At 35.8% G+C, this 270,919-nt stretch overlaps 15 protein-coding genes and 1 long non-coding RNA gene across 22 annotated transcripts; 6 read left to right on the forward strand and 10 right to left on the reverse strand.

Moving 5' to 3' along the window:
- The first annotated feature begins 2,782 nt into the window (after positions 1–2,782).
- LOC128222933 (methyltransferase-like protein 27) lies at positions 2,783–5,675 on the forward strand. The gene is made up of 5 exons (XM_052932121.1): positions 2,783–3,009; positions 3,484–3,615; positions 4,111–4,249; positions 4,866–4,958; positions 5,258–5,675. Exons 1-5 carry the CDS (start codon positions 2,854–2,856, stop codon positions 5,440–5,442), a joined length of 705 nt encoding a protein of 234 aa, XP_052788081.1. The 5' UTR covers positions 2,783–2,853; the 3' UTR covers positions 5,443–5,675.
- A 904-nt stretch (positions 5,676–6,579) lies between these two features.
- Positions 6,580–31,984, forward strand: LOC128210948 (N-acetylglucosamine-1-phosphotransferase subunit gamma-like). 2 transcript variants are annotated; one of them, XR_008257176.1, is made up of 10 exons: positions 6,580–6,646; positions 11,420–11,465; positions 11,660–11,800; positions 12,405–12,488; positions 15,963–16,056; positions 17,124–17,321; positions 18,986–19,141; positions 21,680–21,740; positions 25,371–26,813; positions 26,991–31,984. XR_008257176.1 is itself a non-coding variant. In XM_052915293.1 (9 exons), the coding sequence occupies exons 1-9, from the start codon at positions 6,580–6,582 to the stop codon at positions 25,430–25,432; spliced, it is 909 nt and encodes a 302-aa protein (XP_052771253.1). In that variant the 3' UTR covers positions 25,433–31,984. The 2 variants fall into 2 exon arrangements, 1 of the variants encoding a protein (XP_052771253.1); XM_052915293.1 differs by having other exon boundaries at positions 25,371–31,984.
- Positions 31,985–35,125: 3,141 nt separating this feature from the next.
- On the reverse strand, positions 35,126–39,381 carry LOC128210957 (uncharacterized). The gene is made up of 5 exons (XM_052915311.1): positions 39,248–39,381; positions 38,812–38,884; positions 37,203–37,377; positions 36,422–36,602; positions 35,126–36,092 (listed from the first exon to the last, which is right to left on the reverse strand). The coding sequence occupies exons 1-5, from the start codon at positions 39,369–39,371 to the stop codon at positions 36,034–36,036; spliced, it is 612 nt and encodes a 203-aa protein (XP_052771271.1). The 5' UTR covers positions 39,372–39,381; the 3' UTR covers positions 35,126–36,033.
- Positions 39,382–41,552: 2,171 nt separating this feature from the next.
- Positions 41,553–43,780, reverse strand: LOC128210966 (uncharacterized). Its single transcript, XR_008257177.1, has 3 exons — positions 43,713–43,780; positions 43,261–43,397; positions 41,553–41,692 (listed from the first exon to the last, which is right to left on the reverse strand). It is a non-coding gene; the product is annotated as an uncharacterized LOC128210966 (long non-coding RNA).
- Positions 43,781–47,110: 3,330 nt separating this feature from the next.
- Positions 47,111–79,055, reverse strand: LOC128243903 (E3 ubiquitin-protein ligase RBBP6-like). The gene is made up of 19 exons (XM_052961912.1): positions 78,972–79,055; positions 73,978–74,185; positions 73,509–73,629; positions 72,960–72,990; positions 64,228–64,275; positions 63,687–63,775; positions 63,284–63,383; positions 62,485–62,636; positions 62,034–62,209; positions 59,090–59,394; positions 58,368–58,508; positions 57,771–57,829; positions 57,342–57,484; positions 56,814–56,949; positions 55,713–55,802; positions 53,750–55,468; positions 51,288–51,509; positions 49,387–50,406; positions 47,111–49,143 (listed from the first exon to the last, which is right to left on the reverse strand). Exons 2-19 carry the CDS (start codon positions 74,141–74,143, stop codon positions 48,243–48,245), a joined length of 5,619 nt encoding a protein of 1,872 aa, XP_052817872.1. The 5' UTR covers positions 74,144–74,185; positions 78,972–79,055; the 3' UTR covers positions 47,111–48,242.
- Positions 79,056–81,076: 2,021 nt separating this feature from the next.
- LOC128243938 (meiosis inhibitor protein 1-like) lies at positions 81,077–87,363 on the forward strand. 2 transcript variants are annotated; one of them, XM_052961959.1, is made up of 6 exons: positions 81,077–81,194; positions 83,790–83,948; positions 84,407–84,454; positions 84,679–84,752; positions 85,242–85,353; positions 86,232–87,363. In XM_052961959.1, exons 1-6 carry the CDS (start codon positions 81,101–81,103, stop codon positions 86,435–86,437), a joined length of 693 nt encoding a protein of 230 aa, XP_052817919.1. In that variant the 5' UTR covers positions 81,077–81,100; the 3' UTR covers positions 86,438–87,363. The 2 variants fall into 2 exon arrangements, with proteins under 2 accessions (XP_052817919.1, XP_052817927.1); XM_052961967.1 differs by having other exon boundaries at positions 83,790–83,943; positions 84,411–84,454.
- Positions 87,364–88,424: 1,061 nt separating this feature from the next.
- On the forward strand, positions 88,425–110,248 carry LOC128243912 (meiosis inhibitor protein 1-like). Of its 2 annotated transcripts, XM_052961924.1 has the most exons (23): positions 88,425–88,596; positions 90,900–90,970; positions 91,495–91,594; positions 91,988–92,122; positions 92,396–92,588; positions 92,877–93,011; positions 95,191–95,351; positions 96,271–96,395; positions 96,990–97,095; positions 97,573–97,684; positions 97,871–97,919; positions 100,089–100,210; positions 101,683–101,814; positions 102,152–102,271; positions 102,678–102,780; positions 103,526–103,615; positions 104,091–104,216; positions 104,559–104,692; positions 104,967–105,170; positions 105,913–105,991; positions 108,103–108,206; positions 108,876–108,998; positions 109,411–110,248. In XM_052961924.1, the coding sequence occupies exons 3-23, from the start codon at positions 91,536–91,538 to the stop codon at positions 109,519–109,521; spliced, it is 2,523 nt and encodes an 840-aa protein (XP_052817884.1). In that variant the 5' UTR covers positions 88,425–88,596; positions 90,900–90,970; positions 91,495–91,535; the 3' UTR covers positions 109,522–110,248. The 2 variants fall into 2 exon arrangements, with proteins under 2 accessions (XP_052817884.1, XP_052817890.1); XM_052961930.1 differs by lacking the exons at positions 88,425–88,596; positions 90,900–90,970; positions 91,495–91,594; ... (1 more) ...; positions 92,396–92,588; positions 92,877–93,011 and adding an exon at positions 93,577–93,587.
- Positions 110,249–116,600: 6,352 nt separating this feature from the next.
- Positions 116,601–120,265, forward strand: LOC128243927 (uncharacterized). 2 transcript variants are annotated; one of them, XM_052961948.1, is made up of 3 exons: positions 116,601–118,728; positions 118,961–119,051; positions 119,756–120,265. In XM_052961948.1, exon 1 carries the CDS (start codon positions 116,813–116,815, stop codon positions 118,403–118,405), a length of 1,593 nt encoding a protein of 530 aa, XP_052817908.1. In that variant the 5' UTR covers positions 116,601–116,812; the 3' UTR covers positions 118,406–118,728; positions 118,961–119,051; positions 119,756–120,265. The 2 variants fall into 2 exon arrangements, with proteins under 2 accessions (XP_052817908.1, XP_052817902.1); XM_052961942.1 differs by having other exon boundaries at positions 118,961–120,265.
- A 21,397-nt stretch (positions 120,266–141,662) lies between these two features.
- Positions 141,663–148,062, reverse strand: LOC128221136 (glycoprotein-N-acetylgalactosamine 3-beta-galactosyltransferase 1-like). Of its 2 annotated transcripts, none has more exons than XM_052929602.1 (7): positions 147,331–148,062; positions 146,535–146,669; positions 146,045–146,228; positions 145,653–145,776; positions 144,889–145,001; positions 142,854–142,965; positions 141,663–142,585 (listed from the first exon to the last, which is right to left on the reverse strand). In XM_052929602.1, the coding sequence occupies exons 1-7, from the start codon at positions 147,497–147,499 to the stop codon at positions 142,427–142,429; spliced, it is 996 nt and encodes a 331-aa protein (XP_052785562.1). In that variant the 5' UTR covers positions 147,500–148,062; the 3' UTR covers positions 141,663–142,426. The 2 variants fall into 2 exon arrangements, with proteins under 2 accessions (XP_052785562.1, XP_052785554.1); XM_052929594.1 differs by having other exon boundaries at positions 144,889–145,004; positions 147,331–148,060.
- A 798-nt stretch (positions 148,063–148,860) lies between these two features.
- LOC128221152 (uncharacterized) lies at positions 148,861–156,337 on the reverse strand. The gene is made up of 2 exons (XM_052929614.1): positions 156,034–156,337; positions 148,861–149,934 (listed from the first exon to the last, which is right to left on the reverse strand). The coding sequence occupies exons 1-2, from the start codon at positions 156,153–156,155 to the stop codon at positions 149,292–149,294; spliced, it is 765 nt and encodes a 254-aa protein (XP_052785574.1). The 5' UTR covers positions 156,156–156,337; the 3' UTR covers positions 148,861–149,291.
- A 4,448-nt stretch (positions 156,338–160,785) lies between these two features.
- Positions 160,786–167,254, reverse strand: LOC128245916 (uncharacterized protein C4orf45 homolog). The gene is made up of 6 exons (XM_052964140.1): positions 167,025–167,254; positions 164,896–165,119; positions 164,605–164,663; positions 163,774–163,892; positions 163,417–163,500; positions 160,786–161,466 (listed from the first exon to the last, which is right to left on the reverse strand). Exons 1-5 carry the CDS (start codon positions 167,143–167,145, stop codon positions 163,418–163,420), a joined length of 606 nt encoding a protein of 201 aa, XP_052820100.1. The 5' UTR covers positions 167,146–167,254; the 3' UTR covers positions 160,786–161,466; position 163,417.
- Positions 167,183–176,410, forward strand: LOC128245899 (uncharacterized). Of its 2 annotated transcripts, none has more exons than XM_052964121.1 (5): positions 167,183–167,349; positions 169,030–169,181; positions 169,596–169,718; positions 171,331–171,456; positions 175,055–176,410. In XM_052964121.1, exons 1-5 carry the CDS (start codon positions 167,286–167,288, stop codon positions 175,217–175,219), a joined length of 630 nt encoding a protein of 209 aa, XP_052820081.1. In that variant the 5' UTR covers positions 167,183–167,285; the 3' UTR covers positions 175,220–176,410. The 2 variants fall into 2 exon arrangements, with proteins under 2 accessions (XP_052820081.1, XP_052820089.1); XM_052964129.1 differs by having other exon boundaries at positions 167,326–167,419.
- Positions 176,411–185,084: 8,674 nt separating this feature from the next.
- LOC128213545 (uncharacterized) lies at positions 185,085–185,673 on the reverse strand. The gene is made up of 2 exons (XM_052919342.1): positions 185,549–185,673; positions 185,085–185,460 (listed from the first exon to the last, which is right to left on the reverse strand). The coding sequence occupies exons 1-2, from the start codon at positions 185,671–185,673 to the stop codon at positions 185,085–185,087; spliced, it is 501 nt and encodes a 166-aa protein (XP_052775302.1).
- Positions 185,674–185,680: 7 nt separating this feature from the next.
- Positions 185,681–186,821, reverse strand: LOC128213547 (elastin-like). Its single transcript, XM_052919358.1, has 2 exons — positions 186,816–186,821; positions 185,681–186,517 (listed from the first exon to the last, which is right to left on the reverse strand). The coding sequence occupies exons 1-2, from the start codon at positions 186,819–186,821 to the stop codon at positions 185,681–185,683; spliced, it is 843 nt and encodes a 280-aa protein (XP_052775318.1).
- A 10,061-nt stretch (positions 186,822–196,882) lies between these two features.
- Positions 196,883–204,892, reverse strand: LOC128243462 (macrophage mannose receptor 1-like). Its single transcript, XM_052961256.1, has 11 exons — positions 204,812–204,892; positions 204,482–204,564; positions 204,117–204,188; positions 203,720–203,846; positions 203,145–203,242; positions 202,681–202,761; positions 201,754–201,895; positions 201,044–201,226; positions 200,255–200,656; positions 199,254–199,469; positions 196,883–197,130 (listed from the first exon to the last, which is right to left on the reverse strand). The coding sequence occupies exons 1-11, from the start codon at positions 204,864–204,866 to the stop codon at positions 196,925–196,927; spliced, it is 1,665 nt and encodes a 554-aa protein (XP_052817216.1). The 5' UTR covers positions 204,867–204,892; the 3' UTR covers positions 196,883–196,924.
- Positions 204,893–224,333: 19,441 nt separating this feature from the next.
- On the reverse strand, positions 224,334–227,243 carry LOC128243469 (plasma kallikrein-like). The gene is made up of 8 exons (XM_052961268.1): positions 227,151–227,243; positions 226,427–226,527; positions 226,158–226,249; positions 225,470–225,658; positions 225,193–225,290; positions 224,860–224,999; positions 224,633–224,693; positions 224,334–224,479 (listed from the first exon to the last, which is right to left on the reverse strand). Exons 1-8 carry the CDS (start codon positions 227,197–227,199, stop codon positions 224,355–224,357), a joined length of 855 nt encoding a protein of 284 aa, XP_052817228.1. The 5' UTR covers positions 227,200–227,243; the 3' UTR covers positions 224,334–224,354.
- Positions 227,244–270,919: the final 43,676 nt, after the last annotated feature.

Genomic DNA, 270,919 nt, shown 5'->3' on the forward strand with positions numbered 1-270,919 from the left:
AAACTTGTTGTATATCGATTGTTTTACTATTCACGGACATCAAAACGGTTCCTTAATAGCATATATTAAGGAAAATTGAAAGAATTGTGTTATTTATAACTATTCACTTTTATTGGTATAAAATTATATCCATAGACCCTTGTCCATTGAAAATTGTAAACATATATCCCTATTATTCGCGAACGCCCTGAAGCAAAATCTGAATTATATTGCAGAAATGCTATTAAAGAAGCAAATTCGGTAAAATGGTGTATATGTAACAAATAATCTGTTCTACAATCAGGCACACATCTTTTGTCAACATCAGTTTTAATATTGAAGAATGCAGTTTTTTAGCCTGACGTTTACAGACAGAAATGTTTATTGTCGTAAACATGTTATATAACAGTTTCTTGGCAAACAATAATAAATATAAGAATATATTAATAGTCAGTATGGTCACAATGATGCATGGCCTAAAAGCAAAGAAAAGAATAAGTATAATTGACTTAAATTGAAGAACATACAAAAAGGTATCAAAAAAAGAAGAAAAGAGATACATATCAAAACCAATCTATGAGATATATAATAAATAGAGTAATGTTATGTTAAAGGAGACGCTAATATACGTTAACTTTGTTTTTGCATACCATGTAAAACGTTAGTACAATTAAAGGCACCAGTTACAATAAATCGATATCGATATATGAAACAAGAATTATACGCAGAACGCGTCAAATTATCATCATTAATTCGTATAGCGTCTGTAAAAACACTTTGGGTCTTACAGAAGAGATTGAGCGGTTGGATTGATATGCGTTTTGAAATATACTTGGTGTTTATTATGAATAATACGATTAAAACTGCAGGGACAAGCCAAGTAGTTCAAAATATAAACCCTGTTTAGAGGTACAGGGTTAAGGCCCAAACAACACGTCAAAACATGTCATGTGGTGTGTTGATCATTTTTATTGATTTCCCACTTCACATAAAGACCAGATATCAGAGGAGTACTCCGATGTTTAACTTGCGAAAAAGTTTATAAATGAGGCACCAATAAAGACAGATGCTCATCGAAAATTGGGTCGCTGAAAACCAGCCCCCCGAGTTTCCATTTTAGTTATTACTTAATTCAATACTCAGCCCATTTTTCTACTCAAACAGCCTTGCTTTTAATGTGTTTATATTTATGGTAGTGCTTTGTGGCACACAGAACAGAAACCCAATAACAAATAACTTACACACAAATCAAGAGTCATATTGTACGTCCTGATACATATTCGTTCGCCAATGAATAATGGGTTACCGCCTTAGAGCGGTCATTAGAATGATCATCAAGTCATTATGCACTAGCGGATTATCGTAAAATATATGGACTAATGGATAACGAGTATATGTCCTTAACGGTTCATGTGTCAAGAAGAGGAATGTCAGTTTATTCCACAGTGGATACTGAAATAAGACGATATTTTTTGCAACGATTCCATGCCAAAATATTTGTTTTAACGAGTGTTATCCTTTTTCCAGATCCAAAGAAAATTATATATATAATGATAATAAAGAGAGACACACTTTTTAAATTGGTTTTTTGTTGTCGTTGTGTTTAGATGATGTGGTTCTGAGTGGTCATCCAAACACTTACTAATGAAAATGCGCAAATGTGTAGCTATAATAGCTATTATATTCGTCGAGTTATGCTACTTTGTTTGATGAGAAAAACGGATGAACATTGACAACCGCGTATGGTGCTTCAGTTTTTAAAACGACTTTTGTTTCGATCATATGTAGTAAAGTAACGTTTTTGAGTGTTAAAAGTAACTTGGTTCGAACATTTCAATATGCAATACAGGAACTGCATGACGCTCATACTAATTGTGTTAATCACCATTGTGACCATTACGTGGGTTGTGTTAACAGCCCGAGCCGAAAAAGTATTGGGTACTTTATACATTTATCATTTTAATCAAGATATAAGATAAGATGGATTCGTCTTTAAATTACGCCAATATGTGTTCATAGGATATGGCCATTCTTCCAGTCCTGAGTTCCGTTCACAGACACCAGAATGTATAACAACTTACCATACTTCCACGAGTATATTTTCACATACTAGCAAAGCTAAATATCCCGTACGGATATAATATGACGAAGATTGGAACCTTCACAGTTTACGAAAAATGTCAACATCCCGGTTCAAACATGAATAAACTCAATATAAATGCGAGTCATACACATATACGTGCCGTTTTCAGTGCAAAGAATATTCAAAATTTCATTCAACAAGCACACCAATATTACTAGTTAGGCCAAACAGTTGCAGAAATCCGTCAAAACACACACACAAAATTGGCTTACAAGGCTATTACATGCAAATGTTCGGTAACTTCATATGTTTAAAAAAAACAGCATCATGTGGCGCTGAAACATATATTCTGGTATCATACATTTTAGTGTCTGTGATTCAGTTGCTCACGTTAGCTGTTTTGTTTTGTATCCCGGTTGTATCGCAGCGCACATGCAGAAGCGGACTACCAAATCTAAATAGTAGACCAACCGCAAACACATCTACTCAACCCATGATGGTTTTTCTGTATCATTTATTTGGGAAAACATGCATAAAATATCCGATGGTTTTGCAAAAAAAAAGATTAACAAAAATAAGGATTAGACTTTTGTTTGTCAAATAGGACTAAGTCCTCTCGCGATAAAATTTCGTGTCCACTCTTCCACTATCTTGAGTGAGCCGCTTATACAGTATATAAGAGCTGTGCGAGGCCGGTCTTGCATAAAGGGACGTAGAAGTTTAAACTTGCACATTCATTACAATATTCGCTGAAAAGGTTTCGCTTGCCTTGATTTAATAAATTAAGAAATATGGCTCACGAAACATTGAAGAAAATTGAAACAGAGTATCACACCGACGATGTTTTGGCATACAAAGCCAATTACGAAGCATTCAAAGGTGGTTTAACGAAGCACGAAGTTGCGCAATATTATAACAAATGGGCGGAAACAGGAGAATATGATGCGGTAGGTAGACGATGAAGTCAAGAAAATAAACTACTATTTATTGCATAAAGTTATAAACCTCAACTAATAGACTTTTACGATCTAAATTTTTAGACAGATTTAAGATTTTCAAATATTTTAGAATAGACAAGTAAAAACAAACTTAAGCAATTTATAGTTTAAATAATTTAGCAGAACAAATTTCATACCAAAAAAGAAATAGGTTAAATTGTATCTCAAAAGAAATTATTTTCATTTTATTCTATATTTTATTTTGGAAAGAAAATCCGCGTAATGACCTATATAATGTAAATTCTTTACGCGAAACGTTTTCGTTTCAATACTTTCATTACAAATATAAAAATGTGCAACGAGTGCTTAAGGTTTTTAAAATAATAAAATATGACGAATAAAATGTTATTTCCTAAAAAGAAGAACTGTTTATCCTTTGGATCTCGATCAAGGTATCTCGACGCAATATCATCGATATTTCAGCATTTAAACGAAAACCGCTACTGCGGACCTGAAAGCTGCGCAAGGTCCTTGGCTACATACTATCCAGATAATGAGAGAGCGCATGCGCGAATTCTTGACGTGGCCGCCGGAACTGGTAGACTTGGTGCTGAGGTAAGCTCATTTTCATTTACTCCGGTAATTCAAAAATGTTTAAATGCCTGGCACAGATAGACTCGGTGCTGAGAATAGGTATATTATTTTACTCACTCTGTTATTTGAAGACATTTCACTTATTTCTAACCTTTGGTTTAAATAAGCATCTGTTTACAAACGTGTTCAAATGATGTTTTTCACTGCGGGTCTACTCCCGAAAAGAGATTGGCATTTTTAAAAGCATGTATATTAAAATTAATAGTCATCATTGGCATGCATAGTATTTCTAACATATTATGTTTAATTGAGGCGGCATAAATGAGAATGGTTACTTATTTTAAAATTGTTACATATGTTGTACAATTTTGATATTATATTTATTTTTTCAAAATAAAAAATCGAAACTCCAAAGTAACGTTGGAGACAATCTACCAGTACTTATTTGAACATTTGTTAAAATTATAATAAGATAAATTCTAAATATATTTGTAGCTTAAATTCAATCATTTTCAGTTACATAACCTGGGCTTCAGACAAATCGAAGCTCTTGATCCTTCTACCGGCATGCTGGCCAAGGCGAAAGACAGGAACGTCTATACGCACTTCTACAACGATTTTATCGGAGTGGACCACCCTGTTCCGGTTGACGACGGTACTTTAATATATCTTTGTACATCTTTTTTCAAACATTAAGGTTATCATAAACTCAAATAAAAAAATTCCACCAGTATTGCTGACCAAACATATATACTTTCTATTAACATTGTCGTTATTTTCATTGTTCCCGAAAGGTTCCTACTCGTTACGTTTTGTAACAAACTGTTGACGTTTAGAGACTGCTGCAACACATTAAAATTTAGAGGTTTTTTAAATATGTTTAGCTGACCAATTTTTCAGAATTTTGTTGAAGTTAACAAAATTGTAAATGGTATTTTTGTCGAATTTTCAAGTTGAAATGGTGTATGATGTGCTCTTAAATTCAAATAAAACGAGCATTGCTATAACAATTGTCTCAAAATATGTAAGCAGCAATGTAGATCACAAGCGTGTTTATCATATTCCAGGGAAGTGGATATGTATAGTTAACGACGAATACATAAACAAGGTTGTTAATTTTATCGCCCGATATGTCCAATTGTTTTGGTGCAAATTCAGCTAAATAGCATATATATATAAAGTATTTAAGATAACTGCCCGGTATGTTACACGTTGCTAGGACTTGCTAGTTTCAACTTGTGTTTAAATATTAGTTTACCTCCTCTTCTTAGGAACGTTTGATGGTCTAGCGGTATCTGGTGGGTTTGGAGAGGGTCATATCCCTTGTACTGCCTTGCAAGAAATGATTCGCGTTGTTCGTACAGGTGATATATCTTTTTTTTTGTTTTGCTGGTAACGTTAGTACAGAAAAAAATGCTTCATTCTGACATTTAAACCTCTAGTTCTGTACTACCTTATAATTGATTTTGTGATTTTTATAATTTTCTTCAGCTTGCTTTATTGTTTTTGTTTACATTCTTGTTCGGTTTTTGTTGTGCTTGTTCCTGTTCCTGTTCGTGTTCCTGTTCTTGTTTTTACAGGACGAAAATAACCGTCCATTTACAATGACTCGACCCGATTTATTTAAACTGTGTGTTAAATTACAACATTATTGTTCATCCAGGAGGAATGATCTGCATCGCGATGAGGGAAGAATATTTGATCTACGTGTCGGAGTACAAAGGCTCTTTAGAACAGCTCATGACAGAGCTAGAGAGCGCGGGAAAATGGAAGCTAGAGGCTAAAGACACAATACCCAACTACGCTTTTGGGTTGCCTGGTGTCATTTTCCAGTTTAGGGTGCTATAGACTAGATTGAAACTGTCTGAAAGATATTGAATGCTCACTTATTTGTTCAAAGACAGAAATATTCCCTACATGGGTTTACATCTACAGTCTATCATCATGTTACTGGTTAAATATTTTGCATCGATATTTTAGTTTGTTAATTGTTATTTCATGTTTTTATTCACATGTTGTTGTTATTTATGTGTTGTTATCAATATGTTTTATATATGAATTAAAACAAATAAAATTGAAAATGTTTGAAGTATAATTAAGAATATATATGCGCCAGCTCTTTTGGTGACTGGCTATAGTACAAGAAGGACGACTGGTACGACAAAGTAGACGGGATGTAGCACGCTTTAAATATGAATTGAATTTCCTACGAAGTGCTCAATCCAAAATTCTAATAATTAGTGTATTCTAACAAATGTTTTGTAATCCTAACGAGAATCTGCTTACCAAATCATGTCCAGGTTGTAGATGGTGTGTTTGGTAAACCACTATTTCACACCAAATGCTTCTGCAAAAGCCCTTGAATACTGCGTACCGAAATAAAGGTACAGCCGCATTTATTTTGTGTTGATTTATTGACGGCACATAAGATATACTGCTTTATTAGATACTTTCCTTCAGCTATGAATCTTCTAGCGAGGTGTTTCTATTTTGAAAGTAGGGCTCTGTTATACCAGTGTAAATGGCTTGTACTTACACAAAGATCTCCACTCGTGTCACTTAAAATACGTATGTCACGGCGTGACGGCACAGGAGGGGAGGTCATGACATAATGCAGCCTCTGTAGCTAAACTCTAATACATAACAATCAGTCTGTATATGCATCTCCATGGAGAATCTCCACACTATGAAAATGGTTTCTTTGTGGACCGGATGAACTGGAGAAATGAAATGAAGTTTTAAAAATCTATTGATGATCTGGTATTTATTTTATAATTTTTAATGAAATAGTTAAATCTATGTTCATGTTTAATTAAAACAAAACCACACAAACGTTGTACTACAAGCATTATAAACAAAAAGAATAGCCCTATATGTTGATATATCAACTGCAGGATAGTGTCCGCAATACGGAAATGGCAAATAACCGCTACGAGAAGTACCGTTTTAGATAAGCCGATTGATCTAAACGAAAAGAAAAACAAGATGGGCGACGTCGACACTTTATTTCGACGAGTTTTAGTTGTTTTAACTTTTTTAGTGATTGCAAACGGTATTTAATTTTAGTCTAATGATATAAATTTGAAATTATTCAATTAATTTACTCTCAGTATTAATAGATTCATATGTTGATGTCTTTAAAAAAAATCGCGGGAAAATGCATTCCTCAAATAACGAATTTAGCGGCTGGGGTAAAATATCTGATTTACATTTTACTTTTGCATCTAGCATCAAATGCACACATCTAGAACCAGGTGCAAACTTTGCACACTTCTAGCACTTATTGTGCACTTGGAGCGTTGAGTGTACACTTCTAGAACCAGTTGCACTCTTCATGCAGCATGAGAAACACACTTTACATGGCGTGCACACTTCTAGCATTGATTGTGCACTTCTAGCACCATTTGCACACTTAATGCATCATTCATTTTTTAACTGTACTGGTTGGAGAGCAGTTCTGGTTGGAAGCAGTAGCCAGCAATTGCCATTTTCTCTTTTCATTTATGGTTTTGAACACAGGCATCTGAATCATTGTTTGTCACTAAAATATATTGTTTAAAACCATTTTGGGTACATACAATGAGATAAACAACACATCTGAAGATAAATTGAAGATTTTAATTTGCTGTACTCTTTCCGACTAAAGAAAAACATGAGAATTTGACATTGAATTATGCTTGTTTGTCTAAAGACAATATAGTTATACCAACATATCGCACACCATTTTAAAGGTATTTGACTCTTCTTTCCATGTCACTTATTTAAAAATGGATTGTTTATATGTTGGTTGAGAAATTTACATAAAACTGGACTCTACCGTGAAATCGGGTAAGTTTGAGTTACATACCTTGTTTCTTTTTTGTATATCAAAGACACTAAATATCTTCAGATGTGTTGTTTATCTCATTGTATGTACCCAAAATGGTTTTAAACAACATTTTAGTGACAAACAATGATTCAGATGCCTGTGGTTTTGAAGGCAATTGAAAGTGTTATTTCTTAAAATACATAAATTTGCCTCGAATGTAAATTGTATTTTATTGATTGCCCCCTTCGTCGCCCAAATTTGGCGAGCTTCATGCATCAGGGATAATAAAAATTCCGGATTAATCTGGAATTCCAGATATTTTGAGATTAATGTAAATCTGTTGAGTTTTTTTCTGGGGGGAGGGGTACAGGGAGCGATTCGAGCTCAGTTCGAACAATATGGATACGAAAGGTGAGTTTTCGGAAGTGTAAAGCCGGAAATTAACGAACCTATTTACGTCTTGGCAATCGAGCTATATGATTGGTTAAGATAGCATCCGGTGATTACGGAAATTACCGATGGGACTAGAAGACAGTATCCGGATGGTCGTATCCAGATATGACTGACGACGAAGACGAATAAACGGGTATTTGAAAATTGGAAAAAAAGACGACCACCACCAACTTCTAAAAAATATCGTCGATTTTAAGGGTATATATGCTATTTATTTTTAAGAGAAATTCCCGAAACGTTTCTTTTTAAGTTAATAGAGAGTGATAAAACTGAGAATGAATTTTGCGCATGTAGCATTATTTCGGACATCCCGATTCGGATTGTGTCATAATAATCAATTTTTATTTTATAAATTTTATTTGGCCGATGGAAGTTTACGCTGTAAACCGTTTCTTTATTATTCTCATAATGTTTGAAGCATTGTTCTCAATAAGAAGTGGCTGTTGACCTTTATGGTTCAAATGAAAATTGGTTTGGTTCAAATTTGGTTTGGTTCAAATTAAAAAAAAAATGAGTAAATATTTTGTAGTAGTAATATATATTACGTAGAGGCAGTCATTTTATTTTCTATTTGAGACAGTGCAACAAAACTTCTTGAGGACCCAGTTTGAGTGAGATTTAAATTCTATAGTTGTAATTTGTATTCCCAGGTATGTTGATGGTTACAAGTCAGGGAAGAACAGACACCTCAGCCAGTGCATCCAGTTCTTCCTGTCAATGACTCACAATTCAATCTAGGGGCCATGATAATGGATTTATGGCTGAACATGCTCCCTGGCACCACAATAGTGTGTCTTACTTAAGACACTTGCCAAAGATACAAAAGCTCTCAGTAAATTAAAACTTCAAAGGTGTACAGCATCATACAAGATGACTTACGGAGTGGCTAGCCATTTCAATGATGAACATGTGGAAGAGTTAATGGATCTTGGTTTTGTTTCAACTAAGACAAGTCAACAAGCACAAACAACGAGAAAACTGTTGCAGCTTTTTCTGCTATAGAGAAAGAAATAGTGTTGAGACATTTGGCCCCCTTAAAAATCACAAGGGCTGATTCTGAATCAATTTTCATGGAATTTGAAAGCCCGTTTGAGAGACTTGAACTGCCGTGGGACAATCTAGTTTGTGTGCTACTGGACTCATGTAACACCATGAGGGGAAAAAATCTGGCTTGGGGACCAGAATATGTCAAAGTCCACCATGTCCACAATGGCTTCGCTGCCAAAGCATTTAAGTCCCGTTTGGATATTACTTGGAATAATATATATATATTAATTAATAACATTATATTCCCATCAAATGTGCAGAAAATTGAATTAATACTCTTATGATACATAAAAATTGAATAAATAACACTTTTACAATAAACATTTGCAAGCATGATAATTGATATGTTGTTCATTATTATAAATCAAACATCACACAGTGTAGACTGTTCATACACAGGCATTTGATCATAGCCAGTTGAGTTTTATGGGAAGTGGACAACTGAACCAAAATGTCAGGTACATGTCTAATGCCTGTGACTTCAGGTAAAAAAAAAAGTAAATTTAACTTTGTTTAAAGACAAAGGTGTTAAACTTCACTGCTAAGATACCTGATAATTGTTCTGATTGTGGATGTCTCGTGTTGAACATAATTATATCTACCAAACCGAAAGGTGTACTCCTTGAACACTATTCTAAGGCAAAAAAGGGTATTAGAATCCCTGAAATACGGGCCCCCTGAACCCCACGCAGACATTTTCAGGATTGGCAACTTGGCTCTGTTATCATCCCTGATGCATGAGGTCACAAGTTTTGATAATAAGCAATCAAACAACATTGACCCCTAGTTTGTGTAACTACAAGCATTATTCCTGTCAATACCATTTTTAATGAGAAAATCTTTAAAAAGTGCCTGACACTGCTCTCCAACCAGTAAATAATTATGGAGAGCAATTAAAATTCACATCAATCAATGGAAATTGTTTTTTTATTATTATATCATATTTCTTCCATGTGTTTGAATTCTTTGAGCTATAAGTTAATTGAAATGAAATAATCTGCAAGTTTTCTCCAAAATGAAATTTTTGGTACTTAAAAGGAATAAATTTTGAAAGTTTTAGCCCAGTTTAAGAAATAATATAATTCCAAACTTTCTTGATCTGAAGCTCAGTAACTTATTAGACGCTTGATTCATAATGGGTAATATTATATAGGCAAAATTATGAATATTTCCAAAACGGACCACACCTGCCTTCAAATCTGTCAAAATGTACATTGTACACTCATCTTGAGCTCCGGAAGAACCACCTTAAAGCAGAGCACTGGTGGTGTTGGAGGTGTGTTTAGCAGAATTGTCTATCAATAACAATGACAGCGGTAAATATAGTGATCAAGTTGCTTGTTTGCAGGAATGTTTATTATTATGATATCCTAAACAAAATCATGTTTGTGATTAGATCATTATTGCAATTGAATAACAAACTGATTTGCATGATTAAATCTTAATCAGTTGGTGACGTGTGGTTGTATTTACTTTGGCAAAAGACAAATAAAACAAACAAAAAGTTTGATAAAATTAAATGTTTTAAATTTTTAATGCTTTATGAATTTTTGCTATGCTTTAATATTCACTGACCTACTCTCATCCATATACATTTATACATCTCTGTGAAGAAATGAAGTTAAAGGACTTGATTTAATTTTAGAAGCCTTTGTTTAAAGCCTTCAAACACTGACATAAGGTAAACTTAAAACAGGTTATAAAAAGGGCAGAGTCGTGCAGAAGAGGGACAGGGTGCTAGGGAAGAAAAGGGCACATTATTCAGGGCTTTTTCTATAGTACCCCCGGGTCCGACTATCGGACCCATTCCCAAAGCTAAATATAAGATATTTTTCCCAATCTTCTTTTTTTTTTTTTTTTTTTTTAGAAATTCTTTTTACCTGTAATGGTTCTTTTTCAACATCCTAATAAATTATGTGATGTGAAGTTTTTTTAGTAATTGAACTCAGAAATCATTGTTTTCATCACATTCAGAGATATGAAATATTATCTGTCATGATTTATTGCAATAGATATTTACACCCCAAAGATTGATATTTCAGCCATTGTGGGTGTTTTAAAGGGAAAATATACTAATATCCGTATCATTTCCTAATTCACAGGAGACTAGACAGCTTTTTCTTTTCACTGTAAAATTTCCCAATTTCCTTATTTTCACGACGCAAAATTTCCCAAAATGTCTAGGGTCTTTTTCCCAAAATGGGCAGAAAAAGCCCTGTTGTTTGGCGATGTGAAGAACTTGAAACATGATGAATTTGACAGCAAGTGTCCGGAATTGTGTTAAATTGAAGAAACATTAAGTTTCAACTGCTCATGTTAAGTTTGTATGTATTTATAATAATATTAAAACTTTTAATCTAAACTAAAGAAAGGATTGATTATCTTAATTATTTTATTCTTTGAAGGCATAGGTGTGCACATGCTGAACTCTCATGAGGGCAGAAGAGTGCTATCATTAAAGGGCAGGATGAAGCACCCTTCCATAAATCTTTAGCTAAACCCTAATCTCTGTTTCAGGTGAAAGGCATTCGATTAAGATAGTAGAAGAACCATCCAGCTATGGGTAAGAAACAAGTAGCTATACAATACAGTTGAATACCATTTATCCGAAAATGAAGGTACCCAAAAAATTATTTTGGAATAGCGATATTTCGGATTAACAATTTTCAGAAAATGACAGCGTTCATGAATTATAGATGATGTGAATTACTAAGTCGTAAGGATTGTCATTGTCATTGTAACCTGCTCTCTTTTCAGTTTAATGAACAGCTACCAAGGCGGGGCAGTGGCGGAGACCAATGTAAATAAACTCAAGATGAGAGTTACACCTTCAAACTTCTCTGGACCTCCACTCTTTTCTAGGCTGAATGGGAAATGTTTCTCTAAGACATTTGATGAGTGAGTACAGCATACGTTATTTTCATGTTCCTGATGTTAAATCTGTAATGAAGCTCAAGATTTTTTCATGGCATCATGGAAATGTTTAACATTATTATATAAAAAGATATTTAAATTCAGTGTTAAAAAAAGCAAAGAACCAAGTACGCTTCTTGTGATCATTGTTTGAATCAAGGTAATTGTATTGTGGAAGACCTGGTGATGTGGGCGGTTCGGACTTTGCTGTGTAATAAATGTTTACCTTCACCAATACATAAATGTTAAGGTAATCACATGAAACATTGTTCACATGTTATCAGTGATAAAACCCATATATGTGTATCAAGGCCTGTCACTCTGGCTTCAGTCAGTCATGCTATACCCCTGTAATGAACGATACATTCATGCCAATGTTCCTGTTAGACGATGGATGTTCTAATGTAGCAACATGTCAATGAGCTGAACAGACTAATGTTGTAATAATGTATTTCAAAATCATTGTTTAATTTGTTACATGAAATAAAACAGACTTATGTTGTGATAACATATTTTGATTTTTTTTTTTAATTTGTCATAATGAAGTTATGTCTAAATTTGGTATACTGGTATATTCTCCCTGTTTCAGCTACAAGTATGAGTTTTGTCCATTCTGGAACGTTACTCAGCACGAGCAGTCTCTCAGGTGGAACCCTTATAGCGGAATACTTGGGTAGGCTTGCATGCTTTCCATGTGTGCTAATTTTTATGTTCAATTATACTTAAGGTTCCAACAGTTTGAGTAAAGTCCAAGTTTGAGGGAGAATTCTAGAAAAAGAATGTTAAGTCATCACTAAATTGTAAAAAAAAATCTGAATGTCCACAGCAAACACTTCAATCAAGGACTGCCAAATATGAGCTAGTAAGAATCAAAGACTGTGATATTGTTAAGTTTACATACTATCGTAATAATGCATTAAAATGTATGCATAAGGTATGCAATTCATTTTATTTTTTCTAAGATAACCCAGGGTTTCCGCCAGCCCTTTATGGCTTGTCGGGCCCGATGTGCCTTCCGCTGGCAAGGCCTATTACCGACACGCGTTAATTATGCCGACATGCTTTAGTCCGTGTAGCGCAATCCTTATCAAAACAATCATCAGTTTTGACAATACACGATTTTGTTGCGATTACAACGGTTGCAACGGTTGACTGAGAGCCAGTTTGTTTGTTTGTTTATTTGAGTTTATCGAGGTCTGCCCGCGCCCATTGGCTGCATTATGGCTTGACCCCGCCGTGACGCCATCACGACTTAAATTGTGTTTGAATGCCATAAGTGACATGAGATAGAAGTGACAGCAATTCGCAGTCAAATCCAGACAATGGAAGACTTGAAGAAACAGAGTGAGATACAAGAAATCCGGGTGCGATACCCTAGCTCTTTGCGAAGAGACCTCTTGGTTCTTTAACGTGCTCGGTGTAAAGCACCGATACACGGGATACAACTTTCCTGGGTAGGACCAGTACTGAGTACACCACTTTCCCAAGCACTACCCTTTAAATGCCAAGCGCCAGGCAAGGGAGCTACTTGTACCAGCTTTTAACGTCTTTCGGTATGACGCGGCCCGGGATCGAACCCACGACCTCCCGCTCCGTAGGCGGACGCTTAACCACAAGGCCACGGAGGCGGTTAAACTGAGAGCCAGAAGGCGTGTTGGGACATTTATATCAGCCATTCAGGATCGACGACAGCATGAAGGCGTGTCGGTGAGGTTCAACAATGCCAATTAACCAAACTCCTATTCTTTATCAGAATGAGAATGTGTGAAAAACACCACCGTCGTAATTGCGACCTTCATCCCTATAATCATCTATGACCGCAAAGTAAACAATAAGTGTTAATTGATTTCGGTAACATAAATCATGTGTCGTTTTATTTTGTTTCTTAATCCCGAGTCCGTTTGTTAACCAATTATTAAATTATAATTAAGAACCGTGTTAAGATATCTGTGTTAATATAAACAAGGGTTATGCTATGTCGTCTTAATTAATTGAGTCGCGTTCCCGTCTTTAATTTAAATGTGTAAAGTTATATTTTGTGTTGCTTATTATTAAACTTTGATTATTTCATCGTTCTTTAATTTATTTAGAAAAAAGATAAATAAATCTGAAAATACACATTACACATTTAGTTATTATTTAGCCAACCCGGCCTTAAAAATATTAGCTGTTGCAGCTTTAAATACGAATACACGAGCAGTCGCTTTGCTCCAGGCTCTTTTGTGTTCCAGCATGCAGCATGCGTGCTTTACACGTTTTGATGTGACGTCAACGGTGTCAATATAAATAATACCCGCACTAAACGAAACATGATTCGATGAATATCGTCGATATTGTATTGTCGGAAAACTTGAGAAATACCAATAATTAAGGAAGAGAAACCATTAAACCTTTTCACAAATAATTTTAATGTTAATCGGACTATAGTTGGTAATTCTAAATCATAGGAACATTACTGTAAACTTGTTTAAAATGCAGGAAATTGCACCATTTTGGATACGAAAATTAAAAAAAATCGACGTCGGGGGGGGGGACACCCCTCCCAAACCCTCCCCTTCCGACAGGCCTTAGGAAATTCCTGGCGGAAACCCTGTAACCCGTCATGTACGATATATATTAACCTATTAACTTGTTGGTACATGTTTGAAGAGCATGTTATTGGTAGAGGAAACCGCAGTTGTTGCAGTTTTAGCTTGTTTCATAGCAGAAATATCTATTGTTGTCCCTCAGTATTCCCCTGTGGCATTCACTCACTTCTTGGGCTGTGAAATCCAGTCAGAAAATGCCTTTGTAAACTCTTCTTTTGATACATATGTATATTGTTTTAACACTGGTATAAGGCAAGTCTTAAAGCAATGTCCATGTAGACACAACACGATGTGGGCACTCAACCAGATGTAACAAGGTGAGAGGTATGAGTTGTACGATCGATGTTGCATAACTTGGAGACAGTGCTGTTGCAAACATACTCTTACCAGTGCTGGTCGATAAGGAGATGCATTATCTTGCAAAAACTTTGACACCTCACGTTACTTGAGCGCTTGGTACCATTTTGATCAAAAACAGCACAACATGATCCCTAAAAATATATCTGTGACACTACTGTGCTCAGGTACTTTGATTCAGGCTACAATCATGTCGCTGAAAAATATAGATCGTACATCAGCTGCCTGACTGTCCTGTGCCTGCTTTCACAAGACCTTCAATATTACCACCCACCCACATTCTGTTAATTATTTTGCTCGTGGGCTAAAAAACGAGCCATGTCAAATCACCCATGACAGTCTGCTGAGAGTCCTTGTCTTTGAATGACATTGGGGTAATGCCGATGCCTCTTCCAAATGTGCCACCTTCTGTTCTGATGTCAACAAGTGTTCTGTCCATCATAACCAATCATTGCTTATTTGAGTTATTTCAATAAAATCAATTACCAAATATAAAATATAACCTGATGTGTCTCCTATGTAAGACCGGCGATTTGGTCAAAGAGAACGAAAGCGACTTGAGTCGATTCTCTCAGATTTCAAAGACAGTTGCCAAGTGAACTGCAAATATGCATGAGAGTCAATTACAACCTTCCTGATCAAAAGAGACTTTTCATAAACATTCAATCATATGAATTACCCACAGGGATGTGATTTGTCAGCTAATTTGCAGAAATTCTGCAGATTTTATGCCCACCCTCTGCTGATTAAAAAGTTACTAGAGTGCTTTTGGTTGTTAAGTTGACATTCCAGTTTGCTTTAAATTTAAAGTCAGGAGAGCCCTCCAAAGGCATCTAAATAGCCAGTTTTTCTTTTACGGCAGTGTGCTTTTGACCCCAAGAGTGCCCCCAAGAACCCATGGCTGAAATGGTTTAAGCCCTCCAGCTGTCAGGTCAATCACATCCTTGTACTCAGAAGAAACGTTGTTAAATACTGAAGTGCATTTTCAATGATGCTCTATGTTTATTTGTGTTGTCATTTTAATTTGCGCAATAATACCTGCTATGATGTGACATCCGCATAGTGGAATACTGTATTTTGCGGTATGTGTCGCTTTCAGATTTAATGATGCATATATAAGTAACTGATACAGAAAAACAACATTTTAACAGCTTTAACACCAACAATATCATCACTGTATAATGTAATGTCTGCCCTTGCAGAGTGTGGCAGGAGTGGGAGATAGAAAACAACACATTTGTTGCCATGGTGATGAGGGAGGGGGACAAGTGTGGGAACAAACACCGCACAACCAAGGTACGCCAGTCTCATCCAGTTTTGTCCTAGAACAATAAGCAGTTGTTCAAGAAGAACAGAGATGCAAATGGCTCCTTAATTATTCAAAGCTTGTGTACTTTTAGCTTGACTATTCAAAATAAGGAGAGTATACTACCCACCCTAGTGTCGGCGTCACACGTTGGTTAAGGTTTTGCATGTAAGTCATTATCTCAGTAAATACATCATTTACTGCATTGAAAATTTAGATATTTATTCCCAACTATCTAACCTATTAAATTAATAAAGTTAGATAATACTTTTTTGAATAAAATGGAAATTATGGGCCTTTATTATTTAACTTAAAATTCTGGTTAAGGTTTTGTATGTAAGCACACGTAGGTTAATATCTCAACAACTACATGTACTTGATGTATTGCATTGAGACTTTATACAATGGTACTCAACCATCCAATTTACTTAATTAACCAATTTAAATAATTCTAGTTTGCACTAAATTCAAAAATGGCCCTTTTTTATTCAACATAGAAATTCTGCTCCACTGTCATTGAGGAAAATATGGTTACGCTTGCATAATTGTATACAACCTATAATACATTTATAAATGTATTGCATGCTATTTCATTAAAGGCTAAATGTTAATGAATTTTACACAAATCTTCGCAAGCATCATTCTAATCTAATTTTATCCATGTATGTTTTGCCAAAACTTTTCAATCCTTGCTCTGAAAAGCAGTGGAATTGTCGAGTGCGCTGTCTCTGTGACAGCTCTTGTTAGCTTTTGTGATCACTTCTAGTCTGTTGTTTGTCATCTACAATTTGTTTGTTGACACACAGTGTCACATTTCTGAACCAATTTTTAATCAAACTTGGACACATTATATATGGCCACAAGATCTCAGCCAAGATCGATTATTGTGAATTTGTCCGAATCTGATCAGTTTGTCAAGAGTTGTTGCTCTTGATTTAACATTGTTCACAAATCATATTAATAATTTAGAGAGAATATTTATGACCAAAAACACCTTGGTTAATTTCGTTTTTAACCCAAATCGAATAAACAGGTTGACCTTTAAATATTTAAACAGGTTTATTTCAAATGCGGAAAAGAGAATGTCATCACAAACGTATCAGAGCCGAGCACGTGTAACTACCGTGTGGACTTCACAACTCCATATACCTGCCATCATCAAGCCCTGCTGGTTTACCCAACCCTCAACTCCTCCCTCAAGACGGAGTGGGGCCTTCTTGAAGGCCAGCTGGCTGCTGGACACATCACAAAGAAGGTTGGCGTCTTGTGACGATACAACTGTACATGTATTGTCATTTCAGATAACTCTTTTATCTGCCCCTGAAATAAATTTCAAGCGGGAGATTTAGTCCCCAGATGTTATATTTCAAACGCCATGATTCAATTCTGGCATGAGTGCAGGGCTGTAGAAATTAATTCAAGTAGCAGGGAATATCCTAAAAGTAGGCGGGGGGTCTGGGTGTCCTCCCCCTGTTAGGGTCAAGAGGGCAAGGCCCCTTGTGGGATGAATTTAAGCCTTTTTAACCAAACATTCTAGTCTTCTGGTGCATGTTTATTTTGTAACAGGGAACCTTAACGTTAATGTACTATAATATGATGCTGAAACTGAGTACTATCCCCCACCCACCAGTCAGGGCTAACTAATGAACCAAACTACTGTCAAATTCAGATTCAGAATAATATTATAACATTCCAGACCACATGCCTTGTCATTTGCTAGCTATTCCCTCCTACCTCCTACCCCTCTACCAATTATATACTTTCAGCCACTGAATCACTATTAACCTCTGAAAATTAAACATCTAACTTCATTTTCTGTGGTTCTAGATATTTTACCTGCAGCTAACTTATTCCATTTTAATAACCAAAAGAAATATCTGGACACTTTGTGACATTTAAAGCGTACTAAATTTCACCCAACGTACATGTAAAATTCATCAAAATAATGGATTATTTTTAGCAGTGACATCACCGCATGCTTGTTCATTTTGTTTACACCTGGTTAACAGGCCTGTGTATATAAAATTTACTGTTGCGTAAATGGTGATAGGACTAACAGAAGGCCAGACACGCTCATGTTGCATACTTACTACGCTCCCGGCCCATTTCTACACCCCTGTGAGTGTAGCCAAAGTTTCTTGTACAATTCTTTGTATAAAAACATTGTTCCTTTTTTGTGAAACTCAGTGGAGTCAACTGAGTCAATACTTGTTAATGTTCGTGAAACTGTGGCCAAAATTCCCAAGGTCTAAAAACAGGCAGCAATTGTAATTTTTCTTTCATTCCTCTGCCATTGAAATACTCCAAGACACCAAAACAAATAATTTCACTTATTTCAAATGTCCAGCTTTACTTTTTGCTTGATTGTTGAAAAACCAATTAAAATTACAGAAACAAATTATAATACACATACGCTACACCCAAATAGCCAAAATTTGATGCATGGCATTAGAATTATAAATTGTTCTACCTATGTGGACTATCGGTTGAATTGTATTAAGGCGCAGATAAATGAGTTATCGAAGAGCACAATTGAATTATGCCTTAAACAAAGTTATCAAAGCTGTTGTGACCTAGACTTTTTGTTAAGTGTTTTGGTACATCATTTATAGTAATATTAACCATTAGTTTTCATATAAGATGAGAAAATTAAAGCTGGAAACGGGGCTTGCTAAACTTGCCCAAGGGTCAGATTTTCCAATCAATACAGCAAGCACACTAGTGGCCTGTAATTACCTGTTGATGTTGAAATCAGAATGTATTGCAAATGTATTGTAACTGACCAACTTTTTAAATGTTTTCTTATTATAGTGGAGGAACTTTACTAATTTGTATTGTTTATATTATGTATTTGTAAATATGTATTCAAAAGGTTTTGGTTAATCTGAGAATGATATAATTATTTTGGACTGATTTCAGGGCTATAAGAAGTATTTGTCTCGGGTATTCGTCAAGGCCGGCTACATGTTGTCCACGGAAACAAAGAACCTTGTCTCGGCAAAGGCTGTTGCCTTGGAAAAAAAGGAGGAGGCGAATAAAGATGGACAGTTTGACAATCTCTATACATGTACAGAGGTAAACAATGAAGAATAATAGTATTATTAGCTTGTCTGGTAGTCAGGGTATTTTGAAAGTATGTGAGTTATCCGGTTGCTGCCTGCAGGGTGTCATGGGGTTTGTCTGGACTGGCTGCATACTTTTCTGAGCCTGTTACACTAACAAAGCACAGACAAGCATTCGGGTGCTCTTGGTAGTTTATTGGAGTTTTGGATGGTTAGTGGTCAAGCTTTCAAATCCGCTTATTATACTTCGTTTGTGGGGGTATATAGGAGTGAACTTGTCGGTCGGTCGGTCTGTCCGTTTTCATGGTTTCCGGATGATAACTCATGAAAGGCTAGACAGATTTGAAAAATTTTTGGTACACGGGTGTTACATCAGAAGATACAGGTCAAGTTCGATATTGGGGCTGGTTGGGCCAAGGTCAAGGTCACTGTTACTAAAAATAGAAAAACGGTTTCCGGACGATAACTCATAAAAGACCTGACCGATTTGAAAAAAATTTGGTACACAGGTGTAACATCAGAAGATACAGGTCAAGTTCGAAATTGGGGCTGGTTGGGCCAAGGTCAAGGTCACTGTTACTAAAAATAGAAAAACGGTTTCCGGACGATAAATCATGAAAGGTTTGACAGATTTGAACAATTTTTGGTACACAGGTGTAACATCAGAAGATACAGGTCAAGTTCGATATTGGGGCTGGTGGGGCCAAGGTCAAGGTCACTGTTACTAAAAATAGAAAAACGGTTTCTGGACGATAACTCATGAAAGGTTTGACAGATTTGGACAATTTTTGGTACACAGGTGTAACATCAGAAGATACAGGTCAAGTTCGATATTGGGGCTGGTGGGGCCAAGGTCAAGGTCACTGTTACTAAAAATAGAAAAAACGGTTTCCAGGCGATAAATCATGAAAGGCTTGACAGATTTGAACAATTTTTGGTACACAGGTGTAACATCAGAAGATACAGGTCAAGTTCAATATTGGGGCTGATGGGGCCAAGGTCAAGGTCACTGTAACTAAAAATAGAAAAACAGTTTCCGGACGATAACTCATGAAAGGCTAGACAGATTTAAACACTTTTTGGTACACAGGTGTAACATTAGAAGATACAGTTTGGTACACAGGTGTAACATCAGAAGATATAGGTCAAGTTCGATATTGGGGCGGGTGGGGCCAAGGTCAAGGTCACTGCTACTAATAATAGAAAAACGGTTTCCGGACGATAAATCATAAAAGGCTTGACAGATTTGAACAATTTTTGGTACACAGGTGAAACATCAGAAGATACAGGTCAAGTTCGATATTGGGGCTGGTGGGGTCAAGGTCACTGTTACTAAAAATAGAAAAACGGTTTCCGGACGATAACTCATGAAAGGCTAGACAGATTTGAACAATTTTTGGTACACAGGTGTAACATCAGAAGATACAGGTCAAGTTCGATATTGGGGCTGGTGGGGCCAAAGTCAAGGTCACTGTTACTTAAAATAGAAAAATGGTTTCCAGACGATAAATCATGAAAGGCTTGACAGATTTGAACAATTTTTGGTACACAGGTATAACATCAGAAGATACAGGGCAAGTTCGATATGGGGCTGGTGGGGCCATGGTCAAGGTCACTGTTACTAAAAATAGAAAAACGGTTTACGGACGATAACTCATGAAAGGCTAGACAGATTTTAACAATTTTTGGTGCACAGGTGTAACATCAGAAGATACAGGTCAAGTTCGATATTGGGGCTGGTGGGGCCAAGGTCAAGGTCACTGTTACAAAAAATAGAAAAACGGTTTCTGGACGATAACTCATGAAAGGCTAGTTTTTCTTGTCAGCAGTGTAACTTCTAAATTACCCAACAGATTTAAATAAAACAATACATGCATGATAAAAGAAGATGCAGTGTGCAGTAACCTTGGAGTTATGGCCTCTTTTCAAAGGAATGGTTTGCCATTCCTGTGTCCAGGCGGCATTTGGGGGTATTCGTCACTCCTGTGACAGCTCTAGTTTCTTTTTTCGCAGATTCATACTTGAATTGAAGAGCAAAGAAATATTTATATTCATTCAACAAGTGTTGGATAATGGTGTGATTAGTATACATTACAGTACATAGAATTAATGGCTGCACTTTTTATCCCTGGCCAAACCTAGGGGGTGGGGTGTATATTGTTTTGGCTTTGTCTGTTCGTCAATGTTTTTCTGTCATGAACCATATCATGCTAAGTATTATGTTCTAAAAAAAAAAATCCATGAAAACCAGTTATATATGACTTCTGACACAAAATTAGAACGCATATTTTTATATTATATTTCAAAAATTGTTTTATGCATTTTTCTTAAACTGTTAGTAACAGTTTTAAGCCATAAATCAAATATTATCGAATGGAAATATTAAGATCTACAATCTGATTTTTTGTCAGCAATCTTATGTCATAGGTTTGCAGATATTTACGCTAAAATCTGCTCTTTCGGAGACAAAACATAAAAATGTTGTAAAAATGGTATATCTGTGAGAGTGCAGCTTTAAAATGTCTTTGACTTGGGTGTTATTTTGTTGCAGGAATTCCGAAAGCTTAAAAAGGAGGTAGAGGATCTTAAAGAGCAGTTGGAAAACAAAAATAGTAAGTGACAGTTGGAGCATAGGACTAGGTATCAAAGTTAATGGTTGCCTGAATTGTTCCCAGAAACAGTAAGTTACCCTTGGAGCTTTGATTAGGAATCAACGTTAATTCTGAATTGTTCCCAGAAGCAGTAAGTTACCCTTGGAGCTTTGATTAGGAACCAACGTTAATTCTGAATTGTTCCCAGAAACAGTAAGTTACCCTTGGAGCTTTGATTAGGAACCAACGTTAATTCTGAATTGTTCCCAGAAGCAGTAAGTTTCCCTTGGAGCTTAGGACAAGGTATCAAAGTTAATTCTGAATTATTCTCAGAAACAGTAAGTTACCCTTGGAGCTTAGGACAAGGTATCAAAGTAAATTCTGAATTGTTCCCAGAAACAGTAAGCTACCCTTGGAGCTTTGATTAGGAATCAAAGTTAATTCTGAATTATTCTCAGAAACAGTGAGTTACCCTTGGAGCTTTGATTAGGAATCAAAGTTAATACTGAATTATTCTCAGAAACAGTAAGTTACCCTTGGAGCTTAGGACTAGGTATCAAAGTTAATGGTTGTCTGAATTGTTCCCAGAAACAGTAAGTTACCCTTGGAGCTTAGGACTAGGTATCAGCGTTAATTCTGAATTATTCTCAGAAACAGCAAGTTACCCTTGGAGCTTAGGACTAGGTATCAACGTAAATGGTTGCCTGAATTGTTCCCAGAAACAGTAAGTTACCCTTGGAGCTTAGGACTAGATATCAAAGTTAATGGTTGTCTGAATTGTTCCCAGAAACAGTAAGTTACCCTTGGAGCTTAGGACTTGGTATCAATGTTAATGGTTGCCTGAATTGTTCTCAGAAACAGTAAGTTACCCTTGGAGCTTAGGACTTGGTATCAACGTTAATGGTTGTCTGAATTGTTTCCAGAAACAGTAAGTTACCCTTGGAGCTTAGGACTAGGTATCAACGTTAATGGTTGTCTGAATTGTTTCCAGAAACAGTAAGTTACCCTTGGAGCTTAACCTAGGTATCAAAGTTAATGGTTGCCTGAATTGTTCCCAGAAACAGTAAGTTACCCTTGGAGCTTTGATTAGGAAACAATGTAACTTCTGAATTATTCTCAGAAACAGTAATTTACTGTTTGAGCTTAGGACTAGGTATCAATGTTAATGGTTGCCTGAATTGTTCTCAGAAACAGTAAGTTACCCTTGGAGATTTGATAAGGAAACAATGTAACTTCTGAATTATTCTCAGAAACAGTAATTTACTGTTTGAGCTTAGGACTAGGTATCAATGTTAATGGTTGCCTGAATTGTTCTCAGAAACAGTAAGTTACCCTTGGAGCTTTGATAAGGAAACAATGTAACTTCTGAATTATTCTCAGAAACAGTAATTTACTGTTTGAGCTTAGGACTAGGTATCAGTGTTAATGGGTGCCTGAATTGTTCTCAGAAACAGTAAGTTACCCTTGGAGATTTGATTAGGAAACAATGTAAATTCTGAATTATTCTCAGAAACAGTAAGTTACCGTTTGAGCTTAGGACTAGGTATCAATTTTAATGGTTGCCTGAATTGTTCCCAGAAACAGTTAGTTACCCTTGGAGCTTTGATTAGGAAACAATGTAAATTCTGAATTATTTTCAGAAACAGTAAGTTACCGTTTGAGCTTAGGACTAGGTATCAATGTTAATGGTTGCCTGAGTTGTTCCCAGAAACAGTAAGTTACAGTTGGAGCTTTGATTAGGAAACAATGTTAATGGTTGCCTGAGTTGTTTCCAGAAACAGTAAGTTACCGTTTGAGCTTAGGACTAGGTATCAATGTTAATGGTTGCCTGAGTTGTTTCCAGAAACAGTAAGTGTCAGTTGGAGTTTAGGATTAGGAATCAATGTTAATGGTTGCCTGAGTTGTTCTCAGAAACAGTAAGTTACCGTTTGAGCTTTTATTAGGAAACAATGTTAATGGTTGCCTGAGTTGTTCCCAGAAACAGTAAGTTACCCTTGGAGCTTAGGACTATGTATCAAAGTTTATGGTTGCCTGAGTTGTTCCCAGAAATATTAAGTGACAGCTTTGATTAGAAAACAATGTAAATGGTTTTCTGAATTGTTCTCTGAAACAGAAAGTGACAGTTGGAGCTTTGATTAGGAAACAATGTAAATGATTTTCTGTATTGTTCTCTGAAACAGAAAGTGACAGTTGGAGCTTTAATTAGAGATGGTCATTAACTGTTCTCTGAATCATTCTTAGAAACAGTTGATGATCAGGGATCGACACTACCAGTTGTCTGATCATGCATGGAAACAGTAAGTGATTATGTAGTTGTTGTTGCTGAGTTTTTAAAGGTCTGCCCGCGCCGTATAATGGCTGCATTATGGCTTGACCCCGTCACATCTCCAAGTGTGTCTTAAACAAAATTTTGAAGCTAAAGGGGGGGTTTTACCCCCATCGGTTGATGAGATATTCGCCAAAGGAGTAATTTTGTACCCAAAATGCCGTGAAACCAGCGATGAATGACATCTAGAGTGGTCCCACAGCTCTGACTAATGGATATGGTTTCATTTCTCTAGTCTTAACTACAGTTAAGAAATGAAACCATATCCAATAGTCAGAGTGACTATGTCAGCTTTGATAAGAGATCTTGAGTAATGGTTGTCTGATCATGCATGTAGTACAATCCGGCAAGAAGAAAAATCTGCATTCAAGTCATATTATCTCAGATCAAATGAAAAATGTTGGGCTAGAAAATAGTCTTTGCCTGAATCTTTTTTCAGCACTTGTCCTTTCGTGCAAGTAATTGAAGATAACCACTTGCCCATAAACAGTTTTACTTGCCCAATATAACCAATTCATGCATCAATATATGGAAGCCAATATTTCAATATAATAATACAGTTCAATCAGGATTTGTGAATTGTTGCTGAAGAAATTATGAAAACATAGGGCTCTAAATTAAAAAAAAAAAATGCACTTGCCCGTTCGGGTAACTACCTGGGAATTTTGACTTGTCCAAAACAGTTTTTACTTGTCCCTAGCTTTGGCAACCCAATTCGAAGACTGAGAAAATCAAATCTATTTTTTTTTTTTTTTTTACAAAGAAACAAGTCTTCTGTTTGCTGTTTTTTGGTGAAATCAATGAGGTCTATTAAAATTGTTAAATAAAATCAAACACCTTTAAAAAAAGAAAAGAGCATAATTTCATGATATGGAAAGATTTTCGATTGGTAACATGCTTTGTCTGCTTTCAGTTATTCAGCAACATGACAAATATTGTATATTGATAATGATTATCCTAATGGGAAAGAGGGCTTTAATAAGAAGAACATGTTCATGTATTTAAGCTTAAAAATGTAGCACATTTTAGCAAGTGAAGATCTGATCAGGGCAAAACAATTTCTTAGGTACTCTTGCTGTCTTTAAAGTCAAAGTGGAGCTATGTTGATATCAGCTTCAGAAAAACATTTTAAAGTGTGCAATGTTAATGAACACTAACTTGGAAATATACACACTCAAGTAAAAGTGTTAGTTCTGGCTTTAATCAGAATTTTTAATTAACAGTGAGAGGAGCAGATACTCTACTCACTAAGGACAGCATTAGGACAGTATAATGACAGTGATAGTGATTGTCACATGACACTAATATATGGTTGTCTTTTACAGTTGAGGCAAACCACCACCCTGGGGTCATGGATGACATGTATAACCACATGGTGGACGACTGATACGCCCCAAGGAGGACACCTGACAGGACCACAGGAGACAACTGATACGCCCGCTCAGAGAGTTGCGTTGCTTCTTGTGGACATCTGCTGTAACATGTGGGCATGTGTTGTAAAAGAGTGACTAGAGCAAACGAGCAAACTAGCTGTGATATTGTGCTCAAAGCATTCCAAGACTTTGTTTCACTTACTACGGCCTCCTCTAATTTAGAGGCTTTTTTATCTGTTCTTCAAGTGCAATAATTTACGTGTGGGTTTACAGAACAGTGAAATAGTTTTACTGTGTTATTGCTTTCTTTTTTTGTTAACTCTTAACCAGTGATGAAGTATTTATCCATGAATATGTATAGAAGAGGGTTGATTTTCAGTGATTTTAATTAACATTCAATGTTTGAAATGTTCAATGATTTTCACCTGTATGGATTTTAATGTATGAGGGATCATTCCGTTCAATTGCACACATTGGGATATTGTTACTGTTTTGTCAATGTGTCTGTGAGTTTCTTAAACTGAGCTGACATGCATATCACAGGTTCAACCCCTTTCAGAAGGTTGTATGACCATTAATACAGTTTGTGTAGGTTCATGGACCAGTTTTAGGGTTTCCTATGTACGCAGGGATGCCAATTTTCCTCTTTTCAGTTGATTTCCTCTTTTTGGTCACAAAACTTGTTTTTATCTTATCTATACAAATATTGGATTTTTAGCTTGACTATTCGAAGAATAAGGAGAGCTATACTACTCACCCAAGCGTCGGCGTCACACCTTGGTTAAGGTTTTGCGTGTAACCACATTTAAGTCAATATATCAGCAAATACATCATGTATTGCATTGAAACTTTAGATATGTATTCCCAACTATCTAACCTACTAAATTAATGAAGTGCTACGGAATTAATGAAGTGGGATAACACTTTTTGAAAATAATGCAAATTATGGGCCTATTATTTGACTTAAAAATTCTGGTTAAGGTTTTGCATGTAAGCACACATAGGTTAATATCTCAGCAACTACTTGATGTATTGCATTAAGATTTAATACAATGGTACTCAACCACCCAACCTTCCTGATTAACCAAGTTAGATCACTCTTGTTTGCATTTAATGCAAATAATGACCCTTCATTATTCGACTTAGAAAATGTGGTTACGGTTTTCCATGTAAGCACACATAGGTTAATATCTCAGCAACTACTTGATGTATTGCATTGAGACTTTATACAATGGTACTCAACCATCCAATCCACTTAACTAACCAAGTAAGATAACTCTAGTTTGCATTAAATTCAAATTATGGCTCTTTTTTTTCGACATAGAAATTCAAATACATCATGTATTGCATTGAAACTTTATTCACAGGCTTCCTACCATAGAAATTCTGGTTAAGGTTTTGCATGTTAGCACACATAGGTTAATATCTCGGCAACTACTTAATGTATTGCATTGAGACTTTATACAATGGTTTTCAACCACCCAACCTACTTGAATAACCAAGTTTGATAACTGTATTTTGCAAGAAATAATGGCTCTTTGTTATTGGACTTTTACTGAAATTCTGGTTAAGGTTTTGCGTGTCACCACATTCATGTTAATATCTTAGCAAATACATCATGTATTGCATTAATTCTGATCTGATTTTACAGTGATCCATGTTTCGCCAAAACTTCAATTCTTACACCGAAAAGTGGCTGTAAAAAGCGGTTGTAAAAAGTGTGATGGGGAGACTTTCCTCTTTCTTTAAGAATTTGCATTGGCATTCCTGGTACATTTGTGAGTTGTGTTATGGTTAGTTCAGTCAACATTTCATATCAAGTCATGTATTTTGTTCATTTATACCAGACTTTGACACCAGACTGCTTTAGATTTCCCTTCTTTAAGGCCCCAAGTTTGCCTTTCTTTAATGTCCGTCCGTATGCCTGGCGTAATTTCATGTCTACTCCTTATCCAAATATTTTGAGGTCACTCGACATATTCCAGCCACATACATTCAAAGTCACATTTAAAGGGTCAAAGGTCAGGCTCATTTTCCTTGTCCATTCTCAATTGATGAATGCATTTCAAAATATCAAAAGTTAATATCTTTGAGTGAACTTCAAAGCATGTATACAAGCCATGTTTAGTCACACTTAGGGGTCAAAGTTCAGGTTGCATTTTACATCCATATTCAACCAATGAAATGATTTTGAAAATATTTGTTGGAACAAGCAGGCTCTGCACCATGTTACTAAAAGGTCAAGCCCACTTTTAAGGTTCACATGAATTGTTATCATTGATGAAGTCACCTTCACAAAGCACAAACATTTCTAATCAAATATTTACCACATGCACCAATTGTATTAAATTTTAATGCAAAGGAAGTAGGAACAAAAAATGAATGTGGCAATACCTGAGAATCTTATTCAGTACATAATTATGACCCCTTTGTTGGTCCTTCCTGGGACTAAAGTACATCAAACTTGGTAGGGAGGTTGCACATAACCCCTGTTGGATTTAAGGGGTGTTGGTCTAAGGTCATGATTGTGTCAACCCCCAACACAAAAAAGCAAGTCCTTCGATGTTCTCTGGTCAGCTTTCCTCAAACTTTGTCACAACCTTTGATTACCCCACAGACATTTAATTAAGAATTCATTATATTCGTGCTAGCGCTTCTTGGTCATATGCTGTACTGCACAATATTGAAATTAGCAATGACATGAGAATTCCTTGCGTATAAAACAGGGGTTAGTTCGTCGGCAGCTACTCTAAGTCTTTTCTTCGGTGGAGCTCTGGGGGTTGAGGGTTCTGCCGGTAGGGGTGACGAGTGTCTGTTGGCTGTCAGTCTATTAAATTCCTCTTCAATGGCGATTCTGAGGGACTCTGGTGTTTCCGGACTGTCATGGTTAAAGAGTTCCGCAGAGTTTGTCTGGGTTTCGACGGTCGTTTTCTGGGGGGTCCTTGGAGGGGTCAGTGTCTGGGTAGATGCATCTCTGGATGTTTGGAATTCGATGGTGTAGTTAGGCAGTGGGGAGTCGGGCTTCATGTTTTTTATTTCGTTGTCCCCGTTTTCAGAGAACTGACCGTTCATTTCTTCGTCCTCTGAAATTAATAATATTGATTCCTCGTCTGTTGATATGTTGGGTAGTATGGGGGTTTTACATTTTTCTGCGACGTACACGATTTCGAAGTCTTTTCGCCACATTATCTGTTCATTCAGTTCAATTTTGTTGTTTTCTGCCGCGTAATTTATCATGCGAAATACCATCCGAAAGTATTCCGGGTTTGCTTTTTTCTCCATTGGTTTCTGTTTGAGTACTTCTGATTGTTGTAGGTTGTGGAAGGCAAACATCCGGTTTTGAAAAGCACTTTTCTCGTTTGTTATATACTTCCATATTGGAGTGTTCGTGGTCAGTATTACTGGCTTTCGTACTAATAGTTCGCCTTTTTTTTCCCTTTACGTTCACGTACAGTTGTTCGCCCGCGAACACCTGCTTGTAAATTTCTGCTTGTTCCTGTGTCGTTATAGTGAGTTCGGATATTTGAATTAGTTCTTTGTCAACACATTCTTGGAACGCGAATTCCTTTGACACTATGTGCATTCCTATTTGGTCGCTGTCTGGAAGTATTGCCGATGTCCAGAATGTCTTTCCGGCGTTACTTGCTCCTTGCATGTAGAGGGTGTTTTTTGGGGGGGATTTTGCATCCCAACACTAGGAATAATGCGCCTAGTAATGCTTGTGCATCAATGTTTTGTTCGTGACACCATTTTTCAAGTAATGTATGAGTCTCGTACGGTGTCAGGAATTCCGGGCCTTCTTCTGGATCTTTTTCGAGAAATTTTTCGAGATATGTTCTCGTGTCCATTTTTCGTCGGAGTTTTACTTCTTCTGTTGCTATGCGTATCATCGATGCGCTTTGTGGGTGTCGTAGAATTTGAAACATGGTGTTTGCTTCTGTCTTGTCATCTTGAGATATTATCTTATCGAACAGTTTATGTTTGTCTATAGTTTGGAATCGTACCATGAACTCTACCAGTGTTTCTGTCATGTCTTGAATGATTGAATTCCGTTCTTCGAATACTTTCGATTTGGGCGATCTGAGTTTTTTCTTGTTGTCATATGGGGTTTCTAGTCCCGGTATTTTGATTTTTGGACTGTCGGTTTTTGGTTTCAGTTTTAGGTTTTTTATTGACTCCATGGTCGTTAGGAGGGTTTCATTATTTGTCCCCATGAATTCTTTCGGTTCTTTGAGCATGTATGCTAGGAAGTTTGATGGTTGTTTTAGGGTCTGGGTGCGTACCATACCTCCCATGAATTGAATTTGGGTTTTGGCATTCTTGAACATCGTGTTCTTTCCTATCTGCCCCTCATTCGTTACCGGGAAGACGGCGATATGTATGTGTTGTCCATTAAATTCGCAGTCTTTGTCTTGATCGCCGTCATGCCACGATAGGACACATGGGTGTTTGTTGATGTATTTTTTCAGTGCGTCGATGGCCTTTGTTTCGTCATCTGACAGGTTTTGATATATTGGTCTGGGAGTCATATATTTATATACGGGTTTTTGGAACAGTTTGTCATAATCACTATCGTAATCCACGTATTCTGTGATAACTCCACCTTCTCTTCCTTTGAGATATGTACCGTTGACGGTTTTGGCAATACCTGCCCTCAGTGTGTCTTTGTTGATGTAGTGACTCGCGTCGGTGATGACTACTGAATATCCTATTCTGGATTTGATTTTAAACTTTAGCCGGTAGTTGGCTTCTGTCGCAGCCCTCTCTTGCTGCGCAGTCATCTGAAATTTATTTATGTATTATGTTACCGCGTATTAATAGAGTAGCTCCAGGGGTTGGGATGGGGTTTGGTGTGGATATCGTCTTGTCCAGTTCGTTTATTTCTATGTTCGCTTCTTCCGTCTCCAGTTGTCCAATTTTTGTTTCGTGTTGTGTTATTTTTTCTTCCATTTGCGTGATAACCCCTTGAGTCAGTGTGTTCTTGGATTGTATGTCGGTAATGGTCTGGTTGAGAGAGACGACGGTTGTTTTCAATTGATTAATCAACGTCGTCAACTGAGTCTGTTTTCTGTTCATCGAGTCCACTTGTCTCGTCGCGTCAAGTACATTTTGGTTCATGGTGGGAAGTGCGTTTTTCAGGTAAGTAATGTCAGAGTCTTGATTTCCGTCATTTTGTCTCATTTTAATCAACCCCTTTTTCATATTGTCGATCGTCTTTTTCGTACTGTCTTGTATGTCTTTAATGTTATCGGTGATCTTTTTAACTGTATCTAATCCTGTTTGAACGGTTGTCACTACTGCCTGAACAGATTGAACAGTTTCTTTGACGGCAGTCATACCTTCTACGGCTACGTCAGCCACCCCCTTAGCCATCTGATACGTTTCTTTATAGAACTCAGATTCCTTATCAGCCATATAACCTGCGATAGCGACTCCTAACCTAGCGGAACTGAAGAGGGTGTTCTGCAATGTATTGACCCAATTGCTCGTGTCTAAGTCGTCTATGTCGTCGTGAATCCCTTGAACGTCTACTTGTATTTTTTGTTGTTCGTGTGTTCTTGTATTTATTTCTTTGGCTAGTGTTGTTTGTATTGTCATAATTGTTGTATTTATTTTTTGTATATTGCTCGCCACTGTGGTATTGAGGTATTCGTTCGTCACAACGTATGCTGCAATTGTTACAAAATCCTGGGCATGATCTAGATCTGTCCAATATACTATGATTTCGTTGTGACCCAAGCGGAGGAGTGAGTTGTCTTCTATGATAGCTAGTGATGCGCTCATGTGATATTGGTGTTTCGGTGGGTATAGTACGTATCTGATTACGTGTATGTTGTTGATCGAAAATTTGTCTATCGTCGACTTTAGAGTTAAATCGTATGTCAAACGTTTTCTTCCTGTAGTAGGGTATGTCTTGTGTGTGTCTGTTAGGTGAAATTCTGGGTAGGCAACTGCTAATACCTCCGTCGACTGTAGAGGATTCGCTATTGCCTCTAAATCTGTATAATCTATCAAGTCGTCTTTTTGGCATGATTTTATGTTGTCCCAAATGTGGTTATATATAACTGCGTCGTCTATGAATCCCCTTATTTCTACGTTTAATTCTCTTATGTCTTTCCACTGTTGTAATTTTATCATTTGTCGGTGGAGATGTATGAGATTGAACTCAAGTCTGGTAAGTTGTCTAGGGGGTCGAGGTCTTTGTCTTGTGTTTTGGCTGTTGAGAGTACTGGTTTTTTGTCTTGAAACGAGTCAATTTTTGCAAAAATCCTAATGGAGGAACCAGTTAAATAAGACTGCTGACAAAAAAATAAGATCGCAGATGTTTGATATTTAGTTCGAAAATTGATGTTTTATGCATTTTTCTAAAACCGTTAGTTTTGAACGGCAATATGAAAATCTAGATATTTGAGCAAAAATTTGCTCTTTCCAAGACAAAGTTGTAAAAATGGTAAATCTGTGAGAGTGCAGCTTTAAGATTTAAGACATGATCTTTTTATTAGATTTGACAGGTGAAAAATTTATTTATTGAAAGTGTATTTAAAGTATTAAAATTATGAAAAACACATGTATATTTTTGTCATTTATTCACTTTACACAGCAGAATGTGATTTTAATTCAAACATTTTTTATACCTTTTACATGTCGGCCATTGGAGCGCCCTAACATTTTGTAATGTCACAGTGAGTGGAAAATGGACAAAGTGAGCATGGTTTCTTGGTGTTTCATTTTTGGAGGTTTATACAAATAAAATAGAAAAAAAATCAGGGAATGTAGCTCCCCATAGGATTGACTGTGTTCTGTTTAATGTAAAAGTTCTAAACAAAATTCAAAATCTGATCGTCAACTTGCATAACTTACTAAAGAGCTTAATGTCGACGAAAAATAAAATTAAATATTTCATGGTTTAAGCAATTCAAAAAAAAAAATATTTGGTTTAAGCAATTCTTTCACATATTTAGTAGCTTTATATTAAAATGCTGCCTTGTTGCAAATTTTGAAATTGTTTGTTATACTTGGTGCACTAGGCTCAATTTTGCAAATGTGCCAATCAATAGGTTGTGGTGCGCATGAATTGTAACTTTGTAGGAAACAAATGGATAGAAATCTGCAACAATTAATGTTGATCTTTTTAAAGTATGACAATCTCCAACACTGCTTGGCAAACTTTAAGGTATTTGAACGCACAAATTGCATAACTTTAAATTAAGGCCCTTGAAATTGTCAAAAATTGCTTAGTAGCAAGGTGAAAATTACAGTCTAAGAGAGACAACCTGTACTCAGAGAGTGCAGTTGGGTTTTCGCATTTATCTCCCTTGCCTTTGGTAAAGCAGACTAATTGCTTTAAAAGAGCTTGTGTGAAAAGAGCCTCCATTTTAACCTGACAATCTCAGTTCTTTTTGAAAACCATCTATGACTGGATAATGGCCTTGAATTTTCAAAACTGCTATGATAACACAATGGAGCCTCCTATCTGATTTTCACTCAACCTAGACAGTAGTTAAACATTTATGAAACTTTGGTTCCTTCCGAAAACCAGGTCCATCCAGGAGTGACAGAGTTATGGCTCTTGAACATTTCGGTAATCAATAGAGTCTTTATATTCAAATTATATGTTTCAACTGCAATGGTGGAGCCCATAAATTAACAGAATGCTAAAGCAAACTATCAGTACATGCTCTGGATGGAAAATGACCAAACAATCCATGCCAGTAGAGCATAGAGCCTCATGGGCCCTCTTGCTATCTATTCATGTATTGTTAACTGCTTATATCATTTTTGAACACCCCGATTCTTACATATTTGGGGATGTGATTGACCATACAGCAGAGGGGCTGAAACCATTTTAGCTATGTCAGTCTGTGCTTAAAGTCCCTAAACCGGGTTAAAGGAGGTGATCACCCTGCTGCAGAAGCAAAACTGACTTAAGTTGAAGCAAACTGTAGTGTTAATACTAACAATACATACAGTAACAACCAAAAGCAAACATATCTCCAGAAATACTACGCTCAACGGCAAACTAATCCCCAGAGGCACAATTTCATCACAGAACAACACTCCCCAAGTTGCATTACACTAAGACTTGTGTAACAGTTCGTGAATTTTGATCGACAAAGGTCCATAAATGCTTATTCAAGGGCCATAACTAGTTTTACAAAGTGCTTTGGGGAATAAAACCCCGGGTGCACAACTTCATCACCTAAATGACATTTACCTGACTCTTGGTAATACAGTGTTGAGCAACAAATATCCAGAAATGCCTATTTTTGCCAATTCAAGGGCCATTCCTTCGGTTTTCCGAAGTGCAACAGGGAACGAAACTCAAGGTACACAACTTCTACACTTGAATAACATTCAGCCGATGTTTCTTGTGAAACACGTTTGCAAATTTAAGGGCCATAACTTTACTATCTGCAGTGAAAGGATTCCCCAGGTGCAAAACTTCATAGACCCATTAATATTCCCCTAGGTTTTAATGACCCTTGGTAATTTTTTTGTTGGAGTTTTGATCAAAACAAATACAGAAGTGCCAATTTTTGCTAATTAAATTACTCTGGTTTTTGCAGCAGAGAATGAAAACCCAGGTTTTCCACCAAGGTTTCTTGATTCTAAGAAGTTTGGAGTGGCGCATGTTTGCATAATGCTTCAGCGAAATTTCTGACAGAATCAATAATACAAACATGGATGGACAAGGGCAAATCTAATCTTTGTGGAGGCATAAAATTTTGGGTCCCTCCCTTGACCCATTAGAAATACAGAATCTGTGAACAAATCACAATCCTTGATTGACCTAAAAACTCACTATGGTGTTTGTTTAATATCAGAAGGTTGTCATTAAAGGGAGAAGGAGGCAGAGACTATTCCTGTCATGAAGAAAAGCACTCATTGGCACCAACTTAGCCAGAAAAAAAAAAAAATTCAAAGAGTAAACTAGCTAATTAAACGAGCACTCCAATGAAATGTTTCCAATGCCCCCATATGCTGCATTTGGCATAAAAGCTAGGACCATTATTTTCTCCATTCTCAATAAATGTGCATCAAAATTAAGAGTACCACACTCGCAGTAGGAAACGAAATCCCAGGTAACCATCTCCATCACCTAAATATAATTCTGCCAAAGTTTGTTGACTCTTGGTGAAATAGTTTTTTTTGCTAATTCATGGGCCATAACTGTGGATAATTCACTATTTGTAGTGGCAAACAAAAATAGAGGTCGGGCATAAAAATATTACTCCATTGCAGCAATTTTCGAGCAAGTGTCGCCTTTTATTAATACTGATATTTCTACCAACAAAATTTACATTACTCAAAATCCATTTCAAGAGACAAATTTATGTTTAGCATTGATCCAGGGAGAATGACACAACTACCATATTGTGTGTAACATATGATAATGTTTGACAACAAAAAGGTCAGAGCAAAGCAAATCAGAGCCGTCGTTTGCAACATCTTAAACTAATGTGAATAAAGTTGTTGTTGCACCACAAAAAAAGCACTTATCTCACAGTGTATGGGAATTGTCAGTTTTTTTCAGAATTTGTTTCCTACTGAATTCATGCGCACCACAACATATTAATCGGCACCACGACATTCACAAAATTGAGCGTTGTGCACCAAATATAGCAAGTAATGTTCTATAATTTATAACTAGGCAACCTCTTATCAACAAAGCTACTAATATGTGAAAGAATTGCTTAAACCTAAGATATATCACTTTTCGTGAAAATTAAGACATTACATTGTCAACATTAAATACTAGCAAGGTATGCAAGTTGTAGACGATCAAATCTTGATTTTTGTTCAGAACTTTGACATTTAACACATAATAGTCAATCCCATGTGGAAATACATAACTTGATTTTTCATTTTACTTGTATAAACCTCTAAAAATGAAACACAAGAAACCATACTCACTGTCTACGTCCATTTTCCACTCACTGGCACTGCAACAGAAGATGCTTTGGGGCTTTTTCAAAGCATTACAAAATGTTAGGGCTCCAATGATTTCCCGCAGTGAAAAGGGGTTCAAAAAAAATTTTGTATTAAAATCAGATTCTTGAATTTAAAACAAATTACTATGCATATTATCAAGAGCATTAAATATAAATTTCAAAATATGTGACTTATTTTTATACAATGTATAACCAATTTGATAAAACTCATTAAATAAATAAAACCACATATTTTGAAAAATTAATAATGCCACATATTTTGAAAGTTACTGGTTCAGTTAGTAAATTGAACTTAAGCACTATATACACCGTTGAAAAAAAAGGATAAAACAAGTGTAGTTATAAAAAGACATTAAATGTTCAAAACAAAAGAATTCAGGATCACATCCACCGTGGTTCCTATTTCATCAGGATTCCTGACAGCCTGAGATCAACACAGTGTTTATCAAAGACACTGTCTATAAAGGCACTGCCACCAGTTTTGGGCGCTTACTTGCCCTTGTAAGTTCGGTTACTTACGCATTCTGGTATTCACATGGATGGTGCACATTGCTTGGTTCATATTCAAAGGGATCAACTTGTTTACAATGAGGGTCTACGACAGACCAGCATTTTTGTATTGTTCAAATACATTTGACTCTCACATTTCCTTGCACTTCTTTTCAACCAACTTGGCACATAATGAGAATGGAAGACAAAATCCAAAGAGCGCTAATGGAAACTGAAAAGAAAACAGTTCAATTCAAAATCAGGACAAAAAAAGTATCGGAGTGAAAATTTAATAAAACTGAGACAAGTTCTGTAACAGTTATATTTATGATTTATAAATGTATTGCGAAAACAACACACAGCAAAAATACTTGCATGTTGTAATTTCCTTTCCTAAGGAGTAAATAAATCGAGGGAATGTGGATACTTGGTACAGACATCTTAAATTAAAGTTAGTTGACATCCGAATTACAAATAAACAATTTCAAAATGCCAACAAATCTTTAAGGACGGATGATGGGGTGCAACCATTTTTGGAGTATGAAATAAACAGTACACTACCTCTGCAGATTGGCGACCCTGCAGACAGGAAGTCTATGGTTTCGACATTAGGTTGCATCCTTCCTGTGGTCATGATTGTCCCATCAGCTTGCGACTTGTTGAAGCGTAGTTTTAGGATTGCCACAAACGACTCCACACCAAAAGCACTTCGTCGCTGACGTCTTGTGTTTTCACCGCATTCCTGAAATAAAAAATCTTACATAATTGGGAAAATGCATTGATACCAAGTCAGTGATAAAAAATCCAAATGTAATTTCAACAAGCATTATGTAGGACAAAATGTCAATATGTTATTGCTAATCTACAATGGTCTTAAAGCAGTTAGTTTAACATTTAATTCAATTAATCAATCTTGTGGCACAACGTGAGATGAAAATGCAGTCGTGTGCTAAATGTGAGCCGAGAAATCAACCTATCCATATTGTTGAACAAAATCATTAAGTACTAAAGTAAAATTGTAATCATCCAAAACGCTGGGGTCTAAGCTTAAACCTTGAGTGATATGATGTTTTGAACGACCCCAAGTTTCCATTTTTACATATTATCAGAAATGAGACAATTTGGGAAATGTGTAAAATTATTACCTCAAGGTAAACATAAGGTTTTGCACAAGATTTTTGTATTTGGGACCGGCAATAGTGCTGAAGTTTTGATCAATCGTTAGTATATTTTATATGAAAATAGTAGGAATAACGGTCAGGACTACGCCACGATCTAACCAATCACCAGCTTGATTGATCGCCTGCTCAAATGATCACAGTTTTACTGTATAAGCACTTACAAAATCACAGTCGCCGGTGTCAGCTAGCGGGCACTGGCGTACAGAACACAAAATGGACACCTCCTCTGATCCAGATTCAAAGGCTTTGGGGACCAGCTGCATGGTGTACTTCCTGCCACTGTTCTCCATCCCTGTGTACTGGAAGTCGCTCATCCTTCCCTCTTCGTTACTACAGCTGTAATAATAAGACATCCAGACATTTCACTCTTCCATTTTTCATACCAAAATATTTACATGCTTTACAAATTTGCGATCCTCATATAATTTTATTGCGATCCTCATATAATTTTATATAAAACTAGAACTGTAAGCCAAAGGCTAACGAATACCCCCCAACCCTTCCCTGTCTAGGTTGTTTGCCCTGGCCTTAGTTATGGTATCATTAGAAAGCACAAGGCAATACATTTATTTAGTTTATTTAGAATACCTATTACTGAATCAGGGACTGCCATGGCACTGCAGCAGAGATGAGGGTGAATTTGACAGTCTGCCAACCCAATTTCTGTTTACCCACCCCCACCACCTCCCCCCCACACACGAGTACCAAGGAAATAATACAGGTGCACAAAATCACATATACAAAGGTTCACATCATGGTCATGGATAGCTGAAAGTTTGAGAAAAATATATTGAAAAATGACAAAGGAGTAGGCCACCAAAGCGAATATTGTAACAAATTTAAGGCCTGTATCCACCTAACTTCAGGACTTTTGATGGTCTTTTTAAGGACATGCAAACATTCTGATTAATACAGGTGCACCAAATCACATATTCAACAGTTCATATCATGGTCATTGACATCTGAAAGTTTGAAAAAGATTTATAGAAAAAATGAGAAAAAATGACCAAGGATTAGGCTAGACAAAGCTGTATAATTTTTGCCTATTTTAACTTATTCAGGGGCCATAATTGGAGACATGATCATGTGATTCCAACCACAATCACAGGGGCAAATGTTCTCACCATGGCTAAAAGTTTGAAAAAGATTCATTCAAAAATGACGAAGGAGTAGGACGAACAAAACTAATTTTACCCAATTTAACTCATTAAGGGGCCACAACTCCACTCAGGATCATGTGACTCCCACCAAATTCATGGAGGCAAAGGTTTACATCATGGCCATTAATATTTGAAAGTTTGAAAAAGATTTGCTCAATAGCTTCAAAGAAGAATCCTGGACAAAGCTAATTTTGCCCAATTTAACTCATTAAGGGGCCACAACTCCACTCAGGATCATGCGACTCTGACCAAATCCACGGAGGCACAGGTTTACATCATGGTCATTAATATTTGAAAGTTTGAAAAAGATTTGTTCAATAACGACAAAGATGAATCCCGGACAAAAAAAAAACGGACGGACAGACGGACAGACAGACAGACAGACGGACAACCCGATTCCAGTATACCCCCCCCAAACTTTGTTTTGGGGGGTATAATTAAAATCGGTTACTAGATATATATCGATAGTCAAACTGGAAATGATTGGAACACTTGTGTTAATCCTAACTCATATAATTCAGTGGAAACCAACAGTTTGACACATGCAACTTTTAATATACTCCACAAAACAAACATAAAATTAGAATTCAGATTCTGCAGTCAGACTCACCCATTTTGAAGCACAATGTCTGCATCCCCCTCCCTTGAAACACTGCAGACATCCGCTCGGGCCACATAACCGGCTGTAGAACCAAATTGAAAACAGATTAGTGTTTGTATTTGAGAATACAGAAAGGAATCAAACATGTTAATGTATTTTGTTCATTTGTAGTTAAGTTAACAATACATACAAATTTTTTTGGTTAAAAAATTAAGTGATAAATTTTTCAAAAATTAAGCAGTACTCTCTTTAGAAAATGAAACTTTATTCATTCATACTATACCAAAATAGATTTTATCTTTCTTGACAAGGCATCTAATAAAGCAAATTTCTGGAGTGTTTTTCTTAGATCCTCAACAATAATAAGATACTAGACATTTAAAGAACAATAAATATTTAGTAAAGTTTCCCTGGTAGAATGTGAGTTTACAAATAAAAAACCCACATTGTGCCACCATTGTCCAGGCAACGGATGCTTGTTGCGATACTGAAAATTCCGCTGTACCGGCCACCCCCAGGAGTGTCACAATCTCTGCCCCACTGTGTAATACCATCCGTTGAGTGGACATACCCGGATCAATTCTGTAAACATGTCACATGACTCAAATATAAACGTACTGTGTAATAAGTTTCAGTTACGGCACCAACAACCAAAGTTTAGTATTACACATAAGCGCATAACTGTGACATAAGCTTTCACTATCAAAATTTATATCAAAATGTGCTAGACAACTAAAGTGTCACACTGATGAAAATCATGTATTCAAATTAATTTAGAGAATAAATAAATCACTACTGTAAAAAAAATGTTTTTTCTTCAAAGCATTGTCATTACCGTTACGTTAACATCAACTGAATTTAAAGAAATCCCATATTTTGTGTATAAACGAACTTCTACCAATTTTGCTGAAAATTGTTAACAGCTCGCTTCAAAGTTCAATCGTGCCTAAATCATTTAAAGCATCACGAATAAAAGGCCATTGTTAAAAAAGCCTAGTCTTGACAAAAACATACTCAAGAATTACAGACCAGTATCAAATTAGCCATATCTCTCGAAAATCCTCGAAAAAGTGGTAAACAGAAGAATTGAGGAACATTTGACAAACAATCAATTACATGAAACAAACCAGTCAGCATACAGGAAATTTCATTCAACTGAAACGGCATTGGTAAAAGTTCAAAACGACATTCTTGAATCATTAGACACAGGTGATGTTACGGTACTCGTGATGCTGGACCTGTCGGCTGCATTTGACCATAACACCCTTCTTCAAAGACTCGAATCTGACTTTGGATTTGCAGATAAACCTCGTCAATGGGTCGCATCATACCTAACAGACCGCTACCAAACGGTATGCAACGACGGCAAACTCTCTGAACCGGTCCTTATGAAATTCAGTGTTCCTCAAGGATCGGTACTGGGCCCAAAATTCTACACGATGTACACTAAGCTGGTCGGGTCTATCTGTAAAAACCATCGTCTAAACCACCATTTTTATGCAGATGACTCCCAACTCTATCTTTCATTTAAACCAACTGACCAAGCATCAAAGGTAGTCACAATCACGTGACTTGAACAATGCCTAAAAGAAATCATATCATGGATGAATTCAAACATGTTAAAATTGAATGCAGACAAAACTGAATTAATTATTTTTTCAAGTCAAAAACACTCCAAACTTGTTGAAAATCTAGAACTGGAAGTTGGCGATACGAGCATAAAACCATCAAAAACTGTTCGAAACCTTGGTGTTACGCTTGATTCGAACATGCACATGGACCAGCATGTTAATTCGGTGACTCGAACATGCTATGGTCAGATACGACAGATTGGTCACATTCGGCCATATTTGACCGCTGATGCCACCAAGACTCTCATAAACTCGCTTGTGACATCACGGTTAGATTATTGCAATGCTCTCTTGTATGGCGTGCCGAAATCAACAACGAACAAACTGCAAATTGTTCAAAACACAGCTGCACGTATCATTACGAAAACAAGCCGTTTTGAACACATAACACCAATCCTTAAAGACCTTCACTGGCTTCAAATACAAGATAGAATTAAATATAAAATTATCATTCAAACTTTCAAGACCTTGCATGGTCAGTCACCGGTTTACATGAGCGACTTAGTAGAGGTTTACGTGCCAACTAGAAACCTGAGATCAGCAAGTGCAGCAACCACCCTTGTGCCACAAAAATGTCGACTGGTCTCTTACGGTGATAGGAGTTTCAAAGTTGCTGCCGCAAAACTATGGAATTCTCTCCCGGCCACTCTCAGAAAAGAATCATCACTTAATTCATTCAAAAGAGCTCTCAAAACACAACTTTTCAAAACTTCCTACAACGTATAGATAACAACTGTGACTGTTTTTATCCCTACTTATTTTTACGATACAGAACTACAGTAACTGTATATATATATATATATGTATATATATATATATTTGGTTTCATGTTGTTGATTTCTTATTCTTATTTTACTTTTTTATGCTTATTTTATTGCATATAGCATTTTTAGACACTTTATGTGTGTGTGTGTTTTTTTTTGACAACATATGAGTTTCACTTGAATTGGTTTAATATGTTAAAATATGTCACTTTTGGTGATTTCCACATATCTGCGATATGTCACATGTTTAATTGTAAAGCGCCCTTGAACGTATTTTTTTTATGAATAGGGCGCTCAACAAATCTGGTCTAATAATAATAAAAAAATAATTATATTGTGTGTTTGTTACCTGACGTCCAGGGTTGCCTCAACCGTTTGTATTACGCCCTCTACAGGTATCTGGTCACACCTCAATATGTACTGGGGCGAGCTGTTGTTTGCCGTGATCAGCCCCTGTGGGTGCGCCTTCCGAAACAACACCCTGTGAGAGACATCCTGGAAATACACATTATACTTCAGTTTGTATATTGAACAGGTATTAACAAAGGAGCTACAGTAATTGATATGGATTGTTCAAAGCCAAAATTGTCCAATAATAGAATTCATTATATCATCAGTTATATTGTCCCCAAAATAATGCAGGTAATTATATCAAGCCTCCAACATGAACAAGAGCCGTCGTAAGACAGCGCGCTCAACTACGCCGCTTTGACTTAGAGAATACAATAACGATGTAGTAATACCAAGTTTGGTCTCTTTGTGTCAAACCTAACTAAAATTATTTGATACATAAGATGATTTTGATGCTGCCCTCCCACCAGCCCGCCAAAACAATGATGCAAGTCATTCAAATAACTTGATTTCCCATTATGAAAATGTGGTTAAGAATATACAAATATGCCTTTCAAAGGAAATAAAAAAAAAAAATCAAGGGCCATAACTTGTATTTAGGCTTAAAACAGAGTTATGTTTCTTGTTGTAAGATGGTCGTAAATAATTTTGTTAAGTGCATTTAATGAACGGTATAGAAGTTTTTTTATTAAAATCCCAACTTGCCCTTAACTTTTACTTGCCTAAAACTTTAACCTAAATCAATCAGGGGCCATAACTTGTATTAAGGATATGGAGTTATGTAACCTCATTGGGTGATGGTCCTGAACAATTGTGTTAAGTATTAAGTCAATTGAATGAAGGGTATAGAAGTTATTAAACAATATCCCAACCTGCCCTAAAACTTTAACCTAAGTTCCATAGTCAATCAGGGGCCATTATTTGTATAAAAGATAATATGGAGTTATCTAACCTCATTATGTGATGGCTCTGAACATCTGTGTGAAGTATTAAGTCAATTGAATGAATGGTATTGGAGTTTTAAGTGAAAATCCCAATTTGCCCTAAAACTTTAACCTAAGTCAATCAGGGGCCATAACTTGTATTTAGGATAATATGGAGTTATGTAACCTCATTGTGGGATGGTCCTGAACAACTGTGTGAAATATTAAGTCAATTGAACAAAGGATATAGAAGTTATTAATAAATATTCCAACTTGCCCTAAAACTTTAACCCAAGTTCCATAGTCAATCAGGGGCCATAACCTTTGTAAAGAATAATATGGAGTTATCTAACCTCATCATGTGATGGCCCTGAACAACTGTGAAGTTTTAAGTCAATTGAACTTATAAGTGAAAATCCCAACTTGCCCTAAAACTTTAACCGGACGCTGACGCCGACACAGACGCTGGGGCGAGTATAGTCAAGCTAAAAAATGCAACGCCACTGGTCCAGAACTGGTCATGCAGTGACACCATATTTTTCCATATTGGGTCACAAAATTTAATTGTACAGAAATGGTGACTATTTTATGATTCTGATGAATAAATGAAACATATTGAATTTAATTATTATACTTTATTTGGTATTGGATCTTTTGTTATGAATAGTGTTCCCCTTGATTGGTAAGAGCCACATGGATCTATGTACACTGAAATTAAATTATTGTTACTATTTTGAGGTAAAATTAATATAAATATACGACCCTTGATAGTCAAACATCAGTGCTTACCATAGCACAGCTGTCCAGGATGAGCGAAGTAAAATCAGCAGTCCAGCTCGGTGTGCATGTGTCCGACTCCACATCCGCAACGTTGAAACGGCCATGTGATGGGTTCTCCACAACCAACGTTCCATTCGGATAGCAGACTGCAACACAATAGATAAAATAGAATTGAATAACACAGTCACAGGGCTTTCAAGATAACCCCTTAAAACTGCACTCTCACAGATTGAACGTTTTGACACCTTTTTTATTTTTCGGATATGTGCTGAGTAGTTCATTCCCCTTCGGAAATTTACCTACATGGTAACAATGGGACAATGATCATATGGTGATTAAAAAATAAAAAGTCTCTGAAGTTTTAACTCTAATACAGTAATTCTGGCTATCCGCCAAAATAGTAACGAATTCACCAAATACAACGCTTAGAAATAACACCATGAAGAAGAAAATCCAATTACTGGCCGTTCTTGAATTACTCCTGAGTAAGACATTTTCCGCAAGACATTCCCTCCCAAACTGACCAAAAAGCTATGCCCGAGTGATTACGAGTTCAAGAAAAGATAATCGTGACTTAAAATGTAAAGGTTAATATACACCACAAGCAGAAAGCTAGATAAAGCCGGAAGAGTTATTTCCCTTAAAATAATGAGACTTGTTATATTTCCCTATGTTGCAAAAACATTTTCTATGGTGGTTGGATGCTAAGTTGATTTGTGGATCACAAATTGAAAAATAATAGACATGAATATTGGATATAAACAGGAAGACGGCTAAAATACAAGCGTTTCCTCAAAGTAAGCCAACGCTTATACCAGAGTGAATTGAATTGGATTTATGCATGTAGCTCTGCTGTATAAATAAAAATATATACGCAAATGCCCCGTCTGACAAATTTGTTCAAAGACAAAGAAAAAAACACACATCCTTAATGATCTTGCATACTCTCTAGGATCATAAGGAGAAGAAATCTAATAAAATATAATAAACGGTTTGATGTATTATATACAACCTGTTCATTACATAATGATAATTAAAAAACGATCATCAAGTTTATTATTATTATTATTATTATTATTATTATTTGTATTATTATTATTGTATCCGTTCGCTTATATCCCCTACCATGAATAAGAAAATAACAGCGCAAAACATTGCGGAAAAACAAGAAACACAGATTTACTTACCATAAGTGAGTGAATGACTAAGGTGCACAAACACAGCCAGGCTCAGCAGCATAAAAAATGTATTTTTTTTAATGAAGAAATCCATAACAGCTTGTAGTGCTTGGGTTAACACTATAATGACTAAAGCTAAAAAAAGTAATACAATTTCGAAATCAACACAAGTTGTTGATACGGTGAAAGCATAACCGATTATGGACCGCCAATTGCATTTATATTTATAACCACTTTGTTTTAACCATCTGTGTTGCATTCTGTGGAGATGTCATTTCTCAGTTTTCTTTAATTTCTCAACACATCCGTAAAACAATCTAAAGAATGTCACACCTCTTCTCGACCATTTAACCTCATTTCCTTTCATATTCAATAATTGGTGTTTTTAATAATTATTAGCTATTGGAATTTCCGTGTAAAAAATGATAAGATGGCTTTGTTTAACAATTAACAAGTATTTCAAACTTTCTTACGTTTTATCAAAGTTGTTTTTATTTTGCATTTTGTAATATATGGAACCTGACATATTCATTTTTCCATGTTTCATGGTCTACCATGCAAAGCTCTGTGTACATGTACCGCTGTATTTCGTAGACTGTGAATGTATTATATATATCATGTAATGAGGAACACTTTGTGTTCAAGTTACTTAATAAAAAAGTTGAATCTTGTATTTAGTAGACATGATTAACCAAGATATCCTAGTATGGCTAAGTTTATTTCTTTATCGCAAATTGACAATAAATCACGTCTTGTTAATAAATGTGGACATGGACATGATTTTAATTGTAAAACCACTGCATTAACCACCCGCATTTCTATAATATATTTAATATATAAATACATTATATACTTTAAAATATTAGTATTCACAATATGATGATATATGAACATTCTCCGTATTACCTGATAATACTGTCATTAATATTGACGGCCTTGTTACCATGATCACATGTTTGTATTTAATTTTGTTTACGTTGTATATATGTGTATGAAAGGTTGCTTTAATGTTGCATAAATAATATTAATTTTGCTGAATGTGTATTAAATGTTTATATAAAATTATACATAGCATATTTATGTTTATGAACACGAGCAAAAGTTCAGCTTCGGAAGACAATATGGCCCCCATCTTATCGGCCCTTAGTTGAAACGCGAAATGGCAGGGCCGAAAGATCTTAGGGGCTGATTTGGTAGTAGGCCGACCTGGTATGGGGCCGATTTGTCTTGCTACCATTTTATCAACGATTGTATCGTACGATCGATTTTTGTACCCTTTTATTTTGGTTGTATCCAGATATATTTCTCAAAAGAATCGACTGGAAATATTACTTTAAGCTTGTTTGGATTTAAAAGTTCAATTTCTATTTTTATATTTCACATTTGCTTTATTTTAAATTGAAATCTGTGATCGTACGACTAAATTGGCGTACGGTCGTTATGAGATGACCCCTATGTTCCCTTAGTTGACAAGAGGCATCGTGTGTTCTGAACAGTTATATTATATACATGTTTGAAGACCCATTACTAAAGCAATTCCAAATTGTGAACACATGATTTTGCGTGAAAACGGACGACCAACGCCACACAAAATACGAGATTTCGGGCGTATTGAAGCAAAACATTAATTTTATTAATACTTGAATAAACGGCTCTTCTATATACTTATACACATCGGTATACAATTACAACAAGAGATGTTGGTCAAACTTTATGCCCCACCCACCCCCTGAGCGCCATGTTGACCAGGTTATTTGGACAACTAAATGACATATGCATGGTCCGAAATGACAGCATATTTGTCCTTGACAATGGAAGTAGTTTAGAGGCAGTTTTAAGAGCATGACACATTAAAGTGTGAGGAAAGAAGGTACAGTTTTTAATCATGTTTAGATGATGACTGGTATTTGCAGATAAAAATATCCTCCTAGTAGCAGTGAATAAGTAAATATGACATTAATTTAAACAATGAATTTGAGTTATGACCTTGACCTCAAAATTCATACGGGTCATCAACAGGTCACCCAAAACCTTAATGTCAAGTTTGAGGGCCATGTGTGCAGGCATTGTCGGTTAATTTGTCACTGACTTGACCTTCGACCCAATGACCCCTAAAATCAAAAGGGGTCATCTACTGGTCAGGCCCAACCCCCAAGTCAAGTTTGAGCGCCATGGGTGCAGGCATTGTCGAGTTATCACTCGAACAACCTTTTTTCTCATTCAAGGTCACTGTGACCTTGACCTAAGAAACGATGACTCCTCATGCCCATATAATCCTCCATGTCAAGTTTGATGATTATAGGTACAGGCATTGTGGACATATCACTCGTAAGATTTGTTAAACCTTTTGCGTTAAAGGTCACTGTGACTTTGACCCAATGATTCCCAAAATCAACAGGGGTCATCTACTGGTCAAGCCTAACCTTCATGTCAAGTTTGATGACCATGTCCAAGAAATGTCGAGTTATCACTCGGACAAGTATGTGTATATCATGTTCGAAATTTGGGTCATGACCATTTGCAGATAACACCGTGTTCGAAAATTTCTTTTTGCAATATATCGAGCTTTCGTGACCCTCTACTTCGGACTACAATACGCTAACCCCTTGGCAATGGTGGCGATCGAGTAACACTAGAAGGGAAGATTGTAAACATAACAATAATTTCATTTTACTTTTTATTCAATATCACGATGACACACAATCTTTTTCGTATTTACAAATCAACTGATTATTTTACAATGTCACTGTAATTTATTACAGGATGTGACAAGAATATCGTTTTTGAACACACTTGAGCTTAAAACGGAATAATTACAAATATTCTGTACAACCCACAAACATTCCATTAGCAGTGCACTAGTGAACACAAATACATTAATATCACTATTTTTTACAGTAAAAAAGTTTCCAAAACGCCATAATAGGCCTGTACAAGTATACATGTATGGTCCAAGTGTATCTCATTAACTGCTTTCGTCTTTAAAGGCAACGTAAACTATTCTCAACTATATTTATTTGCAGCAAAGGCAATCATATAAGTCAATTTCAAATATTTGCAGCAAAGGCAATCATATAAGTCAATTTCAAATATTTGCAGCAAAGGCAGTCATATAAGTCAATTTCAAGACAAATTAAGTCTAAATATTCAAAACATAATTTTATTCGAATTAGTAAATTACAGTCTCACGTGTTAAATTTTCTATAATGACTCATTCATAACTGCCTTTTGCATTAAAATGTTTCTTTTTTTTCCCCCATTCACTGCGGAGATAATCTAAGAAAACAATTTTTGCAAAAGATCACAGTCCAACACCCGGATTAAAATACTAGACACATCAAATTCTTTCTTTGAACATAATTTTTGGATTTTTGCTGTCTTGGGTCCCCTATTATAGTGCTAGTGCAAGCATAGATACAACGACGAGAATGCCAAGAGAATCTTGGGAGCCTTCTCAAGAAATTCCATTATTTCAATATTTAGAATATGTTAATCAATAAAGGGTTAGTCCATCAGAAGCATAAACCACAAGGTCACTTTGATTACGGGACACTTTGCCTGGTATATACACTCCATATAGTTCTCATATGTAATACGAGGTATAGTTTATCAATGCCCATTTACAATAGGACTTTAAAACCTGGCACAACATTTCTAGTATGGCAATATCCATCTGGTATGTTAGTGCACTATGCTTGAAATCATTACCATAAAACCAAACACATACCACCACAAGCAAAGTTGTAGCACTTGATGACAGTCCTCAAATTTCCTCCTTTTGAACTAATCCTGATTATAATAGCTATAGCCACTTCACCTTTTTTCAACTTTGTGTTTCTTTTTCTTTTTTTCCTTTTTCTTCTTTTGCTTTTTGTCTTTCTTGTGCTTTGTCTTCTTGTGCTTATGTTTCTTCCGTTTGGTCTCCTCCTCTGACGAGCTGTCTGTACTGCTGTCCTCGGAATTATCCTCTGACACACTTTCATCCTCATAGTCAGGCTCAAACTTCGAGTCATCTACAACTGAATCATATCTGGACACCTTCTTATTTGAACCTCTGCTGTCTTGTCTGTCATAATCTCTACTGTCTCTATCTTTATGATGGCTGTCCCTCCGTTTCTTATCAGTTGATTTTGATTCATCCCTGTTGCGTCTATCATCCCTCACTCTATCACCCCTGTCTCTATCATCTCTAATTCTATCTCTATCATCCTTTACCCTGCTATCCCTCACTCTATCTCCCCTATCTCTATCATCTCTTACCCTATCTCTATCATCTCTCACTCTATTTCTATCATCTCTCACTCTGGTATCTCTTACTTTGTCATCTCTACCTCTATCATCCCTGCCCCCTCGATCTTCCTTTTCCCGTTTTTCCCGTAATTTCTCCCGGAGGTCGCCTCCTGACTTATCGGTTGCCACCTTCCTCTTCTCACTTCCCGTTGAAGACACAGTGACTTGCATGTTGTGGGACTTAGAAGATGACACTCGCCTTTCATCAGATCGTTTTGGTTCAGAATCCATATACACCCTGCGTTTCGGCTCCAGGGTTTCGTCCATTTTCGGAACAGGAGATTTTTCCCGCTTTTTAAGCACTTCTTTTTCAAGAATTTCTGTTTTAGTGTCCTTTTTGACTGCTGCAACCACGGCAGAGCTGACTAGAGTGGGTTTCATCACCTTTGATGAAATCACATTCTCTGCTTTTGCTATTACAGCTCTGAAATTATAAGAGACATTATTACTATCCTGGGATTGAAATATTTTTTTAATCTTATGTATATATGTACACTCAAGATACAACCAAGATTCATATGGAAATAAATAACAAAACCTTTTTTATAAACATCTAAGTTATCCAACCAAAAACAAAACCCTTCGACAGATGGTAGTTAAGTTCAATTCTGAGAAAATATAAAATATTTATTTCCAAAACATTACGTCACAAATGCAGAGCACTCACCTTGGTAAAAGTGTCTGTTTCTCTGGCTTCCACTTCTGTTTCACCCTAGTTGGTTCCGGACTGAGCTCATATGGATCATCATCTTTCTCCCATTTCGACAACTCTGGTGGGTCCAACATCAGTTCTGATTCTGGAACTGGAATTTCATCCAGGTCAGAAGATTCATCACTCTGGTCACCAGAAACATCCATCTTCTCGCTCTTTACCTGTGTCTCAGCTTTGTCTACATCAATCTCTAACTTGACCTTCTTTGAAGCTTTGGCGTCTTCTGTATCTTCTTCCTTGAGTCTCTTTATTGATCTTCTCTTCTTACTAGGTTCCACAACGGCATCACTCTGAGACACCTCTGAGTCAGATGCCGGCTCTGGCTTCTCAGCTTGTTCAGAGATTGCTTCTCTTTCCTCTTTAGCACTTACTGATGAACTCACAATAGTTTCCTGCTCTACAGTCTTTCCATCAGTTTCTACAACATCCTCTCTACTTTCCTGCCTAACAGGACTTAATTGAACCTTCTCTATGTCTTCATGATCAGAAGATTCAGATTGTGCTGATGAATCATGTCTTTTCCTGGGTTCTACAGTCTCCAGGTCAGAAATCTCAGAATCATCAGACTCTTGTTTCTTAGATTTCTTGACCACTGGTTGAATAGGTTCCTCATCAGAACTCTTAACCTTCTTAACTTTCTTTCCTTTTTTATCAGCCTTTTCTTTCTTGGTCTTTACTTTATCTTTTTTCTTTCTTTTCTTCTTTTCCCCGACTTCACCCTTTTCCTTCCTTTTCTTAGCTTTTTTGTCCTTTCTCCTCTCTTTATCAGTTCTCTTTTGTTCTGGACTGGTATCTCGTTGATCATCCTCTGTTTGAGAGCTCCGTAATCTATCTGGGCTGGTGCTACTGTCCCGTGTCCTGTCAGTGCTTCTATCAAGTTTTCTATCTGGAGAAATGGAGTCCCGCTCACTCCTTCGTCTATCAGACCGTCTGTCTGAATCCCGCTCCCGTCTGTCCTTGCTTCTCTCAGGGCTCCTGAAGATGCATAATAACATGTTGATAGACAACAAATGGCAAATTTTAGATAAATATCGTAAACTAGATTTCAGAAGTGTTGTCTGTCAGATGGACCAACAATATATCTAGTACATATCACCATGACCTTGACCTACCAAAATCAAAAGGGGTCACCCTACTGACCATGATCAATGTGTAAAACCAAATATGAAGACACCAAGTCTTTCAAAAGTTATTGATCGAAAATGAAAGTGTGACGTCACTGAAGAAGATGATGAACCTGAAAAACTAATCCCTGTGAAGGCGACCAAACAATGCCTGTATATAACAAGAGATTGCTTTTTTTGAAAAAAAAACACTGGTCTACCCCATTGTGTGGTCCTAAATGAGAAAATAATGGACATGAAATCTGTACTTTTGGACTGGAGACGAACAAACAGTGACCTTGAAATTTGGCCGATTCACCAATATTTGATTGTGGACATCTATTGCATAAGATAAACCAGCATAATAAGTATGAAGTTCCTGGGTCCAAGTATAAAGTTCCTGGGGTCAAGTATGAAGCTTAAGGGTCAAAGTGTGAGCAGAAACCAAGTGTGACGTATGGACTAGTGACTTAAAATTTGTTTTTTTAACTGAAAGTCACTGTGACCTTGATCTACTCAAAAACAATAATGATATTGGACTAATTATAACCAGCTTACAAAGCGTTCTCAAGTTATTGAGCAAAAACGAAGTGTGACATACGGACTGACCGACCAAACAGCCGACTGACTGGCTGATGGACAGAGCAAAAAGGATATGTCTCCCACATTAATTGGGGAAGTCATAATTAATGTAATTCGTTTATTACTTCACAAGTCAGTACAAATGTGCACATAAATATCGACAAAGTATACCTGTGTCTACGTGAGGGAGACCTGCGGCCTGGAGATCCTGGTCTGGCCCTGTCAGGTGGAGTGGACATGGGGATGGTGCCAGGAGGTGCTGGCGGAGGACCCTGGGGTGGGGTCTGATTGCTAGGCTGGGAGCTGCTCGGAGGTGCAAACCCGTATGTGCGGTTGTACATATCATACATCTGCTTGTACTGCTCAAACTTCAGGACATCCTCATCCAGATTTCTGAAATGTTATAAACATAAATATTGCAAGGCAAAATTAAACAAGAGTGCTGCTGAGCAAAAAACAATGCTTTCCTGTTCTTTTTTCAGAAGGGGTATAACTCCATTATAATTAAAGCCAGACTTATTCACCTTGCTATACCTGTGCATATTGTCTCTGGCAACATGTCTACCAAGTCTTTGTTAAAAAATCATGAAGATATTTGAGTTATGGCCAACGTTAGTTTTTGCATCACCCACAAGAAAAACCAGATGAGCTAAAATTAGTTCAATTCTAATGACGATGTATTATATTTCATAGGCTTATTTGTGTTCAATGATTTTTTAATATTTATTGTGATGGCCGCAAAATACAATTGTCCATCTTTGATGATGTTCTTCAGGGACAATATACCTTTCTGAGGTTGTTACATATACAGATGTTCGCCTTAAGGTTGAAACCCAAAAGCAAGGCAGAAGTCTTTCATTTCTTTAAAGCCTCTGTTGATCATTTTGGACAAATGTGTACTTACTTACTTGCACAAAATATAATACGCATAAAAGTCCATTAGTTGCGTAAATATGTAAACAATGGAAATGCAAAATTGATATTCAAATATTCCGTAATTCTTTCGATCGAATATTCGATAATCAAACTGACATTTAAATTTAAATACACCCATCCTTAATATTTACCTCCTTCATTTGACAAAAGAACTTACTGGATACAGGTTCTATCTCCATGGGTAATGGTAATGAATATTTATATCAGTGTGGTTTGGGGTCATGTGAATTGCTTAAGAAGATTCAAAACATTTTTGTGACCTACCTATAGAGTCATACTGTTGGGTTGGTACTTTATTGTGAATCATAAAATGTATTGGATTCAGTGTTTTATATCTATTAATTATCTATTTTACCGTATACAAAATTAAGATATTTATTTGTAACATTAAATAGAGTACACATTCTTGAATGTACTGGAACACTAGCAGAGGGAGAGTTTCACTGATGAATGTCAACTTCCACATCCAAACATATGGTGATATTCAGACTACTGGATATATACTGCTTAGTACTGCTTAGTAAAAATCAAGCCATCAGTATATGAGGTATATCTAAAAGGGCCGCAATGATACACATCTTAAACATAAGGCATAACACAAACAAGTTTGTGTAACTGTAATCTGAAAAAATTCCCACGATTACCTGTCTGAAGTCCTAGTCCAGACTCGGACAAGCAAATTATTTCTAAGGGACAAAAAATCGTTTAAATTACATTACTTTTACATAATCTGTGTAAATCATGTGGAAATAATTTCAGCTGTTTTCTGGAACGTTTCTAGCTTTTTTTTTAACAAAGAACTTAATCTGTGTGTGAATATCCAGTATAACACCTTTCAGCTAATCCAGTAAGACCTTAATCCACCAGCATGATGGTATTATAATAAAGAATACCATAATAAAGAAACATTTTTATCCGTTTCAAAAGGGTATTTAATCCGAGTATTAATATTCAGTAAAACACCTTTCAGCTAATCCAGTAAGACCCCTAATCCACCAGCATGGTACATTGTAGTTTAATGAATACCTATATAAAATTATGGAGCACTTCTATTTTCAACAGGGTTCTTCTTCTGTGTTTAATATACAGTCAACACACTTCAGCTATTCCAGTAAGCCCCCTTATCCACCAGCATGGTATTATAATGAAGACCTACCGGCATATGGGGCATTTATAAAAAATTTCAACATGGTACTCAATCTGTGTATAAATACCCAGTGAAATACTGTGTTATTCCAGTAAGCCCCTAACCAGCATGGTATTATAATGAAGACCTACCGCATATGGGGCATTTATATTTTTTTTCAACAGGGTACTCAATCTGTGTATAAATACCCAGTGAAATACTATGTTATTCCAGTAAGCCCCTTACCAACATGGTTTTATAATGAAGACCAATATGGCCCTGGTAACCTAAGGTTAGTCTAGCCTTTAATTACATTGCCATATATGCTGTTTTGCTAAGAGGATACAGAGGGCTTTAAATGGCTTATAAGCTGCTATATATATGATATCTATAGTGTATCAATTTACCAAGAATTGTTAAATAGATGTAATTTCTCTATAAATGTAAAAATAGGTAATTCTCTCTATACTTTAGGCCAGACAAACGAAGATTTATGAAACATACATTTATTATGCATATATTCAAATAAAGTATTATATTGCAATAGGAAAGTGCACAATTTGGTAAGTACCCATGATAGTTAGGATCTTCCCTGGGGTCCATGACTGGTACAGGGGGTGGGGGCGGGTATCCTCCAGGCTGGAAGGGGCCAGGGAAACCCGGAGCTGGGGGGCCCTGATACCCTGGATAGCCTCTGAAGTCTGGATGACCTGCCGGCGGTCCTCTATAGTCTCCTCTGTAATCCCCAAAAGGAACGCCTCTGAAGTCCGTTCCCTGTGGAGGTCCTCTGAAGTTTGGCCCCTGCTGGGCACCCCTGTAATTTGGCCCCATGCCTCTGCCCCTAAAGTCGACTCCCCTTCCTCGACCCCTGTAATCTCTCTGATCGAGGATTCTGGGCGCCCAGGCATCACCAGTGCGTTCCCACTCTGGTGGGGCTCGTTCTACACGGTCTGCTACAGGTCTAGGTCCAAACCGTTTGTCCCCTTCCATTCTCAAAGGCTCTTTAAACCTTGGAGGAGATTCAGAGTCAGACTTTGAACTAGATCTTTTCTTCTGATCTTTCCGGCTTTTAGAGGAACGTGGCCTTCTCTCCTGCTTTTCTTTCACGTCCTTCTCTGACTTTTTGTTTTCCTTATTGTCACTGAGCACTGCATCAGATTCCTTTTCAGATGTTTTCGTGTCACCTTCACTCTCATTTTTACTACTTTTTTCATTGCCAGATTTCCGAACTTTATCACTTTTCAGTTTTAAAGTAATTTTCTTCTTTTTAGGTTCTGTTGTGACTTCTGATGCCGGTGCCTTTTCAATGTCAGCTTTCACCTCTTCTTTCTTGTCTTCAACAGCTTTAACTTTTTCTGAATTTGTTCTGCTTTCTTTAGTTCCATCCATTTCAGCAGCTGTATCTTGTTTTTCAGCTTCACTTTCAGCCCTTTTACTTTCTTCGTTTGTGGTGCTGTCTACAAGCACTACAGTTATGTTATTTCCTTTTTTTCCCACTGGCAATAATCTTGCTGGAATGTTCTCTTTGTTTGTTTTGACAGTTTCATTTCTTCTCACAGACTTTTCAGGACTACCTTCATTTTCACTTATATCAATTAAATCTGGGTCTTTTCTCAGAAGACTAGTTTTATTTGACTTTTCTTCAGTAACTTTAGCTTTAGATTCATTTCTCCTTTTGCTGTCTTTTGCAACCCCTGGCCTCCTTTTCTTTGCGGCAGGGGGACTTTTGCTTCGCACAGTTTTCAACAATTTATCCTGGGGTCTTCTTATTGGTGACGGCCTCCTTCTAACTGGTGATAACCTTGCAGGAAGTGGTGACCTCGCTCTCTGATAACCTCTACCAACAGGGCTCCTATCCCTTGACCGTGATCTTCGATATGGCGACCTACGTAACGGTGACCTTGGCCTTGGGGACAGAGGTCGTGGGGAATATCTCTCCCTGGAATATGATCGCCTTAGTGGAGATCGCCTAAGGGGAGATCTTCTTGCAGGAGATCGTCTATACGGGGACCTTCTTCGCGATCTTGATCTTGATCGTGAAAATGTCCGGCGTCTGACTGGTGACCTTGAGAGGGATCGATATCTTGACCTTGATCTAGTTCTGGATCTCCGGGGGCTCAGGTATCGGCGGGGAGAGTAGCCTCGGGATCTAGATCGCGATCTGCGAGGTGAATAGCGTCTAGAATACGGAGAGTAAGATCGTCGTGGAGTCAATGATCGCCTTGGTGTATAAGACCGTTTACGTTCCCAGGACCGTGATCGTGTACGTGAACGAAATCTAGGTGGGGACCTGAAATGACAGTAATGTCAGAATTTATATTATTTAATTTACATACTTCTATATGCAAAAGTTCTCACAAAAATTAGCTTGGAAGAATGGAAATTCTTTTTACTGAACAGTATCTTGTACTGTTTGTTATAAAGTTTCAATTATGGTTAAGAAATTTTCTAGTAAATTGGCACACAAAATTCATAAAAGCAAGGCAAGTTCTCCAATTCCTGCTATCACAACATTGCTATGGAGGATAAAATACCTTGATTTAGTTCTGGAACGGGTGCGGGATCGGTTGCCACGCTTCTCCAGCTTGTTGGCGAACACCTTCAGCAGTGGGTCATCAACAACTCTGCCAACAAAAACTAATCATTAGAGGCTACAGGTATACAGGCTTAAACTTCACATTGACTTTTATGATTGCAAACATGACTCAAAATGACTCGGGTTAAGATAATGTGTTAAGGAAACAGTAACAAGTGAACTGTGAAGTGAAAATAGTAGCCCACTTTAGTCTATGTGAAGTATTAACAAATTTTCTATCACAAGAACCTTTGCATTCAATTCATTATGGTTGATTTCAAGAAACTTGAATACACAAGAACATCTACTCAAAGTGTTTTAGAGCTTCAGTTCTCTATACCCATGTGGTAAAGTGCCTGTGTGATTGTACCAGCTTGTAGTCAAACTCTGTCCAAGATTTTTAACTTAATTATGTGCACTGGTTGGATGCTTATATTTACTACGGATGCAAACCAATGGCAAAAATGATATTCGAATATTCGGTAATTCTTTTGATTGAATATTCGAATATTCGATAACCAAAATGTATGTTTAAGAAATGTAGTAAACTTATGTCATTATTCGCTACAGTAATAATCGGTGCATGCGACGAAACCCTGAATTTTCCCAAAAATTATACTCTGAAATTCCCCATTTACAAAAAATAAATCAAACAAAATAGATCAATAGATTTTGAACAAACAAAAAAGTTGTGATGCATCAACGGATGGTCGCTTTGAAGGACGAGCAGCCTCGTTCTGGGATTTTCCATACAGTTACATTTCCAAGCACAGACGTTATATAGAAGCATGAAGAATAGTTAAGAGCACATAACTAGCACATGACATTCGTATCATTGCGGAACTTTGTGCAATATTGCTCAGCTTAAGTGGCAGCCATGACACCACTTTGGTGGCTGATTTCGTTAATCGAATATTCGTTTGCATCTCTAATACTTACATGCACTTACAACACACCCTGTTATAAGTCATCGTTACTGACCCTTGACTGATAATTCTGTTGTGTTTTTTTTGTTCAAAAGTGATGCCAAAGAATAATATCTAAACCAAACAAGTCTTACTTTGTTCCTTCCCTGATAAGGCGTTGCTTTTCCTCAAAGAATTCCTGCTCTGAGAGGGGTTTGGGCATGTTGATGGGGGGTGGGGGTATGGCAGTGTGGGTGGGAGGAGGATACCCCGGCACTCCAGGGGGCGCCACTGTAGAAGGAAAAAATGTATGTTAAATTAAGCAAGACCCTCATACAAAATAAGCTTGTCCTTCTTTTACTCCTACAGGCAATAGATTCATATGAAAATGAGATTGAAATAGTCAACTCACGATATTGATGAGGTAAGAATATTTTGTAGGAATGATCAAGCTATTTTAACCACACCACATGTGTCTTTACATAACCTACTAGTCATAGGGTACAGAAGGTAGAAAAATCAACTCTCTATGTGGTTGAATATCAAATATTGCTCTCCCTGAGCCATTTTATAACCACTGAGTGCATAGCTTTTTTGATGTTCAAAGTTCAAATGAATTACTAAATTATCTTGCCTTTTGAACATTATCAGTACAATCAAGATGACAATGAAATATCACTTACAGACAACAGGTGGAGCAAACGGCCGAATGACGGGTGGAGGAGGAAACGCTGTGGGTATAGGGTAGTGGGGCATATTGGGCGGAGCTATACTCGTGTTCACTGATGGCGGAAAATAGCCGTATGTGGATGTCGGCACTGCAGGTCTGAAGTGACACAATCAAAGTTTGGCATCTATAACTATCAATTAACTATTGAACATATGGTATAACAGAAGTCAAACTTTGAAAAGTTGAGGCTGATACTAATATATTCAAATATTGACACACTAAATTCAGATTTCTTGCAAAAAAAACAATACACATAACTTATGAGTATTTTTTTTCTTTAAAACATTGTTGAACCTTTAAAATGAATATGCCCATAATGCAATGGCAGTTTAAATTTCAAGATTAAACATTTCCTTTATACCGGGTATGTAAAGCAACTTACTGTAGATTTCGATTTTGCAGAGTTCCCCCCACCAATGTTGGCACGGCAACTCCCTGATGCTGAAAAGGAAAATAAAAATATATGTTTAGAGAAACATTATGTTTACTGACTATGGTTTTAATGTTACTCGAAACAGAGCTCAAATGCAATAAAATGAAGTTATCCATAACCTACATATAGTTTATTTTACTTAATGGTGATTAAAAAATCACTCACCCATGAGAATCTAACAAAAGACTAGTCTCGTGTTTTCTCAAACAAACAAGGGGCATAACTAAATAATTATTAAAGCCAGAGTGATGTGCCTTGCAAAACATGTGTTTTGTCTCTAGCAACATTTGTAGGAAGTTTCATTTGAATATCTTAAACTTTTCAATTAGGCTACAGCCAAGGATAACATTGTTGAATGACACCATTGTCGACACCAAGGCTTTAAAAATTGTCTGAACTTTTTATCAAAATAGGTTCTTTTTCTTTTATTGAATTATGTTATGTAATAAAAAGAAGATCATCTAAGAAAAAGGCATCTGTAAAAACACAGAATTCACCAGATGTTTCTATAGAAGTTACAGTCAAACAGATTTTCTCTGAGCCTACCTGTGTAGGGGGATGTTGTGCAGGGGGTTGGGATGGAGGTTGGTATCCAGAAACACTCCTCACAGGTTCATCCATGGTCGGGGTCGGGGGTTCTGATGGTAAACCACTTTCCATGGGAGGCTTGCTGGGCGTCACAGACACCTGGATATAGAGACTTAAAATGTTCACTTTGGTGCTTTTTATATGGAATTGGTCATTATTTAATATAAACTTACTTCTGACAGTATCATACAGGGATAAAAATGGTTTCATTTCTGCTGGATCTTTTTTTATAGCTCAGCATTTTATTGCTTATCCAAAACAATAACAAATACATTTACACCAATATAGGGTTTGAGCTAGAGTGTTTTGACAGGGTGCTGCACCGTCCTTTTTGGAAGCAATTGCTGCTCTCATGGAGAACCAAATGTGCACCCTCCTGTCTTCAAAGAATTCAATGCTTAAGATTATCAAGTATTTCTAGTTTTGATTAAAACATGAAATATGATCATGAATTTAAACAAACTTGACTTTTTTAACAATTGAAACCAAATATTACTTCAAATAAGCACAATTTCTAACAACTTCTATGAAATTCATGCTTTAATTATTCACTGCCCTTTACTATGTGCCCTCTTTTCATTCAGCACCCTGTCCCATTTCTGCAGAACTCTGTCTTGTTTAAAATCTGGCTTAAACCCTTACAAACCCTTACAAATGGCTCTATCTGTATCAGTACCCACCTTTGGTTTGGGTGGTGATGGTTGTCGAGGTGGCGGCTTATAATCCATCACACTGGGCCCACGAGGCACCACTGACTGTTTCTGCAGGACGGGAGCCGCTGCAGCAGCTGCCTTTGCTGCTTCTTCTACCTTCGCCTGGATTGCCGCTGTCTTCTGTGCGATCTTTGTGTAGCCCGTCTCATTCTGGAAGTTTGTCACAGCCCGCCGCAACATCTGGTTGGCTATCAGTCCGTCCGGGGACACGTTCATGCTGTCACATGATGGGCAAATGTGGTCATCAGACTCCAACAGCTTATTACGGATACCTGGAATCAATATCTATCATGATAGAAAGATGTGTCATACATTGATATGTACCAGTCTAATTACTGTCAATTTAAACTTATTTTGATTAATTCACTAAATTATGATGCTCTTTGCCAATGCATAAAGAGTCTTGAACAAAAACACTTCTTTGAATTGCTTATCCAACAAAATCCATCACGGCAAACTATTGATAATAACCAATTAGTATTGACCTAGAGCAGGGTTTCCTCTGGGTTTTTAAAAAAGCTGTCGCCACTTTTTTGCCCCTGGCCATAAGCGCCCTTGTGGGAGTTCAAAAGGGGCAAAGCCATAAAAAATTCCCAAATTTGAAAAATTGTTGCCTCTTTTGCAATTTAGTCACACATGGTGACAATGGCTAGAGTGTGGTCTAGTGCCTGTGATATTGGGGAACATTGCCTTGGCCTCTCACTAAGAACACATTACTGGTTCCTGCCATGGAAACAGACTATGTGATTCATATTAGGTAACAGCTGTGTTCCCAATCAAGCTCAAATAAATGAGTATAAACTAGGGATGTAAACGAATGGCAAAATCGATATTCGAATATTCGGTAATTCTTTCGATCGAATATTCGAATATTCGATAAAAATTGAATCTTTAAAAAGTTATAGTTATCTATTAATTTTAGTTATAAACCACGATACCCTTTTCTTTATCTGTCGAATGTTTCTAGTGTTATCGTAATACAATACAATACATAGCAGCGTGTCGAATATTATTACATCGACATATGAAATACATATCTAGCACATAACAAGCACATAACAAGCACATACAATTCAATGAAATCACTCATCAATAAAATCATCACATATGATGGCCTTGTTCTTATTCAGAAATATTATCTTATCAACAAGATCACATGACAGTCTGTTTCTAAGTTTGTTAACAATGAGTCGGGCGCAGGAGAAAATTCTTTCTGAAGGCACAGACGTCGCAGGTATCCCAAGCAGTTGGCGAGCAACATGTGCAACGCGAGGAAAGCGTCCCTCGTTCTTTTTCCATCATGCAAGTGGAGTGGCCTCCTCGTCGGAAGGTTCGTGCCGGTACCGACGCAGCTCGTCGTTAGCCGTCTTGGTCGTCTTTGGAACCATGAAGCTAAGACGGGGTCGTTTAGAGGGTGTTGACGCACTCTCGTCGGGGTTGGCAACCGAAATGGAACATCGTCCAATCTACTCTCGAGCGCGTCTTCCGTGTAGCGCCGCTGTTCCGTTGACAGGAAGTCCAGGTCTTTGTAGCGGGGGTCCAATAGAGCGGCAAGGACTAGGGTGGATGTGGCGGTGGCATCGTTCGAAGGTCGGAAGCGGCGACGAAGCTCAGCAGCAATAACACCCTTCACTTCCTTGACGACATGGGAATCAGCCTCGCATGCACGGAGTGTGTTGTCCAAAAGACTTGTCACGATGAGATAAACTTCACTGCATGACACGTTCTTCTCCGTTGACATATACGAAGTCGTCTCAGTCAAATGACTGAGTACGTCACTCAGCTCGGAGACGAAGGTCCACTCGCCGTCCTTCAACGACAGGTGCTGGTCGGCCTTCCGGGTAACCCGAGTGTCCAGCATGAGGTCGGACAGGACGCGGCGTTGCTCGTTCAGCCGGGCCAGTATAGCATGCGTGATGTTCCATCGGGTTGTAACATCCTGCACCAGCTCGTGTTTGGGCACCTTTAGAGTAGCTTGGCACTTGCGCATTTCGGCCGTCAATGTAGTCGAGTGTTTGATGTGCCCGACCAGCTTACGACATCTGGAGACGACCCTGTTGACATCCGGGAGAGCAAATGCCGGCTTGATGGCCAGCTGCAGTGTTTGCCCAAAGCACCCAGAACACAAATCATGTTTAAGACCAGAAACGCTGAACTTTTTCATTGATTGCTGTTTACTGCTTTCACTTTGAGAACTCGGATGCTTAGCCTTCACGTGATTCCAGAGATTAGTCATCGTGCCCATGTACGACAACCTCACACTGCATAGTTTGCACGTGACAGATTTCTTGTCAACAGAGCGCGTGAAATAAGTCCATACTTCAGATGTGGCTGGCATCTTTTACGTTGTTAAGAAATACAAATCTAATATATAATAATAATAATAAGTTTAACTTATAATGTTTTGCGAACATATATTCTGAAGGAATGAAGTGGTATCTACTTTCAGCGTATAATATCAATCACCGATTTGAGCAATATTGCTCAGCTTAATTGGCAGGCAAACTGACAAGAGGGTGTGAAGGCCGCTTCCTTAAATTCTTAATTGGCATGGTCATTTAAAAGAACTGAAAATCAATTAAACTTGTTTGATGTCACTTCCTAATAGCCAGTTATTTTACAATTATGGACACTGTTTATAGTACCCTACGATCGATCCCTAATTGACACATGACGCAAACTCGATTGTCATCTCGTTAACGCCTCAGGCACAAGATGCGTATTGTTGTAAAAACAAGACAATATAATTTTAAACACAACAACTGCCCTAAAGACTCAAGGTTTATATCATTATTTTTTGAAAAAAATAATCGAATATTCGAATACCGATTTTAACATTCGAATACTAAACGTTTGATCGAATATTCGTTTGCATCCCTAGTATGAACTAAATAATTAGTATTCCTCTTACATTCATCACAGTAGCTGATGCCACAGCAGGGGATGACAACAGCATCCCGGGCCATGTCCCCACACAGTGGGCACTTTAGCTCCTTAGGCACAGGCTTCTGTTTCACAACCATCCTCTTCCCTGCGGGCTCTGGAAGGAATGGCGGCCGCTCCTTCTTCCCTGTAGCATACGCCTCCCTGAAAAGGGAAATCATAGCGTACATTGTATGCATGTAACAAAAATTGCCAGAACTCACAATGTGATTTGAATAAATGGATTTCTAGAACTCTTTTAATTAACATTTCACCATTAGCATTGTTATTCATATTTATTACATCCCCTATGACAAAAAGCCAAAATCAGATACAAAATTACGCAAAGAAATGTTTTTATAAACCAACAGCACTTTTAAATTTTCTTTATCTGATCTTTAGAAACAGTCTACATGATCATTAGCAAACAGAATACATACGCGTCTATTTTGGGCACTGTGTACTGCCCAGTGTGGGTCTGGTAGGTTCCTGGCAGGGGCTCGTTGACGACCAGCATGTGCTCCATGGGGATACCTGTGGGGCGCTTGATTCTCTGGGCAAACTCACTGGGACTGTTGGATGCCCCTTCAGCCTGAATGGTACAGAAATGCAACTAAAAATCCATCTTCATTACGAGTACATGTGACTGATGTCAATGTTATTTACAATACATGAGTTAAAATCTTAGGGCTTTTTCATTTAAACATATAACCCATGGGGGGAAGGCACTTCTAAACTATACTGCCTAGAAGCAACTTTTTACCTTGGGTCCAATTAAGAAAAAAGACACCCACCCATATACTATGAAAATAATTGCCTTCCCTCCGTGGGTTATGTTTTACTGGAACAGCCCTTTTATGAAATCATGATAAATTGAAACTTATATGTGAATCAGAATAATGCTAAAAAAACTTCACTGTCTCTACTCTCTATAATTTACAATCTAATAAGACAAGTCAATTCTTCTTATAAGACAAGCGCTTGACTAAGCATCCTAGTCAAGAATTTCAATTGGATATTAACCGAGTGTCACAAATTGAATTGAAAGTTGTGCTTGTGTAAAAGTAAGCCTCTTCACATTTACTGACTAATCAAGCTCATAGGTTTGAAATAATTTCAATACTCCGAAATATTGATTGGAAAAAGCCATTGCGTTGATAATAAGGGCTGACATGTACAGCCACATACTATATGATGTAAAACAACACAACTCAATGTTAACGAGACAATGTCGCTTACATCAGTGTTGGGGCAGTTCTGGATGTAGTGGCCTCCTTTACCGCACTTGAAGCAGGTATAGGAAGTACTGGGCGTCCCCTTAGGCACCTTGTAGTTGTAGCTGAAATAGAAAATGGTATGACTGCTAAAACAAAAATATTGAAAGTATGCGAATCTATGCCTTTTTACTTTACACAATAGTGTTAGCTTAGGTAAAAAGACAACTATAAGCTGATAGGTTTTGATTTTTGGATAGAAACCAATTCTGGTGTCCCTTTTTTATGAAGCCAAGTTAACGCGCCTCTGCTGGCACTTGTACCAAGAACCACTTAGGTGTGAGGTGGACAGCTTTATCATTTTTAAGACCTGAATACCTTTTTATTTGTGAATAATGACATCAATAATCACTACAAAAATATCCTACTTGGCTGGGTCGAAGTCTTTGGTAGACTGCTTCATCATTTGAGCTATTTTCTCAATCTCCGATGACGAGGCATTCGCCGGATCCGAGGACTGTAACAGCAGAACATGAACCCTGAGGTATTGCTTTTTGACAAGAAAAAAAATATCTGTACTTATTGTTGTCAAGTCATCTTCATATCCAATTGGCCAAACCTAAGATATGTGTTTATCAAAACATTTGAAGCACTTCTTATGAAAACCAATTTACTTATATTTAATTCCTCATACATGTAAAATACCCTTTATGTAATAAAACAATGTAATAAAACATGTTGCAGCACAGAATTCTTATCTGCAGCACGGCATTCTAATCCTACAGCACAGAATTCTTATCCCAAAGTTAATAATGTGGTTAAAAATAGGAGTTGTTAGAAAATCATTTCAGTTATAAACACTACATTGGGCTTGTCAAAACATTGCACCAACTGCTTCACTTTTAACAGATAGAAAGGTTAAGTGTCTCAAATAATTGTTTTCCAGATCCAAACTTCTTTCCCAATTACCTGTTTGAGTTTGTCTGTGTTGTAAGAGCCACTTTCTGCCTCCTGGATCTGCAAGCCAGAACAAAACATTCAAACATACAATGACAATGGGTCAGGCACCGCGTTTCAGCTTGCAAACTCCTTAAGACGGTTCCTCAAGGCTTGTTGCCAGCTTGACCGGCCCTGACCATTTCATTTCTATCTATTTCACCTCCATTTATTCGCCAAGTCATCTACTGTGCTAGCCTTGGTGTGCCTATTGAGCTCATTTTCCTTTTCAATCACATACCTTCACTAATTCAGATGCTTCCTTTGTTGAGTATATATCTGTTTACTTAATGAATTTATTCGTAAATCATGGAATACCATTATTAGCAGTTAAGGAAATGGATTATATAACAGTTGAAATCTGTTGGCTTGATATCCCAGCGACCGGCCAAAATACTTTGAGCCTAGCGAATATCAAGTCAAGCGGGAATGCTAGCAAGGGTTAAGCAAAATCGGTCCTTTAAATCAAGTTCGAGCCAACAAGGATATCGAGCCAAGCAATATTGAGTCATTTTTCAGCTGTAGTAACAAGTCTTTATGTCTACGGTCTCCATTTTATCATACAAGATCATTCACTGGGATTTAAAAATAGCCCATTGAAGACATATAGGTCAAGTGAAAAAGGCAAATTGCAAGTTATTTGCTTTGGTGTGCAAGCATTTACAATGTTTATATTCGATTATTACTGCCCTCAGTAATTAACTCCTTAGTTCAGCAAAAAAACAACAAGTATACAGTAAAACTGCGGTCGTTCAAACAAGCGGTCATTCGAGAACCGGGGGTCCCTCAAGGTCGGTGCTTGGTCCCTAACATTTTTCCTTCTATTTTCATATAAAATATACCTACGTTGCATCGAAACCTAAATATGTCGAGGAGTCAAGTAATATAGTCGGTCCCAAGTACACAAATCATGCACAAAACCTAATGGCTCCCCCGAGGGCGTAATTTCACACTTTTTCCCACACGCGTGTTCCAAAATAAACAAACAATTGCTGTGCTAAAATTTTTGCAAATTGTAAAAATTGCAACGACAGTTAAGACAATTTGATAAGGTGTGAAAACCTGTTCACGCATGACTGATAGTAGTTGATAAGGGCATTTGAGAAGATAATTATGAGAAGTTAATGACAAGAAGTTAATTGTGAAAACTGTAAATGGCTAATAAAAATAATGAATAAACTAGGGATGCAAACGAATATTCGAATATTCGATCAAACGTTTGGTATTCGAATGTCAAAATCGGTATTCGAATATTCGAAAAAAGTTCAATAAAGAGAATAAAACACATTTTGCCTACAACGCTGATGTTGTTTATAAAGTTCGTTTGTCTATTTTTTACAACGATTGGCCCCTTATGCCAGAGGTGTGAATGTGATGACTAGACACGCGTCATGTGTCATTTAGGTACATAACGCCGGGTACTATAAAAGGTCCCCCTACTTTTACAACAACTAGCTAGGGATCGGCTTTAACACCAATGTATTGTCTTGGCTGCAACTACTGTACAACAAAGCGCAAATGGAAGTGATGATATGAATGCCATGGGCTACAAAAATGTTGTTGCATATATGTGCTTTTTAAATAAACTGTTTCCATGTTTCGATACAATTTTCATGCTTTGAAATGGATTTTAGGATATATTTCCTCTCTTGTTGTACAATAGCTGAGTCCAATGCACTTATGTTTTCGTTTAATTATTTTACTAGAACCGAGTTGGTTTGGGGTTTCCATATCTTTATTTAGTCAATTTAGAGGTCAATCTCAGAACGAGGCTGATTATCCTACGGAAAGACCCTCCATAGGCGCAAAACACTGTTTGACTAGGAATCCATCTAATTTCACATTGTTTACAAAAGGCAGCGGAATTGAATTATTCAATTTGTTGTTTATAATGTTTTGCTTTTTTCTTCCTGAAAATGGAGAATTTCAAAGACTCATTTGGGGAAATCAGGGTCCGTTGCGCGTACTGGCTACGACAAAGTAGGGTAAAAAACGCCCCGGCTATTGCTTTAGCGAATAATAATAATATTTAATACATCTTCTAAAATACGTATTTCGGTAATCGAATATTCGAATATTCGATCGAAAGAATTACCGAATATTCGAATATCAAATTTGCCATTCGTTTGCATCCCTAGAATAAACACTACCATATCGATCCAACATCAAAATCTTTCAAAAGAATTCCTTCTTGTCACTTTGCTTTGCAATATGGCAATTTTGTAAATATAAACATTTCTATTTATTTATTTATTGATATTTCTTTTACATTCTACATTTAGTATTCAGCAGCCTTTGAACGTATGAGCGATTTCCACAACGCAACACAATCCTTGTCTAAGGAAACAGTTGGTTTGACGACTTCAAACTTAAAATATGCTGAAAGACATTTCATAATAGACTGGAAAATTGAAATTTGGGTCGTTCGAAACATCATTTCTCTCGAGGTTTTGGCTAGGTCCCCAGTGTCTTCGAGCAATCGCAGTTTTACTGTATTTGAATTAATTTTGTTTGTCTAGTTTTATCATGTGACAAGTAAATCTCTCCATTGGCTCAATATGTTATTTACCCCAAGGTGGTTTGGCATCAAGTGAATTACAAGTAGTTACCAGTGAACTGAAATTTCCTTGTTTCTGTAAGATTTCTGGATACGAAACAATACTTAACTGCAGAGTCAGCTAACAGCAAGAACATATATCTTGAGGAATAAAGACTTGTACAGAATAATCTAGTGTCTTTATAGCATATATTTTGTATGCTTTTACAACAATTCCACATTTTTGAAAGTATAAAACTTCTTACAATGCCCGTAACATCCTCTTATCAATGACATTATCGATTGTTCAAGTTATTCAAATCTCCTCTCATACTTATTTAGTGTTTTAAACTGTTCCCACCAGCGATATAGCCAGACTAATACTGAAAACCCAATGGCGAAAAATATGAGAAATATTTTAATTGTTGGTATCATTAAGACTTACATTGCTCTTCATTTTACGCACATGCAGAGGCTAGTGAAGAAATATTTGCATAAACTCTAAGTAAGTTGGCATGTAATTATGGCTTCAATGAATAATATAAGCAGTTACCAGGCTGAACAAGGTTTATGATGACTTACAGTATAGTTTAATAAAGTCAAAATAAACAAACTACTTAAGAAGACCAATTATATGCAGCAGGAAAACTTTGGCACCTATCTTAAATATCAATTATTTCCTAACCATAGAAATATTGTTTAGCAAAGTCATACTGAAAATGAGCTCAAGAGGCACGATTAGTGCAGCACAATATTAAGATGCTTCATAAAATGGTTCCATGTGTGAGCGACCTGGTTCTTCTTCCATCTTCCAACTGTATAAACTGTCCATTCTTCTGGTTGCCAGTCGCCGGAGTCTTCCATATGGATGACTCACAAATCGTCATCAGAATGGAGAGTGTGTCTTCACCCTTCTTAATTCCAAAGACAATGCCTCTTAGGCAACTGCTCAGGAAAAAGTATTATCACATCAATTTCCCTCTAATCTTTCTGATCACTTGTTATTTTTTGTCGACTTCTTTATTTATTACGATCAATTTGTTTACTAGGTGGGATTCAAAATTGGTCTGAAAGACTGAAAATCAAGATATGTCAATATTTATTTTCACTGTTTGTTCCTAATTTATAAAGAGATGTAAATCTACTAGTGTGAGCTTAAGAGCTAGATTGTAATGTAAAAATATCTATTTTATAGTTTACAGTTATACCAAGTTTCATTCTCATGGTGTTATCATCTTTAAATATAATAGAAAAACAGTCAGTCATAAAGTCTTACAATTTAGTTAAAAATTGGTTTACATCCTAGACCTTGTGGTTCGGCTGTTAATGTCTGTAAAAACTTCTCTTAATATTTCACTATGTGAAATATGAAAACATGTTGTAAAAATTGGATTGAATCAACACAAAGTGAAGCTCAGTACAATGAGTACATTAAAGACCAATTTCGAATACCACCACGGAATAACGCTGTGAAGATGGATCTTATTGACTCACTTTAAGCTCAATATCTTATCATTTAATGTCAAGATTACGAGTACAGTTAAAAGCTGCAATTTTTATCAAGCCAAAGCTTGTTTCCTGCATTTATGTCTATTTAAGAGGTCATTGGAAAGTGACCCTTGTAAAGTACAAACCCGCAATCCCTTAAGTTAGTGGCAGACATCATTATCACTTAATCAATTCGGTACCTCTTCTAATGATCGTAACATTACACATTAATAATCTTTCCTGTTATAACTTCAATAAGATTATAAGCCCCCCATGACATAAATTATGGAAGGATGTTTGTGAAGATTTAATGGTCTGAAACCCAAATGAATTGTAGCATACTGAAAATAATAACAAGGTGAAATTTCAGTGATAAAATGACTAAATTACAGAAGACATACACTGAGTTCTACTATACATGTATGATCACACGAAGTTCTTGCGTGAAACCGTTGCACACATAAACAACTCTCCACATTTCAGAACTTTATTTGTGCTGACAATATAGCTGCAAACGAAAACACCAGATAAAATTATATATTGCATAAACGATTTTCAAATCACACATACACAAATCAGTATGCACTAATTAAAATTAGTCACATAACATATAACAATGTATACTAAATATGTCAGGGGTCTGACAGCTGATAAATGTTAATCATGAAAAAAGCCAGGGTCTGTTTGAGTATGAGGCATAAAAGCCCTAAGCAGGGTAAAGGGGCTTAGACCCCATTTAAAATTGTTTTGGAAAGTACTTTGAAATTCATACAAATGATTTTTGAAACATTTCAAAAGTTATTTCAATGAATTTCAAGGCACTTCCTACTGTTTTGATGCAAATGTCTGAGCAAAAAAACATTTTTTACATCTGTACATTACTCTGAATTTAAAAACTTACACAGAGAAAAACGCATTAGCCTATACTGCGAATATAATATTGAAGATGAATTCCATTTTCTGTTGATATGTCTTTTAGATAATGTTTTTATCTTGAAAAATACTATAAAGAATACCCTACTACAGCTAAATTCTATGCTTTAATCATATGTAATGTAGCAATGTTTACATATTACTGGGTATGCATTTGAAGAAAAACATTCTCATGGAAGTTTAAGTTTGATGTCATTACATGTTATTGTCACTATCCATTACATTTGTATATCATATATGTATGCTCTTGTGTTTGTAAACAGGCCTTTTGTACAATAAACTTTGAAACTTACTGGTAGTTTAGAGCCCTTTTTTATGCCAGAATTATAGAACCCCTGATGCCTATAAAAATGCTAACATAAAAATTGACCATAACATAGATATGTATAATAGTTTAATACACACAAAAATACATGTATATTATTACAAAGTAAATATAAATCCCTGAGTGATATAAACATCACAATCATAATCTACACAACAGTAGCATAGTAGGATATGTTATAAAAATAGGATAGGATATATATATATACATAATTTATAAAACATATGATGATCACAGATAACTAAATTACTTCAAAATAAGTAATCAAAAATATAGATTGCTAAATATAGATTGCTTTTTTACATGTTTATTAAGTTTGCCCTAAAATTGCAAAATTATCATTATTATTAAAAATAGACTAAATGTCAGACATTTAAGTCAGATTTTCTGTAGCTTAAACACAACAACGTGAGTTTGAATATAAACAAAATCTATAAAAGCTAACTTTTTGTATCACCCTGCTAATTTAATCCAACTGAAATTCCTCATCACAGAAATATTCTAGTAAGAAACACTGTTTTGAGGTATTCAAACTGTTAATACAAAGCAGTAAATACAAATTTTATAACATAAATGTATCCTGCTAATCAATATCTTATCAAATTGATCAATTGCTAAAAGTTAATGTAAATCATAAGTTATACTACATTAGCTTTAATGAAGTAACATTGTAAAGAATAAGAAAACTAGAGTGACGAAGTGCAAATCCTCGACTGATGTGCAACAACCATAGTTAAAAAGCATACAAGACAAAGTTACGAGCTTTGTTGCATATTTGCATATAATAACTCTAGCAACATTCGTAGAAAATTTTATTCCAATACCTTGATATCTCATGGCCAATTATTTGAATGACAACACCAAAGCTATGACAAAACTGTGACTCTATCATATTTCGTTCATTAATTACATGGAGATATTTATAAATATTTTTGTTATTTGAATTGTATAACTTATTTTTATGAGCACATCAATTCACATAAAAGTCTGTTTTAACTTTACATCTGACAAACACTAAATACGTTTTTTCATACAAATTCGGGTATTATTTTAGCAGTGTAACTATTACATTAAACACCATGACATGAAAATTCTAAATCAAATCATTACACTGATTTATACTAACAACACACTAAAATTGCAAGGAATAGATAAATGCTTCAGCCTTAAGCACAAATGAATACAAGGCCAAATATGAAAATAGTAAAACATCAGAAAATACACAATCATGTTACATAATTTCAAATGTTTGCTGATGTCCATGGTCAGGGTCCTTGGAATACGGAGGTCAACTCAGATCCAATCCCATTCTTATGGTTTGACACGTTCAATAAATTAACTGTTCATTTTTTCCCAAAAATATGCTCTATTTCTGAATGATCACATTAGAGTTCATTATCTAGAACCATTTTTTTCCAAACCTTTTTTGCACTCTCTTCTTTAAACGAGGCTGTAAACTATTGGAACAAAGTCATATATACAGCATATCAACATACAACAGAACAGCAGACCATTAAAAACTTTCTCCACTTGTGCAAATATAAAACAATTATGACAGATTTCTAATTAACAAGGTATAAATTCAATCTGTACCACTTTATTGGCTAAACGAAATATTGCAAACTATATTAGAAAACTTAAATGAATTCATTAGGTATGACTTTGATACAAAGAAAATATGAAATAAAAATTCATGTATTTGACAATGTGAGAAAGAATCATTTCATTTTCATTCCAATGGTTGTTTATAACAACCAATTTGTAACAATCAATCTTTCATTTGTAAGTTTTGATTTTTTTCAATCAGATCTATTGCCATATTAGAATATCAAAATAAGACATTTGATATTGCAATGTGAGGTCTGATTTGAGTTTTCTGAATTCACTTATCCTCAGTAATCTGCTTGATTCACTTTTTCCTAAGTAACTTATGTTTGGTAATCTACTCGATTTGGTTTCTCTGAAGTAACTTTTATTCATAATCTGTTGATTTTGTTTTTCAAAGTCTACTTTTACAGTTAATATCTGCCTGATTTGGTGCTTCCAAAGTGACTGATATGCAGTTTTCTGCCCAACTGTTTTCTTTCTAAGTAAGCAATACTCAATAAACTGCTAGATTAGGTTTTTCCAAAGTAATTCATTATCCGTTTTCCTATATATTTGGACTCCCCTAGAAAATATTCTTCTTAAATAACATTTTTGCCTTCAAAAACGGATAATTTATTTGGTCTAGCATAAATTAAATATTAATGGCATTGTGGTAGGTAAACATATACAGGCCACATTGTGACAATGTAGTAATCAATTACATTGGCAAATAATGGTTTATATAATTCAATCAAGTACAATGAAAATGAGGAAGATAAAATTTACATAAACCTGTTTATGAAACAACATTTTTACACAACCTTAAAAAAACAAACAAGGCATGTTAGATTTTACAAATATAAAAATACGAAAATCATCCATATATCTAAACAGTGTATTAACACACATGTAACAATACTGAATAGGATTTATAAATTCCAAAGTTAAAATAAACACTATATTAATTAATACAAATTTATGCAGCACAGAGTAAAACATTACATCAAATATAACAATATAATAGTCAGATAAGTATAACTATGAGTCACACAGAGACATGTTATATACACAATACAATCATCATATATATAACACAAGTTCAAATATCATAGGCATACTAGCATAATGTATCCAACTTCAGTAGTAAATAAATATTGCAGTAAAATCAAAATCATATGACACAAGTTAAAATATCAAAGGCATATATTAAAATGTCTCTTTCATTAGAAGTAAATAAATATATTGCAATATAAATAAACATTAAAAATCTTGTTCATATCTTCAATGTACCAATGCACCGTGAACAGAAAAACAGTTTTAAAATAGAATAAAAAAAAATTTTTTTTGGACCTATGAAAAATGAGATTTATGTGGAAGGAAAGCATCTAGTTTGCATTTTATTGGTGTTTTAAACTACTGCATCAGTTTTAACAGTTTTAAATAATGGTTAGTGTTTGCGAGTATTAATATATCAAATAAAAGAGGTCAGAGCATACTGGGTGACCATTTTTACTTGATAAATGCATATTAACAAACATTAAATGACTTAGTGTTCAAAAATTATATTTTGTCTTCTCTCTACTTACCCAGTCTATGTTAAAAACAGCTGATAAACCTCTTATAGTAACATATGGCTGACTACTGATTTACCAAAATAAATGTACTGCAGATTGAGGAACAATGGCAATCCCATAGGACAAAAAATAATTTCAAACACTAATATATAGAGAGTTTTAAATTACTTTGATCCTTTTTAAAGAGCATTTGAAGTTTTTCTATTATTTCAGAGATAGTTCACGGTGCACTGTTCCATTAAAAACTTCTAAAGGTACATACGGCTTGCTGCGTTTCCTTCCTGAATGCAGCCCTGAAAATACAAAACAAGTTTCTCAAACAAGTGCATTAGCATAAAGAAAAATAGTTATAAAGTTAACTGCAATGTGCAGCAAAGGTTATTGCTTTTGCTTGAAGCAAATGATATCAATATATTTTGAGTTTGATATCATACAGTAAACATTAACACACAAAAATAAATTAACACATATTTTGATGCACACTTAATACTTTACGTTTAGAAAGCAAAATGATCAGTTTTAAAATTATTACAATTATCAAATTAATCAAAAAATGCAATAAAGAAAGTTTCTGATGTTATGCCACTTCCAGTCCTTGAAAATATAAATCAACAATCTGAATAAATCACAATACTCAATTGACTTATGGTTAACTATGGAGGGTTTACAATTGGATGAGAACCCTTGCATATTCCAGTGTCAAGTAGGTAGATTGTACTAAGTGATTATGAGATATGTAGGCATTAAGCTATACCCTAATCACCTCCATGTTTTCGACATACTAAAAACAAATAAATTGCAATTAGTATACCATTTCATTTTTTTAGATGTTGGAGTTATTTCTTGCGCCCTTCTTGATCCACCACCCACAGGAATCCTGGATATTGTGAGTGAACTGTTCTTTGGAATCATGATGCTCGGTGAGCTATATTCTGTAGAAAAACAAAAAATACAAGATAAGTCTTACTCATATCAATACTTAAAGTAAATGCATGAAATATTTCACTTTCTTACATTTTATTTGCAACAAATTCAATGTATGACTATCAAAGCAATGTTTCTGTTGCGGAGACCGTGTTGTATGGAAAATTAATTTTGTACCATAATAAACACCATACCAGAAGGAAATGGGCATCATCAGCGCTTCCTTTTGCTTATAATATACACCAGTTTGACAATCAACTAACATTTACACTCTTTAAGACTTTTTAACTGAGATCATCTCACAAAACTGGACACAATTACCAGAATGGAAATTTAAAGATGGAAAAGCAAACTACCTTCTCCATTCTGTGCATTTATAACTTGAAGATCTATGTCCTCTGGTCTCATGTTCTTTTTCCTCATAATTGACTGCTTGAGGTCACGGAGAGAAATGGCCAGTCCATCGAAGGTGACAGAGTCATACTCCACACTGTTCTTGAATTTGTAATGTACCACTGCCATGTTTGTTGATTGTGGTCTGGTTTCCTAAACCTGAACAAGATTCTGAAATTAAATCACATGGTCAGGAGTATGATTTACAAATTAAAAGATTTCAGGGTTCTCAATAAGTTTCAGTTGAACCGTCTGAAATAGTTAAGTAACCGACCAGCTTCTACTTATTCCACTTAAAAATAATTCAGTTTTTCAAATTTGAACCGGCCCAATTACCATTTAAATTGTCCATTTTGGCCGGCAGCCGGTTCTTATTGAAAACACTGAGATTTCGAACTCATGCAAAAAAATTGATGCAGAACGTACAGTACACTCAACCAGTTGGACCCACTTTCCACGCTCACTCCAAGATAAAGCTGACTTCTGTGTGTTTCATTGGTACGAATGCAGACAGAATAAAACAATTCCAACATGTGAGTTTGGTTTGTGGTCACCAAGCCGGGCAAGTGGGTTTTCACCGGTTTCCGCCACAACACAAGACCACACTCTCGCACAAAATCAGGCCAACGAGAGTGATTAATATAATGTTGTAATAACTTGTTTCACTATCGTTGTAAAATGAATATGTTTGAACTAAACTAAACTAATTCCAACATGACCCGGTCGGTGGAATTACCGAAAATCCGAAAATCCCCGTAAATACCGAAAATCCCCGTAAATACCGAAAATCCCTTCCATTTTCTGAGGTATATAGCGTTTTCTTAAATACGCCCGGATTTACTACTTTATTGTGTTCGAATGTTGTATGCCGTAATTGTTGGAGGTTGGAGAGGGGTGGGGAAGCCTAGGGAGGGTGGGGATGGGGGTCGTGGGGACTAAAACCCGGGACCCCCTTTCATTTTCAAAAGTTCGTACAAAAGAAGAGTATGCGAGGAGGTTCTTACGCCGTTCCTTCAAAATTGCATTGTGTTTTAGTGGGTTGTATGCTGTATATCTTGGTGGTTGGAGAGGGGTGGGGGAGTCGGAGTAGTTGGGGTGGGGCAGGGAGTGATTAAACCCCGGGAACCCCATTCATATTTCTAAGTACATACACAAGAGTATGCAGTATGGTTTAAAACTGTATTGTGTTTAAGTGGGTTGTATGTCGTGGTTGAGGTTGGTTGGAGAGTGGTGGGGGAGTCGGAGGAGGGGGTGGTGGCTACGAAGAAGTCTCAAATACTACTTTCACATATCTCATTTCAAATTGTAGAGGTAAGGGAGGGTAGGGTCGTACCTTACCGTATACAAAAAAGTATGCGAGGGTGTGTACGCCGATATTTAATACTTCATTTTGGTCGTCCTGTATGCCAAAGTTGTTGGTGGGTGGAGGGGGGTGTGGAAGTCGGACGAGGGGGATGGCTAAATCCCGGGAAGTCCTTTTAATTTCATATATGTTAATGTTTTAACGACTAGTTCAATATCACATTTCATTGTGTTTGGTTGCTATTCGTATTTTAAGTATATCGTATATTTAATGTTTTAAAGGTGTATTATTTGTTATTGGTATTTCCTGTAATAAGTTATCCGTTTATTTCGTTGTAAAGCGCCTTTGAACGTGTGGTTAAAAATGGTGCTGTATAAGTTAATCGATAAATAATAATTGTGTATTGTGAACAAGTTGTGTGTCGAGAAAGGTGAATAATTGGTATCAAGCGGGGGTTGATTATATTCAAAGTCAAAGTCAAACACGGTTTATTCTCTCATACCATAAACATGGCAAATGAGGTCCTATACAAAACATATATACATGGCGGCAGATATAATGTAAATTTCTAACTACAATTCATATGATACCCAATACGAGTATCGGACGGTCATTTACATGAAGCCAGAAAACATTATAGTCAAATCACAATGAATAAGGTTGTATCAATAGTAGAAATATTACCTTTGAATCACTTGTACATAAGAAAAAGAATATCTAACAATTGTGTGCCTAGTTTATACAATTGTTCTTATGTGTATCATAACGATTTGTATGTGTCTCAACTGTTATGTGGAATCGCTTGGTATGTTTCATTGCACAATCTCGCGAAGAAAGAAATGCAAATTGCACAATTTCACATAAATACCATCACTGTACCTAAATAAGAATCATCAACATATTTTAACATTTGTCATGACAATGATAGGAAAGTGTATTTAATGAATAAAGGCTTAATATAAGATTTAATATCATAAAGCATACTATTTAAATTCATACATGATATATTCGTCTCAATATCGATATGGACATGTCATTGTGAGATATTGGTCCATGTCCGATACCTATCAGTAATGACACCCCGCTGTGACAGATTCTTATCGCGCGGTCAGTACTTGGAACCATGCTGTCACTGATGACTATAATACGATGTGTATTGAACCCCAATGGCGGTCAGGTTCAAAACGGGATGCTCCTGTGAACCAGAAATTAAATCTTGTATTTACACAAAGGAGTATTTGAAGATAAACTTTAAATATTCACTTATAATTATAATAGTTTTGTTCATCCTCACCTGATGTGAATAATTTTTTGAATGTATATATGATTCTATTTCATATTTTGTATAACCTATGTCATACCATGTGTTTGTTTATTTATTATTCATTTGTGGTTAAGAAGATGATGTACGTTGTACAGTCTTAATAAAATATCTGTTCTGTTTTATTTACACGAAGGTAACAAGTAAGAGTACGCGGTGTATGAGAGAAACATCTGAAGTCGGAATATTTATTTCTTAATGCAGTGCAGTTCAAGAGTACATTGCACGTCAGTGTTTCTATATATATGTATGTTTTATCAATTATATTCGTATTGTTCTTGGTATAATAATAGTACAATATAGATTTAGTGAATACATTTTAGGAAAAGCGTTTGCTTTTAAAAAGAAAGGCGAGGAATATTTGGGGAATAGTTGAAAGCGATTATGGATTTTAAAATTGGCTAATTAAAGTCGGAACACCTTGAGAACGTGATATGTTAAATTTCACGTGTTTGGTAAAAGGGTGTGAATTCGCAGTACCTAATGAAAGCGCTTGTTGATATATCAAAGTTAGAACCGTGTAATGAGTGTTTGTAGCAGAATTAACACCTTGGCATGGCTTGAGCACAATCGTCAGATTGTCAGTATATATAAAGGTGTGTTCAAATATATTGCATGTATGTTATGTTCACTCTTGTTATTAAAAATGAAGAAAGTTGCAATTTTCGGGGACAGTCACGTCAGGCGACTAGGCGCATTCTGCAATGAGGACCTCAAGGTGCGTTGTTTTTTCATGTTCACTCACTATGTACAGTAAAACCTAACTTCCTATTTAGTTAGCTTACATCGGCGATTTATACGTGTATGTTTCTAGTTGTCATATAACGACACGCCAATATACTCGTACTAAAAAGTTTTAGGATGGTAAATCTGTGAGAGTGCAGCTTGCAGACTTTTTGTAAACACCTACTGTCACGATTTAATGACTCAACCTAATTAAGCGTACTAAATATTAGGTCTGAATGTACAATGATATATTATGTATTCATATGTGATGTTTAAGCACTTTGCACACTGTGAAATGTTACAGTCATAAATTGTGTAGTAATTCTATAATTGAAAGGCCGCATATATATTATGTTTTGTATATATTATGTTTTACTTCAATTGAATATTACGGATGACAATTATTAAAACAATGTTGCAATGAGGTGATAATTGAAAAGAATATTACAAAGGCAACGACTGTGAAGCCATTTTCAATATTAAATGTATTCTTTTAGGTGCCTATGGAGGTGCGTTTCTTTGGTGCGGGCGGGATGAAAGCTTCCAAACCCAACCCAGGACTTTTGAAACAGGTGAAGATGTACGGGGCGGACTTGGTGGTAGTGAGTTTGGGCGGCAATGACATCACAACTACATCCGTACCGAAGGACATAGTGGCGGCCGTACTTGACATTGCCCAGGACTTCCTTGACAGTGGTGTATCTACCATCCTGGTGTTGGAGATTGGGGAGCGTGGAGCATTCCGGGACGGATTGGGGTACAGGTCTTTTGCAAGCCAGCGCGCACGAATCAACCAGTTGCTGGGGAAGAGTGAGCTTGTTGAAGTTTTGCGGCTTCCCCACATACGTTTTCCAGCCGAGTTCATGCGGGACAAAGTACATTTAAATGAGAAGGGACTGAAAAAGTTGTTTTATAGAATGAGGTCGGCAGTGTGCCGGTACATGTAATTGTGCTTGTTTCATTCGTCAATAATGTTAATTTGAATCTGTTCATGTGTTCAGCATAATAAACATTGCAGGATTGCTTCTTAAAAAACTGTTATATGCCCGATTAAACACTTTTAATCTGGAATGAAGTTTGTCTTAATTTATTGTACTTTTGCCACGACCCCCACCCCCACCCTCCCCAGGCTTCCCCACCCCTCTCCAACCTCCAACAATTACGGCATACAACATTCGAACACAATAATGCAGTAAATCCGGGCGTATTAAAGAAAACGCTATATACCTCAGAGAATGGAAGGGATTTTCGGTATTTACGGGGATTTTCGGTATTTACGGGGATTTTCGGATTTTCGGTAATTCCACCGACCCAACATGACCAGATTGAAAATTAGTAATTTTTAATACATTTTGTTCTTTGTCTATAGTACATAGTAACTTCGGCAACTTTTACAGCAGGCACTCGAATTGTTCAAGGCTGGTGTGTCCGACGTGTTTCGCAAACGGATAATTGATGTTCACCTTCAGAGAATCAGAATGTGTCAAGACAAAGGCGAAAGCTAGGGCAAAGATGCCAAAGATCTTTTTCTCATTAAAGTAATCTTAACAACAACATAAAAATGTCGTAACACAAATAAAACAATGAACAAAAACCATTACACTTACGGCTTTATTCACATTTGAAACCATTCTTTATTGAATGACGTTTTTTATCAAAACAAAATGTCGACGATTTAGGCGGAAGTAAACTTAAAGCGTGTGTAATCACGTGACTTCGGAGCAGTCAACACAAATAGACAACGTTATCGGTCGGTCATTGTTGTGACTCATTGTCTGAATTACCTGTCCATGTAGCGTGTTGCCGGTGCAGGGTAATTTTCGATGTCTTGTTTTGGATGTGCACAGAGAATTTTCAGAGATTTATATTTAGGTAAGGTAGTAATAATACCAGGTACAAATGCGAACACCTATTTTTATATTTGAATATAAAAGATTGAAAACTACTGTATATAAACAAGAGAAATTACACAAAAAGGAACACAAAAGACTACATTAAAATATAGAAAAAAAACAAGATTCAAACCATTCTATTCTAGATTTCTATACAAAAACACCAACAGACGCAGTCAAGCACGCACTCGCGCGTGCGCACGCACGCACGCACGCACGCACACACACACACACCTCCATGTGGCATATATGACCTGCATGTGACTATAGGGATATTGCGTATCTGGTAAATTTATATTGTAATTTTTAAAAAAACAGCAGTTTGCATTTTTCTATACGATTTACGAAAGTTCAAAATTAACTGGTTCATTTCCTCTCTTAAATATGCAATAACTGACTTACACAATAATGTGTTCCCTTTCTGAAAGTATTTCAGAAAACAACTTAAATCAGTATATATTTGATTTATCATTAATAACAAATGGGGGCATTTTTTTTTGCTCCAGTAATCAAGATATTTATGATATTTTTTTCTAGTAAGCAATAAATAAGTTGTATTTTCAAATCGTATATCACGAAAAGAATGCTGTCCTGTTTGCAATGTGCCCCAAACAAACGCTAAAAATGTTACGTTAATTTAGTTTCAGGTCAGCGCGATTAACATAATGTTAGCAAAACGTTAAAAAACAGCATATAACAACTGAAAACCTACCTATTTCGGTCTTTTATTATTTTGTTAACCTTTTTATCAGTGAAATAAGACAATAATTTCACCCGTTTTGAAAATTAAGCCGTCTCTTACGTTTAATCAATTGTCAGCTCACTCATATTCTTATACACCAGATCTGTGGCAAAATCCGTAGCCAATGTTCAATTTTGAAATAAAATGCACGAGAAAATCTATGCGCATTCGCATTATTGAAATATTTCATGGGGACAAAATAAAATAATGTACCCCCTACCGAATCCTGCCTGAACACAAGAAAACCCTTTTGCGGATCTGCGTACCGAATATATTACCAACTTTTTAGTTTCATGATGCGTAACACGTACCGATCCCCAAATATTCCATACCGAAAAGCTCCCGAACCTCGTTTTTGGGGATAAGGGGGAGGGGGTGGGGCGTAGAGTAGGCTTAAAAACATGAAATAAGTGAAGAACTATAAACAATATAGTTTGTTTTTAGAACCAGCAGTTATAAAGGTAGTCTACCCCGACCACCGCCTCACTGTACCATTAAGTATCAATATTGAATAAAACGTCCCAATGCTGTTGCTTTTCGTAAAATCTGGCTTCTCTGGTCATAGAATTAATTATTTATAACAAACGCTTTGTACCACGGATCCTAGCAACTATATGCTAAATGATTCATACGTACACATTTGTGTCGAACTGATATACATTGTTCAAAATGACAGCATTGTATGTATACTGCATATATATTATTATTTTGAATCATGTTCGTGCAGAATTATATATGTACATACTTAGATATGTATATAAAACTGTTAAATTTAGGATTTTTTAATTATACATATTTCTTTTTATGTTTGTTTCATTTTCCTGCCTGGTTGTTAAATTTCGAACTTAACATACAGTAGAGAACATTTTGTGTTGACCAATTTCATTTTTTAAAAATCATATCTTGACGTTCACTTCATTTCATTACGTTATGTACGAATTCCTCAGATCCAACGCGAGGCGAATATTCGGGGATCTTATTTTAATGAGTTTGCATAGGGACACATTTATTTATTCCAGATTCAGTGTAATGTAACCCTAAGAAAAAGCGCGGGAATAAAGATGCGGAAGCTGTTAACACAAAAGTCGAATTAGCTTTAAAGATGGAATTTGTCATTGATGAAGGCGATAATTCCTGTCACGATCAGACTTGGAGACTATACAGCAGTTTGCATATGCACCCTGTTTGTTTGGGATGTATCCTTTGATATATCTGATAAATAACAGTAAATTTTCATGTAAATTGTTATCATAAATCGAACATGTCACATGTTAATTGTTATGAATGTTAATTTATCATGTTTGTTTCTTTGCTTCTGTGTTATAGAACAGGGCTTATGCTCAGAGGGTATGAACAGAAATCTTAATGTTACAATGTGGTCTGCCCACTAATATTGCGAATATTTTCATATTTAATTCCTCTACATGTATTTGCATGGGACGATCCAAGACCAAGGCTTGACGCTTATTCTAATACTTGGTTGCCCATTTTCACTTGCCCGAATGGATTTTTTACTTGCCCAATTTTTTTGGGCTCAATTTGTTGTTATATTTCACATCAAAACCCATTTCCAGATTCAACCTGCACATCAGGGCTTACTGTATTTGAAATAAATCAGTTGTCATGAAATTTGTAACTAATAGCACATACATTCAATTTATTAAGGATGAAATAAAATTGAATTACATGAACGAAAGTCAACCTCTTATTATCTTAGCCGTGTAATCTTGAAGTAAATTACAATTTATCGCAATGTAAAGTGAAATCGTAAAGTTCCAAAAACCGAGCGTCAGAAAATTGGAGCAGTCCGAAAAATAGCCAAAATGACCATTCTCGCTGTGTCTGAGTCCAGGAAAATTGTTTCCCCGAGACTCGACCCAGCGTCGTTTTCGTTTCTTTTCATAGCTGGTCTTTTTCTTGACTTAGCCTTTTTTCGTTTGAAACATTAAAATAACTTGACAGTGTCGACTGTCAAAACACCATTTGTGTACATTGTGAGGGCATTAACTGGAATGCTAGCTATATGGATTTGGTGCAGCTCACGCGATTGGCCAACGGATCTAGACGGAATTACTCGAGCTCTATCGGAAAGTATTCGGCTGTCTTCGCCATCTTAGTTTCGAATGAAAATGTCAGATGAGCTCCGTTTGAGCCGATTTTTCGAGTCAACAACCAATGAGTGCATTTGGTTCGGTTTGATAAATACTCTCCAAGAAGGAAAGTACGGACTACTATTTTTTACCAGAAAAGTCGCCACTATGACAAGTTTTTTTGTTACTGCCCGATCGGGCAGGTAGACTCTAAAAACTACTGCCCGCCTGCAAAAATCACTCGCCCCTTGCAATCTGGCAGTGGTTATTGTCGAGCCCTGCGATCTGCTTTCATTGGTGCCCAATTTCATTTAAAAAAAAGTAATGATGCATCACAGACGATTGAATAATCTCCCCACAGCACACCGATATAAGTCGAACATAGTCTGAAATAGTCCAGTAAGAATGACTATAATTCATAGGTGCTCTTTGACTGCTTCTGTGAACTGGCAGCTTATTTGCTGGATTACTTTAATATTTTCTGCCACGATTTGTTGGCATAATTATTAACATTAATAATTAAACATTGAAGTTTCTACCTGCAAGGTAAACTACTTAAGAGCTTGAACAGCTTGCAAAAACAAATGGAGACTATATATAACAGTGGATTTCTGGAGAGAAGTCGGTTCAGATGGTTTAAAATGGTAGGATTGGCTCAAAAATAGGAGTTTGTGGTGTGCACTTATTGCAGCAAGACAATTTCCTACAAATCAACTGGAAAGAAAGTTTTACAAATTAAGTCTCTAAATTCATGTATCCCCTGATAATTTTTTCTGACTTGCCAGAGCATAATTATGTCAAGAGAGCAGTCATTGAAATTAGACATTTGGATGAACAAGCCCGAATTCTTATTCTTTTGCTTTGCATCAGATTTTTTAACAAGCCTTGCTATATAAAACTGAGAATTTGAACAAGCCCGGAAGACATTTTACCAGTGCAGGGCTTGTGTTAATTTCGACCACAGAGAGAGGCTTGTTATAAAATGCTTTATTCCAAGAGCTTCCGGAGGCCTCCAGCCTCCTGAACCCAGGGTTAGTCCCTGAACCCCTTGCCAGGTTTCCCACCTGGGGCCCTCGGTCCCAAGCCAAATTTCCAGTATTTTTCAAATTCTGTAATTTCAGCAATGCAAATGTCAAATTGTTAAGTGCTTTAACCATTTTCCATGTCAATTAGGGTTCTATTATGATTCTCTAGCAATATAATGATATTTTTTGCATTTTAATGAGCTACACTCAAACACTGCATATTATGCCCCATGTGTGACATGGCAAAATTCAATCAAAGTGTTCAATCTTTCACTTTGACAAGGAAATTGTGTAATTTTATCTTGTGTAATTATTATTGTTATAAGCCTGGTATAATTAATCTTAAGATACATGTATAAAGTGATATTTACGATAAATATTACCAAGTTTCAAACAATTTTGTATTAAGTGACAATGTTATGATTCATTTAAATTACATGACAAGTTTCTCCCCAAAAGTAAAAACTGTATTTATGTTCTGTTCTGTAAAAAGTTTGATGCAAAATAAGTAGGGCAAAATAGAAGGGCAAAATGGAGTCAATGTAAGAAAATATGTAATGGTTATATTATACATTAAACAAGAAATGTCATCACTGTCATGTGATAACAATATCTTTTTCTCTGGCCTGATTGTTATTGATTTATTCAGAGCTAACTATTCCTATACTAATGGAAGGTATAATTGAGACTTTGGAGCGAAGTGATCTGTTACCCCTGCAGAAACAGCCGGCCCTATCTGAGCTTTTACGTCTCCTCTGTCAACAATACGAGGACATCTTGAAGCTCTTCCTACAGGAGGAGAGAATTGTCTGGCATATCCTTACTATCATGTTAGGTAACAGGAAGTAGTGTAAATGTCAGTTATATACATGTATAAATAATTTCATTTGCCTAGTCTTCTGTTTAGAGAAAATATACATGTTGTATAACCTGCAAAACCCACTAGGGATTATGTTATTGTTTATTTAGATTTTGCTCTCTGATTCGAAGAGCCAGATGTCATTTATCCAATGATATACACCAAACAACTTCCGGCTATAGATTCTTTCACGCTAATGTGTGATGTCGATAACCTTTCTGTCTGGATTGCAAATTCTCCATATCTGCTCACGTGCCTTCATTCATTCATACAGCATATACAATAATGTGAAAAAATGTGTCAATCCTTAATAACTCTTTAAAAGGTTATAAAGTATCATTTTGTCTCTGAAAATAGATGGAACATGGAAATATTTCAATTAACTTCTTGAACTTATTTCTTGACTTGCTTTTGATATTTCCATTTTTTTCCAGACAGTTTGATGTTGGGTGATGACTCGTACCAGGCAACTGCTATTGATAGTAAGTTTTACTAAATGAGAGTCTAGTTTGTTCAGTATTTAAAGTCTTGTGTTTAATATACCAACAATAAGCATAAATGAATGCAAAAAATCCACTTATTGGCGTATGATTATTTTCCATGCTTTATTTTAAAGTTGTTTAGAATAATTATTATAACTCCCAAACATTAAGAATATGAGCGTTATTGCAGTTGAATGTGTTGTAAATATACATGTTATTTCCAGCTGTCTTGAAGCTTGTGGAGCGGGTAGGCTGTGAGGACCTGGTGAATTCTATCTTGGACAATATCACTTATAAGGTTTATGTTTTGTAATTAAGAATTTTCTGTTTTCTCCTTGTCATAAATACAATAGTTCTAATCTGATCTTTATGACACTTGCTCAGAATATTTGTCAGCATGATATTTAAGACCAGTGTGAATATGGTCATCTCCAGCCAAAAACTATAATGTCACTTACTAAGTCAAATATTTAAACATTTTTTGTTTGCTTAAAGTTTCTTATTCCTTTCCCAAATTCATTAGTGGTCATCAAATCTTCAAGAGAAAGTGTTTTTGCTTCTAAAATGAATCTGGATTGTATTGCTAGCAGTACTTTGTGACTTGTTTTACAAAGTCATGCAACAATATCTCTAACATAAGTAAAAATTGATTATATCGGTAAACCCACTCATGCAACAATGGTTCAATGTTTTTACATGATATTTCAAGAATTCTGAAATACATTTCTGCAGAAATATCTAGAAAATCTGTCTGTATTACTATATGGAATGTTTTAATTCTGTTTAGGTGAAAAGTTGCTACAGTGTAGATCGAACTAATCTACTGCCCTACTATACCCTGCTGGGAAAAATGCTACACCAGTTCCCAGGTCTTGCAACAACACTGCTCTGCAATTATGGTATCCATTTGTTTATATGTTCTCAGTATTTAAATGATGGTCATGTCCATATGATTGATTTCATTTATTTGCACTCTAAGATCATAGTAAAGCTTTGGTAGATGTATGTAATTCAAGTCATTGCGATTTCTCTCATTAACAAATGCTATCAGCTACAAGTAATGATTTGTTAACAGTCATCCCTTTTCTTACCCATCTCAAGGATCAGAATATCTGACCCATTCCCAATGCCAGAAATGGTTAATTTTTCGCAAATTTTGATAAAAAAATCACGAATGAGATGAAAATGCTGTCATGAAAAGCCTGGCTTTTCGACTAACACTTTGCCCCTTAGCCAACTTGGGAACAATCAATTTGGAACAATTGTTCATTTACAAATATAAATGCTTTTATCTGCACTTTTGGGTGACATTCATGGTTATATACACTAAACACTAATTTAACAGAAATATAGCCCATAATGATGATTTTGTAGATTAATTTTATTCCCAATTTTGCCAATTTTTACATAACTTGAAAAATCTAAATTTTTGCAAGTACTTTATACCAAATTGACAAAAAAGGCCTGTAATTTCTTCCCAAATCTGTAAGTTATACGTTGCCAAATTTCCCAATCTGTCTAGTTACTTTTTCCCAAAATGGACAGAAAAAGCCCCGACAGTTATTCCATTCTTTAAAATCTTATTTTTAAGTGATTGCCATTACAACTGTTCAATCAATGAATACTTAGTTGTTCATATTGATAACTGTTGGTCTTCTGAATGACAGAATATGTTTTCCAGAGATAGTTTCGCTGTCTTTGAAAAGTATTTATACATGAGGTTTATTTTTTTTGCTTTATTCCTGTTTATTTTCCTTAAATATGATTGCTGTTTTAGAGGATCTCCTGAATGAGTTGAGCCTGGAGCTGGGTGCCGGTGGGGAGGGGCTACAGTCAGCGGTTGCGTACATGTTCATATTCGTGTGCGGGGAGGAGCGAGGACTGTCACCACGGATACACCAGCAGCTCCACACTGGGATCATCACCATGCTGACATCTGCACAGGCTCTTCCAGTACAGATTAATGGTTTAGGTAATATATAGACCATGCCCCAATATCACGAAAATACTTAAGTCAAATCTCAAACTCAATCTCAACTCATTTTACCATAAAACAACAAAATTTATTGAAAAAAATATATGATTTTACACATTTTAAAACCACATTCTATTATTGAATAATAATTATGTTGATTAAAACCTTTGGTCTAGATTCCAAGGGAAAAATATTCTACAGCCAAAAATGTACTTGAGTACAATTCATTGCCTTTTAACATTTACTCAAGTGTATATTTTGCTCTAGAATTAGTTTTCTTTGAAATATTGTCAAAATCTTTCAATAACACATTCTATGAGAAAATACATTTTCAAAACGTATAAAAACATACAAGATTTTGAATAATAATTTTATGAGGTAAATTGAGTTGAGTCGATTGAGATTGAGACTTAACTTAAGTATTTTCGTGATATTGGGGCCAGGATTCACTATGGCTATCGCAGAAACTAGGATATCCAAAGATAGCAATATAATATTGGCCACAGATTGTTCATATAAAATCCACAGACTGGACATGTAGTAGAAGTGTTTTTTCTAACCAATGTGGGGCCCAAATTCAGCCCCATTCTCGTTACTAAATCATATACTTCCAAACTGTGTGAAAATAAATTTCCCAATTTTATATTAAAAAAAGGTATACAATGCTTTCATAAAGAAATTTGACCGCTTACTGTTTTGGTATTGAAGAGTTGGTGTAGGTTGAAAAAAAAACATCTGTATCTCTTTCTTTTATTTTTCAGTATATTTTTTTAATTGAATGCATTCATTTCCAGGCAAAATTGAAATTCAAAACTTTAGTCAAAATAACACATTTTTTTATCAGAAGGGCCCTTTACCTAATTAGAAAAGCCCTGGCCCCATTCCCATGATGGGGGATAAACCCATAGAATATCCAGAGATGGTTGATAAAATATATCCAGAGATTGTACATCTAATAACCAGTTATTTATCATTTAAAATCCAGAGGTTTTTAAGTGTTCATGTATTATGCAGAGAATGTTCATGTCATATCCCGAGATTGTTCATATCAAGTTCAGACATTGTTTATATAATTATAATAATTCATACATGCCTTCTTTTCTGGGAACCATTCTTAGGGATTTGTTCAGAAAGGCTGAAAAATCAGGGGGATTTTGGTAGTATTCAGGAGAATTTTTTTAGCAGGTCTAAGATGGCAAAATTTCAGAGTATTATTTATAAATGCAAGTACGAAACAATGTATTCATATATATTTTGCTATGAAAACCTCTAACTTTTTCATTATACAGAATTATTTTATGTCATGATTTATCATATTCTTATGATACACTGTCATGTCATACTGTAATGCACTTGCAGAACAAAATATGTCATTGGAAAAATATGTTTCCGAGACAATTAAATTAAATTTACCTTCCTCCAAAGTCTAATAAAAAAAATCTGCTTAGTTCTATCAGCTATGATGACGTTCAGACAATAATGGAATGAAATCAATATTATTATTTTCTTCCTTTTCCAAAATAGTAATATTTTTTTGCCTTTGATCATTACTACAAATTAATTGATCACTTGTTGTTCAAGTCTCTTTTTTAAACAGTCATTTCACCCTTGTGGAGTTGTTTCTTTACATTCAGTTTCACTCACATACTGTGGTTTCACTTTGTCATTATTGCCTGATGTAAAATCTCTCTAAAATAATTTTTTTTTTTTTATTCCGGGTGATTTTTATCTCCCATCGGGAGACGAGGGGATGGATCAAAATTTTGGGGGATTTTTCCTTCCACCTGGGGATATGGCATGTATGATAATATTGAGAGATTGTTCATGTTGTATCTGGAGGATGCTTATGAAATTATCCTTGTATGAAGAAATAAACCCTAATAGTTCAATAGAGAGTATTCACTTTCAACTTTCATAAATGTGTTACGGTACAAGATTCTCCACCATTGTGCAGGTTTGTTGAAGAAGCTGATACAGGGGGTGGGTGGGGTTGCAGGCCTGATGTCCGTCCAGGCCGGGGACCAGAGTCTGCTGGCCTGTATCAAGCGGCTGCTGCTCTCTAAACAGGAAGTGCTGCAGGTGGGGGCGTGTCATGTCCTTGCCCAATTACTTGACCCCGTGGCCGGGGAGACGTATGGACCCCAGGTGCTGCAGTCTGACCTTGTGGGTAAGTACACTATGCATTTCTGTCATTGTGGTCAGGTTTATTTATTTTGTATTTGTTTAAAATGTGTATCTCAGCAGTGATTTTTTTTTTGGTGCAATTTGCTGCCTTCTAAAGACTGTTTCCCCTTGCGAAAAACTGTCCATTTTTCCAAACATTTTTTCCCAATTTGATAAATGCAGATTACGTTTATAAATAAAAAAGTAATGAATTCTTTGAAATATAAACAAAATCCTGACAAGGCTTACTCTTTCACAGCATAATGTATGCATAAAAAAGTTAAAACATCTATATGTTCCATTATATTAGCCATTTTGGCCTGATTTTATATTTTTCCCACAGTTGACTTTTCCAATTTTGCAAGGCACATGCGGTAAAAATAGTTCTAAAAAAAGTCACTGCTCAGCCACCTGTATGGCTTTGTACGATGTTGCAGAGGACTCTTACTGAAGTTTGTGGAAACACTTGGTTTCAACAGATCTTAAATGAATAAGTGGTGCACTTGATTCTCATTTAGGCGACCCGGGTTCGATTCTTGCTTGGGGGCATGTGGGATTAGTTTGTGGTCACCAAACCAGACAAGTGGGTTTCCTCCAAGTACTCTGGTTTCCCTCACAGCACAAGACCACACTCTCGTGCAACATCATGCCAATGAGAGTGATTAATATATTAAGTTCAAACTTGATTTACAATTGTTGTAAAAATAAATAAGTTTATACTAGATAAATAAGTTTATACTAGATGAATAAGTGATTATAAATCTGTAACATTAACCTAAGCAGTGCTAATACAACTTTTAAATCAAAATGCTTTAACATTTCGGATCAATCTAAACAAACAGTTTCACAACACCCTTGTTTTCAACATTTGACAGTGAACATGTGCTTTATGACTAATACTATTTTGACTTTAGTACATTATAGGACATTTATTATGTTCAGCTATATAAGTCATATCTAAACCTGATTCTTGACAGAGTTTCTGTTTGAAGCCTTGAACACGGAGCAAACATTTCAGATGGAGTATGACCACGGATGAGTTTGCATTGTTTTGATTTCGTACCTTATGAAATGTTATGAGTTTTGTTTTTGTGTTTCGAAAAAAAAAGTTTGAAGTATTGTCATAGCTGTGGTGTTGTTGTCCTTGTCAGCATGCAAAGACTTAAATAACCTTGGCAATGACTCAAAAACCATTCAAGATATTCAAATTAAACTTTGTATACAAATCGCCAGAGAAAAAATCACATGTAAGGCAAGGCCCGTAACTATTTGACTTAAATAATAGTCGAGGTATTCCTCTTTTTTTTGACTGAAAACGACAGACTGGTGTTGGTGTTTGCTGTGCGGCACTCTTGTTTGAGTATTCATGAACTGTTACTCTGCTCTTAAATGTTCATTCTTTGTTATGATTGTAGCCTGCTTCATTGAAAATTACTATTGTTATTTCTCCAGACAGTTAATTTTCTGACTTATCATTAAGGAACAGGAAGTGGCTATAACAGAAAATTAGATGCACACTTGGAATACTCTAAATCATTAATGGGTGGTTTATTTTTTCTTTTACACATTTTTGCCAAATTGATACCAAGGAGCATATGAGCCGCGTCGCGCGATTTTGGGCCTTCGGACATATATTTGCTATTACAATGTTTTAAGGTATTTGAATGAAATTATATTTCAGGAAGATATTCTGAAAATTTCATGATGATATCACTTAAATTGCGTAAGATACGTGCTTACAAGTAAGACCATGTATTGCACATTTTGAATACTAAATTTGACGTCATTCAAATGACGTCGTTACGAAAGCACATTATTCAAATGACGTGCAAAATTAACTTATCAATATCACATTTAGCTTATAATTTAAATTCTTTTCTTATCATAGAATCTTCAATGACCATAAATTAAGATAAAAATAATCAGTTTTGTATTTTTAATACATTTGGCAGTTTTAAACACAGACTATTAATGCAGGCAAAATATTTCGGGGCGAAATCCATGGTTGCTATGGAAACATGAGTAAACCAATGGTCATAAATTGTCGAGAAAATGACTCACCAATGACAAACCTTAAAAAGAAAGAAGTTTGGAAGAAATTGATTAACATAGAAAAATCATTATTTTTGGCATTTTTTTATTAATGATTATTTCATTTGTAATATTTATGTCCGAAGGCCCAAAATCGCGTGATGCGGCTCATATTATCTCAGACTAATACTGGACTTAAAATGCAATGTGTTTAAATTTGCTATCAAATGTATGGAATATTCATTCTTTGAAAAACATTGTCACCTTATTTTTTAGGAGCATCTTCAAAGTGCTGAAGACTTTATCGGGACTCGGACAGTTCTACAAGAGGTGCCATGCAGTGTATGGTAATGTTTAGAGAAAGTCATTTACTGCATTAACGCAAAAAAGAGGCCTGGCCCTTTCATTTTAGAAATTTTAATTTGTAAAGGCTTCAAGCCCATTTAATAGAATTAATGAATGATTGACATACAATTAGAAACAAATACAAAAGGGGATACCTGGATCTTTGCTCCATAACCCGGTTCCTAGAATGGGATGGTAAATAAAATTCAGTCAGAAATAAAACAATTGTATGTGATTGGGAAAAGTGTAAAATAGAATTGCTTTGTAAAATATTTTTCTTACAACAACTGTCAACTGAAATAAAGCTCTAGTTTAGATAAAATGCTTTTAACAGTAGAACTTGAAAATGCCCATGCCAGATTGATTAATGATGATGAAAATCAGAATGAAAATCCACCTAGATGGTGTCATATCCCATGGTTTTCTGGGCATAAATACACTGTGAAGTCTTCCAGTAATATGGCATGTATGCAAATACCAAATGTTGCTGAATAACTTTTATTCATTATTGTATGTTTATGTCTAGGTGTGGAGTCATTGTTGCGAGCTGTGACGGTTGCCAAGGAGATGAAGAACCCTCACCTACTAGAGCTGGGCTTCTCCGTACTGGCACAGGTGCTCACCAAGTAAGACTGGCATGGAGATGGCTTGTTCACGCATTTTATTCTTACCCGGTACTAGTGTTAGAACTTACTTGTTAGTCTAGAAACTGTTATAAGTTACATTAGAACATATTTAATAATATTACACACCACTGCGGGTCATATGACATTATAAGGACCGGCCAGTCAGCCCCCGAAGGTGTTTATGGACCGAGGTGTTAGCCAAGGTTTGGCGTGGTCCGGACCGGCTAAAATATGATATGGACCGCTGATGTCATAACACACTATTTGTTTAATAAAATATACTGATATACAGACCAACTTTATATATACAAAGAAGGGACATTCAATTATAAATGATCCATTAACTTCTATTGGAATAGTCAGTATGTTACAATTGTGTCCATTTCCTCCCAGACACCCGAGTGACATGCCCCTGTTTGTGAGCCCAGGTGTGGTCCAGAAATGCCTGTGTGTTGTGCGAGGGGGGCTGGAGCACCAACAGCCAGCTGTCTTCTACCAGGCAATGGATACACTAACACCACTGCTCAGGTAATTATCGTGTGGTTTCGCAGGTGTAAAGATAGAAATATTAGGAGATTTTTCCAGGGCTATCACAGAAAAAAATTGAGTTTTAGTTTTTCCTTGTGGAGTTAATTTTGTTGGCAGAGAAAGATTGCATTTATATAATATGGGTTATCTCTGAATTTATTTTGAAAAAACATGTGTGCATAATTATTAGTTTATTCTGTATTGTGTTATTTGGAAATAATTATGTGTAGTTTCTCTGTGAAAACTGAATTCTGTAGCTTTTAACACTTTCAGCAAAAATTATTTGCTGACTCCAATTCCATTCGATGACCTTGGTGACTTGGTTACCAAAGCAACCACGCATGTCTGGGCTGACCTTGGTCAGAGGTCAGGGACAAAAAGAGGCCAAGGGGACAGACATATGCGGGTTGAGCAGACACATAAATGTATGGAAATGCTGAGCAGTTGTGTAAAGCTGTGTTTAGAGGTAGGTACAAAAATGTATATCTGTATATGCATAAAGCATATCTGAAAATAGAAATATTAAATGTGATATATTATATTAAGAATTCTTGGGGAGTTCAGCTTAAGTCTAGTTTTGCAAAGAAAGGGTTTGTCATATTCTTGATGCTGGTAGTTGATGTAATGGCTTTGTATTAAATATCACTCAAAAGTTTAAAAAAAGACAATAACATGAAAGTTGGTATACATGTTAATTACAACATTTAGCAAGTCCTTTCACTGACCTGTATGCAACCTTTTGTTGATGTTTTAGTGTGCTGGTGATCATTCATTGTGTGAGAGCAGTTTTGCTGTCCCAGATATGGACGACCAGTCGGGAAGTTCCAGTGAAAAGTTTGCACACACGGTCTTGGCTGCTGTAGATGATATGGGTATCCCTCTCATGATGGTAATTTTTGCTCCTGATGGTAATTTTGAGTTCTTGTGATGAATTTTTATTTGGGTGTAGTAGATAAAGTAAGACAGGGTCTTTCAGTAAACACATCCTTTCTCCGTTTAATTATCTATAGTAATCTATTCTGTTCGGTTCCTCACCACGACTAATTAAAAGATTTCTTGGCTTGCTTTTACCTGGATCTTAGCTCCATAACCAGGTTCCTAGAATGGGATGGTAAATAAAATTCAGTCAGAAATAAAACAATTGTATGTGATTGGGAAAAGTGTAAAATAGAATTGCTTTGTAAAATATTTTTCTTACAACAACTGTCAACTGAAATAAAGTTCTAGTTTAGATAAAATGCTTTTAACAGTAGAACTTGAAAATGCCCATGCCAGATTGATTAATGATGATGAAAATCAGAATTAAAATCCACCTAGATGGTGTCATATCCCAAGGTTTTCTGGGCATAAATACACTGTGAAGTCTTCCAGTAATATGGCATGTATGCAAATACCAAATGTTTCTGAAAAGTTTGCACACACGGTCTTGGCTTCTGTAGATGATATGGGTATCCCTCTCATGATGGTAATTTTTGCTCCTGATGGTAATTTTGAGTTCTTGTGATGAATTTTTATTTGGGTGTAGTAGATAAAGTAAGACAGGGTCTTTCAGTAAACACATCCTTTCTCCGTTTAATTATCTATAGTAATCTATTCTGTTCGGTTCCTCACCACGACTAATTAAAAGGTTTCTTGGCTTGCTTTTGAATTTACAATAACGCTTCAATCTTATGAACATATTTAGGTATTTTATTAGCACCATTTTAAACCACATTATAACATACATTCCATTTTGTTATCTCTGGCACATTAATTCTTTTAACCCTCATGTCAAAAAGACAATACCTGAGTTTAATTTGTGGTAACAAAGTCTGTGGACCTGTGGCCTACAGCCTAAAATCTATAGCCATCTGATATTATTTCAATGTTGTGTTATTGTTATAAGATATTGATAGCCCAGTTATTTATTTTCCTCACCGTTTGTTGTCCAGTTGTACTGGAGAGAGGTGACAACCCAGTGTGGTACATTTGAACCTGCTGGCTGGCCTTCATGACCTTGACACCATGGCAACCAGTGAACCCCTCTATAGTGATAATGTATGTGTTGTCTATTATATAATTCACTAGTTGTCCTGGGAGAGAGGTGACAACCCTGAGTGGTACATTCAGTGTTTGAACCTACTGACTGACCTTCATGACCTGGATACCATGGCAGGGTTTGAATTTAACTTTGAGGAGCAACTCGCAAATAAAAAATCAACTTGCAATTTTATTATTTGCTTTATTCTCTTATAATATTGTCTAATTACAGTAGAAATATACACATAGACATATATTATGAATATTAAAAAGTATCAATCTTGAGTGACTCGACTAGTAGAACTTGTTGATGGCTTATTCTTTTTGAGGGGTACGGAAAGACTCATCAGATGCTGGCCGCTTTTTGATAACAAAGCTGTCTAATAATTTGACATCGTTCACTTTGTATATTTACCACCGCCATCGGGTAATACCCATTCGGCAAGCACGCTACAGATTTCATTAAGTATATAAGTATTAAAAACAATAACATTATAAATTTAAAATAAATAAATAAGCAACAGTAAATGTAGCGTGGATGCTTTGGACCATGAAATATAACGATCAACGAAGTCTATTCACTTTGACAGTTGGGCGGAAATATATTCAAAGGTTGATGGGGTTTACATTTAGTGCGCACAAGCGCTAAATTTAGCCAATGATTGAGCTTTGATTCACTTTGTATTATGCATGCCTCGGAGCATCCCGGAAAGATTCGAGATAAAACTTTGCCTTTTCCGTATTTGTTCTATTTTTGAAAACTTACTAGAACGTGACTCTGTATGGTCTTCTGGTAGTGTAAACATGCCACTTATAGGTTGTTTACACTCGACTACGTAGTGGAGTTAAGTTCATGTTTATTCTACTTTCCTTTAACATTTTGTGGTCTAGAAAATGCCACTCGCAGAATTTTGCGAGCTTGAACAAAAGTCACTGGCAATTCGCAAATGGCGCTCGCATTTTGCGAGTATGCGAGTCTAAATTCGAACTCTGCATGGCAACCAGTGAACCCCTCTATATTGTTAATGTTTGTGTTGTTTATTCACTAGTTGTCCTGGGAGAGAGGTGACAGCCCTGAGTGGTACATTCAGTGTTTAAACCTGCTGGCTGACCTTGATGACCTGGACACCATGGCAACCAGTGAACTTCTCTATAAACTGTTGACTGCTGGCTTTCTAACCAGTCTGCTAGAGTTGAAACAGCGGTTTAAGTAAGTGTTCAGCTACCAATCATTGCGCAGCTACATGTATGTCAATATTCGTTCTGAACACAATAGAAGCCGCTTAGTATTAGATTGCAGGTGCCATGACTATTAAATTGTGTACTGATTCAGCAGCTTTAATTATAAACAATGGCCTGGGTGACCAGCATATTTTGGCATTAAACTTTATGGTAAAGCATTATTTGATCATCAGGCCCCAATTTCTCGAAACTTCTTAAGCTTAACAGGCTTAAGTCGCTTATTTCAATTTGCCATAATACATACTGAAAAAGGATTTAGAGAAAATGGCTTATTCTGATAATCATACAGGTTATTACTACATAATTTCTAAAATTCTTTGAAGAAGTAAATATAAAACATTTTAAAGAACAACAAAAATAGTGAGATTAGCTTAATCCTGTTATAAGGGACTTAAGAAGTTTCGAGAAATTGGGGCCAGTAGAGTCTTTTCAATGTTTTACATGCATCGGCTGTAGTTGGTCAAGACATCTAAAAAAAAATTAACGATTCGGACATATTGTACTAGTTTGAAAGCTATTGATGCCAGAGATGACCTAGTATATGATATGGTGTGTTGTTTTTTTTATATATTTTTTTGTTGCATACAGGTATTTAGAAATAAGTCTCATTGAAAAAAAAAATCATGAAAGTTATGTAAAGAACATTTGGTTCATTATTAACTGTCAACCTTAAGTATCATATTAATTTGTAACAAGATTACTCTATATTATTTTGTTTGTTTGTGATAGACAAATATTTTTGGTGAAAGATGAAATCTTCAGATTTGCCTGTCCGTTTGACCGTCAAACTTTTTACACTTTATGGAAATCTGTGTAAAAAAAATGCAAAATCAAGTTCATATATTATTTTCTATATCTATAATAATTGTACATGTATGTTATTTTAGCAGCGGCATATTGACAAGATCCATTGGGAAGGTGCTGTCCCTGCTGCTTATATGTTGTCAGAGTAAAGGACTGCTGCCCTCGAACATGGACATGCCTGGGAGGTTCACATTAGATGGCTTAGATTGTAAGTAAGCTGGTATGTTACTTTCATAGACATTGACTATATATATATTCATATTTCCATGAGAATCCTTAAAGTCTGTTGTGCATTTTGATAAAAAAAATCCACAAATATTGAACTTGTATTGAAAAACAGAAATTTGGTGGTAATGTTAGGCCAATATAAATTAGTTGCTAGATTTTCATCCAAATTTCTTTTTAAATGGTGACATTTTATTTTGTTATTTTAGATGGCTGTTTCACCCTTGAATATGTGTTCATTATCTTCCTTATTACATAAGGGACAAACACTTGTGTTTCTAGATGAACCTGGAAAGTGATCATAACAATTCTCCTTTTTTAAATGTGAATGTTATACATCTACACATGGGTATGAATAAAACCTGTGCCAGGACGGTCTGGACCGATACACAATTACAGACCCTAGCTTTACATTTTTGGAAAAAAGAGGGGCGGGCGGGATGAAATTCTCACAATAAATTTATAGTTACCTTAAGGTCAGTAATGATGTTTTATGGATGCAGAGTAATTTTAATGCTGGTTTTCATAATTTGTGGTACATGGTTGCATGATAAAGAAATGGTTTATACTTGAACAGGGAAGGTAGCAGACCTGCAGGAAGTTTTCGGAGGCAGTGTTCTTCCACAATCAGTGGTGGAGTCGTATCTACTCCTCCTCTATATAGACCTGCAGTTGGAAAATAGGTAAGATCTCTTAGCACAGTTCAAAGGATATGAAGCATTAGCTACTGTTTGTTTCATTTTTCAATTAGCTAGTCTACAGACCCTTATTTTGCCAAAATAGATTAAAAATGAAATTGGAAATTATCTCAAAATGTTTTTTTCATACATTTTTTTTTGAGATTGTGGAAGTTATACACATGTACACGTTCTTTTAGCCTGTTGTACAAGTTAATTTTGGGGCATATTTATGCACCAATATATAGAACCCATAAGGGATAAGTCAAGAACTAATTGTGAGGGGACAGCACTTTTTGAAATAACCCACTTCCCACATACATACATAATTTGTTATCGAATCAGGCGCTGAATAAAGAAAGGAAATAACATTTAAGTCATTGAATATGAGTTTGCAGTTAGTTTGTATAAAATCTGGGTTCATGTTGATTTCAACGATTGGTTTCAGTTTGATTATTTTTGTTATTTCTATTTCAATGCCAGGATCCTATCACCTGAACAATTAGCTGCCATGGCACAAGCCACTGTGGACCACCAGTGTGCTGTAGATCAGTTATCTCCTTTAGCTCAGAAACATTTCATTTATTTGCTAGCTGTAAGTATTTGATTGCGAAACACTTAAAGTTTGTTTGTTTTGCGCGAATACTAAAAGAAATCAGCCTTGTGTTATATTTGAAAAATTAGCAATAGAAATTAATTGGATAAAACATTGGAAAATAGTAATATATTTTCTTTTTGATTGCACAAAAGATTTCTTCTTTACCTTTGTATTCTATTTCAGTATGTCTGTGTAGCTGGAAGCTGTAATATTAGCTGCATTATTTCAAATGGTAAGCGAAATTTGTAGCGAAATTAACATGTATGTAGCTTATTGTAAAAAGGCTTCTTCTTAGACTGCTATTAACACTTCTGTAAAAAGGGTTTGTAGGAATGAGGATTATTATTTATATCCTCTTTTATGCATTGATCTCACCAATAAGCTCTGTTGCAGAGAATCCGCTTTTGGAGATGAGGTGGCAGGTTTAAACACCAGCCCTGTCACACCAAAAACGTTAATTAAAATGGTGCCAATGACCCCCTATTCCTTGCATGGGGTTCAGCTTTGTGGGTAGTACTGGGGAGGAGTCCTCTGTACTGTTTAAACCCAGGAGAGTTGTCTTATGGGTATCCATGCTCTTCACTGGGCAAGTTTAAACAGAAAGAAATCTATTTGAATTCAGAGCAAAGGTAATACAGTGAAACTGCGTTCCCTCAAACAAGCTGTCGTTCGAGAACGGGCGTTCCCTCAAGGTCGGAGCTTGGTCCCGAACTTTTTTCCTTTTGTTTTCATATAAAAAATACCCACGCTGCATCGAAACCTAATTATGTCGAGCAGCCGAGCAATATCCTCGGTCCCAATTACACAAATCGTGCACAAAACCTTATGGCTCCCTCGAGGACATAATTTCACACTTTTTCCCGAACGCGTTTTCCAAAATAAACAAACGATTGCTAGGTGTTAAAATTTTCGCAAGTTGTAAAAATTGCAATGACAGTTGAAAGGCAATTTGATAAGGTGTGAAAAGCCGTTTTTCACTGTTAACGCATGACCGATATTAGTTGATATGGGCATTTGAGATGATAATTATGAGAAGTTAATGACGAGAAGTTAACGCTTTAGATGTGGTCAAAAGGTTCTTTGAATTCACTGCCGATGCTGACCGTGATCTTCAGACGCTCTGTACGCTGTCACGTCTCATTACGATTGAACATATTCGCGAAACCGACAAGATGCGCCCTATCAACAATCCTTGATTTTGCGAAACTTAAATCTGACTAATGCCACAATATGTACTGTCATTCAAATGTTGCTTGATACGAAAATGTGCTTTTTTGTTAAAATAAACGTTTCTACTTATTCATTTATTGTTTTTTCTTTTGCGTTTTACATTTAGTTTACGTCAACTTTTGAACATATTATGCACCAGTCAATTGTAACCACGCCCCCCCCCCCCCCCCCAGGTCCAGGGGGATAGCCGGGGAAAAGGGCTGTGTTTTTACTTTCCAGGTGGCCCCGCAGGGCCGGGTGACCGCGGTGGTTTTGTCAAAGCGCCAAATAAAGCCGAGATTGGGCCTTATATAGAGTCTCTGGGGTGCGGGGGCATTTGGCCGGGGTTTAACCATCAGTTCGTCCTCGCAGGGCGGGGATTTTACCCGGGGTTGGCTGGACGAAAGTCAAAGTCCCGGCTATTCCCCGGACCTGGGGGGGGCCGTGGTTACAAATAACTGGTGCATTAGCGATTTCCACAACGCAACACATAAGCGGTGTCTTAGTAAACAGTCTGTTTGACGACTTCAAACTTAAAATACACTGAAAGATATTTCATATCAAACTGGAAAATTGAAAATCGGGTCGTTCCAAACATCGGTTCCCTCGAGGTTTTGGCTCGGTCCCTGGCGACCTCGAGCGATCACAGTTTTACTGTAGTCTCTTCTGCTTTTCTGTATTTTCAGCAACCAAAGAACCTTAGTTTGAAAATAGTACAGAGTACTTTAATGCACTATAATAGATCACTAGATTTAAATATCCCATTGGCTCAAACTATCTGTGGTCGATTTTCTCGTTGGCATGATTATTGTACAAATGTGTATGTGATATGTATCCATATTGCTATTTTGTAATCAACATGACTACCATATTGTATCAAGGTATACCATGGAGATAATTATGCTATTATGCTTTAACTTTTCATGGCTCACAGTTATATGATCAGTCTTCCTGTGATCGAAAGAACAGGATTTGGCTGTACATCTGACAGACATTGTTATAAGCGCAAGCCTGGCTCTAGTAAAAGACATGCAAGGCTTGTTTAAATTTAATATAATTAAGCTTGATTAAGTGTTATTTAGCGTCATTACTAAGCACAATAGGAAATGTAATTGTTTGGCCTTTGTACTCAAAACTTGAATGTGATGATTTTCAATGCAACTTTTAAACCACATTGCTGGATTGTGTATAGGTGTTGGTAGTGTGGCTAGGCTGATGGAGGGGAGAATGGAGGACTGGTACACACACAATCCCGTGCTGTTACACTGGGTCTTCCTGGATCCTATACTTGCTGGAACATGTAGACATTCTGTGGTAGGTGTTAGTAGTGTGGCTAGGCTGATGGAGGGGAGAATTGAGGACTGGTACACACACAATCCTGTGCTGCTACACTGGGATTTCCTGGATCCTATACTGGCTGGAACATGTGGACATTCTGTGGTAGGTGTTGGTAGTGTGGCTAGGTTGATGGAGAGGAGAATGGAGGACTGGTACACACACAATCCCGTGCTGTTACACTGGGTCTTCCTGGATCCTATACTGGCTGGAACATGTGGACATTCTGTGGTAGGTGTTGGTAGTGTGGCTGGGCTGATGGAGAGGAGAATGGAGGACTGGTACACACACAATTCTGTGCTGTTACACTGGGTCTTCCTGGATCCCATACTGGCTGGAACATGTAGACATTCTGTGGTAGGTGTTGGTAGTGTGGCTAGGTTGATGGAGGGGAGAATGGAGGACTGGTACACACACAATCCCGTGCTGCTACACTGGGTCTTCCTGGATCCCATACTGGCTGGAACATGTAGACATTCTGTGGTAGGTGTTGGTAGTGTGGCTAGGTTGATGGAGGGGAGAATGGAGGACTGGTACACACACAATCCTGTGCTGCTACACTGGGATTTCCTGGATCCTATACTGGCTGGAACATGTGGACATTCTGTGGTAGGTGTTGGTAGTGTGGCTAGGCTGATGGAGGGGAGAATGGATGATTGATACACACACAATCTGGTGCTGCTACACTGGGATTTCCTGGATCCTATACTGGCTGGAACATGTGGACATTCTGTGGTAGGTGTTGGTAGTGTGGCTAGGCTGATGGAGGGGGAATGGATGATTGATACACACACAATCTGGTGCTGCTACACTGGGATTTCCTGGATCCCATACTGGCTGGAACATGTAGACATTCTGTGGTAGGTGTTGGTAGTGTGGCTGGGCTGATGGAGGGGAGAATGGAGGACTGGTACACACACAATCCCGTGCTGTTACACTGGGTCTTCCTGGATCCCATACTGGCTGGAACATGTGGACATTCTGTGGTAGGTGTTGGTAGTGTGGCTGGGCTGATGGAGGGGAGAATGGAGGACTGGTACACACACAATCCCGTGCTGTTACACTGGGTCTTCCTGGATCCTATACTGGCTGGAACATGTAGACATTCTGTGGTAGGTGTTGGTAGTGTGGCTGGGCTGATGGAGGGGAGAATGGAGGACTGGTACACACACAATCCCGTGCTGCTACACTGGGATTTCCTGGATCCTATACTGGCTGGAACATGTAGACATTCTGTTGTAGGTGTTGGTAGTTTATGACAAGGCTGCTAGAGGGGTGATGGGATCAGCGTTTAACCATGACCCTCTTTGTTTATATTAAATCAAGGCAATGCCCTTCTTTATCTGTATTACCTGCATTATTCTATTGATATGTTACAGGTATATAATATATAGCTTCTAATACTCGCCTGCAGTGAGTATAATACATAAAGTGTTTCCTTTTTTCCCCAGCTACTAGCATTCCTGACCCATGCCAACAAGGAGGAAGTTGTTGACTTGCTATGTGTGGAGAATAATAGAAATACTGACCAGAATGCCTTTCTACAGTTGGCCCAGGGTCAGGCATTTATGATGGCCTTGCTGGTAAGTTGATCTGTGATAAAAATCACCACATGCCCAGGCTTGTGAAAAAATACTTCTTTTATAATTTGGTACCTAATCTTTAATCTTGATGCTGTTAATGAATTCTTTATATTATTGTACAAATACAGCCACAATTGTGACATCCATAATGACCATGCATAAGAATGTTTTGTTATATGGAAAAAAATAAAACTAGTGTTATTTGGATTTACATTATGAAATCAATGAAGTCATCATATTTGTTTCAATATTTGAGGTATAGGTCATAGATTCAAATAAGACTCTGATCAGATTCAATTTTGAAATAGTATTATATAGATGTATGTCTTGTTTTCAGAGGATTCTAACTTCAGGCAGCATTGACGTTGTTTCCAAGGCTATGTTGATGTGTGAAACACTTTTTGGCTACAGATCGGATATCACAGAAGTTAGTCTCGGGGCTGACACTTCACATAATGTAATGTATAATATCCCTTGTGCATGATCAATATCGCAAATTTTGTGTTTCGGAGAATCTGCCCTTTCTTGACCAAAAAAAACTTCGGCTAACCTAATTATTTTTGTACCCTAAATAAAACAAACAACAGACAAACATCCTGATCCATGTGTGAATGGATGATTCTACAAGCATTTGTTGTTAAAGTTGTATTGATTATAATTTTACAATTAAAAACAGAAAGTTAAGATTTAATTGCCAACCTACCAAAATATCATCTTAATAAGCGTTTTCAACATGTTTTGGTGTTTTTAGACCCGAGTTGAAATTATTAATAAACCAGTATTTTTATTCAAAGAACCTGAATAAAATGGTAAATCCCTGTATGATCATAAATGTTTCAAGATATTGCATGATTTGTTTGAAGGTTCAGCAGAAGGACGCTAGATGGGAAGATTTCGATGTCTTGTTTGAAAAGGTGTCCGAGTCAGTTGCGAAAATATTCCTGAAGAGTTGTCCAGAATCAGAAGGTAAATTTAAACATTTATTGAAATGTTTAAAAGTGGAGGCTGTGAAATAATGCATGAGGTACAAGGCTCTAGTAAATCTGTTCTTTTTTCAGGTTTTAAAGCTGCACTCTCACAGATTTACCATTTTGACAACTTTTTTGTATCAAATTCTGGATCAGAGGTTCATGGGTTCAGGCCCAGCTCAGAGCTGAATATTTCAATGATTTGTACTGGTTGTCACCCAAGCATTGTAAATGGTTCTTCACAACAAGTTTACGGCAGGTTTAAAAACTGTAACACTTTATGATTGTCGCTACAATGCAATGTTTAATGAAGTTCATCATGGTGGTGGTAAAAAAGTCTTACATTTGTATACATGTGTGTTTGATTTGTCATCACCAAGCTTGACAAATGTTTGTTTTTTCTGTGCACCATTTGACATTATCACATAACATTGTGTATCATTATCAGGCTGATGTTAAAATAACTTGTTTAACTATCACTTACATTACAGATAAAAAAAAATTATTCTATATATCTGTAGACAATCATTGGCGTTGAGTCTGGGACGCTGTTATTTATACACCTGTAGATGTTAGTTGACGTTCCCTCTTTATTTATCTGTAGACCATTTTTGGCATTCACTCTTGGATGCTGTTATTAACATACCTGCCTGTAGACGATCTGTGATGTTCACTCTGGAACATTCTGCTTTATTTATTTAAAACCATCTTTGGCATTAACTTATTTATATATATCTTTCTAGATCACAACCTAACGAGCCTCTTGTGTGTGCTGCTGATGTTATGTGAAGTTCGGCCCCAGTGCTCTGTTGACGTCAAAGTCATCTACCATGGTAGTAAACAATGTTATAATCTTCAGCAGAAGTCATTGATATAATGCTTCTAAACTGACTGCTTTTGACTTAGCTTGAAATTAAGTAGCTTTAAGGGACTAGAAACCAAATGATACAATTGCAAGAAATTTTTTTGGTCAAAAACTGATATTATTTTGTATGCTAAAAACTGGGAAACCATTATGCACTATTTTTAAAAGGGTAAACTCATCTGAGACAGCGACAAAATTTTCTTTGAATCATGTAAAGTGGCGTATTATCCACCTCATACTAGCTCGTATTGAAAATTCTGGGCTTGTTTTGAAGAAAAACTGTATTTGCCAATTTAGGGATCATCTGAGGTATAGACCCTTTAAGTCATTGGTACAAAAATAATTATTACATAAAGTCTTGACAATGAAACTACACAGAAAATTGGCAGATGAGACCATAGCACTCAGAACCCTGTCATAAATTGTGTGTGTCTTTATTGCAGTTTTAAACACCCTTGGAGGTAAGTCTGAGGGGCTAAGTACAGAGGTGAAGAGGGTGTGTCTATTGGTCATTCTGGCTACCCTGTCCACCCTTCATGGGACAAGGGAGCAGGCAAACCATCCTCCAGGTAAGACGGGGTTTCTATGAAAAACATTTGATTAGCCTCAGTTTAATGTACCATGTAGTGAGCAGGCATAGCAGATTACAGGAAAAGCATTTTATGTTTGGTGAAAATTAGACAGATCAGACAAATTTTGTTTGTTTGAGTCAGTATCAAGATTTTTAAAATTCACAACATCTGATTATCAAATCAAAATGGAGGTATATTAATAAGTAAGCGGTAAATTCACAGTCTGAGCGATAAAAAATCATGAGTATTAAATTCAAGCAATATATGGTACTATTGTCATAAATTTTCATCATTTTAATGTTTAGAAGAACATGCTATTACTGTGTTACATGTTTCCAGTGTGTACAATGGTGTGTCAACATGATGGGTTCCTAGGGCACCTGCAGGCTTGTCTTGATGGGAGATATGGGGATGAGATATTCTCCATTGCCACGGACATACTGACAGGCATACTCTCATACCCAGACGTAAAGGTTAGTAACACAGAAACGTTTTCAATAGGTCATGGATTGCAAAATTTAAATGCACAGAAAGTAGACGTTGAAAAATTTATGTTGGAGCTTTTTGTAGATATATATTTTACCAAAGGACATTGAGGATCAGAAGAAGATATTACCCACTGTAGAATAATGGCTTATATCTGGTGTACTTAAATGCTGTAATATTGACATAATATTGTATGAGGAAAAGGCTTTATTTCTATCCCTTCAAGGTTTACATTTACATTTGACCATTTGTCTTGAGCAGTGTTCAGTGCCACTGGAGTTGGAGCTGACCAGACTGTACACGATTGTCACCCAGTGTAGTGGGTCACGTCACACTGCCAGTGTGGGTCTCCTGGGGGCGGTGTACAGAACTGGCCTGTCTCATGGGGCAATATCCCTCACAGGCCGGCTTGATGAGGGGCAGTATAGGGCACTGCACATATACCTTCAGCAGCTTTGCCTGCAGGTTGGTAGAAAATCTGTATTTGTAAGTTGTTAAAAAATGTTTGAAGGTGAAAGGTTTTGTAGATATCAATATATTGACATGTTAAGAGTTTGATTGCGACTCGCATAGTTTAAAAATTAGCCAGACACATGATCTCATGTATCTTGCAATTACTTGATTTTTAAAAAAAAGGCTAAAGGCTGCCTAAGGCAGTCATTTTAGATCTTTAAGGGCGAAACTACCGAGAGAATCTCCTTTTGGCGGTTTTTGCAAGAGTAACAATGTGTGAGATCTGGTCGGTTGTTTCATCACACAATAGTCAAAACCAAATCTCCCATGCTCTCAGGCCAGGGATTTGAACACAAGTATGACATTGAGAATTTGCATTCATGCTATTGAAGTTTATTATAGTATATATTGTAGTCATTATTCCACTCCAGTGCAATACGGCCATATTCCACCACTATCGTTGCGCGATGTTAAAATGACATCATAAAACAAAATAGTGTGTCGTTAAAATGACATTTATAATGAAAACATGTGGATTTTAAGTGATCTAACCAGTAATGTATATGATAAAAGGGTTATTAGTTCTGCGTTTTGATGGATTTTTGCCGATTTTGATTTCGCTCCGCTAGCGCCTCATGAAATCCAAATCTGCACAAAATCCACTCCAGTCGAATACAACCTTCTGGATCAAAACGCAGTACTAATAACCCTATTCGATTAAATGATTAAGATTTGTATCTCTGTATTTTTGCAGGAATCTGAAGTGTCGTCTGCTGCGGTCAGCTGTATGGTGGCACTGCTGAAATACCTTCTTGATGAATGCCCAGAACTAGGTATATAATTCCTACCTATTATCGATTGTTTACGCTATGAAATAATTTCAACAGAACATTACTAAGGGTTGGTTAATACTAATTATGTCTCCCCCTCTCTGGGGGAGACATATTGTTTTTGCCCTGTCCGTCAGTCCGGTAGTCCGGTAGTCCGTCAGTCCGTCAGTCCGTCCGTATGTCACACTTCGTTTCCGATCGATAACTGGAAAACCGCATGACCTAGGATCACCAAACTTGGTAGGGAGGTTGGTCATGAGGTGTAGAAGATCCCTATTGTTTTTGGGGTCACTAGGTCAAAGGTCAAGGTCGCGGCGACCCCCAATGTAAAAAACATTTCCGCTCAATATCTTGACAATGGTTTGACCTAGGTTCACCAAACTTGGTAGGGAGGTTGGTCGTGAGGTGTAGAAGATCCCTATTGTTTTTGGGGTCACTAGGTCAAAGGTCAAGGTCGCGGCGACCCCCAATGTAAAAAACATTTCCGCTCAATATCTTGAGAATGGTTTGACCTAGGTTCACCAAACTTGGTAGGGAGGTTGGTCGTGAGGTGTAGAGGATCCCTATTGTTTTTGGGGTCACTAGGTCAAAGGTCAAGGTCGCGGCGACCCCCAATGTAAAAAACATTTCCGCTCAATATCTTGAAAATGGTTTGACCTAGGTTCACCAAACTTGGTAGGGAGGTTGGTCGTGAGGTGTAGAGGATCCCTATTGTTTTTGGGGTCACTAGGTCAAAGGTCAAGGTCGCGGCGACCCCCAATGTAAAAAACATTTCCGCTCAATATCTTGAGAATGGTTTGACCTAGGTTCACCAAACTTGGTAGGGAGGTTGGTCGTGAGGTGTAGAGGATCCCTATTGTTTTTGGGGTCACTAGGTCAAAGGTCAAGGTCGCGGCGACCCCAAATATAAAAAACATTTCTGCTCAAAATCTTGAGAACGGTTTGACCTAGGTTCACCAAACTTGGTAGGGAGGTTGGTCATGAGGTGTAGAAGATCCCTATTGTTTTTGGGGTCACTAGGTCAAAGGTCAAGGTCGCGGCGACCCCCAATGTAAAAAACATTTCCGCTCAATATCTTGAGAATGGTTTGACCTAGGTTCACCAAACTTGGTAGGGAGGTTGATCATGAGGTTTAGAAAACTCCTATATTTTGGGGGGTCACAAGGTCAAAGGTCAACGTCGCTGTGACCTCTAATGTAAAAAAATATTTCCGTGCAATATCAGGAGAATGCTTTGATCTAGGTTCACCAAACTTTGAAGTGAGGTTGGTCATGATGTCTAGTTGATTTTGCAATCAGTTGGTCAAAGGTCAAGGTCACTGACCTTGAGGTGAAGAACCGGTTTCTGCTCAATAACTCAAGAACGTTTACACCCAGGAACTTCATACTTGGTATGCCAGTTAGTCATGACTAGTTGATGGCCCCTATTGATTTTGGGATCCATCATTGATTATTTCTCACCTACGACCACACAATGGGGGAGACATGCACTTTTTCAAAAAAGCAATCTCTAGTTTATTTTAGCTGGGTTGTGAAAACAGTAGAAAGCTGATATGAATTACTCTTGAGTCTATCCCTGGGCAGAAACCAGTACTGTGTCCTATTTGAGAGGCCATAAGAAAAAAAAAACCTGGGTGGGATAGAACCCACAGCCTCTCGCATATTGAAAGCAGCTATTTAAAAAATATTGATCATGAACATTGAACGCTTTGTTTATAGTTGTAAAATTGCAGACTGCTCTTTATTTTATAAGATTACTATTTTCTGTTTCTTTAATTTGCCCCAGTGATTTTTTTTTTAATTATTTTTACCGCCTGTGCCTTGCAAATTGGAAAAAAAGTCGACTTTGGGAAAAATACAAAATCAGGCCAAAACAGCTAATATAATGGCAAATATAAAAGACCACAAAGTCATCAAAATACATTCAAAGATGAATGATGGGATAACTGCCTTGGAAAAGTCAGTGGTACACCAGTTCACTGTAACATGAGTCTATTGAGGGCTCAAACTAGTTTGTATGAGAATCACCATTCCTAAACCAACAAGGTTATAACTCATACATATATATTAATATATATCCTATTTAAAGTCTTATCCTATTTTCCCCCCTCACAGGTTGTGAGTTGGTCAGCCAGCCCTGGAACCTAACACTTTTGGATGTGATTTTGGATATCAGTGACGTGCCGCTCACAGACCACCAAGTCCAGCTAATCACCATGGTAATATGCTAACAAAACATTAAATACTTGCATTTGTTATTATACAAGCATATGGTGAGGTCACAATAGGGTATTTAAATTGGGAAGCAGTTCTAGTCATTGAAACTGTAATGTACGATGAAGAGGCTCTAATTCTTACATTACTGTAATGTTATTAATAATTACTGTCATGTTATTCATAATGACAACATTGTGTTCTAACTTTTATTGATACATATTATACTGGTGAGGATGGTACAGCACCAGCTACAAGAGATTAACTAACCATCTGTGTTGGCTGGCTGGCCTTATCATATTCTGGCAACTAAAAATAGCAGGAGGAATGAATTCATTGCAGTATAATGTTGCAGTTACTACATGGCTTTAATATTATAACAAACCCATGTTATGATACAAAACATAATCATTGAACAAGCCTAGCAAAGCATTTTACAAACTTGCAGACTTGTGCTTATTTTCTACCTCTGCAATTCTAGATCAAGTTCCATCACCTACTGGTACTTGCTTGTTTGTTGAGTAACACTCCTTGATTGCCAGTCATTAGACCAAAGTTTGTCAAGTTCTGCCTTTTAGATGATTCACTAACGAAAATGAAATGAGTACTGTTCTATGCCTATTAAAACATTCAATAATGTTTACATGTATATATTATAATGCTGTGTATAACAGTTGGTGGAGAGTAAGGAGACCTGTACCCAGCTCCAGCACTATGATGGTTTAGTGGAGAAACTGGTCACAGTTATGAACCAAGGGCAGAATCATGGTTCACATGGAAACTCCAGGCTGGCTCAGGTATGTGCAATCTTTGGGGTTAGGGGCAATTTTTCTAAAACAGGTATCAAACAATTTTTTCTTTCAGTACCTTGTAAATGCTAATTCAATTTCAATATATTACATCAGGGATATAAATGTCAAATATCAATAATGGTCTTGTAACTGTCATTATCATTATAAATTTCACGGTCAGAGTTAACAAGTTACACTTGTTTACAAATGTCACCAACTTGTCTGACAAAACACAGTGAGACACTTAAAAAACGCAATACATTTAAGGAAACATTTTTTGATAGGCGAAAAGTGAATATATTTTCGTTTATCAAAAATAGTTTTTTAAGAATATGTTACATGTTTTTTTAAAATCTCTAAGTATACATTATGTACTTATATGTATAAAACCAAATGAACATTTTAACATTTGTTTCAGCTCCTGCTCAAGAAGTTCCAATCAAAGCTCACAGCGGAAGAATGTGTTGTGCTTAGAAAAATTGGTTCATGTGCCAGTGCATTTAGTGTGAATGTTCCACAGGAAGTTTAACAGGCCATCAATGCAGCCTTTATGATTATGCCATTTGAAGACATCGGTTGACTTTGTAGGAAGATACTTATAAAAGGAATACTTTGCAGAACATGAACACTCTAAGATGTGTTTATTATTAAGAACATATCATTATTTGACCATGCATACAAGCAATAACAAAAAAAACACTGAAATTAATTATATAATCTTTACTGAAACTAAAATAGTTGTACATGTCACTGGCAACAATATTACTGTTGAATTCTTTTTTTGAGTGGCATAACAAGGGGGGGGAGGCTTTATCAAATTCCTTCAATCAGTGTTGGTTGGTAAAAAAAACATGGCTGACCAAGTGATCTAGTTTTCACTTTATTGCTATTTGTATACAGAAAACTTTGAAAATCTCTTTGTCATAAACCTCTAGATTCAAAAATAACTTCACAGAAATGTTTCTTTGGTGATACTTTATGAAATTCCTTCAAGCCATGTTGGTTTGTAAAAAAAATATTAAAACTATAAGGCCTTGAGCTTAGAAATTTTGCATATAGCATTATCTGGTGTGGCTATAACATGTTGGTTATTGATTATATAAATGTGCCTCACCCTGGAGTTGCAAGTTGTGTAAAATATGAAACCTTTGAAAATCGGATTGAAAACTCGGGAGTAAAAGAAGGCTCTTAAATTTTGATGAAATACCAAATGCTGTAAATGTTTTGTATAGATAAATAGCTGTTGAGAAATCAGATGCACATCTGGTGTATGTACTCAAAAACTTGGCACTTCAAGTTTGCCATCCCTTAACCAGTCAATTTACTCAGGTTTTCAGAAATGGTCTTACATGTACTTGCCTTTCATTATTGGTTCTGTTTGTTCAACTGTACTCGGAAACAATGATGAGTATTACTTAAGTTGTTGCTAAAATATGCCTTACGTATGTTTTAATTTAATATTAATGCTTTCATTTGTTTGATTATGCAAATGTTGTATATCATTGACATATACCATATTTCTTAATGAATATGGTTTAGCTAAAATAATGTTACAGGGTATCATTAAATATTGCTTCATTTTATTTAGAAATAAACATGATTAGCTTGTTCAATGTTCTTCGGAATCTCTTTAAATACTTTCTTGAGACAACTAAGTATTGCTTCAAACCATAGCAGCTGACCTTCAGTAAAAAGAGTTTCTATTACAAATTTCGAGGACATTCTTTCTCAAAAGTAAAATATCCAGTTGAAAACTGCTGAATGGAATTTTATAAAACTTCATACATGAAAAATCACAATGAGAGGCAGTGCAGTGTACACTATTTCAGCCAATTAGAGAGGTATTGCCCTTCGTTACTTTTCCATGTCCGAAGCATTCCTTCAAAACTACTCGATGAAATTCAATAGAACTTAATACACATGTACAATGATTTAGAACAAAATAAGTGGAAGTGCAGTATTACAGCTGATAACAGAGTTATTGCCCTTCGTTACATTTACTTGTCTGGAGCATAACCTTAAAACAATTTGGATGGAATAAATTAAACTTAATACAATGGTAAAGTACAATGAGGGAAAGTCCTGTGTAAAGGAACCATAACTCTATTTCAGCAAATTGCAGAGTTAATGTCCCTCATTATTTTTTCTTGTCCAGAGCATAACTTGAAACTGCTGGATGGAATTCAATACAACTTCATACAATGATAGATCTTAATAAAAAGAAGAACAGTTTGTAAGAACCATAACTCTTTTATAGCTTATTACAGAGTGATTACACTTTATTACAGTTCCTTCTCCGGGCCACAAGTTAAATGTACTGGATGGAATTTAATTGTTCATACAGTGTAAAAGTACAATGAAAGGAAGTGCAGTGTAGATGAACCATAACACGATTTTAGCTAATTACGGAGTTATTGCCCTTTGTTACCCTTTTCTTGTCCGGAGCCTAACAACCAAACTTCCAGATCGAATTAAATTGAATGTCATACGATGATAAAACACAATAATAGGAATTGAAGTGTAGAAGAATCGTTACTCTATTGCAGCTGTTCAAAGAGTTATCGCCCTTTGTTCCCATTCCTTGTTTTCCGGAGCTGAACTTTAAAACTAAAGGGTGGCATTTAATAAAAACTCGACAATGGTAAAGTACAATGAGAGAAAGTGCATTGTACAAGAACTAGACTCTATTTTAGCTAACTTTTGAGTTATTGCCCTTCGTTACTGCCACCAGCATTAAGGTCCAAGTGTTAATGTCGAACGCCTACTGACAGCTGACACCTGAACGCCTTTTTGTTGTCCAATAATGAATAAATCGAAGTTTAAGGCATAATATGATCGAAATATGACGTAAGAGAAAAATAGTGAGTATGCAATCTTTTCAGTTGGATATACCGAAGACAGTTCGGTAACCGTTGATGAACATTTTCAAAGAAAACGGGTGATTATGCCAGGCGTATAAACTATTTTAACTTATGCATTTGGGAGACATTTCAGTGAAATAGTTATTCTTAAATTAAGTCTCCTAAATCGCCTTTTTAAAAGGACTGCCCTCTTCACTAGGATGTTTTGAATTTTTTTTTCTTATACTCGTATATATGCGAAAACGTAACCGGCCCGCGTCATAGGTATACACCAATTTACCGGTTATTCGGGCTAGTGGCATCAGGAACATCGTATAATTATATGAACATTATTATACTAGTATTGAAAACATCAATTTCGATGACATGTAAGTTGACCAGTACTATATGGGACAAAAGATCACATGTTAAAGCTGCACTTTCACAGATTGAACGTTTTGACAACTTTTAATATATTTTGTCTTGAAACGAGTCCATTTTTGCGAAAATCCATAGAAACCAGTTATATAAGACTGCTGACAAAAATTAGATCGCAGATTTTTATATTTAAGTTAAAGAAATGATGTTTTATGCATTTTTCTTAAACCATTAGTAACGGTTTAAGCCATAAAACATTAATTTTCGAACGGAAATATGAAAATCTGCGATCTGATTTATTGTCAGCAATCTTAAATCATTGGTTTGCATGAATTTATGCAAATATTTGCTCTTTCCTAGACAAAAAATAAAAAAAAAAGTTGTAAAAATGGTATATCTGTGAGAGTGCATCTTTAACCCAAACAGTGTAACGAATCAGTTAGTGACTGGTTACTGGTAGTTTCAATATATGAACACCATTTCCGGTCACCGGTCTCTCACATCCAGGCTGGCAAGCCTTCGACGACCGGAGGACCACCGGAGTCTGTTATAGTATTTGAAAATCGGACTCCATTTGCTATCAAATCGAATCGGACCAAAGTCTTTCGATTTACTATCGGACAATTACCGAAAGTTCATAATATCATTTAGGAATACATTCTTTATACATAGTATAATCAATATCATTTAAATGGTTTAACCTGGAATCCGTACGTGTGATGCTATAGTCATGCTTTTTGAAACTGTAAGTATTTCTTTCTTCTGTCTTAAATAACTTAACGAAAAAAAAACATAACAACAAAACAAATACTTAATAATCGCACATGAATTGAAAAAATGATGCACACCGCATCAAATAAGTTCTCTTAGCATTTTATCCATGTAAAGGCATATTTATATTTTGTTAACCAGATTATCATTTAATAGCCTGTAATATTGAAGATTTCATTAAAATATCTTAATTTCATAAAACTCTCACAAAAAGTAAATTTGTTAATAACATTTAAACGATACCAAAAAAGGTTTCAAATACAGAATGCATCGAGCCAGGATCCCCGGTATTTGCAGGTAAGACCGGACCCACTACACTATAGAGACATGTTATTGAGGTTTTATGAAATATATAAACAATTAAAAACAATATGTAGTTTTGGGAGAGTTTGTAAGTTTTTAAGTGTTTACGTTCACCGCATTTGTTTAAGAGAGACCTCCCTTGTTAAATGAACTCCACGAGCATTTACGAAAAGAAAAAATGACATTTACTATACATTTACCGCATAACAAAAAATACGAAGTAACATTAGCGGCGTCGATTTTGGACAACCACTATCGATTGTCGCCGACATAGCATTGTCAGCGACGATTTATCGATTGAATTCAATAATCGTTTCATCACTAGTCTGTTGTATCTTTTATCAACTTTAGCACGAACTAGGCTGGGTCGCTCCCATCATGAGCTACGGCGCATGGTCAATGTCAAACACCTATAAAAGTATCGTCCGAAGTACCAACGAAAACCTCGTTCAGTAAAATTTCATAAGTGAAAAATAAAATTCATGTGTATTGTATTTAGAGGAATATTGTTTGTTTCTGTGTAAGATAGTAATATATTTCACCGATTGAACACCCAAAGCAAATTTCAAGAGTGACGCAGCCACGAGTGAAATAATTACTTTAGGTGTTCCCGAAGTGAAATACAAGATTTAGGATTTCACTTTTTGAACATTTATGCAAAATTTGTAGAAAATCGATGCCCAAAAATTGTGTATTCAACTATACGGTAATGGTTTTATGGCCCACCCCACGGCGTATTCACAGCAGGATATAAAATAATCCATCGGCAAGGTTATGACACTGGGTATGACATGTGCAACGAAGTTTGTCATTTATAGCAATACAATTATTCCATAACTATTTCGGATTTTTTTCTTTTATCATTATCATACTATTTAAATAATATATGACACTCGATTATTCATCTATATGTAGTAAAGAAATGTCATTTTTTGTGTAAAAATAGAAAGTAATATATTTAGCAAAAAAAGATTCTCATTTTTAACCGCTATCACTTTTACAGACAACTCTTTTCTAATAAAATATTAATGTTTCAAGTTTCATTGGCAATTTTGGAAATACATATGGGCCATGAAACTTAATAAAAATGGTATTCAAAGATAGTAATTTATACATATCTACATCGAGTCAACATGTTCATAATAATTGTTTAAGTTCTAATTCTTTATCGTAAACATTTTGGTCTACCATTTGCACTCAACCAAACATGTTTATAAATAAGGATAAATATAATTATTTTGATTAGTCAAAAAATGTCCAACATGGATTTTTGTCAGCATATTTTTAAAAGGGTATGTCTGTCATATTGTCAATACAACATTAATGACATTTTAACTTGTATCGTTAAAGACTGGTACTAAATGATAGCAACTGCAGTTAAAATTTCATTTTAGCTGTTTCTTTCCGATATTTCACACCCAATTTTGTGTTACACTGCTAGAAAAAAATATAGACTTTAACAAAAAGACACGGAATAAAATATGTAAAAGAAGTAAGTTTATCGGAGATGATTTGATATTTCAGTACTTAATCAACTAACGTTTTCCCTATAGAACAACCCCACCTAATAATGGCTAAATCTAAAATCCTCCAAAACTGAAATTTTGTATCGCAACTGATCTTTATTTCATTCAGCTGCATTTATTTAGTTTTGTCATGTATTTTCACGACATCAGCAGATTTTGTATTTAAAACGAGAATGGCAGTTCCGTGATATTCTTTTAGCTTCTTTCCATATACTAATATATGTGGGTTTGGTTACAGATGATAACATGCATAGATAACAGGTCACCATGGGAGTACGAGGGAGTAGGAGTGTTTAATTCCATAAATCAGTAAGTTCGATGTAAATGTTTTGTTTTATGATGTACTGTGTTGTTGTTGTTGTTGTTGTTGTTGAAATCGCTTGTATTATATGTGTGTTTTATATGATGGAGCCATTTAATTTAATCTGCCACTGCACACGATTAAATCATATAAGATATTAGACTGTTTACGATGTTAACTTATAAACATGTTATTATTCATTATCTTATGATTGTTTATATTTATATTTTCAGGACGCTCCGATATTATATCTACATTCGGTAATGTTGAATATAGAGATATTGAAGAACACTGTGTTTGTTGTTTGAACTATCAAACTGCTACATATGGTAACCTGGACATATAGACCCACCCTCGCTTAGGAATTGCAAATGTATACTCATCTTAAAACATTGAATGACATAGAAAGCAACAATTGTCTCATTGATCTCAATGATCGCACAGTTTCCCTGCTAAAAACATCACGCGATAGCCCAAGTGGGAATAACAAACGCACGAATGACAGGCACGTACTAAAGTGCTGACGAGTTACCTGACGATATAGAAATAGAAAAGAGTTGCTGACCATATAGACAATGAAGGAAAAAAAAGTTTTGAAATTAAAGATTTTATGCTAACTTTATTATATATATATATATATTTACACTTTTTATAGTGTACGTATAGACGGATGTTTGTGCATTTATTTTTGAAAATGGAATTTTTATTGAAATGAATCGATTTCTATTTTTGCTGGTTTGGTGTAAATATGAGAAAATATCGAGGATTTAATGACCTTTTTAGGAATTTCATCTACAATCATTTGAAATCAATTATTTAAATTTTCATCATTTTAATTAAGAAACTATTTCTCTTTAATCTGTTGTATTTTCGAATGTGTTTTGTGAATAACAAGGCAAACATATGCAAACTCTTTCTAATGAGTAAAATTTAATTAGTATATATATACTCATATGTAACACCTTATAATGGAGTTCTGCTTGGATTGGTTACATTCTCCATCCTTGTTTGCCTTCTTACACAGCGACATTATTTCTATTGTCATTAAAATATTAATTTTTCATTTACCATCATGCTTCAATAAACCTGGGGCGGCCCCTGTGGTTGTTTTACACGGGAACTCTAAGATTCACTGTGCAACATATCAGCACCTTATTAATACACATATGATCGTGATTCACAATGGTGAAAACCCGTATAAGACCCTGTTTATGCAGCGCTATCAGCGCTTTGATTCTTATGTATTGCTTATACATGGACTTTTACAAATGCTATAGATGTGTCCACAAGGTATTGGCTTAATATTCTGAATAAGCCTGCTTTGTAACCCCCAAAGTCACAACTATACATAGAAATAAACATTGTCCACTCGACTGGATCATATGAGTTGAGGAATAAGCTTTAAACCCGGATGATTTAAATGTTTAATTCTGAAACCTGAGCTTTTCACTTTATCATAATGAGATATCCAAAACCTTCACGATTACCTTCAGTTATACGTAGTAGTAATGAAAAACAGAAACGCGCATTTATTTAGTATAAAATACTCACAGGATGAATTAAATGATAAGGAGCCAAGAAGACAAATGGACATAATGCAGAGGAAATAAAACATCACACCTTTAACAGAAGTTGAAAAAAACATTCGATGCATAGCAGACAAATAGCATCTACAAGTGGATAACCTGTTGATATTCCAACATGTCGGAGCCTCTATGTTGCAATACCCACGGGGAGTTAGTGACAGCATTATGTGTAACACATAAAGATTTTTTATGCACACAGTGCCTTATTGGTAATGATCACAATACTTGTGAGAGGAAAGTATTGGCAAAATTAAACACAGAGAAAGACAAATGTTTCATCAAGTGCATTACTGTACGTAATCAAATTTCATGTCAGGAAAACGAAGTCAGGAAGCGCATGGAAAGAGTACATTCAGCTAAGGAAAGATTGGAATCGGAGATAGACACTACATTTGACCGCCTGAAGGAAAAACTAGAAGAGGCGCGACGAAACACTCTTCAAGATTTAGCTGATGCTGCAAGTAAAATGAACAATAATTACAAACAAAGAACAGAAAAAATCGAAGGCTTCCGTGAAAGTGTAAAAGCTATGTTTAATTTTGTCGACGAAGGAAAGATTGAAGGATTGAAAACGCGGCTGGAGAATACTGAACTGGAATTGTTAAGCACATGCGCAGTTCCTTCTGATATGAAAGCAAAATATTCGTTTGACAGCAGAGCATTACAATTTCTGAACGGCAAAGACAGCTGTGGTGAGCTATGGTTTGAAGAATACGATCGTTACGAGTCAATTAATGGCGAAAACAAGAACACCGAACATTACGAGTCTGAAGATTTCTACACGTACAAAGAAGCAAAAACAAAAAGAGATATATCCACAACAGATGGACAAGACAGCCCAACTTCCAAGAGCGAAACACCTATTCCTGAGGTGGCCGAACTTACAAAAAAGAAGAATCACAGTTACACTCTGTCTGAGCATTCTGATATTCAAAAAACACCTGAATTCGTTGAAATAACTTTAACATCACATGGCCTCGTATTGTCAGATTCTGTTAATGGCGTTCTTGTTCTTTCTGACAATACGGACGGGAAAATTAGGAATGTCGTGAAATTGCCTTTTACGCTTGAATGTATGACCGGTGTTTCAACAGATAAAATTGCTGTTCTGGGAAAAACTGAAACTGAGACATGTATTCGAGTTTATAAATCTAGCTTAAAGGGATTGAAAGAGAAATCGAACGAATCCTTCAAAATCGCCGAAGGATCAAAATGCATTGGATTTGATTTTGACAATAAAAAAAAGTTGTTTGTTGTCAATTTCGTTGACAAGTTATTGTTCTTCAAACAGAATGGCAAATTAAATAATACATCGGCACTCGACAATCCCTTTAAAATGAGCGACATGAAATCCGTCTATGACTCCGAAGGCAATCGCGTGTACACTGTGTGTCCTTCAGAGAAAGCTTGGATGTGCTATTCACTTCAGGAAAACAAGCGTCTTTGGATAAGGGCAGAGAAAGGAGAACGTTCAGACTTTTCACCAAGCAATCTAGCACTACATGGAAACAAGCTGTATATTGTAAGTGGACGAGCACTGTTATCATTATCGATGGACACTGGCGAATCTACTTCAGATAAAGAAATTGAAAGAAAATCTTTGTCGATTTTAGCCTGCTACATAACTGACACAAACCAGGCTATTGTGACGACAAGGTCATCTGAAAAGACAGAAGCACTTACTGTGACCTTCATACAGTTAGACTAAATAGGTGGCTGGACATAGATTTAACAAACTCCACTTTGTAAGTGACTAGACGAGGATTTGACAGTGATCATTTTATAACAGACTTGGCGTGGATTAACACGTTCGAATTGATAAGTGATAAGACGCCGATTCAAAAATGTCAACCTCATATGTTTTCGACTACAATGTTTTCGGCGTCTCCCTGTAGTTTTCATTGTGTTGTTCATTAATATTTGACGTGTATTTAACAATGGCAACTTGATAGGTTATTAGATATTATTGATTTATTATTATGAATGAAATGGATACTTGACGACATTACACATTCGGATTTCGTGCTAGGCGTAAGCAACTTTAGCAATATCCCGTAAAGTTTTTGTTTTTAGTATGTTGATTTTTCTCCGTTTTTTTTAACCATTATATGATTTCCGTTTGACTTTTACTTATTTTTTTCATTTGATCTTCTTAAGCGCATGTATAGAAAAGAGGTGTAAATTCTGCAGAAAATGATATGCATTCATTCTGGCGTTGCGTAATGTAGTCCTTTTGACGTCGCACAATATTACTCCGTTTCAGAACTCGTGCATACAGTTCCATATAAATGCAATAACATATTGCTTTAAATATACTACGAGCACGATCATCACGAAAATCTATTCTGCTAAAGGTATGTTTCCTATTGATTTTTCGCATACAAATTAAAATCAACAATGACCACATGATAAAATTAATGCAATTTAAAACCGATCGTATCAGCAAGCATAAAGTACAGCATTATTGCTCATAAATATTTCGAGAAAAGTTATTTGACTGGAAATGACTATTTTATTTGGTCACAGCTAATGCATTATATAATGAATCACAACTAGTGGTGATGTAGAAAAAGTAACCTATTTCAATTACGTTTGAGTGGTACACACGTCTGCTGGTTTCTTTTGCTCAAGCAGGTAAAACTTCAGCTTGTAAGGTTATTTAATCAATGAATTGTTTAGTATCTGTTATTCAATATTTTATTATTCAGCATAATATCATGTTAATGTTTTTAATGCATAGTTTGTATCTATACTTAATAATACAGTTTGCAGATTTGGAAAGTAAAAGTGCTTAAAAAGATTGCATGTTTGGTTTCTACTGTTTATTGGATGACATGTGCTGATTATTAAAATTGTTTACAAATACAACAATATGGCTATCATTTGAAAATAATTAATAAATAACAACTTAATTCTGCTGTTGAAATATGGCTCCAACAGTTGAGTTTTCAGGTTTTCACTACATGCGGTTATTCTCACATTCAAAGAATATGTCCACCTTTGTATCTTTATCCAGTTTCATATGTAAACTGGACTTTTACTATCTTTTCTGTTTCAGAAATTAGTAATTTCTTTAAAGTCAACTGAAAAACAGCAGTGTTCAATTGGGTTGAATTTTGTTGAACTATTTAACCGTTTTATTTGATGAAAACCATCCTCGGATACCAGCGATACACGAATACACGTTAATTCAATATAATTGACCTGAATAAAGAGACGGGGAACCGACGGAACACGAACAAGGGTCGTATACGTTTTGACTCTTTATGTGTATTGATGTATTAAGGTATTCATTACAAATAAATTGTGTATGCGCATGATCATGTATTTGGCATTTGTAAATTGAATTTTCATTATCTAACTAATTATTAAATATATCGTGTTTTTCATCAAATTGTATACTTAAAATCTGTCAATATTGTGTGTTAGGAATTACTAATATTTCTTATATGCTGTGTGTAACTTATCAGCTTCGAACTGACTTTTTTACTTTGCAAAACCTTTATATGTGAAATTCTGCACTTATTGACGATAATATAATTATGATCATTGCCTAATCAGAATTAAAAAAAACAACAAACAAACGAAAAGTGTCGCTTTCCTTTCGGAATGGTGCAACATGTTCCCGAGAAGAGGTGCAGTATAAGTCAAATAACTGCTTTGTTATTAAATATTCAAATAACGTTAGACATTTGTACATATTAAGTTATTCAGCGAAGTGGCAGTCGCTGACTGTGACTCTCGTTCAACCAAGCAACGGACACAAATGAGATATTATGTGGAAAATGCTTATTTTTTTTGTGCAAAGCCGCACCATTGAATGTTTATATAAAACACGTACTGAACAAATATACCTAACACTCATAAGTCGTCTTAAAGTAGGTTTTAAGCAATAACTCTTTCTAAGATTTTTTTTGCTCCCATGGTTTTCATTTTTGTGATGTCTAATATCGCACAAATACTACTTTTCTATTTTAAATTATAAATACAAGTTTTCAATCCATATAGAGTTTTATAAAATAAACAGTAATTATCCCTTCTTAAATATGGGCATAGGTAGATTTTGTCAATCTTCGTTTGTATAGAGAGAGCCGTTTTATAACCCGGAAGATTTGGATATAAAAGTGTACTTACATTGAAAACTGAGGCAAAATTAAGATTAACAAAATGTATAACGCGATATCCAAACACTTTACGGCTGCCATGTACATGTTGGTATGAAACGCGCATTTATTTAACTAGGAGTATACACTTCTCTTAAGATACATTAAAATGTAAGGAGCATTAAGAAAAGGCAAACTTTCTTTCCTTTTAATGACAATATTGTACTAATATTATGAAAGGGATTCATGAGCTATTTGAAATCAATAGTATAGCCCTTTGTCGTCTATTTTTACTTCTTTTAGCATATTACAGAGGGCGATATCATCGACGCATAATATGTGAAAAATACGTTAGACGCACAACAGATGAATAACAAGACTTATTTTGATGCAAAGCATCAAAGACGTCGCGAATGTTTTTGAAAGATGACTAAAAGGAAGCAGATGCATTTAATCAGGATACCAAGTTTGAGGTACATGGATATAAGCATTCCTCAGTTATTGAACAAAATCAATTTTCAGCTTAAGTTCACCACGACCTTGACCTTGAGACCAACTGACAAAACAATAGCTAGGGTACTGGTTTGAGGGATCACTATCAAATTCGAGGTCTCTAGGCCCAAGCGTTTTCCATGTACTGATCGGAAGTCGATTTTTAGCTGAAGGTTACCAACACATTGACCCTGGAGGTCTATATTTCGACCAGATCTCATTATCCGGGAATGGTTCCAGACCATATTGATAAGAAAAGATCACCTCGACATTTTGTTTCATTATTATTATTTATTTTTTTGTGTGGTGGGGGGGGGGCAACATTAGCTCAATGAGCTATTTTCCGACATGAAAAACAAACATACATAACAAATCAAAACATAAAAATAATTATGTGACCTGAAAGTAAAAGAATGTCGCTTAAAATAGGTACAACTATTGGAACAAGTATTAATAAAAGCTGTTCTTTATTATACTCATGCGTACAATTAAAAAAAGTAAGATGGATTTGAGCATTGAATACAGTTTTCTCTGCTGTACGGCAATCCACACGCGCACGGTTCCGCTATTTGACATAATACTGTAAAATGGTTAGGGTTTTTTTCAATGCTTTATTGTATATACGTATGAACATTTAAGTGTTTCCGGTTTTTCTTTTTTCCGGTAATTCCACCAACCCCTTTAAACTTTAAACGGAATTATCATAACTGAACTTTCTGCGATTTCATTGGCTGACGGGTTATCGTGTGAACCTATGTAATTGTTGGGTTATGTACAGTTCCTACATGCTGTCATTGTAAGTGGAATATGTTATGAATGGTCATTGACTTTTCAAGTTTACCCATTTATTAAAAATCAGATTATTTTAAATAAGTAAAACAACCTCTGAAATCCTGACCTTTTATGAATCGGGTCGTAAGGTTCGTAAACCAAGATAATAAAACCCCGTAGCCTACGAGTTTCAAAAGTTATTAAATACCCTATACATATGCCCAAAGGTATGTAATAACGGTACATGACAAGCGTTTTGTTGGTATCTTGATGTTTCCTTTTTCATTAATCAGTTTAAACAATTTGTTTATAAAGGTCGTTTTTTATCAATACTATTTGATAGTTTTATTTTTACAATAATAGTGCTGGTTGGTCCATTTTGATCACGTGTTCCTCCACGGTACAACATCGAGACCTATCCTAAACTGACGTCGCGTTTCCACGCGACGCCAATAAGTGACTTTACTGATTGATGGCATATTGCATCTTGCTCCCGTGCTCAAATTGACTAAAGCAGCTGTTGCGATTTCCCGTAAGGTTGTTCTTTCATTTTATCATGTTGATGTTTCGTCATTTTAGCATCATAAGACGTTGTATGTTCGATCTTAACATAATAAAAATAATATTATGATACTGCTTATATTGCTTACACCGCGGATATCTGACCGTCCGCCGTATGTCCCCTTATTTGTTTCCGCTCGAAAACACCCCGACCGATTAGAGGATAACTCTCCAACCGATTGCAGAATTTCGACATAATTTGGCACACTTCATATCAGGTCGACGTGCAGGGCACATTTTCAAAACAAATATCCTAAAAGTCAAAGTCACTTTCATGTCCGCTTCATAAAACCTCAAAAATAAAAAGATATAATAAACATAACTTAGCAAGTAGTTGTTCACTGCATTAATCCGACGCACAACGAAGTAACCAGCCTCCAGGCTTTACGGTCAAGGTCACGAGATAAGATAGCTATATTGTTCGTAGTCATTTCATAACTCCGGACCGGCTGGAGAGATTTTATAATAACATGGCAAAGAAGTTTACCACATCATGTCAACTTGAAAAGAAGAGGATGTTCACACTTAGGGATCAAAGCTGCATAGAGATTTTGTTTCAGCGACCTAGCTTTATTGTCAATGCCACACTTAGTAGTTAAAATAGCCTCTTTTCATACAAGGATAGTTTCTTCCTACCTCCTTGCTCGTCATAATTTTTACAAATGTACTTGCCACTCTGCTAAAATGATCGTCACATAAAGTATATCTAAGTCTACTTCGAAACCAGGCAATGTGGAGTCAAACGGTAGGCCATTAGGGAATATCAAAGAAATGCATATAATTATATCAGCAAAAACAATTAAAAAAAAACATATTGTCTAAAATCCTGCCATTGGCCGTACGTAATGTTTAATTTTGATGATTGGTATTTCTAAAAGGGAATTGCTTACTTTTTACTTACATGCAAAATAATTGAATGATAATACCAATTATAACTTTTATTAATTACATAAATAATTTTCCCTAGATGAACGGATTTTGTCCCCAATTATATATTTTCGGAGGAGCTAACGGGATTCCAACGCTGGGAAAACGAATACCGCTGTTTTGTACTTGTAAACCACAAGGATATGTGCAGAACTAACTGGTGACGTAAAATTGGTCATTTTTTAACTAAATGATTGACTGTGGGAATCTTTCACGGATTTTTGGTTTTGGTTAAATTATTTCATGTTTTTGAGTACACAAAAATATGACATATTTCAAATAAATAAATAACTCATGTTTCAGAGACATTTGCAGAAATGCACTTAAATCACAAGCTGACATCCATGCCGAGTTTACAAACAAAACCTCAGTGTATGTCTAGTTATGTGTAGTTAATATTCCTAGAGTCACTACGTTTGCTATATCATGTGGCAGATTTGGGTTTTGAATATTTAGCTATGGGCCTGCAGCGTTATTAGAGCGGCAGTCGTAGTTAACTCGAGTATTGCTAGGTCTAGTCACAGTGATTGTCATGATAGATTGCAACAGAACCGAATATACAGTGTTTACCACCGTATGAAACGGTGCAAAATGCTTATCTATACGTGCCCCATGTGTAAGATGTCATAATGTTTTGCGACAAAGTTACTATTTCCAACGAAACAAAGAAAGTGCGATCAGGGGAAAACCAAGGCTTATCCACGACAATTTTGAAACTTTCTAAATACTTCGTGTTTAATTAATTTTGAGACAATTCAGAAGGGATTGGCTGCATAATTTTGCGCTTTAAAAATATTTTCCATGCAAATTATGTTATCCATATATATTTGAGCAATCATGAGGAATCTTCAGTACTACACATATCATTGTGATTTTTATTCGAAGTACTAACTAGCCGTATTCGTTTTCACAGCGTAGGAATGTCGTCAGAGTTTCTCTGAAAATATATAATTGGGGACAGAATCCATTCGTCTAGGGTAAATTATTATTGTATTTAATAAAAGTTATAATTGGTATTGTCGTTCTATTACTTTGTATGTTAGTAAAAAGAAAGCAATTCCCTTTTAGAAATTTCAGTTTTAAATAATTGAACAATACGGCCAATGGCAGGATTTTAGACAATATGGTTTTTAATTTATATCCTTATATGTAGGGTTTTCTATGGAAGTACTAATGGCCTGCCCGTTTTACTCCTCATGGCCCGATTGCGAAGTTGACCTAGATAGACTTTATGTGACTAACATTCTGGCAGGGTTGCAGGTACATTTGTAAACAAAATATGCCATCAAAGGTGTAAAGTTTATCTTTACCTAGTAATATCATTTGTTTTGAAGCCAACGTGACCAATTATCAAACTTGAACTAAACAAACACACGAACACACACTCGTAAAGAGTAAATAACAATTATGGACGAGCAAGAAGGACGAAAGAAAGAAATCCTTCCATCAGGTCCGGAGGTGAAATGATCACGAGCAATATAGCTATCCAAACTTGTGACCTTGACCATAAACCTAGGAGACTTGTTATTTCGCTTTTGTGTCGGGTTAATGCGGTGAACAACTACTTGTCAAGTTATGTTTATAATAGTATATTTTCATTGTCTGAGGGATCAGAAGCGGACATGAAATGATCTTGACTTTCAAGATATTTTGAAAATGTGTTCTGCATGTCGACCTGATGTCATAAACATGTGTGCTTTTATTTTTTTTTTGAAATTCTGCAATCTTATGGAGTGTTATCGAGGGGACACAATTAAGGGGACATACGATGGACGGTCACATATCCGCGGTAAAAGCAATACGTATCATAATTTTATTTTAAAGTTAAAATATTAAGATCGACCATACAACGTCTTATTGTGCGAAAATGCCGAAACATCAACATGCTGAAAATGAAAGAACAACTTATCGGGAAATCGCGACAGTTTTTTTTTTATTTGCATTAAAAAGGAAAATAGTTTGAACTAAATGCATTTTCTTTATGTTCCTTACAATTTAATTTATCTTAAGAGAAGTGTATACACCTAGCGCGTTTCATAACAACTAAATACATGGCAGCCATAAAGTGTTTGGATATCGCGTTATACATTTCGTTAATCTTAATATTATCTCATGTTTTAATGTAGGCACACTTATCTTTCCAAATCTTCCGGGTCATAAAACGGCTCTCTCTCCTCGCAAACAAAGACAGGTTGACAATGTCAATATGCCCATACCTTTGCACAAACGTACATCTTTTATCAAAATATTTATGAATAGAAAAGTGGTATTTTGGAATTGAAAAGTTGTATGAATGCGATATATCTAACACCATAAAAAAGGATACTATGGGAGCAAAACAATCTTAGAGAGATTCTCTTAAAACCTTTTTTAGAATGACTTATATGTGTTCAGCCCGTGTTTTATATAAACATTCAGAGGTGCGGTTTTGCTCGAGAGTCACAGCAGCTACTGACACTTCGGTGAAATCCTTAATATGTAGGAGTAATAATGCCAGTGAAAATATAAATGAAACACCCCTAAGAATAAGTCTAAAATTATCTTTGACAATGAAAAGGCCCCGTAATTCCACGATCAACTCATGAATAAGAATGACGTATTACTACAGTTATCCGCATCACTGGGCACGGGGTCAATTGATACTGTAGTACAAGAATTTACAAAGCTTATGTTTACTACAGCTGATTCTATATTTGGCAAGACCGTGGGAATTTTTGAAACCAATAAACATAAACATACAAATAAGAAGTGGGTTAATAAGGACTGTTATGATGGAAAAAAAGAGTTCAAACGCAAGCGAAATAAATATAACCGGAATAAAACAGAAGATAATAGAAATAACCGGTCTAAATATAATATAACTAAAAAGAAAGCTTTTATTAAATACCGTAAAGAAGAAGGAATCAGAGTAAATAATCTAGCCTCTACAAACCCTAGGCAGTTTTGGAAATCATTGAGGGAAAAATCTCGTAAAACAGAAGTCCGTGCCGTTTCTTTAACTTTAGATGATCTATATACTCATTTCAAGGATTTGTCCGGGCACACCGCATCAAACCAAGATGGGCCTTACATAACAAACGTAAACGATTAACAAATTAATGATAATTTACTTGACATAGAAATAAGTGTAACAGAAATAAGAAAGGCTGTATTGTCTCAAAATAACAATAAATGTCCAGGCACTGATCAGCTTCCAGCGGAAATATTTTAAGCCTCAATAGATATTATATCACCTTTCCTAAAACATTATATAATCGCATATTTCTTAACCATGAGTATCCTCAGTCGTGGGGAAAAGGCATAATCGCACCAATTTTTAAAAATGGTGATATAAACGACGCAAAAAATTATAGAGGAATCACTCTTATAAATATCATAGCCAAAATTTACTCACAAATACTCCTTAATAGATTAACAAATTGGTTCGTTGTGAATGAAAGGCTTACAAAAAATCAATTTGGTTTTCAGAAAGGGAAATCAATATCTGACTGTATTTTTATTTTACAATCGATTATCTCAAAAGTTCTAAGCGAAAAACTTTAGTGTGTTTTTTATTGATTATCAACAATTTTTGACCGCATTGACCACATTATCTATGGCACAAGTTGTTAAATGAAAATGTCAGTGGCCGCTTTGTCGATGCTTTTAAAGCGATGTATAACTGTGTAAAGTCGTGTGTTAGATATCAATCGTCATTATCTCCGTATTTTGAAACTTCTCTCGGGGTTAAACAGGGGGATCCTAGTTCTCCTCTTTTAACGATGTTCTTTATAAATGACCTTATACATAATGTTAATTCTAATCTGCCGGGGTGATATCTCTAGATGATATTAAAATATTCCTACTATTTATGTCGATGATATGGTACTTTTTGCAAACTCAGCTGAAACTCTAAGATTAATGTTAAATTACGTTGAAAATTAGGGTGGGGATTAAAAATAAATGTAGCAAAGCAATGATTTTTGAAAATGGAAGGGCAACGCATATAGACTGACAGATTTATACTAACCCAATAGAAGTTGTTAATTCCTTTAAATACTTGGGAATCAATTTGTTTAAAAATGGCAACTTCAATAGGTCTCAAAAAACTGATTGCTCAACATGCATCTTTTTCACTGTATAAATTATATCAAATATTTAATAATACTGAACTTCCCGTTCATCAGAAAATTAAACTGTTTGATGTGCTAGTGGGCTCAGTTCTTAATTTCTGCTCGGAAATCTGGGGTATGAATCCAACTACGGACATAGAAATGATTCATGTGAAATTTCTTCTCTATATACTTGGAGCAAAAAAATCAACAAACTTAATTGCGTTATACGGAGAACTTGGAAGGGTACCAATGATGGTATATAGGAAAATAATAATCAAATATTGAAAAAAAGTTATTGTTTCAAGAGATAATAGTTTAATCCAACATACTTATAACGCATTACGAACAGACGATTCAAATAATAAAACATATAAAAACAAAAACTGGGCCACTCAAGTTAAAAATATTTTGAATGAACATGGTTTTTCTGATATTTGGCGAACTGAAAGTATCGATAATTACACATTTGAGGTTATAAAAAAGAGAAGTATAGACAAATATTGCCAAAGCTGGTACGCAGATATCAATAATTCACCTAGATTAAGAACATACGCCTTGTTTAAACATGCTTTCATTAGAGAAAAATATTTAGAAACAATCCATGAAAACAAATTTCGATATGCTCTTGCACGATTTAGAACTTCTGCCCATAGACTTGGAATCGAGACGGGCAGATATACTAACACACCGTAAATGACAGAATATGTGTATCATGCAATCTGATTCAGGTAGAATCTGAATTTCATTTTCTACTTGTGTGCCCAAGATATAGGGAATTAAGAAACAAATTTTTAAGCCTTATTTTTGCCACTGGCCAACGTTAAATAAATTTAAATCCATGTTAAGTTGTAACACAAAGAATAACACATATAGACTAGCAAAATATATTTACTTTGCTAACCAGCTTAGGGAGGTTTTACATAACTAGGCTCGTATTTATACCTGAATTGCTGTTATGTAATGTAATTATACTAACAGATTTAGCTATATTTCTATTTTTTATAACCACACTCGAACAACTTTAGGATGTTATATCATTCATGTTAAATTGCTCCAGAAAATTGTATTTCTGTACTTTCTCCATTCATTGTATTGTATGTTATATGCTATGAATATTGTATAATGTTTTACGCAATAAACTTATCGTATCGTATCGTATCGTATCGTAAATGGCTAACGTTATTTAAATATTCATTAACAAAGCAGTTATATGACTTATAATGCACTTCTCAGGTATATTTTGTACCATTCCATAATGAAAGCGACACTTTTCAATTTGTTTTATTCTGATTAGGCAGTGAACATAACTATATAATAATCAATTAGTGCAGAATTTCACATATAAAGGTATTGCAAAGTAATATAGTATGTTCGTAATTGATAAGTTACTTACAGAACATAAGAAATAATTGTAATTACTTGCACACAGTATTGACAGTGTTTAAGAATACAGTTTGAAGAAATTAAGACATGATACACAAATATCAAAGACATGTACGTGCGCACACACAATTTATATGTAATGAATACATTAATACATCAATACAAATATAAAGTCAAAACGTATACGGCCCTTGTTAATGCTCCGTCGCAACCCTGTTAGTATATTCAGGTCAAATATATTGAAACAAAGTGTATTCGTGTATCGGTGGTATCCGACGAAGGTTTTCATGAAATAACACGGGTAAATAGTTCAACTAAATCCTATCAAGTTGGACACTGATGTTTATGTTGACTTGTGACACTGCCACAAAGGCTCATCTTATTTGTTTGAGTGCATAACATGGACAATCAAAACAACATGCACAGTTAATATAAAAGTATTACATACATGTAAATGTGACTGCTCCATGCCCTGCACACCAGCACCAAGGATAACTAAAAAAAGGTCACAGAGAACCCTTATTTCCATTAAGGTCCTTAATGTCAGTGGCATGGCATAGAGAGGCATTTTTAACTTACATAAACATAATTAATACTACTCATGTATACAATCATATTGCTTTAAATAAGTATCACAATAAGTATATTGTTTTTTCATCACAAGTATACCATAACTTCTAAAAATTGATTTAATATCCTTACTAGCTGCTTTAGTAAAAGAACCACCAAATGTGTGTACCACTCAAACGTAATTGAAATAGTTAACTATTTCTGCATCAACACCAATGTTTTTTCCAAATATAGCTAAAAGAGTCAATCGTGCTTGATGATATAATGAAAAAGGTGTGACCTATTAAAATAAAAGTTTGTCAAGATAATTATATAAAAAGGTTTAAATATTTCTTTTCTCGAAATATATATCAGCAGTTATGGTGTACTGTATACTTGCTAATTGGAAATGGCTTTTGATCAGTTTAAAAATGCATTAATAATGTGGTCCCTTTAGATCTTAAAATGTGTCTTAAAAAGACTTTCGTAGCAAAAAAGATGGTCATGGTGTTCATGTTCATAGTATATAAAGCAACAGGTTATTGTTTTTATATGAAACTATATGCACGAGTTCTAAAACGGTGTAATATTGTGCGATGTCAAAAGCGCAATATTACTCAGTACCAGAATGAATGCAAAGTTTTTACATTTTTTCATAAATGCTCTTGAAAATATAATATTATTTGTTTTAGTTAACATTGTTTAGTCTTATGTTGCAAAAAACCGGCGAAACTTCACCATGCTGAAAACAAAAGTACAACTTTACAGGATATTGCTAAAGTTGCTTAGGTCATATTTAGGCCTAAAACGTAAGCCTTATGTTTAATGTCAACAATCATCCATTTCAACCATAACAATAAATCTGCATCTTACCACTAATCAAGAAGGCACTGTTAAATCCACGCCAAATACTGATTAAAAGTAAAACGAAAACTACAGGTACAAGCTGTAGTCGAAGACTTATCAAGATGACACTGTTGAAAATCCGCGTCAAATCACTTATCAAGTTGACACAGTTAAAACATACGCGTCTAATTACTTACTAAGTTCACATAGTTAAATCCGCGTCTTATCACTCATCAAATTGACTCCTTTAAAAATCCGCGTCCAATCATTTATTAGGTTGGCACAGTTAAAAAATCCGCGTCTAATCACTAATGACGTTGACACAGTTAAATCCGCTTCTAATCACTTATCAAGTTGACACTGTTAAAACATCCGCGTCTTATCACTTATCAAGTTCACACAGTTAAATAATCGTCTGATCACTTATCAATGTGACACTGTTAAATCCGCATATAGTCACTTATCAAGTTATCAATTAGACCCTGAAAAGTGCAAGCCAAATTACTTATAAAGTTTTCAATGTTAAATCTGCGTCTTGTCACTCACAAAGTTGACATTGTTAAATCTATGGCTAGTCACCCTTTTTTCTCCAACTCTATGAAGGTCACAGTAAGTGCTTCTGTCTTCTCGGATGACCTTGTCGTCAAAATTGCCTGGTTTGTGTCAGTTATGAAGCAGGCTAAAATCGACAAAGATCTTCGTTCAATTTCTTTATCTGAAGAAGATTCGCCAGTGTCCATCGACAATGATAACAGTACTCGATCACTTACAATATACAGCTTGTTCCCATGCAGTGCTAGATTGCTTGGGGAAAAGTCTGAACGTTTTCCTTTCTCTTCCCTTTTCCAAAGACACTTGTTTTCCTGAAGTGAATAGCACAAACAAGCTTGCTCTGAAGGATATACAGTATACACGCGATTGCCTTCGGAGTCATAAACGGATTTCATGTCGCTCTTTTTAAAGGGATTGTCAAGTGCCGATGTATAGTTTAGTTTGCCATTCGGTTTGATGAATAATAACTTGTCGACGAAATTGACAACAAACAACTTCTTTTTATTGTCAAAATCAAGTCCAACACATTTTGATCCATCGACGATTTTGAAGGACTCTTTCGGTTTCTCTTTCAATCCATTCAAGCTAGATTTATAGACTCGAATACATGTCTCCGCTTTAGTTTTTCCAAGAACAGCAATTCTATCTGATGAAACACCGGTTATACATTCGAGCGTAAATGGCACTTTTACGACATTCTTAATTTTCCCGTTCTTATCGTCAGAAAGAACCAGAACGCCATTAGCAGAATCTAACAATACAAGACCATGTGATGTAAGAATGATTTCAACGAATTCAGGTGTTTTCTGAAAATCAGAATGATCAGACAGAGAATAACTATGACTCTTGTATTTTGCGAGTTCGGTAACCTCAGGAGTAGGTGTTTCGCTCTTGGGAGGTGGGCCGTCTTGTCCATCTTTTGTAGATTTATCTTTATCTGTGTTTGCTCCAGCTTTAAACTCGTAATAATCTTCAGACCCGTAAGGCTCGGTTTTCTGGTTTTCCAAATTAATTGGCTCGTAATAATGATACTCTTCAAACCTTAGCCTACCACAGCTTTCTTTGCTGTTCAGAATTTCTAATATGTTTTTACTAAATGAATATTTTGCTTTCATTTCCGAAGGAATTTCACATGTGGTTAACATTTCCACTTCAGTTTTCTCCAGCTGCTTTTTCAATTTTTGAACATTTCCTGCCTCGACAGAATCAAACACAGTTTTTATATTTTCACGGAAGCCTTCGATTTTTTCTTTTATTTGTTTGTATTTATTGCTCATTTTACTTTCAACATCAGCTAACTCTTGAAGAGTGTTTCCTCGCATCTCTTCTAGTTTTTCCTTCAGGCGGTCAAATGTTGCGTTTATCTCCAATTCCAATCTTTCTTTACTTGAATGTATTTTTTCCATGCGTTTCTTTACTTCGTTCTCTTTACATGACATTTGGTTACGTACACTAATACACTTAATGAAACATTTGTCTTTTTCTGTGTTGAATTTTGTCAATACATTCTTTTCACAGGTATTGTGATCACCGGAAATAAGGCACTGCGTGCACAAATAATCTTTATGTGTGACACATAATGCTGTCACCAGTTCCCCGTGGATATTGCAATATAGAGGTTCCGACATGTTGGAATATCAACCGGTTATCCACTTGTAGATGCTCTATGTCTGCTATGCATCGAATAATTTCCACCTTCTGTTAAAAGTTGAATGTTTTCTTCTTCTGCATTGCGTCGATTAATTTTAAAGGCTCCTTAACATTTCATTTATCGTAAGAGTATTTTATACTTAATAAATGCGCGTTTCTTTTTTCATTACCATTAGGTATAACAAAAGGTAACCATGAAGTGATAAGCTCAGGTTTCTAAATTAAACATTAAAATCTTCCGGGTTTAAAGCTTATTCCCCTGCTCAAAAGATCCAGTCGAGTCGATATTGTGCATTTGTATCAATGGATTTGGCATTGGGGTATACTCGTACAAGGCACGCTCAATCAGAAATTAAACCGATAATTTGTGGACGAACCTATAGCATTTGTAAACGTCCATGTATATGCAATACCAAAGAAAATATCCATATTTATTCTAATGTATCTATGAATACTGATCAGTTTTGTTAATTTGCGAGACATTATAGACTATGACTTTATGACAAAATACGGATATTAGTTCTGCATTTTGATCCGGGAAGTTCTATTTGACTCGGATAGAGTTTTGCCAAAATTCATGAGAGTCATTATTTTCATAACTGGTTTAAATCCCTAATAAACACATTGTCGTAATAAGTGTCATTTTAAGGACAGACTACTTTGTTTTATGAAGTCACTTTTGACATCGTTCAATACGTGTTATGGCGTTGCGTTAGCAGGGTGGAATACGGCCGTATTGTACTGGCTCGAAAAACGGACTCCCATATTTGGAGATATGTTCCGCTTGCAGATAGCAAGCCCAGCAGCCGAAATTTTGATAAAGTGCAGAAACTAAAGAATCAAGAGCAACCATAATTTAAAGCAAACCAAGCTCTGCAACTTGTACAACATGGAATGTACACATATATAGATATAGTACAATGGTAGACTGTTGTTGAGGTCAATATGATATATTTTTTCTGACCAGTCAAGTGATATTGAACGAAGACACTTGTGGCATAAAACATAAAAAAATATTGTAAAAAAAAATAAAAAAATAAGCTATTGGTAACCGCTCGTGTGACATCCCTCTCGACCATTCAGTTTTGCACTAGAATCCATACGTACTAACCCTTTGAGTTTTATTTCCAGACTCAGACTCAGAGGAATTAAAAAAAAACTTTTTATATATTGAACGTTTACTTATATAATACATTTTAGATAATAGGGAAAGTATCAGTTTAAGATATTTTTTATAAAAAAAGAAGGTCAACTACACTGTGTTGGTCTGATAAATCACGTCAATGTTTTATGGCTGTCACCACAATTTATCACGTTGGTTATCAAGTTTCTTCCATATGGTTTAAGATGGTAGACCATATACTCAAGTACATGTATCATATTTGGATTTACGTAGTGAAAACTGATGGAATAGTCGCTACAGCAATCGAGTCCCTGCAAAGTAAGATATTGTCTTAAGTGACTTTCAAGTCCGTCATGTGATTTTTCATAATTCTTTATTAACGAAAGCATGTTTTAAACTATTATTTTTCATCTTGTGGTAACTCCCCAATAACCAAATACGCAAAGGCATATTGCATGTGATATCGCTGTTTTCTTTATGCAAATGAATATTATCTGTAACTTAGTACGTACTCACGTTTTGTTGTTGTTTTTCACAACGATGATTATTTATGCATTTTCTTAATTTCGAAACTTACCTGAACTACAGGGTATTTATTTAGCGACCAGTACACAAATTATCTTGTATTGCTCCAGGAATGAGGTGATGTTCTGGTATGAATGGATGAAACATCTCTTTCATCCCGTCCCTTTGATAAACAAACAAATATGTTAAAACGATTAAGAAATCAATGATCAATGTAAGTGACATTGAGCAAATACATTAGTTTTAACCCCAAGATAATTCCTGTTTACATGGCCGTTTAAATGTGGTTACCCCAACATTCACGGCATGGAATCCACGTGACCAAATAGTTGGTTTCAGTGCAAGATGGCGTCACCAAAACGCTCGACTCGACCCAAAAACCAAGGTAAAACATATAATTATAAAAAAAAATTGGAATTTAAACATAGCCTATCATATGCCCACCTACATCGTGCGTATTAGCATATCCATATTTTCCTTGAAACTTTAACCGTGTTTTAGAACACTTCTACAATGTTTCCAACATGTACATAATCCGACTGGTAGGTTACAGGCCCATTCATCATTTTGCGTCGGATTTAGAGAAAAATGAGGTAACGGTGTGGAAAACAACATAAAACGATTCAGTTTTGTTGAGATATAACAGGTACGTGCATTTGTGAACGAATATTTGAATGATTTTAAAAGATATGAGAACGAAAGGAAAATGAGCTGTAGCTCCGTTTTGGTGACGCCATCTTGCACTGAAACCAACCATTTGGTCCCCGCAGTGAACATTTATTGATAACGATATGTTGATGCATGTGTTGTCTGCTATTGTTGATTTGTTACGTTTTTTTTCTCGTTTTGTATATCTTTGAGGCCTTTCTCTCATGTCCTCAGACAGGATCATCGATTACGTTTTTCAATACTAGGCAAGGCCACATTGTACCATTAATCGGCTTTAATGCAACTCATGCCATGAAAATTAACGTAGTACAGAAAATACTGAAGCAGGAAGTTTCAATTTAAGAGGTAAGGGGCGACAATTATGCGGTCGGTGGTATAGAGATGGCATGTGTTATTTTTCCTCTATTGGCCACGGCTAGTTACTTGTTCCAATGAGTAAGCCATGTCGTGGCCACAGCTACTATATCGTTATGAATCGACTTTTTATCTCGTGACCACGCCTTACTCATCGAATGATATGTAAGTCATGGGAACGCGATAATTTTAATTTTACTCAGTTGGTAAGTTTTGACCACGAGTTGAAAATAAATCACGTATCACAATATGGTTTTTAATTTATATATATGAAAGTACTTATGGCCTACCCGTTTTAATCCACATGGCCCGATTGCGAAGTTGACCTAGATAGACTTTATGTGACTAACATTCTGGCAGGGTTGCAGGTACATTTGTAAACAAAATATGCCATCAAAGGTGTAAAGTTTATCTTTACCTAGTGATATCATTTGCTTTGAAGCCAACGTGACCAATTATCAAACTTGAACTAAACAAACACACACTCGTAAAGAGTAAATAATAATTATGAACGAGCAAGAAGGACGAAAGAAAGAAATCCTTCCATCAGGTCCGGAGGTGAAATGATCACGAGCAATATAGCTATCCAAACTTGTGACCTTGACCATAAACCTAGGAGACTGGTTATTTCGCTTATTTCGGGTTAATGCAGTGAACAACTACTTGTCAAGTTATGTTTATAATAGTATATTTTCATTGTCTGAGGGATCAGAAGCGGACATGAAATGATCTTGACTTTCAAGATATTTTGAAAATGTGTTCTGCACGTCGACCTGATGTCATAAACATGTGTGCTAATTTTTTTTTTAAATTCTGCAATCTTATGGAGTGTTATCGAGGGGACACAATTAAGGGGACATACGATGGACGGTCACATATCCGCGGTAAAAGCAATACGTATCATAATTTTATTTTAAAGTTAAAATATTAAGATCGACCATACAACGTCTTATTGTGCGAAAATGCCGAAACATCAACATGCTGAAAATGAAAGAACAACTTAACGGGAAATCGCGACAGTTGTTTTTTTATTTGCATGAAAAAGGAAAATAGTTTGAACTAAATGCCTTTTCTTTATGTTCCTTACAATTTAATTTATCTTAAGAGAAGTGTATACACGCGTTTCAAAACAACTAAATACATGGCAGCCATAACGTGTTTGGATATCGCGTTATACATTTCGTTAATCTTAATATTATCTCATGTTTTAATGTAGGCACACTTATCTTTCTAAATCTTCCGGGTCATAAAACGGCTCTCTCTCCTCGCAAACAAAGACAGGTTGACAATGTCAATATGCCCATACCTTTGCACAAACGTACTCATGCTTGTGTGTAATATGATTATGATAAAATGCATATTTTTTTATTTGATGTATATATTTGAAGGGATAATTACTGTACACCTTTTATCAAAATATTTACGAATAGAAAAGTGGTATTTTGGAATTGAAAAGTTGTATGAATGCGATATATCTAACACCATAAAAAAGGATACTATTTGAGCAAAAACAATTTTAGAAAGAGTTGCTTTAAACCTTTATCAAAATGACTAATGAGTGATAATTATGTGTTCAGCACGTGTTTTATATAAACATTCAGCGGTGCGGTTTTGCTCGAGAGTCACAGCAGCGACTGCCACTTCATTGAAAACCCTAAAGTGTACAAATGGCTTACGTTATATGAATATTCATTAACAAAGCAATTATATGACTTAAAATGCACCTCTCCTCAGGTATATTTTGTACCATTCCGAAATGAAAGCGACACTTTTCATTTTGTTTTATTCTGATTAGGCAATGAAAATATCTATGTAATAATCAATTAGTGCAGAATTTCACATATAAAGGTATTGCAAAGTAACATAGTCTGTTCGTAGTTGATAAGTTTCTAACAGCACATAAGTAATAATAGTAATTACTTGCACACAATATTGACAGTATTTAAGAATACAGTTTGAAGAAGGAGAAAACATGATACACAAATATCAAACACATGTACATGTGCATACACAATTTATTTGTAATGAATACCTTAGTACATCAATACTCGTACACATATAAAGTCAAGACGTATACGGCCCTTGTTAATGCCCCGTCGCAACCCTGTCACTTTATTCCGGTCAAACTATATTGAAACAAAGTGAAATTGTTTATCAGTGGTATCCGACGTCGGTTTTCATGAAATGACACGGGTTAATAGTTCAACTAAATCCTATACAGTTGGACACTGATGACTAAGTTGACTGGTGACACTGCCACAAAGTCTCATCTTATTCGTTTTATAAACACTTAAAGCCTACAATAGGAATGTAACAGGTAAAAAAACTAGCAACATGTATGCCACAATCGAAAATGACTGGGACCGTATGCCCATATACACTATCAACAAGTTTCAATATGATTGGGGATAAATTTGAATATCGTCCTTAACACAAATACAATGCAATTTCTTGGATATGAAATCAAAGGCAACCATTAGAGAAAGCAATGCTGCAGTAATATAAATAAATGGGACTGAATTCAAGAACCACATTAGATTTCACTTAATTTAAAGATAATAATCCAAGTGATATGATTAGACAGTAAAAACCACTGGTCAATGGACATAGTGGAATCACTTAGACGTGTCAAAGAAAGATAGATATATTAATTCCGGCAATGAGTGCATAACATGAACAATCAAAACAACATGCACAGTTAATATAAAAATACTACATACATGTTAATGTGACGGGTCCATGCCCTGCACACCAGCACCAAAGATAACTCAAAAAAGGTCACAAAGAACTCTTATTCCATTGAGGTCCTTAATGTCGGTAACATGACATAGAGAGGCATTTTAACGCACATAAAAATAATTAATATTTCTCATGTATACAATCATATTGCTTTAAATAAGTATCACAATAAGTGTATTGTTTTTTTATCACAAGTATACCATAACTTCTAAACAATTTATTGATTTAATATCCTTACTAGCTGCTTTAGTAAAAGAACCACTAGATGTGTGTACTACTCCAAAGTAATTGAAATAGTTTACTATTTCTGCATCAACACCAATGTTTTTTTCCAAATATAGCTAAATGAATCAATCGTGCTTGATGATATTATGCATAAGGTGTGACCGATTAAAATAAAAGTTTGTCAAGATAATTATATAAAAAGGTTTAAATATTTCTTTTCTTGAAATATATATCAGCAGTTATGATGAACTGTATACTTGCTAATTGGAAATGGCTTTTGATCAGTTTAAAAATGCATTTATAATGTGGTCACTTTTGATCTTAAAATGCGACTGAAAAAGACTTTCGTTGCAAAAAAGATGGGCATGGTGTTCATGCTTATAGTATATTTATATAAAGCAATAGGTTATTGTATTTATAGGAAACTATATGCACGAGTTCTCAAACGGAGTAATATTGTGCGATGTCAAAAGCGCAATATTACTCAGTACCAGAATGAATGCAAAGTTTTTACATTTTTTCATAAATGCGCTTGAAAATATAATATTATTTGTTTTTAGTTAACAATGTTTAGTCTTATGTTGCAAAAAACGGCGAAACTTCACCATGCTGAAAACAAAAGTACAACTTTACAGGATATTGCTACAGTTGCTTAGGTCATATTTAGGCCTAAAACGTAAGCCTTATGTTTAATGTCAACAATCATCCATTTCAACCATAACAATAAATAAGCATCTTATCACTAATCAAGAAGACACTGTTAAATCCACACAAAATACTGATCAATAAAATTGTGAAAACTACACGGACAAGTCCTTTAGTCGAAGACTTATCAAGATGACACTGTTAAAAATCCGCGTCTAATCACTTGTCAAGTTAACACAGTTAAAAAGCCCGCGTCTAATCACTCATCGGGTTGACACAGTTACATCCGCGTCTAATCACTTATCAAATTGACACTGTTAAAAATCCGCGTCTAATCATTTATCAGGTTGGCACAGTTAAAAAAATCCGCGTCTAATCACTTATCACGTTGACACAGTAAAATCCGCGTCTAATCACTTATCAAGTTGACACAGTAAGGTCCGCGTCTAATTACTTATCAAGTTGACACTGTTAAAAAATCCGCGTCTAATCACTTATCAAGTTGACACTGTTAAAAAATCCGCGTCTTATCACTAATCAAGTTGACACAGTTAAATCCTCGTCTGATCACTTATCAATGTGATACTGTTAAATCCGCGTTGAATCACATATCAATTCGACCCTTAAAAATACACGCCAAATTACTTATAAAGTTTTCAATGATAAATCTGCGTCTTGTCACTCACAAAGTTGACATTGTTAAGTCTATGGCTAGTCACCTTTTTTCTCCAACTCTATGAAGGTCACAGTAAGTGCTTCTGTCTTCTCGGATGACCTTGTCGTCACAATAGCTTGGTTTGTGTCAGTTATGAAGCAGGCTAAAATCGACAAAAATCTTCGTTCAATTTCTTTATCTGAAGAAGTTTCGCCAGTGTCCATCGACAAAGATAACAGTGCTCGTCCACTTACAATATACAGCTTGTTTCCATGCAGTGCTAGATTGCTTGGTGAAAAGTCTGAACGTTCCCCTTTCTCTGCCCTTATCCAAATACGCTTGTTTTCCTGAAGTGAATAGCACATCCAAGCTTTTTCTGAAGGATACACAGTATACACGCGATTGCCTTCGGAGTCATAGACGGATTTCATGTCGCTCATTTTAAAGGGATTGTCAAGTGCCAATGTATTGTTTAGTTTGCCACTCGGTTTGAAGAATAATAACTTGTCGACGAAATTGACAACAAACAACTTCTTTTTATTGTCAAAATCAAATCCAACACATTTTGATCCATCGACGATTTTGAAGGACTCTTTCGGTTTCTCTGTCAATCCTTTCAAGCTAGATTTATAAACTTGAATACATGTCCCAGTTTCAGTTTTTCCCAGAACAGCAATTCTATCTGATGAAACACCGGTCATACTTTCAGGCGTAAAAGGCAATTTCATGACATTCTTAATTTTCCCGTCCTTATCGTCAGAAAGAACAAGAACGCCATTAGCAGAATCTAACAATACAAGACCATGTGATGTAAAAATTATTTCAACGAATTCAGGTGTTTTCTGAATATCAGAATGATCAGACAGAATGTAACTGTGATTCTTGTTTTTTGCAAGTTCGGTGACCTCAGGAGTAGGTGTTTCGCTCTTGGGAGGTGGGCCGTCTTTTCCATCTGTCGTACATATATCTGTATCTGTTTTTGCTCCAGCTTTAAGCTCGTAGTAATCTTCAGACCCGTAATGCTCGGGTTTCTTGTTGTCTACATTAATTGGCTCGTAATGATCATACTCTTCGAACCATAGCTTACCACAGCTGTCTTTGCTGTTCAGAATTTCTAATATGTTGTTACTAAATGAATATTGTGCTTTCATTTCCGAAGGAATTTCAAATGTGCTTAACATATCCAGTTCAGTTTTCTCCAGCTGCCTTTTCAATTCTTCAACTTTTCCTGCCTCGACAGAATCAAACATAGTTTTTATATTTTCACGGAAGCCTTCGATTTTTTCTGTTTTTTGTTTGTATGTATTGCCCATTTTACTTTCAGCATCAGCTAACTCTTGAAGAGTGTTTCCTCGCATCTCTTCTAGTTTTTCCTTCAGGCGGTCAAATGTTGCGTTTATCTCCAATTCCAATCTTTCTTTACCTGATTGTATTTTTTCCATGCGTTTCTTGACTTCGTTCTCTTTACATGACATTTGATTACGTACACTAATACACTTAATGAAACATTTGTCTTTTTCTGTGTTGAATTTTGTCAATACATTCTTTACACAGGTATTGTGATCACTGGAAATAAGACACTGCGTGCACAAAAAATCTTTATGTGTGACACATAATGCTGTCACCAGTTCCCCGTGGATATTACAACATAGAGGTTCCGACATCTTTGAATATCAACCGGTTATCCACTTGTAGATGCTCTATGTCTGCTATGCATCAAATGATTTCCACCTTCTGTTAAAAGTTGAATGTTTTCTTCTGCATTGCGTCGATTTGTCTTCTAGGCTCCTTAACATTTCATTTATCGTAAGAGTATGTTTTACTTAATAAATGCGCGTTTCTGTTTTCCATTTCCACTACGTATAACAGATAGTAACCATGAAGTGATAAGCTCAGGTTTCTAAATTAAATATTCAAATCTTCCGGGTTTAAAGCTTATTACCCTGCTCAAAAGATCCAGTCGAGTCGATATTGTACATTTGTATCGATGGATTTGGCATTGGGGTATACTCGTACAAAGCACGCTCAATCAGAAATTAAACCGATAACTTGTGGACACATCTATAGCATTTGTAAACGTCCATATATATACAATAACTCTCGAAATATCCATATTTATTCAAATGTATCTATGAATACTGATCAGTTTTGTTAATTTACGAGACAAAATAAAATTATAACTTAATGACACAATACGGATATTAGTTCTGCATTTTGACCCGGAAAGTTTTATTCGACTGGGATGGAGTATTGCCAAAATGCATGTTAGTCGCATGAAATTAACTTTTATTATTTTCATAACTGGTTTAAATGTCTTAAAAACACATTTTCGTAATAAGTGTCAGTTTATGGAAAGACTATTTTGTTTTATGAAGTCACTTTTGACATAGTTCCTTACGTGTAATGGCGTTTCGTTAGCAGGGTGATATACGGCCGTATTGCACTGGCTCGGAATACGAACTCCCATATTTCGAGATATGTTTTGCTTGCAGATGCCAAGCCAAGGAGCCAAAAATTTTGCTGACCAGTCAAGTGATATTGAACGAAGACAGGTGTGGCATAAAACAACATAAAACCACCAAAAATATTGTAAAGTTAAGAGATAAACATTAACAAAATAATTATAAGCCAGTGCTAACTGCTCATGTGACATTTCTCTCGACCAATCAGATTTGCACCAGAATCGATACGTACTAACCCATTGAATTTTATTTCCAGACTCAGGCTAAGAAAAATGAAAAAAAATCTCTTCAATATATTGAACGTTTATTTATATAATGCATTTTAGATGCTAGGGAAAGTATCAGTTTCACATTTCTTTTTATAAAAAAACACAAGGTCAACTACACTGTGTTGGTCTGATAAATCACGTCAATGTTCTATGGATTTCATCACAATTTATCACGTTGGTTATCAAGTTTCTTCCATACGGTTTAAGATGGTAGACCATATACTCAAGTACATGCATCATATTTGGATTTACGTAGTGAAAACTGATGGCATAGTCGCTACAGCAACCAGGTCCCTGCAAAGTAAGATATTGTCTGAAGTGACTTTCAAGTCCGTCATGTGATTTTTCATAATTCTTTATTAACGAAAGTATGTTTTAAACTGTTTCCATCTTGTGGTAACTCCTCAATGACCAATTACGCAAAGGTATATCGCATATAATGTGATATCGCTGTTTTCTTTATGCAAATGAATATTATCTGTAACTTAGTACGTACTCACGTTTTGTTGTTGTTTTTCACAACGATGATTATTTAGGCATTTCTTTTAATTTCGAAACTTACCTGAACTACAGGGTATTTGTTTAGCGACCAGTACCACAAATTATCTTGTAACGCTCCAGGAATGAGGTGATGTTCTGGTATGAATGGATGAAACGTCTCTTTCATCCCGTCCCTTTGATAAACAGACAAATAGGTCAACACGATTTAGAAACCAAAGACCAATGTAAAGTGACATTGGGCAAATACATTAGTTTAAACCCCTAGATAATTCATGTTTACATGAACGTTTAAATGTGGTTACCCCAACATTTATTGATAACGATATTTTGATGCATGTGTTGTCTGCCATTCTTGTTTTGTGACATTGTTTTTTCTCGTTTTGTATATCTTTAAGGCCCTTCTCGCATGTCCTTAAATAAGATCATCGCTTACGTTTCTCAATACTTGGCATGTCGCTGAAGGCCACATTGTATCATTAAACGGATTTAATACAACTTACGTCATGAAAATTAACGTATTACAGAAAATACTAAAGCAGGAAGTTTCAATTTAAGAGGTAGGGGCGACAATTATGCGGTCGGTGGTATAGAGGTGACCTGTGTTATTTTTCCTCTCGTGGCCATGACTTGTTACTTGTTCTAATGTGTAAGCCATGTCGTGGCCACAGCTACTATATCGTTATGAATCGACGTATTTATCTCGTGACCCCGCATTACTCATCGCATGATATGTTAGTCATGGGAACGATATAATTTTAATTTTACTCAGTTGGTGAGTTTTGACCACGAGTTGAAAATAAATCACACATGTCACCTCTATGTGTTTGTCAGGAGAATTATTCTGGCGAGAACGATCATAACGTATAAGACGCGATAAACATAAGCAAGTAGTATGGTTCAGTATCGTGTGCTTAACGTTGGAAGGTATCACAACAGTACATAAATATTATTTTAAGCTACCTTCTGCCATTCGTCGAACGATCTTAACAATCCACTGAGCACTAAGCAATGCAAATGAAAATAAGGGACATATGCATCAGCAACACCTACCATTATGTTTATTGCACACATTTCAAAAGCTAAACTGTACAGACCAAAGGATGTTAAAGGCACTAACGATTTCAAGAGAGCACACAAATACTCGTATTACCAAAGAATGTTTATGGCACACATTTCAAAAGCTAAACTGTACAGACCAAAGGATGTTAAAGGCACTAACGATTTCAAGAGAGCACACAAATACTCGTATTACCAAAGAATGTTTATGGCACACATTTCAAAAGCTAAACTGTACAGACCAAAGGATGTTAAAGGCACTAACGATTTCAAGAGAGCACACAAATACTCGTATTACCAAAGAATGTTTATGGCACACATTTCAAAAGCTAAACTGTACAGACCAAAAGATGTTAAAGGCACTAACGATTTCAAGAGAGCACACAAATACTCGTATTACCAAAGAATGTTTATGGCACACATTTCAAAAGCTAAACTGTACAGACCAAAGGATGTTAAAGGCACTAACGATTTCAAGAGAGCACACAAATACTCGTATTACCAAAGAATGTTTATGGCACACATTTCAAAAGCTAAACTGTACAGACCAAAGGATGTTAAAGGCACTAACGATTTCAAGAGAGCACACAAATACTCGTATTACCAAAGAATGTTTATGGCACACATTTCAAAAGCTAAACTGTACAGACCAAAGGATGTTAAAGGCACTAACGATTTCAGGAGAGCACACAAATACTCGTATTACCAAAGAATGTAAACGTTTATATGAAAATAAATTGGATGGTAGTAGAATACTAGAATACGTTATAGTACACGTGTTCATAATACAAAGACAACAACAGTGATAAGCCAAATACAAGAAGCCTTATATTTCAAAGACTAGCCGACATGAGACACAATGCATCAAACATAAATTCATTATCCACTGTTCACCAATGGAGGGCAAACCAGCAAAATCCGGAGATCAATGATGTTTTTTACAGGTTTGTGAGTAGTCAACTTAGGAAATTATTTATAAATTCATTAAAAAGCAAACACAAACCTACCACCCACATTCAGTCTTAACTCATATGTGTTACCTTGAGTCACCAGGCTTGACTCCAGCCATTTCGAGACACTTGCCCAGCTCAACGTCCTCTGCTCCTCTGGTCGACAGCTCGCACTTCGAAGGGTCACTCAGAGAGGTGTACAGCTGCTGTAAATTAAGTAGCATGACCAGTAACAGTTAATGATAACATTTACTTTGATTTCAAATTGTTCTATGTTTATATAAAGAGTTAAATGAAACATTCATCCTATGTTTAAATAATTATATTTTGTTATGCCTAATGCAATTATTAAACAACTTAAAAGAGCATAATAGTTTGTGTTTCTGACTTTAATGGTATTAAAAATATGTGTAGTCCTAATGATTTCCCCAGTTATCAGGATGTTTCCCCTTATAAATAAATCATTGATAATGATTTTATTACTCAAATCTGTGTAGCTAAATTTTGCTATGTCAATCTGAAGATATGATCGTCTTTAATTATAATGTTTAAAGAACAAAACTGTTAGGGTCAATTTTCAAATTTTTCTCTTCCATAAATGTGTCAATGATTAGAATTTGGCTGATACATGCATGTTAATTAAAGATGTTTACATATAAAAAAAGAAATAAATAAAATGTGAATAGCTCACAATGCCGTTTAATAATCCATTATTACTCATTATTCAAATGATATTTTTAGGTAACAGTAAAATTTAAATGTCAATAAATAACATCTACAATAATAAAACGGAAACTTCAGGGACAAGCTTATTAATATCACTTATTAATAGTACTTATTAACAGTTAACAAACCGTAAGGGCCCTTTTACTGAGCACATAGCCCGCTCCACCAGACATAAATCCCTTGCCTTTTCCTGCCTTAAAGTGACGCCCAAAGTAGACTGGTTTCATGGCATCTTTGTCCTTTAACATGTACCTTTCGTAAGGAGACAAATTATTCGAACTGTTTTATCCGCGATGACAATGTAACAATTTGTTTGATTCCTGTAGTTATTGCAATATTGGCTTTTTGACAGATAAGGTGATAAGGTGATCTTTCTGACAGATAAGGTGATTATTAAGTTTTATTTTGGATATCAATTAATCAAACACTTTAACAAATCATATTTCTTTTGCATTTAAAATTTTCAATGTGACTTACTTGAAAATACCATGGAAATATCGAAGCATGTTAATTGTTTTACCTCAAATTTTCAACGATGACGTATGTATCATCATCGGCTTTGAGGAACCAGTCAGCTTTATCCCGGAAGTGCTCGTACACATGCTTAAACGCCATCTTGGTTTTCATCCACAAGTGTTCCCGACCTTCCTCAACCGGAAGAACGACCGTCGGCAAAGCGTCTTCGCGACCGGTTGACATAAATACTGGAAGTTATGACAAAAGAAGGCATGTCATATGTGGTACATAAAGTACTAATGAAAATTTAATGCACAGACTTAGCTGCCAAGACATTAACAAAGTCCTTGTTTAGAGACACCGTTCGTATGTGATGTGTACCTTCAAAGTATATCTATTAAAAACAATTTCCTCAGAGTTTAGTTCGTATATTGCAATAATTTGGTAAATTACATGTAAAATGCCTTATAAATCAGTTTTGAATCATTAAACAAGTTAAAAATTACAAGAGAAATCATTACAAACAGAACATGCAGCTATAAAGAAACACTCACATAGAATGTTGCAACGTCCGCCCCACGTGTTCTTCACATGCTCAGCCCGAGTGAAATGATTAGCAGGTAAGGTCATGACCCAACATAGAACCCTCACCTTCTCCCGAAGAAGGTCGGCAACCACGCTTGTCTCGGCTAAGACAGAGTTTGCATTATAATGATGAGTGCCAATTTGAGAGTATTGATGTACTTATAAATTATAAAATTGAAATGCAACTTGGAAATGTTCTTTATGCTTGATATACGTGTTAAAATACTAGCTTATCTTCTACACAACACATAATGAAAACTACAGAGACAATCCCAGTACTTGTCAAATCTGCCTACTGCAATGATGATGTTGCTGTTTCTTACGCCCAATTAAAATTGTATATACACACATGATAACAAACCCAAACAGTATGTAACTAAATGAATACTTCCAAGAAGGTACCTTACAATATTTATTTTATCGATTTTTTTTTCATTTGTTTTTTGAGATTTGTTTGCTATTTGGCGTTTGGTTTTGTGGCATTGAGAAAGGCATAATTTGTTTCGGCAGCTAAGCTTTTTATTTGTAGTTTCCATTTCATTACTATCGTAACAAAACAACCCTTAAATACTTAAGAAGTGAACCCAATAAATTCCATATTATAATGTGTATTTAAGAAAAAATATTTATAGAAACGTCCTTTTAGGTGGCAGTTTCTGACAAAGATTGTGAAAAAAATGGATATGATTATATCAAAATATATATTTTTCGCCATTTCTGACTAATTCTGCCACCTTTGAACGTACTACGATGACTAATATTTACCAACATGATGTTCGGATAAAACTCCATTCTTTTGAAGAATGTCAGACACGTAGCTGTTTTCCTCCTCGGCAATATGATCACATTTTCCCGAAAGAAACTCATTAAACATGTATCCGATAGACAGTCCAAACAGGAATGTCATGAGCAGCCTTAGACCATGTGTGTTCATTTCATTACACTGACTTATATACACATGTACCCGATAGACAGTCCCAACAAGAATGTCATGAGCAGCCTTAAACCATGTGTGCTAATTTCATTACTTTTACTTGTATAAACGTGTAACCGATAGACTGCCAAATCACGAATGTCATGAGCAGCCTAAAAACATGATTACTCATTTCACCAAAGTAACTAAATCGAATATATTTTCGTAGTTAATTCGTCCTTCATGCTTGAGAGAGTCTGCTATGCTCTGCACGATCCATTAAGAATTCACACATTGTTACACTATTCAAATATCTTATAATAATTTCAGCTTAAAGCTGCACTCTCACAGATTAATCGTTTTTTAACTTTTTTATTTTTTTGTCTTGGAATTAGCGGAAACAATCCATTTCACACATTTCATATTAATATGTGAGTAACATTCTGTTAATTGATATAATTTATGTATATATATATAGATAAATGCTAAATAACTGTAAACCACATATTTAAAGTATCCTGTAGTTATTAAGCATGATGGTTTTAAGTTTTAACACCATCTATGGTTGAGCATATCCATAACGCACAGGTAAAGCATTGAATCGATCTTACAGGTATACACTACACTGAAACGGGAGTTTATCTTTACAACAGCATATTTTTATACAACTTTGCTTTATTTCAACTATGAGAATATATACAGTGTGTGTGTTTATTTGCTTAAACTACAATTGCAATTGGTTTATTATTTTCTAGAAATTTACAAATTAAATTAATGCATGATGTTTTTCATCATAGGATGCCTTTGAAATTAAATGCCCCGACGGTATCGATATACACTTGTCTATTTGTCAATGCAATTAAAAGCATTTTTCAGCTGTTTACTGGTTGCATACTTAACGTGCTACCGTGTTTCATATACCTCCTTTAAGGGTTTATGAACATTATGTTCGGGGAGTATATAAACTATTTATGAACAGACCTATTGTAATGCCGTTACACACAATATTCTGATCTATATGTCGTAACGATTTCAGACAAATTTAAGAAATTAAAGCACATTACTGCGTATATGTATAACACCGCTTGTTTATGTTTCATTGCTATGTATGTATTGGCTAAATTAAAAAAAAAATGATAATGATTGCCCAATAGTGCTTGTGGAACTATGATTCAAAATATTAAATAGCGTACGACTTTTACCAATTTGTATTGAAAACGCATTCAAGGATAAAAGTAACTCTATGTTATTGACGATTACAATGACTATGGTTGAATGAGTATTAAAATACATTAAAGATCGCCCACTTTGTACTGTTAAATCCATAATTCATTTTGAAAAGTGTTTTGATAATATCAAACGCAGTAAATAAGACATTTGAAAAAAAGAAGAACGCTTTAATAACAATTCATATGATAAAAAAATCTAAATGCACATAAATGCAATAAACAGTAGTGAAATATTAAAAAACAAAACATGATAAAGCACACTAAACATTATTAAAAGTACCATTTCAAGTACAAAAATGCTGTTTTTTTATCGATACTTCTTTACGGAATCTATGTTGTATGCGCGACTAAAAGCAATGGATGTGCAATTGAAATACATGTGGTATACTATATGCCAGATTACATTTTCACATTGCAAATGACATGTTTCAGAACATTCTGATAGAGTTTGTACAAACTTGTAAACCAAGATGTATTTACACCTTGTGATAGTGGGCTTTTTGGTATGAAACATTTTAAACATTGGAACAAGAAATGACATGTACATTTACAGATATGCTCGAGTCTCTCAAACATACCCTACTTTATAAAATTGTACAACAATCTATCTCCTTTTTTCCCGTTTGAGCAGGCCTATACTGTGTATTATCATGATTTATCTCCCTTCGTGTTGAGTAGTCAGATATGGGAGTAGGGTAGTGATATGTATGCGAAGTCGAAAACCTTTCATGTTCACGAAGATATGATCTATTCAGTAAGGGCGTGTGTATGTCACTCGATGGACGTGAGTTTGATGTATACTGTTGGTTCATAACCGGTTCAGATACGGGACTGGTGTAGCCATATATGGCAGGTGTAGTCTTTGGTCGAACTGTACAAGGTGTCGAATTCCTTTCATGTTCACGAAGATATGATCTATTCAGTAAGGGCGTGTGTATGTTACTCGATGGACGTGAGTTTGATGTATACTGTTGGTTTATAACCGGTTTGGGTTTGGGTTTCAGATGCCACCTTCCACCAGGATTTCCGCGCACGTGTACTGAGTCGCCGCTATTAAGTGCCGTCATCTTCCCCGCGGGTATGTGGTCAGTGGTGTGGACGGGTACAGTTTTGCATTTTCCAAGACGTTCAAGCTGTCGAAAGACCCACAATCGGCGATTGTCGGAAGTTATCCATCTTCCGTTCTTTTTCATGACAGATATCGTCGGGATAGAATGAATACTGCACCTAAAAAACAAAGATGAGTATATGAGTAGTGTCTATGAAGTTAAAGGTGTTCCACTACCACAACTGATTACAAACTGAAAGATATACGTGTTTTACATAAGATGTGAAACAAGTGTGGCGGGCATACATGAGATGTGAGACTACGAGTGACTTCCTATCACTTCGACAATTGAAATTTTAAGAGACCCTGTTAGGCAAAAAATGAATCCCCCCCCCCCCGCTTCTGAGGTAAGGATTTAGACAACTATTGAGAGTTTTTTTCCAATCTGAAAGGTTTCCGCCAGCCCTTTCCATTGAGACAAAATATTGCTTAATGAATTGTGCCGTTTAGAAAAACCGGACTCTCGATATATTTCTACTTTCTAGTAATGTTTTGTTTTTATTATTATTATTATTTATTATTATTATTAGTAGTAGTAGTATTAAGAAATAAGGCTCTGCCATCGACGGGCTCTCGCAGTAATGCACCCGGATGTGTACATTTTTTTTTTAAAGAGTTTCACTTGTTCGTTACTCTAATTCATACTGGTCACAATTTGGGTATGGCCATAATTACGATGCTACAATATATAAATATGCAGTTATGATACAGCATAATTAAAAATGCAATTCTAAGAGGAAACACACACTACTCGTGGGACTGCAAAAATGACGATAGGAAATCTTCACCTTCGACAAAAAAATCTGTATATATTTTAAAGTGCTTTATGTTTTATGCCATTGCGACTGCCCACCATCCACCCTTTTAACACATCGACTGTATATAAACATATGAGTAATACGTTTGAAAGAGTTGTATCCCCTGTAAATAAACGTATTCGTATGTACGACACGCATGTCAATGGATATAGATTCTGAATATAAATCGCAATAGAACAGCGCGCCGGTTTGATGAATTTTTGTTTTAAAAAATGAAGCACTTTAAAATATATACAGATTCTTTTGTCGAAACATTGTTTCTTACGATGGATACCGAGTTAAATTTGACAGCAATTTTCATAAAATACGGTCTTTCTACTTTATGAGACTATTATGTACACCAAACAAGGCAAACATAAATTTTGAGCAATAAACCTTTACCTACTTACTAAATAATGCATTTATGAAAAATATTAATTACTAATTAACAAGATTGTCGCCGTGTATTTAATAGCTGAAAACGCAAAAAATATTAAATGATTGGTGAATGCTAAAAGATTTATTGATAAGATACCGTGTTTTCTGGACCTTTCTTTCAAATTAAACTCGGTATCCTTCATAAAAACCATTGTTTTTGACATTTATTCATCCCTTTTGATATGTTTAAACAATTGTATTAATTGTGGTAAATCTTATATTGGAGTATATCTATCTAACTTCGTAATTACAGAACTGGATGTAACTGATGTTTTAGAAAACCTTAATGTTAACAAAGCTATAGGCCCAGACGGAATTAGTCCCAAAATTATGAAAGCTACATCAAAAAGCGGTATGCCTTCCCCTGTGTTTCTTATTTAACAAGTCTTTGATAAAAAGAAAATATCTCGAGTATTGAAAAACTACTAATGCTATGCCTCGTTTTAAAAAGGGTGCACCGGGCGAACCTTCTAACTATAGACCGATCTCCTTAATAAGCTGTGTTGGTAAAGTCATGGAAAGAATTATGTTTAGAAATATTTATAACCATCTTAATGGTAATGACTTAATATTTAAAAAGCAATCTGGCTTTTTACCAGGTCATTAGACTCAATATCAGCTAGATGACATTTATAACCAAATTTGTAAACTTATGATGACAAAGAATCAACATGTATTGTATTTTGCGACATATCCAAGGACTTTGACAGAGTGTGGCACAAAGGTCTCATTTTCAAACTAAAGCAATACGGTATAAATGGAAATTTATTGGATTGGCAAACAGATTACTTAAAAAGCCGAAACCAAATGGTCTTCGTGCTAAATCATCCTTTTCAGAATCAAGAGTGTTAGAAGGTGGTATCCCTAAAGGATCCGTGTTAGGGCCTCTACTTTTTCTTATCTATGTAAATGACATAGCAGATGCTCTACTAAGCATAACTCGTCTTTTCGCAGTCGACAGTTCTTTAGCTGTTTCCTCCCGTGACGTAAATATGATAGAAGACACAATAAACCACGATCATAATTCAATCTTAGCATGGTCTAAACAATGGTTGGTTAACTTTAATCCCGCTAAAATAGAAGCAATGTTTCTGACATATTGTCAAAGAAATAGTCCCAAACTTCTTTTCGTTGTTCAGTTTGTTGATCACCACAAGCATCTCCGCTTAACAATCAGTAACGATGGGTCATGGCACCAACATATCCCTAATATCATCGCAACAGCGTCAACAATTCTTGGAACAATAAAAATGATGAAATTCAAACTACACAGAAAAACACTTAATCACATATACTTATCATACCTCCGTCCGCATTTAGAATACGGATCACTTCTATGGGATAATTGTGCCCAATTCGAAAAAAGATACTCTAGACAAAATTCAATATGAGGCTGCTCGCGTAGGTACCGGTCTTACACGATCCGTATCAATACGCAATCTACTAAAAGAAATTGGCTGGGTGTCCCTTACGGATAGAAGAACAATTCAAAAGCTGCCATTAGTATATAAATACACCTTATCTCGAGCAATTGTAAGTGTGCAAGCTTTTAGTAACTACACGTACTATTTACGAAACTCTGAAAACTTTCAAACATTACATAGAAGAACTCAAATTTTTGCACAGCCTATACTTTCATCCGCATTGAGGATGTGGAACGATCTTGACAACTCCATAAAAAATGCAGTATCATTGCCCACGTTTAAAGGTAAAATGAAATCTATGTATACTGTCCCCAAAGTCCCTACATTCTATATCGAAGGCGAAAGATCCACTTCAGTCCATCATGCTCGAATGCGTAACAATTGCAGCAACTTAAATTCTGATCTTTACAATAATCATATCACAATGTCTCCTAACTGTGTTTGTGGTGCTGAAATCGAAGATGCTGAACACTTTCTTTTCAAATGTAGTCGTTTTACTACACAAAGGCGTCAGTTATTCCTTCAGACTAGGCAATATCACCCACCGAATGCCTATAAATTGTTACACGGCTACAGTTATCTAAGTAACGAACAGAATACATATATTTTTCAAAGAGTGCATTCATGTATTGTTGCATCTAAAAGATTTAAGACAACTGAAGTTCAATAGGATGCCTGTCTACTAAACACTTGTAGGATTAGCCCAAGTTGACTTGGCGACAACGGATTCGTTTCAGATACTCTCTCTCTCTCTCTCTCTCTTTCCCTCTCCCTCTCTCTCTCTCTCTCTCTCTCTCTCTTCCGCTTATCTATTTCTTAAACCAGTTTCGAACTAAAAAATATGTAACCATTAAAAGTTACTTTTGTATTCACATGCAAATAGACATTGTCATAACTTTTCAATTCTAACGTTAGTCTGACACATTTCGGGGAGGGCCATTTTCTAATGTTGTCATAACTTGTGACCCAACCCAATTCTACAATAATATTGTTTGTCGAAAATATGTATACCACGTGTGTTTATTATTTACAATAAAATACGATTAAACTATATTGGAGTGAGAGTGCATCTTTAAAATATAGTGTTATACGGACTGATCAACTTTTTACATACAAAGAGTAGACAGTCACATGTATGTAAGGCAGGGGCGTAGCCAGCGTTACGCACTTACGCACGTGCGTAACATTAATTTGAAAAAAATGAAAACAATATAAAAATGGCCAAAAATGGCATCAAAATCGAGGGCTAAGCTATGTATTGACATCAATATAAAGCCTTAAAGGGAAGATCAGCTATAGAAAGCACTGTTTCTCAGTGCTTGATAGCTTACAGAACCTAAAATATCACTTGGTAACTACAGTCGGCGGCCTCGAACCTGAACCCCCTACGGTTACAGGGATATCCCCTCCCACACCCTCCTACATTTGTCCGTAACATTCAGTACAGCCTGGCTACGCCCCTGTAAGGTATAATATTACACATTGCAGGCCAAAGATGCCATAGAATGGTTTTACGCAGTATACAGCTACTTGAAATGTCAATGCAATGGTTTTACACAATTCATAATACATAGTTATAACAGCTTAAAGGCCCACACTCTGTTTTCACCAGAATATATTTTCCTGTGTAAGGGCAACCTAAGAAATAAATGGCTGGTAGCAATGTCTACTCTGGTTGACATACTTCTTAATAACAGATGGTCTTTCTGGCTTAACACATCGTCAAAATGGACTACTTCGTTCAAATTACCAAAGTATTATCAAACAATGTACAGAACTAAGTACATAAACAATTGGTTTTCTTATTCAGAATATTCAGATATATTTTACATAAATAATGATAATAAAATCAATACTGGAGCTAACTTTTAAGTTAAAACTTCATTTCAGTTAAAGGTATTTTGTCACAAATAACCAATAGTGATCGTTTTAATTGAGTTTTAACACTCAAACTATAGGTTTGTTTTAGTTCAGGTGTAACAACTTAATCAAACATTATAATTCGAGATGTTGCTTTTATGGCCTCGCCCTTTTGTTCAATTCTATAATATGATCTCTCCATTTTATTAGTTTGTGGAATACAACTTAATCTTGACTTAAATTTCATGGTAGTGATTTATGTTCAACTGAAATCCGGTTATTCAAGATACAACTTGTTTAACAGGCTGTCAAACATAAAAAACAAACTAAAATACATTAATATATGTTATAACTTCTCTTTCAAGTTAAATTGCTCGGGTGACGGATGAAGCGTTTTACTGTGTGCAAATTTCTAAAATGAGATTCGAAGCAAACATTTTAATTTGTCTAAATATTCACATTATTTTTACTTGCCAGTCTATTTATACTTGCCTGTATATTTAAGGAATGAATTGCGGGGTTGATGTCATCATCGGGGTATGAACGCAATTGGGCTGGAGGACTCCACGCGTACTTTCATATTGGCGCTATTGTAATGGTGCACCATTATTGTATACATGCCAACTGGTAGAAGATTTCAATACACCACCCGCCAAACGTTTTAGTTTCAATCTCTAGTAAACTTTAATAATCAGCCATGCTGTTAGTTGACAGGCGTTGACACACCTTTTCGGTCATCCTTTAAGATCACAATTTCTCAAACAGCCATGGTGTCGACCCGCACAAGCAGCATCCATTTTTTCAGTCACAACTTCGCCCTCAGACACCTCTCCTGCACCATCCGCGCGTCAGTCTTTTTAGCTATATACTTTCTGTCACATAAACACGGTGTTGAATGGCAAAAGGGGACACCCTCCCCGTCAACGTAAACGTTGAAGGGAAAGTGTGCCCGGTATGAACGGCAGAACATCAGCACGATGCCCCAACCAACCAAGCATCCGGCGGTCAGTCCCACACTCACACACAAACACTACACCGTCCATCTTTTTAGATACAATATCTCACACAAGACAATGTGGAAGGAAAGGGACGCTCCTCCCGCAAATATATTTTAGCATATTTTCCCTACAGAGCATCGATGTTGCATGGCAGGAGGGGCACCACGCCACACCATTCTCGTACGTACGTTTAGTTCCAATCTATCAGTCAGCCATGCTGATTGTTGACATGTGTTCCCATTATTAGACTTTTTAAGTCACAATCTCTCAATTAGTCTGGTCAACCATTTCATCTTTTCAGTCACTATAAGTTAATTTCCCACCCGAGCAGTCTCTCATTCAGTCATAGGATGCAAAAAAAAATAAGAACGGGATTATTTTTATCAAATTCATGACCATCCCAACTGTCAAAATGACAGAATATAATACATAATTAGTTAAGTTATATTCTTAGAAATTTATTGAAATGTCATTTTTTTTTTTTGTTATTTTTTTTTTAAACAATATCAAAGGACTGAAGGGCCATATAAAAAAGGTTATTTTTTAAAACAATATCAAAAGGACTGAATGGCCATATTTTAGTGATCAAGCTATGTGACGGACAGCTGTGATTTATTGTATACGTTACTCGCAAATACGAACGAATACCCAAATGAAATAACATGTTTTATACATGGCATACATTTTAATGTAAATAATACCTGTTTTCACAAATCGCATCCAAACTTTCTCCAATGAGGTGGTAACTATGCCGACATCTTTTGCCAAAAACATTGTTAATGGAATCCTGCGAGAAATAAATTTCTGAAGGTTTTAACTCCATGCTGTATCTCGTGTACTTCTATAATATAGAATTGTCCATACACTAGCTGATATTATTATTTTTTTAAAACGGTAAGTCCACAGACGATTATATTTAACAAGTTCAAATTCATGTTTTAACAATGTTTCCTTCAACACAACCTTATTGAAAATTGAATGAAAGCTTTACAGTATTATCGCATAATAAAGTTTGTCTGATGACGAGTTAAACATGATACATTCGTTTTCTGAAATTCTCTATCGTAACCATATTCGTATTTTCAGAAAATCTGAAAATAGATACCTACTTACGTTTCGTTGTAAAAAATGAACGTTTTAAATCTTAGGAAAGAATAATAGCTACAGTTCAATTTCAACTTTATTTCTGTAATAATTCTTTCAATATAATTTCAAATATGAATTAAACGAATAGAATATTAATTATTTGAACACTTGAACGTACGGCAATGTAATTATACGGTCTGGAAGGCAAGACCGTCCCATCTGATGTACATGTAGCTAAAGTTGCATCGAATAAACAAACATAATTATTATAAAAAGACTGCACGTAACAAATTGAATCTAAAAATAGAATTTGAAGACGCGTTACTCCCTTTAGGCACTTTAGGCACGTGCCTACACATTTTTCTCAAAAATGAAAAAAATAATAATAATAAAAAAATGCAATAAAAATTGAATGGTGGGGGGGGGGGGGGGTCGAAGTAGTGGAGTAACCAAACTTCCAAGCAACCAAGAAAGTCAGATCAAAGTTTTTTGAGCGCTTGATTTTAAATTGTAACCACTTGACATGCTAATTATGTATTATGTACTGTCATTAAATTTGCATGGAAGCATTACTATGACACGTTTCATTTTCATGACGTTTAACCAACGTAGACAAGTTCTTCCAATCGGTCATACCAGATGTAAACGTGTTTAAACGTCTTTTCACGGCCATCAGTCCCCCAAAACAGGCAACAGTTCACACAATAAACCGCATCCTTTGACTTAGAATACCGCAACCATTTGTTTTCCAATAGCTATTTACCATTTAGTTTTCTGTTACTGTTTAAGTGTTAAACATAATTTTAGAATAATGGTTTCGGACGGACGCGCGTACAGACAGACGAAAGTAAAAAAAATATCACCAACTGGTTACGAATGTAATATGAGTGGCGAAAATATATTTTTTTGCTTGATCGAGTCTAATCGAGGTCGCTCGTGTGGTAGGCAAACACTATACCACTACAGCACAGTCGGATAACCAACATATGAGTTGTTAAACTAATACATATTAATTTAACACATTTGTTTCGTAAGTAAAACAATTAAAAAAATATTTTTCAAAATTGAAAAAAATAGCTGCATTTGCACACAATGATGAAATTCTGTCGGAGCACAAAGCTAGAGCACAATATAATGCCAAGTACACTTCCTCTGACATCAAAAACGAACTCATAGACATTTGCGCTGAACAGGTCAAGGAAAGGATTCTTAGCGACAGTCGGAACTGTCCATACTTTGCAACAATTGTAGAAGAAGCTACCGACAAATCAACGAGAGAACAGTTGTCACTCTGTGTCAAATTTGTTGACAAGAAGGGTACATACAGCAAGAGAGGAAAATTTGGGCTTCGTTTAGTGTGCCTCTGTCAAAGGAATTGAACTTTGAGCCAATATTTTGTCATTCTCATGCCTTAAAAGTTCGAGCGCAGTGTTACGATGGGGCATCAAACATTTCGGGGAAATATTGAAGAGTTCATGATCTTGTTCGTGAATGATCATCGCATGCTAATAACGCACACTGCAAAGCTCATTGCCTGAATCTCGCGTTGGTTCACAGCTCCAATATTCCTTGTGCTCGAACAATGATGTCAACTGTCCAGGGCATAAGTTTTATGTTCGATTACTCTGCAATACAGCTAGCAGCTTTCGTGGACTATTATAAGAAGAACTTGAAAACGCATTACGGCGACTACTATGCATTTGTCTAAATAAACATATTGTTGGTGGGCGGACTGTTTTAATCAATACCTTAGATTTTTACATGTTTTATAGTAGATACACACCAGTTTTAATTTAACTAATTATTTTCACACAATTGTATTTGTTTAATGTCGCATATACCTGTCTTAAGTATATTTCGTGTGTTTTATGAAACTGTATTCATGTTGATTTTATATTGGTTTACATTACTGTGTAAAACGCCATTGGGTATATTTATAAAATTAGGCGTTTAATCAAATAAACAAGTTTTAAGTTTCAAGTTAAAGCTGCACTCTCACAGATATACCATTTTTACAACTTTTTTATTTTTTGTCTTGGAAAGAGCAATTTTTTGCATAAATATCTGCAAACCAATGATATTAGTTTGCTGACAAAAAATCAGATCGTAGTTTTTCATATTTCTGTTCGAAAATTTATTTTTTATGCCTTACTAACGGTTTGAGAAAAATGCATAAAACATCATTTTTTTAACTTAAATATGAAAATCTGCAATCTAATTTTGTCAGCAATCGTATATAAGTGGTTGCCATGGATTTTCGAAAATATTGGCTCGTTCCAAGACAAAAAATAAAAAAAAGTTGTCAAAACGTTCAATCTGTGAGAGTGCAGCTTTAAACTGCACCCTCACAGATTTACCGTTTTGACAACTCTTTTGTTTTTGTTTTGGAAAGTGCATTTTTTGCGTAAATATCTGAAAACCAGTGATATTAGACTGCTGACAAAAAATCAGATCGTAGATTCTCATATTTCTGTTCGAAAATTAATGTTTTATGGCTTAAACCGTTACTAAAGGTTTAAGAAAAATGCATAAAACATTAAAATTTGAACTTAAATATATAAATCTGCGATCTGATTTTTGTCAGCCGTCTTATATAACTGGTTTCCATGGATTTTCGCAAAAAATGGCTCGTTCCAAGACAAAAAATACAAAGGTTGTAAAACGGTTCAATCTGTGAGAGTGCAGCTTTAAATGAAAAATTCCAATACAATAACATGTAAAAATGCCATCTCCTTAACAGTTACAGGTGCAGTGTCAGGTCAATCATGCAGCAGTTCCTCCAAGTAACTGGACAAGATCTCGAGGGCCAACATACACTGCGAAAGGGCCAAATTTACCCGCACAGATATTTCACCCGGCGCCCCCCGTCCACCCTTAACACGTCCAAGTTGAATAAGTTTATTTTTTACTAAAAAATAGAAGATTTTGTTTTTAATAAAATACGCCAAAACCGCACCATTTCGGACTGGGTGCACCCTCCCACTACCCCCTTCAACATTTTAAACCAAATAAATTTTGTTCGGAGAAAAAGGCCAGTGAACAGCTTACGCCCCTAAGTTACGTCCCCTCTTACATCAACTCCTGGATCCGCCCCTAAGTTACGTCCCCTCTTACATCACCTCCTAGATCCGCCCCTAAGTTACGTCCCCTCTTACATCAACTCCTGGCACCGCCCCTAAGTTACGTCCCCTCTTACATCAAATTCTTGATCCGCCCCTGAGATACTCTCCACAAGATTTTAATTGAAGAGATGCAACACGTGATTAAGTATTTCTTATTTAACTCACTGTTTGAACAATTATGAAACTAGGCTAAACAAATATGTAAGAAAGCAGTTTATACATGGTGTCAGAGAAACTGGAAAACATATGATTGATTAGAAAAAATCTGAAATCTTGTTGAAGTTTATTTAATATAAGCTCCGTTTAACTACTTTTGCATGTCAACTGTTGGTACTTGATTAAAAATAAAAACACGTCACGTTTCGATAGAATTTGCAATATTTGCCCATTATGAATCAAGCAATATGAATATCACTGAAGTAAGTTAATGGGTTTAATATCATACCGTTGTGTATTTGAACTCAATGATTTATTCGTGCTTATATCACCAGAGATACAAAAAAATATGATAAACATTATAATTCCATGTCCGACATGTATCGAGTACATCACCAAGGTCCAGTTACATGTTCAAATTACCTGAGAGCTTCCATACAAGATACAGTTAGATTAGAACTGTCGACCTTTAAATATTAAAATAAAGCTTTGTTTTGTCTATTTGAAGCGATTATGCTACTAAGTTTACACCAGCAAATCCATACAATAACTTAACTATTCTTCACCCAATTCATAATCGTAATTCCTTTCTTTAAATGTAAATTCTTTTATCGGCTTAGCAGTTATGAATAAAGATATTTTGAACCACCGGTCCCTGTGAGTTCGAGCCAACGGGGTTCCACTGTACTTTATTAGGCCACACCAAATTAATGTTTAGTTCCTCGGATTTTTGCCAAAAAAAATTGGAGCGAGCGAGCGAAAAAAATATATATATTTTTTTTTTGTCAGTTTTCATAAAAACCGACAACGGGGTTCGACTGTACTTTATTACAATTAAATCTTGAACTGTTTGGTACCTAAACCATTAATAGCTCAGCGGACGTTAACACTTTTCGAATTTGCTTGTTATATTCAATTTTCTGCTCTATGGATGCAATATTATTTAATACATTTTCAGAGTGGACCATTTTCAACCAGGCATTTCTGGTACTGGGCCTTTCTAACCAGGCACCTGCCATATTTCAATGTTAGTGATGCAAAATGGAGTCATAAAGTATATAATAAAGAACATTTTTTGTTCAAAGGTTTATTACAGGAAGTGTATAATATTGTTAATAATAATAACAGCAATGGATTGTAACAATATAATATTCTAATACTGCAGTGGTAATGAAGCCAAACATCTACGTCACAACAAGAAGCATGCACACTGTGTTAAGTTGGGCCCAAGAGTACGGATTATATTCAAAAAGCAATTTTGTAAAAAAAAATGTAAATGCAACAAAAACAGCACTGATGTACATATATATTTGTGTAGAAAATGCTATAACATTGTATGTAAAGTGAACATTGCTGAATATAAATTCCTTTTTGTGTTAAGTTTGTGAACAAGTACTCCTAGAATACTTTGAAGTCAACTTTACTTAAATGCATGTCAACTGCATAATTTTCGGATATTTATAACGAATAAGAAAAAAGAAACAAGATTTATCCACACATTCATAACTGAACTCCGATCATTAACAACAATATATTCTAAACAAATACAATAAAAGCATTAACAATCATATATAGTTCAAGCATTTCAATATGAGCAAAACGTATAGTTCTACATAAATAATTAAAATATCTAGTTTTCTACTAATTAGCTAAGTTAATACTGATTGTTTCAGACTACAGTTGGGTTTCCATCACATTTGCAGGCTATTGCACCATTCCCAAAAGCAGTTTTATTGAAGGGGAACATGAGAAAGGCAGTGTCTTCATTCTCTGAAATGCAAGAATAAAATATCTATTTAAGTGAACACGAACGGTTATACAGAATTAATACATGTTAAGTAGTCTACATGGTCAATAGTCTAGATGGTCAATAATCGGAACTTCGTGGTCAGTAGTCTACATAGTCAATAGTCAGGACTTCGTGGTCAATAGTCTAAATGGTCAATAGTCAGAACTTCGTGGTCAATAGTTTAAATGGTCAATAGTCAGAACTTCGTGCTCAAGAGTCTTAATTGTCAATAGTCAGAACTTCGTGGTCAAGAGTCTTAATGGTCAATAATCAGAACTTCGTTGCCAACGGTATAAATGGTCAATAGTAAAAACTTTATGGTCAACAAAGTGCCTGGCCAATAGTCAGAACTTCGTGGCCAATAGTCTACATGGTCAGTAGTCATACTTAGTGGTCAATAGTCTACATGGTCAATAGTCATACTTAGTGGTCAATAGTCTACATGGTCAATAGTCAGAACTTTTTGGTCGATAGTCTACATGATCAATAGTCAAAATTTCGTGGTCGATAGTCTACATGGTCAATAGTCTACATGGTCAATAGTCTACATGGTCAATAGTCATTTTTAGTGGTCAATAGTCTACATGGTCAATAGTCAGAACTTTTTGGCCAATAGTCTACATGATCAATAGTCATAACTTCGTGGTCGATAGTCTTCATGGTCAATAGTCAAACTTCGTGGTCAATAGTCTACATTGTCAATAGTCAGATTTCCGTTGTCATTAGTTTACATGGTAAATAGTCAGAAATTCATGGTCAAAAGTATACATGGTCAATAGTCAAAACTTCATGGTCAATAGTCATAACTTCGTGGTCGATAGTCTACATGGTCAATAGTCATAACTTCGTGGTCGATAGTCTACATGGTCAATAGTCATAACTTCGTGGTCGATAGTCTACATGGTCAATAGTCAAACTTCGTGGTCAATAGTCTACATTGTCAATAGTCAGATTTCCGTTGTCATTAGTTTACAAGGTAAATAGTCAGAAATTCATGGTCAAAAGTCTACATGGTCAATAGTCAAAACATCATGGTCAATAGCCTACATGGTCAATCGTCAGAACTTCGAGGTCAATAGTCTACATGGCCAATAGTCAGAACTACAAAATCAATAGCAGAAACTACAAGGTCAAAAGTCTAGATGATCAATAATCGGAACTTCTTGGTCGAAATTTTCATGGTCAATAGACAGAACTACATCATGAGCAATAGGTGAAACTACGCGCTCAATAGTTGGAGCTACAAGATCAATAGTAAAAACTACATGGTCAATAGACAGAACTACAGGGTAAATATACATGGTCAATAGTTGAGCTATATATAGATGGGAAATGTTGTTGAACCAACATGTCAGAGTCGAAGCTACGTGGTCAATTGTCGGTACACCTGTCACGATGTCGTAGTTGGGTCTCGGAATTGCTTCGCCAGTAGTCGGAAACACGTTGTCTCTATTCAGTAATTTATGATTACCGCTTACAGATAATGTACACCAAGATAAAAGTAGAACTTATCATATAAATTTAAAGTAAAATAGTACAATAAGAAACACAAGCACATTCGGAGCTCCTCGGCCATTTTTATCGAAAACAACCTCGGATGTATGCCGGTACGTCAGTTGAAGTAGTTCGTAAATGCTTGAATTATATCATTACTTAAATGTAGTGTTTTTGAGTTGTATTAATTGATCTAAGTTTAAATTGATGTGTATTATTGAAAACACAATTAAAATTCCCATGAGTTAAGTCATCAAGTTTAACTGCTAAATAATATATTACTTAGCGATCTACTTGCAGCGTACTTAAACGTACCGCTTTTTGAGTATGTTAACCGTCCAAATACATCCGAGGTTGTTTTCGATAAAAAATGGCCGAGGAGTTCCGAATGACACCAGCAATGACAAAGTGCTGTCAAGTGCGTATTGTATACATACATTAATCTTTGCGTAGATAGCTCTTGGTCCTTTGACCTGGTCCTGGGTCCGTGGTCACTGTTGATGATGTACTCTCTTGTCCATCTACAGTGTAGAAAGTATAAGCATTTAGGTGATTAAAATCAGTCTATACAAGTGCACGATGGCGATATTTGACTTAGAAAACTATTTAAAAAACATCGCGGTATGTAGTAATTGGATGAACGTTTAGACATAATGACTCTCCAAGCTGCCCATGCGATAGAATGTGCGAAGGACTGGGTTGTACCGGCCAATGTCAGACCACAACAAATACGGTTTGAAGGAATGCTGAATGCCAAATCATTTTGTAAACTTATTAGAGTATGCAAGTCTTACCAGCTTTGTATGCGTTGTTATTCCTTCCGCCGATGGCCGTCCTGCTGCGCGGCTGGTAGACGTTCATCATGAGGGCGGCGTCCGTGCCCGGCTCAACGCGATCGTTCGGACCGGGGTACCTGAAGGGGGAAGGGTATCGATAGATATATGCAGAGTCGGTATGCGATATTGCAGTGACAATGTGTAATGAATCATTGTTAATATTTTGCAATACGGATTCCATTGTGCACGGAACCACCGGCTGGGTAACTCTGTGCCTGTAACATTGACCTTTCTTTTTCTCTTATAAACAGAATATTAACCCCATTTCCATGTATATATAGACAATGCGGCATTTTGTTACGTTTGAAAAAAAGACTTCTGCTAACCGTGATTGCTATCAGGGGCGTATCTAGAATTTGACGTTAGAGGGGCGTAACTTAGGGGCGTAACCGTTTGATATGCACCCCTCCCTCACTCAGAACCGAAACACATTTGGTTGAAAGTGTAGGCAGGGATGTCTGTGGTACCCCCTCAATAAAATTTTGACAATTTGTAGTCCGAAAAGGTGAATTTTAGCCGTATAATTACTCTTTTTTCTCCCCCCCCCCCCGGAACCGCTAGTGGCTTTACACAATAGGTACAAACAAAACGTTCAAAGAAGCATTAATTAGCTACCGCATGAATATATTTTACACGAACTTTTTGTATGGTGTGGCTCAGGATAATAAGGTTAGTAATACTTTTAAGTAATAGCAATCGACATAATGGTCATTTAATTCATGTTAAACGAGTAGTGAGATAACATAATAACGACTATAACATCAAATGCGTGATCGACGCCGTACCTACCACGCATTTTGGTACTGATGGGAATACCGGTCTTCAACGTCCTGTCTAAAATGCCCAAGCTGAAAAAGGAGACACATTGAGAAAATTGTCGGTAAAAGATGAGCTTTAGCAAGGCCTTATCATCTATGGCAAAATCAAATAGCCTACTAAATCAAAATGTATTATGTATGCACCCGTTTCTCATTCAATAGGCGTTCGGGTCGTGTAAGTAATTTCTTGTACAGCTTTCTTATACATAATTTGACGATACGAGCTGTGTAAGTCTGGAGTCCTGGAAGTCTGACCACCTACCATGATCTGACGATATGAGTTGGGTAAAGTCCAGTCCTGGAAGTCTGGGACGGACCAGCCAATCTCGCCGACACCAGCAGTGCGGGGACGGGGGAAGGGTGTGCTGGGGGCCGCCCGCCACAGGTAGTCCGTCTCGCTCGTGCCCTCCTCTGACATGGTACCGATACCTACGTACCGGTGCTCCGGCTCGACCGTCACGCGGTGATCACAGTTGCCATCCGGACCTGGTGGGCAGAAACAAACGTGTTAGAAGCGTACAAAAATGGGGGGGGGGGGGGTATTTGAAAATCTAGCGTTAGCATCAGTATGTAAAATATGGCTCTGTGATCTTCAGTTCATTGTACCTTGTCTTTGCAATTCCAATGCAAGTTCTGTCCAATCTATCCGAGTGCCATTTTGAGCCCTGGTGCCTTATTCATAATGCAAAAAAGTGAAATTTTCACAATTTGGGAAAACGTTTATTCCCAGTCACCTCTGCTTTTCACATATCTTGCTAGCTACGTTAAATTCGGCAGTGGTAATGTTCTTAGATACTAAATAGTTTAAATAAGTTTCTTTATTAATATGGCACAAGTAAAATAAAGTTTGAACTCGTTACGTTTGGTTAATGAATTACCCATGTGTACTCTACATTTTTTAATAATAAGATAATCGCCAGTCAATATCAATGGCGTATTTCAAGTTCCATAGAAAGGTTCAATATGAATTGCTTGACAGGTAACATTTGTCATTGAATGAAATTAAACTTTGAGCATTGATTAATCTAAAAGGACTTCTATTTTGAAAACATTGAGGTGAATGTCCTCATTTATATTAAAGGAAATACATTTGTGTGATACAAATTAGGAATCTTACATATGCTTTCTTTATTTACAAGATGAACTGTGGTGGTTCAGTTGGCAAACGCTCAAGACAGTATACATTAAAGATGCACTCTTACTCCGAATAAGATTTACCACAATTATTCCAAAAAGGATGAATAAATGCCGAAAACAATGGTACTTATGAAGGATACCGAGTTTAATTTGAAGGAAATGAGCATAAAACACGGTATTTCTACCTTATGAGATTATAGTAGATCACAGAAAATCTTTAATTATTCACCAATCATTTAATATTTTTGCGCTTTTTGCTATTAGATACTGGGTTATAATCTTGTTATCAGTAATTAATATTTGCCATAAATGCATTATATAGTTAATAGTTTTATCAGTCAAAATTGATGTTTGTTATACATGTGTACATGTATTGATTGTGAATAAGAGTCTCACTTTAATAAGACGGTAAATTCCCAATTATATAAAAAAAACATGTGTTTACTCATGAACAATTTGAGGATGATCTTTTACTTTCCATTAAAATAAACCAAACATTTATTTTAATCAATCGTCCTAAATATGCTTGCATTAAATTTGATATTGATATTGAAAAGCACTGCACACAATCTCCCCTGGTTATTTTAATCATATATCGAAAAATAAATGTAGATCATTGACTGTAAAATCTGTCTCTCGAGTGGAAATTATCAGCAATTTGGCAGCTGTCTAGACTTTGTATTGCCAAACCCTTGTATTAAGCTAATCTGCAAATGCTCGCAAGTTTCAATAGGGTTATCTTTAAACAACGTCCATAGCATTTTAATATTCTGTGAGAAACACAAATGCCACACAGATCTATATCCCTTTAAAAGCAATTGTGTTGATTTGTCATACAGTTTGGGCTGCACCATTTCAATAGTAAAGTAAATGTTATGTTTTCATTGTTGTGAAGTTAACTTAATTAATTTCTGTACTGTAAATGTATGATCTGTATGATCTGTTTATATTCTTAATCCACATTAATACTCCCATACATCACATGCAGTATATACTTCACAAACGAAATGAAATGAGAGTTAGAACTCGCGAGGAGAGGGACATGCATGCATGTTAAAAAAACAACAACAACAAAAAACAACAACAAGTGAGCAACAACAAAAGAACAAACACATTCTCAAAGACAAACAATAAATTTATTATATTTAATGTCCTGTATAATGAAAAAAAACGACAATACTGTATGAAGCCCAAGAAAGCATGCAAAAGCTGCCAACTCATGTACAAACGATACTGAGTACAAACTGAACTCACCTGTGTACAATACCCTCCCTCGCCAAGGTTCGTCTGTCCAAAGAATATTTGTAGGCTGACATGGCTCTGCTGATATTCCCGCATATCTGAGTGTTGGCTCATTGTCATAATTAGTCCCCATTATCTTTAATAACACTTGATACTATCTTGATTTATCGCTCCAATGATTTTTAGTTTCAGTTTGATGGTTGCGTCTAAGCTTAGCAACATGACGCCCACTTACCTAGTCGTTAAGTAAAATTGGTTACCGGTTTCGAATCTATGGATCAATATAACGCAGGGTACCACAGAGGAAGTTCGTTTGAAATCGAGGCTTGTCGAGAAGGTAAACAATCTGCTTTTTGGATTCTACGATCAAAAACCCTCAGAACAATTCGAAAAAAGGAATAATTCAGGTGAATTTTAGAGTAATCATTTAATCAACATTAAACATGATCGTACATAAAAGTTAAAAAGAAATATCTTCGCACACTTTTTTGTTAAGTGGATGTCAAATGTGGCTTTTGTCTTAGATTAGTGGGTGGGGAATGTTGGATTTTACCTTGTCTAAATTCCGACGAAAAAAACACATTGTCAACTCCTATGTTTTTTCTCAACTTTCTTTCGGTACTGGTTGGGTATCCCTATCCTCCCGAAAGTGTGATTTTTTTTTTTTTAAATCGAAAAATCCTCAATATTTGAAATGAATTTTCACATGTGAAAGTTAGGCTCCTGCCCAGATCTCTAATTTATTATGATATAATTGTTTATTGAACAAGGTGAATGAATCCTGTCATAGTTTAAAGCTACCCTCTCACAGATTTACCATTTTTACAATTATTATTTTTTCTTTGAAAGAGCAAATTTTTGCGTAAACATCTTCAAACCAATGTATATATTGTGGGTGAAAAACAGCCACCTTGTTAGCTCATTTGGTAGAGTGCATGGTCCAAATAATTGTATAAATTTACGTAGACAAATATTTTTTAGCATTTTTATATTGCTTACCCTTTATGCACAAATTGTTTTGTCACCATTTTGGGCCATTGAGATTCTGTGTTAAAGCATATATTATATATTATGTCCATTTTTCAATATTCGTTCCTTGCACAAAAAGTTAATGTGCCCTACTGCGTAAATACAGCATATACGCAAGAAAAATGTGATAAATCCTTAAATGATAAAATGTGTAAGGCTTGTAAATAAACATCTTAAACGTTTTATTTACATAACATGTACATACCTGAATACATTTGTAATGATTGGATACATTATATTGCACTATCATAAAACTAAAAAAAATTTGAAACAATACTTCAAGTGTATGGAGGCCCTCATTACAGTATTTATTGTTGCCTGAAGTTTCAATTTCATATTGTGGCGGATCCATGGTCTGTGCAAGATTTGATTCCCAGCTATGCCGCACCACTAAACAAATACTAATTGTCTTCCGGTGGGGATGTCAAATTGGGGTCCCATGTGACAGTGCTTTACACTGGTGCTTGTTAAAGAACCAGGATAGCTCTAACCAGGGTTACATTCTGTCGGTTCACTATGCTCTTAAACCAGAAAATGACTAACAAGCTGCAGCAATGAAATTTAGACTTTGTGTACATTTTGACAATGAATAAGATCTTGTGTGATCTGACCATGACCTTTTGTAGTTTTTTGGTGAACCATTTGATATTAAGACAATATTTAAAGTTTTACAAACATTATTTCCTTGGATTATAATTAATGAAATTACTTATTTATTGATAGCAGCATATCCCTATTTATATATCCCCAGCATAAACCTGAAATGCTTATTGAGATGATTTCACATTAAGAAAATTGACAACATTTTTTTGCCACAGATGTGGGGATGTTTCAGAGAGTAGCCACAGAACATTGTGAAATAATTCTGACAAGTTTGAGGGATTGGCCATGGTAACAGTGTCTGGTCAGCCATAGATCTAAGACTTATACATATAAATGTTTGTTTCATGATGGCATTGCATTAATCTGGTTTTTTTTTACCTTACAGGAAATATGGACACCGCTTACCTAAAACAAACCCTTGGTGACTCCCTATCAAGATGTCTGTCAGAGGTTTCTGAAAAAAGACCGAGAGATCCTATAGAATATATTTCTCAGTGGCTCTACAAATATGTTGAAAATCAAAACAACATTGCACAGGTATTAAAAATTTATTGTTATTAATTCTTATTCAAAATTATAAACATGACAGTCAAAACCTGTTGGCTAGATGTTCAAGGGACCGGCCAAAATACTTCGAGCCTTGCGAAATCGTGCCAAGCAGTAAAGCTTACAAAGAGTTAAACAGAATAGGTCCTTCAAATCCAGTTCGAGCCAAAGAGGAAATCTAGCCTAGCGATATCGAGCCAACAGGTTATGACTGTATTAATAATAGCTTTTTGTAATTACCAATTTATGGATTATTTAGTTCAGATGCTAGTACTATTTGCTTATTATAAAATCATAATGACATGGATCAGTGTAATTTCACTATATTATCTGTTGAGGGAAAATGTGTTAACCTATTCAACACTATATTTTAGTTAAAACTCATATCAGTATTTCATTTATTAGAAAAAAGCTGAAGCAGAGCAGCTTGAACAACAGAGGAAAGATCATGAGCGGGATCAGGTCCTGCGAGAAAAGAGACGGGAGGAGGCCAAGAGAATAGCTGAGAAGGAAGCAGAGAAGAAAAGGGTAATTTGGCTCATTTGAATAATACAATGAAAACTACAGGGACAAGCCTCGTTGTCCAACATTAACAAATAATCTCTGATAAGAGGCAAAACACAAGGGCCCAAAGAACAATGACCTAGAAACACAAACATAAACATGCCACATACAAAACCTTGCTCTGTGAATTTTGCACTGAAGTATATTGCGGACAATTGCTTTTATTGGAACAATGCAATATGTTTAGACTGTTAGTAATAGTTTATAAAGCAAGTTTTGAAAAAAGTGATAAAAATACCCTATTAATACTATAAGTAAACCCATCAAGGACTGTTAGTATAAGAATAACTTACTTAGCATGATTGTTTACTCAAATATTAGCTGATAATGAACCACTTGATTTTAAGCCAATAATGAACCACCCGATTGTTAGCTGATAATGAACCACTTGAAATGTTAGCTGAAAATGATCCACGCGAATATTAGCTGATAATGATCCACTCCAATGTAAGCTGATAATGAACCTCTTTAATGTTAGCCGATAATGAACAACCCAATTGAGAGCTGATAATGAACCACTTGAAATAAAAACTTATAATGAACCACTCGATTGTTAGCTGATAATGAACCACTTGAAATGTTAGCTGATAATGAACAACTTAAATGTAAGCTGATAATGAACCACCCGATTGTTAGCTGATAATGAACCACTTGAAATGTTAGTTGATAACGAACAACTTGAATGTAAGCCGATAATGAACAACCCGATTGTGAGCTGATACTGAACCACAAGATTGTTAGCTGATAATGAACCACTTGAAATGTTAGCTGATAATGAACAACTTGAAATATAAGCTGATAATGAACCAATTGAAATGTTAGCTGATAATGAAACACCCGATTGTTAGCTGATAATGAACCACTTGAATGTTAGCTGATAATGAACCATTCGAATGTTAGCTGATAATGATCCACTCCAATGTTAGCTGATAATGAACCACTTGAATGTTAACTGATAATGATCCACTCAAATGTTTGCTGACAGTGAACCACTGAAATGTTAGCTGATAGTGAACCACTGAAATGTTAGCTGATAGTGAACCACTGAAATGTTAGCTGATAATGAACCACTGAAATGTTAGCTGATAGTGAACCACTGAAATGTTAGCTGATAGTGAACCACTGAAATGTTAGCTGATAGTGAACCACTAAAATATTTGCTGATAGTGAACCACTGAAATGTTAGCTGATAGTGAACCACTGAAATGTTAGCTGATAGTGAACCACTGAATTGTTAACTGATAATGATCCACTCAAATGTAAGCTGATAATGGTCCACTTAAATGTTAGCTGATAATGAACCACTAGAATGTTAGCTGATAATGATTCACGGAAATGTTAGCTGATAATGAACCACTTAAATGTTAGCTGATAATGATCCACTTGAAAGTTAGCTGACAATGATTCACTCGCATGTTAGCTGAAAATGATAAATCAAATATTTGCTGATAATGAACCACTCTTGTTTCTGTTTTTTGGGTAGAAAGTGTTTCTAACAAACCGATATTTATTTCTTTAGTAAATGATGCTTTTATTATTTTGAGGCACTTTCCTGACCTTTCTTATACTTGTATAGTTAGAGGAAGAGCGTGCGAAGAAGGAGACAACATCGCCCACCAAGCTCCCAGTGGTGATGGAGGCACAGGAACCTTCAGAGGAAGCCAAGGCAGAGGCAGAAAGGGCTGCAGAACAGCAGGCAGCGGTAAGGGATTTACCTCCGTCAGACTGGGAATATTAGTTTGAGACCAGTCAAGGAACAGACTGCATTCTAAATAGTTATATACTGTCATTATTCTATTAGTCGCCCAGGCGTTTATTGGAATCATACTCAAGTTCAAGTAGGAGATTGGAGTTTATTAGAGACGATTGCTTTTATCTGATGGAAATCGGTCATCATTATAATATTTGGACGTAAAGACCAAAAAAGTGAAGTAAGACCGTATATAAAGGAGAAAATAAGGAAACTGGTTGTTTGAAAGCTATGCTTTTTTTCAAAAAATGGGGCTGGGCGTTTAAAGGAGGCAAAGCTTTTGCACGATTTTGTCCAAAAAATGGTTGTTTTCAGGCCTAAAACGTGGGGTAGGGCGGTTATAACAGGATGGGTGATTAATAGAATAATACTGGAACATGTTTTTTATTTTGCTTTATCCAAGTCATATCCCACTAACAAAAGAAGCAATAAATTTATTGATGTTTTTGGTAATTACCTTGTTACCAGTTTATTTACCATCTTTAAATGTTCATCAGAGCCCCATTGGAAATAAGCCCCAGGGCATTTATGGGCAATCCTTGGTCCAATACACATCTTACTCTTGTTCAAATGTTCCATAATACTTTTTAAACCATGTTTTTTCAATGAAGACAGTCCTGCTTCATTTTTACAAAACTGATATTATAAGTACACAATGTCTAGTCTGTTGGCATTTTATAGAGGTTTTCAATAACTATTTAAGTCTCTTCCTTTTGAACTCAGTCTTTGACGTCAGTCTTAGATCATAATCCATTTGTTAAATTGTTATAACTGATAATGACTGTTATTTTATCCCTTTTATCAGTTATTACTTGTAAACTATTTTTTTAAATGTAATTTGCAAATTTACCAGAGTAAACATAAATGAAATATCAATCAAACACAAATCAAATATCAATCGAACATCAATCAATATTGATTTATAGGATAGACACCTTTTTTCCAAAGAAATATGTTAAGCAGATTATGAGTGAACTTAAACATTTGATGGCAAAAATGTTTGATATAGACTTAAATATCCCTCCTAATATACATGTTGAACAGAATATGATACTGTCCGAACCACCTCTTACATTCAACTTAATTTCAAGGTTTTGATGATAATACTGCATTTATTTTCCTAAAGTCATACTGAAATAGTTGTATAAATAATGTCAATCTTGTTAATACGCATTTTTAACTCCTCGGACATTTTCCATTTAAAACAACTTCTGATGTATGCCAGTATATCAGTAGAAGTAGTTTGTAAAGTTTTGAATAAAAGTATTAATTAGTTGTAGTGTTTTAACATGAATTTGTGTATTCAAGCATAAATTGATTGCCAGTGAAGTGTATTATTGCATCAATGAATAAGATTTCCAAGAGTAAAGTCATTAAGTTTAACTGCTAAATTGAAATTACTACGAGATCTACTTTCCGCGTAGTTAAATGTAAATATTTCTGACATTGTAAACCGTCCATATACATTCAAGATTGTTTTCGATTGAAAATTGCTGAGGAGTTCCGAATGTGTAATTACGTTATAAATTTATTTGTTCTATTAGAATCTATGTTGTTTTCTTTGACATGGTAACCCTGACTTTAATACCCTCCATATTGTACTCTTTACAGTAGTGAGTGTAGTAAGTATGCGGCATGCACCATCTATTTAAAGTCAATGGGAGGACTGTTGGTAGCACAGGGATTTATGTATTATGAGTTCTAAAGAAATGTCCGCAATATACTTCAGTGCAAAATAGAAATTATTACATGAGTTAAAAGTCGATCAAAATGGAATTTATAAAAAAAATATTTTTAAATTGATAAAATGAAACTTGATAAATTTCGTATTGAATGACTATAAATATGATAATCTATTTAGGACATTAATATTATTTTGGTGATTTATTCTGCTGAATAAATGAAATGTAACTATAAAATGGGTAGGCCTAACAGCGCTTTTAATTTATGACCTCAATTAAGTGTTTTTACATTAGAATGGCGAACGTCGTTGTTCGGGCGGGCGGGCAGGTTGGGCGAGTGGCCGGGCGGCGTCAAACTCACCTATGAAACTGAATAACTTTAGTAAGGGTTGACATATCTTGACCAAACTTGGTCTATAGAAAGAGTTTATGGGTACCTTTCATGGGGTTGCGTTTGGGGTCCCTAGGGTCAAGGTCACTGTTACTAAAAATAGAAAAACGGTTGAAACTGAATAACTTCAGTTAGGGTTGACATATCTTGACTAAACTTGGTCTATAGGAAGAGTTAATGGATACCTTTCATGGGATTGCGTTTGAGGTCCCTAGATTCAAGGTCAAGGTCACTGTTACTAAAAATAGAAAAATGGTTGAAACTGAATAACTTAAGTTAGGGTTGACATATCCTGACACAACTTGGTATAATGGAAGAGTTTATGGATACCTTTCAATGGATTGCATTTGGGGTCCCTAGGTTCAAGGTCACTCAGTTACTAAAAATAGAAAAACACACAGGCTGAAGTTCTTCTGTCAATCATTAAAAACCTGGTTTCGTCGCATTGCGGCATTTCTTGTTTTAAGTTAAATTATCAAAAGTATATAATGACATTATTTCATGATGGCGATACCATTAATGATAAAAATAAATAATTATAATTATGGAAAGGGATTAGAAATATTTTTGCAAGTTTTTGAATGAAACAGAGTTGAATTTGATATTGATACTGGGGATTGGGCACATAAATGCTCAAAGGATATTTTACATTTTAAAGGTGTGAGTTTTAACCATATATTACTATACTTGTACTTGCATGATTGAACATCAGTTTAATGACATGTGTATTATTTGTACCCTATATAGCCTACATACATCAGTATTTTACAATATACTATTTGCAATGCTTTAAATGTTGTAACAAGAATCAAGCCAAGTTTTTTCATAGTCTCGGTTTGTCTGTGGCACAGTTGACCTTGGCATTAAAAAAAAAAAATCAATGTATTCTATTGAAACTTGGTACACATGTTGCCAAAGACAATATGTGCATGTATGACTGATTAAACTGTGGCTTTAATAATTGTGGAGATAAAAATTGCCCCTAATTTTACTGAAAAATCAACAGCAGCACTCTTGTTTATGGACTGTGGGGAAAGATTTTAAGAAGCTAATCTATAACAATCATTGAAATTAGACTTTTGGATGAACATGCCCGAATTCATATACTATAGCTTGGCATAATTTTTTTTAACAAGCCCTGCTTTATAAAATTCAGAATTTGAGCAAGCCCGGAAAACATTTTACCAGTGCAGGGCTTGCTGGTTTGTGTTAATTTTGACCACTGCTATAATCAAGCATATGGAATGACTATGTCAGTTTGTTACAAGTTTTTAGTAGTAGTCAAATAAATACTAAGTTATATTGTAGTCTCTTGTCATAGTAAATAAGTAAATGCTGGAATAGTTTATGTTTTGATATTAAAATAAATGAATGTTTAAATGATGAGTATAATAAACATTATACATAATATAAATGATAGAATGGACTGTACTGGTATACAATATTTTATTTCTATAATTATTCATCTATACTTCAGGAAGAGAAGGCAGCGGCGGGTGGAGAGGAGACAGAGGGGACCAAGCCGCCATCTGAGGAGCCCAAGCCGGAGGACCCACCCACACAGGAACCTGAAGGTCAGGAACCAGCCCCAGATGCTGGCCAGGAACCAGCCACAGAGCCGCCCGCAGAGGATGCCTCATAGTTACTTCCCCAGTTTGTGGACTCTCCTCCAACACCTGTGTCATTTATTTAATCTTTTGTCATTTAATTTTTTGTCATTTAAAATATGCGTTCTAAATTTATAACTCAATAAATATTGAAATGAAAAACTGTATATGAAAACTTTATTTAAGTAAATTATTTATGCTCCAATTTATAACTGAAATACATTTGTATTATAAGCCATCCATGTGATTGTGATTTTTGTTGTTTTTTTTCATTATAGTTTTATACATTATATATGTTTGCAAGATAACATACTTGACAATCAAAACTAGTTAAAACAGTATTCTTAGATTTATACAAAATGTAGATACCTCTTTTTACATGTTTTAGTCAATCAGCACTCAGTGTGGTTTTAATTGTTGGTGCTTATACAATCAGATTTTTTTTTTTCTTGCCATGAAATTCATTCTGGTCAAATTGTTAGGTAGGTTAATCTAGAGTAGACTAAATAATTGAATGTGCCATCACATTAAAGGCATCCAAGTCCAAGTATAAATGCTTTATAAAACCTTATAGAATAAACATTGGTTTTATACCTTTTGATAACAAAATCAGTGCTTATGTTAAAGAAAAGTTCAAAATTATACAAAAAATGAAAAAAATCTTAACTTGTTGTATGAGTGGAATTTGACAGATTATAAATTAGATTTTTGTATTTCTGGAATATTTCATACATTCCATTGCAAAGAAATCTTTTTTTGACATTTCTTTTAATTGGAGTTGGCTGCCTTTAAGGGATTTTACTACTAATAAAAAATCTTGAACTTAGACTAACCTGTTGATGATTAACCAAAAATGTTGTGTTATAAAAATAACTTAAAACTGCAGACACAAACTTTAAACCTTAACCATGCAAATTAATTTGAAATGTTTATTATAGGATGCAACTTTTATATTCAGTTAAGTTACTCCCTTTTTTGTTGAAAATTCCTCCTTTAGAATTACTACCGTTTATGTCATGTGAAATGTTTTTTATGGTTTTCTTGTTAGATGGTGATTAATGAAATGGTCAAATGAATAATTGGTCTAGTTGATTTTCTCTCGACATGGATATGTTTTACGTGAATATGTTAATTCTCTTTTCATTTGCGTATTACTCCACAGTAATCAAACATTTGTTGATTTTAAAATGATGATTATTGAATGAAAAATAAACTGTTGTGATTTATACATGCTTTATATATTTGTTTAAATTTATTCTTAGGATTAATTATTTAAGCTCACCTGAGCATAAAGTGCTCAAAATGAGCTATTGTGACTGATCAATGTCCGACGTCCCTCGTCCAGCGTCATCTTTTCAAAACACTATCAATTTCTTCCCTGAAACCTAATGGGCCAGTCCCATGAAATTTGGTATGCAATCCTCAGGTGGTCTTTAAGCAAAATTGTTCAAATAATGTCCTAGGGTTCATAAATGGTCAGCCCCTGGGGGCACACGTTTTTTTTTATCTATATACACTCAAACCCCGTTGGCTTGAACTCTAAGGGACTTGCGAAAATACCTCGAGCCTCGGGGAGTTCGAGCCAAAAGGAAATTTTAAATTTTTCAGAATTAAGAAATCGGTCCTTTAGATCCAGTTCGAGACGATGATGAAATCGAGCCAAGCGAGTTTGAGCCAACGGGGTTGGACTGTATATAGATGTACATATTTATAGATTATAAGTATCTTCCATGGCCGAGAGTGTAAGATAGGTTCATTCCGACCCGAGCGTAGGGTGTTTTGCGGAAACGAGGTTTACCGAGTTTCCGCAAAACACCCTGCGCGAGGGTCGGGATGAACCTATCTTACACGAGCGGCTATGGTAGATGCTTTTTCTCCCACCTCAGTTAAACAAAATTAAGTAAAAATGTATTTTTTTTGCTGGAACTCTCTTGTGCTTATTGAAAATAATTGGGTACGGATATGCGATAATTCGTGGTTGTCATGGATATTCGCGCAGTGATTCAGAGTATGTAAATGGTCTGACCGGTCTATAAATAGTTCTAAGAAGAGTATAGCATTATTTCTTGAAAGATGTGTGAAAACTGTTTTCTGGTGACATTTGAAGCGAGAAATAATTAACTAGCGTTCTAAATATTGCCACAAGACAAGGTTTCCATGATGCGCTACAGACGACATTCAACAAGGGAGATAATTACAATGTGGTGACCATAAAAAGAATTTCCATACGGGCATTTTATCTTCGCCCGTGGGCAAGATAAGAATTTCTAGCATGGTTAAATTAATGGATCTACTTATCTGAGGTTGGAGAAAAGTAGATCCGTTAATTTAACCATGCTAGAAATTCTTATTAAGATTCTGAGTAACTTTTCTACTGGGTGTTTATGGTTTAATTGCAATATCAAAAAATGTTTAATGCATAGTGAAAATTTCATATTGTTAAAATCTGATAAAAGTTATAGTATATTCTTGAAACAAGGACTTATTGATGTAGCTAATCATAGTTAACAGCTCTGTAATAAAAAAAAACACACAGCAGCTTGTAATATCTCTCCCACATCTCTTGTACACACCTCAATTAATGGCCTTTTATTCAGGATTGTAGTGAAAGTGAATGGACAAATATGACTTTCATTTTATTTCGCAAACGGGATAAAACAATGTTTTAACTGTATATGTTACAATACATATAACCTTATCTTGTACTTTAAGAACGCATTTTTGAATGAAATTGTAAATTATATAATGTAATTCAATGGAATCTGATTGTGAATTTTGTTTGTTTTGTTTTGAATGTTTATAATAATAATAATAATAATAATAATAATAATAATAATAATAATAATGATAATAATAATAATAATAATAATAATAATAATAATAATAATAATAATAATCATCATCATCATCATCATCATCATCATAATAATCAGGGAAAAGCAACATGTTTCTGCAATTTAGCTCGCTTATTCAAGAATATGGAGAGATACACTGCCCACCCTAGCATCGGCTTCACACCTTGGTTAAGGTTTTGTATTTAAGCACCTTTAAGTCATCATTTTAGCAAATACATCATGTTTTCCCAACTAACTAGCCTACTAAATTAATGAAAAGCGGCGGAATAGTTGAGCACGCTGTCTCTGTGACAGCTCTTGTAGAATTGGTCCCTACAGTAAAGCTATATCTTTGACAATATCAAATACAGTCAGCGCTCTCCCTGGGCGCCATTAAAACTTACTGCATGTCAATTAGGCGTACTACCCAACAAATGTTTTCATATGCAAGGGATTTTTCTTCACATACCTCAGACTGTTATTAATTTATAGCCCTTTTAACATTGCACCGTCAGTCCGTCTGTCCAGTTTTACGTGTCTGGGTTGTTACTTTGTCATGCAATAATTGATTTCAATAGATTTACTTGGCACTTACTTTCGGCACATAGAGACGACGTGTCGCTTGCAAGACCCATGCCCTGTTAAGTTCAAGGTCACACTTTGGGCTCAAGAATTATGGTATTTCCGCATATATGCCCATAGAGGATAGTTGGTCGTGTCCGTGTTGTAACTGCCATGCAGGGAGAGCTTTTAAAATTCGTTGGTAAATGTGTTCAGTACATAAAGACGATATCTCGCGTGCAAGACTCAAGTCCCTTCCATAAAGGTCAGGGCCACACTTAACAGGTACATCATTATGGAATGCTACAATTTATTTTATGCATATAGAGTGTATTTGGACGTGTCCGGGCTGTCACGAACAGATATATTTCAAAATTACTTGGCACACATTGTTAAGGTACGTGAAGGTGATGTGTCGCATTCAAGAGTTCTGGGTCAAACCTAGAGCTTAATTATTATGAAATGCTTTATATATGCACTTAGAGAGAGTAAAGTTGGTCGTGTTTGGGCTGTAACTTTGTCACGAACATCGGAATTTTAAAATAAATTGACACATATGTTCGGTACATAAAGACAATATGTCCCTACCTCTTACTGTAACTCTCCGCCACACCAAACCTCAACCATTACGGGATAATATGCTTATAGTATAACGATAGCTCTTCCTGAATGTTGGTAATTAGTTATTGCATAATCTATTGAACTGGATGGCACTTCGGGTGCATTCGACATGTACTATGACTTACTGTGTCTTGTTTAAAAATTTGTCAGTCGGTAGAGGATATTTAGTTCATATAATACCTCAAGTACATTTCTATCTTTCACCATGAATCTTCAGTGCATTCGGAACTCATCGGCCATTTTCTATCGAAAAACAACCTATGGACGGTTTACAATGTCAGAAATCTTACACTTTAACTACGCTGCAAGTAGATCACGTAGTAATTTCAATTTAGCTGTTAAACTTTATGACTTAAATTAACTCTTGGGAATCTTAAGTATGTTTGCAATAATACACTTCACTGGCAATCAATTGAAACTTAGGTGTACAAATACACGTTAAAATACTACATTTAATTAATAATATTTTTCAAAATTTTATGAACTACTTTTAATGATGTACCGTTATACACATCCTAGGTTTTTTTCAATAGAAAATGGCCGAGGTGTTCCTAATTTCTTCAGTGACCAGCCAATGACCCTATTGTTTTTGACCGTACTTTTAAAATATGGCTTGACCTACTAGTACGAAAATGATACTTCGGTAGTTAGGTTATCATCCTGCGGTCAGTCGGTCTATTACGATCAAATTGCAATCTCAAATTGAACATACGAAGAACTGCGATCAATTATTAAATGGGACAGTCATATTATTTCCGTGTCAATAGTCATTGAAAAAAGAAAAAAAATCGCAAGTGAAATAGAGTACAATTTTGCAAAGAAAAAAACTGCCTTTCTGTTTCTTCTATGTATTTTATTTCTTTTAGATCGCACCCTGTCCTATTTAAAAAACACACACTTTCTTCTCAGTATTGAAGTTTGTGTTCATTACTTTGATGATTCAAACAACTTTACTTTATGTTTGAGTTCTTTTCCGTTTGTACTGATGTTTGGCTCTAATTTTCAATTCAAACGTCAGCGCGCACATGGCTTGGAAACAATTTCAACGCGTCATTTCCGAAAATGACGTTACGTGGGCATACACATTAGCGTGTTTTTTTTTCTAAAACTAAAATGTAATTATATGACTTTTACTTCAATATAGGCATAATCAGTTTCATAATATATTTTAGTTTTTTTACAATAAAACAAACAGTTATTCTCTAAATCATAGCGTAATTTGCTTCCCCAAAATATGTATTTAAATAAAAAATATTTGTGGTAACACACTTGACTATCAATCCAGGGATCGCAGGTTCTATTCCCCGTCGACCATCACTAAAACTACTAATCGTCTTCCGAGAGGGACGTAATATGGGGCATCCGTGTGTCAGTGCTATACACTGGTGCACATTGAAGTACCAGGGTAGCTTTAACCAGGGATTCTGTCTGTGCACTATGCTCCTAAAACCTAAAATGACTAACAATCTGAACGGAACACTCGCCGAATGGGCAAGGACCGAGTGCGAGAATAAATAAGCTTACACACCATTTTCTTACACACCGAGTGCGAGAATTCATAAGTTTACACGGCCATTTCGATCAAAGGAACACACAATGCTTTGGTGAGTTTTTTTATCCAATAGATGCCCGTCGTCGCTTTGAAGGGCAGAACACAACTAAGCGTAACTTTCGGAATATAACAGCAGCTTTCATGTGGTCTTACAGAAAATAAGCAAGACATGGAATACATGCTTGTCAGCAACCAATGTATCGAAACAATATGGAATGGGGTCTTATAGATGGTTTTTATCAATGTTATTGAATTCTCTCAGTGTTATGTACAGTATTACACGATGTTTTAAGATATGAATTCAACGTCTTTAAACATTCAAAACCTAAGACATATAAATTTGATGTTAAACAATGGGCGTGTGGTCCTCTCTTTAGATAGTTTTAATCGTGTACCTATATAAACATTTTTTAAACTTTGTCCCGATGTGTCCATAAGCAATGGTAGTACAGTGAGCAATTACCGTTTTATTGTTTGATTTTCGGTGGTTGATAGATATTTATAAATGAATAAAAAGGATATTTAATTGTTTCGAACTACGCCACTCGTGAAATAAAGCATTTGGTGCTCTCTCTCTGAAATATATTACGATATTACACTGAAACAACCAATTATCCCATATCTCTTTGTAGATGCATGGTCATTCAGTGACTTTAATAGCACTGTACAATGGACACATCATTTCCAATTGAACCTTCGCCAATTACTTTCTTTTATCAAAAGCAGCATTTTGTTTGCCTGCTATAGGAACACACAAAGTTGAGCTATGTTTTAAGTTTTTTTTTGCTTTTATTATATTCAGGATCAAGGATATTATGATTGTAGGTTTTGGAGATGCATTGTAGATGTAGAGAAAATGAGGTTGACAGAAAACCCTTCACCATATAATTTCATCGACACCACCACTCGTGGATTTAAAATCGTCCAAGTTTACTTAAAGTGTCAATATCGGTGAAGAAAAGTAAAAAAAAACCCGCACAATTTCGGATTAGAAACCGTTAACATTTTCATGTGGCAGTACCCCCAAACCCCATGTCAACATTTTAAACCCTTTGAATTTCGGTTCTCAGTGATGGGCGAATATGGTTCTAAACGTAAGTAACGCCCCGTCTTACGTCACATTCTGGATTTACCCTGATTATTTCATCTTTTATAAGTCTTACATGATTCTGCGTCTAATGATACAAATAAAGTGTTTTCATTTCTCTCTGAAACTAGCCACTTTTCATTGATGTTTCATTTAACAGATTCACCGACTTATTCATGCAAACAACTTGAAACTTAATCAGCACAGAATCAATTAAACGATATTAAATCGTATTTTTTTCTTTTAAATATTTTGTAATAAACACATTGTTGTTTTTGCAGGTATGTTCTGTCAAAGAATTAATTTCAGCAACTGGCGCAATTTTCTATAGCCTGGGATGTCAGTCAAAAGAGGTAATTAAGTTTCCAAATAGTCGTATTATAGTATTGTTACTATCTATCAACACATGTATAAAACCCTGCTTCGTGGTGTATTGTTACTTTCTATCAACACATGTATAAAGCACTGCTTCGTGGTGTATTGTTACTATCTATCAACACATATATGAAGCTTTATTTCGTGGTGTATTGTTACTATCTATCAACACATATATAAAGCCTTACTTCGTGGTGTATTGTTACCATTTATCAGCACATGTATAAAGCCTTACTTCGTGGTGTATTGTTACCATCTATCAACACATATATAAAGCCTTACTTCGTGGTGTATTGATACCATTTATCAACACATATATAAAGCCTTACTTCGTGGTGTATTGTTACCATTTATCAGCACATATATAAAGCCTTACTTCGTGGTGTATTGTTACTATCTATCAGCACATATATAAAGCCTTACTTTGTGGTGTATTGTTACTATCTATCAGCACATATATAAAGCCTTACTTTGTGGTGTATTGTTACTATCTATCAACACATATATAAAGCCTTACTTTGTGGTGTATTGTTACTATCTATCAACACATATATAAAGCTTTACTTCGTGGTGTATTGTTACTATCTATCAACACACATATAAAGCCTTATTTCGTGGTGTATTGTTGCCATCTATCAAGACACATATAAAGTCTTATTTCATAGTGTTTCTCGCAGTTGCTCCTACTTTTTAATATTGTGGATAAACCAACTACTTCTAACATTTTAAGACGTCTGCAATTGTTTATACTCTTCTCTAAAACCATTTACAATAGCTGTAGCTTCATTGAAATTGTCACTTCACAGACGAATAGTGACAAATAATATTAAAGTACCTTTTGTACGTTCAGTCATGCCCGAATTACGGCACGGGAACAAGGGGTATTATTCACAAGACGTATGAGGATGTTGCTGACATTGCCATCTGTACTGAGTGTTGCTCCTCTCCGTTCTGTAACATTGACGGGTGTGGGCAACCTGGTAATATAGAATAATACTACTCTTACATGACAACAAACAACAACAACAACAACAACAACAACAACAGCAGCAGCAACAACAACAATAGTATTAAAAGAACAACAAATAAACAACAAAACAATTACAAAACAACAACAACAGGAACAACAACATCATCGACAACAACAACAACAACAACAACAACAACAACAACAACAACAGCAACAATAATAATAATAATAATAATAATAATAATAATAATAATAATAATAATAATAATAATAATAAATAATAATAATAATAATAATAATAATAATAATAATAATAATAATAATAAGAATAAATATAATAATAATAATACAAAAACTACAACTGCTATGCATACTAGTACAATTTATATATATATATGTACTAATACTTTGAGTTCTGATGCAGTTGTTGATTTCGTTCGTCGTAAAGCGTATTGAAGTGTTCTAATTATGATTTTTTTCAAATTTCATTCTTGCAATCTAGTTCATATTATAAATAGCAAATCCTACTAGAAATCCCTCCTTTCTTATATATTGCTATCCTTTCTGTCCAGCTGTCTTTGTCGCTGATCGCGGGCCATATTGTTTCACGTGTGACAAGGCGTCCTCTCCTGATAGGTGTGATGACTTCACTGTCTGTCAACGAGGAGAAGTATGCCGACGTTGATTAAACACGAAATAATAACTCAGTGGTTCATTCATTTACATCGTATGTCTTTACCTTAGTTTATTCTGTTTATCCTCCAAATGTCAAGAGAAGTATAGCTTATACACATGCACAAATATATACAATACAATACAATACAATACAATACAATACAATACAATACAATACAATACAAAGTATAGACATAGAAAAATAACATCAAAAACAGACAAACACACACGTTATGGACACCTGGATTGGTGCGGGATTAAGTGTGAACCTGCTTGTTTTAAACAACATTTAATTTTGTTTATTGTTAAAGTTAAAAGTATTGATAACAATGCAATAGTTTTTAAATTTCTTTGCTTCTACATTGAGGGCTTGTTCAGATTCACGTATTTGCTAATGTTGAGCTATGCTAATCTGTTTCAGAACTGTATGCTGTACAGCGAAACAAGTAACCTCAGACAGTTTGGGAATATTTCATACACTGGTCTCTGTGAGACAGATCAGGTAGGCAAACCAAACTGTATTGGATTGTTTATGCATTTTTCTTCGGTTGGCAGGTTAACGCAGTGGTAACTGCACTCGCTTCTCATCTATGCGACCGGGTTCGACTCCCGGCCTGGGCGCATGTGAGTTTGGTTTGTGGTCACCAAGCCGGACAATTGGGTTTCGTCCAGGTACTCCGGTTTCCCCCACAACACAAGACCAAACTCTCGCGCAACATCGTGCCAACTAGAGTGATTAATATAAGTTACAATAGCTTGTTTCACAATAGTTGTAAAAATAAATAAGTTTAAAAACATAAAAAAACTAAATGAAATAATTCTAAACGTGCTTTTAAATGCAATAACCTTCAACAACACAATCCATACCTTCAACGACACCATCCACATCACCAACGACAACATCCGCACTTTCAACGACGCCATCCACACGTTCAACGACGCAACCCACACCGTCAAAGACACCATCCATACCTTCAACGACACAATCCACACCTTCAACGACGCCCTCCACACCTCCAACGACACAATCCATACCTTCAAAGACGCCCTCCACACCTCCAACGACACAATCAATACCTTCAACGACGCCCTCCACACCTCCAACGACACCATCCATACCTTCAACGACGCCCTCCACACCTCCAACGACGCCATCCACACCTCCAACGACACAATCCATACCTTCAACGACGCCATCCATACCTCCAACGACACCATCCACACCTCAAACGACACCATCCATACCTTCAACGACGCCCTCCACACCTCCAACGACACAATCCATACCTTCAACGACGCCATCCACACCTCCAACGACACAATCCATACCTTCAACGACGCCTTCCACAACTCCAACGACAGCATCCACACCTTCAACGACACCATCCACACCTCCAACGACAGCATCCATACCTCCAACGACACCATCCACACCTCCAACGACAGCATCCATACCTCCAACGACACCATCCATACTTTCAACGACGCCATCCACACCTTCAATGACACCATCCACACCTCCAACGACAGCATCCATACCTCCAACGACACCATCCTTACTTTCAACAACGCCATCCACACCTTCAACGACTCTTCCACACCTTCAACGACGCCATCCACACATTCAGTGTCACCATCCACACCCCCAACGACGCCAATCACACCTTCTACGACAACATTCAAACCTACCACTCCTTCAACGACGCCAGCCAAACCTCCAACGACGCCATACACACCTTCAACGACGCCATACAGACCTCCAACGACGCAATCCACACCTTCAACGACGCCATCCACACCTTCAACAACACCATCCAGACCTTAAACGCTGACACCCACACCTTCAACGACGCCATCCACACCTTCAACGACGCCATCCACACCTCCAACGACGCCATACACACCTCCAACGACATCATCCACACATTCAACGACGCCATCCACACCTCCAACGACGCCATACACACCTCCAACGACGCCATCCATACCTTCAACGACGCCATCCACACCTTCAACAACACCATCCACACCTTTAACGCTAACACCCAAACCTCCAACGACGCCATCCACACCTTCAATGACACCATCCACACCTCCAACGACGCCATCAACACCTTCAACGACGCCATACACACCTCCAACGACGCCATCCACACCTTCAACGACGCCATCCACACCTTCAACAACACCATCCACACCTTTAACGCCAACACCCACACCTTCAACGACGCCATTCACACCTTCAACGACGCCAACCACACCTTCAACGACATCATCCACACCTTCAACGACGCCATCCACACCTTCAACGACGCCATCCACACCTTCAACAACAACATCCACACCTTTAACGCCAACACCCACACCTTCAACGACGCCATCCACACCTTCAACGACGCCAACCACACCTTCAACGATATCATCCACACCTTCAACGACGCCATCCACACCTTCAACGACGCCATCCACACCTTCAATGACACCATCCACACCTCCAACGACGCCATCCACACCTTCAACGACGCCATACACACCTCCAACGACGCCATCCACACCTCCAACGACGCCATCCACACCTCCAACGACAGCATCCACACCTTCAACGACATCATCCACACTTCCAACATCGCCATCCACCTTCAATGACGCCAACCACACCTTCCGTTACATAATATAGGTTTAATCACGGTATTAAGTATCTTAAACAGCTTTTTGGTTAGGAAATAACCGTAGGGCTTTTGATTATGTTTAATTGCAAAAACAGACTTACGTACCTAAGCCTACACTTTTCCTTTAGGTGGGGTTGCGTTATGTTACAATTGTGGAGTAAAGATATATCCCATATACTTATACATTGAAGTAGTTTTTAACGTAGTGCACGAAACTGCCATTTTTCATAACTCCTTAAGGGACAACCATTTCTAAATTCAATAATTTTTGTTTTTCCAAGGTTCACCTCCATACCGGAATTAATACAAAATTCCTCTATCATATTGAGCTGCTGTTGTAATTGAAATGCTCTTTCCACGCAATTTGCAATGTCACCTAACATATTATATCTGGTATATCGTTGGTAATGAAAATGCCCGATCCACATTTCTCTCTTAAAAGAGCAGATAAATAATCAGTTAATATTTAGGGTTAATGATGTACATATAGGGGATTAGAGGGACCATACATTGTCTTGTTAGCAACTCCCCAGTACTGTTACATTGTATGTAAATAGTGTATTTCGTGATTTTTTATCATTTTTTCCGAGTGCTCGAGTAATCAATTAGAACTCATGTTTTCGGACGATCGATCGAGTACTCGTTGCCATCCCAAAAGTACATAAAATTAAATAATTTTTCAATCCAGGTAGTAACATTTTTTGGCTTGGAACTAAGGACTATAGTGAGAGTGGACTTTAACTGGATAAATGGATATTCTTTAAACGTGAACACGATTTTTTTGGAGCCTGTCCCAGATATTGGATGAGAGCAGAGTGTAAAGATATGCTCATCCTCAAAACTCTGGCTCGAAAGATTATGTACTGAAAAAAAAAACCGCCACCACGTTCAGCCGAAACCCGCCACCAGATTTAGGCAAACCCCGCCACAACTTTAAAAGAAACCGTCACCACATTAAGGCGAAACCCGCCACAACATTAAGGCGAAATCGTCATCAGATTAAGGCAAAACCTGCCACCACATTAAGGCGAAACCCGTTACCACATTAAGGCGAAACAGTCACCACATTAAGGCGAAACCCTTTACCATCTTAAGGCGAAACCCGTTCCCACGTTAAGGCGAAACCCGTCACCATATTAAGGCGAAACACGCCTCCACGTTAAGGCGAAACCCGTCACCACGTTAATGCGAAACCCGTCACCACGTTAATGCGAAACCCGTCACCATATTAAGGTGAAATTCGCCTCTACATTAAGGTTACACACCACCATTGTTATTCCTTATATAATTCAATGTAAAATTATAATTTTTAGACAACATTTAAAGGCATTTCAAGCGAATGCAGGCTATGATAACCACATATATTCTTAAAGTACAAGCTTTAAATTATCTTTTAAGCCAATAAAAAAGGGGGGTCAAGTTATTCCTAAGAAAAATCACTCCACTTGAAAAACAAACTCTAAAATTTGCACCGTCCGCCATGACAGATCTTCCAAAATGACCTTTCAACTATAGGGCAGCGGTTTATGCTTTAATCTCTACTCTAAATGATAAATCAAGCAAGAATAGATACTTAAGGTATAAAAGTTTCAGGAATAATGATAGTTTTGATTTACAGTGTATTGAGCATGTGAAAACATGTCTATCAATCATAAGAACATTTTTTTTTTATCGAGAATTTTCCACACAACGAAAGTACATATGACGTAATGGTGACGTCATTTCTACAACTAAACCCGTCCCTGCATTTTTAATGAAAAACACTTTCGATTAGTCCTTCATACATAAATACACCCAAAGCTAGCTCAATCTGATAGTCTGTGTCAGGTTTTCCAGTTTCACTGCCTGTCACCCAAGTGCCTGTGCGTCTGTATTTTCTAAGGCGTTTGGGCCCAAAATGCCATTCTTTGAGGTTTTTCAACTGAACCTTGACTCAAATGGCATTCTAAGCATCAAATTGGGCAGTTCTACACATCTTTGCACACATTTCAAGTTCTCGCAGTCCAATTTTCACCAAATTTGGACATTTTCAGTGCTCGTAAGATTGCAGACGACTCATTTTTTTAAAAAAATAGGCGAAAGTTGTGAAAACCAGGAAATAGCATAGTTTGATCAACCGGACAAGATAAATGCATTTAATTGTGAAAATTTGCCTGAAATAGTGAAATGCAATACATTTCTTACAAAAAATAACACTTTTTAAACAAAGCAGTTTGGTCCCTTTTAGGTTACACACCACCATTGTTATTCCCTATATAATTCAATGTAAAATTATAATTTTCAGACAACATTTAAAGGCATTTCGAGCGAATGCAGGCTATGATAACCACATATATTCTTAAAGTACAAGCTTTAAATTATCTTTTAAGCCAATATAAAAAGGGGGGTCAAGTTATTCCTAAGAAAAAAAAATCACTCCACTTGAAAAACAAACTCTAAAATTTGCACCGTCCGCAATGACAGATCTTCCAAAATGACCTTTCAACTATAGGGCAGCGGTTTATGCTTTAATCTCTACTCTAAATGATAAATCAAGCAAGAATAGATACTTAAGGTATAAAAGTTTCAGGAATAATGATAGTTTTGATTTACAGTGTATTGAGCATGTGAAAACATGTCTATCAATCATAAGAACATTTTTTTTTATCGAGAATTTTCCACACAACGAAAGTACATATGACGTAATGGTGACGTCATTCCTTAAGGCGAAATCGCCACCACGTTAAGGCGAAACTCGCCACCACGTTAAGGCGAAACTCGCCACCACGTTAAAGCGAAACCCGTCACCTCATTAAGGCGAAACTCGCCACCACGTTAAAGCGAATCAGTCACCTCATAAAGGCAAAACTCGCCACCACGTTAAGGCGAAACTCGCCACCACGTTAAGGCGAAACCCGTCACAAAATTAAGGCGAAACTCGTCACCACATTAAGGGGAAATTCGCCACCACGTTAAGGCGAAACCCGCCACAACATTAAGGCGAAACTCGCCACCACGTTAAGGCGAAACCCGCCACAACATTAAGGCGAAACCCGTCACAGCATTGAGGCGAAACCCGTCACCACATTAAGACGAAACCCGTCACAACATTAAGGCGAAACCCGTCACCACATTAAGGCGAAACCCGTCACAACAATAAGGCGAAACCCGTCACCACATTAAGACAAAACCAGTCACCACATTAAGGCGAAACCTGTCACAACATTTAGGCGAAACCTGTCACAACATTAAGACAAAACCAGTCACCACATTAAGGCGAAACCCGTCACAACAATAAGGCGAAACCCGTCACCACATTAAGACAAAACCAGTCACCACATTAAGGCGAAACCTGTCACAACATTAAGGCGAAACCCGTCACAACATTAAGGCGAAACCAGTCACCACATTAAGGCGAAACCTGTCACAACATTAAGGCCAAACCCGTCACAACATTAAGGCGAAACCTGCAACCACATTAAGGCGAAACCTGTCACAACATTAAAGCGAAACCTGTCACCACATTGAGGCCCGTCACAACATTAAGGCGAAATCCGTCACAACATTAAGGCGAAACTCGCCACCACCTTTAGGCGAAACCCGTCACCAGATTAAGGCAAAACCAGTCACAACATTAAGGCGGAAACAGTCACGACATTAAGGCGAAACCCGTTAAGGTGAAACCAGTCACAACATTAAGGCGAAACCAGTCACAACATTAAGGCGAAACCCGTATCCACATAAAGACGAAACTAGTCACAACAGTAAGGCGAAACCTATCATCGAATTAAACGAAACCCGTCACCACATTAAGGCGAAACACGTAACCACATTAAGACAAAACCGCCACAACATTAAGGCGAAACCCGCCACAACATAAAGGCGAATCCCCCTACAACATTAAAGTGAAACCCGACACCACATTAAGGCGAAACCCGTCACCACATTAAGACGAAACCCGTCACCACATTAAGACGAAACCCGTCACATTATTAAGGCGAAACCTCTCACCACATTAATGGGAAACCCGTCACATCATTATGGCGAAACCTCTCACCACAACAATGCGAAACCCGTCACAACCTTATGCGAAACCCGCAACCACATTAAGGCGAAACCCGTCACCACATTAAGGCGAAACCCGTCACCACATTAAGGCAAAACCCGTCACAACATTAAGGTGGAACCCGCCACAACATTAAGGCGAAATCGCCACCACATTAAAGCGAAACTCGCCACCCCGTTAAGACGAAACCTATCACATCATTAATGCAAAACCCGTCACAACATAAAGGCGAAACCCGTCAGTACATAAGAGCGAACTCACTACCACATTAAAGCGAACCTCCTTACCACAATACCCACCACCACATTAAGGCGATATTCATCACCACATTAAGGCGAAATCCCGGTTGCTGGTTTTCATGATTTAAAAACAGTATTTCAAATATTTTCAATAGTGTAAAAAGTCTGACAGAATTACAATGGTGGATTACTTACTCTCTTTAGTCTTTATATTGACTTTACGTAATAAGGTCGGGCACCCTCAATACTTACATATGGCTGTTGATTGAACTTGCCATTATATCATTGAAATCTTGTGCGTGGCAAAGTGTATTTAAATTAATGTATAATGATCGGTTACTATACAGGACGTCATTTTACCGAATGTTTACGTCAATAAAGAAACATGACGGGTTACTTAAATTTACATGGACCGAAAAAGAACAGTTGAACGTATTTTATAAAAGATGTAGCTTTTTTTCCCCCACACATATTGGACATCTATAAAGAAGGCTTAGACACTTCATTACTATCTGACGATTCGCTTTTTATTTCTTCGGCTTTCGATACAATATCTGACTTGATTGTGAGAGATGTGAACTATTAAAAAAATTAAAATAGATGACAGTACTAATTTTCTAGTGTAAATTGATGATAATTGGTGATAAATGACGTCATTTCTCCCAGTGAACGACTGAACACATGTGTGACGCTTAGAACAATGGCACCATTTATCTCTATTACTGACTAAACACATTTGTAATGTTAAGATAAATTACGTATCCCTGTGAAAGACTTAACACAATTGTAATTCATAGATAAATGACGTCATTTCTCCCTGTGAATGACTTAACACATTCGAAATGTTAAGATAAATGACGTAATTTCTACGTTTCAATGACTGAATACAATTGTATAGGATAAATAAATAACACCATTTCTCTCTGTGAATGACTGACCATGTTTGTAACTCATATAAACATGGCGTCTTTTCTCCTTGTGAGTGACTAAACACAATAGTAAAGCATACATAAATGACACCGTTTCCCCCTGTGAATGACTGAACATATTTGTAAGGCATGTATAAATGACGTCATATCTCTTTGTGAATGACTTAACACATATGAAACGCATAAATAAATGACATCATTTCTCCCTGTACATGACTAAACAAAATTGTACTGCATAGCAAATGTCTCCCTTTCTTCCTATTACTGACTAAACACATTTGTAAAGCTTCGATAAATTGCATCATTTCTGCTTGTGAATGACTTAACACAATTGTTTATCATAAATAAATGACACCACTCCACCACTCTATTTGTAACGTGTCGATAAATGACGTCATATTCCCCGTGAATGACCTAGCATATTTGTAACGGCACTCTTCACCTCAGTATCAAGATGAAAATAAAATGTGTGTTTTATATGATAGGCAGTTGTCCTTTAGTGTGATACTGAAAACATGCGACCTAAATCACTTACATATGATAATTCTTTGGTCTGAGGAATTTCAAATGGTTCTCGTGAAAAATGCCTGGAACAATTTTAAACAGTGAGTAACGGGCCGCTGTAGGCGGCGCATGTGCGTTCATAGTGTAACGGTCCGCTGTAGGCGGCGGATGTGCGTTCATAGTCTAACATTTCGTTATAAACGGAAGTGCGTACATAGTACGTATGTTTACTTGGTTGGTAATACATTGTATGCAAATTAGCAAAGCCCGGGTTCTGTGTGGATAGAGAATTTACTGTATATGAAGACCAGTGGACCCCTTCAAGGTCGAGCATGCTTTGCTCTGAATAGATCTGTTGGTGTTTGTTTCACGTCGCACGTTACAAACGCTGGCAGCGGTGGGATAATGACAACTGCCGGACCGGAGTTGCCTTACCCTTGTGTTTCCCTGTCCGAGTCTTTTCGGAGGGGAAAGTAATGCAACGGTCCGCTGTAGACGGCGGATGCGCGTTCATAGTGTAACGGTCCGCTGTAGGCGGCGGATGTGCGTTCATAGTATAACATTCCGTTATAAACGGAGGTGCGTGCATGGTACATATGTTAACTTGGTTGGTAATATGCAAATAAACAAAGCCCGAGTTCTGTGTGGATAGAGAATTTACTGTATATGAAGACCAGTGGACCCCTTCAAGGTCGAGCATGCTTTGCTCTGAATAGATCTGTTGGTGTTTGTTTCACGTCGCACGTTACAAACGCTGGCACGGTGGGATAATGACAACTGCCGGACCGGAGTTGCCTTACCCTTGTGTTTCCCTGTCCGAGTCTTTTCGGAGGGGAAAGTAATGTAACGGTCCGCTGTAGACGGCGGATGCGCGTTCATAGTGTAACGGTCCGCTGTAGGCGGCGGATGTGCGTTCATAGTATAACATTCCGTTATAAACGGAGGTGCGTTCATGGTACATATGTTAACTTGGTTGGTAATATGCAAATAAACAAAGCCCGAGTTCTGTGTGGATAGAGAATTTACTGTATATAAAGACCAGCGGACCCGTTCAGGGTCGAGCATGCTTTTCTCTGAAGGTATCTGTTGTTGTTTTTTTGGTCTCGCACGTTTAAAGTGTTTGAATATCTTCTTGTAAACGATAAAGATCTGACCCATGCACAATGTCCGCAATACCTGGACACCTTTTAGCCTGATCCCAACTTTATTTGGCCCTGGCTTTTCACATTTCTACAACTGAAATGAGTTATAGCTCGTTGTCGAGACACATTCATGAATGCAGATGGATCTGCGATCCATCAGTTTCAAATACTGTTGACCCCAAAAAGATTATCAAAGTATTTTTATAATTTATTTAAAAGTCTTAAGCATTGGAATAAAGTTGTTACGGAATACTTAGAGAGAAACCATCTGCAATTCGATAAATTCTTTATTTGTTGTTGAGTCATTATAAAAACTCGGTTTTCAACGCCAGACTATCAATTGTTGTGTGCTACTACTGTTGACTGCTGCGGTTTTGACTAAAATCACCGCCCTTAGTACTAAAGTTGTCCCGGCTCCGAAAGTATTCGTTTAAAACGTTGTTAAACTTTTTACTTGTCTACTGGTCCATACTTCTTTGGCATAACATGGAAGTCATACAATAAGTGATTTGATCTGAAGGTAATATTATCTGAAAGTGTAGGCTTATTTAAACTAAGGTTTTTCAGTTCGTATGATCTGTGTTGATTTCCAGCTTACTTCAATATACCAATTAGCATAGGTTATTTGGGAATATTACCTTTACTTAAGGTATCTGCATAACTCGTATATTCGTCTAAGAAAGTAGCTATTTAACTTCAACTACAGCAAGTATGATTTTGGCCTAAAGCCTCCGATTCGTCTCAGCTCTCCAGAGGTCCTGGTTCATGGTTATCTCCCTAATCTACTTGCTGGGTACCAGTATCGAACGATACAACAGATACGTCATTGTCTTCAAATTAATGCTGGCTCCGATTAGGCTGATACGTTTATTTATGAAATGAAACATTATTGATACATGTCGGGACGAGTGTTGAGTTGAGTGTTCAAGTAGTTTAAACACCAAAATAACACAGGTTTCACTGACCGTTCCAAGGCAGATTTTACCTTAACATTTATTAGTACATAATTATATTTTAATGAATATTTAATGTTTTTTTTTTCGCGTTGTTGTTATGTTGCTTGTCTCTCGTTGAGTTTCTGTAAGCCACTGAACATATCTATATTTTTTGCCAGCAGTCTCAAGAAGAAACACAAACGTTTAGGTTTTGCCTGGTAAATGCCTTTGTGATGGGTTTAAGTACAACATAAAACCATTGAAATATATATTTTAGTTTTAAGCAATAGTATTAACCTATAACATTTCAAGCTATGATATCCCGTTAATTTCATTTTAGTGGAAGGTGATTTTGCCATTACCATAATATTCTCCTACCATACACTGTTATACATGTTCATCCCTTTCATTTAAAAATATCTATTAGTGATAGTAACTTATTTTGTATGCCAAGCACATCATGCCATTATTAAGCTCTTATTGTAGTCATTTGTCAGTGAGATTTACTGCGGCAATGTCGAGCAATTCAGCATACTTTTCAAGCGCTTTATCAATTCTTAAGGAAATATTCGTCCATGTACTAAAATCCGTGCAAATTTGATGGGTGGTCGAACGGGCGTTTTTAAACAGGTTTTTAACGAAAACCAGGTTGTAAAAATGCCGTTAGGTGGTCGAACGGACGGGCGGTGACTCCGGGGTCGGGTGTGGGAGTCAAACATAATATTAGTTTCCGCCAAATAACTTAGGTAGCTTATGTAAAGAGCTAGCTTGGGATTGCTTTTAAGGGGGGGATTTGAGGGGGTAAGGTCAAGGTCACGGTCACTGTTACTATAAAAAGAAAAATGGTTCTCGCCAAAAAAACTTTGGTAAGACTTGATGGATGTTGATGGAAGTTGGTTTGTCGGTAGCTTATGTGAAGAGCTAGCTTTGGGTGGCTTAAGATGGGGATGGGTCAAGGTCAAGATAACTGTTACTTAAAATAGAAACATGGTTTTCACCAAACAATCTTAGTAAAAAAGATGGATAATGGTGATGGAAGTGGGGTTGTAGGCAGCTTATGTGAAGGCTAGCTTGGGGTAGCTTTTCAGGGCGGGGGGGGGGTCAAGGTCACTGTAAAAATAAATAAATAAATAAATAAATAAATAAATAAATAAGACTTTCGTCCAAATACTTTCGGCTGCTTCTTTTTTCTAACTCATACAAGGAGACAATGAGTTTATTAGCAATAATGTATGATTGTCCGTATTAAAAAAAAGAAAAATCTGGTTTCATCGCAATGCAGCGTTTTTTAATTATTCTAAACTTTCATGCATATAGTGTTTATAATTCTTAACTACCATGCACATAGTGTTTAATTTTGAACATTTTTGCATTTATATATTATATAATACACATTATATTTATTTTATTTTCAACATATAGTTATTTTAATTTTAAAGGAACATGCATGACGTGTTTTGATTCTGATCGTCCATACATTTGTGTTTGTATTTCTAAAAGTCCTTTCATATATTTTTTTTTTAACTCTGAGCATTAGTGCATGAAGTGTTTTCAGTTCCTAGCTTCTATGCAATGACTGGTTTTAATTCAGATCGACTTGTAAATATTTTTGGCATATAGATTTGCCCTTGTTCGTCCGCCCGTCCGTGTATCCGTCAGTGATTCCAGTTTTATGCGAACTTTTGTCATTCGAAACATCAAGTCTATTTGACTTAGACCTTTAGGGACGATGAAGTTGTGAACTTTGGGTTTCGTTTACAGCTGCAGATATTAAGAGGAGAGTAATGGCACTTCAATAACCACATAATTGGCATTTGTCATCTCATGCCTTTCCAAAACTATATTACATACATTCGTAAAACCTAAGGGTTATGTTGTTTGGTTAAAAGGTTGTGCACCCGGGGTTTTGTCTGCAGCTGCACATAGTTAGGAAAGAGAAATTGCCTTTCTACTAGAGAAAATTGGCATTTTCTAATTATGGCCCTCGCTCGCCCTGTAATTTTTGAAAAGTTATAAGCTGATACAAATAGCCAATATGTTTCCTTTTAAATGATACCAAATTTGACAATAAAAAATCGTTTTATGGCATCGTATATAAACGGGTAACCCTGTTGTATCTTCAAGGCAAAGGAAAGCAAAACTTTAACAAAATAAATTGCATTTTCAAATTCTCATTATCCAGAAAAAATACTTTTGCAACACTTATTCAATTTCTTAAACTCTTAAAAGGAACCAAAATGACCAGGGAATTACAAACCCAATAGACCAATGTTTTTTCCGAATTTGAAATAGTATTTTACTTTAGGCATCTCTCTAAATATACCATCCATTTAATATAAACTGCAATTGTGTTTGTCTGAATCTTTAAACGCAATATGCAATAAAATTACGAACAATATATATAAATATAAATTAAGTTTAATAACTAGTCTTGCGTATAAATGGTTGCATCAGACATATTTAAGACAGTATCATCTAAAGGCAATGTAACTACATCAACATCCAAAGGCTTCAATCAAATCAACTCTAACTTACACTAAGCAATTAAGTAGAACAGTAATACATTGCAAAACGTATTGTCGCTTTATTCTGAATACTTTTTTTATAAAGGTATTTCACAAATATATCTATATTCATCATCACAATTTCTGTCGCTTAAGAGTTTATCGACATATGCAACACAATGCTGGTGGTGAGGGTCGTTCGGTTGACCAGAGTTCCATAAATGAGGACCAACATGATGTTCATTCAGCCAAGAAAATTGGTTGTTAGAATTTTGATCTGCAGCCCCGACCCAGTAATCATGATCTGAAAGGAAAATAATTATTTGATCACATCCTAAATCGAAGGAAATTTGAAATTTTCAATCCATGTTATTTGTGCAATGTCTTTGTCACACGTAATAAATTAAATGAATGATTGATTTTAAAATTAATACATTAAATAGTATCTGAAAGTTTTTTCGATGAAATATGTATGTTTTTTATTTTTTAAGTTTTCAAGTTAAATTATTACTCGTGGCCCACATTCGCATGAGAATAACGTTTGACAAACAAACTCCAGAAAACACAGAAAACATAGAATCTGCTACAGTACGTTAAGAAGACGATAATAATGCAGGGTAATAACCAATATAACATTCGAATTAACACTGAATTAGTAAACGAAAAACAAATTATGGTTTGTACCGGCACACAGTATACATATGTTGTTGCAATGCTTATTGGATATCATCTTGGTATGCATTCTTTTCTTTTTGGAATTGCCATTCTACGACAATCTGTTTATTTTGTCATAAAACATTTATAAATACAATTTTACCTTATAATTTGATATGTTTTACAAAATCACTCAGAAAACGTGTGCATTTAACAAAAAAGTGTTCATAGTCTTCTATTTCATTGTTTTCATTAAACTGTTTTGCTTTTTATCAACAATGGATTTATGAACAATGTAGTACCAAGATTTCCATCTAATATTCTCTTTTAATCATCGTTCCCAATAACTATGGATATATGGCTTTTCATGGAATGTCTTAATATATATTTGATATACCTCCTTGTTTGTCATGTTCTCGAATGGTTTGTTTTTAAAAGTTATTATACGTGTTGTGTTTACTTTAGTATGCATTCTACTTATAAACATAACTTAAAACGATCGGATATATTCGTGGTTTTAAATTATTTCGGGTTCTAAATTTCTATATTATATATAGCGCTGGAAATGTCACTGTTATGTAGTATTCGGCTCAACACAAGAGCAGGTGAAATTGGTAGGTTGTTTTTGCTATTTCTTACTTGTAAAAACTTGTGATGAAAAGAATCTGACACTCGTCATCATATAATACACATTTTTATTTTACTCTTCGAGGATATATGTTAGTTAACTTGCCAAAGTCTCGATTACTAACGTTTTTCGTAACTCGTTAAATATCTGTTTGACAAATTGTGACGTCATATCAAAAACGTTATGTTATTGTCATAAATTGAATAGACTAGAAAGTTTTACTTGCAAAATCAATTTAATGTTAGTTCTAATATATGTGTATTATATCTACTAAGAAATACCGACTTGGAAAACAGCGTGTGTTGTTGAGTTAATCACATTCTTCACAAAATATTTTAGTCTCAACAATTTTAAATGGTTGAGAGTGATCATGGTCTATGGGCGTCCTCCTCTATCTCATTAGGTTGTCGGTTCGACCCCTACCAGGTGTACTCTAAATCTCACATGACCTCCAAAAATAACACCAGTTCTGGTTTATACGCCGAAAGCTGAATCGAAAATGATTCATATCAGCTCTCAGCTTTCAGTATTCACAATAAAGCTGAAATACATTAGTATTAACCAATCGTGCACTTTCGAAGTTTATTTACAAAAATATCAATACGAAAGCAACATTAATTTAAAACACAGCAATAGTATCTTTGCACGCGTGTTAAAGTGGTAATATATGTGGAATCTCATTACATTATTATAAATACATACTCGTATATCATTGATTGAAAGGTTTTTCTCTTTGATATGTTCTCGCAATACTTTTAAATATGGTGAACTGAATAGCAACAACACAACAATAAAGTAATATAAATATTTGAATGAACGCCTTTACAAGCGAAAGCCTGAATAGATTTGAACTATTGACATGCAACATCTAAATATAAAAGACATAGCATATACACAGCTTATTTGTGCACATGAGGGACAACGAGTGTGACTACAGCATCACACTTGCAATGATAAAGATAATGTGTTATTTTTTTAAATTGATAATCGTTTCTTTTAACTTTATTTGTTTATAGCGTTTGAAAAAACACATACGTTTCGAAATGATCACTTGACTTGTGTTACACTATATAACTTAACAGCAAAACATACACTGTAAATACAGCTTAGTTAATTTGAACTTAAGGAGTTGGAAAAATACTCACCCTCTTTATTATGATCCATAAGGGACATTTTTTCATGGCTGTCTAGAACAACTAATCGTCCATGATGATGCTCGTTTGCACAGTTTCGCTTAGCATCTTCCCAGGTTTCACGATGGTCGACAATAAGAACACAGAGACGTGTGTTTCCATCCTCAAACAAGCTGTATCCATCATGATGATTATGATGATGCACAGGGCAATGTTCTTGCGCTTTCGCTGAAACATCAGATATGGGACAGCTGATTCATACATCATACTCTTCTTCTTGTTTTTGAACATTCAGTTTCATAAGATTAAGTTATTCAAAACTATTTTAACGCGGACGAGGATCACGGAAATTACCTTTTATTGAACTATTGGATAAGCAGTATTGTCTTTATGTATGGGATAGGGTTGTTTAAAGTGTAATGGAAACTTCAGGGACAGTAGCATCAAATGCCAACTAACACACATTTGAACTGTCTGTGGGGCCGCATTTAGATTCGTTATCAACTTCACAGTATGTGCAAATGCATGCAAATCAACACTTGAACAATTACTTCCATCTTTCATCGAACAACTTGCATGCAAATCAACACATAAACAATACAACCATATTTCATGCGAACATTTTGCAAAACAACACGTAAACAAATAACACCATCTTTCGTCGAACACGTATACAAGGATATGACCTTCGGACAAAGGTCTGAGTTAATTTAATACTTATGTGAAAAACTACAGAAACAAGCTCAGTAGCCAAAAGTTTAAGACTGGAGGGCTTGTCCGTATTATTTTAATCTAAAATAAACTGCATGGGCTACCGTAGAAAGGCAAAGTCCAGACATGTATCTAGTTTATTGCACTAACGTCGAAACGAGTACAAATAAAAATATTAATACAGATATTTACGTATGTTGAATGTTTTAAAATAAATTTTACTGAAAACTATATTCAAACTTTTTCAAAGAATGTATACACTTTTTAAATGTATAAACATTGTAGAGTGAACGATATTATACTTGTAGTGTGAGGCGAGTTGGTTGTTGTGGTCGTCGTTGGTGTAGTCTTTGTCGTAGTCGCTGTTGTTGTTGTTGTTGTTGTTGAAGATGATGTTGATGTTGAAGTTGTCTTCACAGAAGTGGATTTTGGAGTTGTTGCTGCATTAGATGTTGCTGTTGTTGTGTGTTGAGTTAAGGGACGTTCGCAGATGGTGTGATATTGTCCGTGGCAAAATGTATCATACCAGAGGTAATTGTCCAGTCCATTTATCAGCACACATCGTTGATAGGAACTATGATCAGGTTCACCAGTGCCCCACCTTTCAAATGCTAAGGTTTGACCGTTCAACCAGTGATACTGTTTCCCACTTGTAGCGTTGATGGCGTGAGCACCTATCCAGTAATTTTGGGCACTTAGTTGTTCTGGTCAAATAAAAGGAAAAGAACAGAAAAAATCAAAGCAGTGTTTCGAATAAACCTTAATGTTGCATAAAGTAAACAACAGCCAATTGAATTGGAACATTGAATGTTTCTATGTACACATATTCTTATGCAAGTGCCAACCATTAAGCTATTGGTCAGTAGCTTCATTTTGTTGTGCAGCCACCCAATTAATTGCTGGTTGGCAACTACCAAATTAAGTCAATATGTTTATACAACGTTGATAAGATTTCCATTGGTTATCTTTGGGTAAATTGCTCATACTATATATAGTTGGTTAAACGGAGTATTTTCTTTCGAGCCCAAACGTCCCGGCATTTTTTTGGAAACATTTTTGGTTTTAATATATTCAATATTGTTCAACCTTACCTTTTGTTTGATGTAGAATCACATAGGTCACAAAGACGGACTTTTCATTGGAATCAATTATGACAAGTTGGTCTCCAATACTGTTGCAGAACGCCTTTGCTTCATCAAAGGTGAAATTGGACGTTTCAACAAGTTGTATACACGCCGATGAAACACTGTCGAAGATATGATCTTGCGGGCATCCTGAAAGCGGAGATGTTAGTAACTGAGGAAGATTCTCCTTGTATATGTAATGAGAGCAGTGTAAACATTATTATTATTATTATTATTATTATTATTTGTGTTATTATGTTTATTAGTATGTTAATTATTATTATTAATATTATTATAAATATTATGTGTATTATTATTATTATTATTATGTGTAATATTATTAATATGTGTATTATAATTATCATTATTATTATCATTTATGTAATATTAGCTATAATTGAATAAAATGTCTGATTTTGGGGAAAGAATTTAAAGCAATTTAAACATGTTAATGAAACTGTTAATCTTGCTAGAAACCATATTTATGCATTGCATTTTATTCAGATTTAAGTTAGAATTTGGTAAGTCACATTCGCCCATGGGATGATAAAGAAAAATAATCTGAATTATTTAAACAACTAACATGGTCTCAAATGTGAAAGTCAGTGAATAGGAAAGAATGCAGCTAATGGTTAGAGATTTAACAGCAAATATTTCCCTCATAGCAAATATTTTACCTGTTTGATCAGTGTTTACAGTTGTCGTATATGAGGTTGTCGTGGTGGTGTTCCCGACACACCTATCGTTGCAGAAATCGTCAGGACAGCAGAACGCTGGACATTCAGTGTGAACATTGACGTCTCGAAGTGCCTGGCAGGCCTGTGTACAGGGAAGAGATTTCGTTTCGTTTGCAACTTCAAACAACTTTTTACCATTAAAGGAATAACGAACTCCTGAAAACATCTATATTTAGTGTCTGCATCAGTTTCTTGCTGAATACATACAGTTCAAAAGTGGTTGAATTCCATAACATAGATATTATGCATTATCTCTTTGTAGCAGAGCCGAGCCACTTGTTTGCGAAGTTGCCTTCAGGTCATTTAACAATAATATATTTTCATGAACAGTTACTTTTACCACTAGTTTATATATAGTTTCAATCCTTGATGTTAATCATTTTCATATTAAACAGGAGGATGAACAGGCGGCCATTCCAACCAGAATCCTTGCACCGATTTTGAATCTATAAGCCATTTCAACAGTTACTTAAGTACTAAACTGTTGAAGACCTCTGCTATGTTCGAACTCGGATTCTTGTTGAAACTCCCACAGGTCTGCGTAAACACTGTTTAAGTGTTTATAACCGTGGTCAAGTAAACTGCGACAAGCAGAAATGAGTGATTTTTAGTATTTATTCATTTCAAAAATATTAGATCTATGTTACATATATTTATCAACAAATATTAATTACCTAACAAATAACACCACTGGTCTCGCCATTCTAAATTAATTATACAATGAAAACTACAGGGACAAGCCCAATAGTCATAAATTCAGAAATATACTCTTATAAGAGGCACATCTAACTATGATCTTTTATTACAATATATTTTCCTGCTTGTCGCGAAACTAGTAGATTTGTTTCACACTCGGTAGTTACGAACCGACTCTGTGTCACACAGTCCGGTATAGGATGGAGGACTAGGAATACCCTGGATGTGAGGTTTGGAATACAGCATACAGTGCTGAAAGATGAATAGAGTCCACGTTTATTTACACATAACATCAACTAAAACAATTGGTTATCATATTTATACTTAATGAAAGTCTTCATGACTCTATTATCTATGTCATAAACATATAGAATTCATTAACCTTATATGTCAAAATGGAAAACATTGATGTAAACTGAATTAATATCTTCTTTCTTAAAAAAATGGCTTAGCTCTAAAACACCTTTACATGTATGGAAGTATGTTTGTATCCTGCCTACTTTAGACTTTCTTGAATAAAACGGTAAACCTGCAGTATACAATATTGTGCTACTTTTAGCCCACATGTTTGTGGTGGCAACTACTTAAACGTTTTGTTAACATCAATCTACCATATGGTCAAATAAAAGGCTGACCTCATCCACCTGGCATCTTTTCACCCGTCTGCATTCGTCGGGGGATTCAATGCCATCACACGTAAAACAGTATGGACCACGCTCCGTCATAGACAAACCTGAAAGACGAAAACAATATCTGGGGGCGTTTTCAACAAAGGAATTTAGTAGTAACTTCAATTAACTTAATCTGTATAAACGTCGTAAATAGCAGCACGTTGATTGTTTTTTTAGAACTTTTTTGTATCAGTAAATTTCATACGAATATGTAGCAAAATAACGAAAATACGACACTAAGATTATGTCAATTTACGACTTTAATCGAAGTTAATCTTTATTGAGAAGCACCCCCCCCCCCTTGAAATTGTAATGAAAACATAACTTTTAACAATTTTTTTTTTATTAAATTTACTGTTTTTATATCTTGGTTTCATTGAAATATTTGATTTTTTTAATTTGAATGGTAATTTTATTTCAATAGCATGTTTAAATCTTTATATGATTACGGGCACTCATTAGACATTTAACTAAGATACTTAATCTAATGATATTTTGACGCGCAATCGTTCATAGGATGGCACTTGCAATACACTCACTAGTTTGTCCGCACCCGGCGTCATTGCAGAAGGACAGGTTGCAGCATTCTGTACATATGGTGACATTGTGGCCGCTTCTGAAGGTATTTTGTAAAGGTTGACCACCCTTTGTACTTGGCTGACATTGCTGAATGTTTATACTTCATGATTAGAAAGGATATGATCCCACACATTCTCTTGAATCAGAATTTAGACTTAATCAAGAAAGTTATTGTCATTTGGTTTCGGAATGAGACAAACCGTTGCTTTATTGGCGTTGCGAAGAAACGTGTTATTTTTAAGCCGAGAAGTTTATATTCACTTACCCTTGGATTATTTTAATTTCATTGATATAATAAGTTCTTTATAGACGGATGGGATTTAATTATTGTCAACAAAACGAAGAACTTGTATGTACCAGGTTTGATAAACATCCAGTGTTGTAAAGAACAAGACCACTTTCACTGATATACTGCTCCACATGGCACACCTATGAAATAAGCGGTGATTAGGCGAAACCAACTGTGACATTAAACCTTACATGCCCAAGAGAAACGGCAAGTATGCATAACCAAAGTATGCACAGGTTAAAGAAAAAATATATGTGTTCTTTTCATGTCATCAGTTTTTAACAAACTGCGATTGGATGTTTTAACCAATGATATATTTTATCAGTTCAAATTGTCTAAGCATAAGTTATTAAATCGTTCTTAATGGACGTTTTAAATACATACAATTTAATATTAAGTCAGAGAAGTCCTTTCAGAGCAGGACGGTACAAACCTCCCCGCTACCACATGTTGTTATTCTGTCGCACTCGCTGAGGGAGAGGATGTTGCGACAGTCGAAACAGTCCAAACAGCCACCTGACGATAGCGACGCCTTGATTAATTACATTCGTTCTACATAAAATAATTTGAAATGAAACAAACACATTTCACATCGCATCTATTTAATACAAACAGAAATATCGACGACTTGCTCATACTAGTATAATCGAATTTTGTTTCGCCTTATCTTTGGCGAACCCGGTCAAACGGTCAAAGAATTATCTGTAATTAAATGTGGACAGGAATATGGATCCTGTAAAAATTGACAAAATCAAAGTCTTACCGTTTGAAATAAAGACACTTGCCACAAATAATATAGCCAACAACATGGCTGACATTTCCAAACTAAACGCGTCTGAAGTTATATGCGTCTGTCCTAGTATTGCACGTAGATAAGACCATAAGTGGAACGCTATTAACCTTCTTAATCTGGTGTAAATTTTCACGATAAGGTTTCTTGAATAGTAGATTTTAACATCTGTTTATTAATAAGTATAGTTCTTTTCCTCTTTTCCGCAATGGCAAACTAGTTAATATAGCTATATAAAGAGATATATACTAGATGTTACTTGAACTGTTACAATGCAATACTACTACTACTACTACTACTACTACTACTACTACTACTACTACTACTACTACTACTACAACTACTACTACTACTACTACTACTACTACTACTACTACTACTACTACTACTACTACTACAACAACTACTACTACTACTACTACTACTACTACTACTACTACTACTACTACTACTACTACTACTACTACAACTACTACTACTACTACTACTACTACTACTACTACTACTACTACTACAACTACTACAACTACTACTACTACTACTACTACTACTACTACTACTAATAATAATAATAATAATAATAATAATAATAATAATACTAATAGGAATGTTATTATTGCGAAGTGTGAGAAGACTGCTTTAAACAATAATATTATATATATCTTCATACAGTTTGCGGTAAGGAATTCAGTGATCAAAGGCAGCAACACTGATACAGGAGAACGATTCCGTAATTTTAAGCCATGTGGTTCATTTTAATAAGCGAAAACAGGTATCAGGTATCCGTTAGAGTAAACATTAACTGAAATGATGATGACAACGTTTGTGATGGTTGTGCAGTAGTTTTTTATGAATCAATGAATGCAGGGAGTGTTTAAAAGAGAAATATATAATTATAAAATAAACTAAACGCTATTGGCCTGAGTGTTCCTGCTTTCACAGCTTTCACTAAGTTGGCCGAATGCGAATGATATAATTCACTGTACAGGCACAAGCCCAGCAGCAACACACATACACACAAAAACTACTAATAAAACGATCGTGTAGTAACTTAGTAATATACATAAGTTTAAAGTGACTTATCTTCTTTTAGATCTAGTAATTCATGTTATTCTGTAGAAAATGTACACCATTGTGTGAATAAAAGCAACATCGCGATGCATGCTTAAATAAACAAAAACACAAAGGCAAACATTGATTTTATTTCAATATTCATACGGAAAACCATTCGCTCCCATGGTTGTCTTAATCAAGTCGCCGTAAATTAAAACGTCCTCGAACAACCCAGGCTCGTCGGCCTTTGCGCAATTCCCACCGGAGGAAGCGATTCCTGCAAAAAAGGTATAATTGCATTATTAAACTAAATCCAGGTGGACTTGGACTATCAAAATACATATCGTGATTCAATGAACTTTTAAACCGCTGCCTCCTTTTAAATGAGTTCGTGACAATGACCTTTTGTTGTTTTTTCAACTGAACTGACCTTGCATGTACCACTTTCCATTTGAGCTTCCTTTGCACACAAGTGGCCCACCGATGTCGTTCTAGAAAATACATGTATATCAATATACAGTATATACAGGTGAAGGCATACTATTCACTTCGATTACAGCAAGCTATTTCATCTCATTCTTAGTACTGAAGTTTATGTAAGAAACCGAAATAAATCTTAACATTTCTGGAAAAAGCATAAAAGAGGGTTAAGCATACCGCACAGAAGTCCTTTTGTCCATTTTCATAGCCGGCGCATATTTCCGTTTCCGGCAGGACGTCGGTCCAATGGTTCATACAAACGCTGTCAGGAAGGATCGGAAGAGTAATATGGCGAAGAATACTGCTATCGCCATTGGCTGAAATAGGGATCCTATGAGAGATATATCAAGTAAAAACCATTGTCCTGCATTCGTCAAATATGTAAGTCCTTATTTTGCAGGTATTTGTAAATACGTTTATGTAATTGCCATCAATGCAGTCAATTTTAAAGAAATATCATCGTAGAATCTGCTCAACCAGTATGAGTATTTTATGCAATACAATACGCACTTGCGGTGTCTCCCCAACCGGCTAGGTAACATACGTCACCGGCTGTTAAGGAATACTATGAGGGAAACCATTTGCAATTCGGTTAATTCTTGATTTGTGGTTGAGTCATTATAATCTCCGTTTTTCAACGCCAGACTATTGATTGTTGTGTGCTACTACTGTTGTCTGCTGTGTTATTGACTAAAATCATCGCCCTTAGTACTAAAGTTGTCCTTGCTCCGAAAGTATTTGTTTTAAACGTTGTTAAACTTTACTTGTCTACTGGTTCATATTTCATTCGCATATTATGGAAGTAATCCAATTAGTGATTTGAGTTGAATGTTATATATGTATCCGTACGTGCATGCTTACTTGAACCTTGAAGTTTTTCAATTCATTTAATGTGTGCTGCTTTCCAGCTTACTTTAAGATACCAATTTGCGTAGGTTATTGGGGACAATAACCTTTCCTTAAGGTATCGGCATAACCCGTATATTCGTCTAAGAAAGTGGCTTTTTAATTGAAGTCTCGGTTTCGTCTGATCTCTCCAGACGTCATGGTTCCCAGTTATCTCCCTTGGACGAATCTACTAGCTGGGTATCAGTATCGAACCATGCCACGTATTCATCATTGTCTTTCAATTGATGTTGGCTTCGATTAGGCCTACATGTTTAATTATGATATTAGTTATTATTGATACATGTCGGGACGAGTGTTGTGTTGAGTTTAAAAGTAGTGTTCAAACACTAAATAAAAACGTGTTGCGCTGATCGTTCCAAGGCAGTACTCTTAACCTTTACGGGAGCGAAGCTAGCCCTCTTTCCATATTGATTCATAATTGCGGTAGGGGTGTTCGTGGACGTGCCCCCCCCCCCCTCCCCCAACCCCGGCGGAGGTTTTTAAAACCATGATGCAATCTAGTGCATTTTTGGCGTTCTGTGGTGCTTATTTGTTACTAGAAAATGGACAAGTTTAGGATCATATATCAACAAATAAACCATTACCTCATTAGATGACTGATTATTTTTGTCAGAATCATGTGAGTGTAGCCGCTTACATGCGTATACGCAGCTACGTGCCTGATTAATTAATACAAATATTTTAATGTATCTATTATGTATTTCGTCGTTACGTTGCTCGTCACTGGTTGAGTTTCTGTAAGCCACTGAACATATCGCTTTAATACTTTGAATGTCCACATGCTACAGCAATCACAGCAAAGCACACTGTCCTCATTCAATTTTCCTGTGAAGATACTGTAGTGGAATGGCTGACGACAGGATGAGCTCCCTGAGTGTTGATTGCGGCGGCTGGGCACGCACCTTGCGCATAAATAGGTCTCACACGTGCTCGACCTTTTGCTGTCCATTTGAGTGTTTGCACGTTGTTTGGTGAGAGCATTACTTGTGTGATTCTAGCCGTGTGACATAGTGCGTTATCCTGAGCCAACATCATACCGTGATTGGTACGGATATGTGGTTGAAGAACCACCCGAATGACGTCATTTTGATAACTCATCACGTTCATGTTTTCTTGAACGGATACAATTGGAGTTTTCGTGTGCCCAGAACATGATGCCCCGCGAAGTTATTGCATTCTACCAGACTGTTGTGCCCATTGTTACGTGTTCCACGACGGTGATATACAAGAGCACGTCTGTCATGTCCGAGTCGAGCGTTGCGTGTCTCATAAAAAAATCGCAAATCTCGCCTGGCCCACAATGATCATGTCTTCTTGTGCTTGTGGTAAGAATCGGAACGCGCAGTGCGGATGCCACCGCAAGCCGATGGCGTTCATGCGATTGCGCACTGTCTGTGGTTGAATTGCGCGGTTGTGTCTGCCCATTGCATTACGTGCCGTCGTCGCGTTCGTGGTAAAACGGTCCTGAAGGTGGTCATTGACCATTTGAATTAACTGTACGGGAATCTTCAAGCTTCTTTTAGTGCATCGTCGAAAATATGCATTACTTCCGGTCTGTACGAATTTCGCCCAAAGAGGCTCAATTCTGAAATGTCGCTATCGAAAAGCCGAGCACCCTGAAAAATCCGCTTATAGTTGATTCAAAGATGAATGCTCAAAAGATACAATGCATTTCATACTACGATTGATTATTTAGATATTACACAGGTATCGTATTGTTGACCATCTTGTTATTGTTTATAACCATTTGCACGGAAATAAGAAATCAAGATTGTTAGAAAAAAACATTATCTGTCAATATTTTGCACTAGATAACAAATAATTAAACATATTGCAACTTTTAAAACGACGTGTTGCATACCTGTTTAACGGGGATACCGGCACAAATGATTCTCGCCATATTGAATATGTTCATAAAAGACAATCTACGAAGACTACCATCTTACCAAAAACGACAACTACCATGCCGTGCACGAGGCACGCGCACATTGGCTGTTTTCGCAACTTTCGTTCCACATAGATGATTTTGCCAATTTGGTGGGTAATTAGGAACTCGTTGAAGTCTGGATATGATAGTTATTTTTACAAGTTATCTTAACACTATAAGCTTATGCACCAGTCAATTGTAACTAGGGCCCCAGGTCCGGGTAGAAGCGGGGACATTGATTTTCAGTCCAGCCAATCTCAGGTGTAATTCCCGTTCTGCGGGGACAAACTGATGGTAAAATTCCCACCATCTACAGCCACATCCCGGGAATATCTTAGGTAAGACCAATTCCCTGCTATTTTCGGCGCGACGAAAACCTGAAAGGTAAAAACACGGCCCATTTCCCCTGTTATCGCCGGTATACCCCGGTACCTCGGGGGTGGGGTGGTGGTGGTGGGGCTTGGTTACAATTGACTGGTGCATTAGGACAAGACTATTGCCTGTTGGTCCTCTCCAAAGATTACTAGTTATAGAACGCATGCCTGGAACATTTGTCTCTTTGTGTATTCATGTCGATGCACTTAGAGACAAAACTAATATTGTAGACTTTAACCATCATTTCCTATATATGTTCTCATAATTTACTCGCTTTAATATTTTCGTTAAAAGCGGTCTACTCTGTGTCTTAACTGTAAGCATATATAAAACGATGTGAGTTTTTTTTCTTTAACGGTATGATTATTTGTACGTCGTGCTTGTTGTGTTTGCAAGTATCGGGAGAGGCGTTTCGGTGTCCATGCTGCCACAGTATACCCATTTTAAGGCAGTGTTAGGGGGATAGCGTAATAAATAGAACCTGATGTCAGCCGAACACCCTCAAATACATATGTATTGAGAAGTCTTATTGATTACCGCGAACAGTGTTCTGCGTCTCCTTGAAATGATGTTTTTTCTCCATTTCTCACTTATACTAGGCCACTATTCGTGTACATTGTTCGTAGATTCGACGTCTCTATTAATTCAAATGTCAAACTACCTTCTACCTTCTACCAATTGTTAAAATTGTTAAATTATAATGCAGGGTCCGCAACACTTGTTTAAAATCACAAGGCAAGTGGCAAATGACACTGAACGTGAGACACAGACATACTAATAAGTACATACACAAATACAAACACCACAAACATACCACAATTTTTTTTATTAAAGCTGCACTCTCGATGATTGAACGTTTTGACAACTTTTTCATTTTTTGTCTTGGAACGAGCAGTTTTTTTGCGTAAATATCCGAAAACCAGTGATAAAGGCTGATGACAAATTATCAGATCGCAGATTTTCATTCCTCTCCAAAATTAATGTTTTATGCATTTTTCTTAAACCGTTAGTAACTGTTCAAGCCATAAAACATAAAGAGTTGAAATGGAAATATGAAAATCTGCGATCTGATCTTTTTAGTTGGCAGATATCTACGCAAAAATTTGCTAATTCCAAGACAAAACATTAAAAAAAAGTTAGAAAAACGGAAAATCTGTGAGAGTGCAGCTTTAAAATTGCTATACTGATAAATGGTGAGTTTACCGCCTTTAAACTGACAGTGAAACACAAGGTAAGGGTATTTTATGTCTTTACCCATATGACTATTTTTTCGTGTCAGCCCCATATCTGTTGAACCCCTTGATGGATTTTGAAATTACTCGCAACAAATGTTCACCATATTTAGACGATGTGCAGAACGCATGTTACAGCCAGCTCGGTTCAAGGTCAAGTTCCCTCTAAGAGGTCAAAGGCCATATGACTATTATTCGTGTCCGTTCCATATCACTTCAACTCCTTGAATGATTTTGAAATTACCCGCTACGAATGTTCACCATATTAAGGCGCACGTTTCAGCCAGTTTTGTTGACACTTTAAGGTCAAAGTTAATATGACTATATAATCTTTCGTCCAATTAATTTAGGCTGCTGCCTCTTTTTTCTAACTCATACAAGAAGTTTATTGGCAATCATGTATGATTGTTCATATTAAAAACCTGATTTCGTCGCAAAGAGGCGTTTCTTAATAATTCTAAACGCCCATGCATATAGTGTGTATAATTCTGTACTGCTATGCAAACAGTGTTAAATTTTGAACATTTTTGCTTATATAATATATATATATTTTTTTATTTTCAACATATAGTTGTTTTAATTTTAAACGAATATGAATGACGTGATTTGATTCTAATCGTCAGTGTATTTATGTTTGTATTTCTAAAAGTCCATCCACATATATTTTTAATTCTAAACATATAGATTTGCCCTTGTTTGTCCGTCCGTCCGTGAGTCCGGCCGTGATTGCTTCCGTAAGTTTTATGCGACTTTTGTCATTCAAAACTCTTATAGTCTTGAAACCTTGAGGGATGATGAAGTCGTGAACTTGTGTTCCTTTACAGCTGTAGATATCAAGAGGCGAGTTATGGCACTTCAATTACCAAATAGTTGGCATTTACGAACTCACGCCTTTTAAAACTCCAAAACTGTATAACCTACAGTCAGAAAACCTATGTTCACATTGATATCATTTGGTATAATGGTTTGTATTAAATGGTACACATATATATGTCATTAATAATTGTTTGTATGAATGAACATTTGGGCAATGAAAAACAGAAACCAGAAAACCTTAAGGTTATGTTGTTTGTTGAATAAGTTGTGCACCCGGGATTTTGTTTGATTTTCTTATGAATAATTTTGATGTGGCTATTTTTTCGGCAATGTAATTACAAAAGGCCAATGCGTTTCCTTTAAAATGATACAAAAGTTCAAATTAAGACTTAACTTATCAACCATATAGTCCTAGCAGCACTTACGAGTTTTTTTGGACCTTTCAAGATATTTTTTGGCAAAACATAAGCCCTTGGCTATAATCAAAACCATCTGGAACCAGATGAACATATTTTTGGTGTTTACACTAAAATCTTTTGAACGATAGTACGAAGTAGAACTATACAATCAACTATGGAGCAGAATTTAATTCATAGAAACGTTAAAGTCAATTCACTCTGTAATATAAAAGGCACCTGACATTTAATTGTGAAATGCTAATATATTTCCTTCCTCACTAATACTAATTAGACCGCATACATTTAAAAATTATTTACATGATTATAGTCTTTATTTATATTCTTAAGAGTCTGACCCCAGTACCACGAATTTAAAAGACCTGGGCAACATCAATATACACATAATGATTATTACATAAAATGAAATGTTAGACACCTAAAACGAACACTTAGTGAAAGGTAAATGGATATTGTGCCAACATCAACATCAAAAGTATCAATAGACTTCAATTACCTCTAACTTATACTATGCAATTAAGAAGCACATGCATACAATGCAAAACGTATTGTCGCTTTATTCTCAATACTTTTTATAAAGGTATTTCGCAAATATGTCTATATCTGTCATGACAACTTCTGTCGTTTAAGTGTTTATCAACAAATGCAACACAATGCAGGTGGTCAGGGTCGTTCGGTTGGTCATCGTCCCATAAATGAGGATCAATAGAATGTCCATTCAGCCAAGAAAATTGGTTGTTAGAATTTTGATCTGCCCCGACCCAGTAATCATGATCTGAAAGAAATGTAGATATTTGATCACATCCTAAATCGAAGGAAATTTCCAATACATTTTATTTGTGCAATAATTTTGTCACAAAAATAATAAATGAATTGAATGATTGATTTCAGAACAAATACTTTACATAGTATCTTACATTTTTGTTGATGCAATATGTATGTTGTTGTTTTTAAGTTTTCAAGTTAAATTATTACTCGTGGCCCACATTCGCATGAGAATAACGTTTGACAAACAAACGCAAGAAAACAAAGAAAACATAGAATCTGCTACAGTACGTTTAGAAGACGATAATAATGCAGGGTCATACCCAGAACGTTTAGAAGACGATAATAATGCAGGGTCAGACGGTAATATCCAATATAACATTCAAATTAACACTGAATTAGTAAACGAAACAAACAACAAATTATGGTTTGTACCGGTACACCGTGTGTATATATATATATGTTGTTGCAATGCTAAAAATACAGATTTGGAAAAGCAACCGTCGTACAATACGTGTGTTGTTGAGTCAATCCCATTCTTCACAAGATAGTATTAGTCTTAAACGGGCATTTTTGAAAGGTTGAGAGTGGTCAAGGTATAAAGGCGTCCGCCCCCTAACCCATTAGGTTGTCGGTTCGGTCCCTACCAGGTGTACTCTTAATCTCACATGTCCTCCCAAAATAACACCCGTTCTGGTTTAAACACCGAGAGCTGAATCGAGAATGAGCTCTCAGTCTTCTCAATCTAGCCAAAAAATAGTATCAACCAAAAGGGCACTTTCAAAGTTTATTTACAAAAAATCCTTACGAAAACAACATTTGTTTACAATACCACAGCATTAGTATCCTTGCAAGCGTGTTAAGTGGTCAAATATGTGCTATGTCTTCTTTTTTCTTATAACTACATTTTGTTATATCAATACTAGGAATCCAATATAGGTTTTTCTCTTTGTAATGTTATCGCAATATATTTAAAATACGGTGAACTGAATAGCAACAACAAAACAATAAGATTAAAATACAATTTTGAATGAACGACTTTTAAAACGAAAGCCTGAATGGGATTTTAACTGTTAACATGCAACATCGAAAAAAAGACAGCACAAATACAGTGTTTTTAGTTTATCACACTTGTAATGATACAGATGATGTGTTATTTTTTAGCTCACCCTAGCCGTAGTCTAAATATGGAAAAACTTTGTTAACACTCTAGATGTAACATTTTCAGCCCAAATATCCTGGAAGTTTGTCAGAAATGTTGTTTCGATGGTCATAGCTTGAGTTAGAATATGGGTCATCTGGGGTCAAAAACTAGGTCACAGAGCCCAAATATGGAAACATCTTGTTTACCCTCTAGAGGTAACATTTTCAACCAAAATATCCGGGAAATAAGTCAGAAAGGTTATTTCGATGTTTTCTATCTCAAGTTCGAATATGAGTCATCTGGGGTCAAAAACTAGGTCACAGAGCCCAAATATGGAAAAAAGTTGTTAACAATCTAGAGGTAACATTTTCGGCCATAATATCCTCGAAATTTGTCAGATAGGTCGTTTCGATGAGTTCTATCCCAAGTTCGAATATGGGTCATCTAGGGTAAAAAAAACTAGGTCACCGAGCCCAAATATGGGAAAACTTTGTTAACACTCAAGAGGTAACATTTTCAGCCCGAATATCCTGGAAATTTGTCGGAAAGGTTGTTTCGACGATTTCTAGCTCAAGTTCGAATATGGGTCATATGGGGCCAAAACTAGGTCACAGAGCCCAAATATGGAACAACCTTGTTTACACTCTAGAGGTAACATTTTCAGTTCAAATATCCTGGAAATTTGTCAGAAAGATTATTTTGATAATTTTTATTTAAGTGTTGTGCTTGGGTCATTTACATGCAAACTATGAAAACTATCATTTTCAATCTTTGGAATACCTGTTAACTATCAAATGTACAATATGAAATAAATAAACCGTAAAATGATAAAATCATACAAGCTTTCAGCACCCGCAGGCTCTTTTTAATGCATATATTATTTATTTTATTCCATGTTTTTATAAGACCTTTTAAAAAATGGGTTGATTATAGTTTCACCTTCGACGTACATGCTGGAGAAGTCCAGTATGTTGTCCGATCAATAACTTAAGAGCCGTTTATTCAATCAGTTGAGCGATATAGGGCCATCTTGGCCCTCTTGTTTATATTGATATTCGTGTATTTTATCTTTATTTGTTTATAACCTTCAAAAATACTCATATAAACACGTTTGGAAATAATATCACTTGAATTGTGTTATACTGTATACTTTTACAGCAAAACAAACGCTATATGTACAGCCTAGTTTATTTGAACTTATAGTTTAGGAGAAATACTCACTGCCTTTATGATGAGCCAACAAAGTCAGTTTTTCATGGCTGTCTAGAACAACTAATCGTCCATGATGATCGTTTTCACAGTTTCGCTTGGCTTCTTCCCAGCTTTCATGGTGGTTGACAAATTGAACGCAGAGACGGGTATGTCCATCCTCATACAGTGTGTATCCATCATGCGTTGGGCAATGTTGTGGCGCTTTCACTGAAACAGGAGATTTCGGACAGCTGACTCATTTACCATACTCTTCTTCAATTCTTTTTCAATATTCAGTTACATTAGTTTGAGTCATTCAATCATATTTTAACGCGGTCGAAGATCACGAAAATTACCTTTTATTAAACTATTGGATTAGCAGTATTGTCTTAATATTGTTGGGGGCCCGGGGTACCTAGGGTACTGTTAATCGGGCTAGTTTGAATTAAAGACGGGAACACAATGGCTAGACAAATCGTGTTAAACTGATACACCAGTACTATTAAGTAAATACACCAAGTATATTGCGGTGTTTCTCTTTAAAATATTGATATACAGTTTATGGTCATAGTCGTTCACCTGACCTTACTTTATATAATATGTCCATGCCGTAGTTTAGCTTCAAGTGTTCTACGCTTGACGCCTTATACTGGCTTTATGACTTTCGTTTAGTTTATACATGTATACGTGCATCACAAAAGAAAGACGCTTTAAAAGTTCACAAGTTTTATTTCTATGGACGAAAAAGTAATGTTTTCAAATAACTCCAAAACAATATACCTCTCGATTATCGCGTTAAACTGTAATTTAATATATATCGCTGCGTATAGTTTATATTATAAATATAAATACAATAGAAATGCATTTAAGTCAGCCTTCACTTTCACATTCAACAATATCATTAATGAAGGTTAAACAATTCTATTGTTTCAAGTTTATGTCTCATTTCATTAAAGTTACTATAAATTCGTATAAAATTGTGTAAAACAAAGTCTAGCCGTTTAAAGTAATTCAAATACTGCCGCTACAACGTACTTTTACTTGCGTAAAACTTTAAATCAATATTCTCAATAATGCGGCTGCACTCAATAAAGCCAAAAATGTCTATACTCTGAGCTGAAAAATCAAAGCTGTTTTATACTCAGAAAAATGTTTCGATCAAATAATTGATCGAAATGTGGATCGAAAAGGGTCGATCAACTTGATCGAGCTAAAAATGCGATCGAAAATTATCGATCGTTTTCGACACTGTCTGCGATTTTAATTCTAAAAATAGAGACATCAATGGCTTTAAGGTGATGTAAACAAGACTAGAATGTAGTATAAATGAGCAGGCTTATGGAATTTAACAGTGGTAGCTACAAATCACTAAACGTGAAATTATGCGTATATGTTCTTTGTGACCTTGAGCGAAAAGGAAGTACATACATGTAAATAACAAGATGGCTGACCCAGTGTAACAGTTGAACATAAAAAATGGATGCTCTTTAGCATTAAATGCCAATTAACACACATTTAAACTGTCTGTAGAACCAATTATAAGTGTATGCAGGGTCAACGTTTAGTAATTAAATGCGCATTATGTACAAATGCATGCAAACTAACACGTGAACAGATACCACTAATCGGATCCAACAACTTATCATAAGCCCAAAAACGTCAATAAGTCTTCTTAGTATTTGACGTTGTGTGTATGTTATTACTTCTATTGAACCTTGAGCATTGGACAATGTGTGAGAAATGTGCTTGAGTAAGGAGATATTTTACTTCTGATCTACCCACGGTTCTTATTTAAGATAATTTTAACATTTTGGGGCTACTTAAACTTAATACGGACGAACATAGCGGACAAGACCTGTGATAAAACTACCAGAGAAGCAGTACTGTATTGATGCATGGGTAGAGTTGTTTTTAATTCAATGAATACAAGGGGGACACGCCCATTAGAACTCTTATATTATCTTGTTTGGTGGCACAAAGATCAAAGGCTAATTACCAAATATTTAAAACTGTGTGTGAAACCAAATAGGATGACCTTATAAAACTAATCGAACCAAGATTCTCTTGACGACAACTTAGTATTAAACAACTCAGTCGTATTTAGTTATATGTACGCATAAATTAACCTCAGGTACCCAATGATCATAGACAGAAAACACCGTCAATAAACGCATCGCATAGGAACATCGGATGGTGTTAATTCATTGAACATTGGCAATTATACTAAATCTGGTTGCCTCGTGACCCCATATCCTTGGTTTGCCGATTACGAGTATGCTACATATATGAGTGTACTGATAGTGATATGAGTGTAGTGATATAAGTGTACTTAAGAGAAAAAGCTTGGATTTCATATTTTTGTTCTTTATTTCAACAGAAAGTGGATGTTAAATGACCTATGTTGCGATCTTAAATGCCAAAACACCTGTATGAATTTTCTTTCGGTACAAATTTAACATATGCTTTTTTCACACATCAACCCATGTCAAATGTTATTAAAATGATATAGGGTCATCTGGCACCCATATTTAGGGTTCGATATAATAACAATCTTATTTTTATATTAGATTATTTTTGTATACATTCATTCATCTGACCGTTGAGTACTTTAATTATATTGTGACGTAGTTTTTCACTCAGTGTACATATATGAATGGCTTTGGCTTTTAAACAAAAGGGTTTGTCGGTATTATTTTTTAACTCAAGATTAACGCAATAAACTTCAGGGGCTACCCCAATAAGGCAATAGGACTCCAGATATGGATCCAGCTTTTAACACAAGTGTCGAAACGATTACAACTAAACATTCCAATGATGATATTTACGTACGTTGAATGTTTTAAATTCAGTTTTACAGCATACTGTTTTCAAATTAATTCAAAGAATTTATACACTTTTTAAATGTATAATCATTGTAGAGTGAACAATATCATACCTGTAGTTGGAGGCGCTTTGGTTGTGGTCGTCGTCGTTGGTGTATTCTTTGTCGTAGTCGGTGTTGTTGTTGTTTTTCTTGTTGTTGTTGGTGTTGTTGTTGTTGAAGACGATGTTGATGTTGAAGTCGTGGATTTTGGAGTTGTTGCTGCATTAGATGTTGCTGCTGCCGTGTGTTGAGTTAAGGGACGTTCGCAGATAGTGTGATATTGTCCGTGGCAAAATGTATCATACCAGAGGTAATTGTCCAGTCCATTAATCAGCACACATTGTTGATAGTAACTATGATCAGGTTCACCAGTGCCCCACCTTTCAAATGCTAAGGTTTGACCGTTCAACCAGTGATACTGTTTCCCACTTGTAGCGTTGATGGCGTGAGCACCTATCCAGTAATTTTGGGCACTTAGTTGTTCTGGTCAAATAGAAAAAAAACAATCAGAAAAACTTAAAGCAGTGTTTCGAATAAACCTTAATGTTGCATAAAGTAAACAACAGCCAATTGAATAGGAACATTGAATGTTTTTGTTTATATATATTTATAAGCAAGTGCCAATCAGTAAAATATTGGTCAGTTGCTTCGTTTTGTTGCGCAACCATCCAATCAATTATTGGTTGGCAACTACCACGTGAAGTCAACCTGTCTGTAAATCGTTAATTTATAGTTTATCTTTTGGCTTGTTCTCTCATCTAAACAATTTGATTGGGTAATATATTTTATTGGTTAAAGACATTGATGATCAATATACATGAGTATTGTTTTTTCATGTCCAATCCTCCCGGCAAATTTTAGAAATGTTTTGGTATACTTTATCTATAGGAAATTGTTCAACCTTACCTTTCGTTTGGTGTAGAATCACATAGGTCACAAAGACGGACTTTTCATTAGAATCAATTATAACGAGTTGGTCTCCAATACTGTTGCAAAACGCCTTTGCCTCATCAAAGGTGAAATTGGACGTTTCAACAAGTTGTATACAGGCCGATGAAACACTGTCGAAGATATGATCTTGCGGGCATCCTGAAAGCGCAGATGTTAGGAACTGAAGAAGATTCTCCTTGTATATGTAATGAGAGCAGTGCAAACATAGCTCATACTGTAATGTACGCAAGATCCGGTTGCTGGTTTGCGTCATACGTTGGTAGACCACAGTGAAAATTATTTGGGCCGATTCTTTAGAAATTTGTAAGAGTTAACAACGTTCTTAACGCCACCGTTTTTAACTTGCAAATCGGTACTGCTCTGAACGTTAAACGGATACATTTGTGATCTGCTGTATTTTTAACAAGATTTGAGACAACTCTTTTAGCTGTAATGGTTGATTATTATTATTATATTTATTATAATTATTATTATTATTATTATTATTATTATTATTATTATTATTATTATTATTATTATTATTATTATTACTTTTCATGTAATATTAATTTTATTTGAAAAAAAATGTCTGATTTTGAGGAAATAATTCAAAGCAATATAAACTTGTAAATGAAACTGTTAATCTTACTCGATACCATATTGATGCACTGTATTTCATTCAGAATGTAGTTGGTTAATGGTAAGTCACATTTGCTAATTGGATGTTGTAGAGAAATCTGAATTAGTTAGACAACTCAAATGGTGTCAAATGTGAAAGTCAGTGAAGGGGAAAGGATGCAGCAAATTCTTGAGAAAATAACAGCACACATTTTCCTGACAGCAAATATTCTACCTGTTTGTTCAGTGTTTACAGTTGTCATATATGAGGTTGTCGTGGTGGTGTTCCCGACACATCTATCGTTGCAGAAATCGTCAGGACAGCAGAACGCTGGACATTCAGTGTGAACGTTGACGTCTCGAAGTGCCTGGCACGCCTGTGTACAGGGAAGAGATTTCTTTCGTTAGCAGTTTCAATTATTTTTTTACCATCCGCGGAATTACGAACTCCTGAAAACATTTACATTTGTTGTCTGCATCAGTTATTAGCTGAATTTAATTCAAAACTGGTTGAGTGTCATTAAATAGTTAGTATGCATTATCCCTTTGTAGAGAGCTGAATTAGTATTTTACTTTATTGAGGCGAGCCACTTGTTTGCGAAGAATGCCTTCAGGTCATTCAACGATAATGTATGTTCATGAACAGTTACTTTTACCGCTAGTTTATATATAGTTTCAAGCCTTGATATTAATCATTTTCATATTAAAGAGTAGAATAAACAGGCGGCCATTTTTATCCAGAATCCTAGCACCGATATTGATTCTAGAAGCTGTTTAAACAGTTGCTAAAGTACACTGTTGAAGACCTCTGCTTTGTTCGAACTCTCCTTGGATTCTTGCTGAAACTCGCACAGATAAGCGTCTACACTGTTTATAATCGTCGTCAAGTAAACTGCGACAATCAGAAATGAGTGATGTTTTAGTATTTTGTATACATTTATTAAGTTCAATGATATTAGATCTATGCTACATATATTTACAAACAAATATTAATTACGTTACAAATAACGCTACTGGTCTTGCCATTTTTACAATGAAAACTACAGGGACAAGCCAAGTAGTGATGAATTCAGAAATATATCCTTATAAAAGGCACATTTAACTATGAGGTTATATCTTTCACACTCGGTAGTTACGAACCGACTCTGTGTCGCACAGTCCGGTATAGGAGGGAGGACTAGGAATACCCTGGATGTGAGGTTTGGAATACAGCATGCAGTGCTGAAAGACGGATATAGTCCACGTTTATTTACACATAACATCAAATAAAACAATTAATTATCATATTTATACTTAATGAAAGTCTTCATGACTCTATTATTTATATCATAAACATCTAGAATTCATTAACCTTATATGTCAAAATAGAAAACAAATGAACTAAACTCAATTAATATCTTCTTTCGTAAAAATGGCTAAGCTCTAAACCCCGTAACATGTATGAAAGTATGTTTGTATCCTGCCTACTTAAGACTTTCCTCAATAAAACGGTAAACCTGCAGTATACAATATTGTGCTGCCTTTAGCCCACATGTTCGTGGTTGCAATTACTTAAACGTTTTGTTAACAGCAATCTACCAAATGGTCAAATAAAAGGCTGACCTCATCCACCTGGCATCTTTTCACCCGTCTGCATTCGTCAGGGGATTCAATGCCATCACACGTAAAACAGTATGGACCACGCTCCGTCATAGACAAACCTGAAAGACGAAAAAAATATCTGGGGGCGTTTTCAACAAAGGAATTTAGTAGTAACTTCAATTAACTTAATCTGCATAAACGTCGTAAATATCACGTTGATTGTTTTTAGAACTTTTTTTGTATCAGTAAATTTCATACGAATATGTAGCAAAATAACGAAAATACGACACTAAGATTATGTCAATTTACAACTTTAATCGAAGTTAATCTTTATTGAAAAGCACCCCCCCCCCTTGAAATTGTAATGAAAACATAACTTTTAAAAAAATATTCGAAACGTTTTTTTACTGTTTTTATATCTTGATTTCATTGAAATATTTGATTTTTTTTAATTTGAATGGTAATTTTATTTCAATAGCATGTTTAAATCTTTATATGATTATGGGCACTCATTAGACATTTAACTAAGATACTTAATCTAATGATATTTTGACGCGCAATCGTTCATAGGATGGCACTTGCGATACACTCACTAGTTTGTCCGCACCCGGCGTCATTGCAGAAGGACAGGTTGCAGCATTCTGTACATATGGTGACATTGTGGCCGCTTCTGATGGTATTTTGTAAAGGTTGACCACCCTTTGTACTTGGCTGACATTGCTGAATGTTTATACTTCATGATTTGAAAGGATATGATCCCACACATTCTCTTGAATCAGAATTTAGACTTAATCAAGAAAGCTATTGTCATTTGGTTTCGGGATGAGACAAACCGTTGCTTTATTGGCGTTGCGAAGAAACGTGTTATTTTTAAGCCGAGAAGTTTATATACACTTACCCTTGGATTATTTTAATTTCATTGATATAATAAGTTCTTTATAGACGGATGAGATTTAATTATTGTCAACAAAACGACGAACTTGTACGTACCAGGTTTGGTAAACATCCAGTGTTGTAAAGAACAAGACCACTTTCACTGATATACTGCTCCACATGGCACACCTATGAAATAAGCGGTGATTACGCGAAACCAACTGTGACATTAAACCTTACATGCCCAAGAGAAACGGCAAGTATGCATAACCAAAGTATGCACAGGTTAAAGAAAAAATATATGTGTTCTTTTCATGTCATCAGTTTTTAACAAACTGCGATTGGATGTTTTAACCAATGATATATTTTATCAGTTCAAATTGTCTAAGCATAAGTTATTAAATCGTTCTTAATGGACGTTTTAAATACATACAATTTAATATTAAGTCAGGGAAGTCCTTTCAGAGCAGGACGGTACAAACCTCCCCGCTACCACATGTTGTTATTCTGTCGCACTCGCTGAGGGAGAGGATGTTGCGACAGTCGAAACAGTCCAAACAGCCACCTGACGATAGCGATGCCTTGATTAATTACATTCGTTCTACATAAAATAATTTGAAATAAAACAAATACATTTCACACCGCATCTATTTAATATAAACAGAAATATCGACGACTTGCTCATACTAGTATAATCGAATTTTGTTTCGCCTTATCTTTGGCGAACCCGGTCAAACGGTCAAATTATCTGTAATTAAATGTGGACAGGAATATGGATCCTGTAATAATTGACAAAATCAAAGTCTTACCGTTTGAAATAAAGACACTTGCTACAAATAATAAAGCCAACAACATGGCTGACATTTCCAAACTAAACGCGTCTGAAGTTATATGCGTCTGTCCTAGTATTGCACGTAGATAAGACCATAAGTGGAACGCTATTAACCTGCTTAATCTGCTGTAAATTTGATGATAAAATTAGCTTTATGAGTCCTATGTGTAGTATTATCGGTACAGTATGTTTGCAATTTCTATTCCCAAAATGCACTTAACGCACAAGTGGTCTGGTGATGCATTTTAAATCTATTTTTTTTTAAAGATGTAAAGTTTAATAACATGGCCAATCTTCCTTTGAGAGTGTATTTGTCTTTAACATTTCATCTAGCGGTAAGTATTTCGACGCGGCCGTCGAAAGTCATCCCATACATCGTTCGCGGAGAAGAGTATTCTTTTCTGTTCCTTGCGGATATATATATTTATATGTTTGATATTAAAGTTCAATAATATTCAAAGCTTTAAAACATTTAATACTATTTAATGTGCTAATTTTCACGATAAGGTTTCTTGAATAGTAGATTTTGACATCTGTTTATTAATAAGTATAGTTTTTTCCGCAATGGCAAACTAGTTAATATAGCTATATAAAGAGATATATACTAGATGTTACTTGAACTGTTACAATGCAATACTACTACTTCTACTACTACTTCTACTACTACTACTACTACTACTACTACTACTACTTCTACTACTACTACTACTACTACTACTACTTCTACTACTACTACTATTACTACTACTACTACTACTACTACTACTACTACTACTACTACTACTACTACTACTATTACTACTACTACTACTACTACTACTACTACTACTACTACTACTACTACTACTACTACTACTACTACTAATAATAATAATAATAATAATACTAATAGGAATGTTATATTGCGAAGTGTGAGCAGACTGCTTTAAACAATAATATTATATATATCTTCATACAGTTTGCGGTAAGGAATTCAGTGATCAAAGGCAGCAACACTGATACAGGAGAACGATTCCGTAATTTTAAGCCTTGTGGTTCATTAAAATAAGCGAAAAAGGTGTAATTAATTAAACTTAAACTTTGTAGACAGGTATCCGTTAGAGTAAACATTAACTGAAATGATGATGACAACGTTTGTGATGGTTGTGCTGTAGTTTTTTTATGAATCAATGAATGCAGGTAGTGTTTAAAAGAAAAATATATAATTATAAAATAAACTTAACGCTATTGGCCTGAGTGTTCCTGCTTTCACAGCTTAGTTGGCCGAGTGCGAATGATATAATTCACTGTACAGGCACAAACCCAGCAGCAACACACATACACACAAAAACTACTAATAAAACGATCGTGTAGTAACTTAGTAATATACATAAGTTTAAAGTTACTTATCTTCTTTTAGATCTAGTAATTCATGTTATTCTGTAGAAAATGTACACCATTGTGTGAATAAAAGCAACATCGCGATGCATGCTTAAATAAACAAAAACACAAAGGTAAACATTGATTTTATTTCAATATTCATACGGAAAACCATTCGCTCCCATGGTTGTCTTAATCCAGTCGGCGTAAATTAAAACGTCCTCGAACAACCCAGGCTCGTCGGCCTTTGCGCAATTCCCACCGGAAGAAGCGATTCCTGCAAAAAAGGTATAATTGCACTATTAAACTAAATCCAGGTGGACTTGGACTATCAAAATACATATCGTGATTCAATGAACTTTGAAACCGCTGCCTCCTTTTAAATGAGTTCGTGACAATGACCTTTTGTTGCTTTTTCAACTGAACTGACCTTGCATGTACCACTTTCCATTTGAGCTTTCCTTGCACACAAGTGGCCCACCGATGTCGTTCTAGAAAATACATGTATATAAATATACAGTATATACAGGTGAAGGCATACTATTCACTTCGATTACAGCAAGCTATTTCATCTCATTCTTAGTACTGAAGTTAATGTAAGAAACCGAAATAAATCTTAACATTTCTGGAAAAAGCATAAAAGAGGGTTAAGCATACCGCACAGAAGTCCTTTTGTCCATTTTCATAGCCGGCGCATATTTCCGTTTCCGGCAGGACGTCGGTCCAATGGTTCATACAAACGCTGTCAGGAAGGATCGGAAGAGTAATATGGCGAAGAATACTGCTATCGCCATTGGCTGAAATAGGGATCCTATGAGAGATATATCAAGTAAAAACCATTGTCCTGCATTCGTCAAATATGTAAGTCCTTATTTTGCAGGTATTTGTAGATACGTTTATGTAATTGCCATCAATGCAGTCAATTTTAAAGAAATATCATCGTAGAATCTGCTCAACCAGTATGAGTATTTTATGCAATACAATACGCACTTGCGGTGTCTCCCCAACCGGCTAGGTAACATACGTCACCGATAGCGTATCTGTGGCCGCTGTCGGGCAGACATACCGGCCGGGTTGCGGCGTTGTATCTGAAAACCAAAATCACCAATATTGACGATCCGACTTGTTTAGCAAAAGCACTAACCCGAACTAATGTGTGTCAGAAATTCAATGTCACGCTTGAAAGTTTTAAAAGAATTTTTTGTGTATTTTAATTGTCATTTCAGTACTGTATTTTACATTTAATTTAGAAATTGCTAAATCCTACGCTAATGCGCTTTCAGTTATAATAAGGACGATGTCATTCTGCAGGTTGCTTGTATTGTACTGCGGATGAACGATGATCTTCTGGGGATGGAAGGGAACGGTGGAGGTCTGGCGTCTGCCGACAGGAATTGCTCGGTACGAGCTATCATACATCTTCCAGTCAGACAGGTGAGAGGCACTCGAAGAGAACCTTTAAGTTACAAGAACTGTTTTCATTTTGACTGAATGAAAATTGATTCGTTGTTATTAAGATAACATTTGATTTTCCGGTTAGCGTTTCTCACCTAGGAACCCCAGGTTCGATTCCCGGCAAGGGCGTATGTGAGTTTGGTTTGTGGTCACCAAGTCGGACAAATGGGTTTCCTCCGGATACTCTGGTTTCCCCCCACACCACAAGACCACACTCTCGTGCAACATCGTGCTAACGACAGTTATAAATGTAAGTTGCAATAGCTTGTTTCACGATCGTTGTAAAAATAAATATGTTTAAACTAAGAGAACACATCATTATTCTTTACAAAAAATCTGCAAATATACAAAATGTACATCACATATCACAGTATATAAGTGTAAAGAAATACGCTCATTTTTGATGTATATATAAACCAAATACAAGCTTGTTCAACGATTCCGTATCAAAAGGTTGATAATAAAACATAAGCATGACACGGTTGGTCCAGCTTACTTACGCGTCGAATAGCTGGGCAGAAGACACTAGGACTCTAGGATGTATAATTGCTGCTGAACCAACAAAATTCCCATTGTTGTCCTCCAAAAGTATCTGTATTTATAAACCGAATAAACAAGAAACGCATTAAGGTAGTAATTCCACTTACCAAGTCTAAAACAATCACTTTTACTGTTGGTGCTGTGGATGTTGAATGCTGTTTCAATATCAGTAAAATTTTTAAAGAAAAACAAAAAACGATACGATATAAAGGTAAGCGCAGGTACGAACCATCCAAGGCCACACTCCGGCCGGAGACTCGGTTCCTCCTACTATACGTTTTGTCGTCATCTTAACCAGGGGCTCCCCACAGGGCACTTTGGCTGCATTTGCTACTTGTTAATATAACAGATTTGTTTTAAAATTTAATGTGTTTTACGAACTAAAACAATTTATTTTTAAAAGTTATCCTCGATTGTTTTCCGTAAAGCATGGCTCTCACTATTAAAGTTAAGGCATTTATTTATCTCTATTAATCAAAGACGTGTTCATTTTGGTGAGTCGTGGTTGATGGCGGTAAATCGAGAGACATGGTTCCATAGGACGGGAGTACGAATAGCAACGATGTTTAAACAACTTAAAGCAGATTATGTTCTGTTGTACTTCGAAACGTAACGATCTTATATGTATTAAACAACGATCTAGTTCCGCTAGCGATGTCTGAGATAAAACCTTGCCATGATAATAGAGGATTACAGGCTATAATATTCGATCACTATGTTTGTTTTAAGATTATCTATTATGTTGTTGTGATTTAAAATCGAAAAGAGGCATAACTCAATAATTTCTTAGGTCAGAAATAAGGACCATACATTTCATGTGAGTAATGTTGTTTCCCGTCTATAGAGATGACGCAAATAACGCCATGGCAACATCTCGACATTTTCTTTGAAAAACAGACGAACTCAAAAGGAATAAATCGATAAATATTGTACATGCATTATAATTTACTTACCTACTGAAATGATTATTGTAACATGTGTAATTATACTTGCTAAATCCATTTTAATCTTATAAATTCAAATTTTAATAGATACATGTATTTCAAATGGACGTTAAGTAGGTAAAGTAGGGCAACTTATCAGTTACTAAATAGAAATGACCTTAAATTTCGAAAAGGAAATTGGGAGAAGTTTAAATGTTTATGGTTTTAAGAATCATATATCTTTACCATCTATGAGTTGAAATGAAATTGATGGTTTCGTCATATAAAATCCGAATTTTAAATGTTTAACCATACTAAGACCCTCGTTCAGGTCATATCGCAGACATGCAGGCCAGTATACACGGACTTGTTTTTATCAAAGTTAGATGTATCAGTCAGAGATGGTCAACATTTTGTTTTGATATAATTATATGATAAATTTAGTATATATATTTATATCAAAACAGTCTGTTCACTATCTCTGAGTGATAGTGCAACCCATGGTTTGCATTGCTGAAAAAACAGGAGACGGTTTCATTCTAAAACTCCATTTACATTTATCAAGTGCAATGCTTTATAGATAGGTGAACCTACGTTAAGATAAACATGTGTCTTATTTCAAATTGCTCTACGAAAACAACACCCATCGCTCTTAGTTGACATAACCATATTAGAAAACGGAGACCAGTAAGCTTACCTTTGACCACTTTAACACCAAGAGTTGTAAAACAAAATGTTAAAATCACAATTAACATGCATAATCATATGTTCATATTTTCATAACACGAGTCTTAAACGAAAACTCTCATAGGTTATGACCGAGGAGTGATAAATGGCTGTTAGTTATAGTTTCTGCATATAGTGTTTATATCCCATATCAATGCATTTACTGTTTCTGTAGGTCTATTTATAAAGTTATTAAATATCTGAAAAAAACATGCATGTAGTGTGTTTAATTTAGAAGCTTCCGAACATTTATTGCTTTCAATTCTAAACGGCAATAGATATAGTTTTTAGACTGTCGACTGCTACATTCTTTAGAGAATGGTATTTCGGAAACGCGAAGTATAGTTGTATTCACAGCGTACAGTACCATGATTTACAGTGCAAATCGTCCAACATAAATTTCTACCAACAAGTTCGCGGTACAAAAAGTTAAATTATGTTTAAACAAAGGAAACATACGTAATAGCATATTTGCTCTCTTAACATTTTTTTGGTGAACATCGTATCTGATTATGTTTGACTGCTGATTTTTATTATCTAATTATAAGAAGTGTACACGAAATGTCATAAATAATATTTAATTGCTAAACACAAAAGGTGGTGAAAGCCAAATGGTCGTGTGAATATGCTAATAATTTAACACACCACTGCCTTACGGATCGCAGGTTTACAACAACTATGCTTGGCAGTACATTGCAGTTCTTATTTTACTAATCTGACTGCGTTGTTTTGTGTACATTGCGCTAAACACACACTTGTTGAACAATCCGGTGCAATAAAGAACATCAGTACTGATACAGATGCTTGTTATAGGGCACACAAAAAGGATCATAAATGGCAATAACTGTCACTGAGCTGCCCTTATAACAATAGCAGCTGGTAGCAGCGATTTTACTTTTTATTCTAAACGTTCATGCAGATAGTGCTTTGATCTAGTTTGATATTTTTAAACGACGAAAGAACACTTTTTATTTTGTTTGGTATTCACAGACCATATGAAACTGCTTTTTTGTTTTCTTTAGCGTTGATTGCCATTGTCTAGAAGTGTTAAAACTATATATGGCACTTCTGTATTTGAATTATATGGTAGTTTAGTGTAAGAAACATGTGGCAGCCAAGTGTAAGAAATATATGTCTGTACAGTGTTAGAAATAATTGCAGTTCAGTGTTGGCGTTTGCCCATTGCCACTAAACCGGGTTTATGTTTAAACTTTTTGCTGAGCATGTTTCTGTAGCTTTTTGCATAAATATTTAGAAATAATTGCAGTACAGTGTAAGGAATATATGACAGTACAGTGTTCAGAGGTAATTGCTGTTCTGCGTTAGGGATAAATGGCAGAAGAGTGGAAGGAACATAATTGTTGTAGGTCAGTGTTAGAAATATGAGGCAGCACAGTGATAGGGGCATATGGCAGTTCAATAACAGACTTATATGGCTGTTCAGTTTTTAAAATACCTTGTTCACAATTGACAATAATCTGCATGATTGTACAAATGTCCTGATCAATGAAAGCTAGTAGAAACAAACAACAATGCAAAAGATTGCATATAGCATGCGATTTTGGACTCAATCGAATTGTACGTTTTGTCAATGGTTTATGTATGACTTTAGGTTTTCCCAAGATTATCATTTAGGCCTCTAAATTGCTCATTCATTGCAGCACAGTGTTAGGATTAATAGCAGTTCATTGTTTGGAACATATGGCTGTTTTGTTTTAACAATATAATGGTATAGTACACTAAAATGCTAGGATTATATGGCAGTTTACTCTTTTTGATATCTTATGTAAATGAACATCTGGTTAAACTGTTATGCATGTTCAAATTGCCTAATTCAAGTACTGTACCACTCAACTTTATCATAGAGAGGGAGAAGTATCGTAATGGGTAATAAATGTGCTGGTACTTTAATGTCGCGTCGTGCGGTTACCGCCATTGTTTCAAATTAGGCCATTTCGGCAAAATGTCAATAACTGAAGTCCCCTATGGTAAGTTTCTGATTTTAATTGATGTATTTAGCTTTGATAAAAATTCTCTTATCTGGATATAACATGTTTTCTTGAATATACTGTTTATATTTGTTTGTATACGAGGTGCGTTCTTTTGGAATCACGTGTGCTTGCATCTTTATGTTTGAGAATGTATTTTGATTATTTAGATAATTTTATTACAATGTTTGTTAATAATTCTAGTATATATTGGAATTTCGAATAATAAGAAAAAATACAGAAATATATCTTGTATATGTCGCGAATGAAAATGGTTCGTCTCTCAGGGCGACTGGAATTATCCAAATACACTTTTATAAAGAAATGAAACAATAAAGTTTCCAAATTTATCCAACGATGTTTACGTCTCCATCGACAAAATATGAGTGCGCTGTGCACGAGGAAAATACCGCCACCAGCTGTGCACGAGGCGAACTACTTTAATAAATATAGAAAGTGAAAGCGAAAATGAAAGTGAAATTAGTATATGAATTAGTGAATGATAGGAATGACTGAAAGGAATGGAAGAATAGGAAAATGGATTATCACAAGAAAGATGGACTTGGAAAGTACGTGTACTGGATAAACATACATGTAGACATATGACACTAACACAAACATATAGAGCAGGGCAAATTGACCCCGCGACACCCTCCCCCCTTCGGGTAAATGGCGTCCCGACATTTCAAATTCAGTACATAGTTTACTGTTTATACAAAATTTCTTCAAGTGTATTAAAAAAATCTCAATCCGCACAAAAAAACACACTATTATTGTAAATGATGTGAATCCTTTGATGTCACTATTTTATTTCATTGTTGGTGTAACGGTAAATGGTGACTATGTGACCCACGTGTCACTCTGCATCCAGGCAGGGCGCTGAGTGGTGCGTCTCGTCCTCCGCTGTGGTATCACATACCTTGGCGATGGCGTTGACAAACTAGGTAATACATCCGCTTGTGTCATATCCGGTAAGTTGTCGCATTGAACGGCAGTATTAGCTACAGCTGCAGTAGGTGACAATGAACTCTGCGGTAACGCTTGCTGAGCCTCACTTATATTGCCAGAACAATCTGTATCGTCGGTTACATCGATGCCAGACAGATCCCTTGAATCAGGGGAACGAAGAGGTGCAAGAAGTGGAATGCCAGACAAAGGCAGGATAAGGTTCCTGTGAAGGGTTCGCACTGGACCTCTAGCAAACTCTTTTCTCACTCGAAAGACGGGGATATCAGGATTCGGCTGACTGATGACGACATACACGTCCCTGCACCACCGATCCGCAAGCTTGTGGCGACCCCTGATACCAACCATCTTGACAAGAACCTTATCGCCAACCGCTACCTTCGCTTCCCGTACTCTTGTATCGTAACGTCTCTTGTGACGACGAGCTTGGCGTCGAGCCTCGCGAGTCGCAGCTTTGTAGGCAAACCCAAGACGCTCCTGAATACCCTGAATAAAAGTTGACCTATCTGAAGAAGAAAAATCTGGCTCAATGCCCAAGAACGCATCTATAGCTAGTCTCGGATGTCTCCCGAACATCAAAAAGTATGGCGTCATGCCGGTACTCTCATGCCGAGTAGCATTGTAAGCGTGTACCAATGTTGGTAAGTGGGCTTTCCAGTTCTGTTTTCTCTCATCATCGAGTGTCCCAATCATGTTCATAAGTGTTTGATTGAAACGTTCGGCCATGCCGTTGCATTGTGGGTGATACGGGGTCGTACGACTTTTCTCAACCTTTGCAATGTCGCAAAGTTCCCTTATAATAGCACTCTCAAAGTTGCGTCCCTGGTCACTATGTAGACGACTTGGGAACCCGTAATGTACAATGAACTGCTCAAATAGCGCTTTGGCAGTGGACCGAGCTGTTTCATTTCTCATTGGTATGGCCTGCGCATACCGAGTGAAATGGTCTGTGATGACCAACACTTTCTCAAATCCTCCTTTGGACATATCTAAAGTAAGAAATTCAATGCATACAAGTTCGAGAGGGTACGTGGTTTCGATGGAAACCAATTCTGCAGAGACCTTTTCTCTTGTCTTACGACAAATGCACCTCTCACAGAGCCTGATACGTGTTTCAACAAACGAGTCGAGACCTGGCCAAAAGAATCGAGATTTTATCAAAGAAAGTGTACGTTCTTTGCCCTGGTGACCTGCCTCATCATGAAGACCCGCAAATATAATATCGTAAAAGACGTCTGGAACAACCAACTGGTCTACAGGATGACCATTTGACATACCATGACGGTACAACAAACCATCCCGAAAGAATAACATGTTCCGCTCCCTCAGCAACTTCCTGACTGACTCATCTTCTAAGCACATCTGGCGCCGAGTCAGTCTAGAACTTGACTTCAAAATCTCTGCCACCCTACTGATAGCTCTATCCCGAGCCAGTTCAACTTTCCAATCAATATCAGCTAATGGAGTGTCAAGATCAACCTCGTCCCTTGGTGTCTGAGCTGCCGTTTGTGAGAATGACAAACACTCAATAATAGGACAAACCCTCACTAGATGGTAATCAAACAAAGCTTTGATGACGTCCAGAAACATAACGTTCTCCTCACTCCGCGAAACACCAGGAAGACGGGAAAGAATATCTGCATCTATATTCTCTTTTCCTGAACGGTAGACAATATTGAAATTGAAGGCTGACAACGCTGCTAACCATCTGTGTGACAAAGCGTCAAGTTTCGCTGATTTGAACGCATAGGTCAAGGGGTTATTGTCGGTGCGAACGCAAAATTCATTACCATAAAGGTAATCGTAAAATTTGTCCACGACAGCCCATTTGAGTGACAAGAACTCAAGCTTATGAGCCGGGTAGTTGCGTTCACCACCGCGTAACCCACGAGACGCGTATGCGACGACCTTTTCAACCCCGTCAACTTTCTGATATAGAACAGCTCCAAGACCAACACTGCTTGCATCAATGTTGAGAATAAATGGCTTAGAGAAGTCTGCATATGTAAGAACAGGAGCCGAACACAAACGATCGATAATGATCTCAAATGCCTTCTGATGGATTTCACCCCACTCCAAAGGCTGACGTTCTCTGCTTTTCTTCTTCTCCTTCTTGTCCCCAACAAGCAAATCGTTGAGTGGTTTGGCGAGATGGGCAAATTGGGGAATGAACCGCCTGTAATACCCCGCAAACCCGAGAAAACTCCTCAACTCCTTCAGATTAGAGGGCACCTTCCACCTCCTCAATACTTCAATCTTCTCAGGATCTGTCTGCACTCCATCCTCACTCACAACATGACCTAAGTACTTAACCTCTCGCTGAAAGAACTCGCACTTACTCCCTTTCAGTTTCAATCCAGCAGACTCCAAGCGCTGAAAGACAGATTCAAGACGTCTGAAATGACTATCAAGAGAATCACTAAATATGATTATATCATCTAAGTAGATGAGACACTCCTTCAAGTGCAGTTCTCCCATGCTACGTTCCATGAGCCGCTGAAATGTGGCTGGGGCGTTGGTTAAACCAAAGGCCATCCTGTTACACTCAAAGAAGCCGAGAGGCCCCACAGAAAAAGCAGTCTTGGGCTTATCAGCCTCTTTCATGGCAACCTGCCAATAGCCGGAACGTAAGTCAAGCTTACTGAAATACTTGGAGCCAGCGAGAGCATCAATTGTCTCATCAATACGAGGAAGAGCGTAAGCATCCTTAATAGTTTTACTATTAAGGCGCCGGAAGTCAATACAAAAACGCAAAGACTTATCCTTTTTTCTAACGAGAACCACATTGGAAGAGAAAGGAGATTTAGATTCTCGAATAGCTCCTGCATCTAACATCTCACGCAAATGCTCCCTCACCTCTTCAAACATCCCAGGTGGAATCCGTCTATATGGCTCTTTGAATGGAGTAGAATCTGTAAGGTTAATCTCATGCTGAACCAAAGACGTACAACCCAAGTCAGTAATGTCTGTTGAAAACAAGTGTTTCCACCGAGAAAGAAAAGTTCTGGCCTGTTCCTGCTCACCATGTGTCAATGTACCGCTGGGGACACAAATGCCTAGCTCTTTAAGAGTCTTATCAGCGTTACGTGTTTTGGGAATGGAACCCTCCGAGGGATCAACCTTCCTAACAACATCGACCTCATGAAGAGAGCAAATGACAGACTTGGGAATGATAGATAAAGTCTTAACAGAGAGATTGCAAATTCTAACAGGAATCTTACTGAACGACGTGTTTGGATTAACCCGAACAACTCTGGGGCTAACACTCAATCCTTGTGACCGCTCGTCAGTGTCTGTCATGCCATCAGTAAAATCTCCCATTCCTCTGACCAAACCGGTAACTGTCTTAGTCTCATTCGGCCGAATTATGATTGGTTTCTTTGAAAATGCCTTCACAGAAAGTGTGTTAACTGTTGTCAAGGAAAACAATACATCTTGCCATACAGGAGGCATATGCTGTAATTGTGAAGATGACTTGACATAATTGATAACATTGGTGCCTACCAGCATAGGAACACTGGATGAATAAGCTGAGTCAGGTAGGATCAGTACCGGTACAGAAACAGGAACAATATCCAGCGACGGAAATGTCATATCAATCAAACAGTATCCACAATATGGAACCTTCGCATCATTTGCACCAGAAATATCAAGTTCAAAATCTTTTAGACTATAAAGTGTAGGCCTAGGGTAAAGAGAGCTATAAAAACGTTGGCTTAGAGTAGTAACCATTGAACCCGTGTCAAGCAAGGCAGAACAGGATGTGCCATTCAAAAGAACAGTCGTCTCATTCGGTCTACCAATCAAGGGCGCTGTGTGAATGGGCACCGGACCTCCTATCGGCTCCCTTTCGATGAAGGTCCGTTCTTGTTTAAACCCACCGCAGGCTTATTCTCATTGACGGGAGAAGCTGGGGCATTTCTGTTTGTAATGGGCTGATTCTGTCCCTTCTTGATGACACTGAAGTCTTTCTCTATATTAGACACCCTAGTGTTTAACAACTTGAACTGAGCAGTCATATCTTGCATATGCTGCAGCAATCTGCTCTCGACTACATTCATTTGCTGGACAGCAGGCTCAACAATCTGTTGCTTTGGCTGCATGTCCAACTCCATCTGACGTAGCTCTTTGCGGAATTTGTTAAAACCAAGAGCAGTCTCGTATTTATATCGAGACATGTTGTGCAGCTCAGAGTTACGTAACCCAGCCCACAATCTGTTTCGCAGCATTTCATCTTTAGTTGCTGAATCAAGGGTGATGTTAGACAAGATCTGCTCTAAACGAAGACTATACTCAGCAACCGACTCACCAGCTCCCTGCCTTGCATTATAAAACTTCTCTTTGAGTTTCTCACTGGAGTGAATATTACCATAGACAGCCTCCAGTTCATCAACAATATCTTCTACAGTGGTTGCCTCGCCAACATGTAAAAGTACCAAACGAGCCCTACCCTTAAGACTCTTTCGAATGGCTTCAAGAATAATTGGTGTAGAATAAACCTGACTACGCAACAAACACTTCAGGTCATAAAGCCAAAGGTCAAATTCATCTGGTTTCTCACCAGAAAACTCAACAAGTTTTGGAACCTTGAATGCGCTATCTTTGCGATCGTTCGTAAACTTCAGTGAATCAAAAGGATCAAAAACAGGATCTGAGCGAGTAACTGGTGGTTGAAATGAAGACTGAACAGCAGCAACCACTGGCTTAGGCTTGTCATCCAGAAATGGGTTGTTAGGAGAAAATGAAAGAAGTTTCTGGCGAGTGCCTCCACCTGACTCTGTATGAAAATCAAACTGTCGCAACTGACGCACAACTTTCTCAGGAGTTGGCGTGAGGACACGAGTTGTGTCTGCATCAAAACGAGGAGAGCTAGAAGTTTCAAATACCCTGTACCTCCCTGATTTTCGTAGCTGCTCTGCAAAATAATTCAGCTCCTCATCTTGGATCCCAGTGATCTCACCAGTAGTGTCCATTGTATCAACAACTGAATGAATATTTCCAAATGTTTAAGTTGTATGAACAAGAAAATTGGAATCTATTCAAACTGGGTATATATATGACTATGAGTTTGAATGAATTTAAATAATGGTAATTATATTAAATTGAGAATTTTAAGTGTTTAAAATCAACACTTTGTTATTTATTGATGTTATCAAATGGTTTGACAATGTTTATCACTAGATAAATGTGTAAAACTATTATGTCAATGAATATATATATCACTATGAAAATGACCAAGTGTGTGCAGTATACTGTATAATTAAATAACCAGATTTGCAAACTTACATTATACTGTAAATTGAATTCATTAAATGAAAAATTATTTCATTTAATTAACTTCAAAACCTTCACAATACCTTCTATGAGAGCGCTCTCAAAATAATACTGTTCTTGTATTTTCAAAATAAAAGATCAGTATTCAGAACCTAGAAAAATATGGCAATAAAAATGACTACTAAAGAGACCTAGATACTACATACATTACTACTACTATGTTCAACTGCAATCTCTCCTCTACGTACACAGTGTAAACACTAAACTTTGCTAAAAGCTAAACAACTATGTGTCTATCTGTATGAAATAAGACAAAAAGAACCTAGTAAATCTGACCAAGATTTATGTTTTTTTTTTTTTTTTTTTTTTTTTTACAAAATATATAAATAACACAGGGGTATAATAGGGGTATAATATACCGGTGGACTCAAAGACAAAGTGAAAAACAGACACAAGGGACTTGTAGAAAGAAAGAGAAGAATGGATTTATTCAAGTCAATCAAATGCCTTTATATTATCAATAAGTTGTTAAGTAAATGAATGTAATGCGATGTTAATTGCTCACCAACACCTTTGTTATGCTACAACTGCAACAGGATGTGTAAGAGCTGCATGCTGTGCTGTGCCCAGGTATGTTCACTCAAAATACTATCTGAAACATTACATCAAAAATTTAAACAATTGAAAAATAAATTCATAAAGCAATCAATCAAAATATCAAAATTAATTAATTAAATATTCAAAACACTAAATAAATTGTCCATGTAGTATGAAGTCTGAAGTCCCAATGTGTAATGTTGATCAATGTAGAATGTCACCGATGAAATGCTTATGTTGATTTAATCAGCTGTCAAATCAAGGAAACTGCTATTTAAATAGTCTAAGTTTCACTTCCAATGAAATAATGCACTAAATAGTGTCAATATTCTCACACGACACGTATATCTATCAAACACAACCACGCACTTATTAAATAAGTGTCAAATGAAATATAAATAAGACGAAATGTCACCAAAATCGTCTGTCAATTTAAAACCGGATGTTTACAACCATTCACTGTTGACCACTGGTTCCCGGTCTCGTCCCGGAAGACCTATAACATGTGCTCGCCATGTACCTGATCACGTGTGTAGTCATGTGACCGCGCTCGACGAAACGACCAAACCGTGCAGAATGAGCTGGATTATGACCCCAAGCCGAAACCCAAAAGCTACACTGGCCACCAATGTCGCGAATGAAAATGGTTCGTCTCTCAGGGCGACTGGAATTATCCAAATACACTTTTATAAAGAAATGAAACAATAAAGTTTCCAAATTTATCCAACGATGTTTACGTCTCCATCGACAAAATATGAGTGCGCTGTGCACGAGGAAAATACCGCCACCAGCTGTGCACGAGGCGAACTACTTTAATAAATATAGAAAGTGAAAGCGAAAATGAAAGTGAAATTAGTATATGAATTAGTGAATGATAGGAATGACTGAAAGGAATGGAAGAATAGGAAAATGGATTATCACAAGAAAGATGGACTTGGAAAGTACGTGTACTGGATAAACATACATGTAGACATATGACACTAACACAAACATATAGAGCAGGGCAAATTGACCCCGCGACATATATACAAACTGTTTCAACAGTGTGCTTATGTATGTTAAGGAGAACTTTGCATTTTTCCAGCTTTTTACATTCTCCTGGGAAGTTTGTAGTAGAAAAACTACAATAAAGCAAAGAATAATTTTAGCCAAGTTACAAACGCAGCTAGAGTTTTACTTATTTTTAATTTAGGTTTACCTCTGTTGAAACAAAATTTTGTAAGCACGGACTCTGATAGTGAAGTTGAAATGTAAAACTGTAGAATTGTTTAAACATCAATAGAATATTCTATACCTCCCAGAACGCCCAGTGGTATTAACAGTTTCACCCTTTCGATGAGTGTTATACTTGCCCGGCATATCAATCAGTATGTTTTTAGCTCGACCTTTTGAAGAATAAGGAGGCTTTATTACTCTCACCGGCTTCGGTGTCGGCGTTGGCGTCAGCGTCGGTTAACGTTTTAGGGGTACGTTTGGATCTTTACAAATAACTTCTATAGCCGTCACTCATCTGACTTAATACTTTATTCATTGGTTATTGCCATCAGACAGATGGGTTACATAACTCCAAATTAACCCTAAATACAAATTATGGTCCTTGATCGACTTTTACTTCTTCTTTTTATTGCTTTTGACAGGTATTTTAAATATTTTTTACCAAAGTATAAGAGTGACGTACGCCGTTGTTTAGGCGGGCTGGCCTGTGGGCGGCGACAAACTTTCCAATGTTATTGAATAATTTTAGTTAGGTTTGACATATGGTGATCAATATAGGAACAATTTATAAAGACCTTTCATGTGATTACGTTTTGAAGCCCTAAGGTCAAGGTCAAGGTTACTGTTACTAAAAATGGTAGGTGCTGAATAACTTCAGATAGGGTTGAAATATTGCAACCTTACTTACGTATATAAGAAGATTTTATAGAGGCATTTCATGGTATTGTGTTTAAGGCTCCGAGAGGCACGGTCAAGTTCCAGGTCACAGTAAATTAAACAAAGTACTGAATAACTTGCGTTGAGGTTGAAATATTGTGACCAAACTAAGTATTTAGGAAGAGTTTCATAGGATTGCGTTTTTGGCCCCTAGGGTCTAGGTGACTGACATTACTAAAATAGAAGAACGGTTGGTAGTGAATAACTTTAGTTATGGTTGACATATTGCGACCAAACTTGGTATATGGGAATAATTTATGAAGTCCTATGCAGAGTCTATGGGTGACTTCCATGGGATTGAATATTGGGCCCCTAGGGACAAGGTCAAGGTCACTGTTACTAAAAGAAGATACAAGTAAGGGTTGGCTTATTTTGTCCAAACTTGTAATGAAGGAATAGTTTATTGAGGACTTCCATGAGATTTCATTTTTGGCCCTCAGAGTCAACGTCTCTGCTACAAAAATAGAAAAATAGTTAAAACTGAATCACACAACGAAGGCGGAAGTATTCAGCAATCATTGAAAACCTGGTTTTGTAGCATTGCGGCGTGTTTTTTTTTAACTTTAATATGTATTTTTATTGCTTTTGATAGACACATACAACAGTGTGTATATACCACGTGCTAAATTACGTCATAAATGCTATGTCGGAAGTCAAATTTTCCTTCGGTCCTTTTTTAGAGTTTGAATGAGAGTTAAGTGTCTTAATAACTTCGACAGACCCTTTCACAAAACGGCCGTCAGTCGGAGCACTGTCAAAGCATTAGTTCGGAAACAGGTTTGTTGAAGTGTTTGATGAAACTAATCACCAAATCAAAATATGGTAATGAAACAAAGGCGAGGCTCTTCTTTAAGCGGCATAGGCTGCCATTTGTTGCATTTGTTGTTTAAAATGGTGAAGAAAAATGAAAATATTTTTGTTTAAAGCTTTTATTTGAAGCAAATTGTTGCCTTCCGACGTAGCATTTACATGTATGACGAAATTTATCACATGGTTTATACAACATCATTATTGCATTCATTCTAAGACAATGCAGCGTATAGTCGAGTGCGTTGTCCTACAACAGATCTTGTTATTAGAGTAGAATAAATAAACATTACAAATGAATACGAATTAAAAAATAAAAGTGGATTTGATTTTAGAATGAAACCAAATAAATCCAAAGTTAAATCTCTTTCAAAAAAATAATATATCTTAATATAACAGTTCTGAATATCGTTTTCTTCTTATAAGTACACAATTGGTATCTAAGATATGCATTTAAACCTGTGCCAGGAACGTTTACCTATGCATTGTATGGTAACAAAAATACATTTCCTCAGTGTAAAAATGTTAAATAGGGGACAAAAAGGTTCATCAAATAAAGTCTAATTACATCATTTTGCACTTTATTCAATGAAAATGATATTGCTACAGTTTACCAAAAAAAATACGCCAAAGAATCGTTCCCCAAGATGGCTGTAAAAGGGCCGTGTAGAGTACAACCTTTTATGTCTGCGTTTGCAGGGATTTCTTGGGTCACTTGACCTCCTATTGTGCGTATGGGCCACTCAGTGTCGACGAAAGTCCTTTTACGCCATATAAAGGGTTCGGGTTCGGGTAAGGGCTAAGCCTTACTCTAGGTCTTAGGGGATTCAAATGGTCGACCTGACCCCAAGATGCTCCCAAAATGGTGTTTCTATATCCCCTTCCTGTCAAAAATATGTCAGTAAACCCGGTTCCATCGCCCCCTTACGGCCGAGTGGGCGGTACAAAGCCAAGCAAAATCCTTCTTTAGTTGAACCACATCTCGTGTCCATATTGTTGATGCCTTTATTGAACCCTACATGTGAGAGCATAATCAGCTTCAATTGGGCCAGCCACTCAACGTCGAGCCAATTAGCCATATATATCATGTGCGAATAGAACTTAACCGATAAGGACAGAAGGGATGAGTGATGAGGTCAACATTATTGCAAATTATATTTTCTGTTACATTCTAATTCTAAAAAAAAGTTTCTATCCAAATCCTATGCTTGTATGGGTGCATATTCTTAGCCAATAACATCATTTCGAAACAAATCAGTTCAAAATAAATGAATAAAAATTGATTAATGAATAATGTCGTTTGCGGAACCAGAACGACATTTATTTTTAATATAGAATTCTCAATGTCGCGCTAGCACGATCCATATTTAAGGAATCTCAAGAGTCAAACTGCCGTGCCAGCACAACATTAATATTTATGAATGCCCATTGTTTTGGCATCAGTTTATATAATTTTCTGAATGATCAATGTCATGTTAGCACGATATTCCTTTTTTGAAGGTCCGATGTCGCTTTTCGTGCTGGTCCATGGCGTTTTTGGATCCAAACAATAGAACTTGAAGTGACATAGGCCTTATAGCATGCACTTTGTCGAATAGGTGATGCCTTTGTGCATGATATAAGGGACAGGTGAAAAAGAAATGGTAGGTGTCCTCAATTTCACCACATTGGCAATTTGGGCTATTGATAATGCTTTTAGAGAACAAATGTTCATTAAGATTACTCCTGTGCATCCGCAGCCTTGCATGTGTGACACTCAATTTGCGTTCACCCTCATAGTGAACTTGTTAAACTGTTTGTTTATTCTTGTTACGGTTAAACTTGAAGGAGGGCAAGGATGGAGAGGAACGAATTGTTTCCGGAAGTGCATTCCCCGACGATATTGTAGTTGGTAGAAATGAATTCGATAACAGTTGAGTTTTACAAAACTATAACGAAGGTTAACATAATTCCGAAGATAGAAGGAGGTTGTATCAACAACTCGGGACGGAATAAGTGAAGAGAAATAGGCTGGCGTAAGGAGATGAAACATCTTGTAAAAGAGTGTGAGTATATGTTTCCCCCTTCTCTCCTTCAGAGGTTCAAGTCCTGTTTCGGTATAAAGATTAGGAAAAAAATGGAAACGAGTCGTGTTGCTCCGGAGATGATTCGCACTGCCTCATGCTGAACCTATTCTAGGCCTTCTTCATCAGCTTGCGTTAAATTGTCCCGAACAACATCGGCATATTCTAAAATTGGCCGAATAAATGTTTTATATAGTACTTCTAGCGATTTGCGATCAAGGACGTATTAGAATGAGCGCATGAGGTAAATACGTTGCCAGGCCTCAGTCTGAACATGTTCATGGCATAAGCAGTTATTGGAGAGTGTGACGCCCAGATGTTTATGACAAGTAACTTCCACTATTTGAACATTATCCATACAGATGGGTGGATGAGCCTGTCAAATCATTAATCATTTATACAACAATGCATTTCACTGAGCATCAATTTGAACTTAATATTTAAATACAAATTACACGTTCAATCATTACAACTAATTATTGATAAAATAATAATAATAATAATAATAATAATAATAATAATAATAATAATAATAATAATAATAATAATAATAATAGGTATTTTCACCAAGCCATATTTTAGTTTGAGGGATGAGGATAAACTTTAAGGTCAACCATAACCATAATTTTCATTTTATTTTAAGTGATTTTTTAATTCAGTCATTTTCTTTTAAAACAAGTGATTCCATAACAAGCACACATATTTCGAAAGGTAATCTAATATAACAATGATAAACGTTATAGTTTCAATAACAACATGCCTTCTTATCACGCGAACAGTTATGGCTGGAAATGGCTGAACTCCCCCAGGCATAGATATGTCTTGTTTAACCTCAAGCATTTATAAGCTAGACTTTGCAAAATCGCTTTTATAGTCATAATGTCTTTCTAATGATATTTTATCCGCTAAATCGAATTTACTGAGCTCCCTAAGGGTTTGTTTTGAGTGCACTCAGAATTGATAAGATATTCAAACTAACAATCTGACTCAGCAACAAGAAAATCTTTGGTTCGCCTGACAATCGTTTGCATTGAGCGAATGACGCAAGTATCGCACTAGTTTATTTTACACATTTAACTACTGTCAAATTTGACCAAGAAACAAACCAGCCCTGGGAAGTATTGTTCATATTTGGAAAAGTATGCACTATATAAATAAAAAGCAACAGGTAACGAACGTGTTGACTCTAACACGTCAAGTGTCACTATAGTTTCGATCGGACTGCACAACATATTTCTTCAACAAAGGTATCGACTATCGATTGAGTTGCATTTCGAACACATGTATCCCAAAAGTAGTTGGTAATTTGTATGTTGTAGTATTTTACACTATCACAATACTCAATAAGATTCGTTTCCAAAATTACCGAAAAGAAATATATTCTGAGACTCAAATTGGGTAATTTGTAATGCGTTTAAAATTATTTTTGAATGCAAATATGACTTCTGTTTTCCTTTCGCAAGAAGCAATGAATTCGTCTTTCAAACGTCTTTACGTAAATATTATAAAAGTATTGTCATATATATTTATATCATGTCGGCATTAGGCGGCGTAGTCGTCTTGCAAAATGTTTATCCTTGGTCATAGCTAAAATATCAGTATTGAAATCTTACTTGTTACACCTGTTGCTTGAGACAAACCCGACTTGTATAGTCATGCGAATAGCATGCGAATAACAAAATTGCCATAATACTAGCCGAGTAATGCCCATTTTTCGAGGCGTTGACCCTCCGTCAGCGGCGCTCGACTAAGAAGACATTTGGACATTTTTTAAAAACGATTTAATGATATTTGTTCAAAACTTGATTGTGAAGAATACATGTATATTTTCGTCTTAAGGCACAAGCAAAGTGTATTATATACCAGGTGGTTAAAACGTCAAAAGTAAGAAGACCATTTTCTGCCGTCCAATATCAATTTGAACTACTTTATTCGCAATGCAAAGTGTATGCAGGGTGACCGCATGAGGCGTACATATGCACATCTTTACTCAATACTGTAAAGAATTCAAAGCATGAATGTGTGAGAAATATGTTTCTGTTTGCTTATCCACATCGTCTCTCTTCAGTCACCTACTATTTCTTAATTGGCTATTAGCGTACATAAACCACATCCTTATATGGTCATCCTGTATTTGGCTTTATAGCATTGATCATATTGGGAGAAATCGATAAGAGAAAAAAACACTCATTTTCGGCCGAATCATGTCCAACTGAACCATGTCCGTAATTTCTATCAACATTATGTTAAACATATGATGTGAAATCACAAAATAACTACTAGTATGTCAAAACAAAAAGTCATTTACTTGATTGTAAGTCTTTACCTAAAATGTTACTTTCTTAACACGAATTTTATAAGTATAACGATTTATATACAAAGAGGAAATGTCATTGTAAAGCAAAACGTGTCCTGCTCGGTTCCAGAGCGAAAGGATCACATTCGTGAAGAAAATCAGTGTTTGTTTTAAACACATCTTTTATTGATAAAATGGTACATAACTCATCGAATGACCGGGAGAGTTATGTCCTATTCGGTGTGTTTGTTTTAAAATGTTTTTCGTTGATTTTGACACAAATGATTTTGTGAGTGATAAGACAGCGTTTTTGTCCCACCTGGGCAAGGTTTTACATGTTAGCACACTTAATCCAATATGACAACAAATGTATCATGTACAATGTATTGAGACTCTACATACGTGTTTTTTTTTCTTTCTTGCCTATTCCGTAAAGTATGGCGTTTTATTATTCGACGAGGCAATTATGTTTAATGTTTTGCATATATATGATTTATTCCTAAGTTAATATATCAGCAGCTCCTTTTTGATATTTGCACAGATATCTCTATTTTTCATGTAATGCAAATTATGGCCCTTTGCTTTTCGACTTTGAAATTCTTGGTATAGTTTTCACGGTAGCACATTTAGTTCAATAATTCAGCGAATACGTCATATATTGCAGTAAAACTTTAGACATATGTTTGAAAACATCCTATCTATTTTAACCAAATTGGGAAAATCATTATCTTGCATATGATGGATGTGGAATACGTGGAAATATGATGAAAACCATTTACTCACTTTAAAGTGGTGCATTATCGAGCATAAATTTAAAATAAAAAATGTTAATAAATCATATGTTTTTTTACTTGGGACAAAACAAGAGGACTGTTTATTCCCTTTCATATTTTCCATGTAAATTTATGATTTATAGGAAGAATTCGTATCTTACGGCTTTCATGGAATCCATATCAACACTCTTGTTACTGATTTACGCCGACGACATAATGGTATTTTGAGCTTCTTAAGTAAAACTGCACAACAGATTAAATATTCTCAGAAATTACTGCCAGTCCTTGAACATTGTATAAATTGCAGGCGGAATATAACAAAATAATACTCTTATAAGGATATTATGAAATTTAGATTGCTAAAGATGCACTCTTGCTCCCAAAGAAGTTTTACCACAATTAAAATATATAGTTTTAATATTCCATAAAGGAGGAATAACTGTCGAAAACAAGGTTGTTATAGAGAATACCCAGTTTAATTTAAAAAAAAATTGCATAAAACACGGTATTTTTACCTGATGAGACTATAATAGACCACAGTAATTCTTTAGCATTCACCAATCATTAAATATATTATTGCGCTTTCAGCTATTAAATAATGGTTACAATCAGAAATTAATATAAATGCATTATTGAGTAAGTAACAGGTTTATCAGGCAAAATTGATGTTAAACACGTGTTTGTTTCGATTTTGAAAAAAGTGTCACTTTAACCAATTCAAATATTCAGTAATAACTTTTTCTAGCGACGTGTCATATAATTAAACATTGGAAGCGATTGGAGCTCGGCCCTCAAATGAAATAAATTTATATCGAAATTTACTTTTATCAAACTAAGTCACATCGTTTTATTGTGCGAAAAAAAACGTACGTAACCTATACTCAGTTATGGGTCAGAAGTATGGATACGCGTCCTTGATTTTAATTCGAAACATCCATGCATAAAGTGTTTGAATTTTACACGTCTGAGGTTACAATTCTGAATTGTGAACGTGCTGGTTTTTCATGCCTATAGTGAGTTTAAATCTAAATGTCCGTTCATCAAGTTACTTTATATCTTAGCATCCTTACACATTGTGTTTTAATCCTAAAACTTGATACATGCCTTATTTAAAATTTTAAACTTCCATGTCTGTAAAGGTTTTTTTTCAAGCCCTTTTGCAGAGAGCGAGTCATGGCTGTTGCAATGGCTTGTTTCTTGACCATGTATTAAAGATTATTTAGTTAAGTATTTTCAAACAATATTTCCATGAAAAAGTTCACCTCTCAATACTCAATACTCAGGTTTGTACCCCATAGGTCAAGGTCACGCTTAGAGGTCTAATGTTGAAATAATCCTTGTCCGCCCGTATCTTGACTGTGCATTACGGGGTTAAACAAATGTCATAAAGGTTTACAAAGATAAGCGGCGTTTCAAGCACAAGATCCTAGTCATCATATGTCAAGGTAACTTTTAGTAGTCAAACTTTGAAATGATCCATGTCGGGATGTATCTTGGCCATCCCTTTTAGGATTTTCAAAAAACTTGCCATGAAGGCTCAACAAAATGATCGGGCGTGTCGTTCACAATACCAAGGTCTATACCTCGAATTTCAATGTTTCACTTAGAGGTTGAATGGCAAAGTGAGAACTGTGGTCTGGATTGAATCTTGTCCAGGCTCTTTCCTGACCATGCATTTTATGATAAATTTTCCATGACGGTTCACTATGATAAGGCGGAGTTTCGCATACAAGACTAAGGCCTGTTTCTCAAGTCAAGGTCACACTAAGATTTGAATGTAATCATAAGTACTATTGATAGGACTGGTCTTTATATTAAATATTGTCCGAGCTGTATCTTGACCATGCATTATAGGATTTAAAAGAAAATTTAAAATTTGCCTTAGAGGTTCACCATGATGATGCGGAGTGTCACAGGAATCACGTATTGTTCAACTCCATGTTATTCAGTGTTGCTATATCCTGGAAATGCATTATGTCTTTGTCAAAGACTCATTAAACTGGCTCGTCATATTGCAATTCTAGCAAATTTTTAACGTCCATGCAGGTATAGCGTTTCATTCTAAACGGCTATGCGTGTTGCCTTTTTTCCAAAGGTCTACTGATAAAGAGTTTTTCGATCTTAAAGTGCATGCATAAATTGTTTCAAGCTCGAAACGTCTATGTTACTTGAGTATATTTCTAAACGCCATACGTTTTGTGTTTATATATCAAAAGGTATATGCAAATTATGTATACATCTAAATATTCATGCAAAATCAGTTTTTAATTTTAAAAGTGCGTGCATGCAATGCCTTTTTTCAGAATATCCGATCATGCAGTGTTTTTCATTTAGAGTAACATTCATATCATGATAATGCTAAACATCCATGGATATAGTGTTTGCAATCCATGCCTGAAAACGTTCATGCAATATAGTGATTTTTAGCTCAACTATTCGAAGAATAAGGAGAGCTATACTACTCACCCAAGCGTCGGCGTCGGCGTCACCCCTTGGTTAAGGTTTTGCGTGCAAGCACACATAGGTTAATATCTCAGCAACTACTTGAGGTATTGCATTGAGACTTGATACAATGGTACCCAACCATCAAATCTACTTAAATAATCAAGTAAGATAACTCTAGTTTGCATTAAATTCAAACAATGGCCCCTTTTTATTCAGCATAGAAATTCTGGTTAAGGTTTTGCATGTGACCACTTTAAAGTCAATGCTTCAGCAAATACATCATGTATTGCATTGAAACTTTACACACAGGCTCCCAACCATTTAACCTTCTTATTTAATCAAGTAAGATAACTCTATCTTTCATATTATATAATTTTTGCCCCTTTATTTTGCGACTTAGAAATTCTGGTTAAGGTCTTGCATGTTAGCACACATAGGATAATATCTCAGTAACTACTTGATGTATTGCATTGAGACTTTATACATTGGTATTCAACCACCCAACCTAATTGAAAAATCAAGTTAGATAACTGTGTTTTGCAAATAATGGCTTTTATTATTTCACTTAAAAATTCTGGTTAAAATTTTGCATGTAACCACATTTATGTTAATATCTCCGCACATCATGTATTGCATTGAAATCTAATCTAACAGTGATCCATGCATGTTTCGCCAAAACATTTCAATCTTTACACTGAAAAGCGGCGGAATAGTCGAGCGCGCTGTCTCTGTGACAGCTTTTGTTTATTTTAACGCTCATGCGTATGCCTTTAAAGGGGCTGTACTCCGTATGATGAAATAGCGAAAAAAAAGAAGAAAATTGTCAAAAACTGACATAAGCTTAGTATGGATTTGTACAATACATTGAATCTTACTTACTGAAGTACCACATAGTTTACATTTAATTTATTTTTCGCAGTTTTTTCGTATTTTTCAATTAAAAAAAAGATTACCAGGTATGTCTACCTAGTAGAATTCATTTCTTATGCGTGATTGGCTAGTCGATGTTATCACGTGACAATACCAAGTTAGGTATATAGCTTAAATATTATAAAGCTGTTTAAGGTAAGCCTTCGTAGCACAGTGGATACAACACTGGACTCAATTTTGGTGACACCGGTTCGAGCCCGGTCTTCGACTCGATTTTTTTTTATATTTTGGTATTTGTTTTACAATTATGATATCAAAGAGTTAAACATTTTATTAAATAATTGTCCTGAGCATCGTTACAGAAAAAAACTTTTTTTGTGCCAATCTGGTGTACAGTCCCTTTAAGAAGAACATGCATATTGTGTTTTTATCTTCAAAAAGCTTCTTGTCTGAAACCATAAGGCCCATACCCTTGATATGCGGTATGCAGCCGCATGTCGTGGTACTTTACAAAATATATCCCTGGGGTCGAAAGTGGCCCCTCCCAGGGATTACAAGTTTTCTAAATACTTATATATTACAAAAGTTTTAAAATGATTGGATTTCTCTTAGACAGCATGGCACAGACCCTTAATATTTTGAATACAGATCATGTAGTGGTCCTTTACCCATTTTATATTTTTTGACGCCATGAATGTATTTTCTTTTCATTCTAAACGCCCATGCAAATTGTGTTTTCATTTTATATCCTGTATGCATATAGTGTTTTAATTCGAAACGTCCATGCAGAAACTGATTTCTTATTTTATACGTCCATTCATTTAGTGCAATATTTCTGAACGTCACGATTTATGTGGATTGTTTATGTTTTAACGTCGATGCAGTTATGTTTGTAATTCTAAGCGTCCATGCACTTTATGATTATAAATGCCCTTGTTGTTAATTTTTTTCGTTCTAGATGTTAATGCAAATAGTACGTTTTAAGCTAAATGTCATTTTTTATTCTAAACGTGCACGCATACATTGTATTATCCAACAAGAAAACATGGGAAAATATTTGTTTTATTGCATATTGAATATGGAAATTAGTTTTCGAAATTGAATATGCTTTTCAATTTGAACGAGATGTCGGAATTCAGTTAAACCCTGTAAAGATTTCACGCAAGAACTTAAACACGAGGCATCTGAATGCCTGTGCAAGGAACCTTTCATCATCACTTTACATACAAATAGTCGTCATATAATACACAGTTTATTCAACGAGTTAAGGGAATATGTTTGTAAGCCTTTGGCAAGCTTACGAAAAAAATTCTTAGACGTGTTGAATACATTGTGTACAGTTTAAAAATTTGAGTCAGATATTTTTAGTCGCATGCATTTCTTTGGTTTATACCACAAATATACCGACATGTTTCACGTGGGCTGAAGATGAGTCGAAAACCGCAAACTGACCATTGCAACAGCGAGTCCCGGGTTAAACGCATTTCAGAGAAGAAGTACTCGGATGAATTTTAAACAAACTGATATTCGGAGATGATATTTAATAGGACTCACAACATTAACAATATATTTTGGCGTCATTTGTAGCATAAATACAAAAATTGACGAACGGTTAAGAAATTTTCTTGAAACCTAGATGAAATGATATCATAAAAACAAAAAAAAATCAAATTAAAGTTTGACTAACTGGAATATTACCAATGAACAAAAAAAAAATTCTCTTTAATTTTTAACAAATCTGCGGAGAAATGTTATAATAATATTTTAAGTGATAGAAATCACAAAACCTTCGTCACTTAGAACATTTTATTATGTAACTCTTTTACAATAATATGCCATATCCCTGTATAGTACTCTTCACCCAAATAATAAACATATTACTCATATTATGCACCATATATATCACAAACAATAAGACTAGATTTACACAAGAGTCACCAACAAGAACGACAATTCAGTCCACTTGATTACTCAAGTGGACAATAAGACTAAAAGAGTTACTCCCCTTACTGTGACTACAGTTTAAGTGATAGAAATCACAAAACCTTCGTCACTTAGAACATTTTATTATGTAACTCTTTTACAATAATATGCCACCTAGAGAGATGTTTAAGTAAACAAATTGTCAATAAAGAGTCTCATTAAACTGATAATGCACTTACAATAACTGCTTGTTATCTATAATGTTAATGTAAAAAACAAAATAATATGCAAAACTATAAACAACAACTGTTGCATAATATAATACTGAGTGTCCAGGAATGCTTTAAAGTATCATACACACGAAAAATACAATCGATTCTAGGTATATCCATGAAAACGAAGTCTCTTGGATGTTCTATTTGAGTATATTGTCACTTATCGTATCCGAAGGCACTGAATGTACATAATGTTCATAAAACACACTTTCAGTCTTCCAGCGCCCTAACCGCATGACCTTTTTGGGATCTTCAAGGCTTTCAACCGCTTTAGTAGCCCCAGTTGGGCGGAAATCCTTTGGACGGAATCCTTCACCTTGTAAACCAACACGGTTTAAGGCACTTTTTAATATGTTGGATACAGTTTTTGAGTCAATCGCCCTGAATGGTTTAGTTAATGTTAAGAACACAGGTTTATCTACACAAAGTTCTCTTTGTTGAGTAGTTCTTTCAATGTAAGTCTGTAATGCACATACAGGATCTAGTAAACTATCAGTGGTAGGACGTACAGTAACAGAAAAACCAGATCTATCTGTGTCATTCTTAATGCCATGAAAATCTATAACTACACTACCGTCTTTTTGAAAATGAAGCTGACTTGTACTAAAAATCATTCTCTCAATACAATTAGAATCTTTATCAAAAATAACACCCCTAGGGGCAATGTCAGATGGCCTAAGCATAACTGTGAATGCAAGTAGAACAATGGTTTTCTCCCTAAGGTCCTTAAGCTTAAGTTGTGTATTACAGCCTAATTGTCTAAATAACATATAAAATGGTTCTGTAGGTATAACATTTGACTTTTTCCTGACCGCGACAGTTCCAGCTTTTACAAGTCCATCACAAAGGTACTTTATGTCCCTATCATGTGTAAAATTGGGTAAACAACGAATGTTGAAAAAATGGGACAGTGCAGCACAACATGACTTTAACATTGATGAAGGCCTATCAGAACCATCAGCAGTCTGACATAAAAACTCTGCTAAGTGATGTGGTTGAACCTTGCCGACCTCAATATTGTTATTGTGACAAAAATTTAAAAACCTTTTAAGCATTCTATTGTAAAGTTCCCATGTGCTTTCTGCGAGACAGAGTGTAGTTTGCAAAGCTGCTCTGTCTGACCATCCCTGAGTTAGTAATTTTTCTTGCCACTCACTCTCCATGCATATATTTTCCAGTTTGTGTTTCGAAGCGGCTCGGCTACTGTACCGTTTAAGAATGTCTGCCTTTTGTTTGGAAGTGGAATTGGTGGTACCACTGAAAGAGCTTTGAGTTTGTGAAACCACATGTGACCCCGCCATGCTGGTGCAATTACAGTTGCCTCTGCTTGTTGTTGCACAAGTACTTGCACCACCTGCTCTAATAACCGAAAAGGTGGATTTACAAAATTGTTCATGTGTCCCCAATCTTGTTGGGCTAGAGCATCCACTCCTGTTGTATAGGGATCCAGGAAACGGCTGTTGTAAACAGGAAGATGTGTATTTGCCATGGTTGCAAAGCGATCTATGTCGTGTGGGCCCCATAGTGTATCTAGGAGATAGAACAGGGCTGGATTTAGCTGCCATTCGTAAAGTGGGTTTAGGCGTGACAATTTGTCCGGCATGCAATTCAACTTGCCCTGGATGTGCTTTGCCGACAGTAAAACGTTGTGCTCTAGAGCAAGTTCCCAAATTCCCGACGCTATTTTGTTGAGTTCCATGCATGGCCCACCGAGGTGGTTTAAGTATGCTACTGTTGTTATATTGTCCGACACTATTTGAATATGTTTGTCTGCAACTCTGTCTATGAATGATTCCAGCACTAATCTGACTGTTAGTAGTTCCCTGATGTTGGACGACTTGTGGCTTATACTCGGGGGCCAAAATCCTTGGGCGTAACAATTGTCCATCACTCCACCCCATGCTATGTGGGATGCGTCTGTAAATATCTGAGCTTGCACTGGTGAAGGAATTAAAACGGTCCCGTTCCATTGTTGAACTGAAGTTTTCCACCATAACAAATCAGATTTAACATTATTATTCAAATATAACACATCTGACCATGAAGTTTTTGTTTTTAACAATCTATAAACACTTCTAAGCATAAGTTTTCCAGGTAGCACAGCACTAGTCATAGAAACACATACACCAGCAATTTTTGCTAGAGTTCTAGCCTCTATTTTAGTTTTCTTAAGAAGCCGTGATAAATCATGACTTAGCTTTTTCAGTTTGTGTTTTGGCACTAAAATCTCTGGTATCCTGAGCTGCCTTTTGAGGTCAAAATAAATCCAAGGAACAATTTCGTTGGTTCAGGCGTTAACGAACTTTTCTCCTTATTAACAACAAACCCCAAATTATCTAATGTACTCAAAAGTAGTGATTTTTGAAAGTTCATATCACAACATTGAGCAGCAAGGCAACCATCATCTACATATGATGCAAGACGTAACCCAAGATTGCGCAAGTATGTGATTACAACACGTGTTATTTTAGTAAAGAAATATGGACTTACATTTAAGCCAAATGGTAAAACAGTCCAAACATAGTAATTATTGCGCCATTTTATGCCTAAATATGATTGAAGTGAGGGATGAATATTGACATGATGAAAACCTGAGTTAAGGTCCCATGTAATAAACTGGTCCTTAGGTTTTACAATATTTTTCAGGTAAGAAATGCCTTCATATTGAAATTTCGGGGCTTCTATATATTGATTTATGGCCCTTAAATCAGTAATTAATCTCCATTTACCACCTTTTTTAGGCACACATCCTACTGGACTTACACATGTGGGTACATAATTTACATGCTTTAAAGCTCCTGATGTCAACAGCAATTGGATTTCTGTGTCAACAAATTTATTTTGACTAGAAGTAAGTGAATGATTGCACCGAAAAAATGATGGTGGTTCTCTTTTAAATGAAAATTTAACACCTTCAGATATACAGTTTAACACAAAATCACTGGCACCTATATTTTGCCATGCAGCTAAGTGATGCTTTAAGGAACCGGCATGAAATTGCATAATCTTAAACTAATGTTACATACCCAAATGCACAGTATATACTAAAATATGTAGTACACAATGTATCAAACACACAAAAACATCAATTCGATTAAGAAATATCATATAGTAACTACTATACATTGTTTGAAATGTGAATAAATGTGTCTATGATTTAATTAGTTAATCATCTGTTAATTGTTAAGAACACTACACTGTATGATTGTCATTGTTATCTGAGTTTTGTGTTTATCACTGTATTGTATGTACATCATCAATAAACATGTAAATAGTTACATGGCAACAGTAATGGCATAATGATGTAACTGTCAAAGTTTCTAGTTATCGGTAGATTCCTCCTTCTTGTCATTACGCTTGAAAAATCTGAGCTGATAGTTCCTTGGTCCCTGAAAGGAGTCGAACACGTTATTGTAGTTTGGTCCAGATCCCCGACCACGGTATGGAAAACGACCGAATGACCTTGGTTGCAGGTTATTGGAACCTCTACCAGCAGGCGGTTCGTGTTGGACTTTTACCGATGCGAGCGAAGCAGCAGTTTTTATGTTTTCGATAGCGACATCACTAACAGTACCCTTGGAACCCTGTAGAGATCGAAATATCTTGGCAGTGTCATTTGAAAAGTTAGACTGAACAAACACATTGGCTTGTTCACCTTGCAGGTAATGAATTTGTGCACATAAAATAGTGTTTATGGTGGCTAAGGTGTCTTCCGTGGGTTTGTCAATGCTCCAAAGAACTTTAAGAGCTGTCTCCGAGTACCGAGCACATTTGTTGACGACAGCTGACAAGTGTTGACAATCACGTTTTGAGGATTTGCAATCTGGTACTAAAAATTCTTTAGGTAGACGTTTGGAAGCAACACCTGTTTTTATTTGCAAAAAGTCACTCTCAATGGCACTCACGTCCACTGTTGCTAACCCGGTGGTACCTTTTTGAAAACTAGCAGTTAACTGGTTGGTAGGACTGGGTGGGGTAAACCCCGATGCGTACTCGTACTGAGATTCTGGACGATTATGCGCTTCCTCGAACGCTTTCGTTAGTCTGTCCAATCGATTTGCTAACTCGTCGACCTTTTCTTCCATGCTACTCATGTCGAAGTTTGAGGTAAACAGCGATTTTCTGACGCTCCTCTAAACCTCGTGGCCATGGGTGAAGAGTCACCAACAAGAACGACAATTCAGTTCACTTGATTACTCAAGTGGACAATAAGACTAAAAGAGTTACTCCCCTTACTGTGACTACAGATACAGGAGAAATACAGGAAGTCGTGTGAAGGCTATATTAAACCGAAGACAATGTATTTCATGTGCTAATAATAATAATAATAATAATAATAATAATAATAATAATAATAATAATAATAATAATAATAATAATAATTACTTAGGAATTGTTTTGTCTTTCATCACTGGTGGAGGTTCCATCACAAGGTGTTGACATGCACAATTTGTTTTTACGTTTAATTTCCGACTTCTACCAACGCAAGATGTTGAACAAAAAAGGAATTAATTTAATTCACCGATGATAAATCACTTGCACCAAACCTTTCAACATAAACATCAATTGTTGAATAGAAGTGCAAACATTTTTTTCGAGCGCGGTTGATTGATATAAAAGCTTAATATAGAAACATTCTTAAAGGAGAATTTAATTCCGTAGTTTCAATTTCTCAATTCCCCACCTCTTCAAAATTCAGATTATTCTAAATTCTAAGCAGGGCTAAATCATCTAGTACATACTTTATCATTCTATACATGTGTAACGTATGCGGAGTGTACCGAGCGGCTGTACACTATTTTATCATACTTATGACAGAACTCATAAATGATAAAAATGAAACTATATAATAACTTTCCTCAGGGTTACTTAATCTTTTAATTGTAAACAAATGATTTTGATTGAGCTCCAAATAAATAATCAAAAACAATTATAAAGGAAGTTTTGTATAAGTAATTTTCCTTTTGGCTATTTATTTTTTTCTAAATGCCTATGATCGACTTATTTACAATGAATTTTTAACTCTTTAAATTTACTGCTTTGCCAATGATCTCGGTGAATTATCAGAAAGCTGGACTTTCTTGAATAAAACACTGAGTTGTAACTTTCAAAATTAAAATGCTTGTTAATTATGAAATACCAGATAGCCGAGTTTTCTTGGTATAAACATAAAATATGTTCACTTTCTTTACGTCTGCAAGCTATAAATACGCTCCAACTACATGTTACAATCTTAACGATTAAGGGCGCTAATTTCATCGTGGATTATTATCTCAATAATAAATGTTACTTCGTATCAGGCAATTATACACTAGATAAGTTTGTGTATTTATTAATAACAAAACATTTAAAAAAAAAAACAGAAATGAATACTAATGTGAAAAGCCTTGAAGCCTTCATTGAAAAGTAATTACTGTGTGACAAGTATTTATGTTTCGAAAGGTTAAATAATATGACATTTCTCTTTCTGATAATAAACAATATGAATACACAATGCTCTTTTCTTAAGTGATTAGTAAAGACCTGAACAAGCTGTACTCCCCTAGACATTCATATGTCTGGTTTGACTTGAAGTTATAACACACAAGGATATTTAAGCTAAAAGTTGAGACATCGTTTTTGTAGTCATATTTTCTTTCCAGTGACATTTTATTTGCTCAATTGAATTTACCGAGTTCCCTCCGGGTTTGTTTCGTGTGCACTCAGAATAAATAAGATATTGATGACAATAGTCGCAATAAGTCAGGGAAACCTTACGTCAAGTAGAAAGACGCTAGAGGTTTACCTACGCATCATGTGTAGACAAATTGCTTAACTGGAATGTAACTTGTATTTTGAAATGAATTTATTAAGGGGAAATTAGTGTTTGCATACATTTAGCGTTGCAATATATAAAATGCTTATGTAAAACTGTAGAGGAACTAAACTTATTATGATTGATTGAAATCATTGTACTCTTTTTGGTGCTATGATCATTATGGTCGACAATAAAAAGTACTGAAAAAATCTGACTTCGCAACTAGAAAGTTTTTGTTCGCCTGCCAATGTTTCGCATTGGCCTTATGACGCAAGTAGGACAATAGCCTTATTGGTATAATTAAATAAATCAATGTCTTGAAAAAACATGCACTAGGTGTAGTTTGTTCGGAAATCTTACAGTAAATGATATGATTCTTGTAATAAAGGTGATGATTTTGTTTTTTCTGCAACGATATTATACACAGATTTTTTTGTAAAATCTGCGTATTACACAATGATAGTATTTGTCCCGAACTCACTATACGTTTAATACCTATAAAACTGAGTACCGCATGGAATCACTTACTGAAATAGTTCTTTCTTCTCCGTTTCCCTCATTTAAGTATAATCTTAACAATAATATAATTTCAGTGCCGCATTTTTACTATGAGGATAAAGGCGTGTCACTCAAGCAAGACTGCTGATGCACTGTTGTACTCTTAATGCAAATTAATGTGATCTCCAAAACCATTACCATAGCCCCCAATTGCACATGTGACATAGTGAATACCTACCATTTATTTTGCACCTGTTTCTATATCATGCTCAGCAACATTATATATTTGTACAGCTAGCTATTTGTAAAATGACATTCAACTTAAGTATGATAGTATTATCAGTAAAAATATTCAACAAATTCATAACAGTTTTTGCATCCGTATGAGCTGTTGGAAAGAGCGACAGAACCGAGAAAGCTTCCTTCTCAATTCCCTCGTGATTATATTGTTTTGTGCATATATCACTTGTCTACAAGTCATGTATTATTGCCATAGTAAATCCTTTCATAATGCTCAAAGTGTGTACGTCTGGAAACAGAGAATGTTTTCGTTAAATGAATATTGTTTCAACCAAGTGGAGCCGTATATTCAAATCAAAATATTATTATGCAAAATAAAGATATACGATGAACGAAATGACAAAAACGATTTTCAGACAGTTAAATATCCTTTTCTTGGCATTTATACATTTAACCCCTGTCAGATTTAATCATGAGAAAGTTCTGCTCCTGGAAAGATGATTCACATTTGTTTTTACACTCGGTTAAAATGATACACTATTGAAATAAGAAAGTACTTGTTATATAATGTACGTATTGAACCCCCTTTACAAAATGTTCACTATAGTATCACTTCATCGATATACACAACATATTTATTCAGAAAAAAGGCCGTAATAGCGACATAACAAATATATGTTTACTTAATGTAACAGCCATATAATCTGTACAGTCTACGGTAAAAAAAGTTGTAAATATGCCCAGAGAAGTATTTTAAACTATTATTATACATAACAACATACGTCCGTAAAAGTTTGCAAATGTGCGATTTTGGACATTACATGCGTTTCTGTTACTTTCGTGTGAATGTCTTGGTTTGTGGATTTAGTAGCATTTTTTATATTATTGGATTTTGAATATAGTTTTAATGGATTAGGTTTAATATTTTATTGATACAGGGATATCTTGGTATTATGTTTGGTTTATTGTTTGTTGACATATTGAAATTTTAGGTATTGTATGTATATCGGTGGTCGGTCCGTTAGTGGTGTGTGAACGATTATGGAACATTAAGGCCTTGACCTTATTTCCCTGAACAAGGTTTATATTTAAAGTTTGACTACTGCGGATGTTCCATTTTATTTTGGGCAGTTTTAGTTTTGTGTTAGTCTTTGCAATGTTGAGTTTTGGTGTGGATGGTAATGCATTTGTATTTGTGTGTTTTTTGGGGGTGGATATCATGGCATTTTACCCGGTCATCTGTATTTATTTACTTCCAAATAATTATGAAAGCATGTTATATAATTGATCAAACACAACAATGGATTACCTCTATTTTATATTTTCGAAAGTTAAAGTGAAAACGGATAAGCCTTTTTCCAACGAAATCCTATCCATTAATGATGGCATATATATGAAGGCATCTAAATTGATTGTGTCATTAATGTTCCATATCTTTATAACGATAGTTTTAAAACAAAATGAATGAAAAGTAATTAACATTGCCGATGATTATCCGCTCACATCAACTTTTGAGATGTAAGTTTCAATTTGCAAGATATTAAAACAGGCAAAATCATGCACCTAATGCCTTCATAGAATAAAAGTACTGTCGATAAATTTCCTGATTGCCCATAATTGGAAAACAGAACTTCAAAAAATTCAGTTTGTGCGCATTACGGTTTAAATAAAAGCCAGGAGTAGAAGCCGTATAAAAGAATACTTTAATTCCGTATTATTCTATTTAATTTCCTGATTTTCCCACTGATACAAAATTGAAACTGTAATTTGCAATCATTTGTAGACCACTGGGCTGGGAAGCAAATAGCTGTTCCATTATTACACTTGGGTAATAAATAATAGTTAAGAATTAAAAAAATACTGCACGTAATGGCACATGATAATGACTAATTCATCCTGCAATGGATGGTTTTCGAGCGGATTGACCTAATGGTGTTTTCTCATTAAACATTTTGGAAACTTTATAGAACATTCAAATCCTTTGGAAGCCTTTATCTAGTTGTCCTTTCATTGCATGTTGCAACATAGCATAAAAGTGGGGTTTCATTTCCTATCATTTTTTCTTTACTTCTTGAATATGCAATACTGTTTGACTCTTTATTTTGTATACCGCTTAACGCACCATGGTCAACACAATGAGAACAAAATGCAGATATATTTCAATCTTGTTATACCAACCTTTTCTAAAGGCTTAAGACGCACTTCGAACGTGAATTTACGCTTTACCATAATTACCATATATTTGTATATGATTATGGAAATATCGTAAAGATGTTAATCAAATAACTATTAATAATTAGCCCTTAAAAACAGCAGTTGCCTCGTCCAATAATACAAAGGCCTCCTCTATAACAATGTCAATATCTATATCTATAAGCGGCCCCGGGCCAAAAAGTGATATGGATCCACAGCTGCAAATTCGGAAACGACAGCCATTTTATTTCTAAGTCTGTATTAAAGCGTTCGACAATAGTTTAAGCACGAAAATAATTCATAGTTTTAGCGTATATAAAAAACAACACGATTTAGTAATATGTAACCGCTGTGTACGTAAAATTAACAAGCATTTATATACACTCAGTACAATGCGGAAGAATGTCGTCTGTCGAAGAAATGTTAGAGCTGCTTACAAATGATTTATTATCCATGGAAACCATGAATGAAACCGAAGATTTTTTTTTTACTTTCAAGTCTTGAAGATGAGTCTGTGATTGTGCGCCTACCCAGTGACGTAATCGAATTCTGGAGAGCAACGTTTTCAGAAAATGAAAACAAGAACACACATTTTAAAACCAAAAGTGAATTAAAACTGTTTTATTTTTGGATGAACAGCATCAGTGAACAGATTGACCCGGAACATATTCCAGCCCCTGAGCTTGATATCATTTTGGCGAGTTCTTTTTCTTTCTGAACATATTTTGAAAATGTGTAGTTAATTCAATGTTTTAGCAAAACACTCATATTTATTTGATAGCTAATCATAGAGCGAAGTCATTGCCTAGTTAATGCTCGTGATTCATAAAAGTTGTAGTACTGCCTCTAAACATAATATAAGTGTCTAGCTGCCCGGTAACCGGACGCCTAGCCTGCATCTAGCAGGATGGTTAGAAAGTCCCCAGTGTATAGGCTAGTCCTGCAACATGACGACTAGAACGCAGGCTAGGCAATCGATTACAAGACGGCTAGACACTACCAAACATTATGTCTTAAAAATAAAATGTGTACGTCTTATTTTCAGCAATTGGGTAGCGTTACGGCACAGAATATGAGCTAGGTACTCTAACCAGCATACAATATTCCATTGATCGTTACCTAAAGGGGAATAAAGTAAACTTCAACATTAGGACCAATATTTATGCGAAAAACTACAAAAACAAGCTCAGTAGCAACACGTTTAAAGATAAACCCGGTTTAATGGCATTGGGCAACCGACAAGTCTTGACTTTCAAGCGAAAACACAGGACAAAGGGAATTTAAAATCTAAAGCTTAGCAACAGACCAAAGAAGAATTGCAAATGTTAAGAGACAGACAGCTTCTTGGCAAAGGTAATGTGATCATTCTTAAATATCAGACATTGGGTATTTGCATTGAGTTAAATGATAAATGAGAGAAATAAATTAGCAAAAGATTGCAAAACATTGCTTATTATTATTGCCAAAATTTGCTTATTATTAATGCCAAAAATTGCTTACCATCACATTGTGTAAATCTATCATTGTATACCCAGTTACTCTTCCAAATTCATTGTGTAAACAATGTCAATGCATATCCAATTGCAGTACCCATTACATTGTGTAAATCCTATCATTGTATACCTATTTACAGTTCCCAATTCATTGTGTAAACAATGTCATTTTGTACCCAGTTACTGTACCCATTACATTGTGTATACCCTATCATTGTATACATAGTCCCAAATGAACTAGTTTAAAACCAAGAGAACTCGTGTTTCCCTTGCCGTTCAAAGGTGGTGACACCAATATATATTGCTAAATATATATTGATATAAGTGTGGCCTTCCAGTGTTGTTTGTACGTTGTATGTCACTGTCTGTAACGAATTAGCATTGTGCGTTTAAACAAGGTCTTTGTAAAATATTAAGCTTCTAGGTTGTTTCGATTGATTTAAATACAATGAACAAGACATCATTAATTGACATTGAAGGAAACATTTAGAAGTTTTATGCCTGTAAAAATCTCTCTTTATGCATTGCAAACTGGCAATGATTCAAATCTGCTGCATTATCTCAATACTTGTTCAGTCGTATTTTCCCTTATCTAAAAATGTTCTTTTTAGATCTAAATGCAATAAGGCAGGTTAATTATAGTTTCAAGCAATGTAGTGCTGTATTGTGTCCGTTGAACAGGTTTAGCTATGATATACGACATGGACATAGTTTACAATTATTTTTTTTGATTAAAATGTAAATATTGGACTTAAAGAAAAGATATGATTTTATAAATATTGCCAAAAAATCATGCCAAAAAATCAAACATATATCCAAATACTGTAATTTTGATGACTTTGTGTTAATTAATTTATCGACTATTATCATATAATATTGGTAACGATCATGAACCTACGTCATTTCACGCATTTTAAAATAATGGTAATAATTTTTTGTCTACTGTATATAAATACTTAATATTTGCACTGTTTTGTCATTCTCTTTATATCAAAGTTTTACAAATGATATTTTCTCAAGCTTACGTCGGCTTCGGAAACATTTAGGATGACAATAGTTCTTTTAGTAACAAGCGGTTTTTATAGCGAAAACTCCAATTACCGAATAAACGCCTCCCTTTCCATGACAAGAGTAATTTCGTTAACATTTTCAGAAGTATGTCTTTTCTACATTCGAAGTCCATTGGGACATTCTCATTGAGTCCCATTACAAGGAAATGTTTAATATAGCTACTGAGTAGCTTAAGGAAGCATCCCAAATTCTGAATTCAATAATTACCCATTGTAGAATTTACATATGGCAGAGCTGAATAATGGCTCACCAATTTGGTTACGAATGATTGTATTTTCCATGGTTTTAGCTAAATTTGTGAATAACAAGATTAACGAACAAGCAAATGCTTCTAAGTGATGTGACAAAGACCATAGTAAGTCCGTCTAACGTCCTTTGTTCGCTGATGACCTGAATAGATACAACAATCTAAATTTGCATAAATTGCAATTGCATAAGCCTTGAATGTAAATACACGTGATTGTGTTCCCGCATTCATTTCTTTGTACTTTTACGGAAAGAAAATTAAAATGTTTTGTATAAAGCAGGATTTAACGACCAATTCATCTTCTGCAATAACATTGTTCATTCTGTTTTCAATTATCTAGCAGAAATATTTGTTTGTTTTAAAGCTTGATGTAATTGATCTTTTCTGATATTGATCGAAGCCTAAGTTGTAAGATGGATCTCCGAAAAGTAAGACCATATATTATTAGAAGCGCAAATGTTAACTTGTTTACTGTCACATGGAATTTCACTATAAAACACATCCACTATCAAATCAACTATATTTTATGGTGGTAGTTTTAACTATTTCACCAGTCTGTGCCATTCTTTATTTAAAGCGTCATTTTAATGCAAAAAGATTTCGTGTTATGGAACTGCAAGGCTGTTTAAGACCGTATTTTATAAGGAACAAACAATACGCACATATGTTATCTATGGGTTGTGTAAGGAAGGCAATGAGTTCATGTTTTGTATGCCTAGCCGCTGTTCCCATTCTGTTGAATGTTTTCCAAATCACTGTCGGCATAGTGATGTGTATACCAATTCACCGTTATCATCATGTTGTTCTTCATAGTCAGTATTACACTCTGACACATATAAGTTAGTTTAAACCCAAGTGAAGTCCTGTTTCGCTTACAATTCTAAGGCGGATACCACAGCATTATTAATTGTATTGAAAATATGTTTAGCTATTGGTCGGGTCCCTGCTGTTTACATTGTATTTCGGTATATACTTAACAGAATTTTCCACTGTATTACCGGTATAGACTCAAGTCTTTCCCGTATAAAGACTGATATTACCGGTATAAACTTTTGTATTTCCGGGATAAACTCATGTAAATAACCGATATACGCTCTTATATTAACGGTATAGGATGTAAAGACTTTTGCATTACAGGTATAGACTAGTGTTTTACCGGTATAGACTCTTGAATTACATGTATAGAATTTTGTATTACCGGTATAGACTCTTGCATCACAGGTAAAGAATATTGTATTACCGGTATAAACAATTGTATTACCGGTAAATACTATTGTATTACCGGTAAAGACTATTGTATTTCCGGTATGGCTTATTGTATTACCGGTATAAATATATTGCCGGTATAGACTCTTGTTTTACTGGTATACACTCACCACAATTTTCATGGCATGACCATTTGATCTTAGATCATATGCACTCTAAGATTATTTTTAAATACTACTCTGAATCATGTGTAACTACAAATCCTGGTCTAAAGAACAACCAATTTCGATTGCAATGTATCCCGCACTATATGGCAAAACAGGTGGCACATCTTAGGATATCACAAATTAAACAAGATAAGTGTCATTGTAGGACCCATAGTTATCATTCTTACAACAATTCTACTGTGCGGGTGACATGGATAATCACAATATATATATATACACATGTTAATACTTACGTGCATTTATCTTATTGCAAATTTGTCTGACTACAAAAATACAAAAATACCTGATCAAAGAAAGCCGACAATTTCTAATAGTTCTGATTAGGCAGGCGACATATCGCATTTGTATTGAACCCCTTGGAAGCAAATTACATTTCTCAGTCTAGGTCCACTACATGGGCGGAATGATACTCTTTCCAAGATGATAGATTGTCGGCTAATGCGGCTTCCCAAAACAGTTACCCTAGAGACTGAAGGTTGTTGGTATACAAAAATATTTTGAAAGGAAATCTTTAGAGAGCATGTTCTGCCATGACCCACAGTTGCCACATTGGGTATATTGTATACTCGCTGATCTTTATCTTGGCGTTTGATTATAGTGTATTGTTCATGGGAATATATTGGGATAAACCAATGCACTATTCTATAATTTCATATGGCACTTCATGGTTTTTCCCAATGAAAAGTGTTGTTTACCCAGCCATCTATGACCAGATTAGCTCATGTTCAAAACATAACTGAGGGAAATTAAAATTAAATTGTTATGTAAGCATACCTGCAATGTTGAGGTTTGAAGTCACGTAACAATTATTTTTTAAACCATTAAAATATCAATTTTAATCCATGTTCATGAAATGGAATAGCATCTGCTAGTGTGTGACATTGATATGGAGGTCTTAGATGTCGCCTTTAAGGGACACGAATGATGTACGTGAAGACTGATGTGTCTGCGTAAAACGGCATTTTTATTCGGGTCGCGGCGGGTGATGAATTATCAGCTGCCGTAATTCAGTATTGCGTTCATTTTGCACCAGTGCCACTGGATGGTAGGACATAGTTTTATCGCTATCTTAATCATGGTTATCTACGTTTGAATCTTATTTGGACTTACAAACTAGTCTTTTCGTTTATCATAGCATGTTTAATAAACACGGTGTTCTAAAGTACAAGCTCTTTAAAGTTTTACAAGCAGAATACCTATCTTGATACAATACAACCAACCATTCTATGCTTCCTGAAATGCCTGCAGCTTATCGGAGGTAGATAAAAGCATATATCATCAGACAAAAATAAAACTCGCATGTCATATTGAACTGTGCAGTTAAATACCTGACCGAAATGCCCTTTATCACAGCCCCTGAATTGAGCTTTATCCTACGACATAATTAATACATTGCCTTGGCGACGTTCCATCAGAATATTATAGGTTTGTTCTGAGTCTAGGCTTGTCTCATGATCCGTAACATAAATATGTATATATGTATATGTATGTGTATATATGTATTCATATTAGCTTCTAACAGTTGTATTTAGATGTCTGGGAGTTGACAAAGAAATTGTATATTAATTGGCAAGAGCGAAACATGTCTTCATCTCATTCTGCTATTCATTTACTTGGCAAAATTCCAATCGTAAACAACATTATCTCTGACTCTTATTTTTCTGTGAGTTTTGGGATTACACAGTATGGTCTGATTGTGTCACTTTTCCTCAAACCAATAAACTTTCGGCTAATTTGGCAATATAAGCATATGGACTGTAGAGTCAGTTGAATAATTACATTAGAACTAAGGTGATCAGAGAGGAGTGCCTCGGGTGATAAGTAGTTTCCATATAGAAAATGTTCTCTGTCCATATTCGTGTTTCCGATTAAGAAGACGGTTTAAATGAAGAAAAAAACCACACTTAATCGGATTTAAACAAAAATGTTTATATACGAATTTTGTTTGGTAATGTACTATAGTTTTGCATTATACATTTGCGAAATCTAGAATATAATTAATCCTTATCACTGTCGTTAAATAACATAACCGAACAATTTTATTCGGTGAGTTTTCACTTACATGACAGAGACACAAATGGAATTCTTTATGAGATAATTTGAATAGTTTCGTGAACATAATACCCTCGACACTGTTCAGCCGTTATTTGGAGAATTTCATTTGAAACGAATTCTCTGGGGAAAGACCCTCTTCAGTGATACGAGAAGCCGCCATATATATCATGTACCAAAACACATGATCATTTTTTATGATTAACATCCACACTCGAGATATTGGTTAGGATTTTGTTCCAATATTGCAATCCTATTTGCTGGTGTCAAACCCAAATACTTGACGAAGTCGATTTATGTTTAGGTGCATGTACAACTTAACGGGTTATTTTGTGGCCATATCCTTTATCTGCATTCCATTATATTAGATTATTTCAGTAAACTAGAAGCTTCTAAGCATTAGTTATATTGAACCAAGGTGATTTTGCTTAACATTGCCTTGCGAATACGATATTATATAAGGCGCCAAGGATATCTTGAATTTAACCTCCCTTACCAAAATCGCTTGGTATATTTTGACAGTTGTTTTGTTGTATCATCGCTGAGAAAAAAAAAACGAAGGTCGTAAGCTTTGTTGAACGCCAGTACCTTCCATTGTTTAGTATACTTTTGAATAACGAATGTCTCAATTGAGTAGAATTCCGAGTCAATTCGCAGTTCTTTATAAAGTATAGGTTTGTCTTAAGATGTTAATGGTTTTCTGACAAACAGCAGTTCTGAGCTGCATACTTCAACACGCAGTCTTAAGGTGCAGATTTCAAAATGATTATGCTTTTTACTATGAGTAAATAAAGCAATAACAGCGAAGCGTGCCTGGAATGCTAAACCGAAGATGGCTCGTCGAGCGGAAATATCGACCTGCTCGGAGACTGTAGAGGATTCGGTGATAAAAAACCCCATATAAACACCATTTTCCTAAATGTGTTTCGTTGCTGTAAATACTTCTGTGAAAAACTATAGAAACAAGCTCAGTAGCAAAAAGTTTAAACATAAACCCGGTTTAATGGCACTGGGTAAACGCAAAAGGCATAGAACACAAAAACAAACAGGAGCTGTCACAGTAGGTGATGAATGCCCCCGAATGTGACATTGACCTATGAACAAGGTAAGTACATGAAAAGTTGATCTTGCCTTTACGTGTCAAATGCATATGGCAAGTTATTTTAAATTGCCACTGAACATAAAAAATACCACCCATACTTGACAATAAACACTCTTATGTCCTTTTTATCAGGGACATGGGTCTTGCACGCGACATGTCGTCATGGTATGTCGAACACATGTGGCAAGTTATTTTAAAAACTGACCATACAAGAGAAAGTTACAGCTCGGACACTACATCCTATACTCTATGTCCTTATTTGCAGCATTCCATTGTCAAAAAACACCTAAGTGTGACCTTGACCTTAGAGGTAGGGACACGGGTCTTGCCAGTGCCACGTCGTCTTAGTATGTCGAACACATGTAGCAAGTCATTTTAAAAGCTGTCCAAACAAGAGAAAGTTACAGCCCGGACACGACAACTTATACTCTATGTCCTTACATGCAGCATTCCATTGTGAATAAACAAGTGTGACCTTGAACTTAGAGGTAGAGAAACGGGTCATACACGCGACACGTTATCTTGGTATGTCGAACACATGTGGCAAGTCATTTTGAAATCTGTTAATACAAGGAAAATTTACAGCCCGGGCACGACAACCTATACTATATGCCCTCATATGCAGCATTCCATTGTGAAAAGTCTTCGCGTACATCATTCGAAAATAGGGTGTCCCTTAAAGGCGACATCTAAGACCTCCATATCAATGTCACACACTAGCAGATGCTATTCCATTTCATGAACATGGATTAAAATTGATATTTTAATGGTTTAAAAAATAATTTTACGTGACTTCAAACCTCAACATTGCAGGTATGCTTACATAACAATTTAATTTTAATTTCCCTCAGTTATGTTTTGAACATGAGCTAATCTGGTCATAGATGGCTGGGTAAACAACACTTTTCATTGGGAAAAACCATGAAGTGCCACATGAAATTATAGAATAGTGCATTGGTTTATCCCAATATATTCCCATGAACAATACACTATAATCAAATGCCAAGATAAAGATCAGCGAGTATACAATATACCCAATGTGGCAACTGTGGGTCATGGCAGAACATGCTCTTTAAAGATTTCCTTTCAAAATATTTTTTATACCAACAACCTTCAGTCTCTAGGGTAACTGTTTTGGGAAGCCGCATTAGCCGACAATCTATCATCTTGGAAAGAGTATCATTCCGCCCATGTAGTGGACCTAGACTGAGAAATGTAATTTGCTTCCAAGGGGTTCAATACAAATGCGATATGTCGCCTGTCTAATCAGAACTATTAGAAATTGTCGGCTTACTTTGACCAGGTATTTTTGTAGTTAGACAAAATTGCAATAAAAAAAATGCACGTAAGTATTAACATGTGTATATATATATATTATATATATATATCTATTGTGATTATCCATGTCACCCGCACAGTAGAATTGTTGTAAGAATGATAACTATGGGTCCTACAATGACACTTATCTTGTTTAATTTGTGATATCCTAAGATGTGCCACCTGTTTTGCCATGTAGTGCGGGTTAACTTGCAATCGAAATTGGTTGTTATTTAGACCAGGCGTTGTAGTTACACCTGATTCAGAGTAGTATTTAAAATTAAACTTAGAGTGCTTATGATCTAAGATCAAATGGTCATGCCATGAAAATTGTGGTGAGTGTATACCAGTAAAACAAGAGTCTATACCGGCAATATATTTATACCGGTAATACAATAAGCCATACCGGAAATACAATAGTCTTTACCGGTAATACAATAGTATTTACCGGTAATACAATTGTTTATACCGGTAATACAATATTCTTTACCTGTGATGCAAGAGTCTATACCGGTAATACAAAATTCTATACATGTAATTCAAGAGTCTATACCGGTAAAACACTAGTCTATACCTGTAATGCAAAAGTCTTTACATCCTATACCGTTAATATAAGAGCGTATATCGGTTATTTACATGAGTTTATCCCGGAAATACAAAAGTTTATACCGGTAATATCAGTCTTTATACGGGAAAGACTTGAGTCTATACCGGTAATACAGTGGAAAATTCTGTTAAGTATATACCGAAATACAATGTAAACAGCAGGGACCCGACCAATAGCTAAACATATTTTCAATACAATTAATAATGCTGTGGTATCCGCCTTAGAATTGTAAGCGAAACAGGACTTCACTTGGGTTTAAACTAACTTATATGTGTCAGAGTGTAATACTGACTATGAAGAACAACATGATGATAACGGTGAATTGGTATACACATCATTATGCCGACAGTGATTTGGAATACATTCAACAGAATGGGAACAGCGGCTAGGCATACAAAACATGAACTCATTGCCTTCCTTACACAACCCATAGATAACATATGTGCGTATTGTTTGTTCCTTATAAAACACGGTCTTAAACAGCCTTGCAGTTCCACAACACGAAATCTTTTTGCATTAAAATGACGTTTTAAAGAATGGCACAGACTGGTGAAATAGTTAAAACTACCACCATAAAATATAGTTGATTTGATAGTGGGTGTATTTTATAGTGAAATTCCATGTGACAGTAAACAAGTTAACATTTGCGCTTCTATTAATATATGGTCTTACTTTTCGGAGATCCATCTTACAACTTAGGCTTCGATCAATATCAGAAAAGATCAATTACATCAAGCTTTAAAACAAACAAATATTTCTACTAGATATTTGAAAACAGAATGAACAATGTTATTGCAGAAGATGAATTGGTCGTTAAATCCTGCTTTATACAAAACATTTTAATTTTCTTTCCGTAAAAGTACAAAGAAATGAATGCGGGAACACAATCACGTGTATTTACATTCAAGGCTTACGCAATTGCAATTTATGCAAATTTAAATTGTTGTATCTATTCAGGTCATAAGCGAACAAAGGACGTTAGACGGACTTACTATGGTCTTTGTCACATCATTTAGAAGCATTTGCTTGTTCGTTAATCTTGTTATTCACAAATTTAGCTAAAACCCTGGAAAATACAATCATTCTTAACCAAATTGGTGAGCCATTATTCAGCTCTGTCATATGTAAATTCTACAATGGGTAAATATTGAATTCAGAATTTGGGATGCTTCCTTAAGCTACTCAGTAGCTATATTAAACATTTCCTTGTAATGGGACTCACTAAGAATGTCCCAATGGACTTCGAATGTAGTAAAGATGTACTTGTTATAGTCTTCTGAAAATGTTAACGAAATTACTCTTGTCATGGAAAGGGAGGCGTTTATTCGGTAATTGGAGTTTTCGCTATAAAAACCGCTTGTTACTGAAAGAACTGTTGTCATCCTAAATGTTTCCGAAGCCGACGTAAGCTTGAGAAAATATCATTTGTAAAACTTTTATATAAAGAGAATGACAAAACAGTGCAAATATTAAGTATTTTTATACAGTAGACAAAAAATTATTACCATTATTTTTAAAAGGCGTGAAATGACGTAGGTTCATGATCGTTACCAATATTATATGATAATAGTCGATAAATTAATTGACACAAAGTCATCAAAATTACAGTATTTGGATATATGTTTGATTTTTTGGCATGATTTTTATGCCCCCGAAGGTGGGCATATTAAAATCGCACCGTCCTTCCGACCGTCTGTCCGTCCGTCCTTCCGTCCGTCCGTTTGTCCGGCTCAATAACTCGTGTCCCTTGTATGGATAGATTTTAAAATAACTTGCCACATGTGTTCCACATACCATGACGACGTGTCGCGTGCAAGACCCATGCCCCTACCTCAAAGGTCAAGGTCACACTTAGTGTTTATTCACAATGGAGTGCTGCATATAGGACAAAGAGTATAGGTTGTCGTGTCCGGGCTGTAACTTTCCCTTGTATTGACAGATTTTAAAATAACTTGCCACATGTGTTCCACATACCAAGACGACGTGTCGCGTGCAAGACCCGTGTCCCTATCTCAAAGGTCAAGGTCACACTTAGTGTTTATTCACAATGGAGTGCTGCATATAGGACATAGAGTATAGGTTGTCGTGTCCGGGCTGTAACTTTCCCTTGTATGGACAGATTTTAAAATAACTTGCCACATGTTTTCCACATACCAAGACGACGTCTCGCGTGCAAAACCCGTGCCCCTACCTCAAAGGTCAAGGTCACACTTAGTGTTTATTCACAATGGAGTGCTGCATATAGGACATAGAGTATAGGTTGTCGTGTCCGGGCTGTAACTTTCCCATGTATGGACAGATTTTAAAATAACTTGCCACATGTGTTCCACATACCAAAACAACGTGTCGCGTGAACGACCCGTGTCCCTACCTCTAAGGTCAAGGTCACACTTAGTGTTTATTCACAATGGAGTGCTGCATTTAAGGACAAAGAATATAGGTTGTCGTGTCCGGGCTGTAACTTTCCCTTGTATGGACAGATTTTAAAATAACTTGCCACAAGTGTTCCACATACCAAGATGACGTGTCGCGTGCAAGACCCGTGTCCCTACCTCTAACGTCAAGGTCACACTTAGGTGTTTATTCACAACAGAGTGCTGCATATAAGGACATAGAGTATAGGTTGTCGTGTCCGGGCTGTAACTTTCCCTTGTATGGACAGATTTTAAAATAACTTGCCACATGTGTTCCACATACCAAGACGACGTGTCGCATGACAGACCCGTGTCCCTATCTCAAAGGTCAAGGTCACACTTGGGTGTTTATTCACAATGGAATGCTGCATATATAAGGACATAACATTGTCGGTTGTCA

Source organism: Mya arenaria, chromosome 2 (genome assembly GCF_026914265.1).
Source record: "Mya arenaria isolate MELC-2E11 chromosome 2, ASM2691426v1".
Lineage (NCBI taxonomy): Eukaryota > Metazoa > Mollusca > Bivalvia > Myida > Myidae > Mya > Mya arenaria.

Coding starts and splice junctions, on each gene's coding strand:
- LOC128222933 (XM_052932121.1), top strand. CDS start 2,854: ATGGCTCACGAAACATTGAAGAAAATTGAAACAGAGTATCACACCGAC. Junction 3,010..3,483: donor AAACAGGAGAATATGATGCG/GTAGGTAGACGA, acceptor TCGATATTTCAG/CATTTAAACGAAAACCGCTA. Junction 4,250..4,865: donor CCCTGTTCCGGTTGACGACG/GTACTTTAATAT, acceptor TCCTCTTCTTAG/GAACGTTTGATGGTCTAGCG.
- LOC128210948 (XM_052915293.1), top strand. CDS start 6,580: ATGGGCGACGTCGACACTTTATTTCGACGAGTTTTAGTTGTTTTAACT. Junction 6,647..11,419: donor TTTTTTAGTGATTGCAAACG/GTATTTAATTTT, acceptor TCTCTGTTTCAG/GTGAAAGGCATTCGATTAAG. Junction 12,489..15,962: donor CCTTATAGCGGAATACTTGG/GTAGGCTTGCAT, acceptor CTGCCCTTGCAG/AGTGTGGCAGGAGTGGGAGA.
- LOC128210957 (XM_052915311.1), bottom strand. CDS start 39,371: ATGTCCACTCAACGGATGGTATTACACAGTGGGGCAGAGATTGTGACA. Junction 38,885..39,247: donor CTGGACAATGGTGGCACAAT/GTGGGTTTTTTA, acceptor TTGGTTCTACAG/CCGGTTATGTGGCCCGAGCG. Junction 36,603..37,202: donor ACACCGGCGACTGTGATTTT/GTAAGTGCTTAT, acceptor TTTTTATTTCAG/GAATGCGGTGAAAACACAAG.
- LOC128243903 (XM_052961912.1), bottom strand. CDS start 74,143: ATGGCAGTGGTACATTACAAATTCAAGAACAGTGTGGAGTATGACTCT. Junction 63,776..64,227: donor ACACAGACAAACTCAAACAG/GTAATTGGGAAA, acceptor CTGCTGTTACAG/TCCTCGGATCCGGCGAATGC. Junction 50,407..51,287: donor TCTCCCTCACGTAGACACAG/GTATACTTTGTC, acceptor ATGCATCTTCAG/GAGCCCTGAGAGAAGCAAGG.
- LOC128243938 (XM_052961959.1), top strand. CDS start 81,101: ATGGAATTTGTCATTGATGAAGGCGATAATTCCTGTCACGATCAGACT. Junction 84,455..84,678: donor CCAGGCAACTGCTATTGATA/GTAAGTTTTACT, acceptor TGTTATTTCCAG/CTGTCTTGAAGCTTGTGGAG. Junction 84,753..85,241: donor TGGACAATATCACTTATAAG/GTTTATGTTTTG, acceptor AATTCTGTTTAG/GTGAAAAGTTGCTACAGTGT.
- LOC128243912 (XM_052961924.1), top strand. CDS start 91,536: ATGAAGAACCCTCACCTACTAGAGCTGGGCTTCTCCGTACTGGCACAG. Junction 102,272..102,677: donor GGGCTGACACTTCACATAAT/GTAATGTATAAT, acceptor ATTTGTTTGAAG/GTTCAGCAGAAGGACGCTAG. Junction 105,171..105,912: donor TTCAGCAGCTTTGCCTGCAG/GTTGGTAGAAAA, acceptor GTATTTTTGCAG/GAATCTGAAGTGTCGTCTGC.
- LOC128243927 (XM_052961942.1), top strand. CDS start 116,813: ATGTCGGAGCCTCTATGTTGCAATACCCACGGGGAGTTAGTGACAGCA.
- LOC128221136 (XM_052929594.1), bottom strand. CDS start 147,499: ATGAACACACATGGTCTAAGGCTGCTCATGACATTCCTGTTTGGACTG. Junction 145,777..146,044: donor GTCATCGTTGAAAATTTGAG/GTAAAACAATTA, acceptor TCCTTACGAAAG/GTACATGTTAAAGGACAAAG. Junction 142,586..142,853: donor ACAAATACCCTGTAGTTCAG/GTAAGTTTCGAA, acceptor CTTACTTTGCAG/GGACCTGGTTGCTGTAGCGA.
- LOC128221152 (XM_052929614.1), bottom strand. CDS start 156,155: ATGGAGTTAAAACCTTCAGAAATTTATTTCTCGCAGGATTCCATTAAC. Junction 149,935..156,033: donor GATGCGATTTGTGAAAACAG/GTATTATTTACA, acceptor TTTGTTTTTTAG/GTGCAGTATTCATTCTATCC.
- LOC128245916 (XM_052964140.1), bottom strand. CDS start 167,145: ATGGGGACTAATTATGACAATGAGCCAACACTCAGATATGCGGGAATA. Junction 163,893..164,604: donor CATCAGTACCAAAATGCGTG/GTAGGTACGGCG, acceptor TTCCCCCTTCAG/GTACCCCGGTCCGAACGATC. Junction 163,501..163,773: donor TAACAACGCATACAAAGCTG/GTAAGACTTGCA, acceptor TCTACACTGTAG/ATGGACAAGAGAGTACATCA.
- LOC128245899 (XM_052964121.1), top strand. CDS start 167,286: ATGGATCAATATAACGCAGGGTACCACAGAGGAAGTTCGTTTGAAATC. Junction 167,350..169,029: donor AATCGAGGCTTGTCGAGAAG/GTAAACAATCTG, acceptor TTTACCTTACAG/GAAATATGGACACCGCTTAC. Junction 169,182..169,595: donor ATCAAAACAACATTGCACAG/GTATTAAAAATT, acceptor TTCATTTATTAG/AAAAAAGCTGAAGCAGAGCA.
- LOC128213545 (XM_052919342.1), bottom strand. CDS start 185,673: ATGGTGTTGTTGAAGGTGTGGATGGCGTCGTTGAAGGTGTGGATTGCG. Junction 185,461..185,548: donor CTGGCGTCGTTGAAGGAGTG/GTAGGTTTGAAT, acceptor GCGTCGTTGAAG/GTGTGGAAGAGTCGTTGAAG.
- LOC128243462 (XM_052961256.1), bottom strand. CDS start 204,866: ATGTCAGCCATGTTGTTGGCTATATTATTTGTGGCAAGTGTCTTTATT. Junction 203,243..203,719: donor CGCCGGGTGCGGACAAACTA/GTGAGTGTATTG, acceptor TTCGTCTTTCAG/GTTTGTCTATGACGGAGCGT. Junction 200,657..201,043: donor GATTCTACATCAAACAAAAG/GTAAGGTTGAAC, acceptor TTATTTGACCAG/AACAACTAAGTGCCCAAAAT.
- LOC128243469 (XM_052961268.1), bottom strand. CDS start 227,199: ATGGATTTAGCAAGTATAATTACACATGTTACAATAATCATTTCAGTA. Junction 226,528..227,150: donor TACAATAATCATTTCAGTAG/GTAAGTAAATTA, acceptor ATTAACAAGTAG/CAAATGCAGCCAAAGTGCCC. Junction 225,659..226,157: donor TCTGCCCAGCTATTCGACGC/GTAAGTAAGCTG, acceptor TGTAACTTAAAG/GTTCTCTTCGAGTGCCTCTC.